Below are 288,358 nucleotides of genomic sequence, written 5' to 3' on the forward strand. Positions count from 1 at the left end.
ACATGGGGGCCTTATCTTCACTGTAGTCAATAAGAGCTGTGGGGTCTGAGCACCTCTGAAAAACAGGCCATTTAGGCCCCAATCCTGTAGTGTGCGGTCCATCCAGGTAGACAGCCACACCCTCCTGGAGTCCCACTGAATTCAGTGGAGCTCTGTTTAAGAGCAGCAGACCACCCTTATGAATCACAATGCAGAATCAGGGCCTTAATTAGTTGTTTGTTTATGGATTTAGGAGCCAAACTTTATTTTATTTTGGTTTTACTTAAGTTTTTACTCCCAACAACAGCAAGTTTCACTTTACGTCTGAGCTTTACATCACAGCATCGCGGACCAAAGCAGAGACCAGTACCGCGAGTTCATCTGCTTTAGTCTGGTCCCTTGTGCTGTATGCACACCACTAGCTGAGATTGAACGTTGGACTTACTTTGCTCCTAGTAGAGAGGTCTTCTGCTCAGGCACATGGCAAAGGACTGGAGTGAGATGGGCTGGTTTATATCCATTGAATATAGTGAAGTTATTTCAGATTTATACCAGTGAAATGGAGTAATCTTAGTCCTATAAACAGCAAGTCTTTGAATGCAGACTTAAAAAAACCCCTGTAACTGTTTCTCTTTTATTTATGCAAATTAACAAAGAGGCAAGTTCTCAGTGAGACTCATCCCCTTGGAAATGTACAAGTGTAATAGGTAAGCTATGCATGCACAAAAGAGTGCACACACACACACACCAATGGAAAAAGTGTGAAGATTTTAAAAAGACAGACATCAAGGAAGGACACAGAACAGGAAAAAGACATACTTATTGATAAAAAGAAGTGAACCTTACAGTTTGTTGAGAAAAGACATTTGCTCTCTTATTATGTAATTTAATACACATTTATTTGTGCTAAATATGAGTGAGTGCCATTTATATAATGTCTAGACAGTCTCAGCTGAAGTAGATATACCAAATTAGATATACTGACACATCTCTAAAATATTTTAAAACATCTTTTTGAAAGGGATCATCTAGGGCCTTAGAAATCAGTGGGATCTTTGCTTTAGGAAAAAGTTTCCTTGGAGAGTAAACAAAATGTATGTTTTCCCACCAATTGATGGTTCTTATGATTTGTGCAAATGGAAACAAAAATTCTTTGGCAAATTTAGGTCTTATCAGAACTCACATATTATATATCAATAATCGCAAAGAACTACAAAATACTTAGCAGTCAGGCTTGTACATTGTAAAGATAGCATTCACTATACATTTATATTTGAATTTGTTTAAGTAAATGGCTTTCCTATTTATTGTCTATTTTTCATTTTTTACTAATGGCTGTAATGTTACTATTTTCATACGCCTTGATCCCACAAAGAGAACAGCGTGGGCAGACCCCTGCACCTACATGGAGCCCCAGTGAATTCACTAGAGGATCTGTGTAGATACCGAGGTCTGACAACGTTTCTCTCTGCAGGATCAGGGCTGTCTTTATACAAAACAAGCAGCTAGAGGGTGCTGCTGAGAATCTGCCACTATCTCATCTCTAGATTTAACTCAGGAGTGGGGGGATGGGGACAGAAGGGCAGTAATATGCTAATTTCCACATCCCAATTATAGGGACAGTTCTATGCCAGATACAGTTATGGCAGAGTATAGAGTAAATTTGGGGTGTCTAAAGAACAGCAGCTGATACAGTCCCATGGGCAGTTAAAACATTAAAGAATAAGCAGGAGCACAATAATAGTCCAACCAGCCCTCTCTTCCCCTCCATACTTTGAAATGCTCCCTAAGTCTAGAGCCCCAGGGGAAAGGAGAACAGCATACAATTGGTTCCCATAACAACTAAGGGTGTGGTGTGGTGTGGTGGGGTGGAGTACTGGAATCCCTAGCCAGAGAGCTGGGCCAGTTTTCCAGCCCTTTTGCATCACCAGAGGGGCCAGAACTGGAAGAGAGGAACATGAGTCAATGTCTTAGCTATGAAGTGTTAATTTCTTATGAAAGTTCTGTAATTATCACCAGGGCTGTTTGTTACATTTCAGAAGCAGAGAAATAAGATGACCTCCTATTAATTAAAATGAAAAAGCCCAAATAAATATTTACATATTTTCCTTTTAAGGTGTCACTGAATTGGAAAGAGAGTCATCTTAGAAAAAGAGAGAGAGAGAGAGATTTGAAAGCAGTTTCAGGTACTCTAGTTGTCTCTGAGTTACTCTGTCAGTACTTGGGGTTTACAAGCACATTGCCATGAAAAAAGGTTCTCTCCCTGTTGCTGTGTGAAAGACCCCCACTAAGAGCAAGGAAAAGCCACCTATACAGAGTAAACAGTGTAATTTAACTAGATATAAAATGCTGTCAAGTGAACAAAGTGTCCCCCTCCACCGAATCTTAGGTGTTACTTATAACAATAGTAGGTTAAAGCATTTCAGACAGATGTGTGCTATTGAAATGGACAGTGTCCCTTTAATGATCCCATCTCAAATTATGATTCTTCAATTATCATGGTGATGGCCAGCAACCTTTTTAAAAAAAGAAAACTACAAACAAACAAAAAATACTCTCAGACACAACCCCCAATCCAATCTACATTAAAAAATGTGCACCAGTACACACCCCTAATATAGATATGCATGTTTTCACCAGTACAAGTTTCAAAAATATTTCCTCTTGTAAACAGGCCCCTAGGCAAATGTAACAAATCTTTTAAAATCTGAGTGATGACCTGCAAAGAAAGCAAGTAGCTGGAGCAAGTTCTATTATTTTCTTCATATAAAAGCCAAATACTAGAAAGTGGACATGGGTAAAACTTCATACACTGTTGTATATCATGTCTTAATGGGCCATAATTGTTTGTGCATGCCTAAAATTCTTTTTTCTGCATAGAAATCCAAGAGAAAAATCCAACTTTTAACACTCAAAATTCTACTTGGAGACAAGAAGAATTGGATCCTCCTCTTCTGAAAATATTTGAAAGGTCATTAATGTCACTCGCTCTTTTTAAGTGTTTCATTCCTGGCAAAGGAGTGTATCCACAAATCTTTTCAATGTTAAAAAAATAGTGTCAATGTCTTACTTACGTGTCTTTACCCACGTAAATGGATTGCATTTTTTTGCAGTTATTGGTGACATTTTCCTCTCTGATCTGCCAACACCAATCAGAAAGGAAGAATGTTACCCACAGAACTATTTTTAGACTGGTGCATGTGAATTTTGTCGTTAAAAGAAGCTGCACATTAATGGGAACTGCATTTCAAATTTATTCTTTGCACATTTCTCCACATCAGCTACTGGTACAGCTAATCTGCAGCCACAAAAGCTGTTTAGTAAAGGCAAGGGAGTCCCAATTTATGAAGCACAGAGCAGGTGTTTTTTTCTTGAGGCTTGGCTACATGGTGCATTAGTCTGCACTAGAGGGGTGTAAATTGTAGTGCACACTAGCATATTATACACTTACTAGCCTATGTGGACCCTGCTGGCTCACACTAAGAGGTTCCTAGTGTGCATTAACGTAGTACTGTTTGAAATGGGACTACATTAAGGCACACTAGGGAACTTTATGTGCGCATTAGCAGGGTCGAGTGCAAATGGACCAGTTAGTGCACAACATGCTCATGCACACTAGAATTCACAGACCTGAAGTGCAGACTAATGTACCATGTAGATAGGGGGACCAGACATCCTGATATTATTGGGACCATCTTGATATTAGGGGTTTTGTCTTATATAGACCAAAAAAAAAAAGTGTCTCGATTTTTCACACTTGCTATCTGGTCACCCTATATGTAGGCAAGACCTTAGTGTCTAAACTTAAATCTAAAAACACTTAGACCATCCGATTGCTCTTTGCATTAAAAATAAAGGGGCCAGATTCTCCATTGCTGTAAATCAGCATAGCTATATCAAAGTCCATAAAGCTATCCTGATTTACACCAGCTGAGGACTAGCTCAGTGGGTCGAATTCAGCTCTGGTGCAAGTGGATGTAGTTAGTAATCCATTGGCTTCAACCGAGTTGTGCCCACATACATCATGATGGAATCTAATGTAAGGGGAAGCAGCATTTTTGATAAGATTTCCTTAATTCACATATTACTCATTAGGATTTTGCTCAAGTTGACATGTGGGTTTGATTTCCTGCTCCTGATTTCTCGCTCACATTTGATTCAACTTAGTTAAGAAAATAGACAGTTTCAGAGTTATTTTAACTAAGCTAGTTCTTAACAGCGTGGGGCGGTTCTCAGGGTGCTTAGGACTCAGAATCACCTTGTGATCCTCAGCATCCAGTGAGAGGAAGACCTCTTTGTGCTTAACTGGATGTCACCTCCCTGACACCATCAGCCTGTTAGCTGCCCAAACAATCTCCTGTGGGCTATGACAGACATTATTTTGCCTTGCAGGGTAACAATAGATGCACCCCAGTTCCTGAGGCTCTTTGAAATGTTCCCCTGTAGAGTTCATCCCCTTCTCCACTGAATACTCACAGTGATACCAGGTTTGCTGTCCCCAAGGGAAAGGTGTGCACATAAGCTTGGACAATTCAACTCAGGATCAGTTCTTCGTTCAATATCAGAGCATTGAGTTCTATTTACAGCATTGTTTCTCAAACTGGGGCCACCGCTTGTGCAGGAAAAGCCCCTGGAGGGCCGGGACGGTTTGTTTACCTGCCCTGTCTGTAGGTCCAGCCGATCGCGGCTCCCACTGGCCACTGTTCGCCACTCCAGGCCAATGGGGGCTGCTGGAAGTGGCGTGAGCCGAGGGACGTACTGGCTGCCACTTCCAGCAGCTCCCATTGACCCAGAGCAGTGATCCGCGGCCAGTGGGAGCCATGATCGGCCGGACCTGTGGATGGGGCAGGTAAACAAACCGGCCTGGCTCACCAGGGTCTTCCCTACACAAGCGGTGGCCCCAGTTTGAAAAACACTGATTTATAGTGAAAACAGTCATCAGTTTATTATCAAAGGTTAAGAGATACTAAGGATAATGGAAACAGAAAGTTTACATATAAAACAAAATCATAACATGCTTTCTAGAGATTAACAGGCTAACCTCCTGCCTTAGGAAGCCTATCACACCCATAAGTCCTTTACAGAGCTTCTGACCACGGCAGGTTGGGATCCCATTTTCATGACTACAGTTGCACAGCCCAATGACTTCCTCACATGCAGGAGAAAGGGGTGTTTTCTCCTTATATTTCCCAAAGTTCACTGTGTGTACCTCAGAGTCAGGAGGACCCCCTGTATCTCATTCTCCAGTGTGCGCCTGACTCTGTAAATAAATGGGTATTCCATTTGGTTGGCTTGGAATGCTTTATTACATTTTGCCAGGGATATACATCTTACATCCTGTCTGGAAGACGTCTGTTTTTCTCTTTGGTTGGTGACACACTTTAAAACCTATTGTTAGTACAAATACAAAACTCCTTAAATATCACCCGTACAGACATCTCATAATGATTATGAGGATCAGTATGACATGTCTTCATTAGAGTCTTCTCATGACATCACTGATGGATTAAATACTCTGAAAGTGGTGTGTTAGGTGTACTGAGTTTGTCAGGACTGTTAAAAGTTGCTTTTTCCCAGCAGTGTACCCTTTGACAGTTAGCATCGAGGGGTTCTTAGTGTCACACAGGGACAAGCAGATAATAAATGAGAGTTCCCCCAGTCATCTGCTTTCTCCTATTCACCACACACAGACTCGGGACTATGGTAAGGCAATCCAAAGTTCTAAACACACCTCACACGATGATCCCAAATCCCCATCCCTCCTTGGAGTGGCAAAAGTTTTCAGAGTTAAGGTGAATGGAGCAGGTCTCCCCCCTGGGCGCTATTGTTTCAAGCTGCCAGTAGACTCAGACAAGCATGAATTAAAATCAGCTCCTATTTTCAAGCATTTTTTTGCATATGTGAGGGCTAGCAACATTTTTTTTAAATGAGAGCTCATGTGACTCCAGGAGCTGGGCCTCTAGCATGGGCCTGTAGTGCCTATGACTTAATCCAGGCCTGCCCAGACTACCTCGTCTCACTTCCTTTTTCCATTGCATAGAGGAATGGCTTATGGAGAGCACTGCTCATTCTTACAGGTACAATCTAACCAGTTATGGAGGAGGGGCTCATTGTTGTGGCATCTTATTTGTTCCTTTAAAGAAAGCAGCAGATGCCAGTTCCTTTAGCTGGGAACTTCTGAAGATGCTTAGGCTAGCCCTTGTCACTGATGGTTAAAGTGGATTGCAAAAGGAGGGGGAACTATTCCCATACCAATTAAGCAGGAGAGGGAGCTGTGGGAGACCCTTGCTTACCCAAGCTATGGAAAGAAGGGGCTTTTAGCACAGGAGAAGGAGATCCACCTACCCCATACTTTAACACTTGTTTGTTATTGTCAGGGATGCAGCACTGTTCAGGGGAGAGGACCCTGGGCTTGGAATCAGGAGATGTGGAGTCTCGTCCCAGCTCTGCCACTTACTTGCTCTGTGTCCTCAGGCAAGTCATTTAACTTCTCAGTGTTTCCTCATCTGTGTGATGGAGATAATGATACTTACTATTCATTACAAAGTGCTATAGGAGCAAAGGATGATTAGTGTTCTGAAAGTGCTCAGTTATTTATTTATTCTCATGCATAGAAGTGAGGTTGAAGAAAAATGCATTTGTTAAAAAAAGCAGTGTCACATACAAAATAAATAACGTGTATGAACACCTAATGAACTGCAGAGTGCATTTTTCTGCTGCTGGAGTATAAAGAAAATGTACAGTATGCCTTTAACTGCTGCTTCATTTCACCAGTTATCCCCACACAACCCTTGATTGCTCAGTGCATGACCAGTGAAGGATGACTGTATTACTGGGTCAAAAATGTGTGCCATGCAGTGCTACTGTAAGTTGTTCCGTCTCACCATGACTAGCCTGAAATCAAGATTTGTTCAATCCAGTGACAAATGAATACTCCACCTCCTGTTTCTCATGATTGTTTTAGTCACCACTCTGTGCTAAATGTGGATTTGTTTAGGTCTCGATAACAGAAGGTAGAACATGAGCGATTATTGTAGGCTGTTTGTCTCTTCAGGAAAGAGCAGAGTGAGATGTGCGGTGACAGTAATCCCATGGAAGAGATCAGGGGAATAGTTTAAAAAATTAACCTTCTTTCCAGAAATTACATAAAAAAAAGACACTCTTCAGTGGGAAGTCTCTTACTGAAATTTTGAAGTCAGATTATGAAAGCACAGAAAAAAGATATAGATATACCTAGAGCTGGACTGTACTTTAATACAGCTCATCCCAAATATATTTAATTCCATTTTACATGCATCTATTACAACTGCTTTGTTTTTATATTACCAAATCATGCCATCCACCACACATTTGTGCCTCTTGAAAATATAAAAGCAAAGTATCTACTGGAACAGGAAATTGGTGCTTGACAATTGAGCTAGATGCTTTCATAATAAACTTGAGAAATGCCCAGCTCATATGCTACACACTGTTCTTTCACTAAGATTTTGGGCAAGGATATCATTAAGCCATAGCATTTGTAACTTTTTTTCTGCCATAAGTACCACCAAATTCAAACCAGGGGTAAAATTATTTAACACCTTGGTTGCTAGATCATGTAGACAGACTCATTTCCACTGAATGTGTTTCAGAATATGCATCAGAGGTGAAATTCTGCTACTGGCAGAAGGCCCACACAAGACTCTTGGAATTGCAGTGCCCCTGCATGTGGGAGGTTCATGGATGGAGCAGCTGTGCATTAAGGAATTGGGCTCCATGCTGGCTCAAAATAGGCCATAGTAGGAGGAAGATATGGGGATGGGTTCATTAGGTCCATGTTTATATGACTGAATGGCCAGAAGTCCCCACAAAGAGGGCAGAGGAGAAACAAGCTTCTACTCTAATCCATGATGGGGAGGGGAAGGTTGAATGTCACCCTACAGCAGGGGTCGGCAACCTTTCAGAAGTGGTGTGCCGAGTCTTCATTTATTCACTCTAATTTAAGGTTTTGTGTGCCAGTCATACATTTTAATGGTTTTAGAAGGTCTCTTTCTATAAGTCTATAATGTATAACTAAACTATTGTTGTATGTAAAGTAAATAAGGTTTTTAAAATGTTTAAGAAGCTTCATTTAAAATTAAATTAAAATGAAGAGCCCCCCGGATCGGTGGCCAGGACCCGGGTAGTGTGAGTGCCACTGAAAATCAGCTTGAGTGCCGCCTTCGGTACGCGTGCCATAGGTTGCCTACCCCTGCCCTACAGTATATACCTGTACCTAAAATACTAGTTACTTGCCAAAGGAGGATGCAAAGTTCCATACTAGGTGAACTCAAAATAAATGAAAACCCCACTGAATAGGTTTAATCATGGGGGCAGATGAGGAAGCAGAAGATAAGCAGATGCTCACTGCCCATCTTCAGCCACAATGTAAATACAGACCTCTCACAGGAATAAACGCATTAAGGAGATTGTTTTTCATTTACTGGAGCGGTTTGTGGTTTATGTATAACTAGGCAGTTGCAAAGAAAGTTTGCCATTCCATTTTCTGCGTGCTGAACCTCTACAGATAAAAGGATTCTTTATCTGCTGAAGAGGGAGCTGCCATTTTATTTCAAGATGCAAAGTGTTAGAGTGTGTCACTGTGCCCCATCTGACAGAGGCTTAATATTTGCTCTGTCTTTCTTGTTTTTCCTTAAGAAAAATACATGGAACGATGCACTTCAGCACTGCTCTTAACTTTGCCATAATTGGTCTCTGTAGAACTGGCTCCGAAAGTGAATCAAATCTGGGTATTGTCTATTGGATCGAAGAACTAATCACAAGGCCACTTAACCAATACTCAGGACGATCTCCATTTCTCTGCTCATTCATATTCTCCCCTCTTATTCTCTCAACCTTTCATTTCTATCCCACAGATTCACCTCTTCTACTTCATTCCTCCCTCCCTACTCAAACATGTTCACCTCCAATCTTCCTTCCATCCTCTGCGCACGTGCACACACACACACACACACACACACACACTCACGGGTAGACACTCTCATTAGGTCCCAAACTGTATTTGAAATTAAGTTGTTATATTGTAGCTAATTCCCCTTGTTTTTTTATGTTTCTCTTAAGGTGGAGATTCACACTCTCTCATAATCTCTGGTTTCTGTGGGGGTGCCGTGAAGCTACAATAACTTTGAGCTACATGAGTGCCCTCTTGAACTTCCAGGCTAATATACCTGTAGAACCTATTTATTTGCTCAATGTTTTCTTTAAAATCAACCTCCAGATGACTATCCTCCAGTTAAAACATTAAGGCCATTTTAATATGTATAGTGCTGCAGTGGCACAGCTGCACCAATGCACCTGTGCCACTGCAGCGCATCTGATGAGGACGCTGTATGCCAACAGGAGAAAGCTCTCCTGTCAGCATAAAAACCCCATGTCTGCGAGCAGCATAAGCTATGTCAGCGGGAGAGCTTCTCCTGGCGACATAGCACTGTGCACATAAGCTCTTATGTCGGTGTAACCTATGTCACTCAGGGGGAGGTTATTCACATGCCTACACAGCATAAGTTTCACCAATATAGGGTGTAGTGTAGACATAGCTTAATTCTCACTTCACAGAGCATCCTTCCCCTGAGCATCATGTAAGGTCCCTAGTCATGGTGGAGTCACAGAAACTGAGTCCAGGAGTGCTGTGACACAAATGCTTAGTGTTTAGCAGTCTACACAATGAGAGCATGAGTCCTTCCTCTCTTAATAGGGCAGGGGTTCTCAGAGATCTGTGAAGTGTGGCACACAGCTTAAAGGGGAGATTGTCTCATGGACCAACTCTTGTCCCAGTTGGGATCACATGAAAACTCTACAGCAGGGTTAGATTTAATGTCATTTTATTTTTCTTTCATTGGGATTTAGAAGCTGGCAGTATGGAGTAGAACCTGCACAATGTGACCTAACAGCTATCTCTGGACCACTAGCAAGTGCACAGCAGACCACCTGGGGCTCCTGGATCATAGCTGAAGAACAGCTGGAGTATAGCCATTAGCTACAGAGCTGAGACTTCAGTTGCACTGCCAAGTACAAATTGAGGTTTTGCTGACTAAAGTTGCTGCCCCATAGGAAGTTAAGATGACATTTAGACTATATCAGCAATGGCACTCATTACTTTTGACATTTTCACCAGGAAAAAAAAATAGGAAAAAGTTGGCCTTGTAAAGTTATGTAAGGTCTGGGAATGTATCCAGTCCTACACCTGAGAAAATGTTAGGGCAACTTAAAGTATCAGGATATTTTTGGCACAATATCTGCCAGGTAGATCAAGAAACAGATGATTGATATGTACATTAGATATCTGTCAAGACATGTTCTCCATGTGCCAGACAGGTGGGCAGCTTCTTTCACACATCTCGGAAGCATGGATGTCTCAGCCAACAGTCACAGTTTAAAAAGAAAAAAATAAATCAACCACATAAATGGTCTACTCAGAATCAAGCAATCACATAACTTAGTTCCCCTGCTATGATGAGGAAAGATTATAGAGTATTTGCAAAAGCGCAAAAACTTGCTTTGCCAAGAATGATGTGCCAGTCTTATATTATTCCCCTCCCTGAGAAAGCTTCTTGGCCAGAAGAAAGAGATTCAAGCCAAAAAAGTACTCCTGAGCTCCAGCCAACTTCATCAGGATATTTCCTACCATAAACGGCCTTTTGGCAACAAGAAACTAAAGCCAATGACTACGTGTCTATCACTCCAACCAATCTACTTCTAGTACTCCAGACTTATTTGCAGGGCTCACAGTAATTTTCCTATCCATATACAGCATTATTCTAATGAGTATATTAATGAGTAAAATTTAAGCACATGCACTATCTAGACAGCATTACACTGAAGAATTTCTGTCTCACAGCAAGTTAGTAGACACACTGCAAAAAATCATATGCTGCTAGAAAAGCCTCTGATACTAGTGATGTGGTTTAGAAACAAGAAATGATGAATTCTTGCCAGACTTGTTCCTCCTTAAGGAAAATGAAGATCACCTTCATTCACAGAGAGTAAGGCAGATTTTTCAGTGTGCATGCCAACCTATTGATATTTGTGAGGGCAACTGCTTTGCTCAATTACTTCCTCCCAATCTACCGATGACAAAAGAGCCATAGACAGTGTGTGCTCATGCATCAGTGGGCAGATCCAGGAACAGTCAGTGCAGACCCTTTTGGATTAGGAGGCCTGAGCGTGTCACTAAAAGGAGAGGCTAATCTTGGACTGGTCATCAATGGAAAACGAGATGATGACGTAACCTGTATGGAGAAGCAGATTCTTTCAGCATACTCCCCCACCACACTGTTCATAGATTTAGGAATCATAGAATCATAGAATCATAGAATTCAAGATCAGAAGGGACCATTATGATCATCTAGTCTGACCTCCTGCTAGATGCAGGCCCATTGACCCATTGTGAATTTCCGACTGACAATTTATATCCTACTAGAAATACCTCGCCTAATGCATCCTCATAGTCATAATTTCATCCTGTTACTAATACTCAGATAGTTGCTTGCCTTAGACAAAAACAAGGGTGTAGCAAACACAATGGAGTTTGAGTTGGCTTTAATCTTTAAAGCTTTAGATGGTTTGACAACTGCAGTCAGAGCCTGGATCTGTTAACTTTCTGAATATGATGCAAAACCCATCTTTCCACTCAAACATTATGGAAGGAGGGCATGCAAAGGGTTGGGGGATTTTATCTGGGCTGGAAGCTTTTGTTGCTGATCTTTTTAGAGGGAGGATGGGCACTCTATTATGCTATTATGATTTTTTGATGATACGATTTGCCCATCTTTTTAAAATCTCAATTGGGAAAATTAAAACAAAATATTTCATTTGGGGTTGGATTGACCCAACTCAAAACATTATGATGTGTGAAACTGAAACAAAACATTTTCTATCAATACCCCTGAGGGAATTCCACACCAAAAAAAATAAAAATCCTGGGCACAATATGTTAAAATTCTGCAAATTTTACTTGTCAATAAATAACTGTGGAGGCACCAGCATGGCTATGAGGCACACAGGCCACTGGCTGCACAGAGGTGGGAGATCACCCTGCAGCCTTCCCCACTCCCTGGGACACAGATTCGACAGTGAGGCTGCACCCAACCCTGACACAGCAGAAGAACTGGGTCTGCTCCAAAGGTCCATGTCCTGGGGATGGGGAGCTTCAGGGGGATCTTCCGTGTCCATGCAACCAGTGGCCTGTGTCCCTCCGCCCCCATCCAGGCACTGATTGCACATTGATTTATTGACAAATAAAATTGGCAGAATTTTTACTTTTTTGGCACAGAATTTTCAGTGTTGGGGGTCAGAATTCCCTCAGGAGTAGCAGGTGAAGCAACTCGCCAAGATTAGCAGCCCCATGCCAGGTGCCGCAGGTATGGACAGGCAGACTCAGCCCAGCAGGATTCCAGTGTGGAGGAGCTTAGTGTGGAGTGAGAGGGTTCTGGGTGGGGCAATCTGGGTGAGGGCAGTGAGAGGATGCGGGGGGCTCTGGATGTACAGGCGCTCGTTGGGGCTGAGGGGGTTGAGGGTGCAGGGGCAATGGGACTCTGCAGGAGGGTCCAGGGGAAGGTGGTTCTGACTCAGCAGGGCGGGTCTGAGTGGCTCAGTGAGGGGATCCATGTGCTGGGGGAGTGGGTCTTGGTGGGATGGGGGTCCAGGTGCAGCTGGTTGTGGCTCAGTGGGGTGAGGGTCAAGGTGTGGGGGGGCTCATTGGATGGTCCAGATATGTAGGTGGGTGGGGCTCATCAGGTTGAGGGGTCAAGTGCAGGGGACTCAGTGGGGGTAGTCTTGGTGTAGGGGTGGGGGTCTGAATGAAAGGAGATGGGGCTCGAGAGGGGATGGTCTGGGTACAGGGCTGGAGGTCTGGATGTGGAGTGGGTGGGTGGGTGGAATGGAGAGCAGCTCCCTGTACAGAAACCCCTTCCTCCACGACTGAGGTGCAATGGGGGCAGGAAGCAGGGGAAGTGTGCTCCTCCCCTACCCCAAGCCCAGCCCGGACTAGCAGCTAAGCCCAGCACAGGGTAGGAGCCACTAGCTGTGCTGAGGCTGGGGAGGTCCAGATGCAGGAGGGTGGAGCTCAGCCAGGGGATCTGGGTGCGGGAGGGCTCCAGATGCAGGGGGTGAAGCTCAGTAGGGTGGGGGTTCCAGTGCAGGGGAAAGGTGAGGCTTGCCGGGGGGTCTGCATATGGGAGGAATCCAGATGCACAGGGGTTGGTCAGACAGGGATAGATCTGACCCGGCACTAGATGTGGGGTCCCCAGCCCTTCTGCAACTGTTTTGGGCACCTTAAAATGATGCCTGCACTGCTGCGGAGGGCTGCGTGACCACTTTTGAGGCTTCGCTTTGCTTCTTCATCATAAAGTAATTTTTCTGCAGAGAAGCAACGAAATCTGCAGAGGATATGAATTCCACACATGTGTAGTGGTGTAGAATTCCCCCAGGAGTACCTATTAGGTCTGTTCAACACTAACGTATCTGCTTGAGCTGGCACATTGCCTTCTGGGAGTTGTAGTTTGGGTTTCTCATGTCACCATTCTCCTCTATGGGCTATGCATCATGGTCATGTGATGCCTATGATGCACTGTGGCAGTGCAACCAGAGGAGAGACCATAATGTATCATGGGAGATGAAGTCAGGGAGCCCAGCGATCACATTTTTGCAACTTTTAAAAACCAGAAACCAATTGGCCTTTAAATCTGGACTAAAAAAAAAAAAATCAAGTAAAAGAAATGATGCACCTGAAAATTAAATACAACAATGTTCCCATGTTCTGTCACCCAGACAATCAGGGTCAGAATGTCTCAATTTGGGCACAAACCCCCTCTTTCACACACATTAACAGCTACCCGGGATAAACAACATCAAAACCTAAATTTATAACCATCCAACTAAGAATAAACAGCCACTCAAATTGTCAGTTTACATGCTTTATCTTAAACTATGAGACCTATTTTACAGAGACAAAGAAAGCACAGATTATATATCTGAAAGTAAACTAGCCACTTAACTGACTGTTAGACCATGACAGAGGTAATGAAGAAAAGGCCTTAAATTTAGATAAAGCCATGTTGTGAATAGTATATGATTGGCTGGAAGAATGCTGCTGCTAATTATTATGTCATGTGAGCGAAAGGGATTTTGACTGTGAAAGAAATGGTAGAATGGCTCTCATCTGTGGCTGGAGGGTGGATTTAACGATAGTTAGGTGACTAACTCCCCTGGGTGCCTTTGAAAATCTCCCCATTAGAATGTGCCTCTGCTCCTTCTCCCAGAGAAGAGTTACTAGAGAAGAGTTAGGCCCTTTCTTTGCGAGTCCATGAAAATCATTTGAAATCTGGAAAGGACTATAATAGAATCCTTTCACTCTAGGTGAAATCCTGGCCCTATTGAAGTCAATGGGAGTTTTGCCATTGACTTCAATAGGGTCGGGATTTCACTTTACAATTTTTTGGTTGCTTGTTTGTTTCTGGTTCACTTGATAATAAACCAAAGAGTTACATGAGAGATCCAGACCACATGTACCTGCTTAAGGCAGTCTACACTCCAGCTGTTAGATGTCTCTGGTTCAGGAGACTAGGTGTGGTAGTTGGCCCTGATACAAAATTTGTATGTTTGAGGGAAGAACAAGTTTACATATAAGACTAATCTTTCTACAGCTTTAGTCCCATAGTCTTTCTTTTCTGAGGATTGGCTGGACACACACTCAAACTTCTTCAGAAACTAAAAGACATGCAGAAATGCAAAAATAAAAAATAAAAATAAAAAAAGTACTACAGAAGTGAGCAAAAATCAGTGCAACCAGTATAGTCAAAAATATTTTGTGGATACATTCACTGAGACGCCAATTATATAGCATTGATTTACTCCATGGCATCACTGAATCAATTTTCATAATTTTAATGTTGTATTTTTATATTATATAGTAAGGCTCATACAATATCTTTATTCAGTATTTAAGTATACAATGTATACTTAAATCTTAATCAAGACACATACCTACTTCTAAATCAAACAAAAGTTTACATGTCCAATAAAAAGACCTAGAAGTTTGATTTTTTTTCTACCAACTAGTAAACCAACACAGGGTTAACAGAATGTGCAGATAATTATATATGTGTATATATTTTAAGTGTTTGTAATTAAATTAAACAGCATACATGTATAAATGTCTCCCCCCAAGCATAGTCAAACCTGTCTTTGGCTAATTGATTAATATAAATATATTACTTTTAAACACACTTGCCTTTAAGAAAGCCTATAGCAGGGAATATTGGTGTATATAAATGGTGTATGAATGTAATAGATTACCTCACCTCCCTCCATTTTCTCCCAAGTCTTGGTAGAAAAGGAAATTAAGGGAGACAAACTGAACTGTGATGCTTAGGGAGTCCCTTGCTTCTGCCTGTCACAGTTTTAAGCCAGCTTGGGGCCTCCAGGGAGTCTGGCTATTCTTACTCCTTCTCTGCCAACCAGACAGTAACGGCCCACTGCTTTTATTCATTACTCTGAATGCAATGCACTAAATTTAACAAGTAACACACTCAGCGGGAATTTATTGGCCTTTTGCAGCATGATTGCAAGGCTGGATATGGATATGGATTCCAATTACCGCTGACACCCAGATAAGAGGAATAAAGCCTGCATATGTTTGTTATTAATCAAAGATGATATTTTGTATGAAAAAGAAAAGGAAAATAAAACAAGAAACATTTTAAAATACTTAATTAAATATTTTCTTCTTACCAAAGGTCAATTGATCCGTAATAAAAATATTTAGATCCATTGTTGCAATAATAAAAGGAAATATAGATTATATCAAAACTACCCATGACAGTAGGTAAATAACATAGATTATAGAAATATAGGTAGATAAATCATATCCCAGAAGATGTGTCACTTGTATTGTGACTTAAAATGAATGTGTAGAATGAGTGTGTACACACACACACAAACACACATATTAACACTCAGAGTAAAAATTCCATGTAATGTATTCCAGAGGACTGATATTCATGTTAATCAGATAGTAAAAAAGGAAGGGGTAGGAAGAAATTAATTCTTCTTGTTCATATTTGAAGCTTAAAAGAGATGCAATGTGAATTGGTAAAGAACAATCCAAAGAGTACTGTGTCAGGAACGCATCCAGAAACTGACAGATGTGAAATACTGTAGATGTATTTCATTCCCAAACACTCTCCCAGCAGATTAGATAGTATAGATAATAACCATTTAGCTTTATGTGATTTTATTTATCCTATAATATGGCAGCCCACACCTATTAAGCATTACCAGTATTCAGAATAGTAATAGACAAGAATTCAGAAGTATTCCAAAGGTTCAGAATTTCCATTCAGTTTGGACCCAGAAGATCAGAGTCTTTTCCAAGCAATCAAAACCATTAAGATCTGGAGATTTGGGCAGGAAGACTCCTGAAGTTTCTGGTACTAACTATTTTTGGTCAGGCTGGAATTATCACAATAAGAGCACTTTCTTGTAAGTGGTTCAATATTTTGCTTCCAGTCTCCTCCCGAATCAGAAGCAAGAAGTTCAAAGACTAGTCAAAAAAACAAATATCTATCTATCTATCTATCTATCTATCTATCTATCTATCTATCTATCTATGGAAAGACACTTAACGGAAGATGTTTAAGCCTCTGAAAAGATTTCGACTTAGATTTTGGCTGAAAACTTTTCATAAATTAAGTGAATGCTGTGAAAGGTACTGGCTTCAAAGTCCTGACAACCACAGTGCTCTGTTTATTCAAAAACAACTATATGTTGGGAAGTGGCACTGAAAATTTCCCCATATTGTCCCAACAATATGCTTCATTCCTAACCTGGAGGGAAAGCCCATTCTCCATGTCCATTCATTGCTTGGCCTCTGCTAAGACTGCCAGTGCAAATTGTGAGGTGGACATTTGCCCCCTAGGAACTGAATTGAGACCAGCAATTCATTTCGCACAAACTAGTCAGGAGTCTCTCAGTTATTAATGTGGGCAACTCCCAGTCAGGGCTGGATTTAAATCAGTGATGCAGTTTGGGGCAAAATTTCATAGAGGATTTTACCATTTCACCTGTCCCTAATTTAGAATTTTATATTTCCAACCACTTCGTTGTCATCTAAAACAAGAGCAGCCATATAAAACATGGGGAGAAAAACATACTTCTGCATACTGTATTGTATATATAATACAAGATGGCTTATCTCTATGGTGACATTTCCCTTCTCTTGTGAGAAGAGATGGACTGGCTCATTTATATCTCCACCACTCAGAGTGATCCCTCCCTCCCACCTCAAGAAGAGAAATGTCATAACCAAGATTAGCCATCACGAACATATACAAGATAGCTGTAGATAAAGTACATGTTATATTAAGATATGAGTGTCTCATAAAGGGAGGGAGAAACATAGCTTTACTTTTAACCATGGGAGTCACTTACATGACTCAGTAAAGCCATAAATGTTTTGCCCTATCGTTTTTGTTATTTTACTTACTGTAACCCATGAATAAGTGTTTGGATACAGGGTGGAGCCGGGGAAAGGACTAGTGTAACACAGCTGCAAACAACATGTTTTTTCTGATCTGTCAATTTACTTTAACATTAAAACATAATACATATATAATAATGAATAATGGAGCTGTCTATAAAATAGCTCTGCTACATTTGCTTCTGTAGAGGATTACTCACTGTACATATTAAATTAAACCCACCCATGATTTCATATTAAAAAGATTTTGGGTCAGTGAGATAGAGTTGAAAGCCAACAGCCACATTTTCACGTTTAGCCATTTGTATATTCTTGAAATACATTATGTATGTCATTAAGGCAGAAAATGAAACAGATAGAGGCCCGATTCAGCACAGCACTTAAGTGTAGAACTTGAACCATATGATTAGTCCTATTAATGTCAATTGAGGATTGAAATCAATTGAAATACTCACATGCTTAAAGTTAAGCATGTAGATGAATGCTTTGCTGAATTGGGGCCCAGGAACAGCTTAGATGCCCACATTAATTAAAGGAAAAAGAGGGCAAAAAATGTCAAACAGTACAAGTTGTCGGAGTCTAAGAAACAGGCAGAACAAAGAATCTTCCCTGGAGAGATTAGGATAGAAGCACATTTTAACATGGTGGCCATTTTTCCTTCTCTGCTTATTGGCATCAGTCACAAAACAGCTCTGAGGAGAAGGAAGCAGTTTTCCCAGCTTAAAGTGAACAGTGAGGGTACAAGCAGAGAGGATGGAGATAGAGGGCCTGATCCAACGCCCAATAAAATCAGCAGGAGTCTTTCCATTGACTTCAAGGGGCTTTGGATCAGGCCCATACAGAAGGCTGAGGCTGTAGTGGTCTAGATCAGCAATTCTCACACTTTAGCAACCCGAGGACCCCCAGTTTCTTTAAATTTTTTCGCAGACCCCCAACCCCCCCTACTCAGCCCCAGGCCCCATTGCAACTCCACCTCCCTCCCGAAACCCCACCTCTTCCTGCCCCATTTCACCCCTGCCCCTCCTCTTCTCACCTCTTTCCGCCCCCTTCCCCAAGCACACACCCCCCACCGCCTCCCAGCACCTCCTCCTCACTGCTGAATAGCTGTTCCCTGGCGTGCAGGAGGTGCTGGGAGGGAGAGGAGTTGAGGGAGGGAGGAGGAGGAGTTGATCAGTGGGGCTCACAAACCCCCTGGAATACTCTCACGGACCCCCAGGGGCCCATGGACCCCAGTTTGAGAAATGCGGGTCTAGGCAATACACCCTCTGGCCTTTAAAGTCATGGCAGCTTATCTGCCCTATTGCATATATGCAAGTTTGTTGCAAACTTGAAAAACAACTTGTCCAAGATATTGTGGCATCTTCATGTTACAACTGGAGTTTTACTCGGTGAAAAAAAACGGGGGGATGCAGTGGTTTGTCAGCACTACAGTGAATTGAAAGAGCTTAGACTGTTGCTTTAAAATGTTAATGGAAAAACCAGCACCTTTTGAAAATGATTAGAGTTTAATATGGGAATGATATATTTGTCTCAGGAGAATTTGTATTATGTCTGCAAATCAATCAAGGTATGGTAAAACAATTTCAAATGAATCACAGTTGAATGCATAAAATTCGGGGACAAAGAACGATAACTGCATGTAACAGACAGGTGACAATGCTTATCAAAAGACAGGGAAATGCATTTCTTCTTCTTCTTGTAAATATATAGACTCATAGATTTCAGTAGTTTCCTCTATAAATGACACACAATTTTTGTTTACAGCACAATTCCTAGAAAGCTATTGTGCCCTCCATACTTTCACAACCGGGCACTTTTGATGTATATTAGATCAAGGTTTTCTTGATTTAAGTAAAATCACCAAAATGTGGATTGCATTGATAACTTTAATGTAAAATATTACTGTCTCCTTTTTTTGAATTTCTCACAATGCTATTAACACACTAATCCTTGCAAATCATTTAAGAAATAAGGACAGGTGAAAGCATCACATTGGAAGGGAATAATTTCATGCCTCAGCTGTGTTGTGAAGCATGAGGTAGGAGAATGAGTGACTTCAGTCACCTGAGAAGTGCAATAATTCCCAGAAATGCACTGCCTGATGTATCTTATTGCTATTAGTGCATGGAAATTATTTTAGAAAAGGTCTAACCCATGGATTTACTAAGGATTATTAGATATGATTGATTAGTATGGCAACCCAGACACAATTTATAATCCACTATTTAATATACAAAGGGAAGCAGGCTGGGTTAGGCCACTGATCTAACTTTTTAAATAAAACACACATTTTAAAAATTAAAAATGCTTGACTCCAGTAAAATGTTTCTGAAAGTCCTGATCTACTGTACTTTTACAAGCTCTGCTACAGTAAAAAATGGCTTTTGCGCAGTATATTGTACCCTGGAAGGCTCTCAGTAGAACTGGGCGGACAATTCTGTAGCTTCCAAGCAATGACATTTGTGCAGCCCTGCATCTCGGGGGATTCAATGACATTTGCGTGGGCAATGGAGAGGTAGCCTCTGGAGAGATAGCCTCTGAATGGAGAGCTAGCCTCTGTAATACTGTTACATGACCTCATGATCTCCTTATTGGTAGGTTAACACAGACATGTAGAGTCCCTGGAACAATAACAATGGCACGAGCTCAATCTAACAACAGAATATCTATTTATTACAGAAAGAGGGTACAGAGACAGCTTCCCTGCTTGTGGTACAGTTTCCCTCTCTGCCCAAGTAAGAAAGTACACACCTCAACTCCCTCTAAGTGTTACTTCCTCAGACAGAAGTGCCTCCCATCTGGGAGCAGCCACACCTTTTAGAGGCTATCTGTAAGAATGCCAAGAAACAAGCACTCACCTAGCCAGTACAATAATTTTGCTACAAAATCATCTAGTCAAAGAATGACCTCTAATACACTAATTTTTGTTTTTGCCTCTTGTTCACGTAGGGAAGTGGGGATGGAAATGATGTATGGGCATATGTGACTTTAAATTCAGAGGGGGATTTATGGAGGCATTCCCAATTTATGGCTTTGGATTTAATTCATTATTATCATAAACCTACCTTCCATAGGGACTGGGACTCTGAAAGAGAGGAAAGCTGGAAGTGGGATCTGTATCTTAATCTGGTAAAATATAACTTTAGGTTTGACAATAACTAAAATTGGTTAAATGTTTGATATGTGCTTAATTTTGAGGCCTTGTGGCTGGCAGAGGTCATCTGTCCTGAAAAGGGTCCTTTCAGTGACTTCGTAGAAGAACTCCTCCCACACATTCTGTATTTGAAAAGTAAGTGTTTAGTTACGGTTTGGAACCAGATGTATAAAAATCTGTCAGCAACATTAAGATTAGAGATGGGTGAAAATAGTAGTTTTACCAAAATATTAGAATTGGAATAATTTTAGTTTAGTTTTAGTTTTACAGGTTTTTATAAGGAGCAATTATTTTAGTTATTCAAAATTGTAATAGAAAAATTTCAGTTTTGAAAATATTTGGTTCTCAGGTTTTGTTTCCCCCTCTTTGCTTCCCCCCCTCAACTTTGACACTGAAAAAAGGGGGAGTAAAGGGAAAAAAGAAAAGAAAATGAAACTTTTTATTTGGGGGTTTTGTTGAAAAAAAATGGAAACTTTCAATAAATAAATAAATTCTGTTTTGAAAAAAAATGGCCATTTTTCAAAGAAAGAATTTTTGTTTGAAAAATCTCTACCAGCTCTAATTAAGTTTCCTAAATTATGTTTATGGTTCAAATGTTTCTTCTTTTGCCTTAAAGTTTACATTTATAGTATAGTATGTTAGTACTTCTCTCATTTCGCATATTTTGAGATGCCACCCTGCCAGAGGATCTATCATTATTTTCTTCCTGTATTCATGCTCATGTCATATTGTTTGACCTTTAGTGCAGTGGTTCTCAAACTTTCTTTTTCAAGGACCTCTTGAAAATTGCTGAGGGTCTCAGTGGACCACTTAATGATCTTTCCAAATGTTGTTTGTATCATTAGCTAACGATTGTAAAGCGCTTTGGATAAAAGTGCAATATAAAAAAACCCCGTTAATAATAATAACGGGTTTTTTTTGTTCTACAAATAAAAGCACATAACTCATATTTTAATATCAGTAGTCTTACCTTTCTAGTGCGGAAGCCACCGAGCTGGGGTGGGAAGGAGGGGGGTCTCTCCCTTTCTCCACTGCCACAGTAGCCACAGAGCTGGAGGAAGGAAGGCCATCTCTCCCTGGTAGCCACAGCCCTGGAGCTGGGGAAAGTCACCTCTTTCTCTGGCCACTGGAGCCCTGCACGTCCCACATTCCTTCCCCACCCCTCTTCTCACCCCACTGCCCCCTCCCACCTACCCCTTATTCCCCCCAAGGCCACCGCCTCACCTTACATGTGTGTCTTTGCCAGGGTCCAGGAACATAATTAGGGGAGCCATTAGGTGGGTGGCCCTTCATTGCTGCCCAGACACGCACCTGACAGGGAACTATCTGCGGACCACCTGAATGGAGCTTGCGGACCACTGTCTGAGAACCTCTGCTCTAATGGGAAAGGAGTTTAACTGTATGCTGTGGCAATCACTTTTTATGCTGGACCTGGAAACCTACAGGTAAGTGTCAAATCTTCAAATAAGTCTGAAAAATTAACACCAATAACAAAAGCATGCCTATTGGACCGAGCCCAGCATACGCTTTAGGCAGCCAAATGCCTGTCTTCTCCGACTTGTGAATTGCTCTGGGCTTTAGGTGAGAGATAGGCATCTAGACGCCTAGAGGCAGGCAGCAGTCTGTGTGCCCCGAAGAAGGAACATAGATGCCTAGGAAACTTCTACCCTGAAAACTTAGGTGCTGAGTGAGTTTAGTAGCCCAGAGTTTGGCAGGATTTTAATGGCTCACAGTAGAGCCTAAAACTGGGACTTAGGAAACTAAATCCAAGGCTTTAGGTGGTGTGCAGAGTATAGACTGCATTCCCAGCTAGCAAGAGTACAAATAGCAGTGTAGACCAAGGATCGACAACCTTTGGCACACGGCCCACCAGGGAAGCCCCCTGGCAGGCCGGGCCAGTTTGTTTACCTGCCGCGTCTGCCGGTCCGGCCGATCGCGGCTCCCACTGGCTGGGAAGCGGCGGCCAGTACGTCCCTTGGCCCATGCTGCTTCCTGCCGCCCCCATTGGCCTGGAGCAGCGAACCGCAGCCAGTGGGAGCTGCGATCGGACGAACCTGCAGATGTTGCAGGTAAACAGACCGGCTCAGCCCGCCAGGGGACTTCCCTGGCGGGCCACATGCCAAAGGTTGCCGCTCTAGACAATGAAGCACTGCTTAGGCGAGTGGTTTGCCCTACACGCCTGAACCCTAGTACATATACCATACACAGCTCTCTACACTCCCAGGCAGTGCCTCCCATGTTTACACTCTGCTACTTTTAGCAGTGTTGTGTCCCCCTCCCTCCCTGCTGCCAGAACCTTTCCCTACCACAATGAAAGGCTCCGGCATTGGGGAAAAGTTCTGGCAGGGAGAGGCAGCAAGGAGCTGCTGTAGCCTTTCCCCACTGCCACGTGTAGCTACACACCACAATGGGTATGGAGGCAGCCTGCCTTTCACTGTGGTGTGTAGTTACTCATACCCTACACATCACTGCAAGTGTAGGCAAGCATAGACAAAGCTTGAGGCACCTAAATCTGGGGTTTAGGTGCCTAGCACCTTTGTGGATCTGGGGCACAGTGACAGGCTTTCCTTCCAAGCACCACTTATTCTTGGCTGATGACTGGACATTGTTACCCTTAAGGGGGGAAAAAAACGACCCTTAAGGGGTCAGTTTACCTCATTCAAGAGCCCTGAAATAGAAAGTAATTTTCAAGTAGTTATGGGTGAACAAGAAGTGATTTGGAGGTTCGGATGCTTTGGTCTACAAACAGATCTGAAAATCGTGAAAATGACGCAGTGCAAGTTTAATGTTAGCTAATGAATAGGTGATTTCTCGTTTGAGCTGGTTTGCTTAGCCTCATTTTCAACTATTTTATATTATGGGCACAATGTCATGTTGATTTAGGCCAAACATTTAGATTTCATATCTAAATTTTATAAGGCTTAAGCTCCCTGGCAATATTTCCATGCATTTCATTAAGGTTCCATTTAAAAGTTTAGTTTTGTTTTTGCTTGGCTTTGAACAGTGATTGAAGCTCCAACATTACAGGACTGTACCAGGATATGAGAGCTAGATAGTGGACCTAAAACTAGCTATAAAGAAAACTGACCCCGACTAGCCTATATGTTAATGTCCAAGCTGAGAAAGATGCAAAAAGTAAAAGAAAAAAAATGCTACCCCACCCCCCCAAATAAACAACTCACCATTAATGATGAGAAGTAAATGAGATAAATATGATTTTTTTAACCAATGTGCCTTCAAAATGTTTAGTTGTGAATTTTAAACAACATATATACTGGTATTGTACAATGTACTCCTGACTTTGTATTAGCCAATTCGATGTTGGTAAGATCCCAGCAGAGGTAATATGCAATAATATAATCTAGCTGGGTGATTCATCAGCCAATCAGCTTGTGGAATTTCTTCCATCCATTTTGTAATTCAGGAAGGACCTTCCCTATCTCACCCACCCCCATTCCCAGTTTAACCCTCCAACGATCCTTTTATCCCGTATTGAAAAGGGCTATAATCCACACTAAATATGCTAATCAAGAATTACCTTGAGAGTCTTTTTTGATTATTTGACTTATACAAATGTGCTAAACTGGCAGCTTTCTGCACAGTTATCTGAATAGTAAAGTCACTGTCTCTAGTATGTGTTATACCATTTTCTTTGTCCTGTACAATAGGCAGGTTTTAAACATACTACTGTGTATCCCCAAATCCAGGCTGTGAGATTAGTTGAATGGGGTGAATTCCATACAAGCAAGGCTGTTATCCTGGCTAAATGCTGTGACCTTCCAATCAAGAGATATTATTGCAAATAATTTTAAAGGGAACAAAGAGGAGAAGGAAGCAGTCTTTGTCCCCAGGATCCTCATTTAGATCTGTCTCTCTCTCTTTCCCTGGATCCCACAGAGAATATTCTGTGTCTGAAGATTTATGTGTGGATAGCAGATGAAGTTCCATTAATGTTTGCATAAGGATCCTCTTTGCTGTGGGATCCCCTGAAAAAAGAGTGCTAAAGGCAGCTTCAGGAAGGGGAAGTCCCAACAGCTCGGTGGGGTTGTGCTGCCTGATGGCCAGTGGTCCTATGCCTCTGGTGGAATCTCTGTGATCTGTGGGTTGTGGGAGTGAAACCCTTTCCATTTTTCAGGTGGGAAAAGCTTCACCCCCATCTCCCTGGGAACAAGCTAGGGAAAACTCTCTGAGTAAAACACCATAGAAGTTTCCTTCAACCAGTACCTTCTCCTGAGCATTTTTCCATGGGAAGGGCTATGGCCCTGCTAGCTGTTGTTATAATTGTCAGACCGTACTACTCATTGTACTGGCAGAGGGAAAAAAAGTAGGTTTAAACACACTGCTAAAGAAAATGGTGGCACTCTCTCCTTGTAGCTAATAGCTTAATATTTGATCTTTGGAGTAGATCCCATGAGATATTGAGCTCCCTCAAGGCCCATTAAAGGGAAAAAGAGCTGAGGGCCACACAGTATCACTCAGAAGGTGCTCAGCACCTCACAGGATTGGGTCCTACATTCCTGCACAAAGGACAAGAAGAAAAGGGCAGAGTTTAGCATTACAAACATCAGGCTAGATTCTCAGCTGTTTGAAATTGGCAGAGCTCCACAGCCAAGCCAATTTGCACCATCTGAAAATCTGGCCCTATGTATTAAAATAGGTCCCTTGGAAATATTGCATAGTCTTGATTCAAGCAGAAATGCCTAATGTGCCCTTCCCATTTCTATTATTTAAAGGGTCACTAAACAATCAGGATACTCAACTGAACTTATCTTACTGACCATTCTACATACCAGATTATCAATATTCATTTGGCGCTAATAACATCCCTTTCATATATACTGCACTGTGTGAATGCAACCTTAGCCATCTCCCTCCTAAAGCAGGACTGGCATAAACTGAGAAATGATCCCCTATGATTCACATTGCAAACTGCAGGGAAAGTGCTTCTAACCACCAGCAGCTTCTGTTGGTACAGTAGTGGTGAGCCTAGGAAGGGTTAAAGTTTTGTCTGTGACACTGAAATTGAGGCCAGCTGTAGGTCATATTCACGTCCCAGTCACAGGAAAATGAACCTGTGAGACAGAACCTAATTATCTGCTAAACCAAAAGCCAGTCTCAGTTCAATAACTTACGACAGAGCTGGCAGCCAGATATAGTGTTGCCATGGTAACACTGAAAAAAACCCACTGCAGTGGAGAACAAGAAGGAAAAGAAGGAGACTGTAACCCTAAATATGCTGTAGCCATTTGATCTTGGACAAGTATGCATGTCTAAAGAACCAGATTGCTACAGCTGTCTATCCACTTTAATATGCTCTATAATTACTGAAATGAAAAATGCAATTATAGCGTACTCTGGGCTAAAATCTAGGAGTAACTGGCTAACTGGGAATTAATTTTAGAGCGAGCAATATCAGCTTCTTCCCCTCTCAACATGCAGACTTTGAAGTATGTGGGGGTTGGAGAGCAAAGGCGCCTGCTTCATGCTCGTCCAAAATTCTTTCATACCAGTCAACCCTTTGGTTTTCACCATTGCATTCGCTTCCCCCTATCTTCTCCCCAAAATATCCACAAGGGAAAAGTTTAGTAGATTAAAGCACTAACTCTCACTTTGGAGATATCACTATGGTTAAAGAACTATTTAAAGTTATGAGTAAAATGAGTTTAAAGGTCTCAGCTCAATGGCCGGGAAATGGTACCCTACACCAGACAGCTACAGTAGATCATATGCAGAATAATCAATCTATGGTTCTAAAAGGCACAGAACTAAGGACCAATCCTGCAAACGCTTACTACCAAGTATAGTGCTTGCTACCATGAGTAGTTCAAGGGAACTTCTGTTTGGTGGTGAGGGTGGGGCTCAAAGATAACATCAGAACTGGGCTTTTCTCTCTCCTCCTCACCCCCCCCTCCATTAGCCAGATAAAAAGAAATCTCACCCTACAGCTGCCTGCACTGTACACAATTTGCAAATAACTAGAGAAGTCCACTTGCCTGTTTGCCAGTTTCTTAATTAATTTTCTTAATCAAAAGTTCATTCAGCACCTAAAATGAATTCTTCATTTTGAAAACAAAGACTTACTGCTTGCTGCTTCACAGACATCATGTCACTTTCTGAGGATTTTGTTCTATAGTCCTGATGTCAACCAGGTTAGCTGAGATTTCATAAGGGGTGGGGGGTTGTGCGAGAGAGAGAGAGAGATTAAATAAAATAAAATACTGTGGTTGGGAAAATAAATGTAAGCCAACCCCCCTTCCCCAACCCAACCAAGCATTTATTTTGGTCAGCACTTCTGTTATACGTTTATTCAGGTTTCTAGTCAGTGCTATTCAAAGCAGATTGCTAAACAGTGAGATCCAGCCAATCACATATTTATGCTATTGAATCTCAAAACACTGGGTAACTTTTAATTTAAAATTAGATTTCTACTAGGGATTTATAGTTGCAGATCATTTCCCCCCTGAAAGCGTGATGATGAAACATCATCCTCATGTTTTTTATCTTATGTAGTTTTCCTTCATATTGCTGGGTAAACTGCTGTCCTGATCCTGCACCTTACTCAGGAAGAACTTCCATTATTCCAATTGGAAGTCTGCCTGAAAAAGGAATACATATTCTGGTCCTCTGTACTTTGTAAAGCAGGTTGCACATCTACTGCTACTGCATGATGCTATATAAGTAATATAGGAAAATGACTTGTTCAGCAGTACGTTATTGGGTATCATAGTTGTTGCTCACTGTGTGGAGAAAAACAATTATTTTTCTTCCATTGCAGGCAATAGGGAATACAAGTATGTAAGGTTCTCCTTGCATCTCTCAAATGCCAAAATTAAGGACCTGAGCTTGTAAACAATTACTACTGAATGTAGCATTTACTCCCATGTGTAGTCTCACTGAGCTGCTAGGGGCCTAGGATATTTGCAGAGTGTTGGGTTATATGTTCCTTCTATATGTATACATAGTTCCTGTTAACAATAATGAACATTAAAGGGAGGATATGCTGTTAGTTTCAATGGGCCAGACTGACAGTTGACATAAGTGGGTGCATTTCTGCTGAAGTCAATGGAGCTGAACCAGCTTATGCCAGCCATGAATTTTGGCCCCATTTTTATCACTACAAATATAAATGTCCCAACCGTGGACTTTAGCTGTGCTTTACGTTTCTGAAGTGTTGATAACATGCTTTTAAATCAATCTGGGAATGTTCTCCTTCTTCAAGTTCTGCAAAGCCCTTATAGGATCAAGTCCACAGCTGGTGTAAATAGGGTTAAACGTGCTGATTTATAGCAGGTAAGGATATGGTCCACAAACTTGTCCAGAATACATTTTTAAAGGCGCATTTTAGTAATGACGCCCGATTTTCTGTGATAAAGTCTAGTCTCACAGAAAATTCAAGAAGAAACAAATAGAAATGGGAAAACTGTTTAGGTAAGCAAACATGTTGGGAGAATGCAGGACCAGATTAAAGCATATTCAACCTGAACCCAAACTCCTGGAGCCACAGCAGATCAGAATCTCAGCTTTCATTTAAAGAAAAAGAACAAAAGATAACCCTATAGATGCCATCTATATAGTGAAAAGGTGACCAAAATGTAACTGATGTCTGCCTGAGTATGCAGAGAGCCTGAAACAATAAAGCCAAGAGATGTGAATGGCCCTGAAAATTGTGGCTACCTCCAGGAGGGACAGGGCCCCAGCAGGGTGTGGAGCAATGGGGAGCCCATGGGAATTGTGCCTAAAACTCCAGATTGCCTTAATTCAGATATGGGATAATGGGATAATTGTTTACTGAGGTCTCATTTCTTCTTACTGTATTCTTGTAATTCTCACTGGTATGATTGAAGATTGTGCTTGAACAGCTAGAGGAGAACAATCCCAACTATGACTTTACTAGGATACTAGTTCTTATTAAAGAACATCAGGCCTGTACATTTAAAATTGTTATTTACAACTATTAAAATTATAAGATGCTGATCTCCAGTAGCTCCTCCACTGAAATGCAAACATGTGCCTCGGCTAATCCTCTGGGGCTTGTTCAAAATGGTAGGAAAAGATCATCAGTTAATGAAAAGGAGGACATCGCTCTGTCATGGCAGCAGCATTAGAGACATTTATCGATTAAAGTGTCTTTGATTTTTAGCATCAGCATTCACAAAAAAAAAAGAAAAGAGAGAGAGAGAGAGAGAGAAATATTGTTAGGCTATTATGGACATAACAGTAGTGCAGTCCAATGGCCAAATTCTGGCTTTTATGTGTGTGCATGAAATGCCCACTGACTTCCAACACAGCTGCATCCACATAGCTGGGGGCAGAATTTAGCCCCAAGAGATTTCACTCGAATCCCCACTGAAAACATTAGGCCATTTTAACTTCAGAATGTAATTCTCCAAATGGTCACATCCAAATATTTTCAGGGAAGTCATCTCTGTGAACGAGCAACTTCATGCGGAATTTTTAAGGGGGCCCAATGGAGCACAGGACCCTACTGTAATTTAAAGTCAATGGGATTCAAGTGCCTAACTCCTTCAGACTAACACGGCTGCTACTCTGAAACCTAACTCCTTCAGGCTCCTTTGACATCCCATCTATACTGTAACTGAAATGGCCCTCCACAGCCAAAACAAATAAGTCTCAGTGGTTCTAAATTTGGCTATGGACTTACTGGGAGACCAAATCCATTTAGTCCAGCATGCATTAATAGACCCCAGCCACCTTGTAATCAGATTAAAATATGTGCTATAGCTACAGCTGCTATCTAGGCTAAAGGTGGGGTTGTTTTTTTAAATCTGGTTATAACGCAGTGAATCTGCTTTCCCACTCCACCACACCTAGCATAGTCGCCTGTGCAAAGTGGCTGAAAAATAGTACCATTCTGACCTAGTAGTATTTTGTGCACAGGTGTAAATGACTATGCAAGGTGCACACCAGTGTAGAACCAGGTATGGTTTGTAATATACACACCGAGTGGATCAAAGTCACAACTGCATTCGTTACAACTGTGCTGAGTAACCAATTGTTTATACTGCACAGACAGAACTTGAAAGAAATGACTGAAGAAAATACCAACTAAATCCATTTTGATTGTCTTCATATAACATGTTGTAGCATGTCTTGATAAACTGGAATTATAGAGCAGAGTATCTTGATCTAATCCTCTTAAAATCAACATTTATCAGTAGATATTACATTGTGGTTTTGTAACAAGAACTGCCTTATGCCTTATGACAGGGGGCTGCAGATTACATCAAAGCACATTTTAACAAAAGTTATAGACATTTACAAATTATGGGCCCATAATTACAGTGACAGATACAATATATGAATCATCCAGTCAGGTTGCAAGTTACAAAAACTAAATATCTCATTTAAATCCAGTATGGATATTTAAATTCAGTTTCCATTAAAAACAGTTTTTGTATCAAGTAAAACTGGAATATAGTGAGGTTGCGTCAATAGCTACTTTAAAAAAAGTGCAAGTAAACTAAATATGATTTTAGATTTCTTTGCTGAATAACCAAATATATCCTTTAATGGGATAACTTAAAGTCATAGTGCAGAACTGGTATTCAGCAATACTCCAGTCTTCAATCTGGGCTTTTTAGATGAATCTGTAATTTTTTTATGTGAAAAGAATTCCTAGAGCATGAAATACATCCCTGTATGTTACAGTGGCCCCAGTCCTGCATTGCTTGGATTCCCAGAGCTGCAGAAGAAAATCAATAGGCATTTGGGGTGCATAAGAAAGGTAGGATCAGATTCATAATATGGATTATTTCAGCACTAGAAACTTTACGAGTGATATGTTAGGGTGGAGGGGTGCAACTTTTCCAAACCTAACATTTACTGGGTAAAATCCTGTACCCGTTGAAGTCAACGGCAAAACTCACATTGGCTTTAATGGGGCCAGGATCTCACCCATCATCTTTATGTCAAAGAGCTTTATCATGTCCTTCTGTAAGTACATATGTAGGCAGGGCATTAATTTACACTGAAAACTACTCATGAAAACATCACAGTGCTACATGACACATCTTGCAATCAAATCCATATTAAAATCCCTCTATTATACAGAACAATGCACATGGGCTGAAAAAGTTACACAACTATCAGAAAAGGGCCAAAACCATCAGAAATAGCCACCATACCACATGTGCCGAGGAAGGCTGCATGCCCACACATTACAAAAAGTGGTTGAAAAAAGCCCTTAAAACAGGTAAAACAGCTGAGTTTAATTAAGGTTGTTAAGCACAATTGTGACCTGGGGCCTCAATGACGCAAAGCAGATATCTGCCCAGGCATACATAAGTCTTCAGGGGAGTTTTGCCAAACTTCCATATTCACAAATGCAGCTGCTGGGGCTATTTTGAGAACGCATTCCTTGTTAACCCTAATGTAATCCAGACTGTCAGCACTTTTATCCCACAACAGCACTCTCTCGTTTGCTGCCTCTAGTGATGGGCTGAGATACACCCAATGGACATATTTGCAATTGGCAGCATCCAGTACGTGCATTGCCATTGCATTGCGTGTCATTTGATGCACTGGACTATGCTGCATTTGCTCTGGGTTTTTTTTTCATGTTATTCCTACAATTTTTCAAGGGTATCATACACCAAAAACTGAATCTTACCACAAACACCACTCTGTTTTCATTGCATAAAAAAAAATTGCTGTATGCTGTTTTCAGTAGTTGAATTTAGAATGACATCAGCCACTTGTGTGTACCGACCTTCACTATAGGTCTTGGACAACTTTCCTCGTTCCCCTTCAGATAGCTCTATCTATCCAATGGCAGCTCCATATCAAAATGGTAGGTAGGGCTCTGCTAACGTGCCTTAGTACCGGACCCGTTCATTATTTAACAGCACTTTTGAAAGTGCCCTCGTCTTGTCTTCTGACTGACAGTCAGTTCAAGGAAGTTGTGTTCTTGCACTGGAATGCTGTACAGGAACATGTACATGGATTCTCATTATTTAACTACGCTTTTTAAAGTACCCTTCATTGTTCACTTGTGATTGCTGGGCTAATCAATGAAGTCTTGCTCTACTGTGGCTGTGAAGTCCCCTGCTGGACTATACATGTGTACTATATAGTCTGGCGCACCAGAGCAGCTGCTCCCACAGGGAACCTTCACCTGGAAGAGCTATCCTGTTATATTAGCAGCCATGAATGACAGAGACAACTAGAGGGAAGGCACATTATTTTTTTTCTGATTTTTTTCCTCTTTTTGTTTTTGTCAGTGCAACTCTGTTCTGGGTGCCTCAGTTGCAGAGATTGCTGTGGGAATATCTGGCCAGGCCAGTATATTCATGTAAAATTTAGCATATGGGTCAGCTTTAAAAAAAACCCCGTTCAGGGATAATTCCATTCCCTAAGGTTTTGTTTGTTTGTTCTGCATCCAAATTTTAGAAAATGCCTAGGAAAAGTTTCTGTCATAGATTCTGGGCCAGGCTGGATGGGATGTGTGCATGGTGGGGCTCTGATGCAGATTCATCCCACCCTCCCAGAAAGAATGCCTGGGGAGCTCAGACTAGGGTAACAACTTTGCTGTCTTTTCAAGGGTTATGGCATTCACTCCCTGCTAGACCTGGCCAGCTCTGAGTACCACGGCGTCTGAGATTATGCCTCCTACCAATCCCAGGTATTTCTGGTACCTGCCAGTGAGGAAGGGGGAATTCAAAGGATGTTTGCTCCACACCCCAAAAGGGGACTGTGCTACCACCTGCACAAGATTGCAAGGGAGACAAGTTTCCTTTACACATGCAGAGTCATGTCCACAGGATGCTGTTTCTAGAGAGACACTTCTAGAACTGTATATAGTATGTAGGAAGTGAAAGTCGTGTAACACAACTAATCCTTTATCAAGATTATGGGAATCCCAAATAAGACACAAAAAAGAACAAGAAAAGGTTTGGAGTAGTATCCCAACATTTGTGAAATGAAATTGATTTCCATTCAAATCAGGTATTTTACTCTTCTTGAAAATGTCAAGGTGTCAGCCTTGGCCATTACCAGACCGTGATTTATAGTTGAGACAAAGTGATAATACTCAGGTGACTGTCTGGAGTTGTACTGCAGTGTCTGGAAAGGCTACAAATGACAGCCACCTCTTTTCTTAACCAACTTGCATTGCTTATCTAAAATCACAGTCATTTCCCCCCCCATCCATGATAAGAAAACGATAAAATACAGGCCTAAAGATTTACTTAGACTGAGGAAAATAAACAAGCATTGTGAAGGGAATAGATTACAGATCTTCAGAGGAATACATTAAAAACATGCTTTATGACAAACTGTATCTCCCCTGTTTGGAAGACTGTATTTAAAACATGATCCTGAGCAACTAGTTTACATTACAGAGGTCATTTTAACTCATCTGTATAAAGACAGTGTATTTCTATAATTCAAGTGAAGTACAAGCATGGGAAATACTGAATGTCAAGATAAATTTCCAAACATTCAGAGTTATAGTCCCAGTTTTATTCCATTTGGAATTAAGATTAAGATATTGTGCTAACCATACCATTCAGAGAGAATATCAAATACTGAGATTGGCACAACCTAGGTGATAAGGTGATTTGCACTTTATACATATGATTAGAAAGAGTTAGAAATGACCCAGATATTGTATGGTCAAATACTCAGGGCACGTCTTCACCGGCAGCACTTTAACGTGGTTGTGTAGGCGTGGCATAACGCCCCCCACCTCCAGGAGGGGAATAGTTACCAGTACTGTCTACAGTGGCACTTTACAGCACTGAAACTTGCAGTGCTCAGGGGGGTGCTTTTTCACACTCCTGAGCGAGAAAGTTGCAGCACTGTAAAGTGCCAGTGTAGACAAGCCCTCAGATACTCAGTTATTTCTCCCGTTGACTTTAACAGGAATTTTGCTTGACTCGGGATGACAGGATTTACTCCATAGAGCCATGGGACAGATTTATAAAGGTATTTAGATGCCTAAAGGTGCAGATCAGTGCCTAGTGAGATTTACAGATGTGCTCAAACAGATTAGGTGCACAACTCCCATTAACTTCAATGGGTGTTAGGCATCTACTCTGTTTAGGAACTTCTGTAACTCTGGCCCCATACCCTTACCCTTTCAGCTACAAATGCAGAGGGGCCCTACTAACTTATGGTCAGAGTGGATAACCAACTCAACCTGAGCTCCTAGTGCAATGGAGTGGTTAAGAAAGCAGACGTGATCTATGAATGTATAAGCAGGGGAATACAGAGTAGAAATAGGCATTATTGCCACTGCATATGGCATTAGTGAGATCATTACTGATATGTTAGTGTCTAGTTCTGGTGCCTACACGTGCAAAGGATGTTCACAAATTAGAACAAGTTGAAAAAAATGCTTCAAGACTGAGCTGAGGTCTGGAAAAACCAGCTTTTCAGTGAAAGTCTACAGAAGTTCAATTTATTTAATTCATCCAAGAGACGGGTAAGAGATGACTTGATCACAGTCTGCAAGTACCTATATGGGGAAGCTGGACAAATTCAGACTAGAAATAAGGTGCACATTTTTAACAGTAAAGATAATCAGTCATTGGGACAATTTAGGAAGGGTGATGAGGGATTATCCATCACATGAAGTATTTATAATAAAGATTGGTTGTCTACTAAAAAGATATGCTCTAGCCCAGTCAGAAGTTATGGGCTTGATGCAGAAGTTTATATGGTTCATGTTATGCAGGAGGCAAAATGACTTTAAAAAATATCTGAATCTATAAAATGGAAGCATTGTAGTTCTCCTGTGTGGGGGAGGATGCCAGCCTCAGAAGCAGGTCCATTACTTATATGGCACCAAGTCTCTTAGCATAACTTAATGCAGATGGTGTTTGGGAGCTGGCTGGGCATGGGCACAGAGGCATAGATATCATGACTATGCTGTCCTTGTGGGGCAGCTGCATAAGAGCAGTAGAGCCTACTGCAGTCATTAGGGTTTGCTGTCACTTCATGGTATGGGCTGGATGCTGGTGAAAGGATTTTGGCCTTTGTGAGAGTAAGCAGAAACAAAATTTTATATATATCTATCTCATATAGAACTAGGGGAAGTGTAAAGAACAGTGTTTATCTAGACAATTGCTGCACCCAGCAACTCTTTCTTGAAGAGCAATTTATTGACAATACTTTTCCTACTGGATGTCTCAGAGCATTTAAAATGCTCCCAATGGTTTTCTATCTGACAACTCATAAATGTGGGTGCAGAAACTACGTTGGAAGGTCTTGATGTGGAATACAAGATTCAGGGCATTGGGACAATGAACCTATCACTGATTTAAATGTGACCCAAGTCAGCAGTGACAGAAAGTTACTACAATCTGGCAGCTAGTGACAGATGTGAAATAAATTGTAGTGTTCAATGCAGCTGCTTGTGGACAGACAACCACATTACAAAAATACACCACCAGAACTGATTTAGGGTGGAGATTAAAGACTGAATGGTCTGGAAGACTGAACATCCCACGCACATCTATATAAGTGGTGGTCCCTGAAGAATGGGACTAGGCCCTGGTCTACACTACAGACATGTTGATATAACTATGTCACTCAGGGGTGTGGGAAATCCACATTCGATCGATGTAGTAATACTGACCTAACCCCTGGTGTAGACAGGGCTACGTCGATCGGAGGGCTTCTGTTAACATAGCTACTGCCTTTTGGGGAGGGGGAGTAACTGACAAGACAAGCTCTCCTGATGGCATCGGTAGTGTCTTCACTAAGCGCTACAGCGACGCGGCTGCATGGACACAGCTGAGCCACTGCAGCACTGTAAGTGTCCACAGACCCTGATGCACACGGACAGTGGTGTTGGGAAAATTGTACTGCTGCTGCTCCCCTTCTGGGCCCAATCTTGCAATTCCTGAATCATTGGGTACATTACCAATATCTATGAAAATGTCTGTCCAAGCAAACCATGACCTTGATCCGATTATTCATTATTGATATTACCGTAGCACCTAGAGGTTCAAACCAAGATAAGAGCCCCATTGTACTAGCAATTGTGAACACATCTAGAAAGAGACAATCCCTGTCCTGAGGAGCTTACAGTCTAACTAGACAAGACATAGGGCTGGAGAAAAGAAGAATAACTATACCCATTTGAATGAGGAACTGAGACAGAGAGATCATATGCAACTTGCTCCAGGTCACACAAGAAGCCTGTTGCACAGCAAGGAATTGAACCCAGATCTCCGGCGTTATAGGCCACTGTCTTAATTACAAGATCATCTTTCTACTGAGCTAACAACAAGCCATGGCATAGGAGAAAAAGATACTCATGTATAGTAGGAGAGGCTTAATATTTGGTGGAGAGAATTCTTAGGCATGGGTTGATATTCATTTCCCGTGCATTGGGTTGATTTTCTCCAATCTTCAGACACTTATCGGACTTAGATAGCAAATGCACGTGCCTTGTTACAGCATTTTGAATTTTAGCCATTAAACTTGATGATTGTGATTTTCCCTAAGCATTTCTTAAGAAATGATCACCAAAGGCTATAAGGGCAGTCTGCAGCCTACAGCAACCATAAACAAATAAAAGTGCCTCACTCCACTCAACCCCGACACACCACCAGCCCTCAGCTAACTGTAACATTCAGGCAAAATTTCATTCTGGGGAGTCAGTCAGGGCAGGTTACCAAAAGGCCCTCTTTTTTAAGGGAAACCCCTTATAGACACCTGTGACCGGCTAACTTCTAACAAGTCAATATAGCATCTCTTTAGGCTGTATTTCAGAAAAAAATGTACACAGGTGTCACACATACAGAATTATGGGAGATGCTATAATTTAAAAATAGTTTTGCCCTGTATTTTTCCACATGGCTCCCCTAGATTTACTTAAAACATAACTGGTCACCCTAAGCTGCCAAATGGGCAGCTGTGTTATGTATATATACACACAGACTATAGACACATTACATCCCTACGGTTTTGATGAGCCCGCCTGTTGGAAACATAAGTGGGAGTGCAATTGCTTCTAGTCTTGAGGGGAGAGGCAGTGATACAATGTTAGCCACGAAATGGCTGCAAGCAGCCATTTTGCATTGCAGGCATGACAAGTTTTGATGCACTCAACATCCCCATTTCCTTTGCCACACAGACCAAGACAGTCAGTCTCTGTGCATTGTGTGAACAAGTATGAGACAACTCAGGACATGCATTAGGCACTGACTAGCCTGTCTGATCACCTGAAGTGCTGTGCAAATAGTCTGCTTCCAGGGGACATCCAAGAAGCGGGCCTGCATACCCACTACAGGATTAGCTGGTCTGTGGATAAGCAAAGGCCTTCACATTTCCAGGGCTGTCAATCCAACACTTTTAATGAGCAGTAAATTTGGTTTAAAATAAAAGAATACTGCTAAAGCTGAGCATTCATTCAAGTCAAGGTTATCTAGTGTAGTGAGTGCCCTTGAAGGTGGCATAACAGCAGATAATTCCTGCCTCCCAAATCACAGTCTCTGAGGTTTATGTTCTACATATTATCCCTTTTATTTTTAATAGCCAATGACCAGGGCTACCACACCATTGCATGGAAGAAAACTAATGATAAAGGGAGCTTAGCTGCTTTATTTTTAACCCTTAGGAAGCCACACAACCAGGCAGCTAACAAGCTAGTATGAAACCGCTAACTGGCTAGTTACCAAAGGAGTTTGGAGGAAATGGGGAAGCTGTAGTGTGCTTTGGTTTGCCAGAGAAGACCAGGACATTGCTTTGGAATGAGTCCTGTCAGCCCTGTCTTCCTGATGATGGGGACACTCACTGATCTCTGGCACAGCATTCCTGACACAGCCTATTTCTAGTTCCTGGCCCGTTTCCTCAGGCTGCAAAATTAGCGGGGAGCCAGCTTATCTGGGACCTTATAGCCAGAAAGTGAAAGAACAGGCATAGAGCCAAAGCAACAGTAATAGTGGGAGGCAGGGGTTAATTCAAACCTAGAGTAGGGTATAGAGTGCATTTTGTGGTGCTACACATAGATGGTCATAAAAAGGAATTTATTCTGCTGGAGGTGAGGGGAATACCACAATGGAGAAGGAGGTTGCTTCTTTTAGGGAAGGGAGAAAGGCCAGCAGCTGAAGACAAGTGCACAGACGTCAGTTTAGATGCACAGTGTAATGCAATGAGAATGGGGCCTATAAGGGTTAACATTGTGCTTCCATTTCATATGACATCTGTTATCAGAAAACTGACCATCTTGCCCCACTCTTTATTTAGGAATGTCATTTTTTTCAGCATCCATTCTGGGACAGCAGAATGTACACAGAAAATAAAAGTACAGAAAAACTGGAAACCCTGCACGACAACACGCTCAGATTTACCTCAGGACACAAAGAGATTTCTTCCACGTCAGAAGTGTGATACTGTACCCTACCCTGGCAAAGGGATGTACTGTGATCTAAGAGGACTCTTCCCTTGCTAACTGCTGCACTGATATTAAAATCATCATATATTTAGAAAAACAGAATCTCTCTTATTCATAGGAGAGCGTCTGTTCATCTAATGTAGCATGATATTTTGGGTAAAGGGATACATTAATACGAAAGGGACTTTGTTAGGAAGTATTGAAGTTGCAACTTAATTCCTGAACCAATCTGTTAAAGGAAATAACTACCTTAACTAAAGTACATTTTCCTTTTATGCCTGCTTAATTTCTACTTTAAACTTTCCACTCATTGTACTCTAAGCTCTACCAGTGAATTTAAATGGGGATTCACTATATGTTTAGTGCATTCAAGAATTCTTTGTTACAGTTCCCACCCTGCTGCATTATGTGAGCTCTGCCACGGAAGTCCAGCAGTCGGTTTGTTTTCTGCTATTAATAAAAGAACCTACTTTTTTCCACTTCTTTGAAGAAGTTGAAAGGGCTACATGTTAGAGGGGGAGGTGGTGGGGAACAGATTGTGGTGTAATCCCCAAACGCAAATGCTGCCTAGATTAGAAACCTCCCTGAAGAAAATTTACAAATGCTAAGACTGTGCTTTTTGTGTGAGGAACACTAGAGCAATAACTTAGCCACATACTGGGTTTTGCCTACTGCTTAGGGAGCCTACTAGGTGAAAGGAATTAAATGAAGGGGGGAAAAATCTTCCAGTTGGGTCTTTGTGCTGATGCCATCCATTCCTTTCAGTATCCAGTGACTTACCAGTAGAACTATTTTGATATGTAGTTCATCACTGCATTATTCTAATATAATTCTGAGGGAATCTATTAAAGTAAAACCCACCAAATGGGATTAACCCATTGTCAGTATTTTTACAGAGTCCAGGAAAAGCTTATTTAAAAGGGTGGGACATTTTACATTGTTTTCCCTTCACACCTCATCATGCACAAGGAAAAACTATTCAGCAAAACTAGGTTAATTTGTTTTGTTACTTAAAAATAAATAAATAAGAAGCAAATGATTACCGCAAAGAATGACAGGCCTGTTACAATCACTAATGGGTAGAATTAAAACCCAAAATCTGCTTTTTTCCCCACAGGATACTTGTATTCTTCTAACCATCATTATTGTAGCTACTTTATCACACAATTACAAACTAATCCTTAATTCCAAAACAAGCAGGAACAAGAATAAAGATGTAATGCTGAAAGCCTATGAGAGAAACTTCAGTGCATAATCAACTATATGATTTTTAAATCCAACTTATATCAGGTTAAAAATTCTTATACACATAACGTAGTTTTGTCACTGTTGATTTAAGGAATCTTATGTTCACTTAATCTTAATTGCCTCCATATTCCATCTGTTACCAGGACACTGTAAGTAAAAAGTAGCTTTACATACAACTTAATATTACTAGATTAATGTATTTCATCTGATAAGGATGAATCTAGTGTTACGGAGGGCTAGAAAGATGCAGCATTCAATGAAAACTGAAGATGCCTCATTTTAACAAATGATGAAAGATATTACCAAGGGGATGTCTCCCACAAATGCCCTGTTTAGACAAAGGGACTTTAAATGAACCTACACAGCAAAATTAATGTAGTCCCAATATTTATCTGGTGCTTGAGTGATACAATTTAGTTGACAATTGTTTATGGGATCTTATCTTTTGAATGTAAATTTGCTTTTTTCTAACAATGTTTGTAATGTCAAGGAGTTTTATATATAACATTGAATTTGGAAATCTGGTCTCTTTTCTGGGTTGCAGATGGAAATAGCTGCATTTCAGTCCTAAATTAAGTACCCAGTCAGGAACGGAGTATAGTCATCATATGGACAAATCAAAATGATGGCTACAGTTACTGCCTACAGATATTTTTGTTGCACTGCATCTTAACGTGGTGAAAAAAGCTGTGAGTTAGCGAACCATAGATGTGCCAATTTTCATTACCCATGTAAATGGATAACATCTTCTGTCAAACTTCATTGATATATTTCATCAGATGAATAGGAATATGCCCTGAAATGTAATAATTGTAGATTCTTGTGATACAGTTTAAGGTAGACTATCCTTTCCTCCAATTCCAAAAGTAATTAACTTTGACTAATTAACAGTTCCCCAGACTCATGTAGCATTCTTCTAGACAATATTAATGGATGCTAAAGTTTATAAGGTTTGGAAAGGAATCCTGACTGGTAGATTTAACACTTATATACAAAGGTGTTAAGGACTTTCAGGTTAATGAATGGTACTGATCAAATCACACTTGGCATGAGCCATAAACACATTTTATTTTGGTATAACGTGAAAAGCGTTGTCTTTGTTGAATTTAAAAATGCTTAAAAATGACATCCTGGAAAATGTGTGTCCCCTCTATGAAGATTAAAAGTTAAAATATATGATTATCATGATAATAACCCAATTGTATGTGGCAGACAAAAGAAAAGCTAATACTTCCCCTTGCTTTTTGACTGATGTTTTTGTTGGGCTCCAGCTAAACAGCACTTTAAGTTGACAATAAATTAGCAAACAATATGAAGGAAAAGGCGAGGAAGGAGGAAAATCATGCAGGGGTTAAGATGTTTATGTAAAACAGTGATTTTCCTTTTTAAAATTAAAACGTACAAATAAGCTGGTGTCAGGGGCTAGGTGATCCTTCATTTCCACCGCATTGAGCAGGCTCACATCAGCAGCAGACAGCCGTTAATATATGCGTCTGGCTCAGTCTGGTCTACCAACTAGGAATTCATCGAATTGTTAATATCACTCCTTTTTTGTATGCATCACACATCATTTTTTTCTCTCTCTCTCTCCGTTGCTAGAGGGTTTTTTTTTAAAGCTGTAGCATGAGCTGATTACCCAAAATCACATATTATATAGCATTTAGAAAATAATATACTCCAACAGAAAAAGTAACAGACACATAAATGAATACACATTATATGTGTGTGTGTGTGTGTGTGTGTATGTTTTTGATATATAAATCATAAGCACAAAAGATCTGTTTGCTGTCAAGCAGCTAATAAAGAGAAGTAATACATGCTGCCAAAGTATAAATAAGACTGCTTTCTATAGGCTGTCTGTGGGCTTGGTCATGCAGTCTGGACATGGGCAAAAAGTCTCACTGACCTCAATGGATGTTTTGCCTGAGTAAAAGACAGGGCTATATATTTTTATGACGGCTTTATCATGTGCCAGTTCTTAGTTTGGCATTGTTTGAATAGGTAAAAAGGCGTAGTGTGCTCCAACTTTTTCTCCCTTTTCCAAGGGCCAGTGGTGAATAGGGTTGGTATAGAATACCCACTATACTATCAGAGTTCAAGCTTTTGCTGCAGAAACAATATTCTGCCCCCTTCACTGGATTCATGTTTTTGGTGTAACACTAAATAAGCCACACAGGGTTATTTTCTGGATTCATTTGATCACCACTGTCACTGTCGGAAAATATTTGGAATCTTTGTGTTATTAGTTCATGACTGAGACAGGTGAAAAATGCAGCATCTAATGTCTTTTTTTTTTTACACTTAAGGCTAATTGTAAAATTAATCACAGACATGGACAAATTAGATATGAACTAATCACATTCAAGAAAATTGTGCTTATACCTAAATGCGCTACAGATCCCTCATGTACAGATATATGTGCATAATTTATCTGAAAAATGAAGCATAGTCAGGATTTGTACTCTGGAAAATGTTATGCATATTTTAAATACCATAGATATTATATATCAGCATGTCTATACCACCTGCAATATATTTAGATCTCACTATATAGTTTATCAGGGCAGAATACCTGTTCACCTGATCAACACCTTTAATATTGTTTTTAAAACAAGTCAGAGACTCTATTATGTATAATCAAGTCAATTGCTGCCAAAGTGCCTCATCAGTGCATCATCCTGGTTTGATATTTTAGTTTTGTGTACTCAGATTTAGATCTACTCCTCTCAGATTACATAAATAGAAACCATCATAAGTCAATACACCTTTCCTTAAAAGAATTACTAGTACATCTAGGATGGATCAAATGTTTCCAAGTAACTCTTGAGTGTTTTGAGCATGCAAGATTGATGGCTTTATGAAGAAAACAATTTCATCATTATTAGAAACTACATATCTTTGGGATAGGTAAGACTTTTTTTTAAAGTAAAGCTTTAACCGTAGTTTTAGTGACTTGATTGAAAACTATACAGAGTGTGGTTTGTTTTGTACGAAAATAGGACAACAAAACCTTGAATTATTCTGTTTAATAATAATTTATTTTAACAACAGCATTACAATAAAACACAATTCCTCCCACATATGTGGAAAAAATAAACTGGAGCCAAAATATCCGTTTCAAAATGACCAAATTGTTTAGATGCTTGCCCTAAGTAAAGCCTTTGTTTCAATCAGTGAAGTGTGACAGTAGTACACTATTAACAGGGTGCTGCACCATCTTGGGTTAGATACAGGAAACTGAAACAAAAATTAATCAGGACCAAATTACTTATAAAACATTAAGAAAAACAGTCAATTTTTCTGTGTTCTGGTTCAGCACTTTAGGAGTGATAGACATTACAACGTAGCTGTGTCCTGGTAAATCTTATGCTGAAGCCATTGAAGTATTCAGCATATGGGGACAACACAAAAGTTAGTCTGTTTTTATAAGTGAAAAGTAAAAAGTGAGGGAAGAGACTGAAGTCTGAGCCTAATTCCTGGTGTCCGGTCTTCTCTGCTGAGATACAGTAAGTAAATGAAAAGTATGTGGTTCTGTGTGCAAAGTGACTTCAACACAGGATTATGAATTTGACACCAGGTTTCTCTTTTCTTTCAGAGTAAAGGGTTAATATACCAAATGAGTACCTTTATTGTATTATTATATAGACTAAGAGATATGGTAACAACTATAAAGGAATCTCTGCACTTCCTTACAGGAAAAGAGAAGCAACAGTTTTCTTGAACGCTCAGATTATTACCCCAAAGACAACAGTATGAATGCATTTGCTAGGCCTCACAGATCAATGTATAATTTGTAAGTTTCAAAAAGTTCATTAAATGTTATAGCAATACATTTGGAAATGTGTTTCATTTTATTTATCCACCAGAAGGATCCGTAATAGCAAATTATGGTTGAAAACAGTGCATTTATCCTTCAGTACTTGATTTATGTAGCTATCTGTCATTCATTTTAAATTTTAATTCTAAATGTTACGTTATCCACTACAATATAGGTTTCCAAACATACAAATTATGTAGAATCTTTATATTGTACAATACATAGAAGCAATTTTTTTGTAGCATAACACTAGTTCTTAACATCTGAAATAAATATTTTCACCCAGATAAGAAAATCTCCTTTGGTTCTGTTAATATTGCAGTAAACAATCAATAAAGTCCAAAGCTGCTGGTTCCCCTCCGCCTAGGTCCCAAGAGCCTGACTTGTGATTGTTGCTAAAAAACCTCACAAGTTAGGGTCTCAGGGACTAGGAAAAGTCCGATATGATCCAGTAGAATTCGTCTTCAAATAATCTGAATCACTTAGTCGTCAAGATTACATTCAGTAAAACTTTTGTTGCTGTTGTATAAAACCCCCACCTTTTCAAGTAGGGGGTGGAAAAGATCAAATAAATAGGCAATATACACACATACATTCAAAACAATAATATCAGCTGATTGATCAAGACACTTGTTAGAATAGATTCTACAACTTTGGAAAAAAGGAGTACAAATAAAATCTTTACTATTCTGACTCATGAGTAGCCATAGTACAATACATCAGAAGGATAAGTCTGTAAATGGGTTAAAGTCTGCTTGCAGCAGATTTGTACAGTAAATGTTTGATTCTATTTCCTCTAATGCCTTAAAGATGGATTAAATGCTTGTTAATGGGTTTCTAATTGAAATATTTCCCCATTATACCTCTACAGTAAGGTGGGCCCTAGGATATAAAGCACTTTAAACCCATCCTCAGTGCAAGGATAACTTTCGGGCATCTATTTACTTTTTGCCTCTTTCCCATATTCAACATTGAATCCCATTACAGGCTGATATTAACAGCTGCTTCTTTTCCAAACTCAAAACTACCTTTCACTCCATAAACGGTAGAAATTATTGACATGCAAAGATTGTCGTTATTTGAGTCGAGTCACTTGAACCATCTACAACTTTTAAACATTGTCGATAGAGTAAGCAAACTGATCGTATTTCCCAAATCATTTTGTTCTGAAGCTGAAAACTTTTAATGGCTTGACTGCAATCCTGAATGAGATTCACATTCCTTCTCCTCCAATCTTTAGCCTTGCTTGCGGGACGGAAAAGAACATTTCTACTTTAGGGATGGATCCACGATGTTTTTTCAGAACCCAGAGCAAAAGAATAAGTGGCCATAAAGGTCCTAGCCACTGAAGTAGAATCTGGTATAGAAAATTCAGTGCTCTTCAGGAAGCGGTTCAGCTTTAAAGGGAAAAAGAGAAGGGGGGGAAGAATTAGAATATATGCTAGTAGAACAGGTGAATCATCCGTTTACAAGTAAGCTGTACAGAAAGCTTTGTTGAAGACAATATTTGCTAATTGCCTTACTACCTTCTTGCCCTCCCTCACTCTTCTCTCCAAATGTTACCTCAGATTTCAATACATCTTGGATTACTTTAAATATTTTGGTCAGTGATATAATGCAACATTATATAGGAGCTTTTCTTTGTCATTTGGTATGCACTATTCAATCAGTTATGCCTTAGACACTAACTAGTTAAATGAAACAATAAAAAAAATCCAAGCATTCCCTAGATTTCATTCCATGCTTTTAAAAAAACAAAACAAAACAAAACTGAGCATGGTTTTCCAAGCAATTTTTGACCACGGCTTTCGAACCAATAATTAGAATGAAAAATCTCTCCCTTCTATAAATATGACATTAACATAATTACACCACCCCCATCACATAGACCCATCCTCCTTAGGGAATACATCTGATGCTCTGAAGATGGAAATCAGTCAGATTTTAGTTGCTCTCAAACGTACCTTTGCTTCTCACTGACTGACTCGCTTTTACCTTCCACGCACACGCACACAGCCACAGACACACACACACACACACACACACACATGCGCGCACACACGGACACACACAAAAAGGCAAGGCAAAGCAGCGGATGCTGACTCAGAGCTGTTGTGTGTGGAGGGGGTGGTATCGGCTGGTATTTTCACTGCACTCATCATTAACATTAACTCACTGTCTAGCATCCACCCTCTCTCAGACCTGCTGGACTGCAGCATTTGCATGACGCTGTCACTCTAGCCCTTGCAGGTCAGATGTTGGAAGGATAAAAAAAAAGCGCCTCAAGGCTCTCATAAGAAATGCCTTCATTTCTTCCAAAGGGTCCCTCTTCTTATTTTTCCACCTTTTTACTTCCTCTGTTGCGGTGTCTCAGTTGTTTGACATCTTTCCGGAAGAAAATGTCTTGAGCTGCAATAAGCCAGTAGTCAGTCGGTCCTCCCCTCACCTCACACTCCTATTCCCTCCCCCTTTTTCTCCTAATCAATAAGACAGATCTCCAAATGCAGTTGTGAAAACAGGCTCTGACACACAGACTTTCATCCTCGATCCTCTGCCTCAGGAATAGCAGGCAACCCAGGCTCACACGTGATGTAGGGAGAAATAATGCCAGCAATTCTTTAACAGTCTTAGAGTTCATTCTACGCCTTCTTCATTTTTTCCTTTGCTTGAATAAATATTGGTGAAAAGGATATAAGCTGCTGGGATCCAGAATTTTCTCCTATTTTTTGTTGAATAATGAAAATGAAAATTTCTAATTTCAATGTGAATCCAAATGATGGCTTTTTTAAAACTAGTTGTACTCTCACTTGGTAGGAATTATATTATTTTAGCCAAATCATTGCCAAGATCTGAATCACCAATACGGTGTTGAAATAATAAATTGCTGGATTTAAATCAGTGCTTCACAAGACATTAGTCATTCTTTTAGACCTCCTTATACAAAATAGCGTGTGTGTGTGTGTGTGTGTGTGTGTGTGTGTGTGTGTGTGTGTGTGTGTGTGTGTGTGTGAGAGAGAGAGAGAGAGAGAGAGAGATACAGGCAGACAGAAGCAATATATACTACTCAATATACAGAACAGTGGGCATGCGAGTACCTCATAATGCTAATATATTGATCTATATATTCTGTGTCATTTATCTAGAGTATTCTCTGTGTGTGTGTGTGTGTGTTTATATATATAGTACAGTGTATAATGTATGTATTATACATATGCACAATACCTGTAAGTTATACACACAGTATAAAACAAAGCTTTGTTAGCTGAAATGCAGGCACATTTGTATTATAGACTATGAAATCCATAAAGCACAGTTACGGTGTGTGTTTTTACCTTGTTCCTTTGTTCTTAAAACAAGTACTTTCATGACATACAGCGCAATAAACTCACTAGCGTTTCCTTTTTACGTGAGCAATTATTTTACCAGACAATACCACTACACAGTGATTTGTAGTATGAAAATTATTCACAAAAGACAGAGGAGCAGCACACAATTCTCAAGCCAATTCTAAAAGCTGTCTGGTGCTGTAGAAATTCTCAGCTTACCCACACGGACAGATCCCAACATGCAGTGCAACACTGCAGTACCAACTAAGGTAGCAGTTTGGCAACATAACTGTGGCAGCAAACGTGAAGGGCATCCATTCGCAGAAAAGTTCCAGAGAAAACACTACAAACCCCCAGACTACAGAAAACAAAACCATTGTGGTACGAAATCTAAACCCAGCTTGTACACCAACTCATGACCAATCATCATTAATAAACCAAAAGTAGACAATTAGGAAACAGTTAAGTCTGTAATCTCAGAGAGAGGCACACACCCACAGACAGAGAAAGCAAGCGAGAGAAGAACGCCAAGCATGAGACAACAAAAGCAAGGATGAAATCAGATTTGGAAAACTGAAAAAAAATACAGGATTATAGCATTCAGTTTGGCATTTACTGAGGTATTAAAAAAAATTAACACATTCACAGTATGGCTTAAAATACTTATTGCCATCAATAGTCTGTGACGGATGCCAGCTTCTTATTGCTATACGTACATTAGATTGGTCATCCCCTTTTAATCTCCATTTGCTCAGACCCATCCATTTTTTTGCTGCTCCAGCATCTGTGCCCTTTATGCTTTTTTCTGTATAGTTACCCACAATACCCTGGATAAATTAATGTCGTGACCTTGCTATGGCTATCACAGGCGGGAAAACGTCTACTATTTTAATAATTGAACGTTCGTGTACAGCAAACTGCCTCCTGATAGCCCAGCTTTGTGGACAGCCTCCAAAAAGAAGCCTTTGCTAGCTCTGCAAACCAAAAACAACAGATGCAGATACTAGCCACATCTTTTGTTTTTCCTCCTCTGTCTGTGCCATCTCACACTCTCTGCCTCCGTCTCCTCAATGGTTAAAAACATTAACCTGCTCAAATTAGAAACTTTAGAGTAAAACCATGAGGACAAGTCAACATTTTAAATGGCTGCACATTTTGTAAATTTATGTCCAGACGGTGAGTAGGGAAAGTATCCAGGTTCAAGTGCTGAGGCTTCACTTGGGAGCACCTTTGGGACCAAGGGGCACACAGACTAAATTAAATCAATAGTCGTCTGAAATGAGATGTCGTAGTCAATCAGCTCAATTACCACTGTCATAGATCTGGGCTTAAGGTCTTTCCTGATTCCACTCTTCTAATCATTAAACCTTATACAGCCTTAAATAGGAATTTATGTTTCCTGTCACCCTGCCTTCCAGATGGACCAAAGTTTAACTTAGCTTTTTCCCCTAGGCTTTAAATGGTATGGAATAAGGAGGTGGGGCAGCAAAAAATATTTTAAGCGTGAATATGGCAAGGTTAGATGCATTCGTTTAAACATACCATTATGTATTTGCCATATATGATTGCTATTATGCCTCTGGGAGTGGCTGGGTGGATCAAAGAACACTGTTTAATTAACATTCAACTCAGCTGTTTCCTTGGAGATTACAAATACAGCAGGACTAGTTGAATTAGATGGGAGCTGTTCACCCCTTGCTACTAATCCAATATTATAGAACTCTTGCCCCCACAACCTAGTTAGGGACCATACATTTCTGGTGAAGCAACCTCTAGGATAAACTATTTTTAGTCCATGAATAGCTGTTAAAAAGTTTTTTATGTCAAGATACCTTTATATGCATATTGGAATTGCACAAAATCTCCCTTGTCTTTTTACATTTTGCATCCACAGTTTTCTCCCACATGCAACAGCAGAAACGCAGAGCTGTCAGTCTCAGCCACTGAAGCAGAGTCTTTTAGCTCTCATTTCATTTTACGATTAACATTTCCTGCTTACAGACAAAAATTCCATCAATGTAATAAGTTTTTCTTTTTGCAAATTCTGAAAAGATCAGAAAGCTTTATATCAAAAACATCTTAGCAAAAGTCGTATATCTTTCTTGTTCAAGTTTTAACACGTTGGGTGGGGGGAACCAAAACAAATCCAGAACTCCAGATTACTTAAAACTGCTATATTCCCACCAGCACACTCAAAATAATAAAATAATCCCCATTACATTCACAGTAACATCAATCTCTGTATGCATTGCCTTTGTTTCCACCCAGAACCACACCTTTTAATTGCAGGTCTGTTTTCAGTTGGAGAAGCAGGATGTGCAGCATAAGTCCATACAGTTCTACGAGTGTCATCTGACAGAATATGCTCTATACCTCAAGGTGCTGACATAGTTAAATAGAACACATTTTGGTGCTCGCTATATTTTGGGGCTGGATAGGAGGGTAGGGGTGAGGCATGAGAATGGGATAGCAGCACTCAATGGCTGTCTCGATACAAAAGGTTTAGGCAAGGAAGTCGAGGGAATCTGTTACAGGGGAGTACACCTGAAGGAGCATGGGTATGGCACTCTTGAGATACGTCTTGTAAATCAGATCACATTTTTTGGAGCATGCTCAAGGAAACTTTCTGCAATATCATTATACAAGACATATTGTTACTGGGGATCAATTGTCTGATTTAGTGATTCAACTGGTTTCATACGTAGAAACGGAAAAAATTGCCTATTTCTTTTTAGTAAGATTCATCCTAGAAAATGATTCAGTGCTTAGCACAGTTGCCTTTTGACAGGGATCCAAGGGACTTAGTCCTCAGCCAGGAATTACTTTGTTTCTACCTTGATTTAGACATGAAGACAACATGGCCGCTAACGTCTTGGGGGAAAAAAGACCTCAGGTTCATATCCTTACAGGGATGGGCTCTATTGACAGTGGCACAAGACACAGGAAGAAGCTGGCTTCTGTCCTTTAGGGATAAAAAGGAATGTGATGCATTCAGCACCAAAATCAGCCGGAGGAAGGGCACACAGACACACTGCTCAGCTTTACTTTGCAGTACAACATAGACAGCATTTTAGACTGCAAGCATCATCCACAAGGGGACAGCATTCACATCCACAGTGGAAAGATGCAGTCTGTATATAAAGAGCAAAACGAGATCAGCAGCCATTGTTGCAGTCACCAAAAAAAAAAAAAGAGGTGCCTCCGCAACTATTGTTTATGGGGTGGGGGCAGGGAAAGATGAGCAGAGAGGCTGGACATGGATGTTAGATGTCAAAGTACCTTCGTGTATGAGATAACTTTTTGGGAGTGGTGGTGGGGATTAGACAATGAGACTAAATGTGATTTTTAATATTAATGAGATTTTTCTGAGTGTGTAATATGTATATGTACACACAACAATGCAAAGGAAAGAGGTGGGGGACGACCACAAAGAAAGAGATACTATTGCATGGGAATTAGACTATATCTTCCTAAAAAGGAAGGGGAAATGTAAGTGATATCAAATGTGTGACTGTGGTGTCTAGGTTTCAATTGTTATAATCTGTGTGCGCTCCAAGTGGGATATAAAAACACACAGTTGTTTTGTAGAGGTGGAAATAAGTGGAGGCTTACAGTTTAGCCTCTTAGTGTATCTCTTTTACATATTGTTCGAGTGAGTGTTTAAGAGTGAGACTGAGAGTGACCGGTATGCCATACCTTTGTATGGCTGTTCAGGAAAACTCTTCCTGTTGAACAGCAAGGAGATAAAGAGTTCAGAAAAATTCCAGATGAACTGGAAATAGGAAACCTATCCTGTTGCTTCCTTGATTCAAACCCCCCACACCCACCCTTAATGTTGTTTTACTGACAATGTTTCCCCTCACTGTGATCAGAATTTTCACTTAAGCATAATGTATTTCATTTTAATTGCATAAAATGGAGCTGTACAACCAGAAGCTGAATTTGTTAAAAAAAATCACAAAAATAGTAACTTACACAGAAATAGCGACCTTCCAACTCTTTCTGTGCAAGTTTGCAAGAATTCTTCATACTTGGGAACTACAAGTTTACCCTTCTTTTGCAGCCTTTTCAGTTTACCTGTCCTTAATTAAAATTAATATACATGACAGCACAAATTATTGCAGTCTGAATTACTTTGAAAGTATATTCATCTGTATTAAATGGCATTTGATTTTATTGATATTTTCAATTTAAAAAAATCTTTTCATTTCTAATTATTTGTGAAACAAAATAACCAGTGAGACACCTATTCATTTCCAAGATGCCCAAAAGCATGAAACACCGAATGAATTAGTTTGTTTTGTCTATTGAAGAGCACATTATAGTCTGATTTTATTAATTATTTCATATTAATACTGCTTTAGTCTAATCTGAAGAAACAGCCTGGGAGTAAAACAAAACACAGACTGTCAAATAAAACACATGATCACTGGGGAAAAAGTTTGAGTTTAAATGTTTTGATAGGCTTTATTCGGGGATACAGTCTGCTAATCCCATAAGATTCAGAGACCCATATAGTCTTAAAATATTAGCTAAATATATTTTCTGAAATTTATCTTTTCTTTATTTCCTGGATAGCTATATTTTGTATCTATTGACAGACGTTCAGGAAAGGGTTTAAAGACGTTGTTTCTTGCCAGAGGTCCCACTTTCCCATGCCGGAATTTCACCCTGTAGTTGCAACATTCAGCGGGCCTGATCCTGCAAAATACTTGAGCAACTTTACTTAGGCTGCACTCCCAGTGAAATTAACTGGACTATCTGCAGGGCCGTTTGCTCAGGATCAGGGCTAGAATTTATACAAGAAAACCTGATGCACAGCTGTGTGTATCTTTCATGAACGATGCTGTTTAAAGGTTATGCCTGTGTGACATACATTCACAATAAGTGACACTATTTCCAGAACTTTGTTACAGGAGTTTTCAAAACTGGGCTGAAGAAATGTAAATCTTTTAAAAAATAAAATATGAAACTGTAGGTGTTAATGCATGCAAAAATATTTAAAACTTTCTAGACAGTGAAGGTTAAAGAATATCTTGAATTCTCATAGTTCTGTCTCTTCCCTTTCAATCAATTGCATTGATTTTTTTAAGGGTCAGAGGCTATACCTTCATTGATCAAAGAAACAGCCTGATGCAGCGAAAGAGTCTGCCAATTCCAGACAGATCAATCACACCTTTGTCTGCTTCTGATACATTATGGTTATTTATTCTGCAACACCACGACTTTCTGTTGCATGGTTCTTAATGTAAAATGCTGCTGGGGGACAAAAAATGGGAAGGGGGAAATATTCTATTATAAACATTTTAAGTGTGCCTCTGGTATTCTGCGGGTGGTTTATGGTGGAACTTGGCCAGCTTATTTGATTTCATTTTTGACTTGGAACAGAACTCTTGTTCTGGTATTTAGTTCTCCTTGTTGTCAGCATTGCGTAGGATTTCATAAAGAATACTGACAGCTCTTTGAAAAAGATTTGTGCAAAACCTATTTAAGAAAGTAATTAAATCTTGATAGAATAACAATTATGACATAATACAACCATCATATTCCATATTTATCTATGCATTTGTTTAGAAATGTGCCTTAATTGCTACAATGTAACTGATATCAATCCATGGCCACTGACAGCTTTATAATTGTAAAATGAAACTAAATTGTCTGCTTAAATTATTGCTAGAAAATCATGCTGAACAAACAGATACAAAGCACTGAAAATGTCTCTGAGTTTGTAAACTACTATACCACAAGCCGGCTAAAGCTTTAAAATCGTAAAGTTACTTTCCTGTTTTTTCACCTCTGAAAGTTGCATATTATTGATCTTTTCTTACATTTATCTGGTCTTGAGATGCAGGCTTTGAATTTATTATTATTAATGGCCAGATTCTGATACTCTTACGCACACTAAGTAGCACTTTAATTCCACAAGTAGTTCCATTTACTTGAGTGGAATCACTTGTGGGATATGGTACTAGTTAGTCTGAGTAAGGGCATCAGACTCTGACTCCAAGGGTAAAAGCCTGTCATCATTCAAGTCAATGATAAAACTCCCATTGACTTCAATGGAGTGAGGACTGCACTTCAAGAGTGTCAGGTCCAATTATGCGAAGGGCTAAGCACTCTCAACTCACATTATCTTTGATGACAGTTGGGGGCTCCCAGGACGTCATGAGATTGGCCCAAATATAGCACCATAAAATGTGCATAGTTCTTAGCAAAGCATACCCCTTCTTCCTCCCTTCCCAATCCTACAAAGACTTGTGGTTAACTTTAAGCATGAGTACTCTCACTGAAGTCAATGGAAATCCTCACTGTACATAAAATCAAGCACGTATGTCTCTGTAGAATCAGGGCTATAGTGCAATAAAACCTAATCCCTGCATTGAGTAACATATTCATCTAAATTGTTAGAACATTAAAAGAAAATACTTAGTAGTCCAAACTGTTGGCATTTAATTTCTGATTTCATTGTATCTAGTCTTCTAAGTTGTTGTGTGCCAGATTTACAATTGCATCAGCATTATTATGCAAAGTGAAAGGTAAGTGATCTACAAAACTGGAATAATAAACCTTTTAATAATTTATGAAGTTGACAGTGGCCTGCATGTATTTGTATGCATGCTAAGAGACACATTTTAAAGCGTTTAACTATTAAACTAAAGAACACTGTCTTCTAATGATAAATTACGATGCCTAAAAGACAGAAATGTGACTGCCACCATCAGAGGCCACAGACCTTTAAAACAGTTGCTGGTTGACAGCATTATACAAAAACATACAGTTTCTTCTGTGATGATATAAAGCTGAATGTGCAACATTTCTGAGGAGTTTCGAATAAGTCTGTTTGTCCAGCTTACTTTGCAAAGGCTGTGTAGAAAACAGCACCATAAACACTTTCAGTCCCCACACAAGGGCTAAACAAAGAGTCCTCTTTCTAACCATTTAATCTGGTAATTTATTTTTTCAACCATCACATAAATCGAAACACAGCTGTAACCAATGACTTGCAGATCCAGTTCCCTGCCAGCTGGATCCTGTTCTGCTGAAGCAGCAAGATTTTTACATTGTTCACTTCTGTACATCTGGAGAAATCGTTTGGGTTCAAAGGTGACTAGAAAAGCTCTTTAAATAAACTCAACCAACAGTGAAGATTGGCCTAAGTATCTACAGAATCCACACATAGTTCTAGAAACAAAAATATAAAAAGTTCATTTTATCAAATTAATGTGTACATAGGAACAATTTGCATCTTCCTACATTTTGTTACTAAGAAATTCTAATTGAACTATACACTCAGATGCCATTTTTATTACAAATATTTAATATCTTTAAAGAACTTTCCTAGTCAGTTATCAAGACAATCAAGTAAACATTTGCCTGTGTGTCATATCTTAGCACAGAAAAAAAATCATAAAGAAAAAACCTTAATTATAAAATACAATAGTAGAAATAGAGTCTCTGATATCTATTTTACTTATTCCCTAAAGTCTGATTGAGTGTTAATTTTAAAAAAAGACAACAACAAGCATGTACTGTATTAAGATATGCTGGACCAGAATTCTCAGAGAAACAAGTTCTTTAAATAGTTTTACTTCAATATTAGAAAATCTTTTAAAATAAATAAATAAATGAATAGAAAGGCAGCAAAATCCCATATAGAAAAATTGCTGCTAGTTAAGTAACAAAAGTGTCCTTGACATTTTAAATTGCATACAATAAATTGATTACAATGCATCATTTCCCTCAGAAAAGCAATCACAAAGCAAATCAGTTGCATTTTTGAAGTAAATAAAAATGAATATTGAAAGCTCATACAATCTGTAGTTTTGACTGTTTTTCAAAAAACAGAGACTGAAAATATGTATATATAACTGAGGGGTTTCATGCATAGACTAGACCTAAAGAATATAAAAATACTGCACCTGTAATGATATCTACATTAGATACATTACATTAGGGTCAATAGATACATAAGATTTATACACATGTACTGTCAATCACAAAATAAGCCAAATTCTGCCCTTTGATGCATGTCTTCTCCCATTGATAAATGGGATATATGCATTTCAAATGGCATAATTTTACCCTAACTGCATGAAAGTCAATCTACTTCCTTTAGTAGTTATTAAAGGTAAGTAAATAAAAAAATAAAAATAATCAAAACTCAATCAGGCCTCACTGCTTGTAACTGTGGCCTGGTCTACACTACGCGTTTAAACCGGTTTTAGGAGCGTAAAACCGATTTAACGCCACACCCGTCCACACTAAGAGGCCCTTTATATCGGTATAAAGGGCTCTTTAAACCGGTTTCTGTACTCCTCCCTAACGAGAGGAGTAGCGCTAATATTGGTATTAACATATCGGATTGGGGTTAGTGTGGCCGCAGATCGACGGTATTGGCCTCCGGGCGGTATCCCACAGTGCACCACTGACCGCTCTGGACAGCAATCTGAACTCGGATGCAGTGGCCAGGTAGACAGGAAAAGCCCCGCGAACTTTTGAATATTTCCTGTTTGCCCAGCGTGGAGCTCCGATCAGCACGGGTGGTGATGCAGTTAAAAATCAAAATAAAGAAAGAGCTCCAGCATGGACGATGCGGACGTGATCGCTGTAAGGGCAGGCAAATCTGTTCTATCAGCGCTCCGTTACAGAAGACGAAATTCAAAATCATTTTTTAAATATCTCCAGACAGATGCCATAGCAGGGACTCAGCGCACTGCTGTGTGGCAAGCGTAACGGAAAGCCAAAGAATCAAATGGACGCTCATGGACTGGAGGACTCAAGCTATCCCACAGTTCCTGCAGTCTCTGAAAAGCATTTGCATTCTTGGCTGAGCTCCAAATGCTTCTAGGGTCAAAAACAGTGTCCGCGGTGGGTCAGGGCATAGCTAGGCAATTTACGCACCCCCCCCCCACCCCCAGAAGTGAAAGGGAAAACAATCCTGTCTTGACTCTTTTACATGTCACCCTATCTTTACTGAATGCTGCAGATAGACGCGATGGTGCAGCACTCAACACCAACATCCTTGCTCCCCCCCCCCGCCATGGGTGGCTGATGGTACAATAAGACTGATACCCATCGTCATCATCAGCCTATTGGCACATGGGGCAGTGCAAAAGGACTGGTAACCATGCGTACTATCATCCGTCAGGTCGATCAAGGGCACCTGGCCCTAATTTTTCCTGGTAGATGGTACAATATGGCTGATAACCATCATCATCATAGCAACAGGGGGCTGAGCTTCATCAGCCCCCACCCTTCATGTGTAAAGAAAAGATTCAATTGCCTCTGGACTAGCAGCAAGATGCTGGGCTCCTCTCCTCCACACTCCTTAATGTCCTATGTGGACTATCATAGCAACTGGAGGCTGCCTTCCACTCATTTCTCACTAACAAGTATTCCTGCATTCTTTATTACTTCATCACACAAGTGGGGGGACAATGCTATGGTAGCCCAGGAAGGCTGGGGAAGAATGGAATGAACAGGTGGGGTTGTTGCAGGAGCACCCCCTGTGAATAGCATACAGCTCATAATCTATGCAGGATCTGACACAGAGCAGCTGTGCTCTCTGGTTCTCTGATACAGTGGTTCTCTAGTACACTTGCCCATATTCTAGGCAGGACTGATTCTATTTTTAGATACCAAAAAGGAGGGATTGACTCAGGGAGTCATTCCCAATTTTGGCTTTTGCGCCCCTGGCTAAGAGCAGCCAGGGGCACTTATGACAGCAGCAAATGGAACAGTGCAAAAGGACTGGTAGCCATGCCCATCTTATTACCAATTTATGGTATGGTAGATGGTACAATATGGCTGATAACCATCTCTGCTATCATGCAAAAGCAAAAGCATGCAGCTGTGTAGCACTGCTGAATCGCCTCTGTGAGCGGCATCTAGTACACATACGGTGACAGTCACAAAAGGCGAAACAGGCTCCATGATTGCCATGCTATGGCATCTTCCAGGGCAATCCAGGGAAAAAAAGGCATGAAATGCTTGTCTGCCGTTGCTTTCTGAGCGGAAGGAGTGACTGACGACATTTACCCAGAACCACCCGCGACAATGATTTTTGCCGCATCAGGCACTGGGATCTCAACCCGGAAATTCAAAGGGGGGGGGGGAGGCTGTGGGAACTATGGGATAGCTACGGAATAGCTACCCATAGTGAAATGCTCCAGAAATCGACGCTAGCCTCGGACCGTGGACGCACACCACTGATTTAATGTGTTTAGTGTGGCCGCGCACACTCGATTTTATACAATCTGTTTTGTTAAACCGGTTTATGTAAATTCGGAATAATCCCGTAGTGTAGACGTACCCTGTCTCACTTCCTCCTTCCAGTGTTACTGAAACAGTACAAACAAGACCATCTTCTGAGCACATCTCTGTACTGGCTTGTCTCCTCCTCCCCATCAGTTCCATCCCACCTATACCTCATTTCTTCCTACAGACTGTCATGCTCCCTACTTTTGCCTGGGCTTCTCTCCTCAATTATCTTATAGAAGCATGGGAATGCACCCAAACACCCTTAACTCTGCCCTGTAGTGACACTGTGCACACTTCCTGTCAAAACAAAGCTTTACTGTGCCTTTAAAATCCAGTTTTAATCAAATCTGAGACTACAAGATTTATTATGCACTAATCACAATTGTATTCTTATTATATGCCATCACTGCAGGATCAAGTTAAGGGTGTTTGGGTGCTTTAACTATGCATTTCCATATGTTATTATGTCTGAAATTCTTTTAAGTGTAACTTGAGCTCTGAAACTTCTAAATTTGTAATGATTGGATTGGGGATATTTACAACATCCCTGAAGTTATTGGTAATTGCAGCTTAACCTAGTTTTATCTCAGACTCTATAAAAGGATGAAAATATCACAAAAGGGAGTGAAATGTGACTGAAAAAAAGATGGAAGTTCCCAATGAATACACTTATAGTATGCTACCTTTTGGTTAGTTACTCTACCAAAATGACCAGCATAAATCCAAAGTTTCAAAGGCAACAACTGGCAATTCATCTGCCACGTCCTGCATTGTTAGGCCACCACCAATCCTTTATAGTTAATATTCTGTATTGTCAAAATTATTTCCTTCCCTCCTCTTCTGTGTCACCACCATGGAAATATAGAGCCAGTCATCGATTATCCAAACATCAGTTTTCCCAGTTGGCTTGGTATTTAAAATAGGGTTATCAGTGGCGTATTATCGCCTAGGCCAACAAGGCCTAGGCCTAGGGCGGCAAATTTGCTCACGTCCCCTCCCCAACTCTGCCCCTTCCCCAAATCCCCGCCCGCCTCCTTCCCCAGGCACCATGCTTCCCTCCTTCTTCCCAGGCTTGCCGCGCAAAAGCACTGGGAGGGAGGAAGAAGCAAGTAGCGGTGCGCTTGGAGGAGGCAGAGCCGAGGTGAGCTGGGGCCCGCGGGCACGGAGAGTAACCTGGGGGGGGTGGGGAACCACTACCCGCCCCAGCTCACCTCCACTCCACCGCTGTCATTTCCCGAGTGTGCTGCAACTCCCCTTCTACCCCATCCCTCCCAGGCTTGCCGCACGAAAGCGCTGAGAGGGAGTGAGGGAGAAGCGAGTAGCGGCGCACTCGGGGGAGAGCGGAGGTGACCTGGGGCCAGCGGGTGCGGGGAGTAACTCTTCAGAGGTGGGGAGCAGGGAACCGCTCCCTGCCCCAGCTCACCATCACTCCACCTCCGCCATCCCCCAAGCGCAGCACAACTCCCCTTCTCCCCCATCCCAGGCTTCCTGCAAGGGAGCGAAGGTGAACTGGCATGGGGAGGAGGCGGGGTGGCAATTTTTTGTGGGCCTAGGGGTGGCAAATTTGTTAATCCGCCACTGAGGGTTATATCCCCTCAGGATGTAAGGTAAATTAGGTTTTGTGAATGATGACTACTACCACGGATAGAGTGACAGCGCCCTGGCTCATTCAGGAACTTAACTGCCAAGACAGACCTTGAAGCACAAGTCTTGATGTATGCAGATGTTTTTCACCACATAAAGCCCAAAGCCCTGCTGAGTGAATCAGCCAGCTGGAGAACTAGCGCAGCAGGCTTGGAAGTTTGACTCAGGATCTTCTGAGCCTGAATGCCAACTTCAGAATCTGCTGAGCTAGCACATCCAATTATCCAAACCCTTCCTTAGTCACAGATTATGGTTGTCCCCATCTGAGACCATGTTTGTCCTGTATATAACATTTAATTATGCAAATTTATATCATATAGGGTCTTTCATACAGGCAGCATCTCTAACTGCTACATGGAGCTAAATAAACTGTTTTACTGCTAAATTTGAAACAACAGTACAGGGAGAAAGAAAACAAGAGGCATAGGCAATGGAGAAAAGAGTGGAGAATCAAAGAGGACAAGAAATACTAGAAAGATGTTCTGACTGGCGGGAACTGTAGATGGGAAGCCACCATACCAACAATAGCCAAAGAATACACACAAAGGGAAGTCAGACATATAACTGAAAGAAATTGTCGTTATACACTCTAACCGGTATTTGATCCCTTCATATTTAATTTCTTGTTAGGAGGAATTATACATCAACACACAAAGAACATACTTAGAAATATCTGGCACTTGAACTGAAATTACTGTAGAGAAGAGCATGTCTACTACAACAGAACTCTTATTAAAATCAGCTCTCTGATTTTCAGAGGTTATGGTTTTCCTGAACTGCAGCTTTGTGTCTCCATGTATAGTTATCTGAAGTTCATCTTCTACCTCATTCTCACTGTCCATTCTAGAATCATAGAACCGGAAGGGATCTCGAGAGGTCATTCTGTCCAGTTACCTGCACTTGTGGCAGGACTAATTATCTAGACCATCCCTGATAGGTGTTTGTCTAACCTGCTCTTAAAAATCTCCAATGATGGAACTTCCACAACCTCCCTAGGCAATTTATTCCAGTGCTTATCCACTCTGACAGTTAGGAAGTTTTTCCTAATGTCCATCCTAATCTTCCCTTGCTGAAATTTAAGCCCATTGCTTCTTGTCCTATCCTCCCCAAGGCTAAGAAAAGCAAATTTTCTTCCTCCTCCTTGTAACAACCTTTTACATACTTGAAAACTGTTATGTCCCCTCATGGGGTATGTCTACAGTACAAAATTAATTCAAAATTATTCTATTTGAATTTTTGGAATTGATTTTATACATTCGGTATTGTGTGTCCCCACTAAAGCGCATGAATTCAGCAGAATGCATCCACAGTACCGAGGCTAACATCGAATGTCGGAGCGGTGCACTGTGGGTAGCTATCCCACAGTTCCCTCAGTTCCCACTGCCCATTGGAATTCTGGGTTAAGCTCCCAGTGCACGTGGAGCAAAAAAATTATCGCGGGTGTTTCTGGGTGCGTGTCGTCACTCGCTCCTCCCTCCGTGAAAGCTACGGCAGATGCTACAGAAGGCAACCACTTCCCGCCTTTTATTGGCCATCTTGAACTGAACAGCTCTCCTACGTTTCGCGCCCTTTTTCCAGGATTACCCGTGCAGGCGCCATAGTGCGGCAAGCATGGAGCCCACTCAGATCTCCGCTGCAGTTTTGACCGTTGTAAATACCTCGCGCATTATCCAGCAGTATGTGCAATACCTGCAAAACTGGGCAAGAAAGCGACGACAGCGCGATTACTATACTGATGAGGACATGGACACAGACATTCCTAGAAGCACGGGATGTGGCGATTGGGAGATCATGGTGGCGCTGGGCCAGGTTTGTGCCGTGGAACACTGATTCTGGGCCCGGGAAACAAGCACAGACTGGTAGGACTGCATAGTGTTGCAGGTCTGGGATGATTCCCAGTGGCTGTCAAACTTTTGTATGTGTAAAACCACTTTCATGGAACTTTGTGACTTGCTGTCCCCTGCCCTGAAGTGCAAAGATGCCAAAATGAGAGCAGCCCTCACAGTTGAGAAGCAAGTGGCCATAGCACTGTGGAAGCTTGCAATGCCCGACAGCTACCGGTCAATCGGGAATCAGTTTGGAGTGGGCAAATCTACTGCGGGGGCTGTTGTGCTGCAAGTAGCCAATGCAATCATTGACCAGCTGCTATCCAGGGTAGTGACTTTGGGAAATGTGTAGACCATTGTGGATGGCTTTAATGTGCTGGGGTTCCCTAACTGCAGCGGGGCGATAGAACGCATATCCCCATCTTGGCCCTGGTACACCGTGGCGGCCAGTACATAAACCTCAAGGAGTACTTTTCCATGGTGCTGCAAGCACTGGTGGATCACAAGAGATGTTTCACCGACATCAACGTGGGATGGCCGGGAAAGGTGCATGACACTCGCATCTTCAGGAATTCTGGTCTGTTTGAACAGCTGCAAGAAGGGACTTACTTCCCAGACCAGAAAATTACTGTTGGGGATGTTGAAATGCCTATAGTTATCTTCGGGGACCCAGCTTACCCCTTAATGCCCTGGCTTATGAAGCCGTACACAGGCACCCTGGACAGTTCAACTACAGGCTGAGTAAGTGCAGAATGTTGGTAGAATGTGCTTTTGGACGTCTGAAAGCGCACTGGCGTGGTTTATTGACTCAGTTAGATCTCAGCACAACCAATATTCCAATTGTAATTGCTGCTTGTTGTGTGCTCCACAATCTCTGAGAGAGTAAGGGGGAGACATTTATGGAGGGGTGGGAGGTTGAGGCAACTCACCTGGTAGCCAATTTTGCACAGCCAGACAACAGGGAGATTAGAAGAGTGCAGCAGGGCGTGCTGCGCATCAGAGAAGTTTTGAAAGCCACTTTCATGACTGGCCAGGGTATGGTGTGACAGTTGTGTTTGTTTCTCTTGAAGTTACCCACCCCTATATATCTGAAAGGAAATAAAGTCACAATTGTTTAAAAACCATTCTTTATTATTTGTTGCATGACGCATTGAGAGAAATCAGAAGGTAGACTGGGGGAGGGGGGGGGATTGGGTTAGGGGTTGGAGGAGGAGGGAAGGACAAGTCCAGAAACCAAATCATAACTTTGCATATGCCAGCTTTCTGGTACTTGGGTGATCCTCTGGGGTTGAGTGTGTGGGTCCCCATAGCCTCTCCCTTAGTGTTCTTGAGCGTCTGGGTGAGGAGGCTATGGAACTTGGGGAGGAGGGAGGGCCATTATACAGGGGCTGCAGCAGCAGTCTGTGGTCTTGCTGCCTTTCCCACATTAAATCCACCATGCAGCGCAGCATGTCAGTTTGCTCCCCCGTGAGCTTGACCATAGCGTCCTGCCTGCTCTCATCACGCAGCGTCCCTCCTCTCTTCGTGTTCCTGTAATGCTTTACGGGACTCCGCAATTGTTTGCCTCCATGCATTCAGCTGGGCCCTATCAGTGTGGGAGGACTGCATGAGCTCAGCAAACATGTCATCCCGAGTTCGTTTTTTCCACCTTCTAATCTGGACCAGCCTCTGGGACGGAGTAAATAGGGGCCACATTGAAACATTTGCACCTGCGGGAGGAGAAAAAGGGAGGATAGTATTTTAAAAGATACATTTCAGAGAACAAAGGGGACATTCTTTCTCAGTGAAACAGGCAATTCATAGTACACAGCACATGTTCTTTCTGTAGAAGTTAGCATTTTGCCTCTTATACTGAAGTGCCTGCCACTTTGGTGTGAGTAAGCCATCACACACGGCTGGGCAACAGAATTCAGCTTGCAGGCAGCCATGGTAAGCCCTAGGGGCACGTGGGGTTCTGCTTCTTCAGCATTCATTTCAGTGCTTTCAAACTGCCGGGCCCCTTTCCCATAGCAAGCAATGCCTGGTGCGTTTGCCATATAAAAGGAGGGCCTGTGGGCTGTCTGTGATGATCGCTTCACACAATAACCCCTCTCCCCTCCCGCACCCACTGCGTGCCTCCAATGGGGCTCTGAGCAGGGATGAGCCCTTTAAACTAAATGTGAAGAGCCCAATGTGGCTGGGTTTCCCCCCACCCCTCACCGCGTGGCTCCAATCAGGCTCTCACTCACCAGAAGTACATTCTCCAGGGTCATGGTCCGGGAGCCCGCCTTGGGAGTGGGGGGAGGCTATTGACTCCAGCGTTAAGAATAGTTCCTGGCTAGGGGGGAAAATGGATTCCCCATTTGCCGCCTGTGCACTGTCCTCCTCCTCCTCTTCATCCTCCAATGACTCTTCCTCCTCGCTCCGTGCAACTCCCCCCTTGCAGGTGTCCATGGACAGTGGTGGGGTAGTGGTGGCGTCATCCCCCATAATTGTATACAGCTCATGGTAGATGCGGCATGTATGGGGCTGTGACTCAGAGTGCCCGTTCGCCTCCCTGGCTTTTTGGTACGCTTGCCTGAGCTCCTTGATTTTTGTACGACACTGCTCTGTGTCCCTGGAGTAGCCTCTTTCCGTCATGGCCCTGGAGACTTTAGTGTACGTATTTGCGTTCCTTTTTTTTAGAACGTAGTTCTGCCATAACAGATTCGTCTCCCCAACATTCAATGAGATCCAGTACCTCCCGTTCGGACCATGCCAGAGCTCATCTGCGAATCCGGAACTGCATGGTCTCTTGTGAGGGTGGACTCTGCATGGTCGCCTGTGATGGTGGACTGTGCTGATGGGAAATGAAATTCAAAAGTTCCCGGGGCTTTTCCTGCTAGTGCAGTGCACTGGCTAGTGCATCGGAGTTGAGAGTGTTGTCCAGAGTGGTCACAAAGGAGCATTCTGGGAGGCCAATAATGTCGAATTGCATCCACAATACCTTTAACCCAGGATTGCGATCTTGATTTAAGTGCTACTCCACTTGCCGAAATGGAGTACAGAAATCGGAGTAAAGAGCCCTTTAAATTGAAAAAAATGGTTTGGTCATGTGGACGGAATCATTCTATTTTTTAATTAACTTGGCTAATTCTGAAATAACCGACTAGTGTAGACCAGGCCTTAGTCTTCTCTTTTCCAGATAAACAAACCCAATTTTTTCAATCTTCCCTCATAGGTCATGTTTTCTAGACCTTTAATCATTTTTGTTGCTTTTCTCTGGACTCTCTCCAACTTGTCTACATCCTTCCTGAAATGTGGTGCCCAGAACTGGACACAATACTCCAGTTGAGGCCTAATCAGAGAGGAGCAGAGCTTAAGAATTACTTCTTGCGTCTTGCTTACAACACTCCTGCTAATACATCGCAGAATGATGTTTGCTTTTTTTGCAACAGCGTTACACTGTAGACTCATATTTAGCTTGTGGTCCGCTATGACCCACAGATCCCTTTCCACAGTACTCCTTCCTAGGCAGTCATTTCCCATTTTGTATGTGTGCAACTGATTGTTCTGTCCTAAATGGAGTAGTTTGCATTTGTCCTTACTGAATTTCATCCTATTTACACCAGACCATTTCTTCAGTTTGTCCAGATCTTTTTGAATTTTAATCCTACCCTCCAAAGCACTTGCAACCCTCAGCTTGGTATTGTCTGCAATCTTTATAAGTGTATTCTGTATGCCATTATCTAAATCATCGATGAATATATTGAACAGAACCGGACCCAGAAGTGATCCCTGCGGGACCCACTCATTATGCCCATCGAGCATGACTGTGAACCACTGATCACTCTCTGGGAACAGTTTTCCAACCAATTTTGCACCCACCTTATAGTAGCTCCATCTAGGTTTCATTTCCCTAGTTTATTTATGAGAAGGTCATGTGGGACAGTATCAAAAGCTTTACTAAAATCAAGATATACCACATCTACCACTTCCCCCCCTATACACTAGGCTTATTACCCTGTCAAAGAAAGCTATCAGGTTGGTTTGACACAATTTGTTTTTGACAAATCCATGCTGACTGTTACGTATCGCCATATTTTCTTCTAGATGTTTGCAAATTGATTGCTTAATTATTTGCTCCATTATCTTTCCAGGTACAGAAGTTAGGCTGACTGGTCTGTAATTCCCCGAGTTGTCCTTATTTCCCTTTTTATAGATTATCACTATATTTTCCCTTTTCCAGTCCTCTGGAATCTCTCCTGTTTTCCATGACTTTTCAGAGATAATTGCTAATGGCTAAGATATCTCCTCAGTCAGCTCCTCGAGTATTCTAGGGTGCATTTCATCAGGCCCTGGTGACTTGAAGACATCTAATTTGTCCAAGTAATTTTTAACTTGTTCTTTCCCTATTTTAGCCTCTTCTGATCCTACCTCATTTTCACTGGCATTCACTATGTTAAAAGTCCAATCGCCACCAACCTTGTTGGTGAAAACTGAAACAAAGAAGTCATTAAGCACCTCTGTCATTCCATGTTATTATTTTTCCCTCCCCCATTGAATAATGGGCCTACCTTGTCATTGGTCTTCCTTTTGCTTCTAATGTTTTTGTAGACTTTTTTCTTGTTACCCTTTATGTCTCTAGCTAGTTTGATCTCATTTTGTGCCTTGGCCTTTATAATTTTGTCCCTACATACTTGTGTTATTTGTTTCTATTCATCCTGTGTAATTTGACCTAGTTTCCACTTTTTGTAGGATTCTCTTTTGATTTTTAGATCATTGAAGATCTCCTTGTTAAGCCAGGCTGGTCTCTTGCCATACTTCCCATCTTTCCTATGCAGTGGGATTGTTTGCTCTTGTTCCTTTAATAATGTCTCTTTGAAAAATTGCCAACTGTCTTCTATTGTTTTTCCCCTTAGATTTGCTTCCCATGGGATCTCACCTACCAACTCCCTGAGTTTACTGAAGTCTGCCTTCTTTAAATCCACTGTCTTTATTTTGCTCTTCTCCCTCCTACCACTCCTTAGAATCATGAACTCTTATCATTTCATGATCACTTTCACTCAAGCTGCCTTCCACTTTCAAATTCTCAACCAGTTCCTCCCTATTTGTCAAAATTAAATCTAGAACAGTCACTCCCCCTGGTAGCTTTCTCCACCTTCTGAAATAAAACAATGTCTCCAATACATTCCAATAGCTTATTGGATGATCTGTGCCCTGCTGTGTTATTTCCCAACAGATTCCTAGTAATTTATTTGCCACCGTAAAATAAATCAGCCTAGAAACTGTGGTTGGAATGATGAGAGGGTAAAGAATGTTGTGCTGAAAAGAGTTTAATTGCTATAAAATATGTGTGATCAAGTTATAGTTTAAAATGTAAAATTGCTGCAGTTCTCATAAGCTCACTGTGACCATTACAGCCACAAAATATACACAGATCACCTATAAAATATACTACCCAATACAAGAGACAACATTTTGCCTTATTGTTTGGCAACTAGCCTGCTTATCACTGATGTGGAAGGTATTCCAAGCATCAGGTTTTGAGCTTGTGGCATACAATACAAGTTGAAAGGCAGCATCTGGCGTATCTTTCATTACACATGTTGCATGCCATCAAACACTGTGTACCTATCTTGTAAGTAATTTCTGTGCTGCTGTGTTCTCTCACACATACTATTCCAAACAAAAATAAAAATTGATAAATATAATTAATATCATATCTATGACATATGAAAAAATGGTGGATTGTTGTGATCTACTCATACGGCCATGTTGGGCCCTGAGTTTTTATGCAGAACTCCCCATTGAAACAAATGAGTTCTGCTTAAAAGAACTGGCACAAAGGAGATAAAAATATTTGAAAGTGCATCAGAAATCCACAGGATGCACAGGAGTGACTGATTAAGTGAGTAGATTATGCATTTGAAACTATGATATAGTCAAAAGATATGTAGAATTCACATAGCCAGGCAATTTGCACACTGACTGCAAAGAGGAGTAGACTTAACAATGTAAGTTATTCCTTTCCAAGTCACTTGTAGTTTACTTGTGAAATGGTCCTCAGAGCAAATCCGCCTTTTTTTACAAAGCAGATTTGGAATCAATGATTGGTTATAAACACCTCACTTTTATCCAAACCACAAACACATTGTAACGAGGATACCATGCTGCATGTGGATCTGAGAAGCTGCAGTCTTTAGAGAATGGCAGAACCATGGTGTATATGGCTATTTGGTTAAGAAGCTGCAATAAGACCTTTAAATAAAGAATTTATATCAAGTATCAGAGAGCCACAGTGCGTATCTGAAAGAAGATATGGGCCCGCCTAGAAGTCCTTAGAGATTCTGGGAGATAACCTGACACAAGTGAAGTAAATGGAAGGTTTGCCATTTACTTCAGTGGGGCCAGTATTTCAACGTCACAAATGGTGACCAATGGAAACAGAACAAGGTCTCTAATATTTTTGTTTTTTCAATTTTATCTAGGAAGGAAGGGTGCTCAGGCAGCCCACAAGTTATTTATATGTTCCTACTACTGCCTGAAAGAAGCCACAAGATGATGATTGGCAGATGGAAAGCAAACTTTTAGTTCTTAATTTCTATCATAAATTGAGACCTGGCTGTAGAGAGTGAGAGAGGCCTGGCTGGGAAACAGCTAAGACATTGGAATTCTTGCAGAGCAGGGATTACCAGGTTGTCACATGGGGCAAAGTGAACTCAGAAAGAAATGGAGTGGGTTATTCTTTTTGCAAGGGGGCGGGCGGGGGGTGGGGGGTGGCAGGGGATTGTTGGCGGGAAGGTGCATAGAGAAGAAACTGCTACTTTGGTATTTTCTTCAGTAATACTTTATTCCCTCCACTCTTTGTTTGTTTTGGTATATTTCTGGTTGGATTTCCAAGCAAACTCAGCATATTACCTAACTCAGGTAATACTCTTCACTGAGTTCAATGGGAGTAAACTTGGGCCAGTTCTGGGCCCTTATGAAAATCCTACCCTTGGAATAGAAACTCAGCAGGACAGGGACCATCTCTTGCTATGTAGATGTATACCACCTAGCCCAAGTGGATCCTGAAACTGATTAAGGCCTCCAAGCACTTCTGTAGTACAAATAATAAATAACTAATAACAATGCCAGATAATCAGTTATACCATATTTATTATAATTATTTTTGCCCTGTCTCTCCTCCTTGGTATCTGAGTAAGCCTGTGAAGAGGGGGGAAGTTAATGAATACAAACCCTCATCTGAAGCTCAGATATTTTTCACTATATTTTTGATCCTTTAAGATGGCAAAGGTGATCTGGTGGTGCTTCCTCTGGTGTACTCCAGGAAAGTAGCTTCTGGATGGGAACATTTAAGGCTGCCCGGCACCTAACATGGCTTATGAAATAATATTGAAAAGTGCCCATTACCATACGATAGAAAATACTATTTATGCGTTTTAAATAAAATTATTCCATTGATGAAATAGAGAAGGAAAGCTCAGAGAATAATGTTGACCGTGCAGTTGCTGAGACACAAGATACAGCTCTATGTAGAGCCATATACTATTAGCCAGTAAAATAGCTACAGTTTTGCCTCTGTGAGAAAGAAATACACAGTTATTTGCCAAGGAAATTATGACCAATTCTATACAAGGTTTTTAATGGCAAGCACGGTTGGCATTCTTTAGAGTCCCACATAGAATAGCTGTTAGCTAAATCTGTGAACCTCTAAATCTCTTTTGCATGATGGAACAGCATTTAGCTCACCAATATAAGAAGCAATACACATCCAGGGATCTACAGAGAATGCTGCAAGACCCTTGCTCATAGAAAATGAGCCCAGTTCGGTCTTTATGGTTTTAGGATTTTTCAAAAGCATTTTGAAATGTAGCATTGGTTTTAGGTGGTCAGACTGTGCTATCACACTTGACTCATCCGTAAGGCTGGTAAAGTGAGCACTTAAGATTGTTAACAAAAAGTGGGTGTATTATTCCGTGTATTGCAAGGAAAATCTTAGACTCACAAGCTGAGGGCAGATTTAGCAGATCCATCTATATTATATCAGCTCTTATTTAAATTTGTTGAATGTTCTTTGTAAAATGTGACTTTTACCACATTTTCTTATAATGTGATACTTTACACGGAGACCTCGTAGCAGTGGGGTTTAGGCTTTATATACCAGATATTTATCATTTTCTCTATTTCACTAAATCAATCTTTTTTAACATAACAGATTGTATACAGTCTGATAAAGTTTCATCTTCCAGGGGTATCTGCCCCTATTTGCAGGGAGATTTGTCTAACTCTCATTAACGTTAATGGGTGTTAATCCCCTGAATATCAATGGGAAAAACAGATCTCTAAAATGGAGTCTGTTAATTACTAATCTCATTACATTTTTACAGTCTTTTATCTAGCCTAATATTCTTAATTATATCTTCATCAGATGAACAAAACAATATTTTTATATCCCTTTAATTTAGAATTGTTTGGGAAAAATTAGAAAGCACATGAAGCATCAAGTGGCATAACACTTTAGTGAATGTCTGCATCCTTAGTTTGATTATTGTGTTTACAATCATGTCTCCTGGGATCCTCCCAACTCTTTAAGATGATCCTAGGTTGAATTCTACCCTTAGAATACTAGAAAGGAATGGTGTCTTTGTCTGCTAAGGGGGCAGTAATCTGGGTTGATGCACAAAAGAAAATAATTTGAAATATGAATTTACTCCCACAGTTTAGGTGTGGGATTAAAGATCTATGGGAGGTATTTACATTTCATCTTATTTCCCCCCAAAGAGGAAAAATATTCTAAATGGAAAATTACGACTTTTTTCATAATCCACCTATCTCTTCCAAATGTTACAGCTAATGAGATTTTAAGCAAAGGAAATAACTTTATCTGTGAGGACCAAGCCTTCCCATTCACCACAATCACTCACCTCTCTGTTAGGTACTTCATTACATCCGGGGCCATCATCACCCACAGAACTAAACTAAAACTCATGAATGGAGACAGAATATGTTATGTCCTCCTTTTTTACTTGTGACTGAACTCAGATCATATCATGATGTTCTACTGAGGTCATTTTGTCTTGATTATTATGTAAAAATAGTTAATTGGTTTGTTTCCTCAATATTGATATTAATATTAATTAACAGAGGAAGATGCAGGAGTTGTTGTTAAAGAATCAGAATTTGCCCAGAGACATCTGACATACCACAGTATTTCTCTACGCCTAGAGTAGGAGATAACTGGTATGTGTGATAACTGAGTAGTGGCAGTGGATAAATGCTGACGCATCAGTGAGAGCCTCTGTAGAAGAGTAGAGGAAGGTTGATGAGGTATCTATTTTTAAAGTAAACAGCAGGAGTCTGATCTTTAGTCCAGATAAATATTAATTTTTTTTTACCAGGGATGAAATAGTTGGATATTAGGACTGGGAAAGAATAGACTAATAAGAAAATGTCATCACTGTTTTATGAAAATAAATCATGTCAGATAAATTTCACCATATTCTTTAAAGAAATGATAAGGAGACCATACAAGGACCATAGATGATATTCACCTCTGTGCAGAGGACCAGCACAGGCCGATACATAATTTAAATCTGATCTATGCTCAATTTTGAGGACTGAAGTGGTGAGGGCCCGCTACATGGGGTGAATTTCACCCAGTATCAGTGTAAGCTATCTGCATTGTCTGTGTGACAATCAGGGTCCAGACTCAAAAAGGGGAGAACAGGAGGTTTGAACCCCAAAGAATAAGCAGTAGAGTCAACTAGCTGTATACAATGTTATTGTGCAATAAAACTAGCTTGCATTTCTCCAAATTAAATCTCACTTTTACTATTATCTGTCCATATCTCTAATCTCTCTTGATCTCTTTGTATCAACTTTCTGTCTCCATTGGAGTTCACAAATCTTTCAGGTTAACTGTTATCTTTGAGTTTCATTGATATGGTCAGGGCCGGCTCCAGACCCCAGTGCGCCAAGCAGGCGCGTGGGGCGGCATTGTCCTGGCAGGGCGGCATTTGGCTCCGGCGGACCTTCCGCAGTCATGCCTGCGGGAGGTCCACCGGAGCCCCGGGACGGGCGGACCTGCCGCAGGCATGACTGTGGAGGGTCCCCTCTTCCCGCGGCTCCGCTTGAGCTCCCGCAGGCATGACTGCGGCGGGTGCGCTGGTCCCACGGCTCGGACGGAGCTCCCACAGGCATGCCTGCGGATTCTCCACCGGAGCCGCGGGACCACGGGACCATCCGCAGGCACTTCTGCCCCGGCCGCGGGACCGGGGAAGGGCGGCGGAATTTCTAGAGCCGCCCCTGGATATGGTGTTCACTCCCTCTTCTAGCCCATTAATGAAGATAATAAATAAGACTTGACTTAGCACACATCTCTGCGAAATCCCCTTTACTCTTCCCTCCAATTTAACAATTTACTATTTATCATTATATTTTGTTTCTTGTCCTTTATCCAATTTTCAATCCAGTATTTTTTTATCCAAGCCAGTTGAATTAATTTTGAGAATAAGATTTTATGAGATGCTATGAAACAAAATGCAAAGTATATTACAACTACGTATCTATCTGTACATTTCATGCACAGACTATGAACATAATTTTCTATATACTGGTATACGGATACATGCATTCATAAGCATAGTCTGTACACATCTCATAACAGCTATAAAGTTGAGAACATTACAAGCTAAAGGGTCTTTCCTATCTCTAGATTCTATAGTGAATTTTAAGGAGACTAAGCAGAGAAAAGAACTAGTTGAGTAGGTTAGTAGTGAGAATCAATATAAAGGCAGCACAACAACCTATCTACTGTGTCTATAATAGATAAACATTTCCCATCTTGCTCCTTTCCTCTACAAACTAAACAATCTCAATCTTTTCAATCTCTCTTTACATAGAGGATTTTTCATTTCTCTAATAATATTATTCACCCACCTCTGAACCCCTGCTTATTTTTGTTATATCCTTTTTGACAAAAGGCTGACTAAAACCAAATATAGCGTTCAAGGTGAGGGGTGCCATCGACTTATATAATATCATTATGGCCTTATCAGTATCATTTCCCACCTGTTCCTTATGTATCCTAGTAGTTAGGTGGTTGGGTTTTGTTGCTTGTTTTTACCACAGCTGAACACTGAGCATATGTTTTCACTGAGTTGTTCACAACACTGATCTCTTTCCTGAACTGCTACATTTAATTTAGAATCCAGTAAAATGCATAAGTAGTTCAAACTATTCCTTCCAATGTGCACTACCTGGCATTTATTGACACTGAATTTCATCTGTCATTGTATTGCCCATTTTTGTAGCTTTGATGGGTCACTTTGATGTTCCTCAGAGTCTTCTTTGGACTTGACTAACATAAATAATTGTGTCATCTGCAAATTTTGCCATCTTACTTCTCATCCCTTTTTCCAGATCGTTAATAAACAAATTAAACAACATCTGCCCTAGCATTAGAACCTGGTGGAACCCCATCATTAACTTTTTGCTCTGATGAAAACTGGCTATTTATTCTTATTCTGTGTTCTGTTTCTTAGTCAGTTTCTAATCCATGAGAGAACATTACCCCTCACCAAGGGATTCCATGGCTTCTTTAATAGTCTCTCATGAGGGATTTTGTAAACGTCCAAGAAAATTATGTCAGCTGACTCTCCTTTTTCTTGTGTTTAACTAACATGGTTAGTTTCTATTATGATCATCTCAGTATTTTATAATTCTATTTTAAATGATAGTTTCTCCCCCTTTCCCTTGTCTTGAAGTAAGTTTAACTGGTTTAATCCAAAACAGCTTTCAAAAACTAACCACAATATTTGCTACCCTCCAATTCTCCAGGGTAGTGTCTGTACCTTATCCAGATGTGAGCAACAATAGCTGGTCAGAATTTGGCTCAAGTTCTCTATTGCTCTTTCCCAAAAGTAATTTTGCTTTGTGGAAATACTGAACTGGATTATCCCCCTCTTGGAATATAAAGATTCAGACACCATCCTCTTTACATTAACTCTCCAGATATACCAGAAGCAAAGGAACGTGAAGCAATAATTTTCTAAGCAGCATCAGACTTGAATACACAGAGTATTTAAGTTCAGAGACCTAAACTGAAACCCTAGATCCAAATCCCTCCAAACTTTTCTCTTTTTTTGGACTTTGAACTTGCATCCAAATTTCACAGCTGGTCCCATTCACTGTAATGTGCCAAACCAAAAACACCCCAGAACTGTAGGGTGCTTGAAATCCAGATCTGAATTTTGCAATTTGAGCTCATTTAGTTCTCACCGCATACTGTGATGAGTTAAAAGAACACTGTCAACATAAAAGCTATGGGTGAGATTCTGTGCTGTAAAGCACAGAACTCACTGAGCAGGGAAAAAGAGGGCTAACACGGCTTTACGCCAACTTTGTGTCATCTCCATCTCGCACTGCTCTGCAGGTTTAGATGGCTCTGGGGGGCTTGTCTAAGTTATGGCAGCCTGACTTCAGCTATCCATGGCACTCCTGCCTCTGCAACAACCCATACGTCAGGGATTGATAGGAGGTCCTCAGACGACAGTCTGATGTCTGTCTTCCTCAATTCTAGGGTCATGACAATTCTCCCCCAGTCAGATCCAGTGTTTTTAGGCCCCTTTACATCACTCTGGCTGCTTTACCAGCATAAAGAGGCCGGAGCAGGGGCGAGGAGAGATCTCATCCCATATGTTGCAGGCAGATACAGTTCTTTGCCTACATTACCAATAACTAACATCTTAGATTATTAAAAGAATTTTTAAAGATCACTTTATTCATTCTCTTGGTTTACTTCTTACTGGGGTGTGTTGAGGACTGTATTGGAATGGCAAGCTGTCACTTCAAGTGTGGGGCATTTTCTGATCTTGCTTGCAGGCTAGGGGCTCTGTAGTGAAGCTTCTGGGGGCAGCAGTCAGTCTGGAAAGAGCCAGCTTAGACAATCGTATGGTGAGTTGTGACTCGCTGCCTTAGGAAGCGGCCTGATTTTTCTCACTCTGTATTTGGGTTCTTGTGTGTTATCATTTTAAATTCTAAGAAATAAGCTAGTGTTATATTGCTACCTTCCAGCAAGAGTATTTATGTTTTTACCTAACTTCTCTGTGTGTATGCTATGAACACACCACTTACATTCCTCTTACCATTAACAATGAAAATCAGTGATGTCAGTTTTAGTTTTGTATATGCTCGGTTTTCCCTTCAGAATCTATAGCACTGCAATATTCGGGTTCCATACAATGCTGGTGAATGTTGTTCATGTATTTGAAAACAATTGCTGTTATAGAGTATGTGGGATTTTTTTTCCTCCAGGAAGGGAACACATTCATATTGCTATTATGGTTTTATTTTACAAAATTAAATTTTAAGTCAAATTTACGTTGGCTGTCTTTAAGTAAAAATAGGTGCTACCTGTAGGTAAAATAGGTATTGCATATGTGCCAATACTTGCAAACCAAAAACCTGTGTTTTAATTTGCATTCCCCTTTTGACTGGGGAAAAGAGATATATATATTCATCCTACCCCCAGCATGTTCCTCCCTAACATCGGGATCCGATGTTAGGGAGGAACACGCTGGGGGTAGGATGAAGCATCCAAGCTAGTTGCTGAAGCCTCTTTGAGGCAGGTATCCAGTGCAGGTATCCAGTACAGAGGGGATAAGATTCCCTAATAAACAGGAATTGGAAGTGGACTTAAGGGAAGTCTTACCCTAAAGAAGCTAAGGAACAAGGTTGGAGCGCCTAGTATCTGGTACAGCAAGGAGACAAGTCCTTTCCCCGACCTCTTAAGCCTCATACTAGCTGGGACCAGCTGTGGAGTGGTGGTGGGGTGATGGCAGCCCTCCACCAAGTGGAAATGATTAAGGAAGGAATCATGATCTGCACTGTATGAGTTATTTCCTAATAGTTCCCAGATGAGTTAAGTAATATAGTTGAGGCCTAATCAAGCCACATCCCTTGTATCTTATCTTTCTTTCCACCTCTCCAGCACAATAGGTGTTGCATATTTGCCAACACTTTCAAACCAAAAATCTGTAGGTTTTAATTTGCGTTCATTTCCATAGATTTCCATACGTTTACATAAACATGTTGCCCATTTGCTGTACTCAAACCCACTTTATACAATTATTCCACAACTGCTTTCACTCCATTCTAGTCTTTCCACTCCTCACACTTCCCAGACACAACTGACTTTGCACTGACATATCAGAGTCTCAAATGTTTTCTAAGCACCTTTCTTTTTCTTGTCAAGGATAACCTGGCTTACATTCTCATGCCATTCTTGGGCTTCTTTTCTCATATTGTTATATATATTTTAAAGACTTGTATTCATTTCCAAGGAGAGCCCTAGGGTGTTTAATGACTGGTTCCCCCTCTTTTGGTGATAATTTATATCTTAAAAAGGAAGAATAAAGCCCCATGTTGAAGAAGGCACATGTATTAACGTGTTACATAGCTGTTTTCAAATATTACATTGGTATTTATTATCTAGTCTGTGTGGGCCAAACTTTACAGTCATTACTCAGCAAGGACTCCCATTTATTTATTTAGTTAGTTCAGTTTATAATAGATGTTTCTGACTTTAAGGCCAGACTCTTCCAAGCCTTTATATGGATGGGCACTGCAGGGGAAGAGATAAGACGACAACACAGAGCTTTATCTTCTGGACAAGCACCAAGCAGAATTGCAGTCCCTGAACTCAAGGGAATACAGGGACTTCCCCAGAGCCATATGTGGGGGGGAGGAGGGCAGGCCCACATGCCCACTTTGCATTGGGATCAGAGCAACGGTGGGAGGGAGAAAACCGTACCTCATGTGTATGTAATAGCAGCCATGCTGGGGAGCTCCAGGAAGCATTCTGCATCAGGGAGGTAGAATACCTCCCATAGTGCCACACAGCTCTTTACAATGGGCTGGGCCTTAAAGTCAACACTTAGTCTTTAGGACCCAATTCTGATACCCTGACTCAAGCTGAGTAGCTTCTTACTCCTCATGCTGTCCCAGAGAAATCAGAGGGACTACAGTAAATACTACTTAGTGCAAGTGTGTCAGGATCAGGACTTTACAGAATGAATAATAATGATTTTTAATGAAAAATATATTTTTAAAGATAATTTATTTTTAAAAAAAATTGAAATAAAATTTTGTATTTACATGTTGCTAATTCTTTATTTTATTCCCCCTTTAGTGTCTTAAATTGCTAATGTGGATGTTTTGTACTGGTTTCTTTACAGTTTCTGAATTGTTTGTAGAATTTTAGATTTTACACAGATGTTTTCCCCCGTAAGAAGTGGCATAATTAAAATGCTCATCTATGCTGGAAAAGCTAGACCAGGGCCTCATTAATATTCTTACTGTAAAAACACCACAAACTCAAACACAAATGTAAGGGACAAAAGATGGGTCTTTCAATGTGTCCAGAAGGTTAACAGACTTTGGTGGGTCTGGTGAACCCAGAAAAGAAACTAATTCCAGAGAAGAGCGTCCATGGAAGATGCCCTGCCAATAACCATCTCCTGTTTGTTCCAAAGGAGGTCCAGCTGATCTCAACTGAGTCATCATGGCACAGGGAAAGAGGAAATCTCTCAAACCACATCCCAAAACATTTATAAGTTAAAGCCAAGACCATGAATTCCAGTCAGAAACTGACAGTGGTGTAACAGTGAGGTCAATGGAACATTTGCTTGAATAAGGTCTATAGCAGGGATTGGCAACCTTCGCCCTGCGGCCCGCACATCCCTCACCCCGTGCAGCTTCCCGCAGCCCCCACTGGCCTGGGAGCCACGATCAGCCGAATCTCCAGACACACCAGGTAAACAAATCGGCCCAGCCCACTGGCGTATTACCCTGGCAGGCTGCGTGCTGAAGGGTGCCGATTCCTAGTCTAGAGGATTTGGCCCTATGTCAAACACAATATGAGGATAAATTTTAGTTCATCAGCCTAAATTTGCCATTATGTTATGACTGGCCTCAGCTTTAGCATGGCATCAGCACTGCTAATAATACAAATGACATGGAATTGCAATAGGCTTTGGCAATTGTGGAAGCAATATTTAAAGAAAAAATAAAAACAATCATTTATGTGGATATTTCTAAATATCAAAGTCTTTCAGTACTGATGAGACACAGATTCTTCTATTGCATAATGAAAATACATCCTGAAACAAAGGAACAGTTGACCCGGCCCCAGCCTGCTCTGCTCCCCCGGCTCCCAGACTTGGGGGAAAAGGGGGAACCACCCTCCCAGCACTCACGGGCGTTGTGGCTGGGAGCCTGCATAGTGTAGTGGGTTGGGGGTCGCTCCACTTCCCAACGCCCAATGAGTGCAGGGCAGGCCTGACCCCGACCTCTGCTGCAGTCCCCTGGGACATAGGGGACGGGGGGGGGAAGGGGTAGAGTGGGGGCAGGGCTGGGGTGGAGCAGGGGTGGGAAGAGATGAGGCAGGGGCAGAGCAGGGGCTGAGGGGAAGGGGTCGGGCAGGGGAAGAGGCAGCTTTCCTGGGCCCTGCTGTGCACAGTCCACGAGGGGCTGGCTCAGCCGTCCGGGGGCTCGGGTTGGCCGCTGGAGCTGGATGCAGCACGCAGCTGCATAGGGCACCAGGAAATTTGGGGCAATTTGGCACACAGCTGCGTAGTTTGTGTATGGGTAGGGATGGGCCTGGTGACACTGACTTTTAGTATGAGCTTACAAATCACTTAACTTTTCTGAGCCTCTGTTTCACCATATGTATAACAGGGATAGTGTTATTTTCCTGCTGCATAGGGATGTCATTATGTTTGTAATGAACTATCTAAGTGAAAAGTGACAGACATGGATTCCAGAGGTGAGATCACATCACAGGATAACACTAGCTGAAACACAGACCTACAAAATTACACTGTGCCAACCAGCTTAGATGCTCCAGAACTCACAGCCTGAACCTATATCCAATGTCTCAAATCAAGTAGCGGAGGCAGGAATGAAAAATATCAAATTCAAGCTATAAGGTAATTGGAGATATACCAATCTCCTAGAACTGGAAGGGACTTTGAAAGATCATTGAGTCCAGCCCCCTGCCTTCACTAGCAGGACCAATTTTTGCCCCAGATCCCTAAGTGGCTTCCTCAAGGATTGAACTCACAACCCTGGGTTTAACAGGCTAATGCTCAAACCACTGAGCTATCCCTCCCCCCTTTTATTGGAAAAGATATTTTTAAAAAATCCATTGGGTATTTAATAAGGCTAAGTGTCAGAAATTAAAATGTTATTTGACCTTACTAAACAACAATTTCTCTTTGAACATCAGTCTTCAATAATTAGCAAAAGTGTTGAGTAACTGTATTTAAAAAGAGAAATGCTAAAGATTTGTTCTTTAGGTATGATGCATCTGGAGTTTTCACAAGTATGAATGCCCCTTTTGAAGTTTCAGTTGGCTTTGTTGGAAAGAACTAATGCTTTTGAATCTCAGCTTGCTCATGGGTGTTCCTAATTGTTCTTTGCTGCTATAGAGGTGTGTTTGAAATGTCTTACCATTGTTACATCTTATGTCTACAGATACATCACCCAGCACACTCTTGTTTTACTAAGTGTCACACTCTTGCTTTACTAAGTGTTACTGATATCTCTTTGAAATGAAATCTTAATGTATGTGATGGTGAATAGATGTTCCTTTCTATCACTCACAGATTATAGTAATTTTTCAGTGGATGTCACTGTACAGTAGCAAAATGAAAACTGATATATCCCCAGATATTAGGTTTTATCTGAAAAATAATCAAAGTTAGCTGAAACCCAAGAGCCCAAATAGCTAGTCTCCACAGAACACTATTTGATAGAAAATTATGTGAAAGATTTGCATGATGTTTTCTGTGTTACTGAAAGTTTACAGTTATAGTAGTCGCCTTTTCTGCCCATGATTCTTTGTTGATTAGTGTCCTAACAATTAGCTATTGGGGTTGTATAGTTTCAGATAAGTACTAATTATTACTATTTATTGGGTAATGCTATTCCAAAGATGGTAAGACATTCACAGTTTCATAAAAATTAAGGCAAAGTGGCCCACAGGGTTATCTATCTAGTCAACAGTTGCAGGCCAGTTTCCATAGTTTAATACCTCATCCCCAGTGGTATATTGTCTGCTCTTACTCTAATGATGGCAATAACACAACTTTTCTTGGCAGATTGTAACAATAATTAGAAAAGAAACACAATTATAAAATGTTACTCGTTTAAAGTTAAGTATTTCCTCCATAAAACTTTTAATGTTTTTAGCCTCCACTTCTGCATCCTTACACTGCCCACACAATTTCATGATTCCTCAGTCATCATTACTGTAGACTGTACACATTTCCTTCACCTTGTTTTAAAGAGCATGGGTGAAACTCTTGCCTCACTGAAGTTAATGGCAAAACTCCTGTTAACTTAATTGGGGCCGGGATTCACTCCATGTTTTCCAAATCCTTTGCCCTGCTGTTCTTTGGATTTAGGTAAAGACATAGGTACTATCCAAAGGCTTCCACTAATGACCTAATGGGAGTTCCAGAGGTCTATGGAGGCAACATTGGGCATTAAGCTATTTCCGGTCACAGAGTCATAGGAAGCATGTTGAAAAGTAGAGGTAAAACAATGACCAGATTTGCTCTGTGTTACAAAATCTGCAGTAAATTACATGACCCTTGAGACATCTAACCATCAGCTAAAAAAGAAGCAAACAAAAACAAACCCTTTCATGTTAAGGCTGTAGCCACCTCTATTTTTTATACTGTATCAGGCCCTAAGAAATCAAGGTGAGCTAAAGCAGTGAATATAAAGAGACAAAAGCACATACAGGAAAAAATCCCCGCTGAAGTCAATGGCAAAATTCCCATTGAGCCTGGTGAGACCAGGATTTCACCCCAGGCTCTAATTCAGCAAGGTACTCAGGGTATGTCTACACTACGGGATTATTCCGATTTTACAGAAACCGATTTTTGGAAACAGATTGTATAAAGTCGAGTGCACGTGGCCACACTAAGCACATTAATTCAGCGGTGTGCGTCCATGTACCGAGGCTAGCGTCGACTTCCGGAGCGTTGCACTGTGGGTAGCTATCCCATAGTTCCCGCAGTCTCCCCCACCCACTGGAATTCTGGGTTGAGATCCTAATGCCTGATGAGGCCAAAATTTTGTCCTGGGTGGTTATGGATAAATGTCGTCAGTCAATCCTCCCTCCGTGAAAGCAACGGCAGACAATCATTTCGCGCCCTTTTCCCTGGATTGCCCGGGCAGACGCCATAGCACAGCAACCACGGAGCCCGTTCAGCCTTTTTTCACTGTCACCATATGTCTACTGGATGCTGCTGACAGACGCGGTACTGCAGTGTTACACAGCAGCATCCCCTTGCCTTTTGCAAGTTAGCAAAGACGGTTACCAGCCCTACTGTACCGTCTGCTGCTGTCATGAGTGCTCCTGGCTGGCCTCGGTGAGGTCAGTCGGAGGCGCCTGGACAAAAATGGGAATGACTCCAGGTCATTCTCTTCTTTAAGTTTTGTCTAAGGGAGAGTCAGTCCTGCCTAGAATATCAGGCAAGCCTACTGAAGAGCCTACTAAAGAACGGCCGCTTCGGGTCAGAGCCCCAGACATCCCACAGAAATGATGAGCTGCATGCCATTCTAAGGGGTGCCCCTGCAACAACCCCACCTGTTGCTTCCCTCCTCCCCCACCCCTCCTGGGCTATAGTGGCAGTTATCCCCCCATTTGTGTGATGAGGTAATAAAGAATGCATGAATAAGAAACAACACTGACTTTATTGCCTTTGCAAGCAGAGATCAAAGCGGGGAGGGGAGGGCGGTTGGCTTACAGCAAAGTAGAGTGAACCACCATTCTGCACTTGCTCAGCCTATAGCTGAAAATGGGAATCTGTGACAAGCACTAGGATAGAAGCACAGGCAGGACTGAATCTCCATTTGTGTGTGGGCCTTTGGTTGACACTGGTAAAATACAAAATGTCCCAGGATATGTATGTTGGGGGAAAGTTCTAAATGGCAGCTTAATTTTTTTTATTTGCAGCAAAATGTAGAGGTCTAAGTATCTGATTGTGAGCCCTGGTAGCAAGGGGTAGGCGCAACCGCATGGTGCTGCTGACTGGGAGAGCAGCCTGAGGCAGAAGCCTCCAGCTGCTATGATATTCCAAGCAGGACTGAATCTCCATTAGACAAAACTTAAAGAAGAGAATGACCTGGAGTCATTTCCATTTTTGCCTAGGCGCCCCCAGCCGACCTCACCGAGGCCAGCCAGGAGCACCCATGGGATGACGATGACGGATACCATCTGTACCGTCTGCCGTCCGCAAGACAAGGCAAGGGGATGCTGCTGTGTAGCACTGCAGCACTGCGTCTGCCAGCAGCATCCAGTAAACATACAGTGACATTCAAAAAAGGCGAGAAACAATTTTTCGAAGATTGCGGGAACTGTGGGATAGCTACAGTCGTCAGTTGCCCCTCTCTCTGTGAGCGTCCATTTGATTCTTTGGCTTTCTGGTACGTTTGGGTCAGCTCCTTAAGTTTCATGCAGCACTGTGTTGAGCCCTTGTTGTGGCCTCTGTCCATCATGGCCTTGGAGATTTTTTCAAATGTTTTGGCATTTCGTCTTTTGGAACAGAGTTCTGATAGAACAGATTCATCTCCCCATACAGAGATCAGATTCAGTATCTCCCGTACGGTCCATGCTGGAGCTCTTTTTTGATTCTGGGACTGCATGGTCACCTATGCTGATCAGCGCTCCACGCTGGGCAAACAGGAAATAAAATTAAAAAGTTTGCGAGGCTTTTCCTGTCTACCTGACCAGTGCATCCGAGTTCAGATTGCTGTCCAGAGCTGTCACAATGGTGCACTGTGGGATAGCTCCCAGAGGACAATACCGTCGAATTGCGGCCACGCTAACCCTAATCCGAAATGGCAATACCGATTTCAGCGCTACTCCCCTCATCGGGGAGGAGTACAGAAATCGATTTTAAGAGCCCTTTACGTCGACAAAAATGGCTGCATTGTGTGGACGGGTGCAGGGTTAATTCGATTTAATGCTGCTAAATTCAACATAAACTCATAGTGTAGACCAGGCCTAACATAAACTCAAGTTGTCTCATTTACATCAATACAGCTCAAAAGTCTAAAGTTAGGCACATGCTTAAGTATTTTCTTGAATTGGGGCCCACAGAGGAGAAGCAGCTATTAAAAAATAAGCATTTTGCAACTCTTAACTACAAAGTTATCCCTGACATCTCTGACTCCAAGCATAGTGATAAACTGTGGTATCTCAGATACCACCCTGTGGTTACTGCTGGCAAAGGATGACTTCTAATGGTGATTGAGCCTGAATTTTATTTAAATATATTTTAATTTACTCTATTAAAGATATGAACATATTTCTCCTAAAAGCTATAGTAGGGGAATTTTTATCTCTTATTTTTTAATAGCCAGGTATTGTATATGCTTGGCTTCTGCACACATTTGAGATGCAAGCCTGAGACCAGAGAATTTGCTTGTATTGGGCATGGAGTTTTGTGACTAAGAAAAACAAGAAATTATTAAAAAAAAAAAAATATTAAAAAAAAATGAAGTGCCTAATCTATTTCCAGTGTTTTACATGTGTTAATGGATTAATGAGTGCTTATTTTTGTTAATTAATTTTATCATAAAGGTAAAAATTAAATGTTACTTTTAAGCAGAAGTTCCAAAAACTGTGATTGTATAGCTTTGATTTTCATTAAATAGTTGTTCAGAAACAAGTTATAGATCCAAATAAAGTTTCTTGGTCTGCACTGAAATGAGGAAAGGAAAATTTAGTCTCCAAGCCAAACTGAGCCCTGCTGTGAATAATTAAGTCAATGGAGTTATAAGGGGGCTGAATTTGGCCCTGTTAGGAAAAATAATTGTTTCAATTAGAACTAGCTTTAGAAGCAGTGGTCATGAATAGATTCTCTCACTTCTCACTAATATGATACTACAAGTAATGTAAATGTATGGAGTTGTATTGAATTTGGGTAAATTAACCAAGCAGAAAGAAGGAAACCTCAGTGATGTAGGATCAAGTCTTAAACATGTAAACAGTGCATCTGGGGCTTTATGTTTTCAGAGATTCACTTTATAAAATACAAGATTGTGGATTTATAGGTGTAACTGAGCTTTAACACAGTTCTCTCAAATTCAAACCAGAAGAGAAACAGCTGATTATGGTCAGACTACATTGTAGAGTTTTCTAACTCAGATTCACAAATACAGTAAAATAGATCACATGTTGCAGATGTCTGCAGATAATTTAGCATCTGGCTACTAAACTGCTAATTATGTTTTAAAAGAATGAATACACATTTTAATGTTTATTTTCCCCTTCAAAGTTGGCTGCAGATATGAAGAAGCTCATTTCAATCTAATGTTTTCCCTTGTGTGCAATAACAGCCAGCCTTGCTGGTGCTTGAAGATCATTTTAAGACAAATTTATACCACATATAAATGGCTGTTTAAGGGCAAGTCTACACTAGAGCTCTACATCGGCACAGCTGCGCTGCTGTAGCACGTCTGGTGAAGCTGTGCTATGCCGATGGGAGACAGCTCTGCCATTGGCATAATTACTCCACCTCCTCAAGAGGCGGAAGCTGTGTCAGCGGGAGAGCATCTCTCACCAACATAGCGCCAGCGTGGACAACGCTTAGGTCAATGTAACTTACATCGCTCAGGGGCGTCTTTTTCACACCCCTGAATGACATAAGTTACGTTGACTTAAACAGTAGTGTACACCAGCCCTAAATGTTCTTTTCTCATACAATTCTACTTTCTGACAATATTTTAGTAGTATATTTCTTTAAATAATTTTTTAATGATTCCTATATTAAATGTATGAAAAAATTCAATTTTATAAACTGGAACACTGAAAGTGATGTCCATGTATAATATAGTTATGTGTATATGGACTAGCTTCCTTTTCAAAACAACTGTCTGAATGGACTTTTTAAAACTCCACTTTGACGTTTGGGGCACTGAACTCAATGCCTGAAATAGCTGAAATTAAGATCTAGATATCCTCCAGTATATTTATTGCTGTATTAACACAGCTCATACTCTCCATATGGTTTTAATAGGAAATTTTGAACCATTGATAATTTTTTTTTAATCAGCTGGAGACTTGCAATAGCAAAGATTTTTATGTATTGAACAAATTTAGTGACATGTAGATTGAATTAATGAGATAGCTCATTAATGGAATAATTACTACCTTCCTAGTCTAGCAGCCTGTCTCTGGAAGTGATCAGCATTTGGTGGCATAACTCTCCTGTAATGAACGTAATTGTAAAAATTATCAGAAGGAGGAAGTTCTTCCCGAGCCCAGCAACTCTCCAGTTTATTTTGGGAACCAGGAGGATTACTCGTCCTAGTGCAACTACAAATACCATTCTTTTTCATACAATTGTTGATTTTTTTGAATTTTACCCAGGGTTTCTTTCAATGCTATTTTATGGTAGTGAGTTTTACAGATTAGTTATACATCACACAACATTTGGTAGTCTCTTATCCTTTTTAATTCAGGCTTTTAATTTTGGATTCCTGCTACTTCCTGTTAAGTATGGAAATTCAGTTAAGGCACAGTTATGGCTCCCAACAACCTAAACTTTGCCTTGTAGTGAAACTATACAATAACTATAGGACTATGATTTGGCATTTTATTGTTTGTGGTCCTATATCAGATTAATCTGATTTTTAAAGACACATGAGATTCCCTCCACCATCCAAATTGTATCAGTACAGGGCAGAATTAAGTATATTTGAATACCCTTATTGCGTATTTGCATATTTTAACATATTTGGATTTAAGTTTATCCTTAATTCTGAATTTTCTTGGTTCATAATTATTGCTTTTAGGATTGAAACATTGCTGTACTGTATGTTACCCTAAATCACTATGATGTATTTTCAACAGTAACTCAATTTTAATGTCATTTTTATCTGTGCCTTTCCTTAAAAAAGATTATACAATGAGGACTAAAACAAGAAACCCGAAGAGAGTCATTGCCATGTGACATTTTTAATTATCTGAAGATGCCAAGTTTTGACTTTTAATCATTTTTATTTTAACTTCTATGGATATATTCACTGGTAAATTTTGGCTACTTTATGCCACTCTGGAGCTGCACAGAGCAACCAGAGTACACAGGAGAGTTAAGGCACTTTGTTTCATCAGAACAGTGCAAAGCAGCCAGAGTATACATCTCAGTTCCCCTCCCACCGTCTTCCAAACTTCTTTTGCTCCTTGCATCTCCCTGTATTCCTCTGCACACACACTCCAGCTTCCCCCTCCTTCTTGCACCCCCTACATTCCCATGCATAAATACACCAGAGTCCCCTCCATTATGCACACCCTACACACCTTTGTATACACCCACTTAATTTTACCTTCCTCCTTTATCCTTCTCCTAATTCCCTTGATCAGACATACACCTGTTTCCTTCTCCCTTCCGTCTTTCTCTTTTCACCACTCAGGGGTGGTGCTGGGGCTGGGGGAGTTTGCAGGGGCTATAGCCCCCCAAAATTTGCCTTAGCCTCCCTTAGAGCCAAAGGTCAAACGTTACACAGAAGTGAGGGGGTATGGTATCGTCTCCCTTACTTCTCTGCTGCTGCTGGCGGCGGCACTGCCTGCAGAGCTGGGCAGCCAGAGAGCGGTGGCTGATGGCCGGGCACTCAGCTATGAAGGCAGCGCCATCACTGGCAGCAGGGCAGAACTGCAGAAGGGTGGTGTAACCACAAGATGAATAGCAATTTTCTGTCTAGCCCCTTCTGCCCTGCCCCTCCAGAAAAGGCTGGTGCCATTATTTTTCTTAACTGGAAGTTCATCTGTTTACAGAGGCTGGTGCATAAAATATTTTCTATATGCTGCCAGGAGACTGACAGAAACACTGAGGAGCCATTGAAAATCCTAGCTGAAAATCACCAAAAATGTGATCTTTTATCCAGTCTATTGTTAATATAAGTTAAACAAATGTTACTGCAAGGATCAGTAGTTATAAATCAAGTAAAAATTAAATGGTACATTATCAAAGGAGAGAGAACTGACCAAAAATACCAAAGATATTTTCACTAGACTGTAGTAAGTCATTGTTGAAAGAAGAGTTCAGGCACAGATAAATTCAAGGAACAATCCATAAAACTGGAAGTCAGCCTTACCAACATGTTACATAATAAGGAACATCATTAAACTAGTGTCACATACAGAAATGAAGACTCTATACAGTAGTGAAATAGCCAGCTTCTCCTAATATAAAGGGCATCCTCATGACAAAGCTACGCCTGTTCACACTGAAAGATACGGCACTGTTTGCTTGAGATTACCTGGGCCTTCTGTTAGCATGGATCCCCATGCCATTGGCCTACTGACTGGAATGACTCCAGATAGGCCCAGGGACAGTGCTGGGACCTTAAACTTATCTCCTTATATCGCTAAAACATCTTGTATGTCTGCATAACTATATAACTAATAAATAATAACGTAGCTAGACAAATACATTTTACATATAATTCAAATATTTTCAGCCAAATATTAACCTTGATTTCTGAGCTTTCCTCACTATGAGCAAAATCTTGCTCTTGCTTTGAAGGCCTTGCCTAGGGCAGGGGGGTAGAGTGATTCTAATCCTGTCTGGCACAAGAGCCATCCCAGCAGCTGCAGCACAGAGTGTTTCACGAGAGCCCACTGTAACCTGGTGCTGACTGTTCCTCACAGCAGAAGCTTGCATGTGCCACTGACATCAACATGCTTGAACGCAGGACAGGGGACAAGGCAAAAGCCCCTTCAGCAGATCCAAGGAAGGATCCAGAATTCCTCATGTGGGCAGGGGCGGCTCCAGGCACCAGTGCAGCAAGTGCGTGCCTGGGGTGGCAAGCTGCGAGGGTGGGGGTGGGGTGCTGGTCATCGTTTCTGCGGGAAGTCTGCCGGTCCTGCAGCTTTGGCAGCAATTCGGCGGCGGGTACGCCGAAGTCACGGGACTGGCAGATCACCCGCAGAACTGCCGCCGAAGGCTCCCTGACTGCCGTGCTTGGGGCGGCAAAAAGCATAGAGCTGCCCCTGCATATGGGGAAGAAGAGAAAGATCCTTACTCACCAGCCCCCTTTGAGCACCTGCACAGCACATAGCAGAGTTTAGGCCTATATTACATGTACACATTTATTTTTGTTTATATGATCAGTATGTATCTGGAAATAATAAGAGCTTTCATTTGACAAACTCTTCAAATTATGGCATCAGCTGCAGAGCCCAGTGCTCAGCTGCTACTTTCTTTCATGCTCCTTTTGCCAATATTCTTATTTTTCACATTTGCACGATGTCCACAAACTACAGAATCCGTATACAGTAGTAGCACCAATTGTACAATAGTAGGAAAGTCAGGACAACGTTTTAAAAGTTGAGTGCCTAAAGTTAGGCATGTCCTGTAAATCCATAATTAGACACTTAAATAATAAATGCCCGATTTTCAGAAGTATTGAGCAGCTGCAGCACCACAGAGCAGTCCACATGCATCAAACTGAAAATCAGGGCACTTATTTATGAACCTAAGGGGAAAATTTTCAAATGTGACTACATGACTTAGGAGCCTAAGTCCCATTGTCAAAAGTGCTGAGGAGCCTAAGCCTTATTGTAAGTCAACGGGACTTAGGTTCCTAAGATGTTTCTGAAAAGAAGATTTACGCGCTTTTAAATGTTTTACCCTAAACAGGAATTTAGGTACCAACTTTGTTACTTATTTGTTACTCATTTAAAAAAAAACTGGCCCTGGTTTTCATTAGAAATGTCAATAATGGTAACAATAAAACTTGTAAATAATAAGATATTTAGACTAGAAGCCAAATAATTTCAGCAAAACAGCAATCTTCGAGTACATTGTAATGAGGCATATTAATGAAATCCTTTTCCAATATAGGATTCAGTTTATTAATAAATATTTTATCCTGAAGCCTGCCCATAATACCAAATCTAACCCCTAGTGCTTTAGAATACTTGCCTCAGAAAATGTCTATAAACCATCAGGCTCAAGAAATCAGAAATGGAATCAGGATCTTAATGAATATAGGTCATTGCTAATTAAATGTGGCCTGGATTGGTAGAGGCCAAAAACTTTCACAATCTGGTAGACATTCAATGACATATAGAAGGTGCCATTGGTCACAATCTAGTTCCTTGGGACAAGACTCTACATCACAGAAGGACACCCTCAGAACTGGCACAAGTTAACTCAGCCACTGCTGGAAGTCACATCAGGGGATTCAAAGACTTAGGGTGAGATTCACTTCACTTCCATAAAGCCCAAGCATTTGAGCCCTGCAAAGGTAAGAGTGGTCAGAGAGGTGAATCCACCCTCCAGTCAGGATAAACATGAGTGGGTCTTCATATGGGTGAAAATACTGGCCACACTCCTCAAAGCCAGTTGTGTGGAGTAATGGAAACCCTGGATCACCCTCACAGGGGTCTGTTTCCATGGCATACAAGGGGCGAATGGGCATTCCTGTGCATCTGCTCAGCTGATCAGCCTCATGAGGCTTTGCAGAACCTTGAACCAGCCCTGAATACGCATGGAGTTTGAGCTACTCTCACCGCAAAGAGGTAGTCATGTAAAGAGAAGGTGAAAGCATATTTTTAGGAATCAGAAAGATTAGATTTTTTTTAAATAAAGAAAAATATAGATAAGCAAGCTATTCCACCACACCAAAGTGTAATGACTGTAGCAGATAAGGTATTTCTAAGGGTTCTATTGACTCTCCTCTCAGATCTACACAATACATATCACTGCAAAGTGAAATACATACAATACATTTCAAGGACTATCAATCACCTATTTTCAAAGCTGTGGATCTGCCTAGAAACTAGAAAGGCAGGTCTATGCATGGGCAAACCTCAGAAGGCTCAGAATCCAAGAACATAGTTTGAAATCTCTCCACCCATATGAAACCCAAGTTTTCAGGCTCTGTGTAGGAGGAGTTACGTAGTGGTTAAAGATGTCATATCTGCTCACTGAATCCAAGGTTATGGTGCCATACAGCCCGTCACAAGACTGCTGTTCCAGTCTATTGGCTGGAAGAGCAGACACAACCCCTCCATGCCGGTTGTGTTCAGGTTTGGTTTGGTTAAGCACCTGGCTCCCTGTGCACCTGTGGCCAGGACACTTTCCTCCCTCCCCTTCCATCTCCCCTCTCAGTCTCCCATAGCACTCCTGGACTGTGGGCAAACCCCAAACCTCTGCAAAACCCAAATCTGTCTTATCTGTGCTACTCTGCAGTCTCTGGAGGCTTTGTCACTAGCAAAATTGTCATCAGCAAGTGCAGGAGTAGGAATGGAGCAATAGGGAAATAAATTCAAACATGTGAACCAGAGACAAGCAGAAGATCATATAAGATAAATGAATGGTTATATGAGGGTATGTATTTCCTAGATAAGCATAAGGCCAACACTGAAAACAAAAGCTCAAGTGGTTTGGCTGAGAGATTCAAAATGCACAGATCAGGGCAGTAACTGGTAAATGGCAATAGAATATATATATATATATATATACTAAGAAAATAATAAAATACAGAATGACTCTCACCCAGCTGTGGGATAAAAGCAGGTAGCAGACAAGACTGTCTGAACTCTGATGTGAGCAGTCTGGGACACAGTGTGCTGTGGCTGACTTTGCATCATCTTCCTGATGCTCCTGGTGTGCTGGCCAGCTGGCTTGAACATGCCAGAAACATTTGCGCTCAGGTCTGTCCACCACACCCAGCACCAAAAAGAAAAGTCATTAAATCAGGTTCACAAGCGGTGTGATTCAGGTGAGAATTCCATCTCCAAAGGAAGTTGGGGCCAGAGCATTAAAGACAGCGGGCACTCCATCTGTGCTATTGTGGCACTGAACATGGGGTCTTAAATGACCACATGGTATAGACATATGGCCAACATTGCATAGGTCCAAGTTAAATATTAATCACATGAATTTGAAGACTGGACACAACCAATTCTGAACATACATATCTATCCAAAAAAGGAGAACTCTACACAGTGTATGCTGTGCTGCTCTTAGAGAAGGCAAGAATACACCTATTTTTTCCAAGTATTTTCTCCTCCTATCCCAGCGCGCACATATAGAAATATGAATTAATGTTTCTTTGAAAGTTTCATATGCGAGATCTACTGCAGAAACACAAGGCTCTTCCCTACTGTGTGTGTGTTACAGGAACAAACCAGTAATACAGAAGAGGGGGTGGAGGAAAGGAAATACTGCACCAAATGTAACTGAAATTGCCACATAAATTGTAATTAAATCATTAGCAATAAAATATAGCTGAAAGCCCCAGCAACCATGTACAAAGTTAAACACAGCCAAAAAAATCACTTGGATGTAAATATTTTTATAGCTGAGAAAAGACCAAGCTGAAATAAGCTTAATTCTTGTGGGAGATATAATGCACATTAGCTTTTTGCATTTACTCATCTAATAAAAGTAATAGTCATGTTTAAAGAGACCCTTTCAGACCCAAAATTTTAGTTTTATTAAAAATAACTAATAGAGGAAATTGTATTGGAGACCACCCTGATTGGGTAACAGGTTGTCATGTGAAACCATGACAAAATAACACAAAAAATGTCAAGTGTAATTCTGCTCCCCATTTATCTGATAAGCAACCTATTGTAGGTTTCCTGAATGGTGACAAAGAAAAGTTTCACAGGCTGATAAATGCTGTTAGTGGATTTCTCCCTTTTAAAAATGTCAATGAAAACATTGGTTTGGGTTTAAACATTCCCTTACATTCTCAAGCCAAAGACTGCTGCCTTGAGCTAGTTCCTGACAAGAGAAAGTGAAAGAGACTAAAAACTATAGTAAAATTGACCAGTTTATTTTCATTTGTCCAAGTTAAATGAAAATCAGCAGAAACTATGAAAAGATAATTAGTTTTTAAAATTTCTTTCAGTTTTGATAATCTAAGGGATTATATCTAACATGGATTTGAAAATATATCACGTAAAACTATACGAAGCCAGATTCACCAATATGCTCCAGCTCCTTCGTATTGTTTTGGCAATGCAGAGTAGCTATAAACCTGGCTTAAACAGTCAGCTAAACTGGGTTGATGGCTGCTATGTTTCACTGGACTGTCTCAAAGCATCCACACTGTATCCATGACTCTGGCCCATGATTTTTAATCCCAAAGTTTCCTTTCTGTATATGTTTTCCTTGGATTTGTGCCTTGCTATTCTCTTTACCTTACTCAAATGAGTTGATTTACATGCAAGCAGAATTTGGCATGGGTGCAACCTGAAAAATTTGTATCCATACTTTGAACACCCAAAAAGTTTGTGGGTTTGGAACCAGGTTATGGTTTATGCTAATCTCCACAAAGGAATCTGTAGAACTGACAAGCACATTTGGCTGGTCAGCGTCTCTGCAATAACACATACAGAACTGTTGGAATATTTCTTTCTATGGACCAGACTCTGCGAGGTACTGAACACCTGTATCTCCCAGAGAAATCAATGGGAGTTCAAGATGCCCATAACCTTAAACCCAATCCTGCAACTCTTACACATGTGAATATTCCCTATGCACACAGGCAGTATAAGTGAAGATAAAGTACTGAGACTACTTGAAATCAATGGGCCTACTTTAGAAAAGATTATTTATGTGAATAAATATTGCCAGATTTGTCCTATACTTGAAAACATTCACAATAAACTATGTTATAGGGGTGCATTTATTTCCTAAAGCAGAAAACACAACACAGCAACACAACGCTAATTACTGCTTGATCAGTTGGTATTCTGGCATCCTAATAATCATCTTTAAAGGTCAAGAATGCCATGTTTTGCAAAAAAACAGACTATATATCTTATGGCTTCAAAATGAAACTAAAGAATATAACCTGCTCCATCCAGCTGTACTTAATAGATTCCTTTCTTTTCGTTTTCATTCTCTGCTTTAATCTGCTTCAAAATTAATTGACTTTCCCATAAATTTGTGCACATAACTTGATAACTCTTGAAACAACATATTACACATTGCAAAATAAAAACATTTTAATTAAAGTTAATGATGACACAAGGAAAATTTGCATGGCAACCTATAAACTACACAGGATATAATTATAATTATATCATGCATTGAAAAGACCAAAGAAATGTTCCCACAGTTTCTGTACCAGTCATTTCTATTTGGTTTCAGATCAGAATAAACAATCCTCCTTATTTTGTAAAATTAATATAAAATATTGCTTTGTTGGCAGAAAATAGCAGTGACATCTCTTTCTAAAGGAATTAAACTACAAAAAAGAAAATCAAAACAAAAGAAGACAATGTACTGGTGATGACTGGGGCCACTTTTAATCCAAAGAGGACAATAAACCTTTTTGTCTAGATTGGGAGTAGCCCCAGCTCAGCCTCCTGGGTGAGCAACACATTCTCCACACTCGCTTAGCTGCAGCTCACTAAAACTGTCTGATGCCCCCCCACTCCCCCCACTGGCTTGGAGCAACTCCACACCATCCCCTAATCAAGGTTGTCTCTCAAAAGCCATAATCTAGCTCTTACACTTTCCAGGCATCTATCATGCAGGTACAATTTCCTAATCTCCTCGCTACAGCTATTAATTAGCAAAAGTAAATTCAATTAAAAATTTAAAAAATTGAAAAAAATGGGTTTCCTCTCCTCCCAGGGCAAGGGGAGGAAAATCAAAAGGAAAGGATCTGAATTTCCCTCTGCATCATGCTTGGCCACTGTAAGGCCAGCGATCTCTTGTACGAGAACTTGCAGGTTAGGAGTCTGCCAGACTGTTTTACTTGTTTCCCACTGCAACATGGGGAATTTAAGATTGCTGATCGGAGGGGAGCTCTTTCATGCTTCTCCACTGGAGACCTTCAGACTATCCATCCTCCCACCCTGTTCATAATGGCAGGTGGGGTGAGGTAGGGTTCTTGTTCCTACTGATACATTCAGGAAGCACCTCAAAAAAAGAGAGTCTACAGCAGGTTGCTTGTTTGATCTGACCTTTGTCACAATGTTAGGACGGCAGGAATTCTTTGTAGTAATTGTGGTTCTGAGCCATAACAAAAACGAGTAAAAAGGTAGCAAAGAATGGACAACGCTATGCCATGTTAGCATGGTGGGAAAGGCTTTTCAATCATGCACAGATTCAAGACATGCCTCCTATCAGTCCAATTTTCTTCCCCAACAGAGATTCCAGCTTGTGATTCCTGTTTTGTCCCCAAGGGTCTGGGGCCTGTACAGGCAGTACATTGAAATTGGACACATTCTCTTTTCTTTTCTGAATGGATGCTGGGAACTTTATTACATGGTTAAAAATTCTCACTAATGAAAGCTCTGGCCTTCACTTATAGTAGAACTGAATGGGTTTTATTTCCTGCCCTTGATTTAGGGTGATAGCAGCAAAATATTTTCAAGTCTTTTGTAAAACACAATATGTAAATGGTCACATATTTAAATAATCTCAGAGAACGACCTATTTAATGCTAATTTCAGAAGAAAGCTAGTCTACTGGACATAATATAATGACCAACATAGAACAATGCCCATTTTATACAAAGCTTTGTTATTTGCTAGGAAAACGGCATTAGAGGGCTCACTGCTGAAAGAATACAATGTGCTCCACTATTATATTTCTTATTAGTAATGCTATGATTTACAGAATTTCATCCCCTTTAAACTTCTCATCAGCAAGGCCTTGTCTACATGGGAAAGTTGTACCAATTTAATTAAATTGGTTTAGAAACTGATTTAGTTAAATCAGTGCAATCCCTTGTGTGGAATTCTTATTTTGGCTTAAGAGTGTCTGTATCAATTGATTAGTAAATAAAATGCCTTTTTAAACTTTACAAGGCCTAAACAGGTACAAGGCTGTATCTGTTTTGTTTTGTTTTTTTGGGAGGGAAAGCTCAGTGGTTTGAGCATTGGCCTGCTAAACCCAGGGTTGTGAGTTCAATCCTTGAGGGGGCCATTTAGGGAACTGGGGTAAAAATCTGTCTGGGAGTTGGTCCTGCTTTGAGCAGGGGGTTGGACTAGATGACCTCCTAAGGTCCCTTCCAACCCTGATATTCTATGATAGTCCTTGGATTGTTTTATCTATTTGATGACATGTCTGTCAAAAGTACTCATATACATAATGTAAAATGATTATTTTTAGGGCCATGGTAGACAGAAGGGAAAGTATACGATAAGAATATTTAACACAGGACATAAAAATCAAACAGTCCCTGATTTATACACACTCATCCACCTGTTTTGCTTGAAAAGTGATTAACTGCCCTAGGTCAAAGTATTTTTCTCTTCACTAAACTCTATCATCATTTCCTCCCTAACCCCTCCACCCCCCAAAAGGTGACTTGCACTCAAGGAGCACAAGTTCTCTACAGGGCTAGCTCTAGTATCTGCACTAATCTCTGCAAAGGGAGCAGGAGCAGCTGGAACCATGGCCCCTGTCCCTGCTGGGCTGGCTGCAGAAATGAGCACATACTGCACCCTCTTTAAGATGCTTGCTGGAGCTCTGGGAGATATAGGCAGGGTCTCTTTCATCTCCTGATGGGCTATGGTTGTATGACAGAATTAAATCCTAAAAATCTAAAGTTTAGTACGGAGACTAAGTTTTGAGTTTGATTATGAACAAATGGGGTATTGTGGTCCCTATTTTTAACTTCTGCCATCATCATAAGCACAAGTTAGCTCAGATGGCAATCTGTATCTAGGAGAGACCTGGGACTGAAATAACAAGGTTATTACAGGTCACGATTCAGGTACATTGATAGAACTATGGGAGGAACAAAACTAGAATGCTTGTAGTGCTGCAAGTCAATACTAAGATTCTTGGGCAGAGCTGTCTCTGAAATCTAACAATGGAAGAGTAGGGGTGCTCCAGGTTAGAACCGAGGTGACAATGTAGGACAATGTATGCATAAGAAAGGATATCACATTCCCACACAAAGCTCAGGACTAAACAATAATACTATGTATCTACCTAAGCAGTGTGATGCAATATTTATTCCAAAGAGTCATAAGAAGTAAGTATTCTTTAAATAGTTTCTGTACAGTAGCAGAATATCAACAAATTTCAACTATTTAGGATTAGCTAATCCTAGAGAAAATTAGTACCATATTTAATACTTGCTATTTTATCAATCTGTAAATTAAAATAAAGTTTTAAAGCCTTGTTGTTAATGGATTTAAAGCACCATCACTCTTTTTTAAGTGTCTGTAGCGTGTAGTCACAGTCCATTAGGAGAACATGTTAGCATTGTTCATAACAGGATGTGAATGAAATAATCATGTAATCAGGACTATTTCAACATCAATAAAGCTTTAGAGTGATTATTCTGTATAGCCGTAACACAATACCTTTTTGCACAGTTTCCCTGATCAGATTAAAATGATGATGAATTCCTCGATGGCCCAAGTGTGCTCCAAGGAAAGCTAGAAGGTTGTACAGTTAACTCCCAGGGTGTAACTCTAAACCATACAACCTACTACCTCAACCCGGATGCACACAGCTTCCAACGATGACCATAAAGTCTTCTTCACATCTTCAGCATCTCTTTCAAATATGGCAGCCACATATCTATGTGCTCCCTACTGGGTGGATTTTGAAAATGTTAAATATAGTTAACTCTATTTTCAGTCATGTTCCATTTTTAACATTATAATGAAAATACATATTTGTCTATTTTGAGGGCACTGCTAGCAATCTGTTTCATCCAGTTCTTTTCTTTTTAAGAAAAACTTGTAAAGGGATGATGTGAATCCAACTATATTTCTAAAAGAACTCACTGTGGTCACTTAATGTCTTGTAAAATAAAAGTCAAGTAGACATCCAAATTTAGTTATTTCCTTTGACCACATGCTATTTGAATTTAACATTGTGTAATGTTATGTATTTATTTAAAACTAGTCTACCCTTGCTCTGTGAAAAAAATATTTAAGTTCCTTAAATATGAGTATAAATTTTTAATCTGATTTTAAGACAAGTGTGCTTTAAAAAATCAAATGGAACAAAATGATTTAACACACCAATAGGGCACATGAGAACAGAAGCACAACAGAAATAAAAGTTTAACAAAAAAGTCCAAAATCCACTTTTACGTGAGGCAATCACTTAGACATCAGATTTTCAAATATCACCAAGTAGCTTGTCATGTAATCTTTTGCCAGATCACCAGAGTGACACAGACCCATAGAAGCGAGCTTGTGCAGTATACTTTACCACAAGATCGGATCTACGGGTTTATGCCAATTGGCACCATCAGCTAGCATCTCCCATTTTAAATGAAATGTGGAATACTTAGGACAGAATAACTTGTGAAGCATTTATAATTAAACCAACTGTAAAAAAATATCATCCAACGATTGGCCTTCAGAAAATAACTTTGCTACTTTTTAAAAAAAAGAGAAAAATACAAAAAACCTACAATATTAGACAGGTTTACTATCTAATCTTTTTATCCGTAATCAGAATAAACACCATTTTGCATAAACTTTGTAACACTGGTGCATCCAAAATTCGCAGTGACTTCCATAGGAGTTTTGCATACCCAAAGAATGCAGGATTGGGTCCCATAATTAGATATGAAATAATATGAACAATATACGTTTGGCTTCTATGCTTGAATATGAAACGTACTACAAACCAACAATGAAAATCAACCCACTGTATCTGAAAATCCATCATGTATGAGAGCTGGGCTCCAACATATAACACTGCCAAGACTGGTTGGAGATTTCATCATATTACAATGCTTACAGGTACTTCTTACTAAGAACTTGATTATTAAGCAAAGCATATAAAAATAACCCCCCAGAAATTAGTTTATATATTTTGTTCACTAAAATTCCAAACAATATTGCTTCCTGGTAAAACTTCAGGATTAACTCATAAACCAAATTCACCCTTATTTTCTCTGACCCAAAGTATGGTGCCTCATCCAAATAGGCCCTTTGTAGAAATATTCAGTAACTCAACAGGTAAGACAGACAGACATGTTTTTATAATCTAAATATTTTACATGAATGCAAATTCATCTCAATATTTTAAAGATCAATATATGATAAATGAATGTAATTCTAAAACAGCATAACTACAAATGTATTTTTAAAATATTGGCAGCAGAGGTGCACCTGTTAAAATAACTGCTGTAGAGATGATTTAGTTTTAGTAGGTTGTTGAAAATCTGCAGCTGAAAATCTGTATCTGAACTAGATTTCAGTATCCACCTTAAATTGTTTCCCATTAAAGGCCTAACTCTGTAGTCCTTAATCTCGCAAAATTTTCATTTAAGAGAGTGAGAGTACTGCTAGCAATGGGATACTGGATCAGGCCCATACTCTGTTCAGTATCTGGAAAATTGCAGCAAATACTTCTAGTTTGATGACAACAATGATCTAATGCCTGTGAATGACCATTGTGTTTTTGAATAATTTAGTGGATTAAATCTTAGAACATCTACAATATGTTACTTGGGTTTTTTTGTAATCGTTTAAACAAATTATTTTCTAGAAATGTGTGTTTTAAACTTGCTATGATTTTATGTACAACGTGTGCATTCAAGAGCAATAAAACTTTATACATGATTTCTGCTGAAGCAAAAGGGTTAACATATCTTGTCATAAAAGCCAATCCCTATGCCTAGAATACTTATACTATCAAATGCATGGATACTGACTTACATCTCTTACTGATTGATTCTAATGGATGCTATAGGAGAGTACTTCTCAGATATTTCCATTTCTAGGAATGACGGAGAGGTATTTAACATTTCATAAAAAAACCCCACATTGGTCACTGCATTTCATATATATTGTAAAAGATCTAAATTATATATTGATTTTTCAGTTTAGTCTAAAGCTGCATAGAAAAAAAGTATAAACACAACCAGTAGTGCACTATTCCCAACAGAAAACAATCAAAGAAAAAAGTTTAATAGATATCTGTAGGATTATTTTTGTCACGTTCCCTTTTAACAAAAAGACAATGCTTTTACATTAGAATTTTCAGTGTTCTTGCCCGCAGCTTTGTTTATTTTTAAAAAAAAATATATATATATATATAATATTTGTTTATTTTATATATGTAAAAATGTTTAAGAAGATCACTTTATTACCTTCACTGATTTCTGGTATAACCAACTTCTTCATTTTTCATTTCCGTTTTAATTTTTCCTGGCACTAAAACAAGAAAACGATTAAGAGAGAAATAATGAGAAGGTCTATTCTGTGAAAGTATTTTTAGAACATGAAATATGTAAAAGGATAGCAACCATAATTTTAAAGATCTAAAACCAACGCCCCTCTGAAGGCCACTGGCAAAACATGCAGTGAGCCACACAAACTTAGGCAAAGTGACTATGTTATTTATATTTCTTTCTTTTTTTTTTCTAATTTTTAAAATTGTATTAACAATTCCAAAAACAGAAGCGCATACCTGGAAGAAAATAAAAAAAGGTTTGCCTAAAGATGCTTATCTGATTTTAATTTAGCATGGAACTTAATATAAAAATATTGGAGACAGTTAAGTTCAATTACACTTACAATAATTTTTAAAAAGATACTTTTGTAAAAACTCAGAAAAATATATAATTTGATTGCTATGCTTAAATTTACAAAAAGAATTATGTTCTTTAGAATGCAAGAATAGGTTTTCCATTATATGAATAAACATTATTGACATATGTAGTTATTTTTATGCAAGTATTGGAGGGAAATCACAATAAATTTGTTCTTTTTAATATAGGTGACTAGAGCTATATCTTTCCTATACATATATGATCTCCATTTAGTAATTTCCCACAATTCACTGCAAAGCAACAAAAATATAAAGTAGCACAATTCAGCAGGTAGTCTTAGATCAGCTATCCAACTGGCAATCTATAAATTGTGAAATACATGTTTAAACTTCATTAAATATATTTCGTAAAGCCATAAGATGGTTATAAAGTTTGTATAAGAAAAGAAACAAAAAATTACAGTTTTTTTAAAATAAGAAAATCAAAGTTTTCAATGAACACACATTTTATGTCTCAAAGTATTTTCTGTCCAGGGACTTTTTAATAAAAGATTCAGAAGAATAGATGAAGACTGAAGAAAGTCATACTGAAAATATATAAAAAATATTGATTTGGACAACACTTTCATTGTTTGCCAGGTAAAATGAATTTTATTACAAATTGTTCCAATTGCCTAGTAATTTATTTCCAAAGACAGGCAAAATGATTAAGAAACAATTGATCTGCTGACACAGCACTGTGCTTTAAACTTACAGTAACTTTGTATGCACTTCTCACAAAAATATTGAATGGGTATCTTAAGCACTGTTTCAACTATTCACGGACAAGTGCTGATTTACCAAACATCCTAAAATAGGCACTGTTACTAGCAGCAAACCAGGCTTGCTGCATGAAACTTTAAATAATGTGCCTTTTTTCCCTGTGCTTATTACACTGAACTCTTTGTAATGGATTTAAACACAAATTGTAAGATTGTATGTGAGCCAACTCAATAATAACTTTGCTCTGATATACTGCTTACAAGAGTGATCTTCTCCTACAGCTTTAACTTTTTGCACCTCCCCCCCCCCCCACTCCTCTCTTTAGGAATTGAAAGCATGAGTCACACTATATAAAAAAAGAATGGACTTTCCGTAACAACCAGTTCCAAATACCCATTTTCTTACAGATAACCAAAGCTTATACTGAATACATATAAACCATTAAAATCTTTGAGTAACTTTCAGTGCTTAGCTAAGATAAAATGTGCCAACTACTTATTTATATAGTTTCTGTTTTTTCCTGTTTGTTTACTTTTCTATTTTTAGCAGTATAAGATCAAACACAGTGAAACAAAAAGTTAGTTTAAAAAAAAAAAGAGGTGTGATTGGTTGACTACGGTAAATTTGATACACAAGGACTCAGTTTCAAAATAACATGTTTAAAATGGAAAAAAAGAAAATAAAAGAAAAATAAGATATACCTGTTATGAAAGGTACGTTTTCACCCACTGCCAAATATTGCTATTTAAGCAATAATAAAATAAAATACAGATTTTTTTGGTAAGTAAAATAAACAATCACTTAGGCTCATTTAGTTATATTGTTTTAAGAAGCTTTAACACATCCTGATGTCTCTGTAGTTAAACATGCCAGATTTTTTTTTTTTTGAAGCAGGAGATTCACATTTTTTCCATCACACTTGTATCTAGGACAAACTCAGATTTGTTTCTTCTTAGGCTCCTGTTATTTCTCGGAATAGGACCAGGATGCCTGTCTTCTTTTTCGTTCTTCTCGGAATTCCAAGCACAAAGCACTGCGCAAAAGCTGCACCAATCCTTGTTGCAAGTGCCTGCACAGTGATAGAGGTGGAAGAGACCAGAGAATTCATCTAGCCCCTGTGCTGATTTTATAAATGGGGATTGCACAAATCTGCCGAAGCAAAGGGGTGAAAAGGCAGGGTGCCAGTTTGCTACACTATGCTGCAATGATCTCATGTTCAGTGCTGTCGCCCCGTTTGCCCAGTTCAAACGCCTGTTCATTAAACAGTAAGAACTTTTATTCTTCAGACAGTGAAAAAGATTGTTATAAACCACAGTTCAGCAATAAAAAAAAATTAGAACATGTAGTTTTAAAATTCTATTAAGTTTAAATATTCTGTATATACATCTATCTATCTATCTATCTATCTATTTTCCTAGTTAGAGATAAGCAGCAGAGTTTATCAGGCGTGAAAGGGACAGCCTCCTGGTGGTGTGCCAAAAAAGCCAGAATAAAGGCAAAGTTGTGCTTCAAAGCTCAATCGCTTGCTGAGTCTGGCTAAAGTCAAGTATTAAGATCCACCATTTTCTGAGCCATGTAAGAAAAGAGGAAAAAAGTCAGAACGGGTGCTGCTTTCCAAGTCTCCGTTGGCACCATCACAAAATCTCAGCCGTAGGGTCACATGATTCTCTGCCAAATGTGGAGTGCATTCCCATAAACCATTCTGCTGATACTGCGAAGGCAGCTATTGTCTAGTTTATACCCAAAGTTCAGCCCACTCTTCATTGAATTAGCTGAAAAACGCATCACCTTTGGGGGTTGGGAGCCATGGAAACGTATACCTGGCAGGCTGCCCACTTTTTCTGCCCATCAACCAGAGATGGAATTGTGCTGCCTAATGTAATGATGACTAGGAATGTGAAGAGTCGTCCAAAGTGAATCTGATTCTTGCGAAGCCTGCTTCATTTGCACAGCAAACTCTGGCTTCTTGTCGTTTAAAAAAAAAAAAGCCTTTCTACTAAATGTAGCAATTAAAGGTCTAGTAAACATGCCTACTCTGCAACTTTACTTTATAACACACCCAAATGGTTACCAAACTAAAAGAGTTACTATAATGCAAGTATATAGTACAGATAATGCAAGTTTTCTGATTTAAAGCAGCACACACCCCCCCCCAACAAATTAAAGCAACATTCCCTGGATATTTTTTCTCCTTAAGATATAAAACATAGTATATAGTAGATCTCACAGCTCTTCTTCCCCCCCCCCTTTATTACTTCCTGATTTTATCTAACAAAAATTATATATGTGCACAGCAATACCCACGAGTAACAGTGGGGATTCAATATTGCTGCAATCTTCCTCAAAGCAGTCTCCTGAGAAAGCTAGCTGTATTTCCAATAGCATGAATACCTTCATCTTAGCCCTGTTATCTTCACTACTGACTAGGACAGCTGGTGTGCAAGTTTGCAGACCAACACATTTGAGAACTGCACTGTCCCCTTTCCTAAATACAGATTGGATTTATAAAAAATACAAGTTATTAAATAGACAAGCATTTGATATAGTTCCCCAGCTTCAAATCTATATTTTCTATTCCGCCCATCTATTGTTCTAATGTAAGATGTCACAAGACTGCCAAATAAAAATGCCAACTATGATACACTTCTACAGGACATAAAATAGGCTAGTTAAGAGAATTTATCTGGAGTTCAATGGTGTGAACAAACAGAAATCAAATCAATTCTCCTACCTCAGTTTCAGGAATTGCTGCAATATAAATGTTAAAAAATAGTAATGTTCATAGTTTCTACATTAATGAAAAGGAGGTGGGGAGGAACCTCCAAACTTACTATTAATTAATATTTGTACATAGCACAATAGCTGTGCCTGGCACTTTACATAATAAGAAAAGGCAGGATCCCTGCCCCAAAGAGCTTATAATCTAAACTGATTAGGACATGGCAAGGCAATGGGGGAAGTAGCAGACAAGGAAGAGGGAGAGGGAAAACACAGTAAGGTAACAGGATTTAAAGGATGGTAGGGTATTATCATCTTAACATTCTTGTTTTCGTGGGTGCTGGAACTAGGGGGTTGGGCGGGGTGCTACCATGCTCCCTGACTTGAAGTGGTTCTATCATATACAGGGTTTACAGTTTGGTTCAATGGATCTCAGCACTCCCACTACACATATTGCTCCAGCACCCCTGGTTGTTTTTGTTTTATAATTACATTTTTAATTTCATTTTATTTACTTTAAGGATACCAGAGGTTCATTATATGAGGGAGTGTGGGAAGGGGGTTTGATGAGGGATTTGAAGGAGGACAGGGTGGTTATAATGTGGAGAAAAGGACCAGGAAGGACATTCCAGGCTCTGTGGGCAGCATGGGAGATGTCATGGAAGTCCTTGAAGGCAGAAGGAACAGTGAGGTAATAGAGGTGGAACTGGAGGAGAGAAGAGTCTGAACAGAAAAATGGTGGGCAGCCAGTGCTGAGAGGAAGCAGAACAGTACCAGCCAAGAACGTGAGGATGAGGGCTTTGAAACTGATGCTGAAAGGATATGGAAGGATTCATGAAAAGGGCTGATAGGTCTAGCTAGGGCAGTGAGAGAGGAAGAGGAGTTTAATGACAGAACAGAGTAGACTGAGGGGGTTGTCAGGAAGACCAGAAAGAAGGTGAGAGTAGTTCAAGCAGAAAATTATCAAGGCAGAGAGGATGATCGTCATAGTAGGATGAACAGGAAAAGATGGATTTTGGATATGTTACAAAGGAAGAAATGACTGAATGGAAGGGTCAAAGGAGAGAGATTCCACAAATCCCAACCATCTGACCTTAAGGAAGCAGGAATAAAGACCCCAATCAAAGGGTCTCTCTTTGCCACCCCTCCCCACTCCTGATCAGATCTGTCACATTGTGTAAAACACGTATTGAATGTACACATACACATGCATTCCCACCCACTGTACGCTTTCACTCACCGTATATAGGATTTGCAACAGTGAATGTTAGAATTAAAACTGAAACCTCAAGTTATTTCTTTGAATTTCTATAATAATAAAGGGACACCGATCCAAAGTGTTAAGGGCCTCCAACACAAACACAAATAACATTAAATAGCAGTTTACCCTGTGACCGTGTGCAGAACTCAACTCCTCATAAATCTCCCCCATTCCCCTAAACCGCCCCACCACCATACATCAACCACCTTCCCTCCACTGAAAATAAAGGCACCTTACAGTGTGCCCGGCTTAGTGAACAGATCAGGGCTATTTTAGTACGGAGAGATGAGTGGATCTTGTTCCAGAGCTAAGGGCCCCTGAAAAAGAACAGTTCCCTCTCTTTTCCACCCTGGCGTACTAGGATGGCATCTGGACCCTCCTGTGGTAGTGTAGTTATTCCTTCTAAGCTTTCACAAACAAATTCCACATTAGAATGAAATTTCACATGCATGGTCTCAGCCCAAAGATAACCTTTTTGAAAGGTTAAGGAAAAGCCTTACCCATGTCTAGTTATTAATAGGGAAAAATACCATTTATCCTTTTAAAAACTCTCCAGTCTTGGGCCTCTGAACTCACTGTAAAGAGACCCTACTTCACTGTGTGACCTTGGGCAAGTTATGTAGCTTCTTTGTGCCTCAATTGTTAAAATGGGCACAATAGTACCTTGTTTCATAAAATTCTTTGAGCTCTCCCAATGCAAACTAGTCTGTAAGCCTAAGTACTATTATTTCAGATTTTCAGACTCACCAACAACTCAAGAACAGTTGATCCAGTCAACTTAAAGTGTGACTGTAACCTAAGGAGTGATTCTGTGAAAAAGGCAGCTTGGGCTTCCATGTTTATTGTGTCAGTGACTTTCACATCTAATTTACTCTTGTGATAAATCAAAATATCTTTTTTCTTAACTGCCAGTGCTTCAAACTCAGCTAGGAATATGAAAGTGAAGCTGGGGTCTTACACATCATCATTAGCCCTAAAGATTCTGTTGGCCAAATTATATCCTCGGTAATAATGTCTTCAAATTAAGCCTTTTGTTACACCAGTGCCACCCCGCTGACCTGCAGTGCAGTTACACAGGTGTAACTAATAGTTTAATTTGAAGACAGATGCTGTTGCCCAGGTAAAACAGATAAAGGGCAAATTCTGGCATGCAAAATGGTGGTGATGTGCAAGAAAATAAAGGAAAAGAGCTTGACTTTCAGACCACAGTGGGAGTTTTGCAGTGTTTGAAAATAATACACAAAACAAAATATATTTTACTTATAAACGGAGCTAATTTGAGCTGGAGTCTTTGAGAGATAATCAACATATGAATCCACACAACCATTTTTAGAGTCACTTTTCTGGATAGAAGAGCACCTTCACATGTGGCTAGTCCTCAATGAGGACGCTTTTGTCCATGCATGCCAGACAACTGGTAAAGATCTAGATGAGTGCCCTACCCATTAAACAATGTGGTGATGTCACAAAGGGTGAAAAACAGTACGCACCAATGTGTGTGGTCCTGTCCATGCCTGAGCAGGCAGCTGTGGCATGGAGGCAGGGGGAAGGACCATGACTTCGAACAGGAGAACTTTATTCCTGCTACCCCAAACATAAGTAAGAAAATGGTGGTGATGGGGAAGCTTGATTGTGCTGGGGATTCCAGTCATAGTAAAGCTCTAAGTAGCTTTTCATCATCTTGGCACCTGCAGAGCTACTGGAGTCCCAACCAGGATTGTAGGAACCCATAGAGACTCCCCTCCTTATGAGAAGGAGAAAGATGGGAAGGGAACATCTCTCTGAATCATGACAACTTTTATATATGCCATCTTAGCAGAGCATGGTACTTTACGAAAGGAAGTTAAAAACCTTTGCTCTGCAGACCACAGCTTGCAAGGGACTGGTATACTGAGGAGACAGAGGTGACTGTAAAATGTATGCAACATATGAAAGAGTGACTTTGAAGGCTCTGAAATCAGCAAGGTAACCTTTTTTTAACTTCTTGCCTCCTCTATCGTCTCTTCAAATGGATGTATGCCTTCCCATCTTTCTATGTTTTTTAAGGTTAGTACCACATAATTAAATCCTCCAGCTACAGCTAAACAGGCAGGAGACTCCTTGTTAAGAGTCTGTATCATTGTTCATCATACATAATATTCACTGTGAATTAAAGCCTTTTCCTGATCTTGAAATATTCAAGAGCAGACAAGCTTTTAAACAAATTTGTCTTCCAAATTTCAGTCTATGGGCTACTTGCAAACCCTTGCAAGATTTGTTTTGACTATTCACAATTCAGGTGGGATCTGATTGGTCACCTGAGTCTCCTGATACTATGTCTATTTCCTTGTAGAAGGAATCAGACTGTTTAACAGAACAGCAGCAAATAATAATGTATAGAAAATACTTTTAGACACGCAAGAATAATCTTGTTCACAGACAAATATGGGCATTTGTCTGAAGAACTGCCATTCCCCTAAGGCACGTGAGAACAAAATACAGGTATTAATGAAGAAAAAGAGGCAAACATGGTCAGATCAGTCAACCACCTAAAATTGAAATGAACCTTCCCAAATGCCATTTTACTGTGTTTTAAAAGTTCTACTTTACAGCAAATAAAGGCGCCCTTTTTGTTCTTTGCAACGAGCTGCAATTGTTGCAGAGAAGCAGCTCTCCATTGAGTATGGCATAGCTGCAGTGCCATAACACCACCGAGGTGAAACAAATAGCAAGTTTTCCTCCACTTTGCTTCTCTCAAAAACCTGGGCTATTAGGAATAATCCTTTAGATACAAAAGAGTGATGTTATTTCAGCAGAAACAGGAGATCACATCAGAGGAGTGCTCTGAACAGAGGAGTGTTATGTTGTCATAAAATATTGAACCAAATGGATGATGAGAACATAAGAATGGACAAACTTGGTCAGACTAATGATCCATCCAGCCCAGTATCCTGTCTTCTGACAGTGGCTGGTGCCAGGTACTTCAGAAGGAATGAACAGAACAAGACAATTATTGAGTGATCCATCTCATGTCATCCAGTTCCAGCTTCTGGCAGTCAGAGGTTTAGGAACACCCAAAGCATGGGGTTACATCTCTGACCATCTTGGCTAATAGCCATTGATGGGCCTATCCTCCATGAACTTACCTAATTCTTTTCTGAACACAGTTATACTTTTGAATTTCACAGCAGCCCCCGGCAAAGAGTTCCACAGGTTGATTGCACTGTGTGAAGTACTTCCTTTTGTTTGTTTTAAACCTGCAGCCAGTTAATTTCACTGTTATGTGAAAGGATAAATAACACTTCCCTATTCACTTTCTCCACCCATTCATGATTCTACAGACTTCTATCATATCCCCCTTTAGTCATCTCTTTTCTAAACTGAACAATCCCAGTCTTTTTAATCTCTCCTCATATGGAAGCTGTTCCATACCCCTAATCATTTTGGTTGTCCTTCTCTGTACTTTTTCCAATTCTAATACATCTTTTCTCAGAAGAGGTGACCAGAACTGCACCCAGTATTCAAGTCTTGGGTGTACCATAGTGGCATTACTATATTTTCTGTCCTATTTTCTATCCCTTTCCTAATGGCTCTTAACATTGTGTTGGCAAAATGTTGACAGAATGGATAACAGGAAAAGCTTCACAACAGATTTTTTTTTCACCCTTTATTTCTACTTTCAGCATTTGAAACATTCATAAAATAAGTTTTGTCCATGAGATGCAGCATTCATTCCACTTGTATCAATGCACTGTATGACAACCTATTCACATTTGTGTATAAACTCTTGTTACATTTCTGTTAATCTCTCCCATTTCTTTTGGATCTATGTGCAGATTCATACCCTGGATTCCATTTATAACAAACACTTTGAGGCCTGACAATAACACTTGAGGTCTTCAGTTAGACCTACATACGTCATGCACCAATGGGGATAGTAGGTGCCTTTGAATTACCTGTCCAATTCTACCTTCAAATATGTACAAACATCATCCACTGAGTTAAATAGAAATTGCCCTTGGTAAGCTGTGGATCTACTGGGATTCTGCCATTTTTTCTCATGCTTGAGTATCTTCTGCTTTACTGGTAACAGCTGGTCTTACAAGTAATGTGGCTGAAGGCGGAGTGGGCAAGTTTAACTCATGGTTTATAATTATGCTATTGTTTGTAATCAGTCAAGCAGATCTAAATTACTACAGAGCCCTGCTGAACTATCACTCAAAATCATTCTCATCTGACTAAAACATTTAGGGATGTCTGATTTTATGAATTTCCTCCCACATCTCAGGTAAATCAGAAATCCAAATACCAACTCTAGGATTCAAGGATTTCATGTGCATTTCTCAGACTCCATAGAGGATTAGACACAAAATCAATGAGTGAATTTCACTATCTATACAGTGATATAGTGATTTTTTCCCCATTTTTTACAAGTACTATTTACTTCAATTTTATATTTACCAAATTTTTCATTTAATATATAGAACAAGGGTAATGTAATATTAATAACAAGTATTCTTCATTTAATGGAACTTTGTATAAATTGTATTGCTGGGCAATGGGCCTGTGTGATTGTAATCAGCAATAGGTTACAAGCAATAAGTTATATATAAATATATTTTTCAGTCTCATAAATAAAATGAATGATAAAATTTCTTAAATATTACTTTGCACCCATAGATCTCAAAGCACTTTACAAAAGTAAGCAGGTACTGAATCACTATAATTATTTCATAGAAGGGAAAACGAAGCATGAGGAGGTGAAATGACTCAATCAATATCATGCAACATGTCAGTAGCAGAGGCAAGAACTAGCTGTAAGTGCTATCTTCAAGATGAGATCTAAATGATGCTGAGCACTTGTGGACATCAAACACCTCAGAATACTTTTTTGAAAGATTAAAAGCATGAGCCCCAAAGTCCTAGCTAAAAATTTCAGCCCAGATAATTACATCTCACCTACTGAAGATTCATGTTGTGGTTGCAATCAGGCACAGTATTTTTTTCAGTTCTTGTCCTACACAATTTTATAGTATTGCAGTACACAGCTCGGCTGCCACATTTCGGTCCACAGATGGCTCATATTTCAGCAGTATGTGTGCCATAGTCAATATAATTATGAAATTTAAATACTATATGTAAACTGCGTTAAGATCCTCCAGGACAAGAACTGAAGAAAAATACCATAGTCAATGGCATCTCCACAATGAATATTTGCTTGTGCACATGTGCATAAAAAACACACCCTGGTTTAGTACAAAGTAGAAAAAAAAAACAGTATCCAACTGCAAATACAACACAAATTTGTGTAGCTAGTACAATATTTAATTACCTGAGCTGGAATACTGTCTGGCCAGGATATTGGGGTTAACAGCTCTCATCTTACAAAGTATCATGGGATCTCTAATGTCCACAAGTGGTTTGAAATACCGTGTATCTATTGAGATATATATTCCTATTGCTATATGCTGTGTATGCATGACTTGGGCTCCTAGATGCTATAGTCATAAAAATGAATAATAATGATATTAATAATACACATTATTTATATATAATAGGTTGAAAATAAAGATTAAATTTATTAAAACAAATAAATGAAGTCAGTAATCCCACTGATTTAATAAAATCAAAAGCCATGTCAATACAAGTATCCTTAACTAAATTTCAAGATATTACATACATGTGCTATTGGGAAAGAACATTGTGAGTTCGGCATTATCAAATTGTTTTCCTGATGGGATGATAGAACCTTATTATAGCTTACAATGTAGCTGAAAACATACTTGCGCTTAAGAGACAGTTTCATTTCACTCTTGACAACTAACACAAAGCCACAGATTCGGACAAAGTGAGACACGGATTATAAATAACCATATAATGATTAGTTGAAGATCTTGAAATATGTTGAACTGTGAAATGAATGCAGCTATCACAACTTGTTCAGTTATTAATTTAAAAATCTTTTTTGCACTCACTCAACACTTGAATTGAATAAGAGTGATTTCAGAAGACTGAGATGTGTCATATTTATGAGAGAGATTTTTCTCCTTTGTAGGAGTAATCTGCACACCTTTATTTCCCATTATAAGAGTACCTCAGCCCTTCAATGAGATCTCTTTTTCGTGATAGAGGACGAGTGTTGAGTTAGAGTGTTGAGTTTTGGGGCAGTGAACGTCTTTTTCACAGAATCATAGAAATGTAGGTCTGCAAAGGGTCTCGAGAGGCCATGTAGTCCAGCCCTCTGAGCTGAGGTAGGACCAAGTATAACTAGACCAGGGATCAGCAACCTTCGGCATGCAGCCCACCAGTGTAAGCCCTCTGGCGGGCCGGGCCGATTTGTTTACATGCTGCATCCACAGGTTCGGCCGATCGCGGCTCCCACTGGATGCGGTTCACCATTCCAGGCCAATGGGGGTGGCGGGAAGCAGCGTGGGCCAAGGGATGAACTAGACCACCCCTGACAGCTGTTTGTCTAACCTGTTCTTAAAAACCTCCAATGACAGGTATTCCACAACCTTCCTTGCTTTGTGTTTGTACAAGACCTAGCACAGTGAGGTCCTGTTCCATATGGCTGAGACAACTAAATATTACCACAATATAAATACAATTAATAATAAATAATAATAATGTTTAACATGGTCTTCGTTTTAACTAAGAATTGTCCAACGTGGTGGGCCTGAACAATGTGCGCTCTCACCATCACTAGAGAGATCTTGATCCCATGATTAGGTTGGGTCTCTTACTCCAGGGACTTAAGGGGTGGGAGCTCTACAGAAATGTGCATTCGATCAGGGTGAACTCTTTGGGTTTTACTGCACTAGAACTTGAATTAATGGGTGATGAATGGCATTTTATACTAATTTCTTTGGCAGAAGCAAGATCACCATGACATGGTGATTTCAAGGGGTTAGTAGTCTAGTCATAAGGAGTGGGATCTCCTGTAGAGTATACTCTCCCCTTCTCCTCTTCATAACCCTTCCAGTATGACAGGCAAATAAACAGCCTGAATTGTTTAATCAACAAACACATTCTTTTCCTTTTGTTAAGGGATGGAGTCATATTTGCTTAAATACCTGCCTCATGAAAAGTGTTTTCCTAAAACACTATGGTAAACACTACTTGTAGTCTAAGCACCAAATGACAACCAAAACACAGCAAGCAGATTTCTGGAATGCCAGTCTGGATACCTTTTATCATACAGGAGAGAAATAGAATGCAGCATTTAGAGAACAGTTCAGTTTGATGAAAAGTACAGAGATAGAATCTAGAAAACCTATTATCAAATGGCTTATGTCAACCATGTGATTGTGAATTAGAAGGAAACATTCATAAAAGTGTGAATCTTCTAGAAAAAGTACATCAGTACAATATATATAACTCATGGTGCTATGCACAAAGTATGCATAGAGCAGCAGAGCTGAGCAAGTCTAAAGAGGGTATCCTTTTTTGCTGAGTTCCACCCAGTCAAGTCACCTGTCCTTCTCTGCTGTCGAAGATGCTTGGATGTGAGGGATTGTCATGGGGTGCTGTCTTTCAGCATGCCCCTTTTGGCCTTGCACATGTGTTGCACTCAACCACCCCTCTGGTTCTTTCAGTCATTTACTACATCAAATTAATTCAAACATATACCTCCCTTGCAGGTTCTGGTTTATGCACATATTCTAAAGAGGGCAAATCACTTATTAATTGCTTAACTTCATGCCTACTCTGGGTCCATATAAGAATCCTGCATGGCTTCCTCCCCCTATTTAGGAGGCCCCATCCCTCCTCGTTGGCTAAGTGGGGACCCCTGCTACTTAAACCGTGACTGAAGCACTGACCTACCAAAACCAGAATCTGCTCTTGTTGTCACGTTGAAAGAATCACAATGAAAATGTAAATCAAATTCCACATAGCAGCCCCACAGATTTCAGAGAAGGTCATATTGTGGATACATGCCATTGAAACTGCTGTCTCCTTGTCTGAGTGAATTCTAAGAAAATCAGACACAGGTACACCAGTTGGTTGATAACCATGGGCACCAGATTTGTATAATTTTTGGTGGTGCCCAGAATGGGTCCAAGCAGAGATTATCTCTCTAACTATTTTGTGATGTACATTTTCTAATTGTCCTAAAGGTGTATGGCAACTTTCCTGGATTCAATGACAACACTTTATTATCCTTAATTTCCTGATGTCTTTGCAGTGTCAGACAAAATTTCTAGATCATATCTTTTGGCAGATTGAATATCATTTGCATCAATATTGTCCTTTTCTGTGATGTTATTTTGCATTTCCACAAGCACGCCCAGTTAATGTATGAAAGAATTAAAGAGCTCAACAACATTTCTAAAAGCGTCATATTGTAAAAGTAATGCATTAAGCAATATCTGTAAGTTATATTGCCTTCTAGCAGTGCATTAAGCACTCAGATCTTACAGTAATTAGGGAGGTATGAGAACCTATATAGTTTAGAATAGAATAAAAAACAATAGTTCCATTTTAGAGACTAACAAATGTATTTGGGCATAAGCTTTCATGGGCTAAAACCCACTAAAGCCCATGGAAGCTTATGCCCAAATAAATTTGTTAGTCTCTTAAGGTGCCACAAGGACTCCTCATTGTTTTTGCTGATACCGACTAACACAGCTACCACTCTGAAATATTTCCATTGTGCCTCTACAATTTTCCCCCTGTAAATGTAAATGAAAAGTCAGATTTGTGTGTGTCAGGACCACTTGCTTTCCCATGGCTACACCCATGATACACCAGCACACTTGAAAAAGTATTCTGATATCACACACTTTTAAAAAGTATTTAACTGTAATTCAGCAGCCTAATTACATGTATTTCTAGCATTTATTTTTAAATATTTTAGTTCTCTCGCATGGCATTTTTTTAAGTGTACTTCTTGGTATGTTCGAAAATGTTGACTGATGGGGATAATTACCCTGGGATCTATGTCAGCCATATTTTTTTTATTCCCTTATCATCAAGTTAATTTATTTTGGCTATATCCTGTAACTGATTAGTAGGCAAAATTTTCATTTCTTTGACTTATTTCAGTACGATAAAACCTAATTTAAATACAGATAAAAACTTTACTTCTCTTCTTTCCCCCAGCCACCATGCCTCTGCTCTGTCCTCAAAATTTACTTTAACTTGGGAATTTTTCTTAAAGTTACCTATGGGTCAATCATTTGCTTTTCCATATGCCATCCCTTAAAGTCCTGCTCCCAATTCCATTCACATTCCGTTTTTAATGCTGATACTTATCAAGAGTATAGTGTTTATATTTACCAAGGTGTGAAAGTGGAGTGGGATAAAAAAAAAATTGGGATGAGGGGGTTAAAAATGGACGTGCGTGGAATATGTGGGTTGCTGTTTGCTGAGCTTTAAGAGAATAACTATTATTCGGTTTTATTTAAAATTTTTGAAAGGTGGTATATCTAAAGTTCAAAGTTTGTGGCTTGTAATTCTTGTGCTAGAAAGAAAAGGGGGGAAAACAAAACAAAAAGATTCTTAAGGCTATATTTCAAAAATATTTTTTTTCTTCTTTGACAAATTCATTAATCTTGTGGGGGAGTAGGAATGATGGAAAATTTAATGTGCAGTGAAGAGTTAATGTATTCACTTTAGGAAGTAAATTTGATCATTTAAAATGTGAAAAGGAAGGATTTTAGTCCTGCTTGAAGTGCCAATCTCAGTACAGCCTTAATTCTGGAGTCACTAACAACATCTCCATATTACTGCCATTACTCTGACATGCATAATTACTACAAGCATACACCTAAGTCTACTGATTAACTTATTTTGTGACTCAAAGTAATATCTCTGACCTTCACCACTGGAAGATTAATTAATATCCCTCTAATTCAGTCTTTTGTATCAATCTTTTGCTTGTAGACTGTTCATGTCATTTTTTTCATATGATTTATCCATGAGAAAATGGAGCCTTCCCCCATCCTGACTGGGACCTTTACATTCTACTGTAATATAAATAATAATATTCTCAACAATACAAAATGTGAGTAGTATGTACTTACAGGAGTAGTAGGCCTACCCACATAAATACCATTCAGTGGGTGAAATTCACCCTTGTACAGAATAGTGCTCAAATAGTGCTTAGGCTATATATATGTAAAGACAGAGAGAGCGAGAGATACGGCACATGTTTTGGAGAACTTTGGACTCTAAAGTCTAAATAGAGAGGACACAAAGTAAGTATTATTAACCCCCTTGCGGATGGAGATCCGCGGTACAGACACACTTGTCTACATAGCAAAAGAAGATAGGTGGCAGCAAGTGTCAGAGCCAGGGAAAATTTACTCGGGCTTGCAGAGCTCAGGCTTCAGGACTAAAATAACAGTGTGGATGTTCAGGTTTGGCTGGAACTCAGGCTCTGAAACCCAGCATGGTGGGAGGGTCTCGGAGCACAGGTTCCAGCCTGAGCCTGAATGTCTACACTGCTACGTTTAGCACCGCAGCACAAGCTCCATGAACCCAAGGCAGTTGACCCGGCTCTGACACTCACTGCAGCTGGTTTTTTTTGCTCTGTAAATGTACCCTAAGTGGCTTGCCCAAAGTCACAAAAGAAGCTGTATGTCCAGGAATTGATCTCAGATCCCTTGAATGCTTGTCTGGTTATGTAACCAGACAACCCATGCTACTTATGAAGGCCAGCTTTCCGTAGTCACTCACATCCATTGTGGGTAAAGGTTGCAGGCCACAACTGATTATTTACACAAATAAGACCTGCTCAGCATAGATGTAGGTTGCAGAATTAAAACCTTGAAGACATTTATGTGGGACAGATGCTTTTCAAAGTTTTTCTATTAGACTTGTGAAGCTCCTGTTACTGTCAACTAGGAGATGCTTATATGAACCAAGGGCAACATATGACCCTTTTCTTCTTACTCTTCGTAGTGAAGAGGATTATAATGTAGGAGCAATTTGTTCTCAGTTTCAATTAGTCTTTTAGGGGAAATACACTGATACTTCCTGTGTCACAGATAATACCAAACTCATGGAGCCTCTTCATATTAACAAAGACATCAAACAACAACCTACAAAGTGCTGTCTTTAGAAAATTAATCATTTGATGATCTGTTAAATTGAATGTTTCATAAAAAATAGATTTACTTATTTATAGGATGAGGCAAAAGCATTAGGATGAAAATAAATCAACATTTCAGCTATACTACCAAGTCTCAAAATTCATATCTTCTTGCAGAATGGCTGCTGATTGTGTAAGATATTGATTTTACATTCTAAAGGATTCCTGTAAGTGAAAAAGTCTGTATAAGCGTGTGTGTATATTTACAGAGAGAAAATTATTCCATTACTTTTGTTGTTAATATGGACACAAATAGTTTTCATAAATATTAGTTTTACAAATAAGTAAAATTACATTTAAAATCTGTATAAGAAAATTTCTCTTGAATGTTCAAAATATAATATATAATTATAATGCATACTAATTCTCTGTCTGCATGAGACTTTTCTAACTAACATGCTGACTCTCAAAGAGCTAAAGTAAATTTAGTGCTTTGTTTCCTTCCCATCCCCCTCCCCCTAATATTTTTATTTTATTTCCTCAGCTTTATCACAACATTTTAGAAACATTCTGTTCTAAAAAATAGAGAACACTATGGTAGTGATGGACAATCTGGAACAGATAGAGTATCAGGTAAGGAGGTAATACTGATCCACAATATTTCTGATTCCTGGCTGATGTTAGAATGGTGTTTGTGTTTGAGGGAAAAAATACATGCTTGCAAGTGATGTAAAAGAAAGTTAAAAGAAAACTGAATTTTATAATGTAGGAACAAAATTTCCAACCTTGACTGTCCAAAGTTAAACACATAAATCCTTATGTGGGCACCAAAAGAAAGGTGTCCTCAATTTCAGAGGTGCAGAACACTCCAAATTATGAAGGTAATAGGTGTTGTGGGTGCTCATTAACTCTGAAAATTCAAACTAGTCATTTAGCTGAGTAATGGGGTGGCTTGCCATTAAGGGCTGGGGCTAGCTAACCTTCAGTACAGAATGAGCCACACCTAGGAGAGATCAGGATGATTGCAGCCTGCTACTGCTCTTTATACGGCAATGCTCAGGGATCAGAGACTGCTGGAAGTGAGCAGGATCTAGCAGAAAGTCCTGAGAGTTAGGACCAAGCCTCCAACCAGTAGGGCCTGGGAGTGGCCTGCCAAAGCAGGAAAGGCCCCAGGTAGGAAGGCCTGGGTGGAGGACGAAAATCCGTTGTTTGTGTGAACTTTTGGGTGGACTTGAAAACTATTTTGAATGTTTGTTAATTTAATAAAGCACAACCCAAGAAGGGATGGGAATGGATAACAGTATCTTCTGAGTTCCTTGACTAGTCCAAGAGGGAAAACTGAGGCAAGTTCTCTGTGGCTTGACCTAGGCCACAAGGGAGTGCATGGGAGGCAGTTGGCCCAGTTACAATGTGCCTAAAGGGTTTTGTTACTTAAATTTAGGAACCAGATTTTTAAATTTTCCACTTGATTTCCACAACATTAGACACAAGAGAGCAACCTTTACTCATGCGAGTAAATCTTACTTAATAAAATAATCCCATTGAAGTAAATGGAACTACTCGTGTATGCATAGGTGCTGTGGAGCACCCATGAGGAAAAATTAGCAGGTGCTCTGCACCCACCGGCAGCCAAGCTCCCCGCTCCTTGCGTCGTTCTTCCCACCCCCCAAGTACGCTGCGTCCCCGCTCCTCCCCCTCCCTCCCAGCACTTCCCGCCCTCCTGCCACCTAACAAGTGTTTGGTGGCGCTTAGGACTTTCTGGGTGGAAGGGGAGGGAGCGAGGATGCAGTGCACTCAGGGGAGGAGGTGGAGAAGAGGTGAGGCAGGGGCGGGGACTTGGGGGAAGGGGGTGGAATGGGGGCGGGAAGGGGCAGGGAGCTTGGGGAAGGGGTGGAATGGGGGCAGGGCAAGGGAAGTGCAGGGATGAGAGGAAGCAGGGCCAGGAGGGTCGAGCAACCACCGGGCAAAGGGGAAATCAGCACCTATGTGTGTATGTATGAATTACTAGTGTAAGTGTAACACCAACAGACACTGGTTGTCGGCGGGCAGCATCGAATCTGGGACCTCTGAAGCTAAATGCATGTACCCCTACTGCAGGGATCGGCAACCTTTGGCCTGCGGCCTGCCAGGGTAAGCACCCTGGCGGGCCAGGCCAGTTCGTTTACCTGCCATGGGAAGCCGCAGTCAGCACATCTCTCAGCCTGTGCTGCTTCCCACAGCCCTCATTGGCCTGGAGCAGCGAATGCAGCCAGTAGGAGCCATGATCGGCTGAACCTGTGGATGCGACAGGTAAACAGATTGGCCGCGTGCCAAAGGTTGCCGATCCCTGCTCTACTGCATGAGCTAAAAGTCACATGGCCCTTAGCTAAGGCTGTAGCAGACTCATTAATCTCTAAGTAGTCTTGGTGCCACTAGAGGGGACAAAGCACCACACCCAGGAGGTGTGGGGGTTATGTAAGAACTACAGCACAGGACCCTTCATAGTTTTAAAAACACTGTGGAGCCCTATAACTATACAAAAATGTAGCACTAAAATTTTAAAGGTGCATTGCAAGCGCTTAAGGAAGTCTGAAATAACTCTCTGATAAGATTCCAAAAAGGAAAAGAAGTCTATGGCCATTATTTAAAATCTTAATTAGCACTGCGTGTGAACTGAAATGGGAGATAATTACAACCTCCTTAAAAGCCTGAGAAATTTGAGTTACTGTCTCTTTGCCAGAGTGAGCAACATCATAACTACCATAAGCACAGATTTGAAATAGGTATGTGTGCAGGGCTTAATATCTGTATTTGTGCCTCAAATAATTTGTTTGTTTTACATTTAACATTTGTCATGTTTTATTGCCACAGGGAGACAGTGCACACATGTTGCATGCTATAAAGAAAACAGAGCTGGTTAGGAATGTTTCAAAATGGCTTTTCTTCAGAAAAGTTTCCTCAGGTCAAGGGCGGAACTTCTGGTCAAAATGAGAGTGAGTCCCCCAGACTAGCCTGGTGGTTAGGGCAATCAACTGGGAGGTCCAAAGCAAGGATGTGAACCTGTCGTTCCCTATATCCCCATTATATGACATACCCATCAGGTTATTCTGGGGTTGGTGTTTGTCCATGTCTCCTGCTGAAACTGTTCCACTTTGTATAAATAATTAAATATTCATTGGGAAAGAGAGAGACTGACTATAGGTCTGTCGCATCTTAGGCGCATTTAACATGTGCGAGTTCAGCTTTACGCGATCGGCAAAAACAAGAAAAAAAACAAAAAAAAGAGAAAAACAACAATTGTAATACTGTTCCTGTAGTGCGAATCTGCCCGCCATTACACTCAATGTAATTTTGACGATACGCGATTTTCACTTTACGCACTGACTGCGTAATGTAACCCCAGCGTAAGATGTGACAGACCTGTAACTCTGCAGCTGGCTGGTAATGGCAGTCTCCTGGAATGTGGATATCAGGCAGAACAAAAACTTGTACCTGGGTCTCCTACATCCCAGCTGGTGCCATAACAACTGGGCTATTGACTATTCTTGGGAGGATGGCTCTCCTTCCTCCCCACCCTAAAGTAGAATGGGAAAAGTTTTGGAATCTCACAAACTTTCATGGGACAGGATTTCTGACCTAGATCTAAACGAAATGAAACACAAGCACTTTAGCATCTTTCTCACAGAAGGAAATATATTTTAGACATATCTGCCAGTTTGACAATCCTCCGCACATGCATGAGCATGCATGCATGTATACATACGCACTCAGAATAAGTGGTAGTTAGTTATCAAAAAGCATAACCACAGTGTGACTACAGTCAGACTATTATGAAGTGTAACCATAATAATGTGAAAGCAACAGGGATCAGAAATGAATTGAATTTTCAAGCAAAAATTAAATAAAACTGCATCAAAAATACAACTACACTGTATTAAAAAATCTAGTGTTTAGCAATATTTGCAAAATGTTGTTCCTTTAAATTTTAGTCCCGGTAATCCTTAGCTTATTTTGAGTGACAAAAGAAAGCTACCAAGAGTTTTAAATGCTCTGGATCCAATCCAGCACACTATAGCTGTGGACCTCAGCCACATTTCTTGAGAGGCAATGACTGCTGGCTCCAAGGCAAGATGATCCAGACTGAAGAAATGTCAGCCTGCTCTAGAAGATGAAAAACTCCCAAACAAAATGATGTGTTAGGAAGTTGTGACCCTGCAGGTAGGAGGGACAAAATCTCCCCCCTCTTTCTATTCTCTGCCACTTTCTATGTTTACTGTCCCAACCATACACACGCAGACTACTGAGCCCGTGCACTGCCTGCAAAAGTGGGACTGAAGAGCAATAGAGGAAGATAGCTGAAATAAAATCCATCCATTTAACAATGACAAGAATAAGCTCAGCAATAAAGAAATATAAAACAAAATAGGCACAAACTGTGTGCTTTTAGCCCTTTCATTATGTTCTCCCCTGAGCATTTGTCACTTTTTCCATTCTCCATTGTGTCCCCTCCTTCCCGAGCAAACACATTATCAGTTACAGTACATGTGAAATATTCACTGTAAGCTTCTTGGGGCAAAAGTTATTTTCTTATTTTATTGTCCAGATCATGCACATACGAATGGTACAATGCAACCAGTAATAACAATAACCCCCATTGCTCCAGGAATGACTGTGTTAAGGGTGGAGTTGAACATGCTCTGATCCAACTGACGGGTTGGGACATCAATCTTTTAAAAACAAAAAACAGCTTAAAGTACTCAGAGTGGGAGGATAAGGCTCTTGCCTATTCCCATCATTAGTGTGCCGCAAAAGGCATTCTCCCCTCCCCCACTCTCTGTAGCATTGTTAAGGGAGGTGGACTCCCCCTTCTGCACACACACACAGTGATTTTGGGGCTCTCTCCTCAATCATTTTTCCCTTCTCATATTATGAAGTAAGCGTTTCTTCTTTGGATTTCATGCATCTTCCTCCCTCCCTGGAGTTATCATTCAGCAATATCCTGATATTTTTGAGGCTGTAGCCCTTTTAAAATTCATCTACTGATATTCAGTAAGCCAATGAAGAACCTACTACATCCCTGTTTGAGAATATTAGGGGGTGGTCTGAGTATATTTGATGAATAGTGGCAACATCTGGCAACCCCTACTCAAAATCTTATGGTAATCCAGTCTCGATATAATTAAAATATACCATAAATATATGAATCACTTGTTCTCTGTGAAAAAGTCTTTTTCTTGATTCTATAACCATCATGAGTTAATAGAATCTACAAACTTTACAACATATTGCTGTCTGAAGACAGAATTGGCACACAAACCTCTCTAATTTAACTTCTTAAATTTATTATAGCTAGCAGTGGTTCCAGCAAGCTAGTTTTACAAATAGATGGAAAATATTTTAACTCATTACTGTTAGCAAAGTTACCCACACTTTTCTTTCTACAGTTCTATTTTCCTTGTTATTTGGGGAGCTGTTGTATTGCAACTGATCAGAAAACAAACCTGTCAATATTGAGAGTATTTTAAAATCTTCGCAGAGAGGTTTGGGAGATTAACACTGGTGAGAAATGCCTTTTGGCCATAAATTTGAGACAATTCAGGAACTATTGTTTGTTGTTGCTTCATATTATGAAAATTAAATGAGTGACTTTATGAATCTCTAAGAAAGCCAGAGTAAAAGTGTATTTAGGGATACATTAATAAAATAATTTTTGAAGATATTAATTTAATCTACAAAATATGGGATCTGATATATTTAGATTAAATTTTATTTTAGATATTGAAATCTACTCAAAGCTAAGCATATGTTCCTCCTCTGGATATATGACAGATTTTTTGTGCAATACAGATTAAGGGATTCTAAAACAATAAACAAGTTAGTATCTTTTCTACTTATACATGCTGAAACAATGCCAAAGCCACAAAAGTTATAGTTGCATATCACTAATATGAGGCTTGTATTTCACTTTCTTCGGCTCAGTTTTTATTGCATGCTGCTGTATTGTTTAATATAGAAATAAAAATTTTAGATGCACAGTGTCCTATTGTTAGAAAATTCATGCCAAATCTCTGTATAAATAATTGTAAAAGTCTGCACGCCTGTAAATCAGGAAAGTATTTTCCCCTTATCAGTGATTCAGTCTATTTCAGGTGACCAATCATTATAAATTTCATTTGATGTTTGCTCTAGGTAACAACAGAATATGGGATGAGGAGCTATAGATATAGTAAGGAATATATAATTACCTCTGATACCTGTAAACTACTGGGACTCAAATAGTGAAGATATCAGATGGCAATTTTTTTCTCCCCAAACATGTTAATAGATTGACAAAAATAAAATTTCCAGTCTGATTTCAATACGAGAAGAAAACCAGTAACCAAACTTTTAAAGACAACATTTAGTGATCTTTATATATGCAACTATTGTTAAATTTTACATACAGTACAACCAAGCCCAAGCTTTCAAAAACTATTATCCGAAATCCCCAAATCATGAGACTGCCTTAAAAATCATGAGATTTAAAAAATAATAAAATGTTTGGTTCCTTTTATTTGCCTTCTGGTTTTTGAGTCTCAGGATTCACATTTTCAAGGTTTTCTCTGCAAACATGAAGGCTAGACATTTTCATTTTTAACACTGAAAGCTGAGAGGCTCACTGAATCATGTGACTCCAAGAGCTGGGGCTTTAAGAAAAATACCAAATATTGCAAGACTCCTGATAAAACTGTGTGAGTTGGCAACACTGCTTAAGGTGGCCATCCTGCAGCAAAAAAACATCAGGACCAGACTTCAAAGAGAAACTGCTGAGCTTCAGTTCATCTGCAAATTTGACACCATCAGCTCAGGATTAAACAAAGACTGTGAATGGCTTGCCAACTACAAAACCATTTTCTCCTCTATTGGTTTTCACACCTCAGCTGCTAGAAGAGGGCCTCATCCTCCCTGATTGAACTAACCTCGTTATCTCTAGCCTGCTTCTTGCTTGCTTATATATACCTGCCCCTGGAAATTTCCACTACATGCATCCGACGAAGTGGGTATTCACCCACGAAAGCTCATGCTCCAAAACGTCTGTTAGTCTATAAGGTGCCACAAGACTCTGCTGCTTTTACTGCTAAGACCCTGATCCTGCAAAGAGCCTCTTGGGTTTCGTATGAGCTGAAGTCAACTGGGCTCTGCGTAGGCAAAAGGGCCCATCTGTATGGTTTCGGTTATAGCACTGGGACCTAAATATGTTAATAGTTCAAACTGTGAACTTCATACACCCAGAATATAGATAGAATAGAATATTTTAAAATATGCTATTTGATTAGTTAGTTGGAGGCCCTGTGAGATGGCTATATTTGTATAAGTCTATGCGTGCAGTACACAAAGTAGATCAGGGACCAGCAACGTTTGCCGCAATTGGCCGAAGGTGCAGACGTGGCAAGTAAACAAACCAGCCCGGGCAGGCCGCATGCCAAACGTTGCAGATCCTGAAGTAGATGCTGACTACATATCTCACACATTGAGAAGAAAATCATTCTATTGTTTATATTTCATTTTAATATGTCTCAATAATTTAAAATTGGTTAACAGGGGGGGAAACGCCCAGTTAGTGACACCAAAGTGCTACATGGCAGATATGGGTTCAATTTTTAACGTGGGATCTTAAAATGGACTGTTCTCCATATCAGCTAATCAGGGCAGAATTCCCATCTCTGATCTGCACTGTGGACACCTGTTAAACATTCTGCCTTTGGTCCACATATGAAGCTCCCACTGCTACCAATGAGAGTTCTGCATACAGCAAAAAGGGCGGAGTGCTCCATCTTGCACCACTGAAATCAATGGGAGTTTTGCTCTTTAATTGTATGAGAGCAGGATCAGACCCAGAATATGCAAAAAGGATGTGCACTGCAGATAAAAGATCCATAGAGCAGATGACGAGGGGAGAACTGTGACCATAGTCTCCAGAAGGAAAAGGCTGGTATATATTGTATCACTCTGAACAACTTCACAGAAGCCGGTTTGGAATAGCAAGAATCTTGGAGAGTTGTCTCATCCCACTGAGCCACAAGATATGCACAGTGAGGTAGCACCTATTATTACACGGGTAGGAAAAATGAGATAAAAATAGAAGTGAGTCTAAAATCATTAATTGGATAAAAGCACTGTGGGTGAAATCCTGGCCTCTGTTGAAGCCAATACCAAAAATCCCATTGACTTCAATTGGGCCAGGATTCCATCCTGTGATTCCATTTGGATTTATCTAATATCTTGAGTCACTGTGTCAAAAGTAGGAGAGAAACACCCAGAGAGTATAAGTCCTTAGTCATGGCCAGATCCATGAGGTTATCTCCTTAGTCAGATGTCTGAGCACCTTTCACAGTCCTGTCCCCCAAGCCAAAAGAGAAAGAGTCCTTCTAACAGATGGCTTTATACAGTGTTATTGACAACATGTGTGTGTCCCCATGCCTTCATCTCTGGTTAAGAAAGATGGCACAGAAGACTAATTATTTACTGCAAGGAATGAGCAACTATGTTTTTGAACTAAATTATTGCCATAATTAAAAATCTTTTAAAAATGAATAAAACTGATTCATTTCAGTCAGGACACTGGTTACCAATGTGTATTCTGTATAAACACAAAGGTTATGGAATTCTGACTAAAAGCTGGGTGAATAATTCATAATGAATCATTTATTCAACAATCTTCACTTTTTCCCCTTCTTTTTACAGATTGTGATTTTCTCAAATTTAATCATTCTGGATAAAATTCACCCCTGTGCATAGGAGCAGAACAAGATTTTATGCTACTTACGCCTTTAAAATAAGAACGTAGGAATCACCATACTGAATCAGAACCAAGGTCCATCTAGTCCAGTATCTGATCTCTAACAGTAGTTGGAATTAGATGTGTCAGAAGAGAATTACGTTATGCATAGGTCTCATGCTAGCTCTCTGCAAGAAGTGAATTTTGCTGTGGCTTGAACAATTCTTGGTTTGCAGCATATTTGTGAGCAATTCATTGTGTGTATTCCATATTTGAATTGCAAGGATAATCCGTTACATCACATGGCATTGCTTCTGTTTCCTCACTGGATGAACACAACTCTTATAAGTAGGTTTCTTGTGTGAAAACTGAGCATAAAATTTTTATTTTCCAAGAATGTTCTAAAAAATGTGATTAACTTACCCTGTTTCTGTCATTAAACTCAGTAGCTAAAAGAGTCACAGGATGCCATCATGAGGGGGAGGGGTGAAACAAATTCAGACTGTTAAAATGAATTTATTTATAAATACAAGGGATTTTTATACCACTGTTGACACAGCTGTACCTCTGACAGATATTTTTAAGTATGTTTTTCCAAAATAGATAATTGAAGCTTTCACTATTCCACTTAGTCCCCAGATTCACTCCTCATAATGAAGATGAAGTATATCCAGCACTAGTACAGCAATGGATAAAAAGCAGATTAAAAAAATGACTATTTCATATTTTCAAACAGACCTCTGAATCTGAGGCTGCAAATTGTACATGTGCATCCATACACAGATTGCATGTTATAGATCAGTGATACTCAGACCTCAGTGGTTCAGGAGCCAAATTAGCAATCACAATTACCTAAAAGAGCCACAGTAGTGTGAATTTATTGTTTCATTTACTCTCTCTCTCTCTCTCTATATATATAGATATCAAGATACTCTCTCTCTCTCTCTCTCTCTCTCTCTCTAGTAAATAACATAGCAAAAGCATCCTGATTGGTTAATAACTTAGACTGACGAATAATTAAATCACACAGTGTTTTGATATCATGTGCTGAAAAAGCCACAGGAGAGACATTAAAGAGCCACTTGTGGCTCGCAAGCCTCAATAGGAGTATCAATGTTCTAGATAAAGCACATACACCTCTACCTCAATATAACGCTGTCCTCGGGAGCCAAAAAATCTTATCGCATTATAGGTGAAACCGCGTTATATTGAACTTGCTTTGATCCACCGGAGTGCACAGCTCCGCCCTCCTGGAGCGCTGCTTTACCGTGTTATATCCGAATTCGTGTTATATTGGGTCGTGTTATATTGAGGTAGAGGTGTATTTTTACCTGTGTTCACATATAGAACTGGCTATATGGGACACTCATAAAAGTTTTAAAGTCTATAAAAATATGTTCCTCAAAATGTAATATTCAGGGTTTTTTTTAAAAGAGGTAATTCCTGAATAGCCATATTTGTAGAAAACTCTACTTCATTGTTATCCTGTATTGTGGTAGCAAGCAGAGGTCTCAATCAGTATTGGTGCCCTATTGTGCAAGATGTTCTACAAACACATACAAAAGAATGGCGCTTGACCCAAAGAGCTCCATAATCTGTACTGAAATGTGCTATTATTTATTTAAAGTATGCAGCAGATACATAGGAATCCCACGTATTCATTACAATGTGAAAACTATATAATAAACATCTTGATCTCTTCCTGCCTATGCTACAGTAGTATTTATGGTAGCGGCTGGGTTTTGCTGCTTCCTGCTAAAGCCACAGACACTGAAGCTCTAAGAATGTACCTTTTTCTGGGACACTCTGTGCATCTTACAGTCTAAACAGGCAGACAGTGCAAGTGCTTTGGGTTCAGGCACATGTTCTTACAAACTGATTTGTTTGACTGACATGTTTTGCTTAGCAATTGGAGACATCTTTATGTAAGAGTCAGGATGAAACTTGAAATAAGTTTTCTTTTTTCCAGAGCTATGAAAGTGATATCATTAATGATATTTGTTAACAGTTGATATTTTGTTTGATGGGGTACAAGACAGAAATAAAGACGTGGAGCAAGATTTTCAGACATAACTAGTGATTTTGGGTGCCCAACTTGAGGAACCTTGAAAGAGCCTGATTTTCAAAAAGTGCTGAGCCTCTATCTATGGAAAATCAGCCCTTTCCACCAAACCTATGAAAATTAGGTCCTTTCAAAGTGTCTCAAGCTGGGCACTCAAAGTCACTTGTCAATTTCCTAAATATTGGCCTCATTTCCTATCAGTGAGAGATTATAATCTGAAACACAAACAGAAACATTGCAGGAGAGCCGAGAACAGGGGTGGCTCTAGGCCCAAGCACGCCAAGTGCATGCTTGGGGCGGCATGCCGCGGGGGGCGCTCTGCCGGTCGCCTGTGGACCTCCCGCAGACGTCCCTGGGGAGGGTCCACCAGAGCCACGGAACCGGTGACTGGCAGAGAGCCCCCCGCGGCGTGCCGCCGTGCTTGGGGCGGCGAAATGGCTAGAGCCGCCCCTGGCCGAGAAGATGGTAACAACTGAGCTCTTTTTTTTAATTCAAAGAAAGAAACTGGAATGGTAACAGTGGGTGGGTTGGCACTGGAAGATCCTGTGAAAGAAGAGAGTGTTTGAAGAGACTTCAATGAAAGGAGGTTTACCCTTGGAGTACTGGGTTGGGAGGATGTTCTAGGTGTTGATGGCATTATGGAAGAAAGCACGAAGAAGAGAGTGAGAGAACTAAGAGTGGGATGAGGCTAACATTACTGACAGAGCAAAAGGGGTGAGATAGGATACAATATGAAACAAGAGAAGCGATAGAACTAGGAGAATCTACATTAATTTGACTTCTCTTGTTTTGCCTGTCAGCAGTAATTTTAGCTGTCTTTACGACCTGTTCTAATGTCCATTGAAATGGATGGAAAGGCTGCTATTTATTCAGTGGGGTTTGGATCAATCCCTATATGCATTCTGGAAGTAAAAATAGTCTGTGAAAAAAATCTCTGTCTCTGTCCACTCATTTCTCTCCCAACAAGCAAATAACCTGCTTGAGACGTCCAGTGTTTTCTGGTGCTCTCAGAAGTTGAGGCAACATAAAAGTGATGGGACTTGCCAGCTGCAGAAGGCAGGATTAAAACTATACTCCATGCATGCAATATGGTGCAAAGTACATATGAACACACACAACAATGGAAATCAAGTAATGAAAATCCTTTGCTGATGCCAGAATCATTTAATACAACAGTGACTAGGCAAGCAGGAATTCAAGATGTAAAAGCTCTGAGCTCTAATATGAATCAACCTACCACTATAGGCACACTAAAAGAGACTTGAGGAGTCGATGTTCTGCCCAGAGTCATTGCTACCCAGTTGCTTTTCACAACAAACAAAGCAATTATTTTTAAATATTGATTTCAATTTAACAAATCTGTATTTATCATTTTGTAAAGACACTGTTGGTTGACCCTACCTCCCACAGTTGCTATGCCATCCCCATGGTATTGAAATACTGCCTGTAGACTGTCAACAGGTAATACTGCTTGAGATGCTGATACATGAGTAGGAAAAGGCAGATTGACAACAGCCAGCATGAATGGGAGAACTTACCAAGGTTTGAAAACCTATAAATACTAATACAAACTGTGGGGGATATGAGACAACAGGAGAGCATGAGGGAGGAGAAGATGAATGGAGAAAAATAATAAATACATATAAGATTGGGAGCAGAGTTTATTTTCCCACCCGGGAAATATTTCTTGAGATGTTCATTTTTTTTAACTGGAAACTGACAACACTGGCATTTTCAATATTTTTGCAATAGATTTGCTGATGTTTCTCTAAGAATACTATAGAAGTTCCTTAGGAATTAGTCCCTAAAATCTTAAGAATATTTCCCATCAATAAACTAACTTCTTTATATATTTTTTCTTACCGGTACAATTTATCGTAGTGGGCAGACCTCTGAAGAATATATGATAACAAGCTGTAAAAGAAAAAAAAGTGTTAAAATATAATCCATCTCTCACTTCCATAATTCTAATAGTAAATTAATAAACAGAAACAAGAAGTTCCTATCATACAAATTTTGAACAGTAAAAATATACTAACCCCGGTATATCTTAAAATCCATCAAATGCCTACCTCACTAGAAGTTAGGGCCCTGGATGACCAACAGGATTTATATTAACAACAACCACCACCATCCATAACCATCCATGATGTCCTACTGAGAAACTAATTATTGTAGTTACCAGTGGCCATGATTATTCTTTTTGCTCAAATATATATGGCAGCAGCCCCATATATTTAAGTACAAAAAAGGCTCTAGAATAATTTCCCTTCTAACATTCCTAATATTCAGAGATTTTAACATCTGCTAGAAAATGTAAAACTCAAAATAGTTTGATGCTTTTTGAAATATTGGTTTCTTCTCTCTCTCTCTCTCTCTCTCTCACACACACACACACACACATTCTCTCTCTGAAAACACAAGTACAGGTTGCAAAGTCAAGCACTCAAAAGTTAAGCTATGCCTGAAGTAAGGCTGCTCTATGCAACCTTAAATTGGGCCCCTTATGGATATGTATTATAATACACTCTTTAATTACATGATCACATTGCTATTCTCCCCCACAGGATCCCTGCTCATTTAATGTACAGGATGCTCAATTAACAAGCAGCCATTCAATATTTTGTTTTATCCATATTGTTCAATGTGCCACCATAGGCCTTATTTACCGCACACTATTAAACCCTGCTCTGAAGACAGAATTATGAATTTCCTCATGGACTTTTCTATCAGAATGCATCACAAACACTATTTATCTTCACGAATCCCCTGTGAGATAAGGGATTGGTATTATAGCCATTTTCCAAATGGAGCTAAGGCACTGAAAGTTGGAGGTCAAAGGTTTCTACCAATTTGAGACGATGGTTGCCAGTTGTGGTCGGATGTATTCCTGGTGATTTCATCACATGACATAATCTCAAATGAAAGATTAATCTTTAATTTCTGGAGACTCCAGGGCAATCCTGCAGGGTTAGCAACCCTATTTGAGACACCTATGACCTGCTATATAATTTTTTATTTAGCATTATATAGTACTTTATATATTCAAGCACAGTTCAAACCTACTTCAGTTGCGGTTGTGAATGCTCAGCACTTCTGCAAATCAGGCCCCAGGGTATCAAGTTGGGCACCCAGAAAATGAGGAACACACAGTTAGTGACCACCTGTGCAAACTTTCATTTAAGTGATTTGTTTAGCACTACATAGGAACTCTATGGCAGAGGCAGGGATAGAATCCAATTCTCCAGGGCAGCATTCAATTGCCTTAACCACAAGACCTTAATTTTCTCTTCCTGTAATCTCCTGTCTTCTTCACTACACACCTTCCAACAAATGTAACAAATGAAGCAGGTGTCCTACAGTCAACAGTTTCCTTCACTGCACAACACTCAGTCATCTCCAGATGAGATTTTATAATAGGAAGCATTGGGAAACCTTAATAATAAGCAGTACTACTAGCCTCGCCAATAATACAGAAAGGGAACTCCTTTCCTTTCCTTCAAAAGTATAATTGTAACTGGTTTCAGTTATACTTTACAGTATGTGGAAATGTATTCATACACACACCAGGTTACAGTGCCTAGCATTATTTAAAACAACAAGAAACTGACTGCAGCCATGTGCACAATTTTGGAATGGACCAATAATCAGCCATGTGGATGTACAGAAACATATCACAAACACAGTTAGATCAACCCATCTAACTTCAGCACCTAAAACGCAAGCTGTTAATGGGTCATATTCTCCTTTTCGTTACACCAGTGTAGCTCTAACAAAATCACATGGCACTAACGTAACAGAAGAGATTTTGACCCAATATCTTATTTTTAGAACTGAGAATTGAGTCAAGCAGCCCTTGGGCAGGGACATACTCTTGCCATCTCCTCAGCTTCCTGTCTGAGATATTTTGCAGTTTCTTCTTTCCTTTTTCAGCAAGATTAATGATGGAAATTATTTTTTCTGTTCAAACATAGTCCAAATCTGGCAACTGAATGTGCACACGTGGATCCCTGAAGCTTCTCAGATCTTTTTGCAGATGGAATTGTGTGCCTGCACTGACCCAAAAGCAGGAACACTTGTCACAACTAGCATTAATTTGTTCAAAGAAATCAAAGAGCAGAAACAAACTAAAACCTCAGCAAAGCAACAGTCCAATGAAAGGTCATATATGAGATATGAAGCTCTAAAATGAGAGGAGGGGGAAAATCACCTACAACTGCTCAAAAATTCAATGATTACTTAAAAACCGATTCATCAATACCCAAAATACGTCTGTGAAAATATACAATCCAAAAGTGTAAGCAAGAATATTAGTACAAAATGAGTTAGGATTTAACATGTGCATTTTCATGTTCAATATTCTAATTACCTTTAGGACTTTATTTTTTAAATTCAGGACCAAAGGCATCTTAATTACATTTTAGCCTTAACAATGTAGTAGAAGTTTCCATTATAGATGTTTCTTCTTCCCTAATACTTACTGAGACACACAAAAGCATACCAATAAATGGCTAAAAATGCAGAATTAGACCCACAATTATTTATGATGCTCCAGAAATGGGGTGGGCACATAGTGACAATTTAAGCAGCCATAAATATTCTCATCACTGAATTTATTTAACGATTGTTATTAGTCTGAGCCTCCACTCTGTGAATATGTCAGTACCTGCCTTTTTCTTTCTTAATTGTACAAAGTTGTATACAAAACTCGATTCTGCTAGCAGTGGGTATTTTGACATTGGTTTCATTATGAATAGGACGAGGCCCTACATTCCCCCCATTCTTTCCATTACCCCCACTGATATTGCATTGACTCTTTGATTCTATAAAAATGTTTACTGAAGGTGTTTCAGCAATGCCTCATATAAATTCTTCTAAAAAAAATGTTTTCAAAACGTGCTATGGGGCATTTAAATCTAAAATCCACAAGATTCTAACCAGGTGGGTGAAAGCATATACTGTATCATAAAACCACCAGCTTGTAAGATGATGTAATGGATTTTATGGTTATCCTACTCTCTTGGAAGAGGCCTACAGTGTCAACATCAATAATTAAGCATATATTTACACAAAGATTGTTAATACTCTCATCTAGTATTGCTAATAAAAGCCCCATACAGATTCTACCTGGATATCGATATTGAGGGGGCAGGAGAAGGATAACGCAAAAACTGTGGAAAAGAAAGATTAATAAGGATTGGATGAATAATAAATCAAAGGTTGTAATACTGTTCTCCTCTAAGAATTCAGGACTTGCTTTACAGAATCCCTTTATTGGATGTTTCATACAAAACCAGAATTGGAACAGGTCTCACAGCAATTAAGAAAACAAATCCAGAACGAAGAACACCATCCAAACCATTAAGTCTTGCTGTAGTTTGGAAAAAGTCACCCAAATGCTTCTTGAAACCCTAGGAGCTCTTGGGAATGTCTGTCCCACCTCCTGAACATAATTGACTGTGTATATGCACAAGGAACAACAAATTTGAGTCTTTTTCAGTAATGATGGTTGTAATATGTCTGTACATACAGTACAGCTGTTTATTAGGAACAAGATGGAGAACTAATTCTTAAACAAATACCTGCATTTAAAATATCCCTACGGAAATTCTGTTGAAAAAAATAGGAAACTTTTGTTCTTTTGTGCAAATTTGTCTTTCCGCTTCAAGGAATCCATCAGTTTGGAACAGAGGTTTTTTGGTTTTTGTCTGCATAGTTATTGTAATTAAATTCCTTCAATGGGGGATTACCATCTTTTCAATAACGGGCACAATTTTGGAATTCACCTTCAGGTTGGCACAGAATTTAAATTTCTATACTTTAGGAATTCTACAGAGCTCTTCTTCTAAGAAGAATGGATATTCTCAATCAACAATGACCCCCATGAATTTCAGGATTGGGAAGGCTTTCTTCTCTTCATGCTTTCCCATTTTAAGGGAGGCCTTGGTACTCTCACAGTATAATTCCCACAATCTAAAGGGCTCTTTGACCTTGCTTATCAGTTTCTCCATAAATTCAAAAGCTGACCTTCTGGTTTGGAATCTGGCTCATACCATCAAGAGGAATTCAGAGCAGATGATATGAAGAGCAGGGAAGAATTTTTTTTAATTTTAAGTTTGCTTGATGCTCCCACCTTGTCCGTTTTTAATTTTCCCTCATCTTAGAAACAAGCACAGCTCAGGAAGAGCAGGATTCTGAAGGGTGAGTTCTGAAAATCTCAGAAAACTGACAGGGATTCTCAGAGATGGATGTGGAGGACAAGAGATGCAAGAGCATGAGAATCCCTCCAATCCAAATCTTGCTGGACAGGATAGCGGTACAGATTTTTCAAGGGGCTTACAGAAAGGAGGAGAGAGGAAAATGTTTTAGGATCATGCTGTTCTTGGTTCTGGATTCATACACCTCATAAAAAAATAGTAAAAGGACCAAAAAAATGCCACCATGACTAAACAACATAGTAAAAGAGGCAGTCAGCGGCAAAAAGGCATCCTTCAAAAAATCGAAAGTCACATTCTACTGAGCACAATAGAAAGGAGCATAAACTCTGGCAAGTCAAGTATAAAGTCTACTTAGTCAGGCCAAAAAAGAATTTGAAGAGCAACAAGCAAAAAGACTCAAAAACCAACAGCAAAAGAATGTTTAGGTACATCAGAAGGAGGAAGCTTGCCAAACAATCAGTGAGGCCATAGAATGATCAAGGTGCTAAAAGAGCACTCCAGGAAGACAAGGCCATAGAGGAGAAGCTAAATTATTTCTTTGATTTGGCTTAACTACAGAGGATGTAAGGGAGATTCCCACAGCTGAGCCATTCTTTTTCAGTGACAAATCTGAGGAACTGTCCTAGACTGAAGGGTCAATAGAGGAAACTTTGGAACAAATTGATAAATTAAACATTAATAAGTCATCAGGACCAGATAGTATTCGCCCAAGCGTTCTGAAGAAATTCAAATATGAAATCACAGAACTACTAACTGTGGCATGTAACCCATCACGTGAATCAACTTCTGGACCAGATGGCTAGAGTATAGCTAATGTGACATCAATTTTCAGAAGAGGATCCAGAGGTGATTTTCACAATTACAGGCCGGTAAGCCTAACTTCAGTACCCAGACAAACTGATTGAAACTGTAGTAAAGAACACAAGTATAAGACACATAGATGAACATGATTTGCTGGGGAACAGCCAACATGGCTTTTATAAAAGGAAATCACACCTCACCCATCTATTAGAATTCTTTGAGAGGGTCAACAAACATGTGGTCTCACCAAAGGCTCTTAAGCAAAGTAAGCAGTCCTGGGATAAGAGGGAAGGATCTATTATGGATGAGTACTGGTTAAAAGACTGGAAACAAAGGGGTTGGAATAAATGGTCAGTTTTCAGAAGGGAAAGAGATAAATAGTGGTGGCCAGCAGGGATCTGTACTGGGACCAGTGCTTTCTATATATTCATAAATGACCTAGAAAAAGGATGGCAAAATTTGCAGATGGGACAAAATTACTCAATATAGTTAAGACCGATACTGAATGTGAAGAATTACAAAGGGATCTCACAAAACTGGGTGACTGGGCAACAAAATAGCAGATGAAATTAAAAGTTGATAAATGCAAAGTAATGCATGTTGGAAAACATACTTCCAACTACACATACAAAATGATGAGATCTAAATTAGCTGTTATCACTCAAGGAAGAGATCCTTGGAGTCACTGTGGATAGTTCTCTGAAAACATCTGCTCAATGTTCCGCAGAAGTAAAAAAAGCTAACAGAATGTTAGGAATCAATAGGATAGGGAAAGTTAAGGACAGAAAATATCATAATGCCAGTATATAAATCCATGGTATGCTCACACCTTGAATACTGCATTCAGTTCCAGTGCCCCCATCTCAAAAAAGATATATTAGAAATAAAAAGGGTACAGAGAAGGGCAATGAAAATGATTAAGGGTATGGAACAGCTTCCGTGTGAAGAGAGAATAAAAAAGACTGGGAGTGTTCAGTTTAGAAAAGAGATGACTAAGGGAGGATATAAAGGTCTAATACAATCATGAATGATGTGGAGAAAGTAAAAGTGTAATTTATCCCTTCACATAACATAAGAACTGGAGGTCACCCAATGAAATTAATAGGCAGCGGGTTCAAAACAAACAAAAGGAAGTGCTTCTTTAAACAGCACACAGTCAACCTGTGGAACTTGTTACCAGATGTTGTGAAGGCCAAAAATATAATTGGGTTCAAAAAAGAACTAAATAACTTCATGGAGGACAGGTCCATCAATGACTATTAGCCAAGATGATCAGAGACGCAATCCCATGCTCTGGGTATTCCTAATGCTGGGACTGAAGGACAGGGGTTGGATCACTTGAGAATTGCCATGTCCTATTCATTCCCTTTGAAGCATCTAGTATTGGCCACTGTCAGAAGACAGAATACATCAGGGATCAGCAACCTTTGGCAGGCGGTTTGCCAGAGTAAGCACCCTGGCAGGCCAGGCAGGTTTGCTTACTTGCTGCGTCTGCAGGTTCAGCCGATCATGGCTCCCACCGGCCACGGTTCACCGTCCCAGGCCAATGAGGGCTGCGGGAAGTGGTGTGGGCCAAGAGATGTGCTGGCTGCCACTTCCTGCTGCCTCCATTGGCCAGTGGGTGCCACGATCAGCCGAACCTGCAGATGCGGCAGGTAAACAAACCAGCCTGGCCCGCCAGGCTGCTTACCCTGGCGAGCCCCGTGTCAAAGGTTGCTGATCCCTGGAATACATAGACCATTGGTTTGACTCAATATGGTGATTCTTATGTTCTTATCATTGAGAGTCTCTCTTCTAATTAGTGTCCTCTGTGGGGTGGAAATAATGCCAAAAGAAGAAAAGGGTGTCTGGGATATTTTCTGATTGTCAGAGGGGAGTGAGGTGTGCAACAGTACCAGTATCAGGAGGACAATCTAGCTGGCTGTGTATACAGCCCTCATCATCATAGCAAGAGGCCTTTGCCAATATGGAGGGACGTGCCCCAGAAGGTCTGTAAGAAGAAAGTGGGAGAGGACCTCCTTCAGCCAGGATCTGGCCACATGACCCACTATTTGCCATGTTGCTGTTTCCTGTAGTCACAAAGGAGGATTGCTGCGTTCCGAACAGTAGGCATCCCATATGTGTGCTGTTGGTAGTTGCTGTGAAGTATGGTGTGAGGCCACTTTTCCTCTGGAGATAGTGCTGATCAAAGTGTGAACAGTGAAATGTGCTTCCTCCATTCCTCAGATAAGCACAGTTGTATAGCATTGCTCTGAAGTGATGGGGAAGTATTCCATGTTCACTGCTGAGGCCTGATATACTGAGAGGCTCTGCAGGATATGGGAGCTCTTCCCTGTGATTACTGGGAAACAGTGCTATTGGGTTTCTGGGCCCAGCTGCTTAAACAAGCTCCCTGGGACCCCATGATTTCCAGGGAAGGGCATAGAAGTGACGATGTTGTTGCTAAGCCCAAGAAAACTAGATGGATTAGAGAGAGCAGCCATAGAATATTAAATAAGTTCCTCTATCAGATGGAGGCGGAACACTATGGCGGAGCTCTGTGGCTTTTACAGGAAGGCCTGGGGCAACAAGAAGTTCAGCAGAGCTGCTTCTAAACGTGCAAGGTGGGTACCAGAAAACTCTTTTCCAGAACGATGGATTCCTGTGTATGAGAAATGATCATAGTGGGTCTCCCTCCTGATCTTTTGGGAGCCAGATATCATCAGCATTATTTTCTTCTAGGAGCTTGACATTAAGGTTCTTCACTGGCAGAATCCAACAGTGAGTGACCTCCATTTGAAAAAGCGACAAGAGGAATTAGCCACACTGGAATGATTTAAGTAACCTGGTGATCTAATACTGTCTCACACCTTCATGGTGCTAGCCAGCATGCCCTTGGATAGACCATCCAGTATCATCTCACTACGTGACCCTGCCATCCCCATCTTCTGCCTCACAGGATATTAGCTGTATCTATACTGGAGGACCAACACACAGAAAAAGTGCCATTAGGCATATCACTCTAATTTATATCATGTGACTTCTGAAAATGCAGAATATCAATCCTAACAGTCTGTAAAAATCAATTTCCACTATGATAAATACAGTAGTTTGGCTCTCTGGCGCTGTTTCAACATGCAGAACAGAGATGAGTCTAGATTGCTACAAAATTTTTATTCTGTGTTCAAATTAATCTAACTTTGATAAAGAGTATCTTCGCTAACAAATACAGGAAACAAAAATAGTTTCAGACAGAGGTTCTGGAGCATGAAAGCGTAGACCAATAAATATAAAAGTAGGAAGGATTCTTCAAGCTCAGGACAGAGAGGAAACAATCTAAGGTGCTGTGGTCCTTATGGTAACATAATAACCATTTTTCAGTATTATTTTGTCTTTGAAAAAATAAAAGCATCTAATTTAATAGGAAACTTATATAAAATATTCCATCTACAGTTTCTGTACTTGTAAGTGATCTGGTTTTGCTTCAGATAACTAGACAGCAGTACCTCACTATTTGCTGTATTCACTATACACAGTACAGGGAAGTGTTTGCAACACAGCAAATACTGAGTACAGGGTATTACAGGGATTACATAAAATACTAAGATAGTCTTCTCTGGTTCTCAAAAGCAAAGTGTTTTTATTGTACATCAGAGTATGTCTATAAAGCAGATTTAGGTAACTACAGTAAATATTGGAGATGCCATCCATTATCAGATAACCTTTCCCATATACATTTTTCTTGTCGCCAGCTACAAAAATATTGGAGCAATATATGTAAAGGTCTTTCCACAGTTGTGAATACAAAGATCTGTCCTTCTCCAAATGCTGGGAACTAGCAATGAATTCAATCTTTCAGCAAACACCATGAAACAGGTACTGAAATGTCTATTACTGGCACAAAGCATATACTCAGAAAAGGTAAATCTAACACAGCTCCGGTTTATACAGAATGATTGAAACAATGGTAAAACATAGCTTGGACGGAGAAAACTATATTGGCAATAAAATGGGGGAAAATACACTAAAATATTGTGTCATTTGGATGTATTAATAAAGTTGTAACTTAACGTTCATGTATCATGTGCATTTTAAATTGCATTATAAACTACACTGATCTGTTAGTTATGCACTGGCTCTTTCCTGTGTCAACATTTTTTTAAAATAGTAACTAATAAATAAAAAAATACCCCAATAATAAAGCAAACTCAGGAGCTAAAAACAAAGAAATAGACTTTGCATTCCTTTGTCCTGAGGTCAGTCATAATGATTGTTGTATTAATTTGAATACCTTGCTCATTGTATTGTTGTTTGCATAGGCATTTTTTCTTGAAAACAAAATAAATATAGAATTTAAAAAGGAAAGTGTTTAAATGGATAGCACTGTAAAAACAAATAAATATCCTTAAGCGTGTAAGGGTTGCCAGCACAATGCCTCTGCACCACTTAAGCCCTCTTAGGGTAGGTTTACACTTACCTTCCAGGTCGACGCGGTGAGTTCGACTTCTCGGAGTTCGAACTATCGCGTCTGATCTAGACGCGATAGTTCGAACTCCGGAAGCGCTGCGGTCGACTCCGGTACTCCACCACTGCAAACGGCAGTGGCGGAGTCGACGGGGGAGCCGCGGAGTTCGACCCCGCCGCGTCTGAACGGGTGAGTAGGTCGAACTAGGGTACTTCGAATTCAGCTACGCTATTCACGTAGCTGAATTTGCGTACCCTAGTTTGACCCCCCCTTCTTAGTGTAGACCAGGCCTTAGAAGGTACATATGTGTATGCTTTCTGAATGAAGTCAATTTCACTGAAAGAACATCCCATGGGTACATTATTCTCTGTTTACTATAGCAAGTAATATTCATAACAAATGTGCAAATACTTGCTTTACCAGTCTGACAGGGAGTCTGCCTTCTTTGCAATCTGGATAAATTTGTACTTTCAAAATTGTATACCACCATTTATTTGACAATTTCTGTAATTATTATGCAGCTAAAGTTAGTTGACCATTGTATCACATGGTTTGAACATTTTCAATTTCAATGGAACACAGAGTGCTAATTTAAATCAATACCATGTTGTTTTTCAAATACAAAATGATATCAAAATGTACAAATGTTGGGGCGGGGGGGGGATGAAGGGGAGAGACAACTATAAGTATGTTGTCTGTAAAAAAGGAAAAGCCATTTTGTCCATTGAACCTCTTGGTTTTAAAATAAATTATGTTTTGCATGCATCTTTTTCATATTCCATTTCTGTGGTGCACTTAATATAATACATGAAAGAATTAACACTGGAGGTTCTATTTGGCAGAGAAAATTATCCAAATTATGTGACCCTCTCATATCTGCAAAGCTGAGCTGGAAATTTTGGGAGAAAAAGCTTTTCTGATATTTTTGTGCATTTGTGATAAGTGTAGGAACTTACATATCATCAGAACTGCCTCTCTCTCTCTCTCTTTTTAAAATTTTTTATCCACTTCAGCCGAAGAAACAGAAGTGAAAAGAAAATGTTGATACATTTTCTTTTAAAAAATTACTTGAAATTTTTCAAGCATCACAAAGGATTAGATTGATTTTTGAGTGAAAATTGTGATGGCTTTATTCTATGCAAACAAGCTTCCCCGTTTAGCATGAGGACACTCAATGTGGGTGTAATCCATTCTGCTGCTGAGGGCTCACTCAAGGCTTATGCGACACATCAGACCCATTTGAGCCTTCAAACCAGGGGTGAAGCAGAACTCAAGTGCTGCATAAAGCCCTGTGTGGGCTCTCTTCATATGGGTGAATTTGGCCCTGTTAGATGCAGATCAGCAGGCTGGTGAAATACCATAAGCAATGTCATAGGACAATCAAAATGAAGTGTCTAGATTACGTTAATTGTTTCCAGGAACCTCTTGCTCACAAGGACAAGGATTTTTAAGCATTTTTCCCCTAAAGCACTGAAAACAGGCCTAACTGCCATGTAATAATTACTGAAGGCAAGATTGCACCATTTAATCACAACTCATAAAAGCAGAGGAGGAAATAAAGAACTGCATTGCCTCAAGAAGTGCACCAGAAGACATTTCCAAAATGCATCCTAGAACTCACACATACATAAGGGCCTTGAACCTACAACATATTGTAGCTTACTCCCTGAAGAAGTAGGTGCGTGGGGGTGTAGGAGCAGATTTATAGGCTCACTTCTTAACTACCACGGGTGGGTGGAGCATCCCCTTCATTCCCTTCAGCACATAGACTGAAGTGCTGCCTGACTCTTACATGGGCTGTGTAAAGTAGGGAAAGGCTTCTTACATCCTTCCTCCCTCGCCCATCACTGTACACCCTGTACAGTGTTAGTGGCCAGGCATAATCTGGTGCTTTGTCCTCAGTTTGGCTAAGTGATAGTGACAGCTGCTTAATTAAATGGAGGTTTCTATTGTCTAGGCTAGATAACTTTATTCCACAAAATAATCTTTAGCTGACAGCTTTGTTGTTTATAACAATTACCTTACCATGATTGCCATTCCTAATATGACCTATAATATATTCCGGGGCATTAAAACTAGTATGCACTGTGTCAGCTGCATTACATGAAATCTACCTGACATTTTGTAAAAAGTGCTGTTGAGTACTGAGCATCAAGCTAGGAATAATGTGCTTAATTCTGTGCTCAGTTACACCAGTGTAAATGCAAAATGACTACATTAAATGATTTAAATAAACAAAATTCGGCTCACCATGTTGTAAATTTATTTATATATTTTAATTTTAATATATATATTATATATATATATATATATATATACATACACACACACACACACCCCTCTACCCCAATATAATTCTGTCCTCGGCAGACAAAAAATCTTACTGTGTTATAGGTGAAACCACGTTATATCGATCTTGCTTTGGCCTTGGATTGACAGACACCAATCCCCAACGCTCTGGTCCCCAGCTGGTTTTCATAGCTCTTACAACCTCTGCTCTAGGCTGAGGGGCCAGCATGGCTGCAGCTGTGACCACAGCAGGTCTGCGTTACACAACGGCTATCCCCGGGCTGTTTGCTGCAATCTCGCACTAGGCAGGGTACAGGGGAGTCCTGTTTTCCTGCCCGGGTGATCCCCTCATGCAAGGGCTCAGTCTCTGTCCTCTCTCTCCTCCTTGCTGGGTGAGGTGGCTCCTTGGTCCTGCCTCCCTGCTGAGGGCCGTGCCAGCTGGCTGCAGCCTCTGCTATGTGGGCAGCGGGGACCGTGCAGCCTGACTCCTCGATGGGAAGCTGGGCCCTGTGGGGTGGGGTGAGGCTCAGGTGGGGCACTGCCCTGGTGGCTCCCACTGTGCCCTTCTGCTGCGCCTCACTGCCACTGCCCCAGACTGCCAGTAGATGTGGCAGCCGGGTGAGGCTGGCTCTGCAGGTGGCTTCTCCGGAAGCATTTCCAATGTGGTGGCAAAATAACAAGCTCTGTGCAGGTAGAGATGGGTCCACACGCGTGTGCTGGTGCCTTGCCGCAGGTGGCTGACAGGCTGTTACCTAAAGGACTCCACTCCCCACCGTCTCGTGCGTCCAGTACTTGCCCGCCCACGCCTCTGATCACTCACTGGGGGTGGAGGGTTGTTGTCTTGTGCACTGGGAGTTGCTAGCTGAACTGTGCTGCTAAGCAGCACTATTGTGTTTCTCCTAGCCAACAGTGGTACAGCCCTGCCACCAGAGCACTGCTTTACTGCATTATATCCAAATTCATGTTATCATAGAATCATAGATTATCAGGGACCTGAGGAGGTCATCTAGTCCAACCCCCTGCTCAAAACAGGACCACTCCTAGACAGATTTTTGCCCCAGATCCCTAAGTAGCCCCCTCAAGGATTGAACTCACAACCCTGGGTTTAGCAGGCCAATGTTCAAACCACTGAGCTATCCCTCCTGGGTCATGTTATATTGGGGTAGAGGTATATATATATATATGCAGTGTGCGTTGCACTGTTTATCTAGTGAAATAGCTTGTTTAAGTTTTTGGCACTGTTTCACTTAAGCTTTGTAACTTGTCTTTTAATGTATTTTTTAATGACACCACATGAATAGAAAGCTGCTTTTCAAAGAACTGTAAAGCCACAAGTTACATAAGATAACGGATGGCTGCAAAGTGGAAACTGTCTTAAGTCATATTTATAAGTATAATTAGCACAATAGAAATTAATCAAATAACATTTCCAATCATCTTTAAAATGTTCCAGATGTTTTATGCTTTCAAAACTTCATTTCTATTTATTCAACTTCCTGTTAACAAACCTTGGGCTGCTAAGGTACCTAGAGCTGCCAGCCAAATGCTGAACTGTTGTTTCTTTAAAAGTTAGGCTAAACAGGAAACAGAATTTCATCTTCTCAATGCAGCACATAGCAAGCTGAATTTGCAGTTCAAGAAACTCAGCTCACAAATCTATCCTAACCTAACCTACTGCTACACAGGTGAGATGAAATGGCTTGGCATGTCATTCTTTTTCCCTTTATGAATCTACATAACTTTAGTGAACCAAAACCATCTAATCTTAAAACATAGTCAAAAATCCAAATTCTGTACTCTTTTTAAAGTCATTCTTCTATGAATATTTCATCCTTCATTTCCAGTCTCACACTCATTGTGTTTACCCCTGCTCCTCAAGATTGGCCTGTCTTTCCTCTCACAAGTTTTTTGCATCCTCTTTCTGATAAGTCTTCCTCTGAGTTCATCCTCACTGGTGTGAGTTCAGTGTGTCTGTTGACCTCCATTACCTTGATCATCTTTCCTCTAACCGCATATTCATTCTCCAAAGGCTTGCCCAATCTGCTACCTTTCTCACTGCTATCTGACTATCCCTTTCTCTATTATAGAGAGTCATGATCTTACTCACACTACTGTTGCACACAACTGTTCACCACTTCCCCTCTCTGAAAACTGCCCTGTCTCACTGCTCTCAAAAGCAACTTGGCTGTATTAGACGCACCAGCCAGATTTTTACTCCTGGGGCCTCATACAAAGCCCAGTGAAGTCAACAGAAGGGTTTCCACTAACTTCAATGGCCTTCAGATCTGGGATTCTTTGCTGACCCCTAGCCCCTTCCATCCTCAAGCCCGGTACTGATATCTACAATGCTGTCCTGCCCTCTGTCTCTAACATATCAAGCTCTATTCTGTTTCTTGCTTCACCGTTTTCCCTTTTTGCAGATTACCTATGAGTTGATGCTATGAGCAGAGGGATATTGATGTTCATTACAATATCGAGAATTCATATAAGTTACTCTGCAGGAATGCTTTCTGGGCTGCAAAGTCTCATTTCTTCTGAGTTTCTCTTCTATACTATTCTCTTCTCCATCCACCCAGTTTGCCTTCTATTCCTCCCAGCCTTTCTCTAGCCAGGTGCAAGAAATTTGCATCTTCTTAACAATCTAAGACTGTCCGAATTTGCAGCAATATCTATTCCAACTCCAACAACTGTCCCCATTAACCCGCACTAACACATTCTCCCCTTCTTCAGCAACCCATTTGGATATTTTAAATCTAATCCAGCCCATTAAGAAAAATACCTCCCTGTCCTGACACCCACGCCTTCTCACTCCTCCTATTGTTTCTTTCTGTCTTTGACCTTGGCACTTCTGCCACTGTCAACAATTCCCCTGCTTCTGGTAACGTCCCTTTTTACAAAGATCTCCCTTGAGTTTGCTGTTCAGTTGCTCTCTCTTTAATTTCCTCTTTCTCAGCATAGCACTTGAGAAGGTAACCTTCTCTCATCCCCAGTCACCTCTTGCAGACCAGTATTTCAACCAGCTTCCATCTGGGTTTAGCTCTGGCCATTGCATGAACATCACCTTCATCAATATACCAAGAGCTTTCTTCTGCTGAAGCCTCCTTTTCCAAGTTTAGAACACTCTGAACCCCTCTATTCTCCCACATCCACACCTTACTGCACAGGAATCTCTAGTTCGTTTCATTAATGATTTTGCTTAAACACTGCCTATAGTGATAGCTTCTCCTTGGCATGAAAATATTTTTTTGCGGTGTCCCACAAAGCTCAGTTCTCAGGCCTTTGCTCTTTTCTACCAACTTTCACCTTGTCAGTCTCTTATCTTTATTTTTTAATTCTTACCATAAATGTTACCCTGATACTCAACTGATAACACCTTTTTATACCTCTTAATCACCAATTAATATAATCTTTTCACACATCGTTGAATAACTCCTCATTGATCCCCCCACTGCCTACCTTCATTAAATGCTGTATTCATCTTGCCATTCTTTAACTAAAATGTTTCAAATACATAAGTATCTCTCTTCGGCAAGAGGAGCATCAAACCTCACCATTGTCTCTGCTTCCTTTTCTTAATATAGGTGTCCCATTTGTTTCCCATACCATACACTTGATATGAGTATTGACCATAAACTCTCCTTCTCCTTCCATATTTTATTTAAGAAGAAGGACATGCTTGTAGTTAAGGAACTGGACTTGGAAGATGAGTTATATTTCCAATTCTGACACAAGTCTCCTGTGTGACTAGAGAAAACTTTATTTGATTACTTGTTGAACAAATAAAAATTCAGATTTTTTTATTTTCTTACAATATGCTTTGTTAAGATTTATATTTTTTCAAATATTTTCACTTTTTTATATTAATGGATCAATAAAATAACTCAGAAACTGATTTATAATAGTAGCCTTGGAACTGGGCATTCTGAGTGTCAAAAGAGAGTTATTATAATGAAGGCAAATGTAAGATTATGTGAATATCATCAACAGAATAATATTTATTTTAGAACTGGGTCCAAAAGCTGGTTAAATAGATCTTTTGAACCATTCTTAGTATTGTTCCTGTGAAAATAAGATTAGTCTTATTTTACATATATATAAACAAAGCCATTAGGCCAAACATTTTTTAAAAATATCCTCTAATTATGAGTGCCCAGTGTGAGATATGAAGCTGGATATCCGAACCCCTGAAAATGACACCTTTTTCAAATTGGACATTCAAAAATGGAGGCATGCAAAAATATCAAAAACAATTCTGATGTGAGGAATCAGTGTCCATGAAAAAGAGGGACTGTCTTCCCAACCTTCACCCAAAAGGAGAACCACTTTGATGGGACCCTACATATTCTATAGTTTATATCTTAAAGAAGTAAGAGCTGTATCCACAGGGAAGGAATGGAATGCCAAGGCAGATTCACTTGGGCCTTTTGGGCCAGACTGTAATTAACACACAGGCTTAAGTTGAGGGTTGGGTAGAGCTAACCAACCCTAGTGAGATTTTGGTGAAGCACTGAACCTCAGTATAGGCACAGATTGGTGCCATGGATAGGACTCTGAGCTAGGAGACCTTGACTCTTTTTCCTCATCTGTAAAATGGACATCATCATGCTTTGTAAAATGCTTCGAGGTCAAGGGATGAAAAGTGGTGTGCATTATTAAGAAACTCTACGGAGTGCAGGGGCTTCACACACACCTCACCATTCCTACATACGGTGCAGCCTGCACCCTCACTGTATGCCTTGACAGCTCTGGCATATCTCCTTTCTTGTTCCTTTGGAATCATTTGTGCCTTCTGTGGGGAGCTATTGTGGCTGGTCCATAGATGAGGAGTGGAAGGCAACTTTTGCCATACCCTTTGTGCACCCACTATGGCCTGGCAGAATCTGGCATTTATGTTCTATTGTGAAATATTTCTAATTTGTGACAGACCAACTACATGTGAATTACACTAGAGCCTTTACCCAATGAAGTAAGACCTTTTTAAAACACAGATGTATTCTGGGTAGTTTTTATGTACAATTGCAACGCAGCGGGGATGCCTGTGCTATTTTCAATACACTTTCCATTCTAATTTTTAATCTGTTTTGCACTGATTATGTCAGTGTGACTTTAGTTATTTATATAAACGAGTATTATTCACTTTCTACCATCTATCCTTCCATTTACCTATTAAAATATTTGTATTCTAATCCTGTCTCTGAACTCAGATTTTTATGGGGAAATGTGGGAGATGTTGGAATGTGTATTAAGGATCAAAACTGTACCTCAGAATGGTTTAATAACTCTAGGGCTCCAAACGACATTTACTGCAGGCACTGTACTTTGCTTTTTAGTTATGCAAGCAGTTTTTTCTATGCTAGTGCCAACATATGACTCGCAAACACTAGGGTGGATTAAGGTTAAAAGGCTCGGCTGCATGAAAACTTGAGGGTCTCTGGAAAAATTTGCTTCTCCACAGACATTTTCTTGCAGTCTAGCCACTCCTCTGTCTCACCCTGATGGACTTGCTTTTCTTCTAGTCCTGAGCCTTTGATCTTTCTGCAGAATAATGCAAACCCCTCTCTCCCCCCCACCCCAGCTCAACCTTGCCTCCAACAGGTAATGGCAACAATCAGCTCTTCACTGTATCACCATCTGCCGCTTTAAATGGGTCACCCACTATCTAAGGGGCTCAGAGCCCAAGGATCCTGGCCTTCATCTATGGCTGGGAAAATTAGGGACAACACAAACCCACACAAAGCTTTAGTTAAAAGACACAAGCTGGAGCAAATCTGGTACTCAGCAATCTAATTCCTGCAGATGAGACAGTAGTCTTCAAGCCACAGGGCTCCTTCCTGTGCTGCAATATAAACAGGGACCCAGGCCCAGCTATGAATAATCAAAAGTCCTTTTCTACGGGAAGAAATGGGCCACTCTTCTAAGTGCCACTTCCTGTGCCTAAAAAGAAAGTTTCTCCCTGTGATGAGATATCCCTCCAAGTCATACTATGGGACACTCATTCCCAGATCTGTACCCACATTTGGGAAAAGGGGAAGTCCCCAAATAACTCAAGCACTTAGGACTACAGCTCCCCCATGATGTGATTTAACATTTGCTTAACAGTTTAACAAACCAGCTTTGAAGAAACAGACACATCAAGGGCCAATATACACATGCAAGAATCCTTGATCTATTACTTTAAAACACCACCTGTCCTAAAAGGTGAATTCTACTGAATAAAAATTAAACTATGTCTACAGTGGGACTATGATCCATAGGTGGCCAGCATTGCTGCACTGGCACAGACAGGCAAGGTTGCTATAAGTTGTGATTTACACCAGTGCAGGTTGCCCTGTTTTCACAATAAGGGGTAAGAAACACTGGTGCATATCCTGTCTTGGCCTGTCTCCACTAGGGGTTCGCAGCATCCAGCCATGCGAATGGGAGGCCACAGATAGTTGTAACCAGGGCAAATGCCCCGTTTAGACAAAGCCTGGCTACACTCCTGTAAAGATAAAAAGAAGACATTCATTTCCTGTAGGATGAGTAGAACATCAAGACTCCAGTACTTTTTATGGCCTGATTCAACAAAATTATTACATTTCCAATAAATAACATGCTATAACATACAGAACTATTTATTATGGACCTGAAATTCTGAACCTCTAGCTGTCCATTTTACCACAACTTAAAAGGAGGGGAGCCAAGTCACTGCTGAATAAGTAGGTTAGCTGCTCCCACAAATGACTTATAAAATGTACTAGTCCAAAAGGCCTACTCTGGAAAGCTGGCAAGAGATCACCTCACCAACTCTGTAGAATCCTGACACATCCTGCCCCAACACCCATTTTGGAAACTGCCAGTTTCAAGGTTTTTGTAATGTTGACCATCACCTTAGTATCTGAGCACCTACCACAATAATTAAATTTGTAATAGCAAAGTCCCTGAATGGAGTTTTGGGCTTGCCTCCCTTTCTGGGTTATAAAGAACTCTGTTTGGGGTAGTTCTTTGGGGGAAAGAGAACAATAAGGTTAGTGGGCCAGTCACAGAAATGGGAATAAATAGCAGCATGTCTGCCTAACCTCATAACTAACTTAGAAAGACAATGAAACCATGTCTGAATATCTTTTAGAATAGGACTGTTTAGAAGTATATTGTTCTTTAATAAAAGTGAATATTTTCAGGTCAATTTACTTTTGCATCGTTTACAAAAGCAAATATTCTATATGACTAGTAGAGACATGATATAAGAGCACAACAAACGCAAATAAAATGGCTCCAGATTTATTCACACACACATTATATATATTATAAAAGAGCCTAAAGTGGTAATACATGGCACTATTTTCACAAGAATAATCAGAATGCTGTGCTGAAGATGTATATATAATTTTGCATTTGACATCATTGTAATAATCCTTTCTTATGACACCCAGAGGTTTTAATTTCCAAAGATTATATTTTATAAACTGATTGCAGAGTTACCCTACTGATCCAATAAATAACAACAATAATAATTTTAATAATAACTTTGTGGAAAGAACTTGATACTCCATGCAAGGCAGTTTTCGAGATTACTGTTAGACAAGTATTCCTATAAATTTTCAACAAAATATTTGAAAAGATGTAAATCTTAAAGCATAATTAAGAAAATAAACCAACCTTTAAGGGCACATTATCAATTCATATTATGGCTTTACCATGTAATTATGATCCCAGTTCTGCAAGGAGATCAGTGGGAGCAGCACACTTATATGCCCACAATAGCTGGTTGAAAATTTTCCATATATGCTGTTTTCATGAAAAGTGGCTGTTTTCTGTTGAATGCCCAAAAACCTAAACATTATGGCGAAAAGCCAACAAATTTCATTATTCAAAATTCTGCTGAAAATTATTTGTAATGGCAAAGTTAGAAGAAAACTAATTTTTCCATTTTTGTCAACATTTTCTACACACTTCTCCTTTCATTCAACCAGCTTTTGCCCCAGCCCCAGCCCCAGCCCCACCCCCCATCAAGCTCCTTGAGGGATTGGAGCCTAAATCTGGAAATGAGCTTTTTAAAATGCATTGAAAGTAGCTTCTCAGACCTCCCTTTAATACATCTCCAAAACACAGTAAAGATGCTATGCACCCAACAGAGAAATGATAAATAAATAAGTAAAATAAGACACTTTAGATCAAAGAGGAAAGAATTCCTAGTAACTCAAGGGCAAGGAGGGGGGTCGGGATACCAAATCTTTAGATGAAAGTTTAGATCAGCTATTTCTCTTGAAATCACTGAAATCTTTTAGATACATTTCTGTCATGAGTATTAAAGGAACTGTATACACTACTATTAGTATACAAAGAGTGATTTAGACTCTGAAATGTTTAAGTTTCTAATATCCTGTACATATTTGTAAATTATTTTCTTTTGCTTGGCAAATCATAGGTTTTGCCTGGTAGCCTTTGTTAAAGATCACCAAAAGAATCCACACAATCATATTTTAGGGTTTGAATCATGGCAAGAATAACATTTTTTGTGTTTCACTGGCATGGCCAAAACTTCTCAATCAGTAAAGAGGAAACTGGTACTTTTTTCAGCACCCTCAAGAAACAGAAGCAGATGAATGTAGGAAAGATGGATTAAAATAAACCAACCAAACAGTCCATAACTTCCAAGTTCTAAGGTGTGAGATATCTATAAAAGATGGATAATAATGTATGATTTATATTTGAAATTGTGCATTATTAAGCTGTGACTTTTGCTATCAGAAGAATACACAACTAATTTAAAAATAAATGAGAGAGGTATGCAGAAGCTTGTCACTGTTAAGAAATATCCTCCAGGAACTGAGCAGGACAAGAGCCATAATATGCCTGATGCCCTCTTTCTTACACATCTTAGTGGCACAATTTCTAGTTAGGTCTAAAGGTAGAGGATGCACACAGGGATTTACAAAAGATTAGGGGTGTGGTCTGAGCTGCACCAGAGAGAAATAAAAGAGCAAACTATGGTTGCCAACCCTCCAGGATTGTCCTGGAGTCTCCAGGAATTAATGATTAATCTTTAATTAAAGATTATGTCATGTGATGAAACCTCCAGGAATATGTCCAACCAAAATTGGCAACCGTACACCAATCCCCAACATTCAACAGACTTTTGGATGATCCAAAATGTGACAGGGTCCTTAAAAGGTTAGGGTTATTGCAAGCCTCTACAGTATCTATTTTATCCACATGGATGTGTCAAATATATATTGTGATATTTTGTCACAGCAGGAATAAGTTCTTGGCAGGGAGTGTAGAAAATAATAATCAGTGATGTTTAAGTACTAGATTTTCAGACGCTGGCCTCCATTTTGTACCACATAACACTACATTGGAAATATGTCCTTTAGTTTCCTCTGTAGTATCTGCTAGCACCCAAGGAAACTTTGGAAAGGGAAGAATTGTTACCAGCAGTCTGCAAAGGTCTAGTCCCCCAAAACTGGAGGAAATTTTGTTTGAGGGCGGTGTCTGCTTTCAGCAGTGCAATAAGGCCTGGTCTACGCTTAAAAGTTTTGTGGCATAGCTATGTTGGTTAGGGAAATAGTATAAACCATGCTAGAAAGAGAATTCTTTTGCTGGGATAAGCTGCGTGTACAATAGGAGGGTGTGTCACTATAGCTATAGACAAGCATTCTAGTATAAATAAGGAAAAGAAAAGTGTACTTGCAGGGACTGACTCTAGAAGAGTGGAAAGAAAACCATGGGGATGAAACTCTGGGGACCTTTGCCATTGACTTCACTAAGGCCAGCATTTCACCCAGGTTTTCCACATTCAGCTGAACATCATCTCCCCGCCTCTCAAAGTAATTTATTATATATACACATCTACATAGAGGCATCTGTATACAGTTTATTACTCCCGTGCCGAGCAAGTGGGCAGGGACTGGGCACAGCCTTGGCTCCATCCCCTCAATATGCAGCTCAGCATAGCTGAGTCAGTGAGAGTAGGGGCAGGGGTTACCAATCTGCAACTAATAGGAGTTTTTATTAGTAGCACATTCCTCCTCCCCTGGAGAAAGGAGGGGCAGGAAGGAGTCATGCTTCTTTAAGTCACCATTCCTTTCCTGCAGTGCTCCCAGGGCACAATAGCCACGCATCTCCCCTTCCACAGGGCAGACTGTAAAAGCACAATCTAGCTCATTGTGCTCTTGAGAGAACCCCACTCTACTGTTTTGTGCCCTCTCTCTCCTGGACCACCATTGAAGTTCCTCACTCCAGTAATGGGCCTCACGTTCCAGCCAGCTAGAAGTTGTGCAATTAAGGCTGAAGTTTTTGTAACTTGATATTTAGTCACCCTAACAAACACATTAGCCACGTCTCCATCTTGCCATTTTCCATAGAACCCAACCCCATAACATCAGAACTCTTCCCACATTAATTAAATCTGCACTGTGAGGTCTCTAGTGGACTTTGCGGAGTTTTCTGCTTTTCAACTTGTGCTTTGATAATCATGTATGATAACCATGATAGTGATGGTGGATATGCTTTAGGAAGGAGGGCCCCATGAGTGTGCTGGGAGATAGTCTTTGCATATGAGGAACCCATTCACTAAGGGTGCTTGATGAGAAGGCAGGATTATGAAGTTTTATATTTGGAACTCTATCCAGCATTTTTATAGCATTCTTTTTCTTTTCTTAATCCTTGTAAGTTTAAATAAAGCCAATGAACATGGTCTGCCTAACTTCTACATTTTCATTCTCCAACTGTGTGTGTCTTATTAGCTCCCTTCTTTACAAGCATTATTTCTGTTAGCATACATGGATTTGACTGGGTTTCCATGTTAAGGTTCCTGGGTAAGGGACAGGGAACTAAAGCCTGTACCAAGAGTGTGAAGACTGTTTTCTATAGAGACTTCAACCCACCACTGGATTTATCCTGCTGAAGAGCACTCACAAGTTTCCAGTAGACGTATCTCCTGCTTCTGCAGAGAAAAATGCCCTTGCCCAGGAGCAAGTGGGTGGAGCGCCCATGAAGGAAGTATTACACAATATACAGTAGAGTACAGATGCACTGGAGTGAAATGGAACTGCTAAAGACTTTTAAACTGAATATTACACTCTGTCTCAAAAAGCTACCAGAAGCTCATCAGAGAAGGCTATAAACCTAATACTCTGTTTCCAATGAATTGCTCAGTGTTTTGTTCCTTAAGCTGCATTAGATGAAATGAAAGCTTTTGAAAAAATTAGCAAGCATGACTCATTTTATGATCAATGCACCATTCTCAAAATGCTTTCCTACCAGACTGCAATTCAAATGAGACATGCAAATTGTTGCAAAACAAAAATATGCTGATTGAATGGAATGTATTAATCTATATTAGTTTTTCTTTCTAAATACAGCACACTAAGAGCTAATTTAATCTGCTCAATGCTAAATTTATCTTCTAAAAACTACTGTAGATTGAGGGAAATGTTTTGAGTGCTGTAGCAGGGAAGACTTGCTCACTCAGGAGTCCTCTGTGAGCTTCTGGAGTTTTAACCATTGTGTTTGCGTTCAAGCAAGCAAGTAGCTGATAGATGAGGAAAATGTTCATTGATTTGCAGTGACTACACTACCATCAACCAGCACCAGAATAAGGCACATCATGAATCTCTCCAACTCTGCATATTCATATGCAGCTGTCGTACCTCTAAATCTCCAGTGAATACAAAGTACTAGTGTGACCAGTAGTATAAACAACACAATGCCATCCTGCTCCATGCTCTGATTGAACTACAGTACATAAGAATGGAGACTATAAAAGCACATTGAGTTAGGCTACCAAAGTAAAGTCAGTTTATACATGGGAAGAACATAACCCAGTAAATTCTTACCCATAGGAATTTTCAAAGTGCTAAGTTATTTAATGGAAACAAACATATTGAAAGCATCTGTTTTCAGTGAAATAGGCTCAGATACTACAACATAATAATATGGATAAGCTGAGTTGCCAGCAGTGTCTAAGTGCATCATAGCACTGAGCTAAGTGCATGAGAAGGAACCTCCCCTGGGTTACCTACAGCATCAGTGCAGGAATAAAGAACACAGAAGATAATCAGTGAGGAAAAAAATACTGAGGGAATTCAACAGCATTAGAAGGAAGAATAGGAGCGGGGGCGGGGGAAGAGAATGGCAGAAGTGAAAACAGACAAAAATATCTACGAACAGAGAAAGCAAAGCAGAGGCAACACAACCTGGCAGAAGAGTGCCACAGTCAAAGTGCAGAGCTAAAAGATCCAACCCAAGCGGTGTGCAAGTCTTATTTTTACACCACGGGTGGTGAAGTAATTTACAGAGATAGCAAGATATTTGTGTGTATTTTAAGCAATTTCTTATGGTTGATGGGTCTGAGTCACTGCAAGGATTCTGAAGAAAGCAGGCTATGGAACTCTGGCCACGGAAATTCTGAAAGGAGGTGAGGCACAGCAGCATACACAGCCTGTGCTCCGTTCAGGGTCTGAAGCCATACAGTGCAGCCCACCAAGTGGGACGGGCTGCCTGGGGAGGAGGCAGGGCCAGGCACCTGGGAGTTGGAATAATTCAGCACAACTCCCAAACAGTCTCCATAAGTGGAGCTCCTGTGAAACCGCAGCAAGGGCATAAAGCTGCCCAATCTGAACACAGAGCAACTGTTTCCCATTTGCCCTCTCAACTAGAATGAAGGAGACTTCAAATGGTTATCCTAACACCAGTGGGGCTAAATCAAAACCTTCTCTTAGATTTAAAACTTTCTATAGAGTTCTTGGCTGCTCACCGGAAATGTTTAAGGTTCTCCAGTTCCTAGCAACCAGGCAGTGCCAATAAATAAATAAATAAATAAGAAAGGAGATAAGAATAGACACAAACCGAAAACATATTTGAAGGACAGTTACTATACACTAGAGTATGTTCAAGTCTAGTATTTGCAAAAGAAAAAAAACAGTAAGTTTTTTATTTATTGTGACAATCACATATAAGCCTAACTCCTACTGTGAAATTATTCTCATATTTTCAGTTCCAAGGAACAATGGCAAGCAAGATCTACTGAACAGCAGAAAGCAAACTCCTACACTGAATACAACTGTTAATCTGAGGAAGATTGTTACAAAATTATATTTAGCTGTATGATCAAGCTCCAACCAACATTGCATCAAGATGATGGAAATCAGATCTGGATAACAAATAAAGCTAATGGATACATTTTAGCTTTATGTTTATTATTAAGAATAGGCTCTATGCTTTGCTGTACATAGTTAAAGTGCTACCCAGACAAATTACAGCTGCTCTTTTGACCTGAACATAAACTGGCATTGTTCCAACCAATCTGAACTAAGGTTTCTAAGCAGGGTGTCAAATCTAGGCCCCTTGGGTCTTGGAATGATGGATTGAACCTTGAAAGTTGCAGCACAGCAGCATAGGTGATTTCTACTTCTAAGAAACTGTACATATATTAAACATGTTGACCAATGTTTTTCAAACTTTCAAATTATTTTTAACTGTTCATGTAAAAAATAAGCATTGTTTACAAACCATAACCACACAAGTACTAAAACTGCAACATTAGCAGGTAAAGTCAAACTTTTTGTTTGTTTGTGTCTTTAAAAGCGACATTATGCAATGTTTACAATCAAGTTTACCTACTAGGCATGTTGTCACCATGTTAGGAGGACGAATCTCCTCATACCTCCCAAAACCAATTATGTCCTTACTCATTAACAAACCACAACAGGTATATTATAGTTATTAATATTTTTAAAATGATTGCATTTGATATTTTTTGCAGGCAATTACACTATCTGAATATTGGATAAATGGTAATGAAATAGCTAAGTATCTACATGCCGAGCAAGTTGTACATAACAATAACCTTCAATTTTTTGAACTATTCCTCTAATTTTAAACATTCAGATTATGCTAAAACAAATGCTTCCTCCTTCTAGGCACTTTTATGAATTTACCGTAACACAACAAAACATTTTAGGAGAATGGATGTGTGTGATACTTACACTGAATAATATGGCGAAGAAAAAAATAATTTCTTATGTACACTAGAAAAATGATATTGTACTATCTGCCTGACCTCACTAGAGAGTTCTCTAGTCTTAGAACACCAGCATATCTCCTTCACTCTTCCTATTCTTTATACCCCAATTCTGGAGTCCATACTTATATGGCAAACCCATCATGAGAAAACTTAGGTTAGGTTATGGGTACACTGCAATCAAAGCGTGTGATTGCAGCTTGCGTAGACATATGCAAGCCAGCTTTAATCAAGCTAGCTCAGGTACCACAGCAGTAAAGTTGCAGCAGCGTGGGCTTCAGCACAGGCTAGCCACCTTCGTAATTACCCAGGGCTCTGACATACCCTCAAGCAGTTGCAGCAGAGACCTTTAGACAATGATGGTGTCATCGCTTCCCTCCCTCTCTGTTAAGACTCTGAGCATGCTCTCCTCTGTGCTGATTGGTTATTGATCACTCCAAGCTCCTCCTGCCCCCTCCCTCACGCTCACTTCACTTCCACCTGATTTCACCTGGCCTTTCTTGCTCCCGCCTTCCTTTTCTTCTACTTCTCCCTTTCTTTCCTCCTTTATACCCCTTACCTTGACTCATGAGACTAAGCACTTAATCTATTTCTACCTAGGCCAAGTTGCTATTCTCCCCTTCAAATCTGGTTAGAGCACAGACTGTGCTATCTAAACTTGCATCCGGTTCCAGGACTGCACACTAACTCCAAATAGAGACTGAAATCTTAAGCCTTCCCTGGGGAACATACTTTGCTCTTCAAGCCTTTTGTTGTGGTGGTAATGGACAGGGACTCCTCTGTACCAGTTTGTTTTCATTGTTGCTATAAAAAATAGCAAAAAAGACTTTCTTGTATTTATTTTCTTTCCAAAAACCTGCTCCCCTTTTTAATAAAACTGTTGGATATACTCAACCTTTAAGAGTTTATTCTAATAGTTTTATAGCCATCTATCCCACTGAGCCCTCTATTGATTCTGTGCCCAATGTCCTCTTATTTCTTTTGTCTTTTCTTTTCCTTTAGAGAATTCCCTTCTTGTACAAAACCCCACCTCAAATGTGTCACTAACATGCTATTTGCAGACCATCACACTGTACCGTCTGCTTGTATTATTTAAATTGTAATCTCTTGGGGGCAGGAACTATCTCATACTATGTAATTGTGCTGCACCTAGCTCAACAAGGCTCTGGTCTTGGTTGGGGCCTCTAAACATTACTGAAGAAACAACAAATAATAAAATCCTAGATTCAGGGAAAATATAGGGCTGGAAAGGACCATGAGAGGTCATCAAGTCCAGCTCCCTGCACTGAGGGAGGACCAAGTAAACCTAGATCACCCCTGACAGGTGTAAAAACCTCCAATGACAGGGATTTCACAACCTCCCTTGGAAGCCAATTCCAGAACATTACAAACCTAACAGTTAAAAAGTTTTTCCCAATATCTAACCTAAATCTGACTTGCTGCACATTAAGCCCATTACTTCTTCCACTATCTTCATTTGACATGAAGAACAATTGATCACTGTCCTCTCTGTAACAGCCCTTAACATATTTGAAGACTGTTATCAGGTCCCCAACACCGGTCTTCTTTTTTTGAGACTAAACATGCCCAGTGCTTTTAACCTTTCCTCATAGGTCAGGTTTTCTAAATCTATCATCATTTTTGTCGCTCTTCTCTGGACTCTGTCCAATTTATCCACCTCTTTCCTAAAGTCTGGCATCCAGACTTGGACGCAGTACTCTAGCTCAGGCACAGGTGCCAAGTAGACAATGGGACAGCTACCTCCTGTGTCTTAATGCCTTGTTGAGTTGGGGCCCATGACAAGTTTTGTAAAGGACTATGGTATTTTCAGTTGGAATGCAGACCTAAAATATAAATGATAACAAAATAATGTGGAAAGCTAGCACTCAGCTAACTAACTTACAAGTGATCTGAGCAACTCAACACAGTAAAAGTTTCTAATTTACATAATCTTCAGTTAGGGAGTTACTGCCTCAAGGATATGATTTTAAACACAGTATTAACAGAATATATTTTCTGACTACAGCTATGCATTTTCAATTGCTATGGTTAAGGTTCTCAGCATTTACTTATTTTTAAGGAGGCTGTAAAAAAAATTATAAGATGAAACTTAGTAAACACTGCATCAAGTTCTAGACTAGGAATGATTTTTAAAATTCTATTTGAAATAAATATTACCTGAATATTTTACATCACAAAAGTGCAAAATAGGGTCTTTTTGAACCTTTAATAATTTTTTTTTAAATCTTTCTGAAATGAAAAGTCAAATGTTTTATTTGGGAAATGCCCAAATGAGCTGTTTGAATTATTTTGGTCAATCCAAATATGCATTTTTTTGCAAAAAATGATCCATGTGAAATGTTTTACTCAGCTCTAAACTAGAATCGTTGATCCTACTGCTGGCTCTCTTTTCATCATCTTTTCCTCTTATTTTGCAGAGGCCTCCAGCAGAGGAAGTTTTCTGTTCCTTTTATCCCCTTCCAAGAGGAGCATAGGAGGGAATGGCCACACAAAAATAATGACTTGCCCATAAAACAAGTAGAATATTGTAAACCTGATATAGTCATAATGAATACCATGATATTAACTGGGCATATGATATACTCCTGGGGGAATTCTGTGCCACTGTGTAATAGAGAATTTGCACAGAATTAATGTTCTGCACAGAATTTTATTTTTTCCTGCACAATAGACAGTGAAAAGTGCTGGTTGCTGCTAGGGAGAGCTGGCCCTGGCAGAACTCAGCTCCCCAGCTCACAGTGTGCCTGCACGGGAGGAGTTGGCAGGCGGTGGTTCCTGGCATGCCCTGAATGCAAAAGGAGGGGCATGGTCCCACAGTGAGCAGAACACCCAGCCCAGTGGGGATGGAGGCCCTGCAGCTCTGTGCACTCTGACTGCTGGGTCTGATCCTCATCCACCCAGGGATGGAAGCAGGTGTGCTAGTTCTGGCTGTGCTGGTTCTCGCAAAGGGTGAGGATGGGCGGGGCCACACCATGTCCCTGGACGGGAAGTAAAAAGATGCGTGGAGAAAAGCCTGCAGATGAGCTCTGGGGGGAGGGAGTGTGGGTGTTTGGACTGGAGCGGCCCCATGCAGCCCCCTTCCACATACCCCAAATACCTCCTCCAACACCCCCAAATACCCTCTCCGAGTTCACACAGACTCCTCCAGCATCCCCCAAAGAATAACAGAGAAACAGGAACTGGGCTGTCATAAGTGTTTCTTTAACTCTCTACTCCTGGGAAAATCTTTTTTTTTTTTTTTGCTATCAGTATTGTTACAGACATACTTGCTGACAGATATTTTGAAATAAATTACCAAAATAATTGAAATTGGCTTGTTTATATGGTGTTATTTTGACAAATAACATATGCAGAATTTTAAAATATTGTGAGCAGAATTTGATTTTGGGGCACAGAATTTTTTATTTTTGGTGCAGAATTTCCCCAGGAGTTAATGATAACAGTACCTTTTAAAACAGGCAACATATCATTTTGACGTAGTATGTAATTTAGGGAATTTTATCCGTGTGAGATCCTTCACATGTAAATACATAGGGAGCCAAATTCTGATTAGATTTAAAACCATGATCTGTCTCTGTCTTTTTAGGGACAATGAGACTGCATAAAATGTTAGGGTAAATTTTTCAAAAGTACCTAAGTGACACAGGACCCTAAATCCCATTTTCAAAAGGAAATTAGGCACTTAGCTACCGGATCCTAAAAAGTATTTAGGTGGAAATCCCATTAAAACTCCTTAAATTACTTCTGAAAATGAGATTTAGGCTTGTAAGCTACTTCAATGCTTTTACCCTAAGCGAATGTAGAGTTTCGCCTTAAAGGGAAAAAAAAACAACAAAAAACATACAAACATCCCCCAATTTTCCCCATTGAAGAAAATTATTAGAGAAAATAATAGAAATGAAAACAACAGACTCATGTGGAAATTTAATATAGAAGTTACTTACAAAATCTAAATATTGTAATTATGAACAATAACCTCTCATAGGATTTTTGAACCATGCTACATAATTATATAACAGGATTTAATTTTGTAGTAAATCCCATAAGATGGCAAAAAATAAAGAAAAGTTATAATTTTCTATTAAATTCTACATAATTTTAGGACTTTTCCCATAAGAGGTAACAACAATAAAAAGAAATATCCATTAAACTGACAGTATAACTATATTAAAGTGACAAAAGTCACAAAAAACATGGTTGTTGAATTCTAGAATAAACTCAATGCATTTTTTCAGTAAAGGTATGAGGACTTAAGGATATAATTGCCAGACTTAACTTTTTAATCTGAAGAGCTTTCCAACTTGAATTTTTAAAAATTTGATTTATTTTGAATAAAAAAATAATAGTTACCATACACAATGAGTTACCAAGCAGTGAACCTTTTTATTAATGTAATAAATATATGCATAGTGCAGCGATGTTCAGATCATAAATAAATCAACCAATTGAGTCAAGGAAAACTATTAATTTAGCCAGAACATTTGACATGAAGAGCATCACAGTTAATTGATTATGGACTCAATCAAAATAATTTTAAATGAAATTTGTATGCTGTAGTTTTTAGCACGTCTTGGACACTGAACCACTTTAATCCAATGAATAACTATACACAAACGGCGTAGTGTAAAACTCCTCAATATACCTACAAATACTTTAATCTTTATATTTATGAGATTTACATAAATTATCTGGGCCAAAGTTTCAACTCAAGTAGCCTAAAGTTTGATACCTATATTCTTATTTTGGTGCCTAACTTTAAGATTGAAAATTGTGTGCTTAGTGATTTTATTGTTTGTGAAAGGTTGAGGATTCAGAGCTCTTAAAGTCTGAGGTCCTATTTACCAATAGACCAAGTAAGTAGAGCAGACATGGCAGCAGAAGCAGCTTTTCCAAACCACCCTGCTAATGTGTCTAAACAAACCTGACCTTGAACAAGTACTTCTAATTCTAATTAGGTCTCCCTGTCAGTTCAACCTGTAGCTTATCTGCTGAGAATGCTAACAGAAGTGCCAGCTCTTTTGTGATGTGAACATCGAGACTAAGAACTGGACTTAGAAACCCAAATCATTTCACATGAGCAACTGGATAGCCACCAGATGGTGAATTCAAACTCAATTAAAGTCAATGGGAATCCTTCCATTGATTTCAATAGGGTTTGGATCAGCCACTTGGTTATTACAAACTAGGGATGAAAATCTCACCCCATTGAAATCAATCTATCAAGCTCCTGAGCCCCACCAGTGCCCTGCTACTTATGACTGTGCATTTAAATTTTTCATATAATTATTTAATTCATGATTAATTATAACCACAAAAGGGAAAAAGAAAAAAAGAAAAACACACAAATGCTAATAATTAGCATGTGTGTGTATATATACACACACACATGGTGTGGTTTTATATATATAAAACCACAACAAATGAATTTTCCACTGTAAAGGCATCAATTTACTACCCCAAAAAAAAAATTCCTCTCCTTTGGATGGAAACTAATTTAGTCATTCTCTTTTGTCTTCTTTTTTGAATTTATTCTTTGTTACTATGCAATATCATTACATTTCCTGTAATTAGATGATTGAATTACAAACATGAGTGCTTGTTAACCCAATATTGCGCATCATACCAAAACCCCCAGAAACATGCTTACAAGTGAAAGAGTGGATCAGTTTTCATTACTGCTACAAGGACTGATTAAAACTTAGTACAGTGCAGCTCTGGTTCATTGGACTCCAGTTATGTTCCCTAGCCATATACAGATACTGTACCTTTGGATCTGAATAATGGCCAATTTTAAAGGCACCTCACAAGGCCTTCAAAGAAATGGGATTGTAATATAAAATACACTTTAAACATGCATGCAGATGCTCTAACAGATATATTCCTTACCATAAGCCTCAGATATCCATTGTCCCAAACTAACACAGAAGCAATGATTTTTATTTGAGAGGAAACCAGGGAAATGCCTCCCTAAATAATTGGTTCCTTGATTTTAATTGCTCAAAAACCTTCCAGTCAAGGAATGCATTTTTCCTCTCATTTTTATATGTTTATGTGGTTTGCGTTATCATTTTCTAAGCACGGTATTTTATGACATTTTATTTGCCTCAGTCTGCATCTTCCAAACCTTTGTTTGGCTTCCCTCTTCTACTTACTAACTTGAAGTAATTAATCACTTGAAGAAATATTTCATATTACAATACTGGAACATCATTGGATTATCCTTTTCAGGTAATATGGCACCTTATTTTAAAGCACCAGAGAAGCTTTATGACCAATGATAGATGCGGTCTAAGATACTGTATATCACTGTGCATACGATATCTTGCCATGAAGTAGCATTCTCCAACTCCAAAAAGGCATTTCTGACCCTGTCTACTTTTTAGCTCCAAACTGTGGGTTTAGTCCAGCCTTCCAATATGTTATATAGCACCACATATCACCTGCTTTGCAATTAAACAAATGTGTCACAGTTGGATTTCCAAGACGTGGTGTGTTGCTGCATAACCGGACATGGAAGAATAGGACTGAACTCACTGTGTGAAGAGCAAAATGATGAAAATCATTTATTTGTGCCTTGATTTCAATAGTCTTGTTTTATACTGCAAGATCACTTCTCGGGAAAAACATCCAGAAAAAAGTGGCAGCTTCCTTGCAGCATTCTCTGGATGAGCAGTAAACTGTGTAGACGAGCAAGGAAACAGTTATGTTTTTCTACAATATTTTACTAATACATTTATTTTTTCCTTGACATTTTCCCTTTTCAGTGGATTTGGTTTTTAGTGTCTAAGGATTAAGATGACTGAAATATTTATGCATCTGGAAAAGGTGAATTCTTAACAAAGTTCCAGCAAATTTCCTAAAATACCCAGGCTCTAGGGAGGTAGGTCCTGCTTCTTGGCAATTTACAAATATATGAGAACAGTGGTACATGTCATATAACCTACTTCATATTCAGAAAGAGTGATTAAACAAAAAAACCCTAATGTTAGGCAACCTACATTACAGCCTTTGGAGAATGGAGTGGAAGAGAAGCTCTGGAGATGTAAGCTCAAAACAAAGGAAGCTGTGAGGTGCTCTACCAGTCTCCATGTGTATCAGCAACACCTCCACTCTCCAACATGCTGACAGATCCCAAGACAGAGATCAAGATAAAAATCCCTAACCATGAGTGCTTGTAAGTTTTACTGTCTTTCTTTGTAACTAAAGGTTTCCAGTTAACATAAATCAATTAGCTATAATTTTTAGTAATGCTGTTTTCTGTATGTTCTATTTTTATTTCATGTTTGTTAAGCTGTAGGCAAGGTAATTGGACTCCATATACCTACCTGGCAACCCTAGGAAAGTCCATGGAGGCTCAGGGTACATCATATAAGCAAGCACTCAGTGTTGAGTTATGAGAAAGAGGACACTGTGCCATATACCAAATGACATATTCATCCCTTTGCATAGCAAAGGTAAAACACTAATCCATTAACTGAGCTAAAGATTTAATACTCTACAAAACAAAGGTACAGATCTGGATTAATTATTTGCATAAATATTAGCTTGGAATGACTTATAGGTCTGTATGAACATTTATTTTTTGGACAGCCATCCTTCATAAGCACTATCAGCAAGTGCTTTCCAGAGGGTGTCAATCAAATGTGGAGAGCAAAATAAAACCTTTCTATGAATGTGAGATACAAAGAAGGGAAAAGTTACTCTGTCTCAGAGGGTTAAGAGAGATGGGGCAGTATAAGTAAATGAGCAGTCCCCTGAATTTGAAGAGATGGAGGGAGGGAACAGAGCTGAGGACAATGACTAGAAGGAGTAGAGTAATCAGGAGCTGAAGCAGAGAAGTTAGAGCACTGTGCTGTAGTGAGTCTCTACAGGGTTTTGAAAACCATGTTAGCAATTTGCAGGTTGGATTTGGAAATGGAGAGGAAGTTGATGAAGATGACTGAGATGATAATTGCCGAGCTTTCTGAAACACGAGGCACTTCTGTCTCCTGAGTTCTAGAGGCCCCTGAAGTTTTCAAGGTAGGGGTTTAAGGAAGACCATAAAAGAAAGAATTGCATTAGTTAAGCTAGTAATAGGTGCAGGAGTGTAAGAGAAATTTTCCTTAAAAGAAAAATGGAAATCGTCCATTTCAAAATGAATTCTTAACCTTTTGGCCAGCATTCACCTGATTTTCAGCTGGGATTTTTGCTTTCAAGCAATGAGCTGATGGTCTCTGCTAGGATTCTCATGAAAACGCTTTCTTGTATGTCCCTTGCGTTTATGAGCCAATGTACCATCAGATAAAACTGAAGTGTTTTGAACATATTATCAGTGAGAAGTTAGTAGCAACAAATCTGTAGAATACATCTAGTTTCTTCTATCTCCTGCGTGCTGGAAATAACCATCTTAAATGGTGCCCAGGTCCACGTTGCACCCAGGTGTGAAATGCAGTCTGCTACGAACTATTTCTGTAACCTTTGTGATGTCACTGTAAAATGGTGGGACTGGATCAGTTGGTTCAGCAACAAAAGAACAAAACTTCCAGTCAGCCTGTTTTGCTTGTCAAGGTTTTATGCTTGAGGTTTATAGTGTTCACTGCTTACAAGAACAGAAATGAGTTTACTTGAACACAAACAGAAAATTGCTCAACCTGTGCTACAAACCAAGCCAGCAACAACTCGGTATGGAGGCTTTCTTTCTTAAAGGCCTTATATAGCTAATAGAAGTTCTTGTAGAGTTTCCTACCCCATTGAAAGTCTGATAGGGCTTACTGTCCCCAGTCCCTGTCTCTAGCCCCACCTAATCTCTCATGCTTACCATTTAAATCTGAGCAAATGCTCTTTTCAAGTCTCATATGGCCCAGGGTTTCATCAGGCCAGTTATGCTCCAGAAGGATCATGGCTCAGCATATCAAATGTGCTATATAAACCCCATAAAATCATAGAATCATAGAATCATAGAATCAGAATCATCAGGACCCACCATTATGATCTAGTCTGACCTCCTGCCTGATGCAGGGGCCACACCCACCCATCCACCTCTTTTCCACCCCCCCCCCCTGCCCCCAGGGAGGGAAAAGGAAAAAAAAAGGCCCCCCAGCCCCTCTCCCTGGAATTCTCCTTCCCCCCCCCCAAATATGGTCAGCAGCTGACCCGAGCATGCGGGCACTCTCTCGCCCAACACTACCTCTGGAAAAATATATATATCATATCATATCATTATTATTATATATGTGTGTGTGGTAATTGTGTTATTGATGACTGAGCCCGTATCATATCATCATATCTATCATACCATCATAAATAAAATCTTAATCTTAAAGGGATGGAGGTCCTTACTTCCACACTTCCTCCCTGCTGCTGCTGTTCCATGCACCTCCCTGATGGTGAACCCCGTCTAATTTCAAGCCCTAATTCCTGACTGCTGATTTTGATTTATATGTCCTTGTGTCCACATGTCCACTGAGCTTGAGAGAATTCTCTCCCTCTCCTTCCCTTATATATCTGATATATATATATATAAAGAGTGCAATCATATCTCCTCTTATCCTTCTTTTGTTAAGGAAAAAAAAAAGCTCCTCCTCAAGTCTCCTTTCATCGACAGGCCTTCCATTCCTCGGATCATTCTAGTGGCCCTTTCTTCTTACCGTTCAGTTTTTGATCATTCCTCTTAAAAACAGGAGAAAAAACTGCACACAATACTCCAAATGAGGTCTCACCAAATGAATGTATACTTCCTGGATTCAGCAGTTAAAACTGGGGAGAGAGCTGGAAAACAGTGGCTGACTGGAGGTCAAGCAGTCTATTTTTCAGATAGATGCAGGAAATGGGGTCCTCTGAGAGGGAATTAGGTACTGATCTAAAACTAAAAAAGACTGAGGCTGGACACTGTTAGAAGAAAAGTGCGATGTATAGGGCTGCCTGCCTATTCCTAGTACATGTAAAGATTCAGCTTCAGTTTCTGACCAGAGAAGATGTAAATGGATGGAAAAATTGCCATCCCCCAGTAAAGAGAGGAATTAGAATCTTAAAATCCCAACTCAAGTGGGCACCACTGCCTAAAAGGAAAGTTTTAGTGACTGAAACAGTTTATATTCCAAGACTTTCCTGGACCTAGTGTGGCGTCATCGTAAATTTTCAACCTGATAACTTTTACAAGGCTGTTTTTTTGTTGTTGTTTTTTTTTAGCTCTGGCATCTGGCCCACAGCTATATGCTGCATACCTTTTAAGGATACTCTTGCTGCATCCTCATATCATGTTAATCATCAAAAACTCACAATAGTTTTGCAAACTATATGCAGTAAGCACTATCTTTGTACCTTGTTGTTTATATCATAGTTCCCTAATATTTCTGAGTACTCTGAAAAACTGTTACTATCTAAATGGATCCTCATTAAACTTACATTGCTTGCTTTGAACTACACTGTTGCTAAAGGAACACAGTATTTTATAAACAAATACAGATGGCTGTTTCTTTTTCTTTCTATTTTTTTTACACTATGAATTGGGATGAATGTATCCGTCTAAAAGTATGGTCATGCAGTAGGCCACCAAAAGGTAAACCAAGGTAGCTGATGGCAATCTTTGTTGGCTGAAATCACTGGAATGACAATTATGTAGGTCACAAGAGCTGGGAAACTCAAAAAGGCTGTCTTCTGTCTCTAGGCCTTTGAGGCAGTTTCAAAAGGGACTGACGAGTGCTGTATGTTCAGTACTCCTCAGGAGTACAGCCATTGATTTCTTCTGTGGTGGTGGTGCTTATATTCTGAAAAAATGGTTACCTACCTTTCATAACTGTTGTTCTTTGAGATGTTTTGCTCATGTTGATTCCATTTCAGGAGCGTACATGCTCACATGCACAGTCGTCGGAGATTTTTGCCTTAGAGGTATCTGGAGGGTCGGCAGTTGCACCCTCTGAAGTGCCGCACTCATGAGTCAGTATATTAGACTCCGCCAGCCCTACGCTCTCTCAGTTCCTTCTTGTTGGCAACGCTGATAGAAGGGCAGGAGGGTGCATAACGTAATGGATATGAGCAACACATCTTGAAGAACAACAGTTACGAAAGGTAGGTAACCGTTTTTTCTAGTGCTTGCTTATATCGATTACATTTAGGTGACTCACAAGCAGTATCCCTGGACATGGGCTCAGAGTTCACCATCATGTGGCTTGCAACACTGCTCTACTGAAGCCAGCATCATCTTGGGCCTGCTGGGTTAGTGCGTAATGAGACGTAAACGTGTGGATGGATGACCAGGTATCGGCCCTGCAGATATCCTGAATAGGCACTTGAGCCAGGAAGTCTGCCAACGAGGCTTGCCCCCTAGTCGAGTGGGAAGTTACAATCACTGGTGGAGGCACTTTTGCCAGACTGTAGCAGCAACGGATGCAGGCAGCGATCCAGAGTGAAATTCTCTGTGCGGACACTGGACAACCTTTCATCCTGTCCGCCACCATGATGAACAACTGCGCTGACTTATGAAACAGCTTGGTCCTCTTGAAATAGAAGACAAGTGCTTTCCTGACATCCAGAGAGTGCAATTTGCACTCCTCCTCCAACTTATGAGGCTTTGGAAAGAAGACAGGTAAATATATGTCCTGGCTGGTATGAAACTGTGACATAACCTTGGGCAGGAATGCTTGGTGTGGCCGCAGCTGGACCTAGTTCTTACAGAACACTGTATATGGTCGCGTCGAAGTAAGCGCCCTGATCTCAGAGACCGTGTGGACGTTATTGAGCAGGAAGCCAGAGGCTCAAAGGGGGGGACCCACCAGCATGAGATTCAGGTTGCAAGGAGAGATGGGGTCCGGGATGTAAGGGTAGAGACGCTCCAGACTTTTCAAAAACCGGACTGTCATGTTGTGAACAAAGACTGCCCTGCCCTGGAATGGAGGGTGGAAGGCTGAAATAGCAGTCAAATGGACCTTAATCGAGGACAGGGATAAACTATGGAGCTTGAGGTGCAGAAGATTGCCTTGTTGGGTCTTGATATCTTGGTTCAAGGCCCAGCTCGTGAAACTTTTCCATTTGGCTAGGTAGGTCACCCCGGTGGAGGGCTTTCTGCTGCCCAACAAGATCTGATGGACACAGGCCGAGCACTCCTGTTCTTCCGCATTCAGCAGCCAGGATGTCAGGGGCAGCGCCGCCAGGTTTAGGTGCAGAAGACTGCCGTGGTTCTGAGACAGCAGATCCAGCCAGAGAGGCAGCTGCAGTGGGGCAGCCACCCAAAGGTCCAGCACCGTGTTTAACTAGTGCTGGCGAGGCCAAGCCAGGGCTACCAGGATCACCTTCGCCTTGTCCTGTTTGATCTTCTTGAGGACGCTGTGGATTAAGGGCCCCGGCAGGAAGGCGTACATCAGAGCCCCTGACCATGGGAGCAAAAAGGTGTGAGACACGGAGCCCCTGTCCATCCCCTGAATCAAGCAGAACACGTGGCACTTCCTGTTCTGGCATGATGCGAACAAGTTCACTTGGGGAGTTCCCCACCTTTGGGGGATCACACTGACCATCTCCGGATGGAGCGACCACTCATGGTGAGAAGAGAAAGTCCTGCTGAGGCAATCTGCTACCACGTTCCTGGCCTTGGGAAGGTACACAGCCACCAGATGAATGGCATGCTACACACAGAAGTCCCAAAGATGGAGAGCTTCTTAGCAAAGGGCCAACAACCTGACTCCACCCTACTTGTTGATGTAAAACATTGCAGCGATATTGTCCATCAGGATCTGTACCACCTTGCCCCGCAGGTGGGGCAGGAAAGCTTGGCAGGCCAAGCAAACCAGCTGGAGCTCTCAAACATTTATGTGGAGGGACAGATCGTCCTGCGACCAGCGACCTTATGTGCTGAGCTCGCCCAGGTGGGCTCCCCAGACTAGGTCCAAGGCATTGGAGACCAGGGTCAGCGGTGAGGATGGGGCCATGAAGGGAACTCCCTCCAATACCGATCCAGGGTCCAACCAACATGCCAAGGAAGACTGTATATGATGCAGCACCCTGACTACCCAGTCTAGATCATGCCTGTTGCTGATGTAGACTGACGCCAACCACGCTTGCAGTGGCCAGAGATGGAGCCAGGCACGACGGACCATGTACGTACAGGCTGTCATGTGGTCTAACAATCTCAGGCAGGTGTGAGCAGTGGTGAGCAGGTGGTCCCTTACATGAGAGATCAACTCCAACATGGCTTGGAAACAAGCTTCTGGAAAGAAGGCTCTGACTTGCATGGAGTCGAGCACCATTTTATGATTTCTATCCATTGCACCGGTCTGAGGGTCAACTTCTTATCATTTATCAACATGTCCAGGTTGTGGCAGGTTGAACATACCAGACTGAGGCTCCTTTGTACCTGATCCCGAGATCTGCCCTTGATGAGGTGTCAAGATACAGGTAGACCTGGACATTTTGACACCTCAGTTAAGCAGCCACTGGAGCCATACATTTAGTGATCACCAGTGAGGCCAATGAGAGTCCAAATGGCAGGGCCGTGAATTGGAAATGGCACCAGCCCACCATAAAACGGAGAAACCATCTATGCCCTTGGAAGATAGAGATATGAAAATAAGCATCCTTCAAATCGAGGGCAACATACCAGTTTCCCAGATCCAGGGAGGGAATGATGGAGGCCAGGGAGACCATATGAAACATACTTCTTGAGAGATTGTTTGAGGTGTCACAGGTCTTATGAGTCTTAGGCACCCTTTTGCTTTTGGGATTAGGAAATAATGGGAGTAGAACCCTTTCCCTCTCATTTTGCAAGGGACCTCCTCTACTGCCTCCAGCTGCAGGAGGTTCTCGACCTCCTGAATGAGGAGTTGCCCGTGAGAAGAGTCCCTGAAGAGGGACAGGGAAGGGGAGTGGGAAGGAGGGCGGCCAAGAATTGTAGGGTGTAGCCCAGAGATATAATTTCGAGCACCCAGCGGTCCAAGGTCACTCATGACCAGGCTGAACAGTAGGGGTGGTTGAGGAAAAAGGATGGACCCAGGAAGTTGACTGGAATGTCACTTTTGAGTGAACCCTCAAAACAAGCACTTCTGGCCCCCATGGTCAGGTTGAGCAGGTGTGCGGGAGGTGGAAGAGTAGTAACGACTAAAACTCATGTCTCTGTCCTTCCTTCTAGCAGAGCCCTGCCGAGGTGGCTAAGGCCTTGGTGCGGGGGAGGAGGGAGGCCTTGAAATGCTTCCTCGCCAATTGCGGCGTATGCAGGACCAGTGAGCAGAGTGTGGCCCAAGTGTCCTTAAGTCCATGCAACCTTACATTCATCTGCATTCCCATCAAATGGGAAGTCCTGGATGGAGGACTGCATCTCCTGCTACAGGCCTGTGGTTTGAAGCCAAAATCTACATCTCATAACCACAGTCGATGCAACCACCCTGGCATCCGAATCGGCCATGTCCCAGACCATTTTGAAGGCTTATCTAGCCACTGCCATTCCCTCCTCAACTAGGGCCCTGAACTCTTTGTACAAGTCCTTGGGCAGGGAATCCTTGAACTCATGGAGGGAGTGCCACAGATTGAAGTTATATCTCCCCAATAAAGCCTGCTGATTTGCTACCCTAAATTGAAGGCTGGATGTTTAATAAATCTTTCTTCCAAAAAGGTCCAGCCTCTTTGCTACTTTATTTTGGGGGGGCAGAACTGGTTTGCCTGGATGTCTTTCCCGTTGGTAGCAGACACAACCAGTGACCCCGGAGGTGGGTGGGTGTACAAGTATTCGAACCCTTTAGCCAGGATGAAATAGTTCTTTTCAGCCGTTTTGGAGGTAGGTGGAATGGAGGACAGGGTCTGCCAGAGGGCTCTAGCTATTTTCAAGATCCCATCATGCACCGGCCGTGCAACTCACAAGGGAGTTGTTGCCGAGAGCACATTAAACAAGGTGTCCAACTGCTTTGTCATCTCCTCCACCTCCAGGCCCAAATTCATGGCCACCCTTTGGAGCAGGGCCTGATGCTCCTCAAAATCGTCCAGTGAGCTGGCATGAGAAGGTCCTGCAACAGCCTCGCCTGGCAACGAGGAGGATGACTGAACCACTGGGGGCAGGTCTGGGACATCATCTGCCATGGGGGAAGAGGAGTTGGGGTGGGCATTCACTCCTGTGCCCCGGTGTCTGATTCTGCTCCGCACACCAAGCCCAGTGCTGCCGGTACTGTTGGTTGTTTCTCTGAAGTGGCAACCGATGAGTGATGTGAAAAGGGCATCAGCAGAACCAGCACGTCCCATGCATTCCAGTAGGGCTACCTACTTGCACCAGGCACCCACTATCTTCTCTCAATTCTCACTTAATCCACAAAGCCAACACACACTAACCTACATCTTTTTAAAAGGTTGTTAATACAGAGCCTTCTTCCAGATGCCCCAGGGCATCCTGTCTGATGTGTGTTGTCCATTTACACTGTAGTCTTTCTTGGGGCAGGGGCCATGTCTTTATCCTATATAGTGCTCAACAAGCAGCACCAGAACTTAACCAATAATAAACTTGTTTGCTCAAAAGGAAGTTGGTACTTGTTTTTCATCATAGAATCGTAGAAGAATCATAGAAGATTAGCGTTGGAAGATACCTCAGGAGGTCATCTAGTCCAACCCATTGCTCAAAGCAGGACTAACACCCATTAAATCATCCCAGCCAGGGCTTTGTCAAGCCGGGCCTTAAAAACCTCTAAGGATGGAGATTCCACCACCTCCTTAGGTAACCCATTCCAGTGCTTCACCACCCTCCTAGTGAAATAGTGTTTCCTAATATCCAACCTACACTTCCCCCAATGCAACTTGAGACCATTGCTACTTGTTCTGTCATCTGCCATCACTGAGAACAGCCAAGCTCCATCCTCTTTGGAACCCCCCTTCAGGTAGTTGAAGGCTGCTATCAAATCCCCCCTTACTCTTCTCTTCTGCAGACTAAACAAGCCCATTTCCCTCAGCCTCTCCTCGTAAGTCATGTGCCCCAGCCCCCTAATAATTTTCGTTGTCCTCCGCTAGACTCTCTCCAATTTGTCCACATCCTTTTTGTAGTGGGGGCCCCAAAACTGGATGCAATACTCCAGGTGTGGCTTCACCAGTGCCAAATAGAGGGGAATAATCACTTCCCTCGATCTGCTGGCAATACTTCTACTAATGCAGCCCAATATGCCATTAGCCTTCTTGGCAACAAGGGCACATTGCTGACATATCCAGCTTCTCATTCACTGTAATCCCCAGGTCCTTTTCTGCAGAACTGCTGCCTAGCCACTCGGTCCCTAGTCTATGCATGGGACTCTTCCATCCTAAGTGCAGGACTCTGCACTTGTCCTTGTTGAACCTCATCAGATTTCTTTTGGCCCAATCCTCCAATTTGTCTAGTTCACTCTGGACTCTATCCCTACCCTCCAGCATATCTACCTCTCCCCACAGCTTAGTGTCATCTGCGAACTTGCTGGGGGTGCAATCCATCCCATCATCCAGATCATTAATAAAGATGTTGAACAAAACTGGCCCCAGGACCTACCCTTGGAACATTCTACTTGATACCGGCTGCCAACCAGACATCAAACCATTGATCACTACCCGTTGAGCCCAACAATCTAGCCAGCTTTCTATCCACCTTATAGTCAATTCATCCAATCCATACTTTTTGGAAAGAATACTGTGGGAGTACATGTCACAAGGTGTTTCGTACCCTGAAGGTCAGTGATCCACAAGAGCATATTATCAGCTAAAGAATATGCAAAAACCGTAGGGTGGCTGTGACATGGAATAAACCGCTTGTGTAACTTTTATAGTACCTGATATATTTGTCTCAATGGTTTATTAAGGTGGCAGTCAGTATTCCATTTATGTCTTCTTTTAAAGACAGAAGCCAGAGTCCTTTCCCCCCCCGTCTGCCCCTGTCTCACTACACATGTCACTGAAAACAAAACACTTGTACCTCATGGGTGGATTCATCATTTGCATGTCCATGAAGTTCTTCAAAAGTGTGATTTGGATCCACTAGCAAAACACAACGGCCACTAAGTGATATTTTATATATGCAAACAGATTTGTTAAGCCCAGAAAGCTTCTTAGAACCTGTCAGGCTTCTGTTTCTCTTACTAGGGTCAAATCTAGATAATTTATGCAATGCTGTAAATCCAGTTAATCTTAAAATATTCTGTAATTGAGAGGTGAGGAAGCAGTTTATAGATGCCTTCCATAGTACTGGCTGTGTAGGAAACGGCCCACCTTCTGATTTATGTTTTTTCCTCATACATTCTGTAAGATGCAAATAAACATTTTCTCCTGTTTAACGTACATCAAAATGAAGTCCCTGACAGTGGAGTTGGGGCATTTTTTTGGCAGGCACAAGCATAGTGATTGGACTTCTGATAAAGTAAGGCAGATAGCATGGAGAAAGTAGCTGAATCTGCTAAGTCAAGAGTACAGAGAATGTTCTTCCTCACCATTCTTGGAGAGGGCCACCAGGAGACTAAAATACCCTAAGGTATACAAGGCAGCCATTAGAGGAGCAGAAGAGATTTTGTTTCCAATACTACAACAAGACTACTACCTCCTGTAGAATCCCTTATTTTATCCATCATGGTCTGCTCCAGACACTACGGTTCTGAGTGAAGTATAAATCTGTATCTATAGTAGGAGCCTTTGATGATCTATCATCTAAATCACTCTGTGTCACTTGTACCTCGCTATGTTGAAAGGTTGGGTTTTTTTGGAGGGGGAGAGAGTGGTGGGGGAAGGAATCAAAGAACATGATGATTACACTGAGTAGGGATTGACAATAGCAATTGCACTAGCAATACAGATGTATATTCAGACTGTGTCATTGGATAGCTAGATCAGGGATAGAGCTGATGACTTCTAAACAGACTACATCTCATTGCTCAGGGATGTAGACTCTTCCATTGAGCCTACAAATTTGCAGCAAAGTGCCAGTCAGATTGGACTGTTCAAAAATGAAGAGCTCCTGTAGCGGCTTTGGAGACGATTATTAATAGTAAATATTTATATTATGGTAGCTCCCAAAGGCCCCCATTAATACCATTGTGCTTGGTGAGGAACAAACACAGAGAGAGATGAGACAATCTTTGCACAGAGCATTTGGTTTGGGGGAAGGGTCAGCAGTGGCAAAGAATACAGGAATGACAATAGCAGAAAGGTTAGAAGCAGGTGCATTAGCATTCAGTGTTAGAGGCATTGGTGACAGATTTGGACAGAAGTGGAAGATCTGATGACAATATCTGGCTGGTAGAGCCTTGTGGGGTTCTCTTTAAAGCATATTTAAAGGACTCAGACACACCCAAGAAATCTGATGTATATTCTTGATTCTGCTATGGACATACTGACTTTGCATAAGTCACTTAAGGACCAATTTTCATTGGCTTCAATATAGCTATTGACAAGAGTAAATGCTACTCAACATGAGTAAGGGTTGCTGAATTGGGCCTTCATGGTTTTGTACCTTAGTTTCCTTGTCTGCAAAATGTAGATTTATAAAACTTGCCTACCTCAAACGCATACCATGAGCCTAAATTCATTCATATTTTTACCACACAATGAGAATCAACAGATGGAAAGCACTAAAACATGCAAAATATGTAACATGCTTGTCATGTGAAACATATTTCTACTAAAGATGATTGAAAATGTTCTGACAAAAATATTTTCATCAGCAAATGCTGATTTTTCAAAACAGAAATTATTCAGAGGAAAGGGTCAGTCAACAACATTTCCTACTTTCTAAAAAAATTTTAAAAGTTCCTTTTTGAGGTTGAAATGACTTTTCATAAGCAAGAACCAATTTCTGGTGAATAGGATTTGCTCTTTGACTAACTGGAAGAAATCCTGATACTTATGGAAAGTTTTGAAGAATATTTTGATTAGAAACAATTTGTTTATATTTTATACTTCTCCCCCAACATTTTTTTTAAACTAGGAATCTTTACATGAAAAGAGAATCTTTATTTCTTAAGAGTACTTCAATTTCCATGGTTTGTTCCTCACCAAAAAATCTTAATCCTCTGTTTGCAAGATCATAGACATCTCCACAGCAACTAATGGTGAAGTCAAAAACAGAGGATTATGACTTCAGGTGAAGAACAAACATCTGGAAGTGATGAAATCCTAGAAGACAATGATCCTGTTTTTCAAGAAAACATTAGAAGCAACAAATCAGGGAGAAAGACCAAAAATATGTACAAAATATAGATAGAATGCAATCTAAAGGAAACATCCAATATTTAGTGGATTAACTGTGAACCACATGGAAAATACGGAAAAGAACCTAATACAAACATGAAATGCTACTGTACATTTCTTAAGCATACCTTATTTATAAAGGCAATGTCAATATTTCTAATCTTTTTTATTATTATGTAAAAACCCACTGACGATTTATTTCATATTTGCAAAATTTACTTTTGAAAGAAGCGGATGTGTGCCAGCACATCTGGAAACCACTTTTAATTGCATTTTCCTCAAGTAGGAAAGCAGTAGCTTGTACCCATAGTGAAGCTTGTATATCTGGCCACACAAATGCTAGCAACCACCTGTGCTTTACTCTTATTTGCATTATAGAGTATATCACATTACTACCCTATTATTCCAGAACTACATATAAAGTTGTTATGTGATTGAGCTGCAGCAAGTGTGGTCTTAAAAAAGGCCTTTCCTCAACAAAAAAATGTAATAAACTTGATTGCAGTTAAGGTACTTACCACTGAGGATATCACAATAAGCGTGAGTCTAAAATTGTCTTGTCTGGTCCTGAAAGTCATAAAGATATACATTAAAAATATGTTTATTAGTCTGCAGAGTGGAATTTAGTAAATTAATTTATCTCTTCAAATGAGATGCATTGTGTGGGGTTTCATTTTGGTTTGGTTTCTGTTTGGTTATTTTTACATTTTATTTCAGACTTTTAGTGTCATAATCATACTTCATCCTGCATTTTTAGTCAAACTCTATGATTATAAAAGACAATTACAACTCTGATCTGCCAGCACAATATTTCAATTCAGTCAAAAATATTTTCATAAACTGCAAACATCTTGATCTTATGGTAATCTGGGTCTTTTTGGCTTACAAGGGAAAAGTAAATATTTTGCTTGTTTACATCCCCATCATTCATTTTTGACAAAGGATGAAGTTCCAGATTAGTACATTATTTTTATATTCCTTTTTTGCAATATCATTCTTTCAGAATTCTCAGTGTGTTTAAGGTGGACATGCAAACATCTGTATGTACCATCTGGGGGGGGGAGACAGTGATTACTTGTAATGTATTAACTCTGATATAGGAATCCCTGAATCTCCCAGGACACACCAGTCAGAAATAGACACTAGTCTGTACAAATTTCCAAATAGTTTTTTTTTCTCCCTTAAAGTATAAAAAAGAGTAATCCTTGAACATACTGATACAGCCAAACGAACTACCATATTTTAGTATAAATTGCTATGGTTATTTTCATAACATTCATTTAACTAAGAACAGAGCTATAAATGTCACATCAGCATACTTCTATCTGCTTATCAGTTAATATGTTTGGGGAAAAAAGATTTCACAATATCATTAATGTAAAAACACATTCACCTGACTAATATTTTCACCCCCACTTCAGAAATTAAATTTTATGGGATTATATGAAGACACAGAGAATTCCTCTTGGGACCAAATCCTAAATAACTTCACTATGTGCTGTCAAGAGCCCTGAGGTTTGGAATGAATGATTCTTCTCCCTCTTCCAGACAGAGGAATTGTGGAGCTGATTCCTGGATACTAGCTCTGCCATTATACTCTCTTTCTTTGTGGAGAAATCACTAACGGATCCACAAATCTATTTGGCCTCTCTCCCGCCCTCCCACCACCAAAATCCCTCCATGACCATGCACAGCAGCACCTAGATGGCATGCATTCCCTGCACAGGCTGTCCAAATTCTGCTGCCTCCCACCACATAGCAGCATTGGTTCTGCTGCATCCAAGGTTCTCCATATATGCTGGGAAAGGAGGGCAAGATTTGTCCCTTAATCTATCTTCTTCATACTTCCAAGCTTTGTGTGCCACACCTATGCATATTGGGCATCCCTTTAAAAATGCACCCAACAACTATATATTCAATAATATTACAAATGCTGGATGGGTTGCTGTATAGAACATTCACTGGGCCACACAGCTAGCCCTTTAATATCCTAGGGGAATTAAGAAAGTTAACAGGCCACAATCATATTGTGGTAAAATTATAACCTGGTTTCACAGTATGAACATATTAGTTGTCCATGTGAAGAAGAGAGAATGCTCTTTCTGCTATTCCCTAATCGATGGTAACTGTTTTACTTTGTTAAAAATATTTTCATTGTTGAAATCAACTTTACTGGGGGGGAAAGGTGTTTTTAATTATCAAAACAGTGGAACTGGGAATTTAAATCTGATTCCTCTTGGAAATATTTTATATTATGTAGTTTTTTCAAGTGAGAATGTGTTAGCACACCCACGTAAATAAATTGGAAATAGTGACACTGCTTTATCTAATCAAAGCAAGGTTATGGGAATAAGTTTAGAAACAAAAGAATGCAAACTATCTGGGAAAAAAAAGCTCTTAGATGCTACTTCTTTTTACAAAATTCGGAGCTCATTCCACCACCCTTCCTAACTGTATTACCATCCTCCACAAGTCAGGCCACTGAAGACAATGGGACTGCTTGTAGAAGATGATACTACAATCAGGAACCAAGTGAAATACCCAGAATCATATCTTCAGCTTTTAAGAGAGATAGATGCTGATTCTGTTTAGAGTTAAGAGACACTTAAGCAGGGGAGCAGGAAAATTACGCTCTACCACAAATGGTTAAGCAGTCATGGAAAGAAAAAAAAAATTGCATCCTACAAAGGCTTGCTCACCATGGGTACGATTCGAAGCCCAGTGAAGTCAATGGGATTCTTTCCAGTGATTACAATGAGCTTTAGATCAGGCCCCAAGTGTTCACATTTCCTCAACTGCCACACTCACTAGCATTGCTAATAGGAGAACAGCATAATAAGAGATGTGTCTGGGAATGAGATGAACAGTGCCTTAGAAGAAATGGGATTTTTACGAGATGCTGAGCCATTAACATTTTAAAATATAGATATGAATTCATTCTACCGTAATTCACAGTATTGCAGATGATAGCCTGGTGGTGGGGTAAAGAGCAAGCAAACACTCCGATGGACACACTGCCCAAATCCCTCTCATTTCAGACTGTAGATCTGATGGGATTTATTAGGACAATTCCCCTTAAACCAATGAGTCCGGTAGTGTGCATGTGCATACGTACACATGGAGTTTGTCCACTCGGTTACTTGTAAACTGGAAACAGGATAGTGGCTGGTGACTGGTGCAGAACATGCTACATGAAGGGAAAAGAGAGCATCGCCACCTGGACAGAAAGCCCTGCCACAGCCAGAAACTACTGAATATCTGGGTGATTGTTGTGTGCAGAAAGCAGAGTTGACATTGGAATTACTACCAGGAACAGGGGTTTTCTGGGTCACGTTAGTATGTCATGGCCATTTTAAGAAGGGCAGGGTTAAATCCTTGTCCATTTTTTCCCTTAGAGAATGGGTTGCAGATATTTAAAAAGGCTATGTAATTCTATTGGTCCTTCTTGGGAAATTTGACAAATCTAAGATCATATATCATTGTTCTCAATTAAAAACAATATTTGGATACAGTAATTATTTAATAACCAATCAGAATATGGTGTGGTTATACCAACAATTTTTTAATTAAAACAAACTTTGTAAACTTTTGAGAGTCTGCTGCAGAAATAATAGAGAAGGGAATATTATCAAGAACTATTTTGTCTGCATGTAGTCTCTGAGGAAACTCACACATTTTTATTCAGACCCTTAAAATCACTGCACAGAAAAAATATATATAATAAGAAAACGCACATAACATGCTAATAAAATGAGATCCCATTAGTAAATTACACCACTGTACACTATAAGTAGTCTGGATGCTTGTATTCCCGTTGCATAAGAATACACAGCAATCATACTACTCTTATATAATGCTAAAAGTCTGAAGATGAAAAATAAAATAATTTCATCTTAAATTGGCATTTCTAGTCATTTACTGTACTTTTTATCACTGAGCCGACAACACATTACCATTAGTAGCTTGTAACAAAACTAACATTTTAATTTAGCACATCATCTTCTTTTTTTTCTAACTCATGAAGTTTGGAGTCTGGTATGTACTCCTCTTATCTAACTCTGTTACTTTAGAATCTAAGAGTGCACTGTGTACGTTAATCTTTCATGGCAGAGTTCACTGAAGTTCTGCCAAAATTCAATAATTATGTTCTATCCAGTGTAGCAATTTATTTATCTCATTGCTGGAATTTAGACCATATAGAACAAAGTGCTCAGTTTACATGAATGAAATGCATTTAAAAAAATCCTCTGTTTCATTTCTCAAGTTTTAAAAATGACGGTGCAAATTACTGAATCTGAAGGCTGTCTTTTCAAGTCTGTTTGTTATCCTCGTGAATCGAACATGCTTTGTTATGTGTTTATTTGATTTTTTAAGTAGGGGGAAAAAGTACTTTAGATATTGTTACACATTGGAAAAAAATGACATATAATGTCCTTTTGTCACTGCACTATTCGCAAAATCCTCAAGCATCGATGTGTCATGGTTAACAGTGCAAACTACAAAGCAAAACTGTAATATTTTGAATGAGGACCAATTATTTTATTAAGTTAAAATCAGCAATTGGAAGTTCAGCTGTTCTATAGAGTAGAATCAGAGTAAATACAATTCTTCACACTAGTGATACCTTCATAAACAAACAAAAAACAAAAGTTAAAGAATGCCAATTAGGAAGTTAAAATAACACCATTTCAGAGAATTGTAAAAATCACTTCATGGGGAATATTTAGTATGCTTTACTTTTGAAAGTCTCCAGGAAACTTAACAAACCAGGTCATGTATCAACCTGGCTGTAGTGAAGAAATATTCATTTGTTGTTTCAGGATTTAGAAAGAGGAAATAACGTTAAATATTATTTACTGACTTAGCCAATATTTTTTGATGAAGCAAAATACTAACTAGCATATCAGGTACTTTTGTGAACTTTACAGTAGTCTAAAATAAAATGTACACTGTCTTCAGTTTCTTTGCAAACTCTCCTTTACTTTAGACACTGTAACAATCTCTTACCACAATAGAGAACTTGACTTTGGATTTAGAAAATGGCTCACAAAGTTTCTAGAGCAGTACATGCTATGATTTATAACTCAGTCTTCCCCCTTACCTCCATAAAATATGAAACTCTACAAGCAATGCACAAAGTATTGCTAGCCAGTGCTCACTTTTTGTATTGAAAACCTTGCTTTAAAATGTAGTTAGCAAGGAATGGGATAGAAATTGGGGGGTGGAGGGATAAGGGAGGTTAAATCAACTATATCTAATTTAGAGAGACAAGCAAAAATTATTTTTATATATTGGATACAAGATTTATTTCCCCCTCTCCCAAATGCTACTGTGACATTTCCTTTTATACACTATATTGTCATTTTCCGGCAATACTTCAGAGTAAAACAGGATTCAGCTGCAATATATTTTCACCCCTTTGGCAAACCTAAAAATAAAATCTCCACTAAAATCTATTAGATCTTACACATGGTGTGCTGTTTCAGAAACACGGCCAATCATTATTTCAATGTATTTTTAATCTTGTCAGTTTTCTCCTCTGCAAACGCCATGTGTTACAATTCAAATGTTAGGAAAGAACGTACAGTATCATAATTCAGTCCACAGCAACACAATAATGCACAAACACTTTTCTAAAGAAATTAATATGCATTTTCAGACCCTGAAGGTTTCTTAAAGCTTCTCAAGTTGTTCCAGGTGCTTTTCCCTAAATCTAGTTACATCTTGCATTGTGTAATAATAAAGGAAAGAACAATACACTTTATAGAAAATGTATGTATGCTTAAAAGAGAAATACACAATGCCTACAAAGCTCATTCTAACTGCAGGTGCTATTGCAAAAGGGAGCAGAGTAGTGTGGTGATGAAAGCCTCGTTTCTTACTGATGCTGCTTATTAAACTTGACTTTGCTTATAAGTCAAGGTGAAAATAGATTAAAATATAAGAGGAAAAAAGCAATTAAAAGGCTAAAACCACAAGTACTGATAAGTAAAATAAAATCTTTACAAAAATCTTGCTTCATATATTCCCTTTACATCGAGTAGACACTGAAATCTGCCTTCAGTACTGGTGCAAGCTATACAGTATGGAAACTAAGGACCTCCTGTTACAATTACTGTACTTCATTGTTGGAAATAGATTTAACTAAAAAAACATTCAAGAGTACAATAGTGAACTATTCATTTACTGGGCCAAATTTATTTAGATAATATAAAAAATAAATAAGTGCATATAAAATACAGTGACAATCTCTACAAAATTTTGATCTCTGAAAACACTGAAATGTCAACTTTCTCAGTTCTTTATTAATGTTTAAAGTAACTCTCCTGTTCCGTTTTTAATAATAAAGGACTTGCAGCAGTTGCACACTATTCCAGAAAGCTTCATAGCCAGATTTTTTAAAATTTAGGATAAATTCAAAGGTTTTTTAAAAAATTACAACATTCTGCCTATATCTGAATAGTTATATTAAAAAGGTTAACTTTTACTGTGCACACAAAGAAACTTCTAGAAAATTTCATTACTTACTGTTCACTGAGTATTACTCACTGAGATTAACTGTTTAAAGAATTCATCTGCTACTTATCCAGGAGTGTTTTAAACAATCCTTAGCACTGTATACTGCTTAAATGAGATAAAATTAGCCTGTTTCGGTATACTGAAAAAAAGATATGCATATAAAAGAAAAGCCTTCCTCCTTATGACTTAGCTCATTGTAACCTATTTTTGGTGGCAAGTGAGCTACGGAAATTTAGAATGATAATAGCAACAATTTGGTACATTAGGAAAAAACAGAAAGAAAATGAATGTGTCAGATATACTGTACAAAGTCATTTTGACATGCCTACACAACTGGTTGTAGCAGCTTTCACAAATGATTCCTAATCACAAAAAAAATGCTCCAGGTTCTTTTAGAGAAAGCTTGCTGTTGGGAAGTTGATTTTGGCAAGGTGCCAAAATCATGTGCACAAGGGGCCCTCATTACCAATTCATGGCAGCCTTCAGCGCTGACAAAAAAATGTGACCCAACAGGCTAAAGCAACGACTAAAATTAAAAATTATGAGACAAAGACAACTTACTTAATATTCCTTACATAGCCACATTGAACTTTTTCGTAATTAAACCCTCGTTAGTTTAAACAGTTTTCAACTACTTTTAAATAATTGAACAGGCATTCTTTAAAAGCTGAAAGCTTTCCCTGTAAATTCACTCAATCTACTGCACTTTTAAAAGTGTTTTCATGTGCTAACAGAACTTTCATTGTAAGTGTCTACTAAAAATCTCTCCCCAAAACAGGAGTAGTGTGCCCATACAGATTTAATTTCTATAAATAGTAAACAGACAATTACAACATTTCACCAGCTTTAAAACGGGGGGCGGGGGGAGGACTTAATATATAAGAGTAGCTATTTCCCAAATGTTCTAAAAAGATAATCAAAATGTTCATGCAAGTTGCAAACATTAAGCATTTACAATTAACAGAGCTGCACAACTTTCCCATAAAAGCAGATTTGATACACAGCCTTACCTAGATGTCGTCTGGCTTTTCTGTGGATCAAAAAGTTTCCTGCCTAAGCACACAGATATTCTTTCACAAACCATAAAGGCCCCTTTGATTAATCCAGCACTGTAACAGACTGCTTTCTACACCACAGTGAGAGCAGGATACATCAGCTTTCAAGAGAAAAAAATATTCTTAATACACAATTAGCAGCAGATTTATCTTAAAGAGGGAAAAGGCATTTTTTAAAAAGCAAAGAGGGTGCGGTCAGATGTTAGGCTATCCCTGAGAAAAGGGGCCTAGGCTGCATTAGTACCTAAATACTAGCAGAAGCAAACTGGGAAAGGAGCCAATGGAATGACTTTGTTTGACCCAGCTGCCAATCTCTCCTGAAGCAGTGCGCCAGACTAAACACTGACACTATTTTAACTCAAATCAGGCTACAGCAGCTGTTTGCTTTCCGGCTCTGAGCTATGCACCATGGCCATGATGACTCTGCACAGCACATATGACAGAGCTAGGGTTGTACTGCTAAAATATGTTCCATGTTTGGATTTGTCATATAGGAGCAATTTTAACACCCCTTGTTCCCCTGGAGTGAAATAAAAATGAGATTATAGTCCTGCAGAAACTCAGCATTTCAATTCAAGTAAAAGAGGAGAAGTGACCATTTAGGACAAAAGAGGACTGGAACATACTATGAAGATGTGAGCACATGATTCCAAAATCCAACTGGCACCCAAGATAGAATCAGTGCTAAGTCAAAAAAATGAGACTCATCAAGAAACAGAAATAACACATCTATTTCCCCTTTCTCATTAGTTCTTCTGCCTAAACTGTATTTTTGTAACAGTTTTTAAATATTGTATAGGCATCCCTCCCCCATAAACACTATACATATATGTGTTGTGTACGTAGGCATATATCTACCCATACACACACAGGTCCAGATTCCGTTCTCCGTTACACTGGTGCAACCTTCAGAATGACTCAATTGCGACCAGTGGAGTTATTCCAATTTGCACCATCATAAACTAGATTAGAACTTGACGTATCCATTTACATATAAAGTTCATATGTGAAAAGTAAGATCATGAAAAGAAAATATAAACCTCTATTCACTACAGGTATGGTGCATGGAAGCTGACACACCATATTCTGTAACCAATGTAAAAAGAAACATTCAGATCTTGTGAGTATCTGAAGTGGAACACAAACATACATAAAATTCAGCAGGGGCACTGAGAAACATCCCTTCTGAACTATATAGTATCAGATTATATAGCAAAAGTTGAACAAAGTTTCTTCTATTAGAATTTTGGTGCACTTCCACCCAAACTCACCAATGGTGCCACAGCCACAGAGTTCCTCTACCCCACCCTGCCCTAGAAAGCTCATTGGCTTCTCACACACACACTGCATCCCTGTCCCCCAGCCTTGCCTCCCCAGATGACGTGAAACAAATGTTGAAGTATACGCTAATTCAAAGCAAAAAAGTAGACTATAGGAGAAAATAATTGGTGTGCTGACATCTTCCAGGGGCACGGTTCTGTCGAATTATCAAATGAGAACTAGAGGAACACTCCTTTTTTCTTCAAATATATTTTATTTAGGTTTTCACAGAGAAAATCATATCACAAAGCTGAACATACAGTATGCATTGCAGAGTGCAGCAAAATCAGTGTTGCAATCATTGTGACTTTACTACAAGCCTCACAATATTTGGTGTTTCCTTTAAGCCCTGGCTCTTGAAATCAAGTGATCAGGTGAGAATCTCAGGTTTCATTTTTTTTTTTTTTTTTTAAGGAAAGCTTATAGTCCTCATGGTTGCAAGAAAAAAAACCTTGAAAATATGAACTGAGTGCATCCTAAAGAGTTTAAAAAAACCAAACGAAGCAACCAACCAACCCAAATGCAGAAGACACATAAAATGTTTAAGGTTCTCCCATTCCTAACAACCAAGCAGTGCAAAAAAAAAAAAAAAAAGGTGAAAAGTGAAGCAAAGAAGTCATTAAGCACCTCTGCCATTTCCACATTTTCTGTTATTGTCCCCCTCCTTTCTGCCCCCATTGAGTAACAGGCCTACCCTGTCCTTGGTCTTCCTCTTGCTTCTAATGTATTTGTAGAATTTTTTCTTGTTACCCTTTTTGTCTTTAGCTAGTTTGATCCCATTTTGAGCCTAGGCCTTTCTAATTTTGTCTCTACATCATCCACCATTTCATGATCACTTTCATCGAAGCTGCCTTCCACTTTCAGATTCTCAACCAGTTCCATTCTCAACATGATTTGCTGGGGAAGAGTCAACGTGTTTTTTGCAAAGGGAAATCATGCCTCACCAATCTATTAAAATTCTTTGCAGGGATCAACAAACATGGACGAGTGTGATCCAATAGTGTACTTGGAATTTCAGAAAGTCCTAGATAAAGTCCCTCACCAAAGCTCTTAAGCAAAAAAAAAAAAAAAAAAGCAGTCATGGTATAAAAGGGATGGTCCTTTCATGGATCAGTAACTGGTTAAAAGGCAGGAAACACAGGGCTGGAATAAAAAGTCAGTTTTCAGACAGGAAAAAGGTAAATAGTGGTATCATCCCCCAGGGATCTGTACAGGGACCCGGTGCTGTTCAACATATTCATAAACAATCTGCAGGGTGGTCCCTAGCTATTTTGGTGCCCTATGAAGCCCCCTCCCCGGGGGGGGGGGGGGAAATGGGGACCTGCCCCAGGCCTCTGCGGGGGGAAGCTGTGTCCACTTCCGGCGGGAAGTGGAGTGACCTGGCCCCAGCCTGCTCTGTTCCCCTGGTTCCCAGGTTTGGGAAGGAGAGGGTGAACCACCCCCCAGCACTTGCCAGCGATGTGGCTTGGAGCCAGAGGAGTGGAGCCGGCTAGGGTCGGGTCACTCTACTTACCAGTGAGGGCAGGCCCAACCGCTTCTGGAGTCCTCAGGGGAAGGGCTGGAGTGGGGACGGAGCTGGGATGGGAAGAGGCAGGGCAGGGGTGGAACAGGGACGGGGCTTGGGGGAAGGGGTGGAGTGGAGGCGGGGCTGGGGCGGAGCAGGGGTGGAGGTCACAGGGCAGGGAAGAGGCAGGGCAGGGACTGGAGCAGCACGCAGCTGCGTAGGGCACCAGGAAATTTCCTGGTGCCGTACGCAGCTGCATACTTTGCATATGGGTAAGGACGGCCCTGATGATCTGGAAAAAAAAGAGGTAAACAGTGAGGTGGCAAAATTTGCAGATTATACAAAATTACTTAAGATAGTTAATTCCAAACCTGTGAAGAGTTACAAAGGGATCTCACAAAACTGGGTAAGTGAGCAACCAAATGGCAAAAGAAATTCAATGTTGATAAATGCAAAGTAATGTACATTGGAAAAGATAATCCCAAACATACATACAAAATGATGGGGTCTAAATTAGCTGTTTTACTCAAGAAAGAGATCTTGGAGTCATTGTGGATCGTTCTCTGAAAACATCCACTCAATGTGCAGCAGCAGTCAAAAAGGCAAACAGAATGTTGGGAATCATTAAGAGAGGCATAGATAATAAAACAGAAAATATCATAATAAATCCATGGTAGGCCCACATCTTGAATTCTTTTTGCAGTTCTGGTTGCCCAATCTCAAAAAAGATATATTAGAATTGGAAAAGGTACAGAGAATGGCAACAAAAATGATGAGGGGTATGGAACAGTTCCCATATGAGGAGAGATTAAAAAGACTGGGACTTTTCAGCCTGGAAAAGAGATGACTATGAGGAGATATGATAGAGCTCTATACACTCATGAATGGTGTAGAGCAGTGGTTTTCAAACTGGAGTATGCAAGCTCTCATCCGGGGGTATGCGAGAAAATGGTGTAATGGTGGACAACACATTTTATTTAGTACAGAAGTTTTCAAACTGTGGGGCGCCCCCTGTAGAGAGGGCCTGGAGGAACATTGGTGAGGGGCAAGCAGCAACACCTGACAGCTTGGGCAAATGCCGCATGGCGGGGCTTGGTGAGGGAGCGCCACCTCCACCCCTTGACTCACCTGAGCAGGCCATCCAGCCTGCCCAGGTTGGGGACGCACAACCAAAAATTGTAACTCAAGGGGGGGGGAGGGCTGAGGTCATTTTGAGCTCAGGTGAGTCAAAGGTAGAGGTGACACTCCCTCCCTGAGCTGCCTGGCATCACCACTCGCCACCCCCCATGAACATTACTTCACAAATAATGAGGGGTTCTATATCACCAGTAACATCTGTTCTTTTCCTTGTTGGGTAGTCTTATCAGACATACACTTAGAATATTTTTAAATGTTCAAGTAGACTGAATTTTTTCTGCTTTTATTTATTTACTTTGGATATAATCATATTAAACTATTACTTTATGACCGATAATGTGTTTGCTAATATCATGCTACCAGATAAAAAGTAATCACAAGCCTGGAGTGAAATCCACACTCCACAGAAGTCAATTGCAAGATTTCATCCCCTCTGCTTCAAGGGTGTAAAGAGATTGCCACAAGGGTCTACAGATAATAGTCCATCAATACATGTACACTATTATGAAAACTAGCTAGGTGACTTATTGCATAGTTTTAGCTTCCTCTGAAGCATTACTGGAAGCTGGAAAGTATATGGGATGGGCCAAAGCTATGATCTAGTCTTACAAACCATATAATCTGTTCTGGACTTTGAGACTCCCACAATTTCTTCTACTCTCTCTTCTTGTGCCTTTGTCCAACTGCAGGGCCCACTGCAATCTGAATTTTCAGATACTATGTCTGCTACCCTGTAAAACTTTTCACATATAATATAGAAAGAAAAAACAGATTAACTCTGGGTTTGAGACTTTGAGGCATTTCAAATTAACAAGTTAACTGTCCTAGCCTACAGCTTTTTTCATTCCCAAGGAACATGCTTCCCTAACATGTTATGTTGAGTTGCAGGATGGCGGTGAAGTTTCATAAATGTATAGCAAGATACATTACACTTTCGAGTGTGGAAAGGGCTAAAGGGTTTCATGGGATATGAGTGTTCATGTTTCAGGATGGAACACAACTACTAACTGCCTGGAGTTAGGAAGAAACTTGCCTCAGATACAGTAATGCTTAAACGTCCTTTATAGTGGACTTAACGTGCTCCCCTGAAGCATCTGGTACCCTCCGCTATGTGTAACAGTGTGTCTGACTTTACCATTCCACTGATTCAACATGGGAAATCTGGACCAGGACCCCATTGTGCTAGGTACTCTACAAAGTCAGAACCCACATGATCGTTTTTGCCCAAAAGAGTTTATTTTACCTCCTCTTGTCTATCATCTGCAGTCATGGTATTTTGACCATTTTCTTGAGTTCATATGTAAATAATTGGGCCATTTTATAGTATTCATTTTTGTAATGCTCACTAGGAAGGAGGTTTGGCATACTGCACCGAAGTGTCTCTCTCTGATTTTATTTCAAACTATTCTTTTAAACAAGTAGGATGAAGATTGAAATAAAATTCAATATTAAGCCAAACAAAAAAGCAGTCTTTAAACAAACATTAAAATCTGTAAAAAAAAAAAAAAAGTATCACTACACAAAAAAAATCTTATTCCTTCATTTGAAGCAGATGTGAAATTTCTAATACACCAGCTGGCATCTCAGAAGTACAATATAAAGTAAGCGCGCATGTTGTCTAGTGGCTTGGGCTGACTAGAAATCAGGATTCTTGGTTTCCATTTCTGATTCTGCCTGTAGCTCATTCAGTGACATTGGGTATGCTATTTAAACTCTCTGGGCCATATTCTCTGCTGGTGTAAATTGGCATACCTCCACCAAAGTAAAAAGATTTCCCTACTGAGGATCTGCCACTCTGAGTCTCAGATTCTCCATCTGTAAAATGGGGTAACAATACTTCCCTACCAATTTCAAAACTTATTGAGAGCTCTGAGATACTCAGATGAAATGTGCTGTAGCAGTGTTTTTATTATACAGTGGTCACCATTAAAGGGTAAGCATTTCACAGCTGTGACCACACAGCGATAGCTATGATATCAAACTATTTCCTTGAACTGACCATAAAACATAACTGTGCCACTTTGTGGCAAGTGTTGGTTGACCATGAGTGACTTCTGTATATTAAGGATAACTATGCAATTTAGACAACAGTGGGCCAAATTCTCTTCCATTTCTCCAGATGTTCACTTTTTACAGGAATGAAGTGAGGGGGAATAAAGATGTCTTTAAGACACCTTTGGTCTTTGCCATATTTTTGGCACACCTTCTGGCACAACTTAGAGCAGCCTTAGGAATGCTGTAACCTATTTCAGCTCCAATAGACCTCCTTAATTTTGGCAGTTGAGGACAGCTGGAGCATGTATGCTCTGATCATCTACCCTCCTTCCCCAAACAGCCCATTGTATTACATCTACACCAGGGGATTTAAAGAAAGGGTTGATGTGGAGCTGTTTTGACAGGTCTATGTCACCAAGGGTATTCTCTAGGGGCTGTTTCTGCCAATTATGTGTCCCCTTTACACCACTGGCATGACAAAGAGCAAGAGAAAATGCAGAATCTGGTCCACAGTCTATAGTCTTAGAGGGGCTCTAAGGTACTCACTCTCCTACACATAATTTTATTTTAATTTTCTTTTTTTTGTTGGTGTTGTCGCACACAATATTCATCTGCCATTATTTTAAGGGAAGATTTAATGAATCCACAAGACAGGAATAAAACTTGTAGAAAATGCAAGTGAAAGGTGCATTCCTCAGAAAGATTAGATTAGAGCATCACGTCAAGCTCTTCAATGTATGCTTCACAATGATTTGCAGCATTATGTCTAGAGTTCAAAACTATCTGTCCAACTGTACAGCTTAAGTAACCTATCAGTCCACCAATGTATATGCCTTTAAGTTAGCACTATGTTGACTCTTAAAATATTTTCACTCTTTAATGTAAACTTTTCAGACAAAAGTCTCTTAGAGAACAGGGACACTACATAACCAAAATGGAAAGAGGTTACCTTTGTTTTTTCAGTCTCACCTGTTTAAGTACAGCCGATGCTGCACAGATGCCAGCATCACTTTCGCCTGAGCAGTAGCCTGCCTACTAAACTTTTAGCAACTTGTAGTTAAACGCACATTGTGATGTCATTTACCTAATGTGAGATAGCAGTGCAAGGTTGCATTGCTCGGGCTCTGCTATTGATGCACTTGTGAGTTTGAGCAGCCACTAAGGGCCAGCTGGGAGGTAAGTGCATATGCACCTTTGAAAATCCTGCTAGACACCTATCTGCACCTTTAGGAGCCCAAATAAAATCAGGCCCTAAGGCCAAAGTTTCATAATGGAGGCCCAGATCCTGGATCAAAGAATCCTGGAGTTAGATATCCAAATACCTTTGAGGATCTGGGCCTAAATGCCTAAGATTAGACCCCTGATTCCATAATTAGGCATTCAAACAAGAGTAGTTTGATTTTCAAACTGTAGGCATCCAGGTTTGAAAATTATGTCCTTAATGTCTCTATTTCTCAATTCACTCATCCATAAAATGGATAAACCTACTAATCTGTATTATTATTATTGTTGCATTCTACTTAGCAATATTTTTTTTAGGTCTGGCTGCTAAAGATAACAGTATCTAAGTCCTCACCATTCAACACAGCATGAAACAAAACAGATTGGTCTGTTAAGATCATATTTTCCTTTATAACTGAACCACTAGATATTTCAGATACCTAAATGAATCAGCAATAAATCAGAGATTTAAAATTATTTATTATTATTATTATAAGAAGAAGAGCCTTCTATGGAGATCAAAGAGAACAGTCAAAAACCCGAGCTGATATATTTAGTACAGTTGAGTATGTTAGGCCAAAAATATAACATGAAACGGGTTTGTTTCTTAGTGGACAGTTAGGGCCTTGGTACTACATTGATGGGGACCTTACTACTATAATAGGTATAGAGGTAGATTAGATCAGATCAGATTTTTGTTCAAAGAAAACATCTACATTGCATCACAATTGTTACCAAGGTATTTTGATGGTCTAGGCTTTCAGAAATCCCAGTAAGATTCATGTATAGGTCCCTTTGAAATACAATATATCTGACAGATTAAATTAGGTAGATCCTGTTCAATTCCTTTTCTGTAATTCACAAAGATATGTAAATCTGTCACATTGCATACAGAGTAACTGATGCCTTTTCAACAAAATGGCTCTCATTGCAACCTTTATTCCAGCTACAGAAGCATATTATTAGTTATTTTAAACAGTATTGAAGAAGTTTCCAGCTTAATCTAATGCACCCTCTGGGTCATAGCTGAATAAGTAGCATTTATGAAAACTAATTTTCAGTTACTGTCATATCATTACAAGCTGGTTCATATTTACAGTATATATAAAATGGGATTACCATTTCAATGTGAAGTCCAGAAAAAATTGAATTTGTTATTAGAAAAGGCCTTACACTTTCTAATCACACTAGCAGAATGAGAAACTTTTTTGAAGTTTTAGATGCAAACTATCATCTGGATGAGTATGATTAAGTCCCAGTAAGATTAACAGGACTTGTGCGTATTTGCCAATGGAACATATGCACTCACTGGTACATATACTCTGACAAATAAATGTTTAAGTATCATACACAATAAGAGATACAGATTTGGTCTATTAGCTCTCTTACATTTTTAATTTGGAAGCATGGAATGTAATGGGCTATGTGCCGTTACAAGATTTAAAGTTAATGCAAATATTTTAAGAAACAGGTTCTGCATATTTCATTTTGTACCAAAGTCTCATTTAACATTGTGATTTTTAAAAAGGATAGTAAGAAGGGATGACAGCTGCCATTGCTTAATATTTTGATACATCATCATTCTACTCATCTCTGAAAGTGATGTACATATCTTCTGTAGCTGTGATGGGAGGTTCCTAGTAAAGCAAGTGTTTCACGTATATTTAAAAAAAATATGAATACAAGATTGTCATGAGTCCACAGCCTGGAGTTTTGGGCAGCAAGCCACCCCATTTTCATCAGCTATCAGTTGTTTTCAGGTGGAAGAGGAAGTGTTCATTCCTTGCCTGACTGAGAACAGCTGAGTCAGACATAAAGGACAAGGAAATGTAAGGTCAACAAAACAGCTTTGTGAGCTTCATGCAGGAAGGAAGAAACAATCTTCAGGACTCCATTGCCCTGTTAACAAGGTTGGAGAAAGGGCAAAGGAAGATGGGCATATTTGGGTCTAATTAGTCTGAACAGGGAGGGGAAGAAAGGAAAAGGAGCAAGAATCTCTTTTTCCTTCACAGCATTTGGCCAGGGAGGAGCAGTTCTCTGGCCAACAATCACCCTGGAAGTTCTAAACAGATATGGGGAAGATGAGACAAAAGTAGGGAAATGAGGGAGTAAAAGGGTGATTAAGAAGAGAGTTTCACAAGTCTTGATTAAAAATATAATGAAATAATAAGAATCAGAATACATTAACAATTTGGAGAAAATGAGAAAAGGAAACAACAGATGGTGGGGGGAGGAGGAATAAGAAGCTGAAGAAAAAGTGAAAGAAAAGATTAAGGAGGGTTAGTCTAATCCACTCTTTGGCTGTGTGAGGGGAAGAAGGATCATTGAGAGTGTTTCACACTTTGCTACTCCCAGTTCTCAAGACCAGCCATCTGAAAGAGACATTATTTCACATCCCATAAATTATTCAGCCCTCGAACCTGACTAACCTAGACAAATTTCTCAAAAGGTTTTGTGCTCAAAGACTGAAAAGAGTATTCCACTTCCTCCTGTCGACCAATGGCAGTTGTGTTATTGGAAATTTACAGGCTTCATAATTATAGCCCTTCCTTTCTTCTGCTGACAACTATGGGACAGTGAATGTGTGTTTAGGTATGCTTATGACTACAGGGGGAGGGATAGCTCAGTGGTTTGAGCATCGGCCTGCTAAACCCAGGGTTGTGAGTTCAATCCTTGAGGAGGCCATTTAGGGAACTGGGGTAAAATTCTGTTTGGGGATTGGTCCTGCTTTGAGCAGGGCTTTGGACTAGATGACCTCATGAGGTCCCTTCCAACCCTATGATTCTATGACCCAGTGACTTCTCCAGCAGCCCTAAGTGTGCCTCAGAGTGGAGAATTTGGCCCTATTTAATTTGTTGCTTATGTTGGAACATCTAACACAAATTCCATACAATCTTTCACTTACAACAAGCTCCTCTAAAGTGGCTTAGAAAAACTAAAAATACACTACTGGATGTTGAAAACCTTTTAATAAATGGCTGGCTGGACACAAAATTATAGATAGTCTAAGACTTAGCAAAGGAGAGAATTTAAAAAAAAAATGCAAAGGGGAAAAACCTTTAATCGGATCTTTATAGAGTTAGGGTATGTAATGCTGAGTTCTACCTGTAAAGTGCTGAGCACCCATCGAGTTAATGGGGTATCAGGGAGTTAAGCAAACAGTACTCAACATCTTACAGGAATGGGCCCTAAATACCATGGGCCAGATCCCCAGCTGGCATAAATTGTCATAGTTCCCCTGATGTCAATGGGGCTATGACAATTTACAGGAGCTGAGGATAAATCTTTCTTAAACATGCTCAGTCCTATAAAATAATGCATTTCATTACTGTTATATTTGGAGTTCTGCCGTCGCAGTTAAAGAGAAAATAATTCATATTTTTTTCTTTCAAAAACAGTTCTTTGAATTAAGATCTGATTGGGGAAGCTGGAGAAATGTAACTTATCAAAATCATTACCTCAAAGTAACAGAAAATATAACTATAACTACTCAATTATGGCATACATTTGGTGGGGAAAATACAAAAGGTTTGCTTACATTTTAAATAGGGCTCTGTGATTCTGAACTGTATAGTGAAGGAAGAAAACAACTGAAATGATAAAAGTTATATTTAGTGAAAATTTCACATTAGCGCAGAAAAAAACAAAACATGAAAGATATTTCTTAGCCATGCATAAATTAGTAATAATCATGTTTTTTTTAAATTTAATAAGAAAACTGTTTTCAAGAGAAAGAATTAAGTGATGTGACTATTTACTCAATTGTCTCAGTACTCAATGCAGGACTAAAGTATCTGCAATTTTCAAGGTGTTTTGAAATTAATAGAAATTTGTTGAAGGTTTTGTAGCTCAATAAAAAGACACTTTGATCAGTTATTAGTGAATCACAGCTGCATGCACCTTTAATTCAAACACAATAAATAAATGCAAATTGAAATAAACACACTTTCACAACTATCCTTTACCATTGCCAGAAGGTGAAAGAAGCAATTGATGTTTTGGGAAATGGATATGTTTATCGTTACTTTCCTAAATTGGTTAACACACCTGTGCTCTAGTAGGCAAATGCTGAGAACTACTGATTAACACCAGTTTTGGGGGTGGGAAGGAATTGCAAACCACAATTTGACAATGGGGTGTGGGCTTTCCCTTTACCTGAAGAACATATGGTTCTTGGTAGCAGTTTTCGTAAACTTTATGAAGCCAAAAATTGTTGGGCTATTGCCAAGATGTGACTGTATTTCTTTGTTACTCACTTGATTAGGGAGACATTTTCTGTTTTGTTGAGACATAAGACTGGTGTGCATTTCAGCCTTGCTGAAGGCACTCTTTGCTAAGCCCCAAACTTCTCCAAGACCACTGTTTTATTGGGGTGTTTGAGGCTTAGGAATTGAATCTCATTTATCCTTTGGTTTGTATTGGTGCTGGTGGAGTCTCGCTTAAATGAGACATAAAGGGATAAATTTACAAAGGTATTTAGGTGCCTAAAGATACATAAGTGCCTGGTAGGATTTACAAAAAAGAGTCTAGCCAAATTACGCATCTAATTCCAATTGAAGCCAATGGCTATTAGGCAACTAACCTGCATAGGTGCTTTATTAAATCTCACTAAGTGTCTATCTACATCTTTAGGTGTCTATTTACCTTTGTAAAGCTGCCTCAAAGTGCAACAAACTGAACTAGTTTTCTACCCGCTAACAGACAAAAGGTTTTCCCTCCTGAGAACTGGTTAATAAAAGGCAAGACCTATGTTTAAACCAAAACTGAACTATCATGCAGATTTTATTCACTAGCCTCTCAATGGCAGGTTCAGTTATAAGAATATTGTAGCCTGCATTTTAAAATAAACAAACATACACAAGTAAAATGACACACTGATCACTACACACTAGTATATTTAAAACAACTTTCTGAATAATATTTTGAATGTCAGCAGGGATGAAAGTAGAAATAGGGACTTACCGGTAGGGGGCTGGGTTGGGGCCAGCTCTTGTCCCGCAGAAGGGGCGGGGCCTCAGACGGAAGGGGCGGGGATGGGGGGGTCAGAGCAGGGGCGGCTCCAGGCCCCAGCACGCCAAGCGGGAGGTCCACCGGAGCCGCGGAACCGGTGACCGGCAGAGCGCCCCAGGCCCTTTAAATTAAAGCCACTGCTGGGAGCCCCAGGCCCTTTAAATTGCCGCCTGGGGAAGCCGGGCCGCTCTGGTATGGTACACCGTACTGGGGCGTACCAGCTTACTTTCACCTCGGAATGTCAGTCACTAAATCAACAGGTAATAACCCACACAATAATCATGCATTTCAAACTTCAAAAAATGTTGCCACAATAGTTCAAAATCAATAGATGAAACATTTTGATATCTAGTGTGAGTTTGCTATTAATTCATTTCACACAACTCCTTTGACAAATTATTGTTGTAACTTTGGGAAGTAAGAAAAGGAATTTAAAAGAATTATAATTGAGGTGCCTTAAAAAGTAGCTGATGAAAACATTGATATGATAAAATATGTTGCTCTTATTTTTTATAGTACAAAGGGTAAGGACATTAGGATTCAAAACAAAGAATAATTAACACTTCCAAGTGTGTTGTAATAAAAGTCATCTACCCAAAAACTATTTTAATGCTGTTTTAACCAACAGTTCTATGAACCGAACTTCCTACTGATTTTTCAACTTAATATGCATAGAGTAACTGTACACAGGAAAACCCACACGCATTGAAATAAGAACATTCCCTTACAGTTCTGATATAGGTTCTATTTAAGGGGCTGATCCAAAATCTACTTAAGTGAACTGAAAGCCTGACATTGACTTCAACGGGCACTAGATAAATCCCTAAATCCTTAAAAGGATACATACTAGATTCAGATTTGGCCAGATTGCCAAACAAGTTAGCTGTGAAACAGTATTTGCAAAATATACACACAATTGTACAGAAGGTGCACTTAGAAAGTTCGTATTCCACTTCTAGACATATTACTGGTTCCAAAAGGAGTTTTCATTTCAAGTCCAGGGCATATTGCTGGAGTCAGCAATGTCTCTAAAACCGGAATGAACTTTTTACCTATGTCCACTCTATGTCTGATTTGGGTATACTATGACAGTGGTTGCATATAAAACTATTAGGTACCGCCACATATAAACAACCAATTCTATCCATATATGCATTTGTTTCCACATGCAATCACTGTAAATTAGATACAAATTTCATGTATGCAATTAAATGCAGAAAATCTGTCCTTCTCCCAGAATGATTTTTTAAATTATCATTGTTTATGGAACGGACCATAGTTCATGTTGGTTTCTTCTAAAGTGTTTGTGCATCTTTGACTTTTACATTTAAATAGTTTACAAACAGACTGCAATGTTGGTGCAGAGGTGCTTTTCCAAACTAGCTGATCTAATTCTGAACATTGTCAGCAAGACTGAAATAATTTCTAATATAAAAAGGATCTGCAGTTTTCTGACATGTACTGTCTGTGATAGAAACCAAATGTTTTTTACTACAACGGTGGAGCTTCTGATTATGAATGAGATCCTGGCAAACAAGTACAATTGATGTAATGTATGTAATCCCATTAGGTACATCCTTGGTATCACCAGCTTAGGCAGCGTCTTGAGAGCAACCTCTTGTCAGCTGGCAGAAGAATGCCCACAAATTATTCAAATGTATCAGGATGATCTGGGAACAGAATAGCAATTCAGTGCTGCCAGGGTGCTAGAAGCTTGGAATAATAGATGCTGCAGTAGTTTTTAATCCCTTGCCAGTGGTAGCAAGGAATAGCTCATTTTCTGGCCATCAGACATAGTCAAATAAAGTTGGGAAAGATGGAAGAAAGCTTACAGAAGGGCACAGGTATGCTGAATAGGCCTCATAGAACCTGGCCTGATGGTCAGATGGACATCAGACTATCCTTTTTTGGGCTAAGGGGCACCAATGTGGGCCAGAACTTGATGGCCTGTTGGGACCCCTTTTGTGTCCCAAGGAGCCCCCTTTCCCCCTCACCTCCAATGGATGATCAAGAACTTTCTGGCCAGCGAGAGGGAAGGGATGATCAGAATGTTATCATCTATATGGGGATTTTCCAGGTGTTTAAGTGAGTGTCCAATATGGCCAAGATTACCTCAGGGGTACTTCTATAGTGCTGATCTGAGAAATGAAGAAAAAGATGATGAAATGTATGAGACAGGCTGCCCAAGGAGGACATCCCTTTTGTTCTGATCTCCACATAGATAGTTTAGTAGGCCAAAGTGGATCATGCAAGTTCAGTGTGCCAAAAGATGTGTGTACCAGTCACAGGCCCCATTTAATGAGGGTAACACACATATACCAAAGGGACAAGTTTGGCACGAAGTATGGGCACTGTTTAAATAAAGAAATGTGGGTCTTACATACAATACAAAAGAGTAATGCATATTTATTTCTCCTTTTTAAAATCTTTTGCAAAATGGTTATTTAATCAAAAATATTTACCTTGCACCCATCCTGTATTTCTTACTCAGTCAATGGCAGTTTTGAGTAAATACGATGGAATTTGACTTTTTCCAAACTCAGGACCTTTATGAGACTCATAAGGTACTGAAAGAGAGTCCATGTAGAATACACAATGAGAAATGAACTATGGCTAAGTATGAGTGTAGCAGAAAAGTAGCAGTTCCATATTACCACATATGGATAACTCTTAATAAAAAGGCTTTGCATCTGTGCATTTTATACTCACTGCTGTGGCAACATGCTGGAGAAAACACATATGCGATGGCTGGCATAGGTGTATTGTATATCTGATGGAAAACAGAGTTGCGTGAGCATATACGAGAAGATTAAATCTGGCACTTTGTGCCACTTTTGCACTCTCATACTGAGTGATGATATATTAAAAGTAACTAGGACAGAGTTATTGATCTCCATCATTAGGATGTTAATGTTACTAGATGTATTACTCAAGAACTTACTGCAAATGGGCAGCAGCCAACAAATTGGGGTTCCAAATTCTATCCTTCATTGTGCACATAATGCCCATTGTCACTAATGGAAATCAAGCGCATATATCAACTGAGAAAAGATACCTCTGTTATTCTGATCATTTAATATTACCATGGCCAGGGCTCTCCTAAAGACCAAAGTCTGTTTTTCCCTTGCTCCATACATGGAACTTCCATTAATGTCAATGGGTTTTCAATATTTTGAGTGAGGAGAGAAGAAACCCTTAAAGTCTTAAAAAAAGAATATTCATAAACACATTTTTGAGCCATAGAAGCACAAAAACACTAATAAACATGTACAGCCCATTTATTTATTTATTTATTATTATTTGGAGAAAAAATGAAGGCTAAACCATTCCAACAATGAGAACTTAAAGGCTGACTTTCCACAGCAAGTTATTTACAGTCAAGTTCTTAAACTTCTACAAAGAGTGGTTTACAATGGCAACTGAGACAATCTCACCTTTAAATACAGCATCGCAAACTGAAGCACTACAGTATTATAATAATGAAACTCAGGAACAAAAAAAACCACCCCAAATTTAAAATAACCAAGATTCAGATCTTCAACAGAAAATAAAAAGAGAGACAAAAAGAAGAGACGAAAAGAAAAGCCCTAACTTGCCAAGATAGTATAATTAAGGCCCTACTTGAATTGCGAAATGATTGTCAAAATTGCAGCTGTGTTGTGAACAAACCATGGAAAATTGCAGAAAAGTAATAATGGACCTCATTATTTGGTAATGTGGTAATGAAGTCCATTATTACTTTTCCATGATTTTCCACTGTTGACCGCCCGGGGCTCCGACTGTCAGCCTCGCACATGACGGGGCTCCCGCTGTCAAAATTGCGGTGAATACCTAATATTGTGGAATACGCAATTCTGCAATATCACAAGTTAAGCAGGGCCTTAAATATAATGCAAATATTAGCTGAATAAAATCTACTAAATATTTATCATGTTTCTATGTGAATATATTTGTTACAAACAGAAGTATCTGCATCAAACAAAAATAAATAAAATCAAAGGTTCATTTTTAAAAATGTCTTCTCATCAACTCAAGTGCAATGTTTGAGCATCTATTTATGATTAGATATGAACTAATTTAATTAAGTCAGAATCCAAGATACTTCCCACAATATGTATTTGACATGGCTTTATAATGAATACCCCCCCCCTGTTTTTTTTTTTGCATTTGTATTATTTCCATTCATGTTCTTTATATAAAGAAATTGGGGGAAGATCAATTTCCAGATCTTTTAGTGTTGTATTTTTCATGATATCTGTCATTCATACGATTTACATGAAGCAGTAAGGATGGCCAGTCTCCAAAGTTTTGGGTTCAACTTCAGTTCTGAAAATGGGCAAAGGTTCTGGGAACTTCAAGGAACCACTAGAAAAATATGCAGACCATTTCTCCTCCCGTTTCCTCTCCTGAAACATTCTTTTCCCTAGTAATCAGTCTTCTGCTAGTTTTACTCAAGTGGGGTTCATTAATATAAAGATAACCACAGCAAATATTTCTATGACTATTTCCCACAAGTATTCTGAAAGTAACTTACAGTATTGTGTGAGCGTATGAACTTAGGTGTGAATTCCAAAGTTTTTATTGGTGTTGAAGTTCACCCAGTGTTTATGGCTTTAATGTAAATTTAACTATTTCATTTAATACCCAAACAATAAACAACTTACTATAACTGGCTTGGGGAAAAAACACCTGGAGAAACAAACATTAATTTACTTTTCATATGCAGCATTTTTGCATACTCCCTTTGCTCTTAAAGCTGCATTTTATTCAGGCTTTATTTTAATATTTTTAAAAAGCCAAGAAAAACTAACAAAAAACTCCTGCCCACTGTGCTCTGGAAAAAATAATAGCTCAAGGAATCCAGAACTTTAAAAATAAAATGTATTTTATACAATTAGAACACTGACAGTTGAGCCAAAATTACTTCAGCTGTCGGACAGTGAAAATACATTGTGTGTGAGAGTGTATGTATTTTGCCCAGGCTTTAGTGTTTTAGCCATTTTCACATAAAACATATATTATTCTTATAGTGGTAGATTACTTGAATCAATTCCGCCTCAATCCTAGAATGCACTGAGCAGTTTTTAGGAGTTTACATTTAAGTCTGCATTTTCAAAAGGACTAACTTTTTTTTATTAGCACCTGACTTGATATTGACAATTCTTCCCAAATGATTCACCCTGTGCACTAGAATTGTTTTGCTATTTAAAGTACACTGGATTATTTACCACAAATCATGGATTTTCAACCTGGAGTTGTGAACTAGGATTGCCAACCCTAAAGGACTGTCCTGGAGTCTCCAGGAATTAAAGATTATGTCATGTGATGAAACCGCCAGGAATACGTCCAACCAAAATTGGCAACCCTATTGTGAACAGATGTCAGGAGGTCATGACCACCCTGCCTTTTCCATATTACTAAATGTAAGATGGTGTCTCAGTTAGGTCCAGGCTAGATGGGAGTATAGCAGGGATCTCGGCATGGAAAAGATTGAGGCCCACTGGTCTAGACCATACAGTCAGAAATAGAAAAATATCTACCAATTTATTCAGATCACAGAACAAAATCAAGATCAACAAAACGGAACACTTCCAAGTTCTTAGTAACAACTGTGAAAAATCAAATAGGACTTTTTAAGCTTCTATTTTGCCATAACATTTGATTTTGAGGTTCTTTCTTAATAAGTTCATAGTGACTTCATTCCTTTGCTCCTCATTTTGTTTCCTTCCCCCCCACCCCCGCAAGTGTTGGTAGTGAAATTCTCAAACAGCAGTTCAAAAATGGCTAGGAATGGCATATAGAGGCATAAATATATTTATATCTTTATATATACACATTTTAAAGAAAATAAGACCTTCCTCTGAAAGTCCATCAGAAAAATCCAAGTGTAGTTTAGGATTATGTTAAATTTAAACTGGAAGGTCTAACTGTAGAATTCATTTATAAACTATGTACATGTAAAATATGTAAATGAGGCAGTTTAGGAAAGGAATTCAGTTCAGAGGACTGGGAATCAGAACATATAAGGCTGAGGTATACAACCAATGGGAAGACTGAGTAGGTCCTTCAGTCCGACTGTATGGCTTTGGGATATTCAGTTAGGATCTGATCTTCAGAAGTTCTAATCACCCAAATGCGGGTCTTAGTAAGTCACATATAAATGCTGAGCTGCTCCCCAGACAAGGAGTGAATGGAGTCAGCCCAGATTTATCCCAGTTTAAATTAGATAAGGATAGAGTTTTCCCTTCTGCAAAATGGAGATAACAACAATTACTTATGACACAGGGGTGTTATAAGACTTAATTAAATGCTCTGAGAGCCTTGGATGAAATAAGAGAGGTGAGGGATAAATGCCAAGTGTTTAAAAAAAATCGATCTATGCTTATTACAGTTAAATTTTAAAGAGATAATTACAAATGACAACAGGCCTTACTTGAACAACTTAAGCCTTGTCTACAGTTGTCAAATACTTTCTTTTAAGAAAAGTGTCAATTAGACCTGCTCTTAGCTGGATTTGGTTATTTGGGTGCATAAAATAATGGTGGCCTTTCCACATGATGACTCCCAACACTGCTAACACTGATGGAGCTGAACCACTACTAGCAACAGTAGGAAATTTTCCTCTTGTAGACAATCCTATAGCGCCTGTCCCTATGTTGTTGCTAGTTACTGCTGCAGATAAGGAGAGCTATTAAAAATCGAGTATCCCAAATCATTCATCTCTGCTTTGTTGCCCACTAGCCCTGCAGGAGTGCTGTGAACAAAATCAATGCCATTTGAACAAAGCCACTTTTTCAGAGTGTAGCCCAGTGGGCCAGCTTACCTTTATTATATTCATTGCTTTGCATTATATTCTGCTTTATTATATTCAGCAGTAATGCAAGGAACCTACAGGTTTATATCCTGTAAAACATTGGCTTCAGCAGCTCACATGAGGCTTGAGGCCTATGAACTTTGGCATAGATAAACTTAGGTAACTCATAAACTTTGGGGAACTGGAAGTAGAGTGTGTGTGGGTGGGAGGGGGATTTTGTCCATAATGACATCAGCCAACCACAGAACATGAACTGACACCAGCTTCTGGAAGGTTTTGGATGGAACATCCGACTGCAAGAGTGCCATGGCAATGAATTGACATATATGAAAATGGGGTGAAATCATAAATAAACTAACCTATAGAAGAAGGACACCTTAACAATGGTAAGGGGAGGAAATACAAAAGGAAGAGGGGAGAAAACCCTATTGAATACGCATTAGACATGGTAAGGTCAGCGTAACATATTATAAAAGTGGCATCATCCCAGGACAGTAGGAGGGAGAGTTGTAGCCCTGGGGAGGGGCCAGAATGATGGCCACTGGCGAAGATGAGAAAGGTGATGGTGATGAGGAAGATGATAGCTAACATTTCAGGTTGTTTTGCAAAGGATGGTGAGAGTATGGATGTTCAGATGTACTTACTGTATTATCTCTACCTTACTGAGTTACAGTATGTGTGACTTTGCTAAATGTATTAAAAAATTATTTATTTGTAAATATAGAAGAGTTCCTGTAGTGTGAGTGTTGCACCTGTGCACATTGGGGTTCCCAACTATAGAATAATTTTAATAATAGTGCATCTGATCTCGGGACAAGAACCGGTAAAGCCTCAAAGTGATAACTGGGAATTTTTATTCATAATCTATAGATCAGGCTAGAAGAGAAACTATGATTCAGTAAGCAATTTTTGTCATCTTTCTAAAGCAGAGGTTGGCAACCTTTGGCATGCGGCCCATCAGGTAATCTGTTAGTGGACTGTGAGACATTTTGTTTAGACTGACTGTCCACAGGCACGGCCCCCCACAGCTCCCAGTGGCTGCGGTTCGCCATTCCCAGCCAATGGGAGCGGTGGGAAGTGGTGGCCAGCACATCCCTGCAGCCCACCACTTCCTGCAGCTCCCATTGGCTGGGAACAGCGAACCACGCCTTTGGGAGCTGCGGGGGGCCATGCCTATGGATGGTCAATGTAAACAAAATGTCTCATGGCCCGCCAGAAGATTACCCTGATGGGTGCGTGCTGAAGGTTGCCGACCCCTGTTCTAAAGTATGGCTGCAAAAGCAACGACTGTGGGAGTAAAAAGATATGGGCTAATAAGTATGTCTTGAACAATTAAACAAAATAACTATTTTTTGAAATTCCATTAATTTCTCAGACACAATGCTTTGGCCACTCTAAAAAAATGGTCAGTCCTGTGCACCAAGTTTTTTTTCCCTTTTTGTTCTTTTTATGGTGGGTGCTAATTATATCTGTCTCCAAGAGCTACAGGAAAATATTCATAGATAACTTACATTTATAAACTGTGTCTATCCCAATCTGTAGATGTGCATACAACTTCCACACTGGCATAAAGTCAGCCATAACATTAAAGAGTATCACCTAGAAAGCCTGACCCCTCCTACCTTATCTCTTCAGGGGAAATCAAGTCAGGTCTTTAATTGCTTTGCTGAATCAGGACTCTAATCTATATGCTTCAATTCCCCACTACAAAATGTCTTTTCTCCTATCCTTTGTCTGTCTTGTCTAGTTTTACTTCAAACTGTTTAGGTAGGGACTGTTTCTTACTATGCATTTGTACTGTGTTTAGCATAGAGGAGCCCAATCCTGGTTAGGGCCTCTAATCACTAAAGTAATAGGAATAATTCATAATAAGGTGAGCTATTACCAGGTCTAATAGCATTCTGCACTATACGTATAGGGAATATCTGCTCAAACCAGCAATATCTTATCTACAGGTAAGAAGTTAAAAAAAAATCGAACTGCAACCACAGCCGGTAAATATAAAATAATCCATGCTGGGCATTCTCATTCCCACCATCTTTCAGGAATAGGATGTTTTCTGTAGGGAACAGGGCACAATGAAGCATGTAGGGAATCTACCTCACTGCCCAATCATAGCCAAATTAATGGAAGCCACATGATTGGAGGGCCCATGGTGTCCCTCTGATTCCCACAGACCACAGGGCATGGGCCTTAAAAGAAGATTTCCAGAATATTAAAAGAGTCACTTGCTCTTGTACTTCTCTCACATTACCTCCAATCCACCATGCAGCTAAGAGATTTCCTGTCCTTATTTTCTCCTTTGCCTGGCTGGGAGCCAGGTGTCTCATGAGTGTGGACTAGTTTATTTTCTTTTCTGTATCCAGTAATGATTTCACTCCTGGTGGGACACAAAAAATAGTCTATCAGATACAACAGCTCACTAGTGTCTTTTTTTAACAGCGTTCGGAGCTGTCACATACTGTAGCATATGGCAATCGATGTAGGGGGGTTACAGTGTAAAGACAAAATAACTCTTTTGATAGGGATTGTGGAATACATTGATTGGAAAGAATTGGAGGAGGAGAGTGAAGATTTTTGGTGCTCAGAAAGAGAGATGTCATTCCAGCAGAAAGGAGCAGCATAGAAAAAGTCATGAAAGAGAAAGTAGGATGACAAGACAAAGGGAGCAACAAGGTGGAAAACAAAAGGGTAGGATAGAACCCCATGAGATGAGATGAGACAAGACTGGAACCTTGTAGAACCTTACAAGTGAGGAGAACGAGTTAAGATGTCATTTTAACAAAATTACTTTTCTGACAATTACTTCAGAGGAGGCACGGGACAATTCTTGTTCCATCCAATCCAGTTCATGCTCTCCAACCAAAATGGAAACCCTTTTTTTTTAATTGACATTAAAAATGATCTGAGAAACTATTTGCCAGTAGAGTGAAGATAAACTGCCTGCAAACGTTAGTCCAGCTCTTCTGCTTCTCTCTGAAGGTTCTACGGCACAATGGCATCATGAAGCATCCTATAATTCACAAAAAGGTACCCATGGCCTCCTATGCAAATTCATAGTTCATATCTTGCCACTTGTCACTTTGGGTTCTCATGGATGATCAGTTAAAAGTTAACTGGTCCTATATTTCCTGGACAGAATGACGGATTAGAAAAATCATTTCTTAGGTCTCTTACACAAACACGCCTGACCTCTTAATACTGTTTCAATTTATTTTGTTTCTTTTCTTTTCTTTTATCTGGCCCTTTAAAATCCTTCTCTGATTATCTAATGTGAAGCCCCAAGCAATCAAGGGGGAGATTTTTATAGGAGCAAAAAGGATTTTTCAATGGGACTTGTGCTCCTAAATCCCTTAGGCACTTCTGAAAATCTCCTCCTATAATTCTTGCAAATTTTATGGGGTTATTCAGCCTCTTTTAACTATTTATAAACATACAGTAAATCAGTGTTAGGAACACATCCCTAAGTCTTAAAAGAACAGAGAATGGGTGAAAAGGTAAAATGTGACGCAGCAAAATTCATGATTCTGTGAACTAGAGAATGAACTACATCAGTCATAGACACAGAGAATAGTATTTAAGGTTAGAAAGACTGATACAATTTAAAAAAAAAAAGAAAACTTGATCTAATTCCCAGATTCAACTACCAACTATATTATTATTCACCTCTTCCTAGCTCTAGGGCTGGAAAAACACAAGTATCAAATTACATTAAAATCCATTCTACTGTATTTAACAGTCAGCTCAAATATCCGGTTTTTCTACTTTCTTGAGTTGGGCTCCCCGGACTTATTTTTGTATTTGGACTCTGTGGTTCTTATTCCAGCCTATCCTTTTTGTGGAGCGCATTCTCCTCTGTGGTTACAGTCAATGCTATTTTCATATTTTTATTTGTTTTGTTTCATATTTTGGTATGGTAGGGGAGCAAAATGCATTTGGTGTTCATGAAAGAAGGCAACTGAAAACCTGGGATGAAATCCTGGCACCAGTGAAGTCAATGGGAGTTTTTAAAAGCTACCATATTAACTTAAACACAAGGCACCAACTAGTTCTTTGGTATCACTGCTTACATTAGTTCTTTAGTATTACCGCTTACATTATCCAACAAAAGATTTTGTGGGTCCCATCCTTTTTCCACTGGACCAGAGCTCGGGACTCTTTAGCTTGCTTCCCAACTCAGGTCTCCTAATTTAGGCCTTGATTCAGCACATGCCTAACTTTGAGGATTATTCATATGCTTAGGCATGTGCTTAAATACCTTCTTGATGAATCTGGGCATTAGTGCTGTGCTACATAATTTCACAGCCTAAACTTTTTCATTGTTTTTAAAGTTAAACACGTTTGAATACAGTTTTCACTTTGAAAAACCAATAAGGCTTTCAATTTTTTAAAACATAACACTTTTAAAAAAATATATCTAATTAAGGCCTAAGTGTAATTTAAAATAAAAGTGTAACAGGAAATGAAACGGTTAACCTCCATTATATGTAATAAAAAGAAGCCAAAATGTGCCCTTCCATAATATGCTATTTGTTGGATTTTCTTGCCCTTCTAATTCTATATCATACTCCCAATCAATTCTCCATGGTGTTTAAGTTACTATAAATTCAAGCACAACTTCCACACAAGTGTGTTGCAGCATATGAATTGCATTTAAAAAGGAATTAAAAAACCCTCCACATCAGGAATAATGACCTGAAGTTAGTGTCCTAAAATTTGGGGGACGTTTGTATGGGTTTTTTTATTTAGTTACTGTTTCATGCTGTCTTATTCTGTAATACAAAGCACACAAGATCCCATTTTATGCAATATTCTTGTGCGTCTTAAGCCTGTTATAGGAACTATTTTGTTCCACTGTATACATACATATTTGCACTTTGTATCTATAAATAAGCAAGCACTTTAATACAAGAGTTGTTAAAATAATTTTAAACACTTTTTCCCCCAAAATGATACTGCAAGGCCAATAAAGCATTAAGGAACACTGGGGCTGTTGGTTACTAGCTGGCTATCACAGTAAAAAGAGTGTCAAGTCAGGAATGACCTCAAACTTCTGCTTCTAAAACTAATGAGGCTAATTACAATGTGGTGATAGCACAATCACTTGGGGGTGGGCAGGAGAGCTTAGCCATGATACTCATCAAGTACCACATTTTAGCAGTGACAGATTAAGTTCACAATTGCCTGGGTGTTTTCAAATAAGGGAAGTATAGAGAACATATTATGTTATCTGAAATGGAAGCAAAACTCCCATCTTATGTCACCCAATTAGACAAGGGATCAGGAGGACAGGAAAAAAGACTTTGTACTAAAATTGGAGGCAACCACCATGGTATAAAAAGTCACTACCTAAGACAGTACTGAACTCTTCAGGCTGGGAAGCATGGCGCAAACAAGCAGGTATAGGTTGGTAAAAGTGAAGATTCCTTCCTCCTATAGTGAAACCTTTTTTTAGATTCTGAAAGTATTTGAGCAACTTGCTTGTTTTTCATTTATGTAATTTTCTGTCTTTGCACTTAACTATTCCAGCTCAGGCCAAAACCAGGAAGTCCCAGGAATCCTGTTATTGCAAGATTGCCATCCCAATTCTGCAGAACCAAGAGGTGCAAATGATTCAGATAGTCATTCAAGACCATGAGCATACACTGAAGCTAAACCTCTGAAAATTTTTGAGATTTACCCATGACTGGAAAAAAGTGGAGAAATGTTATAAATGTAGTCTCTCATTTAACTGTCTCTGCTTTAATATGAATGTTCCATATATATATTTTTCTGTATATATATATATGGAACACTCATATTAATTAAACCTATCACAAAGTTTTGAAAGCCTTCCTTGACAAGGATATAAACACACACCATTACATTTTGTCAGTCCTGGGCTGTCTCCAACATTGTAATTAGCCCTGCTCCTTATTTTGTACTTTTAGAATTCAGTGCCAGCAATGTATAGTTTAAGTATCTTATGCTTCATGTGACTTACTCTAAATAAATATTCTCAAATCTTTATAATTAGAATCTTTTATTACACTCTAACTCATTTGCTTGTGTTAACTGGCTGCTTAAAATAAACAATCCTTCACTAAATAGTATATTTTCTTTCACTGGCCCTTGCTCTACATTCTTGTCTATCACACATAGATCAGTTAGAAAAACTAAGTGGGGGCATGTCTGAAGATTTCAATGTTGATTATTATCCACAATGAACTAGGAAATATTGGAACATTTCAGTTAGAGATGGGCCTGATCCAAAACCTCGATTCCAACACATCCAAAACTTCGTGGGATTTCAAGTATGAACACGGATTCCACATTTGTTCTTTGTCCCTATAATAGCTCCACGCAACACTTTAGATCCAAACACCTGCACAAGAACTTTGTGATGGCCCCTGTCTGCATAATAAATGACACCAAGGCCCTGAACATCAACTTTTCAGTTTAACGCAAATAAATTCTACGAAAAATCAGCTCATTTAAAAATGCATCCAAGAGTCCTGTGGCACCTTATAGACTAACAGATGAATTGGAGCATAAGCTTTCGTGAGTAAATATTCACTTCGTCAGATGTATTCATCCACGAAAGCTTATGCTCCAATACATCTGTTAGTCTATAAGGTACCACAGGACTCTGTCACTTTTTACAGATCCAGACTAACACGGCTACCCCTCTGATACTTGACATCATTTAAAAATGTTATCCTAAATACAATGCCTAGCTATATACTGTAAGTGAGAAAAGTGCCAGTGGCCGTTGAGGTCTGACATGGACGGAGAGCTCTACATTCAATGAGGTAGGGATGAGGTTCAGGTGGTAAATTTCCAAAGAACGATGGACAGCCAGACAAGTACATGGAACACGCACAGTGAACCACATCTATTGAGTCTGAAGGACCAGAACCAAATCACAACAAACCATGTCCTGTCGAGTCAACTTTGGTGTCAAGGGCTGTGAAGGAAAGGTGTACAAGATTCTGTTCCATGAATACAAAATAATTCAGGACATGATGTTTTGCCACACACATTTGCATGAGGCAGGTGGAGAACATTTTGAATTCTGTTCTCTTCTTAGGAGTCCATTGTTACAGGAGATGGATCCCTGTTCTTTGACTCAGTTCAAACAAAAAAGTAAACCCTACAATAACTTAACACTACCATACGAACATTATACTGTCAGGATTAACATGGAATAGAATGGTTACTAGCACATTCTGTAATCCACTCAGGGAGAAGGATGGTTGCATGACTACAGTGGCTAGGAGGAGGGAGAGGAACAGAGGAACATTGTGGGGCAAAATCACTTGCACCCTTGGCTGGAAAATGCTGAATCCAAGGAACATACTTGAATGCCCCTTAAGAGTTTTACGATTTTGAAGTAGCTCCCAAGAATATATGGCAAGGCACATGGCTTTTACATTGCAGATCTCCAGAGGCAACATCATGAAGTAAAACACAAACTGTATTTATTTGCAGACTGAAGCAGGGTTACATATGGAGTATTTCACCTTTGACAAGTACTAACTTCATTTACATTAACACCTGTCTAGACTGTTTTCCTAAGCATAAACATAAAAATCTCCTTAGTGTATTTGGGCTCTTACTTAATTAACCATATGTGACGTAAAGTGATACAGCCCAGTTCAAGGTATGTCATTGTTGATAGGATCAATTACAGTCAGACATCAGTGTTCACTGCTTGTACCATCTGGGCAGCACTATTAAGTGCATAACCATGTCAAAGAAAGTATACACAGATTAACTGTATTCTCTTTCATTAAAGAATACCAAACTGGTTTGTCAGCTCTAGGCTTCTATATTCAACAGAAGGCATCTTCTGTTAACAAGCAGCAATAACCCAATGTATATTTGCCTCCTTCTTCCAGTATACTATGGCTAATGCTAAAACACTGGAAGGATTTAGGATAATATTTGAGATGTTACATGCTTTAATTCTTGCACATTACAGAGGCTGAATAGAGGTACTATACAGCAGCCTTGAAAAATCCTATTCATCTACTGGCATGGGGAGTTATCATAGTATGGGCAGAGGAACAAGTTCTGTGCACGTGTTGGTAAATTTTTATGAGCATTTCATAAGGCTACTGTGTCTATAGTGCTGGGCTTTCTCTCCCTGAATTCAGTCTCATGGTACTTGTTATGTGACAACATTTTTAAAAATAGCAGTAATCCACATCCTGAGACTGAAAGGTCTCTAATACTCTTCTTGGTTTCTCTGCAGCTTCATGAGATTCTTTCAAAAGTTTGTGGGTTTACTTGTTTTTTTCCTTCTTCCTCTTGCATCTTCTTTTCCTTCTCTTCTCTCCCTACACAATGGCAACCCCAGAATGGGGCATAACACATGCAGAAAAATCTAACATTTGCATAGGGGAAAGTTTCACAACCAATTTAGTTGAGCTGAATGTAAACTGTAATGGCACAATTAAAGAATGTTGATATTTTCTTTCTAAAGCAGATTAATAATTTGGTGCATGAGTTTTAGGTGCAAGGATACTGTAACAGATCTGTAAGGCTTCCGAGGGGCATTTTACTGGATAGCTACCACCACATTCCAGTTATTTTTTCTTTTTTTAATGCATACCTGTAGGACAGGCAGCAAAGTCACTAGAGTACAAAAGGAAGTGGTTTCAGGAAAACAGTTTTTAGTGTGGGAAAATCCAATACTACTGAAGTCTGTTTAAGGGCCTGAGAACAGAGTTCAAGAAGCAGGGTGAGCTAGAGCTTACAGCTTTCCTCAGAAGTCATGGATCAAGCTGGTGATGGGTACTTCTAGCCAGCCTCTCTCACCAGACCAAGGGATGGGCAGGAGGAGAGTTGTAGTCCTAATGGCAACCAGGACTGCAATCTAGGATTCTATCAAGGTCTGCTGGAAAAGGTGTCTGGGTATTTACGGGGAGAATTCCCTCTTCACTGAGGGGTGTGAAATTGAGGAAGCCAGCTAGCCTAAGGAGCTCTCCAAGAAGAAAGGACCTGAAAACTAACTTTCATTTGTTATTGTTTTCTCTTTGTTTTTATAGATCTTCTTTTAATTTGGAAAAGATTGAGGCACACCCATCGGGGAAGAGTTGTGCCAATTTATGACTGCGAAAGAAAGCGCTGGTAGCAGAAGATTTTTTTGTTTGTTTTTAAATAATTCTACAGACATGTTCGTTAGTTTTGTTTTGCCTGCCACAGATACTACATGTCACCAATGAAGCCCAATTGGTGACCTAATATAATGTAAGTTAAGCTAGAGCAAACAGAGTTTACCATTTTTAATTTTAAAATGGGAACAGAAGTTTAAAACGATGAAATTAAGATTTATGATTAGCATTTTATTTCCTGTCAGAAGAGCTGAAAGCCTAGCACACTTGTGGGTGCTATAACATATTAAAGCTTAATGAGGAAAGACTTATTTGAAATTTGGAGCAGGGTTTTTCAAAAAATTTATATTTTGGAATATATTACAAACACTAAAAAAAACTTGTTTATATAAACTCTTAAAGCTAAGAAAACATTTGTATGTAGAAAATAAAGCTCTCTTTATCCTCCTTTTCACCACAGGTACAGGGCCATATAAAATAAACACTCCAAAACACAGCTAATATAAATGGGATTATTTCTTTTTTTAAGAGAATTATGAGAAAATGGAAAGCTTAGAGAAGCAAGTAGAAAAATATCTGAATTTGATTACATAGAATTATTACATTTTTGGCAGTTTAAGTATTATATATTTTTAAATATTATTTTGATATGTTATTTTGTTTTATTGAGCACATGAAAACTGCCAAATATCTAGGGAAAAGATTTTATAAATCTTTCCCTTCTAGTTATAAACTTATATGTCTGATTAGCTTTTAAACTTGTAGCAAAAGCTTTCTTTGATCAAATCCCTAGGGCCCAAGGAAATATAACTTCCATAAAGTTCTTACATTAGTTTCCAACCGATTCACGCCTGAAAGAGGGAACACTTTACATACCTCCATGTACAGTAGCCAGGTCAAATTATGCAAAGTAGATAGGTTTTGCTGAATTACAGAACTGAACAAGTGGTTAAAACAATGCTCTGAAGCTGGCAGAGTTGTTAGGTTAGAATTCCTGCATAGCGCCAAAGAGCCTTAGCATTCATAGGTAGGCACCTCCTTTCATTGTACACAGTATCACTTCCTTCTCACTGTTCAGATCTTGAAGGCTAAAGGAGCTACAGCTGATACTTTCTGGTTCACTGGCGGTTCTAAAAACCCCAAACCAATTCTGAAAATTTTCAGCAAACTGAAAATGTCAACACAAATTTTGTTTTAGGTCAAATGAAATGTTTCATTTTTGGGCATATTTAACTTTTAAAAAATAAAAACAAAGGAAATAAAGGGCTGGATTCACAAAACCAGATGAGAAGGAGAAGCCCTCTTTATACCTGAGAGCCTAGTTATTAGGAGACACACCTGGAATGTAGGAGATCCAGTGAGGTTCAAACCCCTACTCTGGAGCAAGGACTTAAAGGTCTCCCACGCAGATGCCCTGACTCCCAGGCCATAGAATCACTCTCACGCTCTTGCTGGCCCAGTCACTATTCAAGTATTTTATACAAAGTGGAACAGTTTTAACAGGAAAGACAGAAAGCCCATCCCAGAAAAGCCAATAGTCTGATGTTCAGGGTGCCCACCTGGAACTGGGGAAGACCTGGGTAAATCTAACCCAAGCTACTATTTTTTTTGTCTGAAACTATTTGGTAAATTCGTAAATTGTTTCAGTCATACTGAAACTGCAGTTTTCAGCAAATAAACTATTCAGCTAAATTTTTTTTCCACAACTCTAATAGGAGCTGATAGTGCTTTGGTATCCCTACAACTGCAGAAATCCACTTGAGTTGCTCCACCAAAGGAATATCCTTATATACAATGTTTAGGACACAAGACAAATGAGAATTCTTGGACTTCTTGGAAGAGGGTCACTTCTTTTTAAGTAACTGCAACTTATTATTTATTATAAAGACCCCAGAGAGCTTGCTCCTTACAACTTATACACAATGCTGAAAACATGTTGATACATATTACATGCAATGAGTTAAAATTTCAAATGTATTGTGATGGGGCAAGGCCAGATGGCTACAGTAAAGTAGTGAGGAACAGGTATGTTATCCCCAGGCTACACAAATCCCTGGTACCATGGTAACCAAATGGCAGTTGCTCCAGGTTAATCAAGACACCTGGGGCCAATTAAGATCTTTCTAGAAGGCAGTGGAGATAGCTACATTGACTGGGACACCTGAAGCCAATCAAGGGCTGGCTGGAACTAGTTAAAAGCCTCCCAGTTAGTCAGTGAGATTTGTGTGTGAGGAGCTGGGAGCAAGAGGCGCAAAGAGCTGAGAGTGAACTGCTGGAGGATTGAGGAGTACAAGCATTATCAGACACCAGGAGGAAGGTCCTGTGGTAAGGATAAAGAAGGTATTTGGAGGAGGCCATGGGGAAGTAGCCCAGGGAGTTGTGGCTGGCATGCAGCTGTTACAGGAGGCACCATAGACAGGTGCGATCCACAGGGCCCTGGGCTGGAACCCAGATTAGAGGGCGGGCCCAGGTTCCCCCCAAACCTCCCAACTCCTGATCAGACACAGGTGAAGTTGACCCAGACTGTGGGTTCCACCAGAGGGGAAGATCACTGAGGTGAGCAAAGCTGCCAATAAGTGCAGGACCCACCAAGGTAGAGGAGGAACTTTGTCACAGTATCTAATTTCATAACTATCAGTATTATCCATAACTAAATTGCTTCAGGGAAAATTGCACTAGGCAACTTGAAATACTCAAGTCAATAATAATTATAAATTGACTCAGCTGTCAAACTAGTTTTACAGCGGATTCATGTGTTCACCTAATATTTCTAGTATTATATTTTGTAAATATAATAAGTGTGAAACAAGTAATCCAAAGTAGCTTTCAATTACTGAAAAAAGCTTTCCATCTTACACAGCTTCTACAAGAGTGAAAGTTGCTAGTTTCCATTTTGTTGATTCATCATGGGTCACAAAACTCATCACAGAAAACAAACATTTATTTGAGATAGGCTATCTCAAAGCAGCACCCTAGGACACCCATATTCACCCATGTCATATAATTATGTCATATTTTAAACAAAGCATTCCATGTAAGATGATATATGAAAAGTCATGATCTGCTGAAACCCAGATATGACATAACTGAGATGTACTCTATGCAAGATATCTCATTTAAGATATCATTGGAAAGGTTATGATTTACTGAATGTAATTATCCAATCTGTATACCTGTATCATTTCTGTATCTGAAGTTAGGAATATTGACTATGTATGTGTATTTCAAATGAGTTACTTTGGGCGCCATTCTCAACTAGCACTTCAGATACAACAATGAGAAAGCTAGACAGTGTTACTGGCCCATTAGCAAAGACAATGGACTGTAAAGGATCTTGGTCTTCCTGTGGACGCTCGAGACAGCCCACGAGTAATGGCTGCCACAGCGCTGCATAGACATGTGTCTGAGTTACCTGGTACGGGACACCTTTCCTCCCCTTTTGGACTGCCAGTGTTTTTCCACTGGAAGACAAAGGGTTCCTGCCTTACAAAAGAGCTATATAAGGCAGGGGAGTGACATCACTGTGGTTCTCCTCTGCCTCCCCACCCAATGAGACACTGAAAAACACCTGGAAGCAAGAGCTGAACTGGGGGGAGAAGGGTTGAGCCCAAGCTGTAAGGGCGTATAGCTTGTGAGTAATAATACCTGAGGTCTCAAGCTGCAGACCAGTGCAGCCGCCTTTCAAGACTTTCTGCAGTCTTCCTGTAATAATATCTAGGGTGAAAAATTACTATTTGTAACCAATTTCTTTAGTGAAACAGGCTTAGTTTGTGTGTGTTTTATCTGCATAGTAATATGCTTTGCTCTGTTTGTGATCTCTCTACCACTTAAAATCTACCTTTTATAGTTAATAAATTTTGTTTTGTTTATTATTAAACCCAGTTTCTGTCATTTCTAACTGTGGGGGGAGGGCAAGAAGTTGTGCCTATCTTCCTCCACATTGAGGGAGGGGGTGAATTTATGAGCTTGCGTTGTATAGAATTCTCTACAGCACGAGACAATATACCATTGGGTCTGCACTCTAAGGGAGGTGGACACCTGAGTGCTGGGGCAAGTCCCTTAAGCAGAGTCTTCTCAGAGCTGATCTCAGTGTCTGTCTCATTCTGCAGTTGGGAGTGGCCCTGCCTGTGTGTGTGCTGGAGGAGTCTTAAGAGCCTGGCTCAGCAAGACAGGTAAAAAGATGGTCCAGGCCAGCAGAACAGGAGGGCCCAGTGGTATCCCAACACATCAGGTGGCATCTTAAAGGGGGCCAACCTATCACATTCACTGTTCTGTCCAATATGTATATCATTAGTGTGTATAAAGTTATGAGATTTTGATGTATCTTTGTTACTGAAATATGTTGTAAATTTGGGAGCCTCCCACTGCTCCCTCTCCAGTAACAACAAAGGAGGTGATCCACACCCAGATAGGTTTTAAATGACCATTAATCAGCAAGGGAGTTGTACACAAGGGATCTACAATTCTGTACGAGAGTTGCACAAGCATCACACAGTGGGGGACTGCTCAACTCTGTGATTCAGCGAAGACGACCAGAACATTTCTAGGCTAGTGTTTTCCAGGCATATGGACTGAGGATATAAAATAGGAGATAGTGGCATCATGCTTTTGACTTTCTTTCCCCTCCCCCCACCACCTACATTGGCATAGACGGTGACTCTGTGGGTGCTGTAAGGCTGGAGCACCCACAGGGAAAAATTAGCGGGTAAAATGGAGATAACAGACTTGTCCTACCTCACAGGGGTGTTGTGAGGATAAATGCTGTAAAGATTGGGAGGTACTCAGACACTATGGTAATTGGGGGCATTTAAGTACTTAAGCTTCTTCTCTGTAACTTTGACAATTTGGCCACATATTGAGTTGAGTCTATGAATGATGATGTTATTTTGAACTTCAAAGAACCACTTCAGGAGTGAGTGATCATCCCACATGCTAATTCTTGATGCAATTCTATTTCTGAGATTTGCATATCACAAACAAGTCGCTATGCTTCGACTTCAAGTACTTGGTGCGCAAGTACCTGACTGCCGTGTTTGCTGAAATACTTCATTCTTTACAGAGCAGTATCCTGCACCACTGTCATCACTGCAGTTTCAAGTTTTCTCAGCTTTCATCTAGAATAAAATGACCCATTTTAAATTCCAGTGGTGTCTCATCTGCGCGCTGAGCTATTCTGGACTGAACTGTGTTGTATCCTCTCCTCAAAGCTTTAATACAATCAGCTTTAGATGACCATCATATCCCCAATAGTTGTTTCAAAGGCAGTCTATGTTTCCTATGTGTTTTAACAAGCTCCTTTAAACAACATTTGCCATAACTGTGTGGACTAAAAGTCAGAGAAAGATGAAGGACAGTGAGAACTAAAACAGAACTGATGTCTGATTCAGCTGCAGAAGATCCCAATAGACAAAGAATAGGCTGAACATGCAGCATATTCAACTAGTGAATGGCTTTAATCCATATCTTGAGACCAGTGTGACTTCTTTTCATGTTATTCAGTGTCATAACTCCGACTCCTGAAATCACCAGGGCCATCTCTTTAAGGAAACGTGAAAAAATCCCAGCTAAATGGTGTATCATGTCACAGTACATGGACACAAGCTCTAATAAAAAATTAGTGTTTCACCCAACTGATTCACTGATTCACACATCTTTCAATTCACACTTTCTTCAATGTGGTCTCTGCATATTTCCAGTTTTGGGGTGTAAATCCCCTGTGCTACTGAGCTTTGGGAACCTTCTGGAAAATAGAGCCCATTGGGGCTTTACTAAAGCCTGGTCTACACTGGGTGGGGTATCGACCTAAGAGACGTAACTTCAGCTACGAGAATAGTGTAGCTGAAGTCGACGTATTTTAGTTCAACTTACATCACGTCCTCCCGGTGCGGGGTCAATTGCCACGGCTCCCCCGTCGACTTTGCCTCCGCATCTCACCAAGCTGGAGTTCAGCAGTCGACGGGAGAGCGATTGGGGATCCATTTATCATGTCTACACTACACCCGATAAATCGATCCCCAATCCGGCAGGTATTGTAGACGTACCCTAATACCCTCAACACTGAACCAACAATTACAGCCAAGGTAATAAAACCACCATAGGGCTCCAATTACTTCCTTTGAGAACTAATTGTGGTTGCAGGGATCTTCTCTACATACCTGAAGTACTTTGGGTTATTTCTTAAACCCTTTGTTGAAGAATCTCTTCATACATAAGGGGGATGAATTCATAAAAAGTGTCATGTCATTTGCATTTGCTGCTGCTGGGAATTCCATACTTGGGGATATATTTGTCTGAGACTGGGTCAAAAAGGAGTATTTGTTACATGGAACCAGAACTTTTCCCATTCTTGGGAGACCCAAGCATCTTCTTGTCAGAAAAGAATAAAAAAGGCAAACCTCATTACACTGAATGTTTAACATGTATGACCACTCTTCAAAATACCATCAGTAGATACATCTCAGATTTGTACTGTTCAACCATCAATCTGTGTAGCTGAGAGAACAAATGGAGAGAATTCAAACTGCTTTCCTATAAGAGATGTTCTTTGGGCCTATCAGGTGTGTTCTTCCAATAACTGAAGACAGCTATATCTACATTGTTTAACTTCTTGAAAAAAATATTATTTCACACTTAATTTGAAAGGGTCAAATAAACTAGACCACTAGGTAACTACACAGATAACATATACAGAGCGGACTGGCTGACCTAGCAACTCAACAAAATAATTTGTGAATAGGACTGCTAGATTGTCCACCTGATTCTGTTCCCACTTGAAATCAGATTGCCACAGCCTAGTGGCCCTCATCTTATTGTCTTATTTCCATGTCTTGTTAGTCAATATTTTATCAATCTCTTTTTCAGAAGCAGCAAGTCACTCCACCACAACATCCACTCTTATGGAAGGACTTTTACCTACTGCAGTTCAGACTTCAAAATAATTCTAGATCATACTGTTATAAAGAAGGCGTTGTTATTTCACCAGCATACGGACATCATGACTTACACAAATCTTGATGAATCTGATATGTTACTAGAAATTTTTTAAACTCCACTATGCCCCCAAGTGCATCAATAAAAGTTAACAATGTTAAAGACACAGTAGCACTCAAAACGCACACACAAAAATCTATGCAAAACACACAAACAAGTGGCCATCTTGTAACTTACATATTCATACTACCCCACAGTAATTTTTTTAAAAAATTTAAGTTAGCATTCAGAATTTGGTATTCAGAAAGTGAACAAATAACAGCACTGACTTCCTCCTCCTCGTGGCTTGCCTTCCTTTTCCCCTTCTCTCTTCATCTTCTCTCTGTCACAGAAGCAGATGTTCCTTGATTACTCTCCTCCTCTAACCCCTCTATTTTCCTCAGTGACCCCATCCCATCTCTTGTTCACCCTTATGTCCACTCTCATTATCTCCCTAATTCTTCTCCTTATCCTCTTACTTTCCTGTCCCCCCCACAGTACAAACATGTTGTAGTTTTTCCCATCTTAAAAAAAAATCCATCCTTGACCCTACTTACCCTTCCAATTACCTTCCCATCTCCCTTCTTCCTTTCATCTCTAAGCTCATTGTGTGCACTGTTTGCAATCTGGAGTTCTTCTCCTCCAATTTCATTCTAGGCTGTCTCCAATCTGGCTTCTGCCCCTTGGCTTCCACTGAAACCACTGTTGTCAAAGTCTCTACAGACCTCTTCCCTATTAAATCTCAGAACTAGTATTCAAGCCTCATCCTCCTTGACCTGTCAGCCACCTTCAACACCATCAACCATGTTCTTCTTGAAATCCTGCCCTTCAGTTAACTTCTGTGACTTTGTCCTCTCCTGGTTCTCCTCCTGTTTCTCTAAACACTCCTTCAGCGTGCCCTTTGGACGATCCTCATCCCCTCTCTAACTTTCTGTGGTGGTTCTACAAGGCTGTGTCCTTGGTCTCCTTCTACATCTTATCTCTGAGTAATCTCATCCATAAACACAAATCACAGATCTACCTCCCTATTCTAGACCCGCCTTCTTCTGTCCAAAATAAAATCTTTCTGACATTCCCTCGTTGATGTCTTGCCACCAGCCCAAGCTCATCATGGCTACAACAGAGCTTGTAGGCATCTCCCCACAAACCCTCCTTTCTTGATCCACCATCACCTCCCAGCCTGTCACTTAGGCCTGTAAGCTGTGTGTCATCTTCAACTCGGACCTCTCTCTAAGTCCTAATATCCAGACTGTCTAAATCTTGCAGATTCCTTCTGTGTAAGATCTCTAAGATATGGTTTTATCTTTCCATTCACACAGCTAAAGCTGTTGGCTAGGCTCTCATCATCCCATATCTCAATTTCTGCAACATCCTTTTCTCTGGTCTTGAAAAATGCAGTCTTGCTCTATTCAAATCCATTCAGATACTGTTGCAAAGATCATTTTGTTTTAACCATGCCATCCCTTTATTTCCATCTCTCCACTGGCTCTATGGTTATCAATAAGCTACTTGTTTTCTCCTTCAAGGCCCTTCATGGCCTATGCTCACCATACCTATCATTCTTTATTCACTATCAAGATGTTGACTCCCAACTTTGATGGCCCATGATTTCAGTCTATATCTCCCACTTGTTAAATTTTCAAAACAGCACATTCATGACTTCTCCCATGCTGTCACTCATGCTTGGGATGTGTTCCCTGTAAATGTCTACAATTTAAAGCTACCTTATTATCTTCCTTTGAAACCTTTCTTAACTCACCTTTTTTGTTATGCCTACAAAAAACTTGACAACAGGCTGCTGGCATGCTGAGACCATGGCCTATCATGCTGACCAATGTTTTCTCATTGTTTCTTTGTTCTCCCCGTCTGTATCTAAATGTTGCCTCTTGTCTCATATGTAAATTGTAATTCTTTGAGATAGGGGCTATCTTTTTTGTTCTGTTTACACACAGGACCCAGCACAATGGGTCCTAGTTCATGGCTAGTGCTCCTAGTTACTATAGTAATACAAATAATGAAGTAAAAGTAGCAGTAATAATAAGAAGTAAAAAAAAGGCAAGCATTTTGCAGGCTTAAATTATGCCCATGCATCTAGTTCTGACTTGTAACACTCAGGGTATGTCTACACTACGGGATTATTCAGATTTTACAGAAATCGATTTTTGGAAACAAAGTCGAGTGCATGCGGCCACACTAAGCACATTAATTCGGCGATGTGCGTCCATGTACCGAGGCTAGCGTCAACTTCCAGAGCGTTGCACTGTGGGTAGCTATCCCATAGTTCCCGCAGTCTTCCCCCCCCCATTGGAATTCTGGGTTGAGATCCCAATACCTGATGGGGCCAAAAATTTGTTCCGAGTGGTTATGGGTAAATGTCGTCAGTCAATTCTCCCTCCGTGAAAGCAACGGCAGACAATCATTTTGCACCCTTTTCCCTGGATTGCCCGAGCAGGCACCATAGCACGGCAACCATGGAGCCCCTTCAGCCTTTTTTCACTGTCACCGTATGTCTACTGGATGCTGCTGACAAATGCGGTACTGCAGTGCTACACAGCAGCATCCCCTTGCCTTTGCAAGTTAGCAAAGATGGTTACCAGCCCTACTGTACCGTCTGCTGCTTTGCAAGTTCACAAAGACGATTACCAGTCATACTGTACCGTCCGCTGCTGTCATGGGTGCTCCTGGCTGGCCTCGGTGAGGTCGGTCGGGGGCGCCTGGACAAAAATGGGAATGACTCCCCAGGTCATTCTCTTCTTTAAGTTTTGTCTAATGGAGAATCAGTCCTGCCTAGAATATCAGGCAAGCCTACTAAAGAACCAGATAGGCAAACAGCCGCTCCAGGTCAGAGCCCCAGACATCCTGCAGAAATGATGAGCTGCATGCCATTCTAGAGGGTGCTCCTGCAACAACCCCACCCGTTGCTTCCCTCCTCCCCCATCCCTCCTGGGCTATCGTGGCAGTTATCCCCCCATTTGTGTGATGAAGTAATAAAGAATGCATGAATAAGAAACAACACTGACTTTATTGCCTCTGCAAGCAGAGATAAAAGGGTGGAGGGGAGGGCGATTGGCTTACAGTGAAGTAGAGTGTGTGAGCCTTTGGTTGACACTGGTAAAATACTACATGTCCTAGGATATGTATGTTGGGGGACAGTTCTAAATGGCAGCTTAATTCTTTTATTTGCAGCAAAATGTAGAGGTCTAAGTATCTGATTGTGAGCCCTGGTAGCAAGGAGTAGGCTGGGGTAGGTGCAACTGCGTGGTGCTGCTGACTGGGAGAGCAGCCTGAGGAAGAAGCCTCCAGCTGCCATGATATTCCAGGCAGGACTGAATCTCCAATAGACAAAACTTGAAGAGAATGACCTGGAGTCATTCCCATTTTTGCCCAGGTGCCCCTGGCCGACCTCACCGAGGCCAGACAGGACCACCCACAGGATGACAATGATGGATACCAGTCATACTGTACCGTCTGCCGTCCGCAAGACAAGGCAAGGGGATGCTGCTGTGTAGCACTGCGTCTACCAGCAGCATCCAGCAGACATACGGTGAAATTGAAAAAAGGCGAGAAACGATTTTTTTCCCCTTTGAATTCACAGAGGGGGGAGACGGATGACGACATATACCCTGAACCACCCGCAACAATGTTTTTGACCCTTCCGGCTTTGGGAGCTCAGCACTGAATTCAAATGGTTTTCGAAGAGTGCAGGAACTGTGGGATAGCTACAGTCGTCAGTAGCCCCTCCCTCCATGAGCGTCCATTTGATTCTTTGGCTTTCTGGTACGCTTGTCTCAGCTCCTTAAGTTTCACGCAGCACTGTGTTGAGTCCCTGTTGTGGCCTCTGTCCATCATGGCCTTGGAGATTTTTTTCAAATGTTTTGGCATTTCATCTTTTGGAACGGAGTTCTGATAGAACAGATTCATCTCCCCATACAGAGATCAGATTCAGTATCTCCCGTACGGTCCATGCTGGAGCTCTTTTTTGATTCTGGGACTGCATGGTCACCTGTGCTGATCAGCGCTCCACGTTGGGCAAACAGGAAATAAAATTCAACAGTTCATGGGGCTTTTCCTGTCTACCTGGTCAGTGCATCCGAGTTCAGATTGCTGTCCAGAGCGGTCACAATGGTGCACTGTGGGATAGCTCCCGGACGCCAAAACCGTCGAATTGCGGCCACACTAGCCCTAATTTGAAATGGCAATGCCGATTTCAGTGCTACTCCCCTCATCGAGGAGGAGTACAGATATCGATATTAAGAGCCCTTTATAGCGAAGTAAAGGGCTTCGTTGTGTGGACGGGTGCAGGGTTAATTCGATATAACGCTGCTAAATTCGAGATAAACTCGTAGTGTAGACCAGGCCTCATTCTCCTGATTCATTCAGAAATTATCAAGGGGCTTAACTGTGAATTGCTGAGTAGTCTTAGAAGATCAATGGGAGTAGAAGGTACTCAGCTGAGCACATAACATGATCCAGATCCAACTGTAAAGTTTAAAGTCTTGTGATGTGGAAAAAGATACTTATTTTAGGGGCAAATGCCTGTGGTGTCAATCAAGCATTGAGCTTACACTCTCAGAGGTGAAAGGCCAATAAACACTAACCCATAAAGCTGAATAACATATCTTAACTCTGAAAGACAAGGTGGGTGAGATAATTATTTTTTATTGGACCAACTTCTGTGGTAAAATAATAAGTTTTTGTGCCACGTAGAGCTCTTTAAGTCTGCAAAAGATACTCCGAGTGTAAGAGCTAAAAGCAAGATGGAATGGATTGTTTAGCATAAGTAGTTAGCACATATTCTAAGGGAATAAATCCAGTGTTGTAGCCATATGAGTCCCAGGATATTAGAGATATAAGATGGGTGAGGTATTGTCTTTTTTGGACCAATTTCTGTTGGAGAGAGAGAATCAAGCTTTCGAGCTACACAGAGCTCTACCTCAGACCTAAGGAATAAAAGATATTACCACACCCACCTTGTCTGTATACTCACAGGACATGCATCTATTTTTGTTGTAAGATAAGCAAACAAGAGTTTGAACATTTAAAAAGTGAAACATCTTACATTGAATTGGCTCATTTCATCCCAAAGGAGCCCAAATTACTTCATAGACTTTACTTATAGAGGAATCATTTCCCCCACCACTAATATGCAACCACATGTAGGACAGAAAGTGGCAACTGTCTAAAAATGCACAGCAACATTATGTTACAGTTTCGTACAAGGAATGAATATAATATTCAGTTGAAACTGCATGTGGAATTCTAAGAACCAGAATGTATTTACTCTGAGTCAAATTCTTTAGCCATTATTTAAGCAAAACTCTAACTGAATAAATGTGGATTTTGCTTGATATAAGGACAGCAAAATTTAGTACTCCAATTAGAAACTCCTTCTTTGCCTCCCTTACAATTATCCTGAATTTTGTCATTCTTCCATATGTACATCCCTTCAGATTTGCAAATTTTCATGATAGCAGGCCTCCATACAAGGTTAGGTTTTCATCAAAAATAGGCAGAATGATAACAATGCTATAATTTTTCATACACTTTGCTTTAGATCCAAGTTAGGATGCATAGATATAACTTTTGGACTTCCTCAATTGTTTAGCCAACAGACAGCTGTCTGTTTATATTTGTTTTAAAGTATCTCAGCCTTTAAACCTAAGATATAACTCTGTTTATGGGATTTTGTCTTTTAGTGATATATAGTTAGGGGGGTGGGGGAATCAATCTAGGTCTAGATGATGAAAGCCACAATGCAGGGTCAATACTAATTACACAGATGATTCTTGAGTGGTACAATACCACCTCTAGTATATACCAATGGGTCAGGTGTGCTACATAATTAAATGAGAAAATATATTCATTTGGGAGAGAATTAATAGTACTACTGGAGTTAAAGATTTGCATAATCATGTTGACTTTGAAGATTACACTTCAAAACCAAATTAATAATGCCTTTCACTATAGCTTGCCACAGAAGTCCATGCTCATACAGCTATGTTGTGTTGACCTAAACCACAACATCTTTATGATGATTCAGAGCCCTAAATGCAATGAGCCATTATTTAAAATTGCTATATTTCCTGGAAGACATGGGTGTATATCACCGCCACCCATTGGAATTGTGGGTTAAACTCCCAGTTCATGATGGGGCAAAAACATTCTCGTGGGTGTTGCTGGGTGTGTGCCGTCACTCGCTCCTCCCTCCGTGAAAGCTACAGCAGATGCCATACTGCCAGCAGACGGTGCAGTACAGTGCACCGCCTGTCTCTTGATACTATGAATCCACCTCGCATGTCCTCTCGTCTTTCTATCTACTCTTTTATCTAACCATTTCCCGCCTTTTTTCGGCTACCGTGAACCAAGCAGCACAGCTTCTGCCGCAAATTCTGCTCTCCTGCTCTTGCATCGCTACTTAATTTTTCCATGTTGTCTCTCCTGGGCTTGTGTGCAAGCTACAGAAGGCAACAATTCCCCATCGTTTTTCGGCCATCGTGAACCGAGCCGCACAGGTTCCGCCACTTTTTCCATGTTGTCGGTCCTGGGCTCCCGTGGAAGTTATAGACAGCAACAATTCCCTGCCGTTTTTTGGCCATCGTGACCTGAGACGTACAGCTTCCACTGCAAACTCTGCTCACACTTCTTCTGCAAATTCTGCTCTCCCACTCTTGCAGCTCTATCGAGCTTCCCGAGCTACAGAAGACAACCATTTGCCGCCTTTTATCAGCCATCTTAAACCAAGCAGGCCTCCTAGTTTCGCAACCTTTTTCCGGGATTACCCATGCAGGCACCATAGCGTGGCAATCATGGAGCCCACTCAGACCTCCGCTGCAGTTTTGACCATTGTAAATACCTCACGCATTATCCAGCAGTATGTGCAGTACCTGCAAAACCAGGCGAGGAAGCGACGACAATGCAATTACTATACTGATGAGGACATGGACATAGACGTTCCTAGAAGCACGGCATGTGGCGATTGGGAGATCATGGTGGCATTGGGCCAGGTTCATGCTGTGGAACGCCAATTCTGGGCCCGGGAAACAAGCACAGACTGTTGGGACTGCAGAGTGTTGCAGGTCTGAGATGATTCCCAGTGGCTGTCAAACTTTCATATGCATAGAGCCATTTTCATGGAACTTGCTGTCCACTGCCCTGAAGAGCTAAGACACCAGAATGAGAGCAGCCCTGACCATTGAGAAGCGAGTGGCAATAGCACTCTGATAGCTTGCAATGCCCGACAGCTACCGGTCAGTCGGGGATCAGTTTGGAGTGGGCAAATCTACTGCAGAGGCTGCTGTGCTGCAAATAGCCAACACAATCATTGACCAGCTGCTATCAAGGGTAGTGATTTTGGGAAATATGCAGACCTTTGTAGATGGCTTTAATGTGCTGGGGTTCCCTAACTCCAGCGGGGCGATAGACAGAACACCTATCACTGTCTTGGCCCCAGAACACCGGGGCGGCCAGTACATAAACCGCAATGGGTACTTTTCCATGGTGCTGCCAGCACTGGTGGATCACAAGGGACGTTTCACTGACATCAATGTGGGATGGCTGGGAAAGGTGCATGATGCTCGTATCTTCAGGAACTCTGGTCTGTTTGAACAGCTGCAGGAAGGCACTTACTTCCCAGACCAGAAAATTACTGTTGGGGATGTTGAAATGCCTATAGTTATCCTCAGGGACCCAGCCTACCCCTTAATGCCATGGCTCATGAAGCTGTACACAGGCACCCTGGACAGTAGTAAGGAGCAGTTCAACTATAGGCTGAGCAAGTACAGAATGGTGGTAGAATGTGCTTTTGGACGTTTAAAAGCTCACTGGCACAGTTTACTGACTCAGTTAGATCTCAGCACAACCAATATTTCAATTGTAATTGCTGCTTGCTGTGTGCTCCACAATATCTGTGAGAGTAAGGGGGAGACATTTATTGGCCTGGTGGCCAATTTCGCACAGCCAGACAACAGGGCGATTAGAAGAGCGCAGCAGGGCGTGCTGTGCATCAGAGAAGCTTTGAAAGCCAGTTTCATGACGGGCCAGGGTACGGTGTGACAGTTGCGTTTGTTTCTCTTGAAGTTACCCACACCCTATATATATGAAAAGAAATAAAGTCAAAATTGTTTAAAAACTGTTCTTTATTATTTGATGCACAACGCATTGAGAGCAATTATAAGGTAGACTGGGGGAGGAGGGGGGTTAAGAGGGTGGAGGAGGAGGGAAGGACAAGTCCAGAAACCAAATCAAAAGTTTGCATATGCCAGCTTTCTGGTATATGGGCGATCCTCTGGGGTTGACTGTGTGGGTCCCCATAGCCTCCCCCCTTGTGTTCTTGGGCGCCTGGGTGAGGAGGCTATGGAACTTGGTGAGGAGGGAGGGAGGTTATACAGGGGCTGCAGTGGAAGTCTGTGGTCTTGTTGCCTTTCCCACATTAGATCCACCATACAGCGGAGCATGTCAGTTTGCTCCCCCGTGAGCTTGACCATAGCGTCCTGCCTGCTCTCATCACGTGCGTCCCTCCTCTCTTCGTGTTCCTGAAATGCTTTACGGGACTCCACAATTGTTTGCCTCCACTCATTCAGCTGGGCCCTATCAGTTTGTTTTTTCCGCCTTCTAAAGTGGACCAGCCTCTGCGACGGAGTAGATATGTACCATGTTGAAACATTTGCACCTGCGGGAGGAGAAAAAGGGAGGGTAGTATTTTAAAAGATACATTTCAGAGAACAAAGGGGACACTTTGGTGTGAGTAAGCCATCATACATGGCCGGGCAACAGAATTCAGCTTGCAGGCAGCCTAGGGGCATGCAGGGTTCTGCTTCTTCTACATTCATTTCAATGCTTTCAAACTGCTGGGCCCCGCTTCCCATAGCAAGCAATGCCTGGTCGGTTTGCCATATAAAAGGAGGGCCTGTGGGCTGTCTGGGATGATCGCTTCACACCACACCCCTCCCGCCCCCCGCACCCACTGCGTGGCTCCGATGAGGCTCTGAGCAGGGATGATCCTTTTAAACTAAACATGAACAGCCCAGCACAGCTGGGTCCCCCCGCACTGTGTGGCTCCGATCAGGCTCTCACTCACCAGAAATACCTTCTCCAGGGTCATGGTCCGGGAGCTCGCCTTAGGAGTGGGGGGAGGCTATTGGCTCCAGCATTAAGAATAGTTCCTGGCTGGGGGGAAAATGGATTCCCCACTTGCTGCCTGTGCACTGTCCTCCTCCTCCTCTTCGTCCTCCAGTGACTCTTCCTCCTTGCTCCGTGCAACTCCCCCTCTGCAGGTGTCCACGGACAGTGGTGGGGTAGTGGTGGCATCACCCCCCACAATTGCATGCAGCTCATGATAGAAACGGAATGTATGGGGCTGTGACCCAGATCACCCATTCACCTCCTTGGTTTTTTGGTACGCTTGCCTGAGCTCCTTGATTTTTGTACGACACTGCTCTGTGTCCCTGGAATAGCCTCTTTCTGTCATGGCCCTGGAAACTTTAGCGTACGTATTTGCGTTCCTTTTTTTGAAATGTAGTTCTGCCATAACAGACTTTTTTCCCCAACATGCGATGAGATCCAGTACCTCCCGTTTGGAACATGCTGGAGCTGGTGTGCGAATCCGGGAAGGCGTGATCTCTTGTGATAGTGGACTCTGCATGGTCGCCTGTGATGGTGAACTTGCTGATGGTCACCTGTGCTGATGGTGACCAAACAGGAAATGAAATTCAAAAGTTCCTGGGGCTTTTCCTGCCCACCTGGCTAGTTCATCGGAGTTCAGAGTGTTGTGCAGAGCGGTCACAAGGGAGCATTCTGGGATAGCTCCTGGAGACCAATAATGTCGAACTGCATCCACAATACCTTTAACCTAGGACTGCAATCTCGATTTAAGCGCTACTCCACTTACAGAGATGGAGTACAGAAATCGGATTAAAGAGCCCTTTAAATCGAAAAAATGGTTTGGTCATGTGGACGGAACCATTTTTTTTTCCAAATTAACTCGGCTAATTCCGAAATAACAGACTAGCGTAGACCAGGCCTGAGTTGCGGAGAGTTCGGCAAACTCTAAAGGTTCTTTTGGTCAGTGAATGGGAGCGTGAGCCACAATTGGTGGACACATACCATCCAGTATTATAACCCCTGCTGTTAAAACCTTCCACTAAGTTCCTGATTGTTTCTTTGAGAGGCCTTTACTTGTCTTGCAATCAGTCAATCACTACCCAAAGTTATTTCAAAATTAATGATGCCAACAAAACAAAATATAAAGACACACACCACCTCAAAAAGTTTTCCTCTAAAATCTGGGGGATCGGGGATGACTGAACATCATGTGTGGTATGCTGTTCTAAAAAGCATTACAAGGTAAATAATTTCCCCTGTAAAAGTACCAGTTGGGCACGTTTTTCACTCCTGGGAAGCTAAAAAGGCAAAGGGAAAAGCACAACCATAAAAATTGCAACAGGCAGCAATAACCCACCTACCAACAATAAGAAAAAACTTTTAATCCACCTACCAACAATATGAAAAATAACTTTATAAAGTTTTTTCATATTGTTGGTAGGTGGGTTATTGCTGCCTGTTGCAATTTTTATGGTTGTGCTTTTCCCTTTGCCTTTTTAGCTCTCCAGGAGTGAAAAACCTGCCCAATGCGCGTATGTGTGTGTGTGTGTATGTGTATGTATATATATATACACAACCAACCAACAATATGGAAAAGAATAATATATATATATTATTTTTGAGGTGGTGTGTGTCTTTATATTTTGTTTTGTTGGCATCATTAATTTTGAAATAACTTTGGGTAGTGATTGACTGATTGCAAGAGTCAGAAAAGAATAATATATATATATATATATATATATATATATATATATATATATATATATATATATTATTCTTTTCCATATTGTTGGTTGGTTGTTTTTTTGCTGCTTGTTACACACATTCATTTATAAAATTGCATGTGTATCCATATTATTTATAGACAGAGATACACAAACACATGCACAATAAAAGGGACAAGTAATATACCTCCTCCTAAACCACCAAATTTAACCCATCGAATACCTTTAAGAGGAGTCAAAAAGAGAAAAACAAACAAACAAAACATATATTTGGCCAACTAGAATGAGGGACATCCCAAAAGACACAAAACTATCAGGAGTGGGAGTTTGGGGTTGCCTATTTCAGAAACTGGTTCTTCAGTTCAGAGATCACAGCAGGATTCCTAGACAGAGGCTAAATCAAAGCAAGCACTTTGTAAATGAAGTGTATGGAACTATCACCATGTAGCTGCTGTGTATAAGACTGCAGTGGAAATTTGTTTGAGGCAGGAAGCAGAGCCCAGCCTCTCTCAGACATAATGAGTCCTTCTAATTTAGACCAGACAGGCCACAAAAATGCAAAATGCAATCAGGCAACTATTTCAACACAGTCCTCTTAGTGACACCACTGCCCAGGGAATTGATGTCCGAGGAAACAAAAAGTTTGGTCGACTCTCTAAGGGCTTTAGTCCAGTAGAAGTAGAACCTCATGTACATTCTAATATTTCATTCACTGAAAAGGATGGAATGAGCATGAACTTGTGGAAAGAATGTTGTCAGGGTAATGGGCTCATTACAGCAGAAGTTAGTCACCGTGTAGCTCCCCCTTACGCATGTCAAATTTGGTACAAGGTGAATCATTCACAAGAACCTGAAACTTGCTTTGTCTATCAGCAGATATCACTAAGTTAGTGCCACCAGGAAAATTAATATCCACTTATGAAACTTGAACTCACAGGTTCCAAGTGTCTCAGAAAAGGCCTTCATCAGCCTTACCATAACCACATTAATATCCCATGATAAATGTGGGGCTTTTAAACACTAGATTTCAAAAGTCACAAGTCCCAAATTAAACTGATGAGGAGGAACTGCAAGGATACCTGTCTATTTTTCAGTAATTCATAAAAGGCTGAGATAACTGCTAAGTGTAGCAGGATGCAATGTAGTCATAGCTGAGTCAATCTCAGGATGTTAGAGAGACAAGGTGGGTGAGGTAATATCTTTTATTGGATCAACTTCTGGTAGCGAGAGAGACAAACTGTCAAGCCATACAAAGCTGTTGTTCAGGTCTGGGAAAGAAACTCCTAGCATCACGTCCTTTCCCAGAAAAAGAGCTGTGTGTGGCTTGAAAGCTGATCTCTCTCTCACCAACAGAAGTTGGTCCAATAAAAGGTATTACCTCACCCACCTTTTCTCTCTAAGTGTAGCTGGATGAAGTTTAATTTCTACATTAGACTCAGACAGGTGAAGAAGGTAGTTAAGCAGGTCTTCTGCAGGTCAGGTAGAAGGATCAAGTAGGCCCTGCTTGCTCCATATCACAAATCATTTCCACTTACAATTGTTCTGAGAAACGAAAAGGATTTGACCTAGCTGCTCACTGACTAAATACCCACAAAGCTCTACCCTCTCACAAGTCAGCTTGTCAGCATGGCGCTAACAGGGCAGTTTGGTTGTCAGTGGTCAAAAGTCATATGCTCAGTCTAATGACTATGGCCAACTGCAAAAGAGTAATCAAACCTTTGTTTCTCCCTGAACTTTCCCATAACTCTTGGTACTAGAAATACAGTTGAAAAGGTATATAGGAGTCTTTTTTTCCCAGTGGATGTATAAGGCAGCCTTTGTCAGGACAGTCTCCCTGACGCCATGATCAGAAAAGTTCAAAATCTTCCTCAGGTTAATAGCAAAGATCCACTTTCACTGTCCTCCACTAGAAGAAAATCATCTTCAGGCAGAGATCTACTTGGATACATATACAAAGGGGGCCCGATTTTGATTTGGGTCTTTCAGCACTGTAGTAATATAAATAATAACTACCAATAATTCTGGACACCCTATTATTATACAGTAAACTGAGCAAAACTCAGTACTAAAACTATAGGTACGTGAAAATAAGTACATGGTATCCCAGTACTTTAATCCTCCACCTCTATCTCCATTTTGTTTGTCATTTATTGCAATGTTGCCTCTAATTTAGATTATTAGCTCCCTGGGACAAGGACCCTGTTAATTTTATTTGTTTTATAAGCACCACAAACAGCTTTGGAAAGTTAGAAAAAAATAACAAGACTAATCCATTCCTATGGGACTCTTCCTTAAAAAAACATACAACAACCAATACATGTATATTTCTAGGGTCAGATTTACACCTTACGTGCCCCTAGGCACAGCATCTTCAGCGCACACACACGCACACACACACCGTCCGCCTACAGCTGACCTCCGTGTTTTCCTTGGAAAATGAAACTTGTAACCCACTTTTAACTTTTAGGCATCCTAGAACGCCAGCACCCCTATGCATGTGCCTGCTGTGCCTAATTGGAAATACAACCCTGTATATTTCAAGATTCATGAAGGAGCAGACTCACTCTTCTGCCCAAGATCTCTGAATAACGATGCAGCAGCACTGAGCACAGGGCCAGACCAGATGATTTGGCAGCCTACGTTTGTGCAGGGATATAACAACTTGCACATTACCACCTCTATCATAAAATACAATATGCTATACTATATGCAAACAGAAAAATTTCACACCCAACTAAGGTACGAAAGGCTCTCCAAGAAAAAACAACTATATTATGCATTATTAAATATTCTAACTTTGTGCTTAAAGTGTGGCTAGTATGGTACTTGGATAACAGTGATTTTTCCTATGCATTTTTAGCTTATTTTCTTTCACACAATTATACATTTGCCCAATTGCCTCTTGCAGGCCAGGCTACTTTGCTATACATTTTCAAATTCTTTTTAAATCAATCCCATAATAATTCCTATATAGGGTATTTGCTTCTAAAAGGTTTCTTTTTTTTTCTTGCACAAACTAAACCTTACTATTTTGTGATTTAGTACTGTTTTCCCCACCAGATGGCAGTAACTTCAACTTAATATAAACCAGACTAGTTGTCACATGTGCAGCAAACAATAGTATTCTTTATGTTTGGGATTTTCATAAAAGGGATTGCTGGCTGTTAACATGGAGTTGTTTTAGATCCCTGTGATTTAATTACAAATCGAAGGGTAATGTTTTCTACTAATGGCTAAGGTGTTAACCATGATCAGTGTGCTTTGCAAAGTAAACTGCAGTCTGTTTGTAACAAATAGCTCTTACTCTGACCCATTTTTTATTATACCTGAAAGTCACTGGTTGCATTTTGAAAATGGTGGGGATTCTACCTCAATTATATTTCCTTCTTTTTTTCCTTCCCAATATTTGTCCACAAGTAACTGCCAATATTACACCAAGTTTTAACTAATTTAAAGCTCACTTCATGTGCATTAGTGCATATGTTAATAATTATAGAGTATTCATAATTTAAAATGCTGATTATTCAATATTTTACCAAACATATGTCTTCCACTCTCTTCTAGACTTTCATGAGCTGAATAAAGCCTCACCAAATCTTTGTCCCCAGTGAAATAAACTTGGAAGAAATAATGGAAGCTCCTTTTGTTGTAGGACATGTCAAACATACAGCAACCGATCAGACTTTTGTTATTTTGGTGTTAGCTCTTGTTAGTTTGGTATGGTAGAAATGTATGCTTTTGTGTACCAGGCACCAAAACTTATAACAGAGGTTCCTGTTCCTAGTTTTTTTTATGAAGCATTATGCCACTAGTCTGATTGTTAGCCCACCCTAACTCAGCTTCCTCCATGGCAAATATGTAATGGCTTCATTTTTTAGAAAGCAAAACAAATAAGCTTTTCATGAATCACTACAAACCTTTTGCTAGAAAGGCAGAGACTTATGGAGAACATAAAATAGATCCAGCTATTATTATACCTCGATTAAAGCTACATCTCTGCTTCAGGATTAATAGTGTTAAAAGTAAACAATATATTACTAATATGATATATCCAGACATAAATATTCCAATTAAATTTTACCTTTTCTTAAATTCATGATTCAAATTTTAAAGCCTGTTAGATCTGGTCTTCCTTTGATGTGCAAGTGTAAATCCCAATATTAACATTAATATGATCTGGAGGTGAACATATTCTTACATTGACACTCAGAAATACTGTTTTAGATAGGCATGACAAATATATGATGCAGAAGATTTCTGTTTGATTTAGACAAAATTCAAATCTAATACCTTTGAATGTGTCATGGAAAACTTGAAAACAACAAAACATGCCTTTTTTAACAAATACATTATTTCTCTTCTGTTCTTTACTCCTAATAAAAGTCAAAATAAATACATCTTTTTGCCTATGTAAAAATTTGTTATGGGCCCAGAAATTACAGAAATTACATAAGAATGGCCATACTGGATCAGACCAAATGTCAATCCAGCCCAGTACCCTGTCTACTGACAGTGGCCAATGCCAGGTGCCCCAGAGGGAGTGAACCTAACAGGTAATGATCAAGTGATCTCTCTCCTGCCATCCATCTCCATCCTCTGACAAACAAAGGCTAGAGATACCATTCCTTACCCATCCTGGGTAATAGCTATTAATGGACTTAACCTCCATGAATTTATCTAGTTCTCTTTTAAACCAGCACATCCCTCGGCCTGGGCCACTTCCCGCAGCCCCCATTGGCCTGGAGCGGCGAACCGTAGCCAGTGGGAGCCAGGATCAGCTGAACTTGTAATCAGATTGAGATAAAATGCATTCCTTGCAAACCAGAGGGGAAATTCTGACCCCACTGCAGTCAAGGGCAAAATTCCCATTGAATTAGAAACATAGAATAGAATATCAGGGTTAGAAGGGACCTCAGGAGGTCATCTAGTTCAACCCCCTACTCAAAGGAGGACCAAAACCCAGACAGATTTTTGCCTCAGATCCCTGAGCGGTCCCCTCAAGGATTGAACTCTCAACCTGGGGTTTAGCAAGCCAATGCTCAAACCACTGAGCTATCCCTCCCAACTTCGGTCAGGATTTAATTCTAGGTTCCTGCCTTAGGTTCTCCTAGTTCTGAACACTATCAACTAGCAGAATGATTGCAACAAATTCAAATTCACATCCAGAAAAAAAACATTCTAAAGCATGGTACTTAAGTGGGAAAATTTTCCATCATTTTAGTTTGCAAAAACATCAGCTGCAATAGTGTGCAACTATCCATGTTAATGTTGGATTATGGACACCTGTAACTGAAATTTCAAATAAAGAATTCAAGACTTACCCCTAATTTGTGAAACAAAAAGGATCTTTTTGCAAAAGTCATAACAGCAGCCATCCACCTGAAAGAAATACAGTGAATCAAGATGAGGGTAAAGGATTAAAAGGACCATATACCAAAGCCAGACACTTCAAAATAACCCAGTGACATTATATTTAACTCCTTTTCAAAATCAATTAAAATTATATCCCAGAGTTACAAAAACACAGGAGTAAAAGAGGGAAAAAGTCTTGTCTTTTAGTTTACAAGATTTGATAAATTTCCCCAAGATGCTTTCTGCCAGAGAATTACAGTACATCAGTAAATCAAGAATTTCAAATAGTATAACCAAATACAGATATTATTAGCCAGATTGATGATGGTACTCATCCACTTTGCTTTCATTTAATACAGAAATAAAATTTTACACTCTGAAAGAGTAACCCAATCTTTATGTAAAAAGTAGTACATAATTACATAATAATAACCTCCAACACTGTAGTTATGTTATAGAAAGGTATAGTGTTGTGAGATATTATTGTAAAATATTAATTTAACTAAAGAAAAATTGATTTTATCTTCTATTTGCGAAACTGTACATTTTTGTATTGTATTATAAAATGAGTTTAGAAAATCTAGAAATTTTCACTCCAGTTACATGCATATTTTAAGATATTTGATTTTTTGCCAAAAAAATGTAGCTGAAGCAGTTCATATATACATGTATAGATACAGTTTCAGAGAGGAAATTAAATTCTGATATTTCTTGAAATAACAGCCTGTTGGCCTTGAGTATGTAAAGCTTTGATAAATTAATATATTGTATTTTAATATTAATTATATTCTAATATAATAGCTGAATTATGCCGTATTTATGTTGACATTACAACGTAATTACAATGTGACTGGACTTTAATACTTGTAATGACTGCTTATTCATAATATCTACACATAGTAATTTCTCTGAAGTTATACCTGTCACACAAAATCGCTAAAAGTTTAAAAGTAAAAAATAAAAAACAACAAATTATTTTAGAATAGCTACTGTTTATTTAGTATAGCTGGATTGTAAATGTACATGCATTCATAATGAAACAGAAGACAAGCACAAGTAATTCAGCTACATGGTCCACCTCTGGTTATAGGATTTTGTATAGGCACATACAGAAAACAAAAACAAAAACATAATCAGAGTAATTTACAGTATAACATTTTAAGTATGAAACTTCAGGGATGATAAGTTATTGAATCATGTAGCTAATCTTCAGGTTATTATGGTGCAGGAGTAGCTACTCTATAGTTAAGTTTGCAACCAGTTTCTATTTTTAAAATCTTATTTTAGCCCCCCGAACCTATTTTTATTTTTAATTAATTAAAAAGTAGTCTGAATTTTTGATTGTGTTAAGTGGCCTTTTTGTCATCCTTCATACTTTACATCTACATAAACTATTCACTGTCAGTATAAAGTTGAGTTTTATATCCTGAGATTAGTGTTGAAAGAGTAGTATTCATTTTGAGTTAAGGTTGTTGTGTTGCAATGAAATAAGTATTACTCTGTACTTGATAATGAGAAATGTATGGCAGTTTAAGATGATGGCCCCAATCCTAGAGGAAATCCACATGTCCTCAATTTACACACTGTGGGTAGAGTCCCACTGAAGTGTTTGTCATCAATGGGATTATTCACAATGTATTAAGTAAAGTATAGACACAAGTCTTTCCAGGGTCAGGCATTATATTGGCTTTAACTTTTTCAATTCCTTGCTCTTAAACTTAGTAAATTATGTGATAGATCAATAAATTGTTACATTCAACAACCTTAATTGGCTTTTTAAATGTGTGTTTGTTTTTCTTTGTTTCTGGAGGTTCAATTAGTGTTAAATACAAGTTTGAAAAAGCACAACCACTATGTAATTATACTGTAATTACAGCTACTATATTATAAAGTGTAACTGTGGTATGGATACTGTCTGATACTGCCACCTAATTTGTCATTAACAAAAAATGACTAGAGCTTGACATTACTTCCCCCCAGAAAACAAGAAAAGTGATGTATGATCATATAATTAAAACATCAGTAATGATCAGAGAGGGGGTTTGTTTTCAACAATTGGTATTTTAAACTAAAAGTGACAACAGGAGGAAAATGTGAGGAAGAACTACTGAAACTGGGTAGTTAGGAAAGAAAAGAAGAAACAAGTTAGATTAATATAGTCACTAATCCATCTTTCCCAGGAGCATAAGTATGTGCGGGAGAAGGGAGGGAAGAAAGAAAAAGTAATGGTGATGGCAGAGTGCTAATTCAGTGTTCAAAGTGGATCCCTCTCTAATAAAATATGGTTATAAAATGTATTACGAGCAACTCATTCAAAAAACCCAAACAAACGAACAAGCAAACCACTGGTGCAGCCACAGCTTTTAGTAGCATTTTCCTTTGCTGCTGTATAACTTCTTAATTTCACCTTGCAATGAACAAAATCGGGAGACTGATGTTCCCCCTTTTTATTTTTTAAACAAACCATAAAATTGAAAATCTGGTTCAAAATGTGATAAAGCATTATGTAAAAATGTAACTATACTGATGCATCCTTCATATGCTGCATCCAAATTTATCTAAAGAAAAATTACCTGATGAGTTATTACAAATCCCTCAAAAAGGGGTATAATTTGGAAACAGTAAAAAATACTTGCCCATAAAGTAATTGCTATACAGTAGAACCTCAGAGTTACCAACTGACCAGTCAACCACACACATCACTTGGAACCGGAAGTACACCATCAGGTAGCAGAGACCAAAAAAAGGAAATACAGTACAGTAGTATGTTAAATGCAAAGTATTAAAAAATAACGGGAAAGTTTAAAAAAAGATTTGACAAGGTAATGAAGCTGTTTTCTGTGCTTGTTTCATTTAAATTAAGATGGTTAAAAGCAGCATTTTTCTTCAGCAGTAAAGTTTCAAAGCTGTATTAAGTCAGTGTTCAGTTGTAAACTTTTGAAAGAACCACCATAATATTTTGTTCAGAGTTACGAACTATCTCTGTTCCCAAGGTGTTCCTAATTGTGAGGCTCTACTGTATTAAAGTTGCTTTCTGATTAGATGGAAGGGTCAATATAGATACAGATTTGCCCCACAGTTTCTTGCAACATCCAGTGGGCCAGGACTATATAGCTCAAAAGATTTGATCTTGCTCAACATCCACACATGCCGACTTTTGGTCCAAGGAATCGGTTGATTGGTCTAGCATCATGAAAGTTTATTGGCTCACTGCACAACTCAGTTACCCATGCATAAAGGGAAACATATGATCCGAAAAAGACCCTTTTCCATATTTCTTGCATATCACTCTGCTTTGGTGCAGACATTTAATGAACTACTCCTCTTGTTAGTAGACTTTTTTGGGCAGTTCTTCACCCAATTCACAAGCTGAATTGAGGAACTACTTTACAGAGGTGGCTAATAATACTGCTTCAAAGCACTGCAAGTTATAGCTCAAAGGCTGTGGTCATTAAGATACCAGCTTTACAAGCAGAGACAATGCATATCCATTGATAGTGGGGGGGGCACAGTTTAAAGGTTTGGCTCCCCTCAGGCAGGCCCCACCCCTTACCCTCAGTCTCCCCTCCCGGAAAGCAGCAGCCCCTCCCTGCAGTGCCCAGCCTTTGCTCCTGCCTCTCCCCACTGGGCACAGCTTGCAGCTCACCCAGCCTCCGAGGTCACTTGACTGACTCTGCCAGCTACTTCACAGGAAGGGGGTCTGGTGGCACCATGTGACCAAGGAAGCCAGCCCTGAGTCAACAGGAAACCCACACATAGGAGTGGGGCACTCCAGCCCCAAACCCCTGGAGGCTGGGTGGTTTCCAGAGGTGGCTTCCAATGCCCCCTCCCCCACCATCTGGGGGCTCCTGCGCATTACCCACAGTGTGGCCCTGGTTAAATCCCCCCCAGGTCTCTGTGCAAGACCCAAAAAAACACCGGGGCAGGGGCTTGGCCCCACAGGTTACCACTGACCCGGCAGCGCCCCCCCGCAAGTCTCAGGCAGTTGCCGTATTTGCTCCCCAGGTGCAGCCCCACTGGCCTTGCTGGAGGGTAGTTATGGGTCAGTACTACCATGAGCCAGGCCTGCAAAGCGGGAGGACAAAGGGGGCAGCTCGCTATTGGTGGCATCTGTTCTGAGATAAATTACTGTGCACTCACATATTTTGAACCCACTCCCTGCAAAAAACAAATAAATAAAAATATAAACCCTGGCAGAAATCGGGGTGGGGGAATGTGACCCCATATGCCCCCCCCTTCTTCATGTCACCTCTCTTTACCAGGCTTTCAGTCCTTGGTATCTACCTCAGGATCTAATTTCACACTTATTTTTGAAATGTTAACTATCAGAGCCTTAGGTCTGGTCTACACTACGGGGGCGGGGTGCGGGGGGTCAAACTAAGGTACGCGACTTCAGCTACGCGAATAGCGTAGCAGAAGTCGAACTACCTTAGTTCGACTGACTTACCCATCCAGACGCGGCAGGGTCAAACTCCGCGGCTCCAAGGTCGACTCCGCCACCACTGTTCGCGGTGGTGGAGTTCCGGAGTCGAACTCACCGCGTCGACCCCCGCGGTAAGTATGGACCTACCCTTAGTCATCACACCACCCATTAATCCCAAGGATATGATCTAAGATTTTTCATATTCCCAATTCTCTTTTGGAAAATCCCATTTTCCAATAAATGCACCCTTGCAACTGGCATTTATAAGCTACATTTGTTGACTCTTTCCAAAGTTACTCACACTTGTTTGAACCACTTCTGTTTTATTTGCACGTTCTGCTACTTGTTGCATACACAAATTATATTTGCATTTAGGGTCTGAATGGAATAATTTGTAGTTGGTATAGGATTCTGTGCTTCCAAGTTTCAGTGACCTGATACTTAACCCTTGGTAGGCTGGAGATTTTTATCTGTATTTATTTTGCATGACAGTATGAAAACTCTTTTAACATCCCCAGATTCCTTTCCTGTGAGTAATATACATGGGCAGCGGGTAGCATAGGCAGGGGAAGGCTGTCTCTCCCGAAACAGCCCCGCCCACGCTCTGCCTCACGGCCCCCTCCTGCTTACCGCTCCTTGGCCCAAGCCCAAGCAGGCAGCTCCTCTTCTGGGAAGTCTGCTGGGACTAGGGCATCTGGGACTTAGGGTGGCTGGGGCCACCCAGCGCCGGGAGGGCCCTGGGTCTTGGGGCTGTTCCACCCAGCGCTCCAGGGCTGGGAGAGAGGGCCAGGCTGTGCGCTGCCCACCCGGTGCTCTAGGGCTCGGGTGGGGGCCACACACTGCCCAGTGCTTGGGGTGGGAGGCATGCGCGGCCTGCCTGGCTCTCTGGGGCTAGAAGTGCTCAGACGTCAGGGAGGCTGGCGGCCATGGGTAGGGGGAGGACTTTGGAATTCTGCAGGGTGGAACCTCAGATGGAATGGGTTGGGTGGGCCGGGCCAGGGGTAGCCTTCCTAAGCCTGTCGTTCACCCACCACCCATGGTAATACACCTTTTGCAAAGTTCTTTTAAAACTACAAATATATGTTTGAAATAAGGTGTGGAGGAATCATCAGTTTTGCAGGATAGACTTCAGCCACATAACTCTTTCATTAAGAGGAATTCTAAAAACTCACTCTCCTAAAACCAGCTACTTCATAGGAAGAAACCAAATGAGAAACTGTAGCCACTTAACAAGCAACACATAGAGTCAACACCAAGATCAGTCACATTAACTCCTCATGAGTCCTATTTCCTTTCCCATGATGTCATAAATGTGATGAGGGATTGATCCCCAAAATGGTGTACAGCAAGCACCTGATGGAAGACAGAGCTAGCACCCACTTTCCAGGAACCTGGGATTGTGCTAGTGGTGTACCTGAGCCTCAGGAATGCAAAATCAGTCTGAGGGTTTGGGAGATAGGAGCTTTTCTACAGATGTGATACAATGGCGGTGGTGGATCTTTGTGACACTTTCAGCTTACCGGGGCCTAAAAAAATCAAGGTGGCTCAGATCTTGGAAAATAGGGTCTTAGCATTCACAGTCTTTGCTGTGTAGTTACATGGAGAAGACCATGACAGCCAGAGTCTAGGGTATCACAAAGCTCTTCCAGCAGTTTTTCAGCAGCATTCTGCATATTAAATGTTTGTTCTGACAACATATAGGAACTGAAGATCCCTCAGCTGCACTAACATATTTGGTAATAAAAACAAATCAGTAAAGGTTAAGGCTTGTTTTAATATTGATAGTGTATACACACTGAAAGGATGGTACTTACCACTGTTGGAGACCCAGAAAATGATAGGGAGACATCTGAACACTACATGCTCCTAATGTCAGACTAGCTTCCACCATAGCAAGGGCAAAACATTGCCAGGATATGAAGGTAAGCAAGAAACGTTCTTGGAGTCTTTTATTTAATAGGATTAGTTTCTGCAAGAATTGAATTACGATTACCAGGTTATAAATCCCCCACAATGACCCTTACAACAGACACAGTAAATCCTCATCTATAATGTTACAATTTTAAAGCTTCTTCCCACATTCTTGTGAGGAAAAGATACATTGATCCTGATAGTCAACCAACAACTGCACTCCTGGGAACATCCAGAGGGGTGGCATGAACTCTGGGAAAGATCATGGGTCCCAAATGGGACCCTGCTCTGACAATTGCCGATTGTGCAAGTCACACCACTTGATGACTTGCTAAACCCACAAAAGGAACTTCCAGTGCTTCCTGTCCTGTGATTAACTCTCCTTCTTTTGGAGCAGCCACTTTGGGAATCATGTCACAATGGTGCTGAGGAGGCAGCATTATCCCTTATGGCATAGTGTCCTTGCAGCCTCTTGTATCCTTGCAGAGGATGATGAACTTTTATAGAGGATTTGCTCTTCCAGTTGAATACATGCAGCAGAGGGGAAACTAGGAGCGCAGAACCCATGGAGTAACTCCCCATTATTCTTAACATATTGAGATACACAACGGAGTTAGAGACTAAACTTTAACCAGAATGGGCTAGTGTAGGTGTAGAAGTTCACTAGTCACTCAAGGCAGGAGCCACCAGTTGTTCAGAACCTTGGTGTCTCAATGGTGGTGGAGTCCCACATTGACCACCATTGTGTCTAGCAACAGAGCAATACACTGCACTGCCCTGCAGGAGACAATAGGGTTAACTTGCTAATGATTTGCTGTTCACTTGTTCATATTTTCATTGCTAATAAAGTTGCAGTCTTTATCTTCAACAGAAACACATATCTGGCTCTCATTGTGACAATGCCACCAGCAACAGTCTGTCCACAGCTCTGTACAAGAAAAGACTAATTATTTACAAGTTGATCATGAATACAGTTAAGATCAGATCCTCCCCTTGCTACACTGTATAGACTGCCATGAATCCAGAGGTAGGTTTCATGCAGACTTGCACATTCTGTTAAAATGAGCAAGCAAAATCCCAGACACAAGGTGAACAGGGTCTTCCTTCAAAAAGCAAATCTTCCCTCCTCAGCATCACAATCCAAATTAATGCTTATCATGTCTTTAGATGGAACACAAGATGTTATTTCTAATGTAACAGTAAATTCTATCTGTGTTTTGACTGATACAATAATACTAATCTGTGCTCTGGTATATACTATACGGTATGATTATTGGGTATTAAGCTTTCTATTTTTAAAACGTAATAGTGAGAAAAATGAAGAGTATTTCATGTTAACCAAAATAAAGCATGAAAAATTGATAAGAATTTTTTTTTAATGCTTGGTGTTCTAACAGTGCACACATTATAAATCAGTGTTAGTTTGTCATTACTAACATGTAGCATGTTCCACTGTAATATTTAATCCTCCTATTGTATTAAAAATGTAAAGAAAAAAGATGAACAAATAGATTTTTCTCTTAGCTAAAATGACCAGACAATGACCTGGAGAAAAAAGGTACAATTTGCAATCATGTCAAAGACATTTTAATAGCTGAATTAATATGAAGGACATAAATTATCTGATGAAGCAAGATCATGACTGTTTTAAGACAATGTGGTTGCTACTTATATCATTAATATCTAAATTGTTTGTGTTGCATATGAATATTGTCCTTTTTTTATTTTTTGGCTGCTTTCCTAAGTAACTTTGGCCCCAAAGTGAGCAATGTAGATCAAAGACTTTACTGAAAAATCTAGTATTATTTAAGAGTAACTTACTGTATGCTCACATGCACTTTTCATTTCAAGTAAGTACTCATTAGACCAGAGTTAAATCAAACCCTTACATAAATGTATACATTTCATAATGCACCCTGAGAAATTACACTACTTGATGCACTCATAAATATTAATTACTTTTATTGGATAGCAATGTAAATTCAACAAATATAAGTACTATAAAACTGTAATTATTAAACAGCAGCATAATATTTATGTAAATTAAGAGAATAATTATGTTACTGTAAACTTCAAACACTATTCAACAGTTCTCCAGATTTTAAATCTCTACCATATTTAATTTAATTTCAAATATTTCTGTTAATCTAGTATTACTGATGATAAACAAACAAATGGTAAAAGTGACATAATAAATTATATGATATGCTGCAGAAATGGTTAGGACTTAAATCTATTTTTTTCTTTAATATCTTTCTGGTTAACAAAAATCTACAGTTGTCACAAAAAATTAACATTTCATTAAATAGAATATGTACTATTAATAAATATATATGCATTTGATAAAATAGGGGTACATACGTTGGAATAAATATACTAACCATGTTAATTTTTCAAGCGGAAAAACAATATGCTGCAGATTAAGAACGTAACAAGGCAGAAAGGAACAAAGTAGAAACATAACCATTCTCAAAGGCTAATGGTTACACCACTGGCTTAAATCCACTGATCACATTTCCACTAGGCAAAAATTGTAGGTCTTTTTTCAGAGAAAGGTAAGACTAATATCAAATCATTCACTTTCCCCTTTTTTTCTTGCATAAGAACACGTCTCTGAAATTAATATAATGAAACCAAAAAGTGTAACCAAAACATACTAGATCAAAATTAGTGCAGAAAGATAGAAATTCATTACTTTCATGCTCTGTCAAACTTATAATAAAGGTGCACTTTGAAAGAAAAGCAAAATCTTATTTTAAATGGCATTCTCTAATGCTATTTCAACAAAAGGGTTTGTGGCCCTGTCAAAAAAAAAAAAACCTTGACCCTTGACCTTTTCTCATTTACGAGAATGAGAATAGCCGAAATCTTGTGTACCATATGAACATTTGTTTTGTATAAACATTTTCCTTCTTCATCTAGTTCTGAGTAAAAACCAACTCTATTCTCTACCAGCATAAGTCTGCTTCTTAACAGTCATGTGACTTTTTTTTTTGCTAACAGCCATGTGCTCGCGTATCATTTTACTCTGAAATAACTATGTGGATTTCAGCTCAACCTTCCTTTACTTATAATGCATGACATAGCCTGTGAGGGAGCATGAGAACCGTCTCTCTTAAAAAGCAAGGTTCTCATAGTTGGCCTGTAACCATGGAAGCAGATGCCTTTTTCGCTTACCCCTGCTTACCTCTTTGCAGCCACGAGCTGCTCCCTATTGTTAAAAGGGGTACGCCTTGATTTTTCTTCATCGTGACCGAACTTGCCTCTTCTTCAAAGGGCATGATGCTGCAGGTCATTGGTCTAGACTGTTTGCACGGTCCAGAGAACAGCCTTGATGTAACCCTTGCTCTGTCTGTGCTACACCACCAGCCGGACGACTGCAGACTGTAGGGGGACATTGGAGATCTGTATTTGAAAAGAAGTCCGTCCGATTTTGCCATTGTGCCTTTTCACTCATCGATCGAATGAATATCGAACCTTCTGTCGTTGCATGTGTGAAATAGATAGCTTAGCAAGCACTTTTGTGCCCAAACCTGTTCAGTGGGCCAAACTGTTTTCCTTTTTTCCCCCAAGTATTTTCTTTTGTAATATATTAATTTCTTATTTACTTTAATTAACTGGGTCCTAATGTTAGACCAACAGCTCAGTCACCAACTTCAATTACTTTGCTTTAGCCTGCCTGAATTAGCACTCTTTTTTTTGTTTTAAAAAAGTGCTTTCTTTTCAATCATTTTCTTTTAAAGTTCACTCCCTAGGGAAAAAAACAGTTCTCTCTTAAAAAGTGGAAGGGAGGCAGTTTTTAAATGAAAAAGAAAAGCCCCAAATTGTATTGTTTTTGTTTTAAAACTAAATTATAATGTGATGTTTTGCTATAATATATATAAAAATAACATAACAAATGAATTTGGAAAGCTCCCGAGGTAATTTCAGTGACTAGTATAATAGTAAATAGAACAGAACCAGTAAAAATAGAAATAAAATAGAAAATGGTAAAATTTTACAGAAATGGCAGAAAATAAATTAGGTCTACTAGGGATTACTAAAAAAAATAATAGATTCTTATCCCCCATTACACTAATGCAGTCATTAATTAAAACATTAATCTGACAATAGGGGAAAATTAAAATATTAGTTATCTATCCTGCACCAAGCATTCCACTGGCATTCAGTAAATATTTTCACTTGGTATCACTGGTCAGCTTCATATTTGTTAAAAAATGTGTAGTTTAAAATATATATTTAACCATACAAAATATTAAAATTATGATAAATCACTGAGGAAACATATCTTAGACATTATTTCTTAACTGAACTCTAGGAATATGTGCAAATAAAATAGTCTACTATATTATAACAGAAAGATATAAAACATCTAAGGTGTAAAATGACATGTTCTTGAAATCAATTGGAAACAAGTTTTACTCTTCTTCTAATAGAATGACAAACTCTCCGACCACTGCCTGTCAAAAAACAATAACCTATAGACAGACATCAGAACCTACTCTTTGTAAAATATGTCTGCTTCTACTCTGTTCTAATAAAATTCGGATTGCATCAAAAAGGGCTTATATAATCTTCAGGGTGTTGCTTAGTAAGCGTTGTCGATATATGACATCAGTGTATATATATATATATATATATATATACACACACACACACACACACACTGAGATACCACTATCTCATACTTCAAGGCATACCTATTTTCTCTAATTGCCACAGGCAAAGGGGAGGTGCACCAAAGAATAAAGAAGGTTATTGTGACAGATGAAACATAATTCACAATGAGTTCTCCTTTCATCCATCCTTAAGTAGTAGAGGATTACTCCAAGCTGAATTTTAGGGGAGTATGTATGATTTTATTTGATTAATATAAGGACAGGCCAGAGGCTGAAAGGCAACGTAAAGCAATTATGCTTTTGCTGAAGGGTGCTATGGTATTTTTGTGTTTGTTTGTTTTTTGGGGGGAGAAGGGGGAGGGTTGGAAATAGAAGAAATGTTAACCTGAAGAGAGTCTGAAGAGACACAGGAAAAAAATAGGAACTGCCAAGCAATAAAAGTTGGGATTTTCTGGAATGGATCATGATAAATGATTTTACTATAATTCTCCTTCATTTGACACTTAAATGAAAAAAGATCATGCTATTTCTTCAGTATATATGCGCTGTGAAAGTAGGTAAACTAATTTTCATACACTTACTGAACTTACATGGCTTCACAGAAATTCATACCTGAGTCTTCTAACCATGCTGTTTATTATCACTATCAAATTAGATAACTGTTTTTCACTAAAATGACTTTTTTTGTTAAACATCTGTAAATTGTTTGAAATGTAATTTTTAAACAGTAAATATGTACGTTTGCATGTATATTTTACAGCCATGTCTGTTTCCCCATGATATGCTTTTGAAAACATTCTTTTAAGTTATTGAATTAAATTGTGAATGAATGCTAATTTATTATTTTATAATTTCTCCCTTTTTATGTATAACTATTTTTTTAAATAAAAATTACATTTATAATGTTTTTGGACAACATTTTTAAATAGAAAAAGCTTGCACTAACAGATAAGTTGCTTGGCAAAAGGACTATATTTCAGTTTCTCTGCAATAAATATATTTGTTGAGATTAATGAAACTTTTTTAGCAGTAGGCAACACCTATTTTTGTGTTTAATACAAATTGTAGTAATTAAACTCTTCAGTCTCCCAAAAGTACAATATTAATATAGTGTGTATATACATATAAACTGTATTGTATAGTATACAATACATAGTTTTGTATAGAAAATATAAAGTCGGAGAGAAAATGTACCTCCTCAATGTTCTTTTCAGTTACATAAGCTATACTTTTGCTTATATATTATAGATATAGGAAAATTCAAACTACATACTTTGTACTTTTTGCTAAACTTTACAAAAAATTTGTTTGAAGCATATGTAACTATTGAAACTGCATTATTATTATTATTAATTAGAAATAAATTGTTAGAGATCTGTGTACACCTTTGATATTTTTCTTTGAAATAAAAGATTTATTAGACTATGCTCTTTCTTTTCTTGATTGCTGCGATATATGATACTAGCTAAGATGATTTAGCTTCTGAACAGCATAGTATATGCTTAAGTAAATGGCTTGGAATGTAGAAGAATATTCATATGAAATGAACATGTGAATTCAAATTTTCTGAATCGCCAGAGGTTGACCCACATAATGGTTATTTTATTATTGTATTGCTCTTTTATGCTATTCTTCAAAATATTCATAAAAACAACACAAGCACTGTCTAAAAACATTATTAAATAGCTAGATAACCTTATATTTTGCTTTGCTTTAGAAAGTGGCATGGTCTATCCTTATATTTGTACTGTAATCTTGAAATGAATAGTCAGAAAATCTGTAAAGATACAAGATTAGAATAAAAGCATACTTAGTGTATTTGAGAAGAAAGTAGCAGCCAAAAAAGATCATTCAAACCAACAAGAGCCCTCAGATCAAAATATTTATTACGGTGGTATGTTAATGTACTCCCTGACATATGTGTAAATGATAAATTAATGTATTATATTCATATCAATAAGGAATAAGAAACCAAGTCAGTATAAGATTTTTAAAGTATTTAAGATTGATATCTGTTGACTAGGGTTTTTATTCCTTATTGATATGAAAATAATATATATATATATAAAGTAAGTGCCAAATGAAATTATTTTATTCTGATGAGAATACTTTCTTTTAACTGTTATTGCTATAGAATCAGTTGTATCTTTGCTATTTATTGTGAAGATTCTAAACAGTAAAGAATGTATACTCAATATTTATTCAAAGGATCAAATTGTATTTTAGCTGGTCATATAAAGTATTAATTTAAATGATGTTGCTCTTACTTATACATTTTCTAACAATGTTTGTATTCAATGTATTACAATTCCATTTGTTGCATTGTCTTTAAAATGAATGTTAAATAATATTTATTGCTGATATTGTATATAAAACCTACAGTAAAACAGCAGACAGAAGCTTTTTAAAACTAAAAGCATTTTAGATCTACATATAGACAGAAGTATGGCATGCAGGGATTTAGGTTTAAGCACACAAAGCATATTAATATGTTGAAATTGCACCATATGTACTTATTACTATAAATAATAAATACAAAAATATTTGTATAACAGCTCATCTTAATTTCTGTTGCTGGAAAATCCAGACTGAGTATAAAGCATGTTTAGTCAGTTATTCCTAACTTTCCTTCTCAGCTTTTATTTAAAAAAAAACCCTCCTGAAATTAGCATTTATTTTTAATTGAAGTTCAATTTGTAGGTATAGTGGTCTTGTTGCTACATACTCTATGTGGACTTAAAAATATTTATAATAATTTAAGATTTGCAATATTAGGAGAGATACAAAGAATACTGCAGTTTGGGAAGCAGCAGCGCTGGGAATGGAAAAAATCGCACACTTTGATTTTAAAAGACAAGCTGGATAGGAGTCAAAGCTGCCACATGCCGTGTGAAAAAATGCCACCCTGGTGTGAACAAAGGGTTTAAAATGGAGTCAAGAAGCGTGCAAGCTCAATGTCTAAGCTTTTCCTGTGAATTGTTCTGCCACAACCTGCAGGATATCAAGTGGGCTGGGAAGAATAGAGAGCTCTTGGAAGCTTCAACAGAGTAAAATTGGCAGTCAGAAGTGTTAGGGTTTCTTTTGTTTTGTTTTCTTGTTTGCACATCATTACAATAAGCTGTTTTACTAAAAACAGAAAATAAATTAAAGACAAAAATAAATCTCAAAACATGGGAAGAAACCATGAAGTGTCCTGCTATCTTCCTTGGTGAAGCCCTTAGTTTGCAACAAAGAGAAGGAATTTACAAATTGAATCATTCATTTTATGAGACTGAACCACATCTACCAAAAAAAAAATAGAAATAATACATATTGCCAGTAAAAGTTTCTGGGACCTCTTATTGAGCTAACACCTGCATAAATATATATTTTAAATTCTTATTGCTGTGTGTGTGTATATATATTATATATATGATCAGAAATAAAAAGACAATTCAAACACATGAAAAGAACAGTGCACCTGACACACATAACTGCAGCTTTTCATCCCTGACTTTATAGCATAAAGCTATAAATCTGCGTATTCAATTCATAACACATTGTCACCTAAAATAAGTTATAGAAAAAAGTGCCAAGAGCATCTTCATATGGTTTGTGTCAAAGTCACCAGGAAGCTGCGTTGACAATATTTAACATTGCAAATTTAGGAATCAAACATATTTTACAAAATAGAATGACTTTACATATGTACTGATGCAATATGGTAAAAGATTGATGCTAAAAAGGCAATCCTGCTTTAAAGCTATTTCAGAAAGTTTTTATGTTATAGCCAACAGTACAAATTCCTTTAAAAGAAAATGCCATACATATATTATTATTACTAAGCAAAATTAATGTTAAGATTCAAATAGGAAGACACATTCTAATCCAACTACTAATACATTTTCTAGAAAATAAAGACACTGTCAGGCCTGTTATATTCCATTTGCATTTTAAATTAAGGTTGGGGTCTACAGCTACAGATTCTATAGTCTGTGAATGCAGGTCAAGACAGAAACATTTTTGTATTTACTGTTTGTAACTCTGGATAGAAATCAGTCTGTTACTTCCATTACAACCACAGAATCAATTCTATTTAAAGTACAATGCAACAGTCAAGTCTAAGGACAATATGGATCTCTGAAAAACCCTCGTACTATTTACAGAATTTCTTTAGTATTACTTCTATTATGATTTCTCTTCTAATTATTATACAAGCTTTTACCAACAATTTTTTTACAAACTACTGTTAACTGTAATTCAGTGCATAAACCACAAATTAAGAAATGAATTTACCAATCCCTGAACTGATTCCTAAAAGTTGTTCTTCAATAATAATACAAATAATTTAATAAAGAACAATCCTGTGGGAAAAAAATACCTGTTTTAAACAATATCATGTTAGGTCATGATTACTCCCATTGCCACAAGATTTGAAGTTATAATATATTAGATATACCAGATGGCAGATATATATTCACACATACAGAGAGCAAAATCAAGCAGTCCATCTTAGAACAATATAAAGATTTATCAACCTGAAAAGCATTCCCAAATATTCTTTCCTCAATTACACTCCTCTTCCTATTCCCAACAGGAAAACAAAAACAAAACGAACCCCCCCCCATCCTTTTTTTTCCCCTTTTTTTTTGCTATCTCGGAGTTTCATGAGGCATTTGAACATAGTAAAATGTTAACAGTTTCTCTCCCTGTAAACTCAAAGACCTATGTACGGTCATTTGGATAAATGCAGTTTAGTCATTATGTTCATAATTGCTTTAATATACTTTGGTACCACATACCAAAACAAAGCAGACGTCAGATTTTAAAACTGACTATTAAAACCCCAAAACCAAACTGTTTTTCACTACTGCTTACTTCATGCTTTATTTTGACTTCGTAACATATTTCCTCCTCTATCTGTTTTTTTCTGTTCCTAGCTGGAAAATAAGCTGCCAAATGAACATTGCTGTAAAAGAATATAATACAATAAAAAGTGTTCCACATACAGATTTTTGGACAATAAAATTGCCTATGGTTTGCAAGTAAAACACTGTCTTGACTAGTCTTGACATTTTTCTCTATGTTCATTATTTTATTTATCATTATGTTCAAGTGGGTGCCTTTTCTCAATAATGCATCAGAGAAGCAGTATAAAAGTCACCGTGGAATACGGAGTATGGTAGTGTTCTAGAATGTGCAGTTATAGAATATTACACTTCTTCTAGATGACCTACATTCACATTTCTATGCTGCAGCTTTCTACAGTTTTAAGGACAAATGGCAGAACAGTTTATGAAACAGGTATGAAAACCCTGTACAGTTCTGATGATGTCATCAACTTTTTCTTTTTTTAAAGCCATCCTTAAACTGTTGTTTCTGTTCTGGTGGCCAGACAGAGCAGAAAACCAAGTAGCAAAGTCTCCCATCGGCTGGTTAAACTCACACTGTGTGTGCACATGTGCTCGTGCACATCTCCTGCTCATCACTAACGCTGAGACTCTTGTGACCCAGAGGCACCTCCAATTCATAGCTAAAGGTGAGCTAAAATGTGTCATCTTCTAGCCTAACCAGTAAATCTAGTTCATTTGAAAGTCACATTCTGCATACCTGCCATAAAGAAAATAAATAATTGTATCCCAATCATGCCAAGGTTCCGACTGACATAACAGCAAGTACATTCACTGAAAGCTTCATAATAATGTGGCATTGCGAGGGGAGAAACTACCCTGGCAGACTTGAGTTTACCCCCAGCGCAAACCTTAAATAAGCAAATGTAAATATCTTTTCCCTCCTGTTCAGCTGTGTTTATTTGCCACTGTTTCCCTTGCCTGCGGCAGCATTCTTTTTTCCAGAGCTTTTGAGCCTGTTTATTTTCCATTCACTGCCCATCTGCCAGCAGTGGCACTAATGCACCCAAGAAGGCTTCATTCTTCTCAGTCGTAGCAACTGCAGTGTTCTAAACTTTCTCACATTTTAAGATGAACAAAACATGGGGAATAAACAGATTCAATAAACTGGGCACAGGTGGATAATCCAGACTCTCAGGATGTAAGGCAAGCCTATCTGGAAGGATGAAGGGCTGAGATAAATATGAGGGGTCCTGTTTGCAAGCAAGAAGTCAGGGATAATTGCAAACGAGGAAAATTCACTCCACCTGCATAACGCTCAACTGATCAGACATTAAACAAACAGGGTGTGGGGTGGCAAAAGTCAGTGAACCCCTCAAACCCAGGAATAGATTCAGAGCTTCATGTGGCTGCCACTCCATCCTTCGTCCACAGCTTCTCTGCACTAATTGTATAGCGTTTTGGGATTATTGCCTCATTGTAAATAAAAATCTGTGGTCCTTCCCCTTACACACACCCCCCAGAGCCTCCCTGATGCCAAGATAAGTGATACAGAGGGCCTTGCACTGGCTCATCACATTAGGATGAACTTCAGCAACAGCAAGGGAACAATTAAAATGAGGTGAAGAAACAGGTGATACCAATTTACAGAAGGAAGGGGGAAGAGAGGCTGACTCTCAAACTTTATAAGTGAGTGATTTTCTTCTTTTGAGTATATACAGTAACTACATTACTGGAGCATGATTTGGTTGCTCCTGGCTCTTCATCATAAGCAACCAAATGTTTTTTCCACTTTACAATGTATGTTAAAATGCGCACCAAACTGTGGGCTCAATCATACAATCAAATCCCCTCACACGTGGTTTCTCTTCACTCAGATGGGAGAAGGAACAGACATCTCTCCACAGTAGCAACCCCCTATCTCCCAGACTCTGACAATTTCTCAATGGGTTCAGGGATTCAAGCAGGAAAAGGGAGTGAGCAGGTCAGAAAAAGTGGATAGACCAAGGGCAGGTCAGAGTGATATGTATCACTCCTCCATTGACATTATAGAGGTTGCCCTGGAAAAAATAATATAGTCCAGAATATGTTATCTTTCTGCAGACACCCTCCATTGTAGGGATCTCCCTTTAAGTGGTCACTTGAGGGAAGTTTTCTGACGTGGAAGCCCTCTCAAACGATAGTACTAATCAGAGGTGAGAGTAAGCCAGTATGGTCTGGTACGGCATACCGGCAAGAGCCAATACGCCAGGCCAGACCGGACATGCTTCCCCAGGCTGGCGATTTAAAGGGCCCGGGGCTCCCTGCAGCAGCCAGAGCCCTGGGCCCTTTAAATCGCCGCCCAAACCCCACTGCCGGAGCCCCGGGGTAGCGGTGGCAGGGCTCTGGCGGTGATTTAAAAGGCCCAGGGCTAGTGCAGTAGCGGCAGCTGGAGCCCCGGGCCCTTTAAATCACCCTGAGTCCTGGGGTTCCCAGACGCCTCTGCAGCTGGTAGCTCCGGGGCTGATTTAAAGGGCCCAGGCATTTAAAGGCCCCGCCTCTTCTGGTTGAGGCCACGCTCCCTGCTCAGGACTCCAGCATACCGGTAAATCCTTTAAATTACTTTCACCCTTGGTACTAATCTGCAGGGCTTGAGGGTCAGGCCCACCACCTGTTCCCTGGGAGTGACACCTTGATGAACCAACTGGGAAAGAAACAGTGCAAGGAAAATATTGCCAAGATTAGCTCCCCCAGAGTTCTTGTCTGGGGGGTTTCCTACAGGATGGGACAACTGGGGCCTATTTATTAGGGGATGGGGAAGAAAATTATCCTTAGACTAATATACGAGCTTATTTTTGAAGGCAATATTCTGATTTATCAATGAAAAGGTGATATAAATGTTTAGAAACACATACAATGCCATGAGAAAACGGGCCTAGCTCTCACTTCTACCCTCACAAACGGAACAGCAGCATTGATTAAGACAGAAGCACCACCCTTAAAGCATCTTTTAATGCTCAGACATTGAAGCACACATGTAAGATAAGAACATTCATTGCCTGGAGAGACCTTGGAAATTCTTTCCTTAACTTGTAAATCCTCTTATATGGGTTTATTTTAGTACCCTGACTCTATTTGAAGATAACTTATTACTGTGTGTGTGTGTTTTTAAACAGAGATTGGAAAAGGAAAATAAATCTTATGATGTCCGTGTATAACAGTTGATACAATAGATTGAAATGGCTCCTTCAAATCACTGGAGGATTTTTAAGTGCTTTTTATTGACATGATAGGCCATTATGGATCCTTCAGACTTGTTATAGTTTATCATATCGAGGCTTATGGTTTTAAGTAATATCCTGAATATGCATTCACAGCATGCACTCCAACAGTTTCTTTAATCTCAAATTCCATTAAAGGTATGTATTATACCTGTCTATAAGAAAATACAGAGGCATTTGTATAGTATGTATTGGAAATAAAACAATGTCAGTCTGGCTCAACTGTACCATTCTGGCCCAGAAAATTGTGGTTTGAAGTTCAACCCCAGAACATAAGCTCAAACCCAAAGGTTGTTACATGATGCTGCAGTATTAGGAGTGTAGACTCACAAAGCATTCTTACAGATCCAGCCTTCAATGAGATATTAAAGTGAGGTCCATCCCTGGCAACTGTCTTGGATGAAGGTAAAATCTCATGACACTGAAGAGTGTGTAAATTACTGTTGCATGGACATAAAAACATGGTCACATTGGGTCAGACCAATGGTCCATCTAGCTCAGGATCCTGTCTTCCTACAGTAGCCAGTGCAAGATGCTTCAGAGGGAATGAACAGAACAGGGGATTTGATTGAGTGATCCATCCTTTCATATAGTCCCAGCTTCTGACAATCAGAGGTCTGGGGACACCCAGAGCATGAGGTTGTGTCCCTGAGCATCTTAGCTAATAGTCATTGATGGGCCTATCTTCTATGAAGATACCTAATTCTTTTTTGAACCCAATTATACTTTCGGCCTTCATAACATCCCCTGGAAATGAGTTGACCATGTGTTGTGTGAAGAAGTATTTCCCTATGTTTGTTTTCAATCCACTGCCTATTAATTTCATTGTGTGACCCCTGCTTCTTGTGTTATGTGAAGGGGTAAATAACATTTCCTTATTCGCTTTCTCCACGCCATTCATGATATTATAGACCTCTACCATATCCCACCTTAGTCATCTCTTTTCTAAACTGAACAGTCCCACTTTTAAATCTCTCCTCATATGGAAGCTGTTCCATACCCCTAATCAGTTCATTGTCCTTCTCTGTACTTCTTTTTCCCCCAAGTCTAATATATCTTTTTTGAGATGAGGTGACCAGAATTGCACACAATATTCAAGGTGTGGGCATACTATGGATTTATATGGCGTTACGATATTTTCCAACTTATTAGCTATCCCTTTTCTAATGGTTCCTAACATTTTGTTAGTTTTTTTTTTACTACTGCTGCACTTAAACACATTTTTTTCAGAGAACTATGCATAATGATTCTTTCATGAGTGATAACAGCTAATTTAGATGCCATCATTTGTATGTACAGTGGGATTATGTTTTCCAGTGTGCATTACTTTGCATTTATCAACATTGCATTTCATCTACCATTTTGTTGCCCAGTCACACAATTTTGTGAGACCCCCTTAGTTAATTCCAAAGCTGACTGTGAAAAGTTACAATCTTGAGTAATTTTGTATCATCTGCAAACTTTGCCACCTCACGGTTTTCCCCTTTTCCCAGATCATCTGTGAATATTTTGAACAACACTGATCCCAGTACCGATAATTGGGGGACCCACTGCTTACCTCTCTCCATTGTGAAAACTAACCATTTATTCCTACTCTTTGTTTCCTGTATTTTAACCAGTTACTGATCCATGAGAAGACCTTCCCTCTTTTCCCATGCCTGCCTATTTTGCTTAATAGGTTTTGGTGAGGGACCTTGTCAAAGGCTTTCTGAAAGTCTAAGCATACTATAACCAATGGATCACCCTTGTCCACATGTTTGTTGACCCTCTCAAAGAATTCTAATAGATTGGTGAGGCATGATTTCCCTTTACAAAAGCTGTGTTGACTCTTCCCCAACATATTGTGTTCATCTATGTGTTTGATAATTCTGATCTTAACTATAGTCCCAACCAATTTGCCCAGTTCTGAAGTTAGGTTTACTGGCTTGTAATTGCCAGGATCACTTCCAGGGCCCTTTTTTTTTTTTAATCAGGGTTACATTAGCTATCCTCCACTCATCTTGTACAGAGGCTGATTTAAGTGCTAGATTAAGGACATACTTAGTGGCCATGTATAATGCAACTGTGCAGCCATTCAAATATGTGCATAAGGCACCTTTTCCCTAATATGATGCATAAATCCACAAGTTCTGTTCTTGAGCTTCTCCCCCATCCATCACTATGCTTTCTTGCCTACTTCCCTCCTTGTATCTTTGCTCTGTTTCTCTATGAGGATAGGAGCAGTGCATTTCCTGGGCTGCTATCCTTATAAGAAGAAGGTGGGAGGCAATGAAATGGATATCCTTCCAGATTGCAGAAGAGCTGCAAGGATAAAAGGGATTCTCAGATAATTCAGACCTTCCCTCAGTGGAAGACTGGAAAAGGGATGAGCTGGAGCAAGGGGAAGCTAGCAGAAGATGCTAAAATACTTGGCACAGTGTTGCCACCTCTTCCGAATTTATCATAAGTGACCCAATTTTAGTCCCCTCCGCAAGCCATCTCTTGATGACATGAATAGCTCCAGCCTTCGACCTATTCTGGGAAGCAAAAACAGAGAGACTGGCTCACCCACAGCCCAGTGTAAATTTCACTAAACTGCAAGCCCCGAGAGTATGAATTCTAGTCCCAGCACTCTTCCACTGACTCCTGTTAATATTTATGTGAACCTCACAGTTCTAGCAAAGCTAAGGTTTCACACAATTACCTTGTGGGAAAGGGATAACTGTCATTCACCCATTTCACAAATAAGATCACAGAGTTCACACAAGCTCATTTCAGCAGAAGGAACATGGCAAATCAGATACTTCTGTAACAGATACTGCCAGTGTGGCTTGATGTCATCCTTTAGCAGTTAGATCACAAATAGAGGTTTGTGACTCGACTACTGCCTCTATACTCAGGGTGCTCTTTCTTTAGATCAGGTTGAAGAGGTTCAAACATTCATATCACGAAGTCAAAAAGGTTCAGTCCCCACAAACAACCCAAACAAGAGCATTGCTACATTTGCTATGTTGCCTGTAAATTTTGACCACAGTCTGCTCCCAAAGTCAGGAAGAGAAACCAAGAGTCCTGACACAGAGTTACAGTGCTCGTACAGTTACTACTTGTGTATCCCAGTGGCAATGTGTGTGTATTGTGTCACCCTGGATGGGCTTGTCACATAGGGTACATCTACACTGGGACAAAAGGGCAGCTGACTCAATATCACAGGGCTATAAAATTGCAGTTTAGACATTCAGGCTCGGGCTGGATCTCGGGTTCTGAGACCTGACAAGTGGGGAGGGTCTCGGAGGCTGGGCCCTAGCTTGAAAGCCTAAACTGAAATTCCATAGCCCTGCAGCCGGAGCCCTGCAAGCCCAAGTCAGCTAACCCAGTCTCTGAGACTGGGTGCCATGGATGTAGACGTATACACAGATAACAACAGCCACATAACTGAAGTCTAATTTGCCATACTGTACAAAGAGGCCTTGTTTATTCTTATTCCACCATCAGTATCTAAATCATAATTCTAATGCACTCTGAAGTACTTTAAACATAATGTGAAAGCAAGTCGGGTTTTATTCTGGGTACATTAGTTATCCTTCCAAACTAGAAACCACTTTCAAATCATCACGTCTTTCTCTATATAAACAGCAAAAGCAATCCATTCACAGCAGAAAACACCACAAGTATTAGGAAGGTTTATCAAGCAAACAGCATAAACTATGCTTCAACAACAAGCAAGAATGACACATAGCAATCTTAAAACAAACTAAGAAAACACAACTATTTTATTAGAAAACTGATATCCATTTTGCTCTGCTCAGTGTTTTGAAAATTCACTGGAGATCAGTCTTGAAGTCCTTACTTAGGCAAAATTGCCATTTTATTTCAATGTAAACTTTGCCTATCAGAAGCCTTCAAGATTGTAAGCACAGTGAGAAGAAGTATGGCACATAAAATGGGAAACACATCTGAAAACAAAATACTTAGCTACCATGCACACTTGTTGCTCCATTGAGGGTAGTGGGCTTTTTCTCAAAAATAGTGTAATCTGAGATACCAACAGACCAAAAGGCTATAGAATCACTCTCTGCTAAACACGGAACCCATCAGGTTTGCTAAAATGTCCCAAAGTGAAACCAATGGTTTAAATGCACATCCACAATTAGAGGTTCACAACAGATATTTAATATTATATATGCAGGAGGAAACTTAGGGGCAGATTCTGTTCTCAGAAGTGCATTGCATCGATCCAACATTTAAAATAAGTGTATCTGGATAGGTATTTAGCAGTTGATCCATGGGTGTTCAACCAAAATTAATAGTTCTTAAGGTCCACATGACTTTTGCATCGCTGACAAAGGGTCTCCACATCATGCCAAAAGGCAATCACTTACCTCAGGAGGAAAAAATGTATCAAAGCCTACAAATGCATCCCACACTGCCTTCAGAAACAGACAACGCTGGAGTCAGAATTACTGGGGATAGCTTACTGACTGCTTATCTGGAAAAAAATACACTCTTGAGTCTCCTAAAAGGAGCAGCTGTAGGGCAATATCTGATGATTTCATACAGTTCACTCTGAATAGAAACTCTCCAAATAAAGATTCCCCAGGACAACAATGCTCCCTAGAACTTTGGGTCTATAAACTAATATATTGGTTACATGTATCCTCATATGCAGTTTTCTTAATCTGCTGCAAAAATATTATTATTCAATTAATATTTAATACTTGCTATTTAATATTTAATCCAAGTTTAATTTATGTTACTCATATAAAACAATACTAATTTTACTTAAATATTTCAAATATCTATGTGAGTGTGAATAAAAGAGAAATTGCTTATCTACCTATGACTATATATATTGATCAGATTTGCTATATTGTTGGGCAGTGTGTACATATTAAATGACATTAGACTATGAGAATTCAGGGCATTCTATGCAATATATTATATTTCTAGTTCATTATGGATGGGTATTTTGGGCTATACCATTTCCTGGAGCATATGATCAGTGTTAAATCAAAGATTTATCCTCTACATAATGTTAATCAGATGGACTCTCTTGGTCTGTACAATAATCAAAAGATAAAGCAGCCTTTCTGGAACAGCCAACCAGAAAAAGGTATATGCTGAATTCTTAAGGATCTCTCCAACTCCAATTTGCATCTGTAGTGGCAGACCCACTGCTAGCTGCTTGAGCCATGCAGCCATTGAGACTGCTATCAACTGTATTCCAAAACTAACCCCTTGGAAGTGGCCATGAATGCTCATTTTGGAATTAATACAGCCTTCAAAGCCTGCCCCCTTCCTAGGTCTGGAATAAAAGGTGCTTATGCCTGATTGCCATGAACCAATTGCCCTATAACAGTGATTGGAGTGACAGAACTCTTAACATTTTAGAAGAACCGACTAGCTCAGGACTTGTCTTTCTTGCTACACACAAAGTTTACCTTCAGACCTAGGATTGTAATAACTTTTGAAATGTGCAAAGATCCAGCCAAAGAGGAGAGAAGGACTAAGGACACAACATCATGATTCATATGAAGTTGGAAGTTCATTTACATGAGTTTTACTCTATATGAGTTAGATCCATAAAATCTTTACTGTGTATATTTCTCACCCTCTCTTGCACTTTTTTTAGACTTGAGCTGTGTAGAAATATTCCCCTACCGTGGATCAAGCTTCAAACAGCATGTATGGCCTGGATAGATATATATGATTTAAACTACATAGGGAAATAATTTACTGGTAAAGCAAAAAGCCAAGGACATTGTTTCTCAGCATTGAATCACATGGGTAGGTTTACTTGTGTGAGTTTTCCCTTGAACATTAGACTTTAAATACTGAATAATCACAGGTCAGCAATATGTTTTATATACATTTTAGATTATCATTTTATAATAGGAAATGATTATTTTAATTTTGTGCTTTTGAGGTCTTTGTGTACATCCGTAAGCTTCCCCCAATGTCCCACAAAAATAAGAACAGAACTATTTTTAGTAAACCCCCAATATATATATGAATTAGTTTCATAATCAAAGCTAAAACATTGACCATAAGCTCCAGGAATATGGCTTTGGAAATTCCATGCATAGTAAATCGACCAACACCATCCAAGATTTTCATAAGAAAGAACCCAGTATGGGCAGCTTAAATAGTATGGCAAAGAAACTGATGTCTTAACACTATTTTCAGTTTTAGCATGTTTTTTTCTTTCAAAAGTCAAGGATCTGGCCCATAGCAGTTCAGTATCTTGACTTTGTATCCTGCAAAAAAATCCAACATACTATATCCAGCAGTGGAAAAATTCATCCACCATTAGCAAGAGGGATGCTTTTTCTAGCAAATGCTGGTGTGTACACCATCTATTTCTACAAAATTTAAGATTTCACTTTAAAAAATGTGAACTTAAATTTCTCTCTCTTATAGTTGTGAAAATAACCTTCCAAAAATGAATCAGATGTTAACTTATGCAATATAGTCTTTCTATATTTTCAGAGAGGTAGCTCTGGTGCCTCAGATGCTGCTCGTAGCATCGTCAAGCCATAAAATAGGAAAAACGACATGACACTGAACAGTTTCTGAACTACTATTCATAAGCCTGTAGATAACGGTGAAACTGTTCATCATATTGGTTTCATTCTGTATCTGCTTCGGAAGTAGCACAAGAGACTGGTGCTGGGGCTATTCACAACGGTGAGATCCAAAAAATGGACGCTGGGCAGTGGTAATCAATAATACTTAGCTCTTATATGGTGCTTTTCATCAGTAGATCTCAAAGCTGTTTACAAAAGCGGTGAGTATCATTATCCCCATTTTACAGAAGGGGAAACAGGCACAGAGAGGTGATGTGACTTGCCCAAGGTCAGCTATGCAGGTAATGACAGAACCCAGATCAGAGTAGCAGAAAACCCTCCTCTCCTGTATTGTTGCAGCAGCCAGGAGGCTCTGGAAGACAGGCAGAGCCATGGAGACCTGCCCTATTCACCCATCACACCAGTCAGGAAACAACTGAAATTAATTATATATGATTGTAAGAAACTACTACCGCTCCTTGTCCAGTTGAAAAAAGAGAGGCACTGTAAATAACTTTTCACTCATTTCTCATATATTAGAGGGTTTAGGGGAGGTCCGACTTTCTCTTCTTTCTACCGTATACCTCTTACTCTACAAAAGGGTAAGAAAGAGGGTGGGCATGTTCTTACACTGCTTTTTCAGCACTTACATGTCTTCATGAGACAATCAAAGTTATTCAAGATATGAAAGCACTACTGGGAAATGAAGTAGAATTCTTTTTTTCTGGTATCTGTAGAAAATTATTATTTTCTTATCAAAATGCAAATATTTGTCTGATGTACCAAAAAGATTTGTATCTGGATGAATCACAGAATCATTCAAAAGACTCAGGGTGGGGAGGGAAGAGATAACAGAATTTTTGGTAATTTTGTCCACCTCTCCAGATCAGTGCAACATTGTCCTTCTAGCATAGTTACCACCACTTTTCTGAGGGGGGAAATATTCTACAGTTCAAGAGAACGACATCACAAATAAGACATTAACATGGAATAATTTTATAATATTACTAGTTTCATACAAGTGTCTCATGGACTTCTGTAACGATTGCTGTGAATTCAACAAAAGAGGTCTCTTTCCTGGAAAACAACAGCTCAAAGAGTAGATGATATGCAATATCCTGTTTCCCCCCATAGGACCAATGTGTCTTTCAGTCCTGTCTCATACAGGTGGCCAATGTGATATTTGCAGTTTTGGAAAGTGTTTGGTTTTTCCCCCATACACACATTTTTCTTCTGTATTTGGGATGCCGTGAAGGTAGTTTGAAAACATGCAAGTCTCTGCCAGTACAGCCATGTAGTTAAAAGAATGCTTAAAAGGCTCTCCATTTTTACAAGAACTTTTGAGTTTAGAAGGAGAGTTCTCTCTCTCTCTCTCTCTGGAGAGGAGAGGAAATAAATAAGAGGCTGATAATGAGCTGTTGTAGGTTATGCAAAGCATACTGATGTATATGTTGTTAAGGGACCTTGAAATCCCGAACCCACTAAAGTCAACCACAAAACTCCCATTGACTTCAATAGGGCCACGATTTCACTCCTAATCTTGTTTGCAAATTGACTGTTTGCTTATGCAATTAAATGGGGGAGTAGAAGCTAGGAAGCTGCAATTTACCTTCTATGTAATCCTGGAGTTCTCTGTAACAGAGAGGGCTGTTACAGACACTAGAAGCTGAAGCATTGTACTCCTATAAGGTGGAGCAACGTTGATCTTAAACCAATGACTTTTTGGGAAATATACTTTAAAACAGATGTGGGCAAACTATGGCCCGCGGGCCACATCTGGCCCATGGGACCATCCTGCCTGGCCCCTGAGCTCCCGTCTGGGGAGGCTAGTTCCCAGGCCCTCCCCTGTTGTGTCCCCTCCCCTGCAGCCACACCGCCCGCTTGGGCTGTGCTCTGGCCCGCCGCTCCTGCTGGGCAGTGTGGGGAGCACAGCTGGCTCTGGCCGGGTGTCGTGGCTGCGAGCTCCTGCTGCTGATATGGGGGTGGGGAGCAGGGGGGTCAGGTAAGGGGGTGGGGGCTTCTGCGGGACAGTCAGGGAGGAAGGGGTGGTTGGATGGGGTGGAAGTTCTGAGGGTGGTGGCCAGGGGATAAGGAACAGGGAGGGTTGGGAGTGGGAGTCCCGGGGAGCCTGTCAGAGGGCGGGGATGTGGATAGCAGTCGCGGCAGTCAGGGGACAGGGGGCTTGGATAGGGGCCAGGGGTCCTGGGAGGGGACGGTCAGAGGACAAAGAGCAGGGAGGGGTGGATGGGTTGGGGATTCTGAGGGGGGCAGTCAGGGGCGAGAAATGGGAGGGGGTGGCCAGGCTGTCTGGGGAGGCACAGCCTTCCCTACCCAGCCCTCCATACAGTTGCACAACCCTGATGTGGCCCTTGGGCCAAAAAGTTTGCCTGCCCCTGCTTTAAAACCTTTAATACAACTACTACTAAGTCTGATCACTAGTATGGCTACTTCTTTGGTCCATTCTACTGATGCTTTTCGAGATGATGTACTAAGCTTTATTTTGTTTGACTTTTATCTGAACATACTCACCAAGGCCTAGTTCACCAACCTTTAACATTCATGGTTATTATTCTCCATTACATCTAACATTGACATTTTCTTGAAGACTATATAGATGGGTTAAATATTGAATCTGGGGTGAAACTAAAAAACAAACATAAATGAACGCTCCTGATTTGGAGCCTTGTCTATGAGAGACTGGGCTGTTTCCTATTGATGGAGGAAATCACTGATAATAAAACTGAACGATCAGGAGACAAATATAAGGCTGTGCCACTAGCTTGCTGGCTAAAGTGCCATGAAGATGGGGCAATGTTTGTGCTTTCACTCTAACAAGGAGACTCGCAATGAATGTTCACCCTGTGTAGGTATTAACATACAAAAGTATTAAAAAAAAACACAAACAGACCATGACCACTTTCCTCCTTAATTGTAAGATGCATAGCCCTAACTGGGGATGAATAAGGAAAATGTAGTTATCCAATAACCTACCCACACTCAACTGTTTTTGTTTGTTTGTTGTTGTGGTTTGTTTTTCTTCCTTATTATGCAGAAAAGGCCCAAGAAGTTTGATTTTCAAAAGTAAAGTGGTTATATTTTTGTTGTTTTGGTTTGGTTTGTTTTTTTTATATTAGTAATGCCTGGTCCTGTATAACCTGGATTTGGCCAGAGGACTCAGTACAGGCCTGGAAAATGCTGTGAGTGTATAGACTGTTTAAAACTCTGATCTATCATTTTCCCTAATAACTATTTAACCTAAACTCATGATAAATAGTTCAGAGAAAAACCTCTTTGGGTTTTTGGAAAGATCCATCTTTGGAAAGATTCAACACCCAGTCCTTTGGGCTTCCCACAAAAACAGGTATAACAAGATTTGATACTCTTGAGGTAAGGTAAAAAACAGCTCAAAAAAGTTCTAATACTGTATATGAAAGGAGACAAAGCCAGTCCCCTCCTTCCCCCTTTCGCAGGTCAACTTTAAATGCTTATTGCTCTGCTCTCTATTTTTTTCTCCTCCTCTCAGGCCTCCTCACCCCACCCCACCCCCAATTTCTGATACACAGACTGTCTGACTCGTTTTCAGGCTACTGAAGTATTTCTGTTCTAAAAAAGCACAATAGGCCACAACCACCCGTGTTACTTAGAAAAAAAAACGGCTCCAGAGCCCTCACCCCCTCCTGCACCCCAACCCACAGCCCCCTCTCACATTCTGAATCCTTTGGCCCCACCCCCCAAGCTGGAGTCCCCTCCTGCATCCCAAACTCCTCATCCCTGGCCCTGCCCCAGAGCTAACATTCCCAGCCCAGAGCCCTCACCCCCTCCTAAACCCCAATTCCCTGCCCCAGCACAGAGCCCCCTCCCACACCCTGAAGTTCATGGCCACCTGGGGGGGAGTGGGGCAATTTGCCCCGGGCCCCGCAGGGGTCCCCACAAGAATATAGTATTCTATAGTACTGCAACTTTTTTTATGGAAGGGGCCCCCGAAATTGCTTTGCCCTTGGCCCCCTGAATCCTCTGGGTGGCCCTGCCCTGAACCCCACATTTCTGGCCCCACCCTAGAGCCTGCACCCCCATTTAGAGCCCTCACCCTCTCCTGCACCCCAACCCACTGCCCCAGCCCAGTGAAAGTGAGTGAGGGTGGGGGAGAGCGAGCCACCAAGGGAGAGGAAAAGTAGCAGGGGGCAGGGCCTCAGGGAAGGGGAGGGGCTAGGGTGTTCGGTTTTGTGCCAATACAAAGTTGGCAACCCGATCATCAAGTGGGTGATGGGGCTTGACCTTCAGTGTTTTGCTTCACAATGCACAAGCTAATGCTCAGCTGTTGTGGCCTACTTCTGTACCAGAACCCACCATTAGAAACCTGAGTGTCACCCATTGTAATCCCATGGCCCAACCTATATTTCCATTACGCCTGTATGTTTTCTACATTGTCACAGTAAGGCCCTTGAAGTCACTACAACTGCGTAAATATTTTCTGCTTTTAAAAAATACAAATGTTATCATTTTGGTGTTTAAGGCCTCCAAGGTATTTCAGTGGAAGAAATAATATAAAAAACACTGCATTCTATATGTAATATTAAGCAGAGAAGGGGAAACTTGGGACAGGGAGTGAGGGAGATTTCTATTGTGTTGTGTAACAAAAACAGGAAACTATGACCATGCAGAACAAAAGTAGGAAAGCATTTTTCTACCCCGTTCACGTGAGTAGGTATATTATATTATTTTTTCATAGAACACCCCCTTTGAGACTCAGCTTGTTTTGTGAGAATGTTGACAAAGTTAGCACCATAGCTGGGGAAAAACCCAGTAGGTAAATGACAATCAAATGACAAAGGACTTAAATCCTCCTCCATATAGGTAGGAGGCTATGCTTTCCTTTGTCTTCACAATCTAGGCTTTTGTACAAAAGTTTGCTCTGTCACCTAAACTTTCATTTAAAAATCCCAATAGTGTTTCACGTGCCACAAGCTCAAAGCTGGGTAGGAACATGAAGTAATCCATGTTTCTAAACCTAAATACTTTATTAAGAGAACTATTTACAGTGATGCCACAACTGTAACTAGCTTTCTAGCCCCATTGCAAATAAGACTGGCTTCATGTTGCCTCCTCCAAACTCTTCCCTCCTGCAACTTGTGCTCCTTCCTCCAAGTTCCATGCAGGTTTTTACAAATAGGGTGAGATTCTGGGCTACACTTCTAAGAACCAGAGCCCAGGTGGGCCGGGGGTCTCAGGTGGCTTTATGCCATCGTTGCACCCTCTGGATTCTGAGCAATTCCAGGAGACAGAGCAGTCCCTGGTGTAATTTCGACAGCCATGAAAACTACCTAACCAGCAGCACTGCCCAGACTCTCCTCAGTGCTGCATTATCCAGCTAGGCTCCTGGCCCCCACTCCTCCCACACCATGGTTTGGGACAGGGTCTAGTTCCTAGACTGGGGAAAGCCACAGGTGAGGAGGGTGAGAATGTTTTTCTAAGCATGTAGCCCAACAGTTGCCTGAAACCACCACCCTATTAAAGGTGTGAATTGTTCCTATTCCTCTCAAATGAGTCTTAATGCTAAACCTTGGTGATGACAGTTTAAATGTTTTACCATTGATCATTTTCAGCTAATGATCTTATACAAATACAATGAAAATTAAACAGACTGGAAATAGGAGATACCAAAATTAGTACTCCTCCCTAAGAAAAATGTGGGGTAGGGGATCAGATTCTGGGACTCAAATCCAGATCAGTCTTTGTGGCTGTGAAACTGACATTGGGATGGGGGTATTACTCTGGTTCCAGGCTCTACCGAAAAGAAGTGTATACTCAGTACTGCCAACCCAAACACTCAAAAATCATGAGTCAGGCGCTAGAAATTACTCAGATTGGCTTAAAAGTACTGAGATTTTTAAAACATTTTTTCCTTCTGGTTTTTGAGCCTTTACAGTGCACTCAGGTCTCCGTTTCAAGCTTTTCTCCACCAGCACAAGGGGTTGTGTAAATGAAAGCAGAAATTCCCATGTTATCACTGTCTCTGGGAGCTAGGCATTCAGTAAAACTTCAGATATGAGACTTGCAATTAAATCATGAGAGCGGGCAACACCGTGTACTATGCACTTCCTCTCTGCTCATCCCTGACCAGGACCTTCTTTAACTCTAGCCAGGCTTCATATCCTTTTCTTCCCCCATCCTCCCCCCAACAAGCCCAGATGACTCCATTTCACCTCAGGAACTCTCTCTCCTCCCAAAGGCAACTACTGCCCACAGTCATCTCTGATGTCTTCCAGAAGTTGTATTTACATTGTAAGCCCGGTAAGGCAGGGCACCATTGTTTTGTTTGTACAGTGCCTAGCACAACGGGGTCCTGGTCCATGATGAGGGCTTCTAGGCAGCATATTAATACAAATAATGAAATACAGTGGACTTAATCTCTTCCCTCTAAACTCTTTGGGAGGATATCTCCTCCAATGTACTTTCAGATGAGGGGACTGCAACAAAGTAAGGGCCACCCTGTCCTCATCCACAGAAACATCTAGTGTGCTGGTGGAGAGGACCATTAAAGTGCTTCTGAGCCACTGTACTTCAGTAATGGCTGCTGCAAGGAGACTATACCTATCCCTTCTGCCTGATTGAAGGCATGGGAAGACCACTGCCCTTTCAGAAGGCTCTGAGAGTGGACAGGGTAATGATCCATAGTGGGAAACCATTTCCCTGAAGGTCTAGTGGGAACACGGGTAGTGGATTTTCCCTCTCCCCCCCAAGAGATTGGAAGGAAGGTGGTTAAGGGGATGAAAACTGCTAAGATCCATCCTTGAAGGCATCAAAGACTAGTGGTACAGGGCATGCTGAATATCAGTGGAGAGGTTGGGTTTTGCAAGCTGGGTGGGTGAGGATACACAGTACTTCCACTATTTTCATTGTCATGTGATTTACTTGTCAAACTTAATGCAAAAATTTGAGCCTAGTATTGGTAAATGTGACATTGATATTAGTGGTCTGACTCAAAGTAGGCACTTAGTGAAAAAATTATTACAGTGCCTGCAATTAACTAGTAACAGTACTCCCTTATACAAAATAAACCAAGGCTATGACTCTTTCTTTTAAATACAGCATTTGTGTGTCTCCAAAATTCTGTCAGTCTATCACTCACTCTCCCAAAAGGAAACCCTTGTACAAAACATGTCAGTAGGTTGAAATATTAGTGTTTTTGTATGTTACCATTAAGAATCATTAGATTTAAAAAGAAACTACAAACCCCCAAAATTTAGAAATTCAGGAAATAGAGTCAAGTTGGCACCTCTCAAACAAGGCACTCAAGCTACCTTGATAACTTTGCCCCACTTAGCAAATTCCCTGTACAAATAAACAAACCCAAAAAAACATTGAACCTTATACATCAATAGCTAAGGTTTTATTTTTACTAGTGACCAAAAACCTAGAATGCCTCCATTTTAATTTAAAGCAAGGCAGCTTTATGGCTGCTGTGTGGTCATGCTCAATGCAAATAAATAATTGTACTAATTTATCATTAAACAAGTAGCATAGCAAAGCCAATTTTCTGATCATTATCAAAGACTCAATTCTGCAAGATGCCAAGGACTGAGACCTGTGATTCCATGTGGCAGCTAATTATCCTCGTATCATTAGACCCAAAGCAAGCATGCCTCCATGAATAAACTTCACATATATATATATGAACCAATTTTGATACTCAACATGCAAAGAAGTGAAGATGACAACCTGACATCTCTATGGTGGAAGAGTTAAGGTATTTTGGGTGCCCTGTTTGAGAAGGGAATATTTGCTTTGGATTTTTTGGTTTTCTAATATTTGTTTTTGTTGTTTTTCCTTAAACTTTGAGCATGAAACCTTAAATTCACCTTAGTGAAGCTTTTTGTGTAAAAACTTACAGTAAGGTGTATTGAAGAACCATGACTAATAATGTTGTTAAAAGGGTTTAATATGTTGTAATTTATTTCTAACTCCCTAGAAATACCAGGACACTTTCACTGTTATTCTGTTATACATCATATGCAGTATGTTGTTTAAGTATATTGCACTATATATTTCATATAAACAAAGGGAAAACCCTGATGCAATCTTAACTCCTATAACATAATGCCTTTATTGAACTCTGGAAAACACAAGGAGCTATAGGCTGCAGGGCTTTGTAGGTCTGCTGGTTTGTAAACAATTACAGTAGAGAGTGCACCTTCCATAATCTGAAATTATTGAGCTCTATAATGGAAATGCAACTACCCTTGACCACAGCCCCTGACACAAAGCCATGCTTGACTCAGGAAAATCTGAGTCAACCCCTTAATATTAATTTGTCAGTTACTGTATTAGAATCTCACAATTACTTTGCACTTGGTCAATCACAATGAGTTTAAACATTGAAGACAATGGGAATTTCACCTCAATAAAGACTGAAGAATCAGGCCCAATGGCAGAAGATACTTCTGGAAATTGTCAATTGACGGGTTACACTGTATTTCCTTCCTTTACTATTTTAGCCTGTATAAAATAGGTGTAAATTCAGAGTGATTTATCAGTACAGAAACATTGGTAAGAATATACAGTAGAACCTCAAGAGTTACGAACACCTCAGGAGTATTCTTAACTCTGAACAAATGCTACGGCTGTTGTTTTTTTTTAAAGTTTACAACTGAACATTGACCTAATACAACTTTGAAACTTTACTATGCAGAAGAAAAATGCTGCTTTTAAACATCTTAATTTAAATGAAACAAGCACACAGTTTCCTTAACTTGTCAAATCTTTTTTTAATCCCTTTTTTAGTAGTTTACGTTTAACATGTTACTGAACTGTGTTTGCTTTTTAAAAATCTCTGCCGCTACGTAATTGAGTACTTCCAGTTCCAAATGAGGAGTGTGGTTGACCCATCGATTCATATCTCTGGTTTCTGTAACTCTGAGGTTCCACTGTATAAAATTCTATAATGATACATTAGAACACTAAACAGCAATCTAAATACTGGGCCAGATCCTCAGCTGGTGTAAATCCATGTAGCTAGGCCAGTTCACATTAGCTGAGGATCTGGTCCACTGTTTATAATTCCATTTTTAAAATTGCTCAAACAGTTTTTCTGCTGCATTTAAACTAAACTATAGATAGAAACTATTCAGTTACTCTATATGTTTCAGATCAGTACATTTTCCTCAGATGTCTTATCAAAAAGTTATAGCTTACACAAAGACATGATATTATTTGGAGTGTTGGGCAGGTAGCTTCTTTCATGAGTGGGGCAGTTTATTTCTTTCTATTTCCTAAATTCAGATTACAGGAAGAAGTTTTTATCATAGGACAATCTGACTCCAGTAACCAACTGACAATACTTTACTGATGATGTATATTGGTAAGAAAATGAAGGGTGCACATTTTGCAGATATTGCTTTTCAGGATATCTTTAGAATTAAAATAAACAACAACTTTGATCTGTAATTCAAACCACATAGCATCTTGGATTTGTTCCTCTATTCTGCCCTCAAAAAAAAAAAAGGCTTTATCTGGAGTGGTTGGTGAGCAAAGTAGGAATCTATGAAGAGACTATCCATCACATTTCTGTCTTAATTGAATGACACCAGAATGAGATCAATAAAATGTAACAAGAGACAGCTTCGCATTTCCACATTCAGATATTCTCCCTCACTATTACTCCCAGCCATCACCGTGACCAGAAAGTGTAAGTATGGCACTTGAATACTGCTGTCAAGCAAGTTGTTAGTATATGAGTAAACTTTTAGCGAAAACACTAAAACAAAACTGGGGTAGGTCAAGGCATCAAAAGGCCAGTGCAAACAGCATTAAATATGCTATTTTTAAGAGCAATGTTGCAGAAACATAAGAATTTCTAAATAACGTGTTGAATGGCAATGTTTCAAATATAACTCCGCCCATCCCCGAGAGAGACAGAGGGAGTGTGTCTCTGACAAGCAATTGGGGTGACCTCTTAGTTCAAATCTGCAAATTCTACTAAAAACCCTGACCAGCTGTGATTTCCCTGCGTTCAAGGATCCTGAGATCTCCAATGCATTATTGATAACCTCATCACTGTGCTAAAAGCAAAGGCTGACATAATCCCAGACTTTTCTTGAAAAGCTATAGCTTCACCTAGCAATCGATTGCAAGTAGGAGTAAAACAAAGAGCAAAGCTGCACATGTAAAAGCAAGAACATTATATGCTCATGTATTGTATACATTTTGGTTGGTGTGTTAAGTAAAAGCATGTGTTTTTTTTAAAAAAAACCTACCAATTCCAAAGATCTCATACTATTTACCATACAATTGTAGTGTCTCATTATTAGAGAGCATATATTTTTACAGCATTTACTGTAAACAAGCCTTGGAATCTTATTTACTATGTGTATTGCAGGATTGGGACCTCATTGTGCTAGGCAGTTTATAAGCACATAGTAAATGGAAGTCCCTGTCCTGAAGAGCTAACAGTCCAAACTAAGATAAGATGCAATAAATGACAAACAAAATGAAGCAACAAAAAGGGAGCCAGAACAAAAGTAACAAAAACAAAATTACTTGGATACATAGGTTAGCTATTCCACAAATAGAAGGGTATGAAACTAAAAATATTATCACTCTTTCAGTCTTAGATTCAAATGTAAAGAAATGTTTAAACACACTGCATCATGGGAAATGTTCTCTTCATGTTTTCAGTCATATTTTCAAATTACAGCTTGAAACTCAATTAGATATTGAAACAGTTGCTGTATAAGTACAAACACCTCTGCCAAGAATTATTAAAATCCAACTGATGAAACACGTGGCCTCTTAACTTCAATAAATAATTCTTCATGCCTGGCTGACTGCATTGCTTTGTTTCCTCATTATTATGGTCATGCTCAGTATTAAAGCAGCCTTTTTTTCTTTTTCTTTTTTTTTTTTCTGTTGGCCAAACAACAATCAAAATAGCCTGGACAAAAAGACTAGGCTGTGATAAAACATGCGACTTTTCAAACCAGAAAAGACTTCTTTTTTTAATCACTGTTTAACCAAACTAATAAAAGGATCCTGCCCACCCTGTTTGGTAGGTTTTTCTTCTTCATGGCATAGCTTAACAGGCTAAAAAAATTTAGTTGACTTAACTTTCATTATTCTATCAAAGCAAATAGCACGTTTCACTGAAAGTACATTCTATCCTTCAGTTTCTCTCTTATAATGATATCTCAATGAAAACTTAATAATACCTTTTACCACATCCTATATGATTATGTTTATTTCCCTTTCTGGTAACACTCCTAGAGGGGGAAATATTTTAAAAGATGAGAGACTCCTATGCTTCTGAATTTTGAGCATCAATACTGATCAATTTTATCTACTCTGAAATACATTTATGATAAGGGTTAAAATATATTTCCCTTAACTTTCAAAATGCTGCCTATCTTAAATTATATCTACTCCTGGGTCATTTATTTAAAAAATAGTTAAGGTAATAGCCACCAGTTTTCTGGACTGATCATATACCGGTACTTATATGGTATTAAACTGGTCAAACACCCCAACTCAAAAACTGTTAAGCAAATTGAACTTTCCTCATGGAACTGCTGCTCTCTGAGGCAGTGAATAATGTTTGTATCCTTAAAATCTTCAGATCATAAACATTATAGATGAAAAATAAGCAAACCTATCCCTCCTGTACACATAGAAGATAGTGTCCAATCAGAATATAGCCAACGTTAAAACATTACATTTCATTAAACAGATATTTGTGTTTGGGTGGTAAGACTGACAGCTGCACAACTCATTAAGAGCCCAAATACAACTCTCACTAAAGTCACTGGCAGTCTTTCCTTTGACTTCAATAGGAGCTAGATAGGGTTTGTATTGTACTGTCCTGCTGGCTGGTCCATGAAGTCGTAAAGAACTTCTACATTCTCTAGAATTCTCCTGGAAATTTCCACCACTTGCATCCGAAGAAGTGGGTATTCACCCACGAAAGCTCATGCTGCAAAACGTCTGTTAGTCTATAAGGTGCCACAGGATTCTTTGTTGCTTTTACATTCTCTATGCGAGAGATATGCATTATAGCCATATTGACTACTACCATAGGGATAGGATCCCCAACAAATTAGTAGATGAAAGACATTTGTAGATGCTGAAGGAAAAAAGCAACTAAAACCCATAAGCCACCAAGTAAAACTCTTTTTTGTTCTGTTTTTGTACAGTGTTTATCACAATGAGGTCCTGGTCCACAACTATAGTTCCTAGGTAACACATTAATACAAATAAACAACAGCAGTATGCTGACTAGGTAGGAATAAGATGCAAGATAATAATAAGCCTGTAGAAAGCTTCCAACTCAAGATTTAATGAAAAATAAAGGACAGTTCTGGTCCTCAGAGCTGTGCAGAACTTGACAACATGGATTTGAAGGAGTTCACACAAGTACTATCTTCAGTTTCGATCTACACAATGGTTCTGAGGGTTCTAACAAACTCCATCTCAAAGAGAATCCACAAACCTCACAGGATTTTAGTGAACAGGTAAGATTCCTGCTCTTACACCTAGTAGGTTTACTTATAAGGTTTATGAACTTTGGCAAACCTTTTGATGAACCTAGTCTGCACTTTTAAGTTTAAAATGGAATATGAAATGAGATAAGTTTTTCATGATTTGAGGCTTCATTGCAAACATTTCACACAGCTCTAGTTTTTGTTTCTTAATGAGCTATAGTAGTGGTTCTCCGACTCCAACTATGTCATCCTGAGGACTGTTTTATAAAGTTGTTAGTTCTCCTCAACCTGCTTAATTCTATGAATCATTGGGAATGTGTCATTGGAACACAGTCTGTGCACAACTGTGCTACAGTACTGTGATAGAATGCACCACTGTATTCATACCCTACAAACTATTGTGATAATCTTTAGACAAAATATGCCTTGTAAGATATCATTTGAAATCTAAACTTGCTGGTCAATAACCCCACCAGGCTCAGGTTCAGACCCTGCCCAGCCCAGGGAGGGAAGCAGCTCCAAGCCAGTCCCAGCCACTGCACCTGGGCGGGTCCACCACCTGGCAGCCTCTCCTCAGAAGATCAGACTTCCTGACTGTCACAACCTGATACGCAGTTATGGCTCTGTATGGCCAATTGTCGGTCCACGGCCATCTTGTCCTGTTAAAGGGACAAGGCAGCCTCCATCTTGGACCAGGTTCTTGTTGCATAGGAAAGGGCAGAGACCTAATCCTGCCCAGCAACACTAAAGTGCTGTGTGTACTTTCCTGCTTTTTTTTTTTCTGTTGGGCCATCTAAAGGTCAGGCTAGTGCAGTGTGCAAAGACCTGATTCTGCCCAGCAACTCCGTAGTATGCATTTTCCCGCTCTTTTTGGGCCCGGTCGTCTGGAGGTCAGGCTAGTTCTGCCCAGCAACTCCAGAGTACTGTATGCAGAGACCTAATTCTGCCCAGATACCCCAGTGTGCCGTGTGCAAATCCTGCCGGCGTGGGGGGCAACAGCTCGAAGCCTGGAGGGAGGGGGAACCAGGGACCAATCAGATGTTGACACGAGTGAGTGAGACCCTTTCTATAAAACTAGGTTTCCCCCCAAAATCTGTGGTGGAGTATCCGCATGTCAGCTGAAGGGCCTGATCAACCTTTCGGCCAGAGTCTCCTCCCGGTCTAGCTCGTAGTGTGGAGTGTCCGCGTGTCAGCTGAAGGGCCTGATCAACCTTTTGGCCAGGGTCTCCTCCCGGTCTAGCTCGTAGTGTGGAGTATCCGCGTGTCAGCTGAAGGACCTGATCACCCTTTCGGCCAGGGTCTCCTCCCGGTATAGCTAGCTCATAGTGTGGAGTATCCGCGTGTCAGCTGAAGGACCTGATCAACCTTTCGGCCAGGGTCTCCTCCCGGTATAGCTAGCTCGTGTCGTGTCGTCTTCATTGTCGCCTTGGACCTGTTCCTGGCACCTCATCATGCTTCTGGTGTCTGCTCTGCTGGTCAGCTGCGCCTGGCGTGCGGTATTTGTTTTCTAATTTCTGGCAGTTTGCTTATCTAGCCTCCTATTTTTCCCCTCCCTAACCCAGTACCAAGTGTGTGCACAGTGTTAAGGATTAAAGTATTGAGTTCATAATTGCACAATTGCCTAGGTGTATAGTTGTTCTAAGGTTTTAATAAATTGTTTATTGTAAACTGTTTTAAGTGTGTGAGTCACTGCTCTGTCTTTGTCCGGAGTGTTTGTGTCTGGGAGCTGTCTCCACCTGGGGATTAGCAGACCAAGGGGTTCCTGTCCCCGCGGTCTGTGTGAGTGGAATCTGCCCAACTGCAGCCGCAACACACTCTGGGTTTACCCTCAGTGTGAAAGCAAGGGCGGTTGAGGCAGTGGCCTGTGGGTCTCTTTCCTGTGTTGCACCGGGCACCGCCCTGACGAACCCGATTCCCATCTTGTGTGATTGGTGTGTCTGCCTATCCAGTGTGGTGCAGTGAGCAGTATAGAATTGTACTGTTAATGATTTTTGGGTTGTTTATATTGCCTAACAACATCCCAGCTAAAAATTGCCTCTCTCCCTTGGCCCAAGTTGTAACTTTCCCCCAAATAAACGCAGCCACTTGGCTTTGCACCTTATTCTGGTCCTGCCTGATTTTCCTCTCCCAATATAAAGCTGATCGAACCGCAATCTATTTCGGACACTTACTCCACCCCCTCTGCTCTGTTCCATCCTCCTTCCTCCATCCACACCCCTGCGGAGTGAGCCCATCAGGAAGGCAGGGCAAGGTGCCCCGGTGGGGTGGGTTGCAGTGCGGTGCAGGAGGAGAGTACAGCTCAGGGACCATGGCGGGACTGGGAGGGGGTTGGGAGATCCTAAATGGATGGGAGGGAATGGCGCAGGGGAACGGTAGGGGCAGTGGCGCAAGTGCTGTTGTGAGGTTGGAGGGGCAGTGTGGGAATCTATGTTCCAGTTATTTTTAAGAGCCAGGCAGACCTTCCCATCTCCATAGGCGTACGAGAGAGCAGGACTGGAAAGACCTGGGCTTTAGCTCCTGGCCCCAGTCTCCTGCTGTGGGGTAGTGAGGGTCACTAAACACAGAAACTCTTCTCTCAGGGCACTAGTCCTCATTCTGTCACCTGCTGCCACAGCTGCCTCTTTGAAAAATCCAACACAAGTAAAACTTACCAAACAACCCACCACATAGAGGGCCAGCCCTAGGAAGGAGTGATCACGGCAGCTACCTTGGGCACCAACATTTCAGGGCGCCAAATCCCTGAGGAACTTTCTTTGTTTTCATGTTCAGTCGTTTGGTGTGCGCAAAAAACATTTTCCACTCAGGACATCACAACACCTAGGGTCAGCCCTGACTCCAAGCCTACTTGCAGTCACATATATAGGGTCAAGCACATACATGGGGGAAGAAGATGTGGCCAGAATACATCTTCTCTCTGACAACTGCAAGCTGCTGCAACAGCATGCTGGGAGCCATTGCAGCTGGTGCAACTTAGAGCAACTCTCAGTGTGCTAAGTTGTTCAGATAATGAATTTCAACCGTACCCCTCTCCAGAACTGAGTCACTGCAGAAGTGCCTTAACACAGCTTCTCCACATACCCAAATTGCAGAGCTCAGCCATAGCTGAGGACTTGACCAATATGTAAGGGTTACCATTAATAAGTCAACAACTGCCACACAGTAATACCCAAAATTCTACAGTTGTACCCATATTGACTGTAATGCTTGAATGCATCTCCCATTTAATGGTAACTTCTGGTAAATGATGTTTTATTGGCAACCTGTGTCTGTACATGCCCCTCTCAAACCACACACACAAAATACAGTCACAGTTAAAAACAAAACAAAACCCTTGAAGGGATCAGAAAGTGAGAGAAGGATAAAGAATAAATCTTAACCATATCAGGTAAGTAATGCAGATGAAAATGTATGTAAGCATTAATCTTTAACCTTTTTGCTTGAGTAGATTACATTACATACAAGTATTTTACTAAAACTATTCAAGTTGCTTCCTAAACTTCAGTTCTCATTAAAAGCCCTGAAGAGCTGCAGTTGCTCTTAACTAACTACAGAATATAATTATTTAAATTTGTTTAAGAGGCTCACACTTTGTCTGGAAGTTAACGGGGGCTCTGAGACTGCCTAGTTTTCAAGATTACTGGGGCATTTCCACTCTGTAGAAAAGTTAAAGTTTTTCTAACCGAAGCACTGCTTTTAAAAAAAAAAAAACCACAAAGCTTCAAATTTAAAACCATCCTACCTGCCAAGAATCTTATTTCACCATTTTTCTCCAATCCTGCAAATGACGCATATGTAACAATAAACTCTTTCATTTTCAACTGCCAAGTTTATCTCTTTTAACAACTTTACTTTTTTGAAGGGCAAATTTTTAAAGAGCTGGTACAAATCTGCTTAAGAAACATTTTAAGTTTTAACTTTAAAATCATATATTTCCATGTAATATTTAAGATACTTATAACTACTTAAAAAGTTACTTTTTTTTCAAATCAATTTTGACATGATATATTAGAGAACAAGAGAAAACACAACACGTCAAGGAATCAAAAACCTCTAGCTCCCATTGACTGTAACGAATCAGAATCAGGCCTAAAGGAAACGAGTATCATTCCTGAAACTGTTTATAAAAGCTTAGAAAAAAATGTCCTGTGCTATTTTAGGTTTTCAAATATTCTTCATCTTCACAGTATTTTGCTATTTACTGTTTAATAATATACCCCTTTGAGCCACCAACATAACTGAGGTTTTCATTTAAACTCAAGTACGGTAATTTAAACTCATACTTCACTCCTTCATGCTCTTCCTATTTACTTTGATACACCCTCGATACATCAACTTTCATGACAGATTTCCATCACTTCAGGTTTTCTTTAATTATAAAGGAAACTATTTTCCCCATCTTACTTATACGAGAAAGTGGAACAGATTTTTATATGCTACATCTATTCCAGACTTGAAAAACATTTACACAGAAAAAATCACTTGGAAAACAAGAATAAATACTAGATCAAAACTGATTTATTTGCCAGATGCAAAATGCAGAGAAGATCCTGCAGTGTAACTCAAATCCAGCAAAGATCACTCTACAAATCATGAACCCCAATCTGAGAGGAAAATATTTTTTAAGTGGCAGAAAAACTAAGGGCTTTATAAAAATTTGTACTGACATTGCTTTCTTCCAATGACAATAGGTGATGCTGCATTGCATCAAGCAGCTAAGAGGTATTTGAATATGAAAGATTAAACTTGTATCACATAAATCAATTTATGCTTCATCATACTAATGTATTCCTTCATACAAACATTAGTTGAAGCTCTTGCATGGATAACTTTTTCCTGAAGTAATGTAAAAGCAATGCCAGCATACTGCCATTGCAGTTATCACATTTATATAAAGCAATAACCATATACATGCAAAAAGTTTAATTTGTCACTTTACCACTTACAATATTTATAGAGAAGGAGCAAATGCTGGGATTTGAACTTAATAATGTAAGGCCATAAATTAGCATCAAATGAAAGAAAAGCAATAAAGCAATGTTTTCACTAATTACTAACAATTAGTTTAAGTACAACAATTAATTTTGGGGACTGTAACCTCAATAAAATTAGCAGAACAAAAACTATTTCAATCAATATCCTTTTCTAGCTTCACATTACTAATTTAACTACTTTTTGGCATATCAAAAGTTTTTGAAGGCATTAAACACTAAGGAAAATGGAAAAAACATATGGGTATGACTTGCTACCATAAATATGTTTTACATATACTTTTCATTCATGGGAAAAAAAAGATACTAAATGGGGGGATCAAACTGAATTTTGCTGAAATGGTCAAAAAGTTTATTTTCTTATGTTTTCCATAACCATATACAATTTTTCATGAAAGGAAGTCTGATTAAAAACATTCAGAATTATCAAATAGCTTGCTAGAGGAAATCTCCAGCATTTTAATGATATTTCTAGTATTATCACAATACAGTGAATATGAAATATGAATAATAATAATATCCTATCATGTTCCCATATTTCATTAACTTTTTTTTTTTTAATAGCGGTTATCACTTAATTCTAGCTCTCATCTCAGCCAGAGTTTTATTAACACTGATGCAATGCAGCATCACCTATTGTCATTGGAAGAAAGCAATGTCAGTACAAATGTCTCCACATCAGCCTTGCTTCAGGCATTCGCTCTATGCTTCAGCTTTGTGTGCTGCTGGCTTCGTAACACAAAGTAAATCAAGCGCACAAAATGTTTTAATTGGTACAGCTACTCAGGAACAACCTTCATGAGGGCTGGAAAGTGCAGACATCCCATATCAGTTACCATCTACTCAACATCATAAACATAAGGAAAAAAAGCAATATGATATTAAACTGAAATTTTGCAGAATTTTGAACAATGCTGGTAACATACCTGTTACTACTATATTTAATCTCTAGAATGCCATTTTTCTTCACACTTGCCTGCATTAGCTTATTATGAAAATTCAATAACATTTTGCTTAAAAAATCCCTAGAAAGTATTTGTTTATAAAAGGGGCTGTTGTTTTTAATACCAATTAAACAATATTAATAAACATTTTATTAAGAAAATATTTTCATAGCGCATGCATGCACGCACACACAAAAAGCTTTCTGAGGAAACTTATAGAGTTTAATCAGCATCATATCAATTTATAAGCATTGGGTGCTTGAAGCACAAATAAACATTCTAAAGGGTTTAAGCGCAAGGAGATAAAATCTCTCTCTGGGGAGACTGCTAGAAACTGCTCCATTGCCTTTGTGCAGACTACTGGAATGTGCTTGCTTTTCATTTCTTTCTTTGTGTCTGGCACTCTGGCCTCACAGGCAGTGTCTTAAGCCATGCAGGGTCAGGGCAAACAGAGAACTGCATTCATGGACAGATCAAGTTTATGTGAGAATCTGCTCCTCCTGTGCCCTCAATTTCCATTTGAATTGTTAATAAAATCTCAGCCTGAAAGCACATGATCCCATCAGTGGGGAAGTCATGCAGAGAATCCTCCAACTCAGAAAAACAAAATTTCTTTATCTTTTTCATCCTCCTCCTGCATTCGTGGGAATTACACCATGTAACCCCTCCTAAACCAACCCCCATCACAACACCTGATTGCCAGCGAGCAGCTTGCATGAAAAGAAAAGAAAAGAAAAGAAACGAAATGAAACATTTGGATAGCAACAGCAAAACCTCAACCACAGTAACTCCACCTCCCTAGCAGCTTTCTGCTTCAGACACCTTCAGGCGAAAGGAAACACAGACATTTAATTTTTTAAGTTAATTTCAAACAGCTGATAACACTATGTGGAAGACTTTCCCACAGCTTTATGACACTGCATGAACTACAGGGCCACAGAGATAATAAAAGGTCATACATAAAGCAAAGAACAGAGCCATACCCCAATTAACTTGGTCTCCCCATGCTAGAACTGTACAGGAACAAGAGCCGATATTTGCTGCAGGCATCAGGCATGCATCTCTTAACCTTGCAACGGTCTAACTGGGCCTCTTGTTTCTTCTGCCTTTGCTTCTCGCAAACTGTTTTAATATTGAACGCTTTTCAGAGGGATGGGCTGATGAAAGAAAACATGAATTTCCTACTTGCCCTTTAAGGTGGGTTAAAGGAGGTGTTAGTAATCAATTATAGAACAAAGGAGGAAATAGAGACTAAAGATTCTAAAGAGTAAATGTCTTAGATTACAAAACAAGTTGTAAAATGTAAGTGTTCCCTTATTCCCTCCATCATGCATTACTATTTGTTTAGGAACAAAATGTAAGATGTTACTCAAATAACTCAGGCATGAAATATAACAATCTACTAGGCTTCCCTCAATTTATAGTTGGTCTTTAGACTAGCATACCAGGTTTGAGTGTGACAATAATTTTGTTAATGCATGATGGGTTTACATTCTGCGGTTTGGAGGATTTTTCCATTTCTGAAAGTAGCTTTTTCTATTGTCTGTGGTTGCATTAGCATCAAACAATATGTTATGGAAGATGTGACTTTGGGTCCAATCTTGCCAACCCTTACATTCACTGGCTAGTCCTTGCTCACACCAGTTGTCCCATGGACTTCTATTGAGCTACTCATACTAAGACAGGGCCCTTAGATTATAAACTCCCCTCAGGGCAGGGACTATAGCTTTCCCTATGCCTGCTTAGTGCTAAGCAGAATGACTGCACTTAGTAAAAATAACAACAACCTATTTTAATATTTATCACTTTGAAAATAAAAAAAATATTTTGCATTTTTTAGAGGTGGTGCAAAATGCAGATACAGTAGAACCTCAGAGTTATGAATGACCAGTCAACCACACACCTTATTTGGAACCAGAAGTTATGCAAAAAGGCAGCGGCAGAGACCAAAAAAAAGGAAATACAGCACAGTACTGTGTCAAACATAAACCACTAAAAAAATAAAGGGAAAGTTTAAAAAAAAAAGGTTTGACAAGGTAAGGAAACTTTTTCTGTGCTTGTTTCATTTAAATTAACAGATGGTAAAAAGCAGCATTTTTCTTCTGCAGAGTAAAGTTTCAAAGCTGTGTTAAGCCAATGTTCAGTTGTAAACTTTGGAAAGTACAACCATAATGTTTTGTTCAGAGTTACAAACATTTCAGAATTACAAACAACCTCCATTCCTGAGGTGTTCATAACGCTAAGGTTCTACTGTATGTTATATTAATAGCAAATCAGTAGGATATATTGTAGCAGTTGCTTATCATGACCACTCAGTAAATTGTAAAATTGATTCCATTATAATCCTGCTTTTACACATCTTTAACTAGAGCTAGTTATATTGTTCTTAATATAGCTAATGAATTTAACCTCTATGTCTGTTCACCAGGCACCTGCAAACAGGTCATGGATTTTATTAGTTTGTTAGTTAGTTACAATTCCTCAATGAAAAATGTGCGCAAACACATTTGACTCTGTGACATGTTTTTCAACTGGTTGACAGAAACAAGTACTATTTGTTATTTGTACCATGTGACTGGTTACTTAAATCAGAATAAATTGCATCCCTTTTTCTGCTTGCAAATTCTCTACAAACATTTGTAGTTGTCTGAGGAACCTACTGTAAATTCAATACAAAAAGCTGTTAAAATGGCACTTCTCTTAACAATTACTCTCATGAATATTTCTTAGCATTAGTATTTGCATAGCATTTGCCACCAGTGAGCATTCATGGCTTTGATTTCACCAAGCTATGACAGGTTTCAGAGTAGCAGCCATGTTAGTCTGTATCTGCAAAAAGAACAGGAGTACTTGTGGTACCTTACTCTCTAAGTACTCCTGTTCTTTTTACCAAGCTATGAGTATTTGAAAAACTACACACTGAGCATGAACAGCAGAAAACTTCGTTCAGTCAACAGGTTCACACATAAAGTGCACATTGACAGTTTTAAGGAACTTACAAGCTCTGAAGTCATATAAGCACGAGGCAAGATGCTTACAAGCTTTCTGGCCATGGACCACTTCTGTCTTTGTGCCGTTATCCACAATGCCCTTATGCTTAGAGCAGTGTCCTACTTCTTGTGCATGAACACCTCCTCATTCAAATCCCTCCTTAAAACTGAATTCTTCTGGATAGCCGATTGATGCTAAAACTCACCTCTGAAAGCCTGCTGCAACAGACCACTAAATGGAACAATTGAAAACAACTGTATATGGCACGGAGATGGTCTTCTAATAAAGTTGGAGCAGAACTGTAATTCAATACATGTGTGGATACTTTGGAGATTGCATACTAATGGTGTCTCCTGCACAGCTCTCACTATGTTTCAGTCAGTTATATATGGCACTAGATAAACCATTTAAAGATCTATCAGATAAATGCCACTGGAGTTTTTCTTTCACACTTTGATAGATTTTAAACAATAAACAAAACAAACAAAAAAACTTGTGGTCCTTACTCAATTTTTATCAGGCAGTCTCCAAGTGACTTTAATTGAATTTTGCCTGAGCAGAAATTTAGAGATTTTGTTGCAATGTAAAGGACTCAATTCAAATTGGGGGGAGAGGGGAATCAGGCAAAGCTAAAGTCATTTCCAAGAAAAAAATATTAAGGGTGGGATTTTTGAAAGCACCTAAAGCCTTTTTTTCACCGGAGGGGAAGGGGAAAGATGTGTTCTTAATTATGTTAGCTAACTTGAGTTAGCTATCATGAGGTAACACCTGAATGAAGACAAGGCAGATTGTAATTTTCACACAGATGAGCAGGTCAAGTAAACCCTATGTTCCTTCTTAGCCTTTAGCTTGAACAGCTAACTCTCATAAAAACTGCAAACTGCCTTGTCTTCGCTAGAATTTTACCTTGAATTAACTAAGAACACACCTTTTATTTTCTACTGAATACAAGGCCTTAGAGAGTTGGGTACTTAATTTCATTCAGTGGGCATTGATAACCCAATTCCTGTAGTGTCTTTTGAAAACTCCACTAGAAATAGGCTATTTTGTACAATTGTAGTATTTTCTAGTCTTATTTTTTCCTTAACATGTTGCTTAATAGATTGCGCTTCATGCTGTAAAGTGTATGACATAAAAGACATTGGTTGGGCAACACCAGTTGCCTTTAAAACCTCCCCAAGGGCAGATCAAATAGTACCAGTCTAAATCCGCAGCCACAGAGTGAAAGACACCACAAATTTTAATGTGATGTTACCACTCTACTGTCAATGTGATAATGAGCATGAGCTTTTTCATACTGGCTATGAGCTGTATGGGCATAAGAACTAAAGCGTCCTGGAAAATCAGGATCTCTCTCTCTTTATCACAGTCATGGATAAGGGTACATGACAGGTTCCAGTTCAATAAGACATCCAATCTTATTGTTCTTTATTTATATTATGATAGTGTCAGAAAACCCAACCAAATCAGGGCCCCATTGTGGTAGGCACTGTACAATCAATACAACATTCCCTGCTCTAAAGAGCTTACAGTCCAAGTAGAAAAGAGAGGAGATGTGAGAGAAAGGATGTTCCCATCATTTTTACAGGAGGTGAAATTCTGGTCCCCATCTAAGTTAACAACAAAACTCTCACTGACTTCAGTGGGCCAGACAGATTAAGTGACTTTCCTAAGGTTATTATATAGGAAGTCTGTGACAGGGCCAGGAACTGAAACCAGATATCCCGAATCCCAGTCCAATGCCTTCACCACAACAGCATCCTTCCTTAGTATCCACCTGTCTCCTAACTTTCCACTAATACACACTCTCTCTCTCACACACACACACACACACACACACACACCCCTCTACCTTTTATTCTCTCCTTGACTCAGCTTCCAACTCTGGAACTCAGTTCCCAGCAGGAGTTTGCTTAAAGCAGGCATCTACAGGAAAGTTGACATACTGAACCCTGAGCCTGGAAGATGTGGGCCTCATCAAATTACTTTGCAGAGGGCTTCAAGCTTTATTTGAACCAGTCTTGAACCTAATTTCTGCATTACATAACTTATTATTATTTTAATGATTCAACCTTAATAATTTAAACTCCATTTAGTAGAATTCCTTCTTGCAGCTATAATGAACTGTTGTCTTTCTGTAATGTAGACACACAACAAATGCATTTCTTGATAATTTCAAGTAAGCTTTCCCTTATTAAATATTCTGATCTGCTATGGGTGTAATCAAATTAAAACATCCACAAACTATATCATATCCCCCCAATTTATATAAGCCACTTCTATCACTACCACAACATTTACTAAAGGTGTTAATTTCTATGTTATCAGCTGATAAACTAGCTAGATTGTACCAGTACATCCGTCCTTTAAGATACTATACATAATAGAAGCAAATAGCTACAGACTTCCCCATAAAATGTAAAGCATTAAAGATTTATGCACAGTAATAAGCAATAGTAAATTTACTTCTCTCTTAACATGCTCCTTTATTATTTGGTCCTCAAATGGGAAATTAAAAAAAAAAAAAGATAAATCAAGCAATACAATTTCTAGAAAAATCTAACTATTATTGCATCTCACATTTAGTTTATATATCAAAGGCATGGAAAAGACAACTTTATGCAAACTAGTTGTTCCAGTCTTTTAAAAGACATGGAAATTCACAACTCAGCACACTACAAAAGTTACACACAATCACAGACTCTACTTTGCCTGTACTTTTCATCCTCACCTTCACTAGTCTATTCCAGTGCCGAGTAGATCTGAGGTGAGACTACCCATTGTGCTAACTTATGTGATCTTGTAATGTGAACACTTTGCTCTATGAACTTTATTTAAAATACATTTATCACCTCACCTGTATTCAAACCCTGGTCTTCATAAGTGAAAGATTACAGAATTAATTGACCCATATTATCACCTTGCCCTTGCAAACATACACTTTAGAACCTTACCACTGCCAATGAAAATATTAGCACACCTGATAACTAATTTCTAATGTAACTGACTCACAAAATATCTCTAACTAGCAAAAATAGGACAATGCACTTTGGATGGATAGGAACCAACCTCACTCTGGCCTGTAAAAGGATTGTGTATTCTGTCTTCTGCAATAAAACAAACGCCTACTTATACAGTGATATATTTTTAAACATATTTCCTAATTTATATTATCAACATTTAGATGATTGAAATTAGATATTTAAAGTTCATTTGCATCACTTATACTTTTGTCTCCTCCTACATTTCTCTCATAATTTGTAAATAGTCATTTTTTCTACTAGCAGATTCCCAAGCACTACTTCTCCACTTTCCGTCTTTACTGGGGCGAACACTTCCTCTATCTGAGCTGGTCATGGCTTGTGCCAGAAAGAACTGCTCTAATAAAACACAAAGCACTCCCCTTCCAAGGGATTAATTGTGTTATCTTCAAAGTCCTCCCAGAGCCTAGCGCCCCAAGATGATGATGATGATGATATGAACAGAGATCACCATGCTCCAGATAAGTTGCCAACACATTTTCTTGCAATTTACCTTCCTATTTAAAAAAGGAACTTAACTGACAACAGTAATTAAGTGTTTTAATTTTACAAATGCCATGTAAGATGCATGTTTTTTTCTTCAGCACTCATAGGCTCTCTGTGATTACTCAGGGTCAGCTGGAGCACCACAGAATACATCAGGAGCCATGGTTGTATGGAACATGCCTGCAGTGGGAGGGATTAATGTACTCTGTTGTAGCATTCCTATTGCATTTTTGTAGCTGCCAAGTTTTGTTCTGCACCATGTATGACAGTTGATGCAAAATATTTGCAAATTACCTCATTAAGTTTAAAATTACTTAAAGTCAATGCATCCTTCCCCAAAGAGTAGTGGTGGGAGGACAGAAGAAAACTTTGCACCTTGGGGTGGTAGGTAGCTGGGTTGGAGGATGCTCAGGAATGTCTGGATATAATTGGGGGGAGTAAAGGGGTAGTGAGGGGGAAGCTCTGGGGTAGCTGGGAGGGTGGTTGCTGAGGGTGTTGATACTACTAGGAGTGAGGGGGTTACTGAGAAGGTAGGTAGGTACTGTTGGGGGTTAGGACACTGATGGGAGATATGTGGGTGCTGGGACAGCTAGGGGTCAGTGGTCTCGAGTGGGGGGAAGGTTGTTGGGTGCTCAGGCTCCTTGGAATGAAGGGTCTGCTTGTGGGAGAAAGTAACTTTTGTTGGGGATGGAGGGTGCTGGTCTCTTGAGGGATAGTTGGGTACTGGAGCAACTGAGGAGAAGGACATTTTAGGTATCTGGGGCTGAGTTTGCTGGGCAGATTCTGTTGTTGCCAGCTGCAGGAGTGGGGTGAGAGTCTCAGGCCAATATCATCCCATTGACTTGTGCATCTTCCCCCACTTCCACCTTGTTCTCCATCTACCACCACCAAAACTGCAGGCAAATGCCTACTCGCCTTCCCACAGCTAAGCTGAAAGTGTGAGAATACAGCTGGGTTGAGAGAATGAGTGACAGGGCAGCTAAACAGGCGACTGTCATGAAAGTTAGGAGACACTTGGCTAGCTCTACATACTCGAGTGTTTTATGGTCACTGGAGGTAGAATAGCTTTCCAGTGTATCATTAGCAACAACATTTTCATAAGCATATTTTAATGAAGCTTCTCAAGAAGTTTCACAAGGCAGAAGTGAGTCAAGCTAGTTTAACAAATCAAATTTGGATGTAATAGGTACCATATGAAGCAAGGTTAGAGGATAAGCTACGGTTTTGTGGTTTGTTTTTTGTTGTTTTGGGCGTGATTTGCTGGTGGTTGTTATTTTTTTGATAGAGAAGAAAAGGAAAGAATTCTAGAATAATAGAGAGGAATTGAATTCAGATGGTATCTTAAACATCCAAATAAATAGAAATAGGGATCCACAGAAATGGTTGTATCTGAAGTGCAAATAAATCAAACAAGGATATAAAGACAGAGAAGGTAAAACAAATAAATGGGAATAAAAGTACATAAGGTTTTAAATTAAAATCAGAAACCCACGTGTTTAATTCTAAAGGGAACCGTGAGTGCCAGAATATTGAGTTATATGTTACTTTACTGAAGACTAGGTCAAGATCTTATCAGCTCTATTATGAAGAATGTCAATAAAAGGCTGCACAATGATAAAATGTTTAATTAAAAAAAAAGAACATTGTGCAACTTATCAAGTCCTTTGTATTAATCAGAAAGAGGAGCCAAATGTATTATGTTCTGAGTTACAATTCATACTAAATGGTTCGCCGCCCCCCACCCCCAATCAAATATTCTTATGATTGTGAAAACTTGGGTGGAGATAGATTTGTTTATATAAAATATTTTGCAAATTAGTTTATGCTTATCTACCTCAGGAACACTTTATTTACTTTGAAAATCTGAGCCTACTGTGATGGAATGAACACTTGGGTCTTGTTTGCAGCATCTCTCAGTTGAATAAGTGACACATTGGCAATTTTAAGCAACAAAACAAAGGCTTAATATTGATTCAACATGTTGATTAAAAAGTAACAGGAACAACCAGATTTAATTAAGCATTTTTTTAATAATTTATATCGCCCTGAATGAATACCAGATCTGTCCTAAAGATATTAAACATCTAAGTAGACAAAGTAACTGACTAAGGAGCAGACAGAAAGGATACAGAAGCAAATGACGAAACATGTATGGTTGGTACACATCTTGTTTTCTCTAAGGTGAAAGGCTTTTTCAAATTATTTTTTTCATGAACTAACTTAAAAGACAAGGTGAGGCATGACTGCAAGGACTCAAGAAGGATTTAAAAGTAGGAGAGCATGGTTGCTCGGTGTACAGAAATAAAACAAGAGGGATGAAGGACCAGAAGCAGCAGAACTAAAAAAGGAACATCCTGATGCCACCCTGGCCTTCAGTGCAAGAAGAGCAGGAAAAAGTCCAAAGAGCAGCTACAGATGCATCATCAAGGAGACTTCAGCTGGAGCACTTCTCAGAGAGGCTATTCAGGACTTCCCATACACCAGGGGAAAACTATTCAGGCCTACGCTTTAGAGGCACAAACTACTCCAATGGGAACTGAAGATTATCTAGAGATTTTTCTTAATTATTCCAGAACTGAAAGCACCACAAATTACACTCAAGAATAGGAAATGTCTCTCATTGGAATGGATATACCAACCAGGTGAGTGAGCCTCAGAGACACTGAAAGAAAAAAATAAATAAAACAGAATGGTAGTTTGGAGCATATGCAGAGTTACCCCCAGAGATTTGGTCTGATAAAAAACCTAAATATCAACACTTGTGACTAACAAAACACTGTGTGGACAGGAATGATACATGAGTGTATCATTTAGGGCAACACTAATGTTTCTGACCATGAAGTTCTGTAGGTTCAAGACAGAAACTCGGCTGATGGAGAGGAGAAATGATGCAGTAGGTACGAATATTAATACCTTTTTATAGGATGTTTTATAGGACCTGAATGTCATAAATGCAACAAATGCAACAGTGATAGGGTCTAATATCCATTATTTTTTTTAAAGGTAGGGTAATTACCGAGAATAAACAAACACCTACCAATCCTGAAAATAAAGGTTTTAGTAAACCAAAGACATCTGGAGAAAAATTCCACACAGCAATGAAGAAGAAGGTTCAGGATCTTAGAAACAGACGATGAAGACCTATTAGGTCATCTAGTGTTTCCTCTGGAAGTTCTAAATTGTTCCCTACGGTACATTTTTTAGTCCTCAGAGACCAGTCTAGTTTTAAAATATCTCTAGCAATAGGAGAGCCACCATTTCTGTTGGAAAACGATTCCACTGTCCTCTCTCCCCATCAGGATGCATTTCCTGATATTCGGCCTACAATTTCCTCTGACAGGAAAGATCTTTAAGGATTTCTACATGTATGTTTTTGTATCTGAGCATAGACCTCTGAAACAATTACATGCAAACTTCAGTCACAGAGAATTATCTAGGAAGCAAAATTGGTGATGACATTAGGCTCTAAGGCTGAGGAAGAGGTCTGCTTAATTGAGCTAAAGGAAAGGTTCCATTGGTAGAAACCAACAGATTCCTAGGGCAAAATCTTTGTCCCATCAAACTCAAAGGCAAAACTCCCATTGACTTCAATGTGGACAGGATTTCACCCCTATATTTTATTCACAGTGCAGTACCACACAGAGAAAGTAAAAATGAAGCATCTTGAATCAGGGTACCCACAATTCCTCATGTTTTCCCTTACCATAAGAGCCAAGATTTCCCCCTGAACTCCAACAGAGGCAGTCAAATTAGTTCCACATGTCAGACTCTAAATGTAACATTTTCCCTTGCAATTGTGCACAATGAGGACGAGCTCTCATGTGGCTTCGTTAACACAACTCAATAATTAATAAATTCCTTTGCATGAAGTAATGGGTGGCAGAACTATTCTCTGGGGGACAAAACTCAGAAGTAATGACATTGTGGTTTTACGTACATGTAATAAAGTGGGTGTGACTTGAAAATGGAAACAGCAACCAATAGCAAATTATGATCAAATAGGTCCCCTATTTACTTATAGCTTCCTGTTGGTTGCCTGACTTAATACAACACCAACTTTCTGTCCTTGGCCTGCAGTTTCTCATTTACACCCACTTTCCAACATGTCACTTACAGCACCATTTATGTCACCTTTGAATTTGGCTCTAGGTTCCTCGGCTTGTGTGCTGCCAAATTCCTAATGAAGCAGTTCCTGTTCAAATAAGCCTAGTCCCTTGCAATAGATATTAAAACCTAATTTATCAATAGACAAGAAAATGGCAAACTGTAGCTATTGTCTATATGCAGCATCTCTATTCAATACATTATTTTGACACTTATGTCTTGTGGCACATACAAGCAAATAAAATTTAATATGATTGGTGACCCAAAACCACATCCTAGGAAAAAATTCTATGATGAAACAATACTAGCTGTGAAATTTACAGATCAAAGAACATATGTACTACTTCTGAACATACAAAAATGGATTATAGAGCCAGTTCCCAGTCAGAGTTAAATATATATAATCCAGCTCTCATGAATGCATGTATGGACAGGGACGACCAGATGCTAGAATAATTAAAACACCTGGAAAACTCCAGCACAATATAAAATCTATAGCCAATGGAATCATAAAGCTGCGTGCCAGAGGAAGCCATTGTACGCAGTGAAGTATCAAGATGAAATAGGGATTTGATCTATCAGAATGTGGGGACCCCATCAAAAATGCATATACACATCCCAGCATCGAACCCCTATACTGTGATACTCTCTTATGTAGAACAGAGTTCTCCTCCTACACTTGGCTCTCTCACCATGAGATTTTTTCCCCATCCCTGCTCTCTACCCCCAGTTTCACAAGCTCTCATTTTTCAACCTCCTTCATTCTCCCCAGCTCCTGCCTGCTCGTTATATCATGTTTTGGTAGAAACCAATAGGATTGAGAATCCATTATGGTAGGTGCTATACAAACACACAGGAAGGCACATTTCCTGCCCAAAAGAGCTTACAGATTCACAACAAAGCCAAGACACAACAAATGAAACAAGAGGATAGAAATGGGAAGGGGAGACAAAGATAACATCAATAATGTGTGTTTCCATAAGCTAACTGTATGCACAACTTGACGGCTTTGAATCATTAAAAGTATAAAGTGTGTTTTACACTGTAACCACTAGTGGGTGTACCATGCTGATAACTCAATTTGATATTGCTGCTGCTACAATCTATAATACTACCAGAAGCTAAACATGTTTTAAGATGTACGAATCATGGGGATTACAACTACCTATTTTTCTCTCCAAAGGAAATAATCCTCTCATTAGACCCAATTCTCCCCTCTGTTACACTGTTGAGTTACAACCATGTAAAACTGATGTAGCGGAGTGGAGGATCAGGTGCCTGAAGTCCTGACAGCTTGGAAGTCAGGGCAGTATTTTAGACATACCTTTTCCATTTTTAATTTCTGTTTTGGTCCATGAATTGTCCCCTCAGCTGTAACTCAGTGGTGACACTCCAGCATACACTCTGCTGTGAGCGTCAGATTTACACTGAGTAGCAATGGAGAATGGAGCTTGCCTATATCTGTAAGATACCTACTGTTGTGACCAAAGTAAAATTCATATTTTACTCATTTTTTATTGAGTAGAAAAACGAATACGAAGAACCTTAGCAAACCATGAACTGCTGGAAAATAATGGAACATACCTTGCCCCGACAAACAGGTTTCATTCTCCAATTATAGTCCGTGCTGCATGTGACATCGCCAGCAAAGCAGGGTGTCATGCTGAACAGGTGCAGTTCCAGGGAACAAGTACTTCACAGTCTGCAACAGAAGAATGAAGCATAATTCCACTCAGAATGGTGATTCTGTAAAAACTGTATTGCACAGTTCCAAGATTATTGTCTTTCAATGATCCCATATCAGATCTGCTCAGTTTACAAGTAGAACAATATTTTCTCTAACTCTCAGCCCTGCAAACTCAACTGGTGATCTGAGAATCATGCTGTGTTTTTATGACTTGTGCATCACCAGCAATAATCCTAACCCAATTCAGGAATATTATAAAATGACTGCCATTAAAAATTTGACAATTACCATTGACAGGTAAAATTCACTTTATCTTGGCATTTGCCCCTTTCTTGTATTTATAATGTACTTAGTATGTAGTAGAATATTGAATGCCATGGTAACAGTTTCAAAATGTTGCAGTAATTGAATGGTGACCACTACAGACGTAGTTATTGCACAACTGAGCTGAAGGCTACACATATCAAGATGAAGATTACGTTATTGGAATTTAGTTAACTCTCTTGATGATGCATGAGCCAAAATGGAATCCTGCCCTCCTCCGCTAAATCTGCATTGATTTCTATAGAACAAGCAGAAGTAAGAAAGTAGAGCATAAATGTGTTTTTGTTACTAATCGGTAAACAGAGAGGCAATCTGCAGCTCTCAGACCGTTACTTTTCTGATTATCAGTGAATTTCTGGCCAAATTCAGCCCTGGATGTGAGTGGACACAACTCCAGTTGAATCAATGGCGCTGCACCCATTTATGCAATGGCTAATACAGAAGGGGAAAAATATGCTGAGAATTCTCTGCAGGTTTTTTTTCTACTTTGCTTTGCTAAAAGAACTTCAAACATCTCATTTTTATTGTTAGGCTTGTGAGCCATGTATATACCTACACAAGGTAAGTGAACAATCTCCTTTATAAATTACACCTTGGATAATAAAATGATCATTGCACCAATATTACTTTATTTTTCAACTGAAAGTAACGTACACTTACTGTCAGAACATACAAAGCAGTTGATTCACCATGGAATACATCTCTTTCATTAACATCCCTTGTCTGGGCATCCATACATATGTTATAAGAGGGCAAAATCTATAGGAAGTATAGTCAGCTATGTATATACTGTAGCTGAGCTAGTCCATAAAAGCAAATAAGTTATTTGGTATCCTCTATATAAATTCTCCATCTCCCACCACAAAAATCCCTATACACAAAGCCATATACAGTTACAATTACTGGGGTTCATCTAGCTACTTGCTGTTTACCCATGATATGCAGATTTAAATGCAATCAGGGACTGAATTAGTTTCAACTTTATGGGATAAATTCAAATTTCAGAGCCTCAACTGGTGGGCTATCAATCAGAAGCTAAATACTTATACAGTGGTAACAACTTCACCTTCACACACTCTGCAAAAAGTTCTCCACAATGTTAACATGATGAGTGAGGAGGTACATTTCTAGCTAGAGGCATAAAGTTGATGGTAGAAATAAAGAAAAATATACATATTGAATATCACTACAGTCAGGACACCTTGCACGACTCAAGTTCCTATTAATTTTCAGTATCACAGTTAATATGCCTAACGTGCACAGGAGAATAATTTGAAACATATGCCCCTTGTATTGCTGGCCTCAAAAATGCTGAGCTCTGTACTTTGAAGGAACAATAACTGATGTAGAATATCTAAGGAAATACAGCAGTGTCACTGAACTTGGGTCTAGTTTAAGTACGCTGAAGTAGGGAGTCATTGACATGCTCTGCCTCACAACCGAACCTGCCCATCTCTTAATACACATCTAACACAGAACCCGAAACAAATCATAATACAGCTGACGTGGTAACTTTCTCGCCATTGTCTGCAACAAGAACTTTAGTTATTTTACAACTAAAATTAAGAAACGCAAGTTGAGGTGATGTTTATTATATTGCACAGATCTATGGAAATCATACTGTATAGACTTAGAACTAGATATATGTGGGAACAGCATTTTCCATTCCATGAAAAAAAGTTGAGATTTTGAAAAAAAAATCTGAATTTAAATGAAAAAAAACTCAACATTTTTCACAGGAAGGAAAAGTGAGAAAATTCCATTGGGGGAGAACGAAAATGGATTTTTTTTGGCTTATCAGCTATTTGCCTGGAGGGTGAGCA

General features: G+C 39.8%; 3 long non-coding RNA genes across 6 annotated transcripts; 2 read left to right on the forward strand and 1 right to left on the reverse strand.

The window, feature by feature from the left end:
* Positions 1-42,290: 42,290 nt before the first annotated feature.
* On the reverse strand, positions 42,291-185,672 carry LOC120381401. Of its 2 annotated transcripts, none has more exons than XR_005588047.1 (6): positions 185,599-185,672; positions 183,248-183,373; positions 171,618-171,666; positions 126,045-126,095; positions 97,227-97,290; positions 42,291-44,475 (listed from the first exon to the last, which is right to left on the reverse strand). It is a non-coding gene; the product is annotated as an uncharacterized LOC120381401 (long non-coding RNA). The 2 variants fall into 2 exon arrangements; XR_005588048.1 differs by having other exon boundaries at positions 185,579-185,654.
* Positions 103,856-151,160, forward strand: LOC120381411. Its single transcript, XR_005588049.1, has 3 exons — positions 103,856-103,967; positions 113,927-114,015; positions 150,913-151,160. It is a non-coding gene; the product is annotated as an uncharacterized LOC120381411 (long non-coding RNA).
* Positions 185,673-185,755: 83 nt separating the features above from the next.
* On the forward strand, positions 185,756-227,315 carry LOC120381417. 3 transcript variants are annotated; one of them, XR_005588051.1, is made up of 5 exons: positions 185,762-185,805; positions 200,200-200,704; positions 203,204-203,277; positions 206,707-206,908; positions 227,032-227,315. It is a non-coding gene; the product is annotated as an uncharacterized LOC120381417 (long non-coding RNA). The 3 variants fall into 3 exon arrangements; XR_005588052.1 differs by lacking the exon at positions 200,200-200,704; XR_005588050.1 differs by lacking the exons at positions 200,200-200,704; positions 203,204-203,277 and having other exon boundaries at positions 185,756-185,805.
* The last annotated feature ends 61,043 nt before the right edge of the window (positions 227,316-288,358 follow it).

This window comes from Mauremys reevesii, linkage group 1, assembly GCF_016161935.1.
Source record: "Mauremys reevesii isolate NIE-2019 linkage group 1, ASM1616193v1, whole genome shotgun sequence".
Classification (NCBI taxonomy): domain Eukaryota; kingdom Metazoa; phylum Chordata; order Testudines; family Geoemydidae; genus Mauremys; species Mauremys reevesii.